General features: G+C 39.2%; 1 protein-coding gene across 2 annotated transcripts; it reads right to left on the reverse strand.

Moving 5' to 3' along the window:
- Positions 1–25,757: 25,757 nt before the first annotated feature.
- Positions 25,758–242,386, reverse strand: slit3 (slit homolog 3 (Drosophila)). 2 transcript variants are annotated; one of them, XM_048175935.1, is made up of 36 exons: positions 241,704–242,386; positions 231,770–231,841; positions 227,372–227,443; positions 224,169–224,240; positions 130,753–130,824; positions 114,965–115,036; positions 105,782–105,853; positions 102,852–103,015; positions 100,979–101,123; positions 98,655–98,726; positions 94,002–94,073; positions 92,827–92,898; positions 87,916–88,059; positions 87,429–87,592; positions 83,149–83,299; positions 79,540–79,614; positions 78,891–79,034; positions 74,768–74,911; positions 69,419–69,582; positions 66,468–66,603; positions 62,988–63,056; positions 62,142–62,213; positions 61,908–61,979; positions 59,865–59,936; positions 58,329–58,492; positions 57,099–57,223; positions 54,177–54,274; positions 51,644–51,783; positions 49,227–49,320; positions 48,895–49,032; positions 46,749–46,992; positions 44,599–44,729; positions 31,268–31,422; positions 29,242–29,503; positions 28,958–29,163; positions 25,758–27,192 (listed from the first exon to the last, which is right to left on the reverse strand). In XM_048175935.1, the coding sequence occupies exons 1-36, from the start codon at positions 241,871–241,873 to the stop codon at positions 26,951–26,953; spliced, it is 4,533 nt and encodes a 1,510-aa protein (XP_048031892.1). In that variant the 5' UTR covers positions 241,874–242,386; the 3' UTR covers positions 25,758–26,950. The 2 variants fall into 2 exon arrangements, with proteins under 2 accessions (XP_048031892.1, XP_048031891.1); XM_048175934.1 differs by having other exon boundaries at positions 29,242–29,530.
- Positions 242,387–262,967: the final 20,581 nt, after the last annotated feature.

Here is a 262,967-nt window from a genome sequence, read left to right on the forward strand (position 1 = left end):
GTGAATATTCATAGCGAATTCTTGAGTCTAAACAGTATTTAGTGTATTTACAGTATTTCAGAAAATCTGTCTTGGCGAGTATTTCACGTAAACATTATCTTTTATGTCTTAAGTGACCGTTTAGTTAACTGTTGGGGAAAAACATCTGATGTGTAACATTATATTAGATCCGTGTGGTACAGTAGATCTTAATATATAGGCTGTCTGTTTCATTAATCAAACAATTATGGAAATCATGGAAAAAAAGTTGAATTTGAAAATTTGCTCATTTTGACAGCACGGGTCACATATGCTTCCTCTTGCACTGATTGGTTAGATTATCTGAACGTGCTCCTCTCGAACTTTGTTAATAAAACATCACATTGTGACATACATCCGAGCGTAACGGTTTATCAAAAAAGAAAAAAATGTGGGGTGGAGACTTGGTTCAATGCACTGGTTGTTGATTGGATGTTACGATGTGGGCGTGGCACTCTAAAGTGGAGGCAGGTGAATGTACTCTTCGGTTTACATGACTAAGGCTCTGTTTACATCTGCTGTTAAGATGAGTTTGGGTCGATTTTATCACAAGTGGACAACGTTAAATACAGGTGTAAACACTCATGTGGGCAAATGTGTTCGAACAGCCACAAAAGATCGCCTACTGGGAAGCGCTCTGGGATTTAAACTTTGTCGACCCAAGTTTGGTTTGAAGATGAAAAATGTACCAATCACAATGTTCTCTCACCATTTCTGATTTCTAACACACACTCACAGCGTTTGGCTGGTCTTGTGGCTTTCAGAGCAGAAACGAAAGCTGATGCTCTCTGTGTTTTTCCGTTGTCTCCAGTCGCATTCATATATGAATTGCTTGAGCTTATTAGATTGAAAGTCCTGCATACGTCCCCTGTTGTTGTCACCAAAAGATCCAGTTATGACATATGCTCACAATATAATATCTCTAACATGCATTTACAAAACAAATCAGGTGCGTTTCCATTTCATGCCGACTTAAATGAGAAACGCACATGTTCTGGAGGACCTGTTATTCTTCATCAGAGCTCTGGTGCACATCAAACTTAATGCATTCCTTTCTCACTTGAAAACATGCGGTGCCTGTTTCAACGATGTAAAACAGTGGCACTGAACCACACCGTAATTAAAAGGTAAGTCTGAATGTTGCAAGACATTCAATATGAACAGACGCAGTCCAAGACAAACATGTCAGCCATTAAGAGTTATCATGTCTTATTTTAAATGGAATATGCAGTATCAAAGACCACCCAGAAGCTACATTTCTTTTAAATGTCTTCGTCCCGTCTCGTCTCTTCACGGCTCGTACACGACTGTCACTGCAGATTCACCCGTGACTATGATACATATCCGGTTCTCCCCGAGGCTGTTGTGGAGAAATGCTTCGGTGCTGTATGCTAATGAAATTAGCAGTAGTCTGACTCTGTATTTTCAGTGCTTTACCAACAAATGTCTGGCAGGTTTGCTGGACATGGATTATACAAAAATAAAATGATTTGTAGTGGTTAAAAAAAAGAGAGAGAAAACGTGTAGGGCCTTAAAGCTCTGGTGGAATGTAGGGCAAATGAGGAGCTGCAGGAGGAGATCAGAGAGTTATGCAATCTGACTCTGTGATAATAAAAGCGTGGAAAAGATCCAAACCAGCTGTTATATTCTCCCAAAGAGATCATCAACTGCTGTGTCCTCGAGCACAGCGCTACAAACATAACTGACAGCTTCACGATGTTAAAAATGACTTGAGGATCTGAACCAGAATCAGTTTCTTAAATTAGTACTTGAGTAAGGTCACATTTCACTTTCAATATACAATAAAAATACAACATATACCATATGGAGCAGAGGAATGCTTTTTAAACAGTAGGCCTACTAAAGTTCACATATACGATGGGCACATGTTGGATGATTCAACTTTTTAGTCTAATTCATTTAATTTCATTCTTGTAAAGAAATTCATATGCTGACCATATATATTAGGTTGTTTTAAGCCCCAATGTTTGCCCAACCTGCTGGGTAGTTTTATTTAACTCAACTATTGTTTAAAAATGACTGTATTGCTTGCTTAAAATGAACCCAAAATAGGTTAGAAATTAACATTTTTTAATATGTTTAATAAATTAACATTTATTAATGTTTAATGAATAATAAACAATAAACATGTATTTAAATTGCTTATTAATAAATGTTCACCTTTTGATGATTATTGTTGTTTCTAGTAATTATGTGTCTGATTTTTAATTTCCAACCTATTTTGGGTTCATTTTAAGCCAGACATATAGTCGTTTTTAAACAATAGTTGGTTTAAATACGTTGGCACGTTTGTCAAACATTTAACCCAACCGCTGGGTTAAAACAACCCAGTCGCTGAGTTTGTCCATTTTCAACCCAACTTGGGTTGTTTTTAACCCAGCATTTTTAGTGTGTATGCATACATTTATAAAATATATAAAAAGTAGCCTATATAAATTTGTATTTATTTATTTTTAGAAAACGACCTTTGGTTTCTCTAGATAAGACTCTTATTCCTCGTCTGGGATCATGTAGAGCTCTTTGAAGCTGCACTGAAACTGACATTTGGACCTTCAACCCGTTGAACCCCAGTGAAGTCCACTATATGGAGAAAAATCCTCCGTTTTCATCAATTCTTTTCAACTGAAGAAAGAAAGACATAAACTTAATTCTGAAGTGAACTAATCCTTTAATAATCGATATTGGTTCAATATTTTTCAAGTTCAACCCAGCCCTATAGTATAAAATAAGTGTAGTGCTGCAGGACTGAAGCATGTCTCTCTCTTTCTTAAGGATGAGACAACTCCTCAAAGCCTAGAGCAAAGGACATGGAAAACTCATTAATACATTTACACCCTGATAAATGCCCCCTAAATAAATGCCATCTGCCAGGAGAGAAAGAGGTCAGGGTGAAGAACAGAGGGAGAGGGAAAAAGATTGTGAGTTTTGACAGAGTAAACAAGGATGATTCTGATGGAAATCCTTGCGGATATGACAATAAGACAGCATGTGCAAGACAGATGGCATCTATCACAGACACTCTGGACCACGGGAACTGTGTTCTGGTTTAAAATAAAATAAAAAAAAAGTGAGAACTCAATGTATACATCAAAACTATCAAACAGAGGCAAGGAGCTGTGCAGCCCCCTCCTCGATAACGCTGCTGCAGACTCTGCCTTCCTCCTTCCCAGCAGCATTCCTGCCTCCGCCACGGCAAACGTCCTAACAACCAGCCCGCTCCTGCTGTGTCCGTACAACCAATGGAAGTTCTTTAACATTAATTTGCTCTCATTTGGAGTCTCGCTTGGCTAATTATCCCATAGTATGGAGTTTATTAGGTGCTTTGTGTTTGCCTGATAAATGCACTGGAGTGGGTTTCAGTGGCAGGGCCAGATGGCTATGCCTGGAAGGCAATGAGTGTTCACGGTCCCCTTCCAAATCCAGCTATGGCACAAAGATACGCTTGCAAACGCACATGTTCCTTTCAACACCTGTTGTGAAAGCAGGACTCATTTTCTCTCGTCTATCAATGTGAGGATTTTAATGAATGCTTGGAATGCTACTAAAGATTTATTTGCATATGAAAGTGTGAGAGCATCAATATTGAGCAAGTCTGGAAACGTTTCATACCAAAACCTGGTTGATCAACGGCATTCCAAACAAAAAGTGGATCGGTGGTCTTTTTCTCTTTTACTCATCTATGTTCAAAATATAAATTTATTTTATAAATAATACAAAAGTATATTTATATTCCTTAAAATAATACATAGAAATATACTACTGTGAAATTTTTAATTAAAATATTGTAACTTTTGGGATTTGGGGTTTGCTGGGTTAATGCTGTGTTAAAAACAACCCAAGTTGGGTTCTTTTAACCCAGTGGTTGGGTTAAATGTTTGCCCGATGTGCTGGGCAGTTTTATTTAACCCAACTATTGTTTAAAAATGTCTATATGGCTGGATTAAAATGAACCAAAATAGGTTGGAAATTAAAAATCAGACACATAATTACTAGAGGCAACAATAATAATCAAAAGATGAACATTAATAAACAATTTAATAAATTATTATTGTTTAATTATTATTCATTAAACATTATTAATAAATGTTAATTTATTAAACATATTAATAAATATTAATTAAAACAACCCAATTCAGTGGGTTAAAACAGCCCAATTTGCTGGGTTAAAACAACAAAATTGCTGGGTTAAAACAACCCAATCACTGGGTTAAAACAAGCCAATCGCTGGGTTAAAACAAGCCAATTTGCTGGGTTAAAACAGCCCAATTCACTGGGTTAAAACAGCCCATTTGCTGGGTAAAAACAACCCAATCGCTGGGTTAAAACAGACAATTTGCTGGGTAAAAACAACCCAATCTCTGGGTTAAAACAGCCAATTTGCTGGGTAAAAACAACCCAATCGCTGGGTTAAAACAGACAATTCGCTGGGTTAAAACAACCCAATCGCTGGGTTAAAACAGACAATTCGCTGGGTTAAAACAACCCATTCACTGGGTTAAAACAAGCCAATTCGCGGGGTTAAAACAAGCCAATCGCTGGGTTAAAACAAGCCAATTCACTGGGTTAAAACAAGCCAATTCGCTGGGTTAAAATAAGTCAATTCGCTGGGTTAAAACAACCCAATCGCTGGGTTAAAACAGACAATTCGCTGGGTTAAAACAACCCAATCGCTGGGTTAAAACAAGCCAATTCGCTGGGTTAAAATAAGTCAATTCGCTGGGTTAAGACAAGTCAATTCGCTGGGTTAAAACAAGTCAATTCGCTGGGATAAAAGAAGCCAATCGCTGGGTTAAAACAACCCAATCGCTGGGTTAAAACAGACAATTCGCTAGGTTAAAACAAGTCAATTCGCTGGGTTAAAACAAGTCAATTCGCTGGGATAAAAGAAGCCAATCGATGGGTTAAAACAACCCAATCGCTGGGTTAAAACAAGCCAATTCGCTGGGTTAAAACAAGCCAATTCACTGGGTTAAAATAAGTCAATTTGCTGGGTTAAAACAAGCCAATCGCTGGGTTAAAACAAGCCAATTCGCTGGGTTAAAACAACCCAATCGCTGGGTTAAAACAAGCCAATTCGCTGGGTTAAAACAACCCAATCGCTGGGTTAAAACAAGCCAATTCGCTGGGTTAAAACAACCCAATCGCTGGGTTAAAACAAGCCAATTCACTGGGTTAAAACAACCCAATCGCTGGGTTAAAATAAGCCAATTCGCTGGGTTAAAACAAGTCAATTTGCTGGGTTAAAACAGCCAATTTGCTAGGTTACAACAACCCAGTCGCTGGGTTAAAACAACCCAATCGCTGGGTTAAAACAACCAAATCGCTGGGTTAAAACAGACAATTCGCTGGGGTTAAAACAACCCAATTCGCTGGGTTAAAACAACCAAATCGCTGGGTTAAAACAGACAATTCGCTGGGTTAAAACAAGCCAATTCGCTGGGTTAAAACAAGTCAATTCGCTGGGTTAAAACAACCAAATAGCTTGGTTAAAACAGCCAATTCGCTGGGTTAAAACAAGCCAATTCGCTGGGTTAAAACAACCAAATTGCTGGGTTAAAACAGACAATTCGCTGGGTTAAAACAAGCCAATTCGCTGGGTTAAAACAAGTCAATTCGCTGGGTTAAAACAACCAAATAGCTTGGTTAAAACAGCCAATTCGCTGGGTTAAAACAAGTCAATTCGCTGGGTTAAAACAACCAAATAGCTTGGTTAAAACAGCCAATTCGCTGGGTTAAAACAGCCAATTCGCTGGGTTAAAACAACCAAATCGCTGGGTTAAAACAGCCAATTCGCTGGGTTAAAACAAGCCAATTCGCTGGGTTAAAATAAGTCAATTCGCTGGGTTAAAACAAGCCAAGTCGCTGGGTTAAAATAAGTCAATTTGCTGGGTTAAAACAACCCAATCGCTGGGTTAAAATAAGCCAATTCACTGGGTTAAAACAAGTCAATTCGCTGGATTAAAACAAGTCAATTCGCTGGGTTAAAACAACCCAATCGCTGGGTTAAAATAAACCAATTCACTGGGTTAAAACAAGTCAGTTCGCTGGATTAAAACAAGTCAATTCGCTGGGTTAAAACAGCCAATTTGCTGGGTTAAAACAACCCAATCGCTGAGTTAAAACAGCCAATTTGCTGGGTTAAAACAAGCTAATTCGCTGGGTTAAAACAAGCCAATTCGCTGGGTTAAAATAAGTCAATTTGCTGGGTTAAAACAACCCAATCGCTGGGTTAAAATAAGCCAATTCGCTGGGTTAAAACAAGTCAATTTGCTAGGTTAAAACAGCCAATTTGCTGGGTTAAAACAACCCAGTCGCTGGGTTAAAACAACCCAATCACTGGGTTAAAACAACCAAATCGCTGGGTTAAAACAGACAATTCGCTGGGTTAAAACAAGCCAATTTGCTGGGTTAAAACAACCCAGTCGCTGGGTTAAAACAACCCAATTCGCTGGGTTAAAACAACCAAATCGCTGGGTTAAAACAAGCCAATTTGCTGGGTTAAAACAAGTCAATTCGCTGGGTTAAAACAACCAAATAGCTTGGTTAAAACAGCCAATTCGCTGGGTTTGTCCATTTTCAACCCAACTTGGGTTGTTTTTAACCCACCATTTTTTAGAGTGTAGCTACAGACTAACGCTTTTTATAATATGAAATTGAGGGATAAATAAAGACATTAGGCCTACAAATATATTTTCATTTACAGGCCAAAAATGGTCCTAACAAAAAGCATTCAGTCATCACACATTTATATGTTACTTTATTCAGGTGTGACTTTTGTTCCTGAGCGCCAGTTTGGCGCCAGTTACAATGCATGCTTTTATAACTTACAATTAACATTTGTGGTTACTTAGTTGTTATCAGTTTTCAGCAAAATGTAGAATTAGACCTTTTTAGAACCTTAGAATTATAACTTTCTATAACGGAAGTGCACTGAAGGCGACTTGTTTATTGAAAATGTAAACAGATACAAAATACACAAAAGACTTGACAAAATAGTTCAGTTTAAACAAGCTTATTCACAAAGGGAGCACATGGCAAGATCAAATGAGGAGCAAGGGAGTCACATGATAACAGGAAGCACATGACGAACATAACAAACATAGCAATGAAACATAAAGTATTAACACCAAAATAAAACATAAACCAAAACACCAAAACAAGACATGACACTTACATAATTAAATTCCTTCAACCAACAATGACGCTCCCATTTTCAAGTTACTCCACCTACATTCCTACAAATATCAATCAAATTATTAAAGCCACACTGAACAGAGGTCGGAAACAACTTAAAGAGAAATTAAAGAATAGCTCACTCAAAAATGACAATTCTGTCATCATTTACTAACCATCATATTATGACAAAAAAAAAACAAAAAAAAAAACAAGCTGGGTATTCTGTATTTTTTATGTGGACATTCTGTAGACATGATCTTTACATTGTACAAGCTGTATATTTTATCCTCTAACCCTGAACCTACCCATCACAGAAAACATTCTGTACAAGGATTTCAGATATTGCCCCACAAAGATGGGGACATTTTTTGGTATACGGGAACCACGATTCTTCAGAATGCCTTTTTTTCCATAGAAGAAGGAAAGTCATGCATTCTGGAATGACAAGCGTGAGTAAATTATGACATAACTTTTGGGTGAACTATCCCTTTAAAAGACTTCTATAGGGCAGGGCAGACAATCTTCAAGCTTATATCACATACAGGTTACAAAAATCTGTTAGAAAGAATCTGGGTAGAATTTTCTTAAGCAATATTCTTGGAGAGCTGGTTATAAAGCAGGGATCCTGAGGGCAGAATGACAAGTCTGGTTTTGTCAGTTATAAATGCTTGTTCTCCTTAGAGGTTCACGGGTATTGTAAGGTTAATGTTCTTTCATTAAAAAACTTTTTCCATAACTGACATTTACAACTGTATTTTAGAAAGCATGCAACTGTCATATGAGATCTGACAGCGTAGTCCTCAGATTGATTTATCATACTGTGATTCACAGGCCCAGTGGCTCATGATCATCAAATGTAAATGCACACAAAACTACAAGCATCTGTACAAGCAACAGATTACCCTTCTGTTAGTCTATACTTCATATTACACACATTTTTCTTCTCTTTTGCACACTTGATAGGTGTTAAAACAGGTCTCCTCTCTCTGCCAAGTACCTGAGAGAAAAAAATGGAAGCAGGTCAACAAATCAAACCGAGCAGAGCCCTGCGGAGGTCACGTGATCCTGATAGACCAAATTGTGTTTCAGATGCTCAGACTGTCAGGTAATGCTTTGCATAGAAAAGTCAATCACTTAATGGCAGTCCTAAGATTTCTAATAAATCTATTAGATGTTAAATAATCTATTTGATAATAAATCATCATATTAGAATGATTCCTGAAGGATAATGTGACACTGAAGACTGGAGTAATTCAGCTTTGATCACAGGAATAAATTATATTTTAAAGTATATTAAAATAGAAAACCATAATTTTAAATTGTAATAATATTTCAAAAAAATGTTTCTGTATTTTTGACCAAATTAATGCAGGCTTGATGAGCAGAAGAGACTTCTGTCAAAAACATTAAAAATAGCAATCCAAATTTTTGACCGGTACTGTATATTTGAATATTAATGTATATAATTAAAATACACATATACATTAATATATATGACAGCATTGGTTAAAGTTATTCAATCAGTAATGTATTTTTAAAATTGATTAATAGCCCTAATTTGAATTGAAATCTCAAATAATATTGCTTAATTTAATTATTTTTTTGGTCACATAACATGCACAAATATATTGATGTGTCCTGAAGAAAAACGTCTGAACCAAAGTTTAGCTTCAAGTGAAAATCAAGGAATTGTGTGAGCAATTCTGCTTCTCTCTCCACTGAGAAAAATGTCTTTATTTCCCGACAATGAGCCGTGACAAGCTCTTTCCTCGCTCTTTGAGAGCAGCTGGATGGAAGGCAGGCGGCCAGCTGAAGGGATTAGATGATCAATCAGGAAGACGATGAGCGGTAACAGATCATCAGCAAAGGGGGTATGTACCTATAGGTCATGCACAAAGAGAGGGCACTGTGTCCTTGAGGAAGGGTCGAACCTGTTGCCCAACTCTCACACAGCATCAGATCTCCTCCTCATGCTGACAGCCAGCACCCCGTGGTTCAGGCGAGATGAAAATGTCAGTAAAAGGTCACAAAGGGTTGAATAACTCTCATTAGAGGAAATGAGACACCCTTTTTACCACACAAACATGTTTCAAAAAGACATTTTTAAGCAGAAAAACAGGTTCTTACACTTGTACAGTATGTCCAAGACTAAAGACCAAAACAAAATCCTTTAGGTGAGGCATTCAGAGCCAGTCATCGGTGGAAAAAACAAACGTGTGATGAATGAGAAGATACAGAGAAGAGGAAGATGAAGGGAGAGGTATGATGGGGAGGGACCCTGGGAGCAATATTAGAACTTCAATTATAGTTAAAAGTCATAAAATCATCTAGAATTGCCTGCTGACGCCCATGAGTGGTGAACTGTGGCGATATTGATAGGAATGAGTCAGATCTCCACTGTGCAGTTGCCATTAAGACAAACGTATATAATCAAGAACCTGAACTCCTGTAATTGCAGCTGGACGCTTTATGGCATGAGTCATGTGACATGACTTTAAGCACTCCGTGACTTTATAGGGGACCTCTTATGCCCCTTTTCCAACATGTTCTCCAAATAATATGCCCATATAGGTTGTTTGTCACTTCCCTGAAATACGACCCATAGAAGCGTTTACTAAAGTTGCGTCCCTATCGACAATAGGACACTTTCATTTTAAAGGTCCCGTTTTTCGTGGTTTTTTGAAGCTTTGATTGTGTTTATAGTGTGCAATATAACATGTGTTCATGTTTCGCGTGTAAAAAAACACAGTATTTTTCACATAATTTACTTATCTGTATACCGTTGTTTCCACTGTCATAAAAACGGGCTGATGACTTCCTTGTTCTATGAAGTCCCTCCTTCAGAAATACGTAACGAGTTCTGATTGTGCCAGCGGTTCCTGTGTTGTGATTCGACAGCAGCTTCTGCTCCATCTTTCAAGAATAATCTTTGTGCGAATCCGGCATTAAACTGATTGAGATTGAGGAAGCTGTCCTCAGCAAAATGTGCTGCACATAGTTATACATGTGGATTATAATTTTCGGGAACCGAGTTAAACATAAATTGTAACCATTGATCTCTAAGTACAGCGTCCCTGGAAAGGCCAAACAAAGGTGATTGGACTGTGGGATGAAAATAACAGCGTTTCGACGACATGGCGACAAACACACTCTACAAACGCAACTCTTGCTCTTCTCCGTGGGAGCGCAACAAGACCACGCCCCCTTTTTTTGTGTATTCCTGTGGGCAGAGGTTAGTCAAAAAACTGTTTTAGTGACGTCATTAAAGAAGGAAGTAGAGGGATGTAGTTCAAACTGGCCGTTCGATGTAGGCGACTTCTGTTAAATAAAATATATCGCTTGGCATTGAACTTTGAGCTTTAAAATTTTACAGATTTTATTTATACTCTAACAACAACATTACACACTAACTAAAGTTTGAAACATGGGATCACGAAGAACAGGACCTTTAATGCATTGTACCCTTTTATCTGCGTCATGTTTCGGGTTTTGTGTGGCTCAATTGGTAAAGCATTGCAATATACAACAATATGCAATCATGCAATCATGGGTTTGATCCCAGGGAACACATGTGCTCATAAAGAGTATATGCACTATAAATCACTAAGGGTAGGTTTAGGGTTGGGGTAGGTTTAGTTTAGTCATTAATAAAAAAAATGAGTTTTGGAAATAGGACAAATGGTGGGTAAGGGACCGTGTAAAAAGTCCACACATTGCATTTAAATGAACACGCATTTTGATTGGTAACGATGGTCATACGTCATTTCATGACGACAGACGTAACACGACACTTTCATTATTTTTACGCCAGCTAGAGAGTGCATGACTTTAAAATGTAAATATAGCTATATATTGCCTATAGGGTCCTATAGGGTCTTTTTTTGGAGGAGGACAGTCTCCCCTTTTCACAAGATGTAATAAGTCTCTGGTGTCCCCAGAATGTGTCTGTGAAGTTTCAGCTCAAAATATCCCACAGATCACCCCTATTTGGGTGTGAGCAAAAACACACTGTTTTTGTGATTGTCCCTTTAAATGCAAATGAGCTGCCACTTTCCAGAAGAGGGCGGAGCTTTAACAGCTCAACAACAACAAAGCTGGAGAATCTCACGCAGCCAAAATGAGGATTGTCAGTAACGGTGTTCAGCCTTACATTGTTCAAACCGGAGTCAACACTGATGGAGAGACTCAGGAAGAAGTCTGAATGCAATGATATGATGTCCTACCTGCCTATGAACATATCTCCACACACCCTGCTTTCACAGACATCACACTTCATCAGCGTGTTTCATGAGGCTATGCAGAGTTGTAGACAGACAGTCACTGAGCTCCACAAACAAACAGCAGCCGCATTTTACAGTTCCAAAACAACGGGCTTATGTTGCATTCACACCACGAGATGGAAACCCATGACGTTCTACCCAGAGCCGTTAACATCCTCAGACTCATATTTATGTGTTTCTATATCAACACTATCAACTCTGAAATTAATCTGCAGCAGTCAGGTGGCACAACTAGAGCTCTGTAAGTTATTTACGTTCATTATTATTGTAATGTTATGTGCTTTATGAGGTTAACGCCATCTCTGGAGATGCTTTGCAGACTCTGCTCTGTGTGGCTTTGGAGACGCTCTGAAAGGAGGGTGGGATCTCATGGTTTCAAAGCTAGTTTGCTATTGCCTACCTTTAACCAGTGCTGCCAATTTAGCGATTTTAACGACTTCCCTGCCCCTTTTGAGACTTTTTTCAAAAGCCTAGTGACAAATCTAGCAACTTCTTGGATAGACCTGATCTAGATTCCGTGACTCATCTACTGATCTACTTAAAGGTGCCATAGAATTAAAAATTGAATTTACCTTGGCATAGTTAAATAACAAGAGTTCAGTACATGGAAATGACATACAGTGAGTCTTAAACTCCATTGTTTCCTCCTTCTCATTTGTTTAAAAGACTTCCGTAGAACAGGCGAATCTCAACATAACACTGACTGTTACATAATGGGATCATTAATATATACGCCCCCAATATTTGCATATGCCAGCCCATGTTCAAGGCATTAGACAAGTGCAGGACGTCTGGATGTTCACAGCTGAATCCTCAGACTAGGTAAGCAAGCAAGGGCAATAGTTAAAAATGGCAGATGGAGCAATAATAACTGACATGATCCATGATAACATGATATTTTTAGTGATATTTGTAAATTGTCTTTCTAAATGTTTCGTTAGCATGTTGCTAATGTACTGTTAAATGTGGTTAAAGTTACCATCGTTTCTTACTGTATTCACGGAGACAAGAGCCATCGCTATTTTCATTTTTAAACACTTGCAGTCTGTATAATTCATAAACACAACTTCATTCTTTATAAATCTCTCCAACAGTGTGTAATGTTAGCTTTAGCCACGGAACACTATCAAACTCATTCAGTATCAAATGTAAACATCCAAATAAATACCATACTTTCTGCGATTAGACATGCTGCATGATGAACACTTTGTAAAGATCCATTTTGAGGGTTATATTAGCTGTGTGAACTTTGTTTATGCTGTTTAAGGCAAGTGCGAGTTCCGGGGGCGGGGAGCACGAGAATTTAAAGGGGCCACAGCCTGAGTCGGTGCATAGTTAATGATGCCCCAAAATAGGCAGTTAAAAAAATGAATAAAAAAAAAATCTATGGGGTATTTTGAGCTGAAACTTCACAGACACATTCAGGGGACACCTTAGACTTATATTACATCTTTTGAAAACACGTTCTACGGCACTTTTAATATAGATCAGTGGACTTGTCAGTATGGTGACATTTAGCGACCAGTTTTAGCTACTTTGAACTGAAAGCAATTGGCAACACTGCCTTTAACATAGTGTCTCTGTGGTGTTGAAAAATCATGCGTGTGGCTTATGAATATTCACAACGAAGCATGTGATTTCTGCACATCTTTCACTCACAACTAGACAGTTCATAGAGCTAGTGAATGACAAGAGAGTAATTTTTCAGTCAGCAAACAGCATTAGGACATCCTCAGCCTGTTGGGAATATATATGTGTTCACAGGGCAGGAACAGACAGGTGTTGTGGTGACGTATGAGCGCCTAATGTTGATAAATAGGTCTGCTTGGCATTGTATGAATGAGTTTCTATATTTGGACATTTATTTTAAAGCCTCATGCCTTGAAATATGTCTTTTGTGTTATAGATGACCATACAAACAAATATGTAGGTCAAGCTATAAATGAGTTTTTACAGCATAACATTATTTAAAGTCAGTGTGAACCTGAAGTTGCAACTGAATTTACTTTTCCTTATAACAGAGTTGAACTATTGAGCTTTACAAGACCAATAGAAATGCAAACACATAAGTAGCAATGAAAAAGTCGGCAAGAGAATGTTGTTTATGTTTACGTTCAATGTGACTAATTTCAATATCGTGATAATTACTAATATAATTAGTAGCTTAAGTCATTGGGAACACACATAGCAAACAATAAAACATTTCCTGAGAATGACGCATCAATCTGTGAATTGTCAAGCTCTTAGAACAAATTCATTCTGCAAATGTTTCTGGGGGAAAAAAAGCTAATTTTGTGACTGGTGTGCACAGAAGAAAGACTTTGCCCAGACCTGCTGGTGCTTTTCCCCCATAGTTCATTACAGGTTGTGAGAAGGACTGGCTGTTTGCAGTGCCATCAAAAGACCCCATAGACCACATGCTCAAATTGTCTATTATATCACTGTGGGATTTCCTCCTTTAACAAAGCATTCTCCCCATGACCTCTCAGTGCCTTTGAACACCAACTCAAGTGTTTCATCTCTGACAGGGAGCTGTGAATGAATGATGAATTGCTCTAGAACAAAGCGCCGTCGTCCAACACAATCAGACTGTTGAAAAGTACTCTCTGCCGACGTGTTTACTTTACAGTCAAGGACGTTGCCTCTTCCCAGACCCAAATCTGCAGATAAATGAAGCTTGCAGCGAGATGCCCAGGCGTTGTGTGCTGGACTGTGAGATTGACGGGCAGCGGGTGGGTGGGTGACTGAAGAGCAGAAACGGGCAGATGGTGGTCTGTTGGGACGTGATTAGGTGTCTTCACAGTAAACTGTCTGCAGGCAGGTGAGTTTAACCCCGCTGGGACTCTCAGTCTCACTTGGCTGTTTCAATTAGAAAAGTTTGAGGCCACTTTATGTCCATGTCCGACAGGGCAACTCAGTACAAAACACTTATAGCTGTTTACAGCAGGGTTCTTCAAGCTTTTTGAGGCCAAGAACCCCTTTGTGGACACAAAGAGCAGTTCAAATATTGAATATTTATGCCAAGTCTATAATAACAGGCATATAGTAGTGACATTACACACGCTTGCAGCTAAACAGCTTCATTATAATGGGAGTGATCTAGTTGTTATGCCATTCACTTGTTGTGCAGATTGGGTGTTAAAGGGTTAGTTCACCCAAAAATGAAAATTCTGACATTAATTACTCACCCTCATGTCATTCCAAACCCGACTATCTTCGGAACACAAATTTAAGTTTTTTTGAAGAATAAATCTGAAGAAATGTCTGTCCCTCCATAAACTGCTACACAACTAACACTTTGATGCTTCAAAAAGTTCTTAAGGAGATTGTAAAACTAATTGAGCATTTTAGTTGAAATTTTCTGAAGAGACTCGATCACTTTATATGATGAACAGATTGAATTTAGGCTTTAATTCACATATAAACATTCATCAACTCACACATCGGTTGTGGTAATCAGAATCTCACGCATGTTTGATTGGCATGCGCGAATCAATGAGGTTCATTCTCGTGTGTTACGCAGCACATTTGAACTTCAGCAAGAACCAATGACGTTCATACTCATGTTACGCAGCACGTTAGAGCTTCCTCAAGAACCAGTGAGGTTCATTCTTGTGTTACGCAGCACGTTTGAGCTTCCGCGAGAACCAATGAGGTTCATTCTCATGTTACGCAGCACGTTTGAGCTTCCTCAAGAACCAATGAGGTTCATTCTCGTGTTACGCAGCACGTTTGAGCTTCCTCAAGAACCAGTGAGGTTCATTCTGGTGTTACGCAGCACGTTTGAGCTTCCGCGAGAACCAATGAGGTTCATTCTCATGTTACGCAGCACGTTTGAGCTTCCTCAAGAACCAATGAGGTTCATTCTCGTGTTACGCAGCACGTTTGAGCTTCCTCAAGAACCAATGAGGTTCATTCTCGTGTTACGCAGCACGTTTGAGCTTCCTCAAGAACCAATGAGGTTCATTCTCGTGTTACGCAGCACGTTTGAGCTTCCTCAAGAACCAATGAGGTTCATTCTCGTGTTACGCAGCACGTTTGAGCTTCCTCAAGAACCAATGAGGTTCATTCTCGTGTTACGCAGCACGTTTGAGCTTCAGCAAGAACCAGTGAGGTTCATTCTCATGTTACGCAGCACATTTGAGCTTCTTCAAGAACCAGTGAGGTTCATTCTCGTGTCACGCAGCACGTTTGAGCTTCCGCAAGAACCAATGAGGTTCATTCTCGTGTCACGCAGCACATTTGAGCTTCAGCAAGAACCAATGAGGTTCATTCTCGTGTCACGCAGCACATTTGAGCTTCAGCAAGAACCAATGAGGTTCATTCTCGTGTCACGCAGCACGTTTGAGCTTCCGCAAGAACCAATGAGGTTCATTCTCGTGTTACGCAGCACGTTTGAGCTTCCTCAAGAACCAATGAGGTTCATTCTCGTGTTACGCAGCACGTTTGAGCTTCAGCAAGAACCAGTGAGGTTCATTCTCATGTTACGCAGCACATTTGAGCTTCCTCAAGAACCAGTGAGGTTCATTCTCATGTTACGCAGCACGTTTGAGCTTCCGCAAGAACCAATGAGGTTCATTCTCGTGTCACGCAGCACGTTTGAGCTTCAGCAAGAACCAATGAGGTTCATTCTCGTGTCACGCAGCACGTTTGAGCTTCCACAAGAACCAATGAGGTTCATTCTCGTGTCACGCAGCACGTTTGAGCTTCATCAAGAACCAATGAGGTTCATTCTCGTGTTACGCAGCACGTTTGAGCTTCCTCAAGAACCAGTGAGGTTCATTCTTGTGTTACACAGCAGGTTTGAGCTTCAACTAGAACCAGTGAGGTTCATTCTCGTGTTACGCAGCACGTTTGAGCTTCCTCAAGAACCAGTGAGGTTCATTCTCGTGTTACACAGCAGGTTTGAGCTTCAACTAGAACCAGTGAGGTTCATTCTCGTGTTACGCAGCACGTTTGAGCTTCCTCAAGAACCAGTGAGGTTCATTCTCGTGTTACACAGCAGGTTTGAGCTTCAACTAGAACCAGTGAGGTTCATTCTCGTGTTACGCAGCACGTTTGAGCTTCCTCAAGAACCAGTGAGGTTCATTCTCGTGTTACGCAGCAGGTTTGAGCTTCAACTAGAACCAGTGAGGTTCATTCTCGTGTTACACAGCAGGTTTGAGCTTCAACTAGAACCAGTGAGGTTCATTCTCGTGTTACGCAGCACGTTTGAGCTTCCTCAAGAACCAGTGAGGTTCATACTCGTGTTACGCAGCACGTTAGAGCTTCTGCAAGAACCAATGAGGTTCATTCTCGTGTTACGCAGCACGTTTGAGCTTCCTCAAGAACCAGTGAGGTTCATTCTTGTGTAACGCAGCACGTTTGAGTTTCCTCAAGAACCAATGAGGTTCATTCTCATGTAACGCAGCACGTTTGAGCTTCAACTAGAACCAGTGAGGTTCATTCTCGTGTTACGCAGCACATTTGAGCTTCCGCAAGAACCAATTAGGTTCATTCTCGTGTTACGCAGCACGTTTGAGCTTCAACTAGAACCAGTGAGGTTCATTCTCGTGTTACGCAGCACATTTGAGCTTCCGCAAGAACCAATGAGGTTCATTCTCGTGTTACGCAGCACGTTTGAGATTCAACTAGAACCAATGAGGTTCATTCTCGTGTTACGCAGCACGTTAGAGCTTCTGCAAGAACCAATGAGGTTCATTCTCGTGTTATGCAGCACATTTGAGCTTCTACAAGAACCAATAAGGTTCATTCTCGTGTTATGCAGCACGTTTGAGCTTCTGCAAGAACCAATAAGGTTCATTTTCGTGTTACGCAGCACGTTTGAGCTTCAACTAGAGCCAGTGAGGTTCATTTTCATGTTACGCAGCACATTTGAGCTTCCGCAAGAACCAATGAGGTTCATTCTCGTGTTACACAGCACGTTTGAGCTTCAGCTAGAGCCATTGAGGTTCATTTTCATGTTATGCAGCACGTTTGAGCTTCAACTAGAGCCAGTGAGGTTCATTTTCATGTTACGCAGCACATTTGAGCTTCCGCAAGAACCAATGAGGTTCATTCTTGTGTAACGCAGCACGTTTGAGCTTCCTCAAGAACCAATGACGTTCATACTCGTGTTACGCAGCACGTTAGAGCTTCTGCAAGAACCAATGAGGTTCATTCTCGTGTTACGCAGCACGTTTGAGCTTCAACTAGAACCAGTGAGGTTCATTCTCATGTTACGCAGCACATTTGAGCTTCCTCAAGAACCAATGAGGTTCATTCTCGTGTTACGTAGCACATTTGAGCTTCCGCAAGAACCAATGAGGTTCATTCTCGTGTAACGCAGCACATTTGAGCTTCCGCAAGAACCAATGAGGTTCATTCTCGTGTTACGTAGCACATTTGAGCTTCCGCAAGAACCAGTGAGGTTCATTCTTGTGTAACGCAGCACGTTTGAGCTTCTGCAAGAACCAATGAGGTTCGTTCTCGTGTTACGTAGCACATTTGAGCTTCCGCAAGAACCAGTGAGGTTCATTCTTGTGTAACGCAGCACGTTTGAGCTTCTGCAAGAACCAATGAGGTTCGTTCTCGTGTTACACAGCACGTTTGAGCTTCCGCAAGAACCAATGAGGTTCATTCTCGTGTTATGCAGCACATTTGAGCTTCATCAAGAACCAATGAGGTTCATTCTCGTGTTATGCAGCACATTTGAGCTTCATCAAGAACCAGTGAGGTTCATTCTCGTGTTACGCAGCACGTTTGAGCTTCTGCAAGAGTTTGTTCTTGCGCATCAAGCAAGATCTGCTCATCATATAAAGCAGTTGAGTCTCTTCAAAAAATTTGGACTAAATCTTTATGAACTTTTTGAAGCATGAAAGTGTCAGTTGCATAGCTGCCTATGGAGGGACAGAAAGCTCTCAGATTTCATCAAAAAGATCTTCATTTGTGTTCCGAAGATGAAAGAAAAAGTGTTACAGTTGTGGAACGACATGAGGGTGAGTAAATAATGACAAAATTTTCATTTTTGGGTGAACTAACCCTTTAAAGGCTAAACAGTTTAAAAATGATCCCAATTGCCTTGTTTTGCTCTGTGATAGCCAGGTAAACATGTAGACTGCATGTTTTAGTTGTTGATGGAAGACTGCTGAAAGATGGCAACTCAACCCATGTTATCTGGTTTTCCGTTCCATGCTGGAAGGATTTATTGGACTGGAAAGTGCACAGCTGTCAATGATCTGAGGGCAGAGCAGCAGTTAGTCTCGCACCCATGCCAAGACAGGCTGCCACCCCTCCACCGTCACACTCCTAGAAGCACTCAAATACCAAACGTCTCCGGTGTCCACCGAACAACCAGTCATTGACTAGTAAAGGAAAAATGAATCTGATCCAGGAGTTTTCTTTTCTGTTTATTTTTTATGCATTATCCAGTTTGGCATTTTTCACCATTCTCAAAACATTAATTTGATCTTGCTAATTTAATTTTCTAAAAGGACCCAGGAAAGTGTCCTTAGCAAAACAGACTTCATTTGTTCTAAGGCTTTGCGGCTTACTTTATAGTCTACTCATTAACCCCAGTAAATGAAGTGCCCTCAGTGGTGGTCGTAAATAAAACCACAAACATCCTGAAAACATGCAAGTCATGCTGTCAAAAGACCTTAAGGTGCAGACATTTTTTCCAAAACAAAATTCTTCTTAGAAACGGACATTAGCAAACACTAAATGTATTGTTCTATTGATTAAATTGAATTTGAATCCAAGATTCAACAACATGCTTTACCAAAAAAATAAATAGAAATAAAATAGAAACCAGGAGCTGCATTCACAAAACATCTCAAGGCTAAAAGTATCTTCTAACTTGCCGATTAGGAGAAACTTTTTAATCTGTAAAGATCATAACAATGTTCATTTATGTAATCCACTGAATGATGGGAATAAAGCATTGCAGTCAAGTTGAAAATAATGTCCTATTACCTGAGACAGTTGTTGGTCACTTGAATTCTGCAATCTCTTCTGCCCTATAAGTTGGGCAAGAAGTAACAGCTGTTCTTGCGTCCAGTTTGTTTTTCTTTTATGTTTGCACACCGTCTTACAATCGGCCATGTTTACTCTAGTTAATTGAAAGGCTGCTTATATGCAAATCAGCTAATTGTTTACGAGATGCAGACATGTAAGAGGCAGACAATTAGCTGAACATATACTTGTTTAATTAGTGACACTTAGCCTACATTTTAAAATCTTTATTTGAATATGGCAACATTTTTATTTTAAAATCTTTGTTTGAATATGGCAACATGATACCTTGTTCTACAATATCACTAACAGAGACCCATCCCTTTTCAGCCAATCACTGTGTGCATAGTTAATAAGCTTGTTGACATCATCCCATCCATAGCAACGAGGTCAACCAGGAGATATCTCCCCAGCAGCTTTGTGAATAGGTTTTAAAGGCACACTATGTAAATTTTCGCCACTAGAGGTTGCTTATTCAAAACAAAGGCGTAGCTTGATGACACCTGAGATTGAGCGCAGAATCATGGGAGGTGTTGTCTTCACGTCTGCAGCTGGTGGAAATACATTAGGATGGGACCCGGGCAGAAATCATATTCATGGATGAGATTATTAAAGTTACTGTAGTATGAAGCAGAGCAGGCGGGCAACTGGAGCAATTGCTAATGAGAGATGAGCACGACACACGAATCGAGAGCAGCGGGACTTTTATTATGTCACTGCCGCCGCTTCCACTTCTTCTGGTCAAGCGTATGTGGGGTAACGCAGCACTGTTTATCATATTAGATACATTTGTGTGTTAAAAGTTGTTATAATGCTATTCTGTGTTCACTCGGCGGCTGCTGTGAGACACTTGATGCACACTGCAGTGAGCTAGATCGATATTAGGCATGATAAAACATGGTACTCGCTGTAAATCAAGAAAACGAGATTTAAACAATAAGACTTACTGTGTTGAGCTATATAACATGATTCGTTTTCTGTCGATGAACGTATCCAAACAATTGTTCACCTGTCTAATAAAACACATAATATATTAAAGCGTCTTTTTGGTGTTTTTTCTACAAAATAAAACTGGAAATCGAGGGTAACATGGGTATGATGTCACTAATAGGTGACACACGGACATTAAAATTACTTATTTCTCTGGATTTAAACATTCTTGGAAACATTTGAAATAAAGTACACAAGTCAACAAAATATATAGTGGTTTTTGGATATTTCAATCCACAAATTTTAAGCGGAAACGCTTACCTAAGAAATGTTACTGCCATTTAGGAGAGATCTTAATGGTAACTGATAAGATATTATAAATATGATAAATATTTTGTGAGTACGTCCCCGGATTTAGACTTTTCTGAAGAAATAATGGAAAACTCGCCCATGGAAAACTCGGCTGGACAAGAATGATACATTTCCTGACCTTTCAAAATAAAGCAATAGGTACAAAAACGAATTGTGTCTCAAATATGTTTGTTTGACATATTGCACAACATTCTGGTGTGTGGCTGCCCTGCCAGTCGGGCACCATCTGTTTGCCATCTCAGCCTGATTATAACCAGCTGTGTGGTGGGAACTTTCTTTCACACAGAATCCTGCTCTCTGTCAATGCCATATTTCACTATCACATCTAATATTGTCAAGATATCTTCTCCTTATGAATCATTGCTGAATGTCACCTCAGAAAACTGATGGAGGTTTTATGGATATTTGAAATTTAACTCAACAATCCAACTTGTGAATGATGGAATATCAAAAATGAACTGGTAGTCCAATATGATTAACTGGTCATAGAGTTCAAAAGAAATATACTGATATCTGATTCATGAGTGAGTTGAATCTACTCAATGAATCGGTTCATCTGGTTCACTGGAAATACTAAATCATATGGAGCACTTTTTGGGGCTTTTTCATTCTTTTTTTAAGCTTAAAATCTCCATTCACCGTGATGACAGGATTGTCATTTTTGGCTGAACTACTCCTAGAAGTATTTCCATTCATTTCCTGCATCTGTGTTTGATCTCTGTGGCAATTTCCTCTCGTCTTCTTCCTCAGAAGCATTTTGCACATGATCACAATGTGTGGCTAATTCTGAGGAATTGCAAGTATTATAGTGCCTCAATAACTTGACATGCCCCGGCAGTTTTACCTCTCCATCTTCTCTGGCAGGAGGAAGAGCCACATGTTAGGGAACCAGGGTTAAGAGGCAAGCTACTGAACATAATGACTGAGCACTTGAAAGGATTTGAATGGCATGAAAGAGGCGCAGATCCGTCCTTTTGTAAACACAGATTCTCACGGGGACTAGACTTATGGAGAGATTAGCCCCTTCAATAAACAAGTGGATGTATCACGCTGCAAACCTGGTGCAGCTGGGTATTACTGCGCCATTGTTCCGGGTAATCTGGGATGCTTGCCATGTAATCTGAATGCTACTAAAATCTCTCTTTTCCCGTGGATTACTAAGAGAGATAATAGAGCTAGTAGGTCATCCTGACCTTCACATTAACTGCGAATCCTCTAGTACTGTCTTGCAGTTTTCACATTTTTCAGAAGTACATGAAATCAAATTTGGAGTTGATGGCTTTTATTAGCTCTGAGGTCATCGATATGCCTGTGCTGCAAAAGCTGACAAAAATTACATTAAGCAGATATACAAATTTAAAATCTTTCTCTACCAGTCCAAAAATATTGATCACAAAAATGTTTTCCAGATGTTAGTATCATAACTGGACTGTTTTGTTTCCTTGGTCTCTGTTCTCAGGATTTCACACAGTTTAAAGGGTTAGTTCACCCAAAAAATGAAAATTCTGTCATTAATTACTCACCCTTATGTCGTTCCAAACCCGTAAGACTTTTGTTGCTTCCTGTCCCTCCATAGACAGCTACACAACTGACATTTTGATGCTTCAAAAAAGTTCATAAAGAGATCTGTGACGAGCAGGGAGGGGCGAGAGCCGGGAGGGAACGGCGTGAAGCCGTTGGCGTGATTGCTAATGAGCGTCACCTGCACTTGGCACCGGTCTCGTATCTCTCACGGAGGAGCTCTGGAAGCCTAAAAGGAGGAGCGACAACAGTGAAGGACGAGAGAGGACCAGGCCTGGACTTTATGTTATGTGAAAGGTCACTACAGTCTTTAGGAGTATTTATGAAGAAATCTGCAGGTCACTCACATTGCATTAAGCTATATGTTTCATCAGGTCATGTCTCAAACTCATGACCTTGCCCTAGCTCAGGGGTAGGCAAGTTCGGTCCTAGAGAGCCGTTGTCCTGCTGAGTTTAGCTCCAACCCTGAAAAAAAAAACCTTCAGCTGCCTATAGCCTTAGTAATCCTGAAGAGCTTGATTAGCTTGTTCAGGTGTGTTTGATTAAGGTTGGAGCTAAACTCAGCAGGACAGCGGCTCTCTAGAACCGAACTTGCCTACCCCTGCCCTAGCTAGTCATACTTCACCTTTTGAGCTACAGGAACTCAACATCAAATTAAGTCTTGCATAATCATGCATCATCCTATAGGTCATTTTTAATAGTTGACTTTATTACATGTCACTTTAATGAGCCACAAATGACACCTTGAAAAGTAAATATGCCACATGACATCAATAACTACAATTATTGTAATGGTAGAAAAATGCCTTCTCATGTTCATTATGCACTACTCATTACATGTTTTCCTGAAACTACTGTTGTTCAGCCACTACTGAACAGCACATGACAGACACATTCCTAAATCATTCCAAACACAGATATTATAATATTAGTCTCTGGTGTCTCCAGAATGTGTCTGTGAAGTTTCAGCTTAAAATACCCCACAGATCATTTATTATAGCTTGTCAAATTTGCCCCTATTTGGGTGTGAGCAAAAACACGCCATTTTTGTGTGTGTCCCTTTAAACGCAAATGAGCTGCTGCTCCCGCCCCCTTTCCAGAAGAGGGCGGAGCTTTAACAGCTCAACAACAACAAAGCTGGAGAATCTCACGCAGCCAAAATGAGGATTGTTAGTAACGGTGTTCAGCCTTACATTGTCGACACTGATGGAGAGACTCAGGAAGAAGTTACAACTTTAAGAATGAAACTGGACGTTTCTGAATGGCTAGTGTATAAATTTATGTAGTTGCTGTGGAGTTGATTCAACTCATCCACTAGCATGTGCCGTCATGTTAATCTTTTGTGTTGAATTGACCCTCGTTTGTGAAGCAGTCCAGCATAAAATGACGGCATGACAACAACACTCTACTACAACAACTCTTCCTCTTCTCTAAAGCAGCCCAACATGGCCTCACCCCATTTGTTGTGTGTTCTGGGGGGTGGGGTTTATGTAAATTTTAGGGTTAGTGATGTCACTAACCTGGGAAGAAGCTCGTTGTAGTCCCTACCAGCCGTTTGTTGTAGTCCTTAAACAGAGAATTCTTTAAAAGAAAATATCTCTCTTTGCATTGAACTTTGTACGTCGTAACCTTGCAGATGATCAAACAGCAACATTACACAATAACTAAAGTTAAAAATGTGAAATCATAATCAACCACTCCTTTAATGAATGAATCATGTTTTTCAACAAATCGGTTGAATGAGTGATTCACATAAGACTGAACAAAGACAATAACTTACTGAGTGCACCCTTAAGGAAAAAAAGGATCCAGTAATTCAAAGACTACAGGTCACACAGGTTTACTTGTCTACACACTGCAGGAAAAAACATATCAAAGTTCAAGTAAAAATATCAGAGTTCACTGACTAATTGGAAATAAAACAGCCTTACGGAACATTCTGCCTATTGTAGGTCAAGAACACGGCTGTAATCAGTCTTCCTTTGAGTCCAGATTAGTGAAGGCCAAATCCTCCAAACTGCAATCAAAATGATCAACTGTATTCAGCCACTAACCGCCTCAATGCCTGAGAGACATTCAGACTCGCTGTAAATTGGTGTATACCTCCATCTAGTGGACAAAACTCCTAAATACACCTTCTGTTCCTGTGTGCCCTATGGTCTAAAACAGTAGTGTCAAGCTCAGAGTTCTCCTGATCAAAAATGCTATACGTTAGAATTCTTAATGGAAATTGAAATATGCAAAACTTATTAGAATTACCTAGATACATATAGGCCTAATGGGAAACATGGACAGGCATGGACTCCATTAGACCCCTGAAGGTGTGCTGTGGTGTCTGGTACCAAGATGTTAGCAGCAGATCCTTTAAGTCCTAAAGTTGAGAGGTGGAGCCTCCATAGATCGGACTTGTTTGTTCAGCACATCCCACAGATGCTCGATTGGCTTGAGATCTGGGAATTTGGAGGCCAAGTCAACACCTCAAACTCGTTGTTGTGCTCCTCAAACCATTCCTGAACCATTTGTGCTTTGTGTCAGGAGCATTATCCTGCTGAAAGAGCCACAGCCACCAGGGAATACCATTTCCATGATGCTTAGGTAGGTGGTACGTGTCAAAGTAACATCCACATGGATGGCAGGACCCAAGGTTTCCCAGCAGAACATTGCCCAAAGCATCACACTGCCTCCGCCGGCTTGCCTTCTTCCCATAGTGCATCCTGGTGTCATGTGTTCCCCAGGTAAGAGACGCACACATACCCGGCCATCCACGTGATGTAAAAGAAAACATGATTCATCAGACCAGGCCACCTTCTTCCATTGCTCCGTGGTCCAATTCTGATGCTCACGTGTCCACTGTTGGTGCTTTCGGCGGTGGACAGGTGTCAGCATGGGCACCCTGACTGGTCAGCAGCTATGCAGCTCCATACGTGTGTATTCTGACACCTTTCTATCAGAACCAGCATTAACATCTTGAGCAATTTGAGCTACAGCAGCTCGTCTGTTGGATCGGACCACACGGGCCAGCCTTCGCTGAGTCTTGGCCACCCATGACCCTGTCGCCGGTTCACCACTGTTCCTTCCTTGGAGCACTTTTGATAGATACTGACCACTGCAGACCGGGAACACCCCACAAGAGCTGCAGTTTTGGAGATGCTCTGACCCAGTCATCTAGCCATTACAATTTAGCCCTCGTCAAACTCACTCAAATCCTTACGCTTGCCCGTTTTTCCTGCTTCTAACACATCAACTTTGAGGACAAAATGTTCACTTGCTGCCTAATATATCCACCCACTAACAGGTGCCGTGATGAAGAGATAATCAGTGTTATTCACTTCACCTGTCAGTGCTCATAATGTTATGCCTGATTGGTCATGTTTATGAGGAAAACAACATTGCCTTATCTAATAATCTTAAAAAAAAAAAAAAAAAGAATCACAAAAAGTCCAACCCTGTATTTCATTACAAGTTTAATTCAACATTCATTTGTAAGTTAATCATCACTCTCTAATTCATATTTAACAAAACATTATTAGAAAATGCACCGTATAAACACCAGTCTTCAGATTAGTGGTGCTAACATGACACTTCTTGCACATCGTTCACTGGAGATTCCTAAATCTGCTTGTACCTTTATTCAACAGTATGTGACGAACGGGGCCGAATATTCATTAACACTGCTTAGCTTTTCCTTTGGAAAATCTATAGACCTCGCTCTCTCTGAGTAAGAAATCTGAAAAAATTAAACAAACAAACAAAAACGGTACACATGAAACAATACAGTAGTAATGGGTGTAATATATTTGCATTTAATATTTTAGTAAAGGACGGTTATGACGGAATACTACGTCAGTATGAAGTGCTCTGCACCAGAGATGCGGTCACCTGTATCACCTGTCGATGCATGTGGAGTTCAACTGTACAAGTAAAGAGCAGGTACTATCATAGTTACTACAATAGCTTTACTGCCTGACCGCAGCGTGTCACGAGTTCACATTTAACTTTTCCATGCAGTCATGCAAACAATTCACTCCGATGAGTTGCAGCTTGTAAACCAGAGCCACGGCGATGAGCTTTCCTCGTCTCTCTCTGATGGACCAAAGCAAAAAACAAAACAAAAAAACACCCAAAGTTCAAAATATCAGCCATTCCCACTGGAAGCTCTGTCCTTGAAATCTGCAGGTGAGTTCTCTGAGGTCCGTTAGGAAGCAGTTGCTTTGTTGCCACCAGAGCACAGGAAGTTGGCTCACCACTTCCTGTGATAGAGAGTCTAGACAGTCCTCCCCTGATTGGCTACACAGGCTCGTGTCAGCCCTGTCGCCACCTGATCCTCTATCAAAATGTCTCTCCGCGCTCACACTTCACAACAGACATGCAATACACAGACCAAATTAATTCTTAAGGTTAGGTTGTACATTTATATAGATTTATACATATTTATATAATTCATATATTTTCAGGAATGTTAATCTGTGTTTTTCTTTGACGATACAAAATTACTTTTCATCTGACACATAAAAGCAACATCATAAAAACAGTCTCTTTCTTTTTTTAAAAAAAAACATCCCTTAATAAAAATAAGTTCTATTTGTGTTTTGTTTATTTTACAATATATTTTCTTTCCCGCTCCATCTTCTGCTCTATTATTACAATGGGCACTTTGTGCAGCCGCACTCCACGGTGGTCTCCATCTCCTCGGAAAAGGACGATCCGTCGGAGCATCTGAAGCTGACCTTCCGTCTCCGGCTCTTGGTGGGGGCGCAGCACAGGCCCGAGTGGCAGGCGTGAGGACACTCCACCCGCGGGATTTTACTGGTGGAGGTGCAGTTTTTATGACCCATGTGACGCTTGAGCAGCTCGCGAACCATCTCTCCTTGGCACGTCAGCTCTGTGTGGAGGAGGGGACACAGGACGGGCCATCAGATAGAGCGTTTATGTAATATATTAATAAACATAAGGACTCTCAGGTCACATATTGACTTGTTGCTTCACTCTTCTGGATTCGGTACTGCATGGTAATGAAACAGCATTTGCAATGCATTTAAATGCATATTTTTGAGAGGCTGGGGTCTCTTCTGCTTACCAAGGCTGCATTTACTTAATCTCGAATACTGTAAAAACAGTAATATTGTGAAATATTATTACAATTTCAAATAACTGTTTTCTATTTGAATACATTTTGAACTGTAATGTATTCCTGTGATCAAATCTGAATTTTCAGCATCATTACTCCAGTCTTCAGTGTCACATGATCCTTCAGAAATCATTCTAATATGATGATTTGCTGCTCAAGAAACATTTCTGATTATTATCAATGTTGAAAACTGTTGTGCTTCTTAATGTTGATACATTTTTTTGTGGATACTTTGAATAGAAGGTTCAAAAGAACAGCATTTATTTAAATTATTGAAATATTTTGTAATAGTGTATGTCTTTATTGGCACTTTTGATGCACTTAATGCATTCATAATGCATTTTTAAATCATACTGACTCCAAACTTTTGAACAGTAGTGTATATGCAGTATTTATTAACTTATTTTTGGAATAAATGTAAATGTTTTAGAGTAAACGTATCTTATGGAGATCTTATGGAAAAAATGAAAGGCCACTGAGAAAAATTGGTGGTTATTGATGTTGCGCTCTGTTGAAATGAGATATTATTAAATGTGATGTTATTGTATTATTCTTCACCACCCATTAAAGTGTGGATGAAAACAGTCATCTGAAAAGCAGAGTACATTATTAAATTCATTAGATTATGAGAACAGCAACAGTAATAAAGAATTTCAATGTGGATCGTCATCTTATTAAGCAACATTTGGTAAATGGATCTACAGACCTAAGGAATATAACAAAAGAAAAGACAGATCACAGTGTAAACACAACCGTGTTGGAAGATTATGAAAAATTTTTCTCGTAGAATAACTTGCACTGATGAATTGTGCACAGTAGGACCAGAAACCTTTATTAAGAAAATAAAAAGGGTTTTTTTTTTTTTTTTTGCTTTAAAAATGCATCTGAAATAATAAACTAAGAGCTGGTGCTTCCAATACTAATTTTCCACAGAATAGATACACGATCCCAGCTGCTCTTTCACTCTCTCTCATCTCTCCTCACTCATTTCATTTGCTCCAGGTGAATATTATTGGTGAATTTTGGCATGGGATTGCACAAAGTTTTACTCATTCCCGCAGATTTTGAGCTCACACCAAAGTGTGCACATAAACCGCCTCTCAGTACTAAGCTGTTTATTGCGCTTAAACAGTCAAATACACACAACATAATGTCAAAATGCCGGTCTTGGCGAGTATTCACGTAAACACAGTCAGTTATGTTTTAAGTGAATGTAAAAAGTTAAGAAAGAAAGCGCATGTGTAACAGTATAATGGATCCGTGCATCAGGTCTTAAAGTGACAGCAGCCTAATAAACCTGCTGCCAAATTATCAGATAATATTAAGAATATCTATATGGCAGTTTTACCCATGGTATCGGTCAAAATTGTGGCCAGTGAAAATGCTGAAGTGCTAGTAACTTTGGAAAACCACTAGCCACAGAGGCTGATGAGCAGAAAAGCCCAAATAAAAACATCTATTTAAAGTGTTTAAATTCTGATCAAGAATAATGCATATGTTTGGCAGAGCTGTGTCTCACCTGTTTCACAGGTCGGCCCGCTGTACCCAGGCTGGCAGTGGCAAACCGGCTCTCCGCTCTCCGTCGCTCTGCACTCTCCGTGCACACAGTGCTGCCCCCTGCATGCGGCGGACTCGTCCCGCCTGTCACAGTACTGGCCAGAGTATCCATCTGCACATGAGCAGCTGTACGAGGAGCCTGCAGGCACACACACACCATGCACACACCTGCACAGGAAGAGAGAAGGTATTACTGCCTGATACAAGCACAACCATGAGTGTTTGTGTACATGCGTGTTTGTGTACCTGCTGCTCTGACAGGGGCTCTGGGAGGTCATCTGTTCACACAGCGGGCCGCTGTGGCCGGTGGGACACTCGCAGGTCACGCCTGCCTCTCCTCTCTGTCTGCAGGCCCCCTGAGCGCAAACGCCGCAGGAGTGACAGCCCGGCAAGACGCCCTTCAGCCCTGCCAGTCCACCGCCGAGGTCTTGGAGTTCCCCGTTGAGCCGTACGTCATGAATACAGCCGTTAAAGGACTGGAATGGACGGTCTGGACCCGGTCGCAGGCCTACCGTGTCAATCAGAGAGGGAACACCTAAAATATGAACAACAGGCAAATATTATGATAATAACACACATTTGAGAGGGACTGCAAATCAGTGTCGGGTCCAAGACTTAAAGGTGCCGTAGAACGTGTTTTCAAAAGATGTAATATAAGTCTAAGGTGTCCACTGAATTTTAACTGCCTATTTTGAGGCATCATTAAATATGCACCAATTCAGGCTGCGGCCCCTTTAAATTCTCGTGCTCCCCGCCCCCGAGCTCTCGACTATAATACAGTGCATTTACAAAGTTCACACAGCTAATATAACCCTCAAATGGATCTTTACAAAATGTTCGTCATGCATACTGCATGCATGCATCGGATCATGCAAGTATAGTGTTTATTTGGATGTTTACATTTGATTCTGAATGAGTTTGATAGTGCTCCGTGGCTAAAGCTAACATTACACACTGTTGGAGAGATTTATAAAGAATGAAGTTGTGTTTATGAATTATACAGACTGCAAGTCTTTAAAAATGAAAATAACGACGGCTCGTCTCCGTGAATACAGTAAGAAACGATGGTAACTTTAACCACATTTAACAGTACATTAGCAACATGCTAACAAAACATTTAGAAAGACAATTTACAAATATCACTAAAAATATCATGTTATCATGGATCATGTCAGTTATTATCGCTCCATCTGCCATTTTTCGCTATTGTTCTTGCTTGCTTACCTAGTCTGATGATTCAGCTGTGCACAGATCCAGACGTTAATACTGGCTGCCCTTGTCTAATGCCTTGAACATGGGCTGGCATATGCAAATATTGGGGGCGTACATATTAATGTTCCCGACTGTTACGTAACAGTCGGTGTTATGTTGAGATTCGCCTGTTCTTCTGAGGTCTTTTAAACAAATCAAATTTACATAAGAAGGAGGAAACAATGGAGTTTGAGACTCACTGTATGTCATTTCCATGTACTGAACTCTTGTTATTCAACTATGCCAAGGTAAATTCAATTTTCCATTCTATGGCACCTTTAAGCAAATTTTTGTTAGAAGACCCCTGCCAATGCATTCATAAAAACCCCAAAATGACCCCTAACCCCTTAATCTGTTCTCTCAGAGCAGTTTTACTGTCAACAAACAATTACAATTACAATCAATATGACAAATACAATAGAAAAAAGATGCAAATGAAAAACAATTTAGCCTACTAATAATAATAGCCTACTGTGCAGAAATGTAATAAAGTAATCAAATGTAAAAAATAAAACTCGATAGTCTTCATAATATGAATTAAATACATATTAGTTATTCATTAAAGAGCAGTGAACGATTCTCTTGTTTTCTTTTTTTGTTTGATTAAATTACAGACAGCAGGTTTATTAGGCTGCTGTCACTTTAAGGCCAAATGCACAGATCTAATATACTAACATTCGATTACTTTCCCAACTGTTTATGTACACTTAAGACATAACTAACTGCGTTTAAGTGAAAACTCGCCAAGACAGGCATTTTGACATATTTATGTGTGTATTTGTCTGTTTAAGCACACACCCAAAGCAGATGTGTGTCCAGCAGGAGACTGTATATTATGATTTCGTTGTAAGCCAAAATCAAAACTGAAACTATCACATCCCTAGTCATTAAATCATCTTTGAGAGCAAGGGGTCCCTTGATGGTTCGGGGGCCCAACGCAACTTGCATACTTTGTGTAAAGGGAGGAACGGCTCTGCCCCAAATGCTTTTTGATGAACACTGAGGTGTCTTTGACTCTTACCGCCTATATAGAGATGTGTGTTGTGGTCCACAGCAGGAGGGCGGGGCAGTTTGCCCAGGCTTTTTGGTGCCCCTTTATCCACCACCAAACTCAGGGTCTGATTCTGGATCAGCACCTCCACCATGTGGAAAAGACCATCATTCACGGACTCCACACTGTGAGAAAGCAGAAGACAGACAATATATATATATACATATATAATTATATTAATACATTTATAATTAAATATATTAAAATATGTTTATCTGAACTGACCTCAAATTACTACAGTCCCTCAGTTGTAGCATTTCTACCATGACTGCTTATTTTGCTACTAATGCGATTTCATTTTTTGTTTTGTTTTTCAATCCAAGAAGGCAGTGAAGTGTAAACTTAAATATTAAATATGATACATGTGTGAAGAAAAATAAACATGTTTTTGAAAGAAGCTCACCAAGACTGGAGTTATTTGATTATAAATACAGTAAAAGCAGTAATATGTTAAATGTTATTACAATTTAAAACATCCTTTTTCTATTTTGATATATTTTAAAATTGCAAATCTGAATTTTCAGCAGCCTTTACTCTAGCATCACATGATCCTTTAAGAAACATTTCTTCTTATCATCACAGTTGAAAACGCTTGTTGTGCTTAATATGTTTGTGGAAATCCATCATACATTACAGTGCATACATGCATCCTTGCTGAATAAAACTATTAATTTCCCTGAACCCCTAAACCTTTTAATGGTAGTAGTAAAAAAAAAAAAAAAAATCACCTGTGAGCAAAATATTCGTATTTTTTGCATCATTTCCCATCAAGCTTATGTTTTGTCAAATTTTGCAAAAATAGCACTTAAATGTGTGTATTTAGGATACACAAATTGCTAGCTATTAAATTAGCCTTAACAGCAGTTTAAACTGTCCGTATCATGTCACCACTGGGGTAAATTAACTTTTTAAAGTATCGTTTTAAGCTCAAATGAAAAGCCTGAATATGCAATACAGAATATCTCCCCACTGTCTGAAAATGCTATGGTTTCCACATTACACTCCGTCAGGTGTATTTCCAGTGAATTTGGCGCTGACATGGGGAGAGCTTATGTTGTGGGAAAAGGAGAGCTTGTGTTGGCCATGAGTTCACTCTTTCTTTGAGTTAGCACGCTCAAATCACATCCTGCTGAGTTTGGCACTGTGACTGCGTGAACTCCAGAGAGTGATTCTGTTTCACACGGTCATTTTTAAACCATTGAAGAGTGCCGTTTGTTCCCCGGTTCCATGAAACCTCCGTGAAACATCTCATAGACCATGACAGCGTGCTCTGACCAGCACAGCTGGATGATTTTTTGCCTGTTTCTTCCGCTGCAGTGACTGTAGCGCACTGTTTGGCCCAGATTCTGCTGACTTCTAGGATTGTGTTTTGTTTAAAGGTGAGATTTAAGGTTATGAACTTATCACTGTCCTTTAAACTAACTCCAGATCATGAGAACACAGTCTGCTCAGGCTGTAGAAACCCTGGTTCTGTATTGTAGTAGTTATTGCTGGATGGAGCACAAGCAGTTACAGACAGCTAGAGACAGTGGTTTGGCAAAGAAGCCCAGAGACCAACAGAGAGAGGAGAAGGGGGTAAAAGCAATGATATTGTGGTGAGTACAGTATATCTTAATCTCCCCCTGAGCCTAAAACAAGGTTTTCCTCTTTCTCTGTCTTTGGGGGAAAAATAAATGAATGATAAATAAATATTTATACACAAATAAATGCATCTATTTGTATTTAATTCTATACGTACTACACAGTAAAACACCTAAAACAACAAAGCATTGCCAGCAAATACATTAAGCAAACAAAGGCTAGCATTAAAATGAACAAATTTTTGCTTTGTGGGCAGGCAGCTAGTATTTGCACTGGCTTGCAATGTAATTTTCCTTTGCTGAAATGCTGAGGCCATAGGTACGGATAGAGATCAGTGTCCCCAGATATAGCAGGATACAGTTCACGGAGGTCTTGGCTGAACAAAGACCCAACACAGACGCACGTGTGGTTTGCATTACAGGCCCATAATTCAATTCCTGTTTCAAAACAGGCTTTTGCAACAAACACTACTGTCTGCCGACGGAGACCCCCCCAAACATCTCAAGCCCGTCCATTTGATACATCAGTACCACCAAAGATGAACGACTTTATTATAATACAAGGACATTTTCATCCACTGTCTCTGGTTTTGACAGCCGTCTTTCATTAAGTCGGTCTGAGGGCCTGCATGCTGGCTGGGAAGGAAATCGGAAGAGTATTTTGTGGAAAAGCTGGTGAATGTAAGGGAACAAAGAGGATGGTTCTATTATGAGAATGAAAACAGACTCAATCAGAACATAAATCTCACTAACAGAGACAGAAGCCTTCATCTGGACCTGATAGAATGTATGTAGTGAAGATCTAGCACCACTAGGGGGCACTAGAGATCAACTCCTCAAGATGTAGCGAAGCGCTTGCAACTATTGGCCTTTTGTTCATATTCTGACAGACAGAAAATATCCTGAGGCCATAATATTTTTAGAATGGGGGGTTGAGAAGGTGGAGTGTCTTTGATGTGCGGCTAGCCTGCATATTAGCTTCAAGCAGCCCATTATGGAACTCAATAAAAACAAACAGAAACCTGTGGAAGATTTCAGCAACCTCATGTCACCCCTCTCTCACACGAGGGGAAGTCAATTTCCTGTCAGCTGAAAATAAAACACTATTTTTTCTTGAGCAAAACCGCATTATAAATGACACATACACATAGTTAGGAACTATTTCCGACTCCTTCATCTTGGAGAGTTATCTAGATCAGCAAACCTGTAGAGACATATTTACATTTTCCAGATTCAATTACACGGCACTATCATTTGCTTACACTAGCTAAGAGTAACAGACTGCAGATGTAAAAGTCAATTGCGCCTTTTTGGACCGTGAATTGCTAAACAAGGTTATGTAGCGTTTAAGGTATCATGCGGTGTAACCGATTACAGATTGACTGAAGTAATCCACTAACATCCAAACATTTGTAAGTATGAAAGCAAGAAATGATGTACCTCGAATGCAACGCAAGTCTTAGCCAAATGCGTAAACGTAAACGATGTATGCTATTGCTATAGATAACATGCAGGGAAGTATAAGAAGGCTAACTTTCCCTAACTTTCCCTACTATATAGTATGCAAAAAACAGTACGGCAACAGAGTAGTATTTGAAAAAACAGTAGGCGAAAAGTCCTACTACTTTCGGCGAGATTCTAAAGTACACATTCGATGGACACTTTATTATCCCGTAAGGCCTCGGGAGAGGATTTATGAATAGAGGTGAAGCGACGCAACTGATGCTGGTAGGTCACATGATAATGACAACATGGCGGATGTAGTACGTTCGGATTACATTCATACTACACACATATAGAACATACTTTTTTAACAGTCGCAAAGTAAGTTCAAATTCAAATGTAGTACCAGTACTCAGTAGTCTTTTAACTAGTTGCTTATTAGCATGCATATTAACCCTTAAATGCATACCTCGGGTCTTTAGTGACCAGGGACGTCATTCACTACCCTCCTCCTCGTTCATTTTTTAAAGTTAGACATCAACCTTCATGGTATTCTTCAATCAATTCATTATAAAGAATATAACAAGAAAAAAATCATAAAATTATAAAAGAATGCCTATTTTTGTATTCATTTTTTTGTAAAAATTGTATAGGGTCGCTAACGACCCGAGGTGTGTATGAGTGTACGTATATTTTTTCTGCACAACAATAATTGAATCTTAGATGACGGAATAAGTGCAATTCACCTTTATTCCACAAGGTGGCAATGTCTGATACACAATGCTGAAGTGACGACTCATTCAGACAGAAAACGAAATTATAAGAAAAACATGAAATGGCTCAGCGATTTACTGCAGAGCAAGTACTAAACGCAATCAAATATGACTAACTGTTACTGGATGGATCTGGTGAAGCTGTTAGCGATCGAAATATTGATTTTGAAGATGCTGAAAATTATATAATTTTGAGAATACGTTTGAGATCGCGAATGGGCTCATATTCGTGACCTCAAACATAAAACTAGCCCATTATTTGCTGAATTTACTGGGAAATGAGCTCTGACGAGGAAAAGTGATGATGGCATAAAACATCTGCTCAAACTGAGCCCTTTCAAGCTCCAAAAGGTAACAAAATACGATTTATTTTATTCTTCTGTAATTGCTACTCTAATATCAGAGGAGTTTTCTTCAGGTAGAGATTCTTCTGTGTTACATATAGATCCGGGTCGATAAAGACCCGAATATGTAAGAATGATTGGCGAAACAGTCATGCATTTAAGGGTTAATAGAATATTGCCTATTTATTAGTAGTTATTAAGCACATATTAATGCCTTATTCTGCATTCTTAATCCTACCCAAATACCTAAACTTAACAACTACCTTACTAACTATTAATAAGCAGTAAATTAGGAGTTCATTGAGGGAAAAGAGGTAGTTAATAGTTTATATGTGTTCCCTATACTAAAGTGTTACCCATTGTATTAGCGTTGTATTACTGTTCAACTCCACAACCATTTGGAAACATCTTACATCAGTCCAGTCTCAGGCTGAATTACCACTACTTTCCCTCCATTTAGACATTCTGCTCACACAGGAACTTAGTGCTAATCTCGGGTGAAACGAAAACAGGCCTTAAAAACATACGCTGATCCTTCCCCATTCATCCTAGCACTGTTCAGCGTTAAACTCAGTTGACATGCCAAACATTAGCTGCTTTTGGAGAGCTGCGGTTAGGCGTGGTGCAGGATGGCGAGCTCACGCTGAGAAGCTGGGGGCAGGGAACACTGCAATTCTAACGCTCTCATTCAATTTCCTGCAATGTTTCCACAAACCGCTGTTTCTGCTGAGGAATTGCCCACGCCACTGCTTAAACTAATACTCAGATTAGCGTGACATTTAGTAAAGGGCAGCGCATTAACACGCTGCATGGACCTAAGCATTCATCTCATGGTAATGAGGCATTACTGCTAGTTAAGAGCCTCCTTCGCTCTCCTCCCCAGTGCATATATCAGTCTCTCCATCCATCCCTCCCCTCACCCACACCTTCCGTCAAGGCAGGATCACATTGCAGAGATAAGTGTCCTTCACTCTTCATTGGCTCTCAGTCACTCTCTCTGGGGTCTGATCTGTCTTCTTTCCCACCACCCAGAACCTCCCTTTCGCTCTCACCTTTTCCATTTTCTTCTTCGTAGTTCCTTGTTTTTCCTGTCAGGGATCTCTTCTCTTGCTGAAGTTCAGCAGGGGCAAGGTGTAAGAAGAGCTGAGTGGGACCTGTAGATGGTGTGGGAATCTTGCAAGTTTTCCCCTCTGATCTTTGCCCCACAGAGTCTTTATGACCCAGTTCCACATTTGAAGTCAAGCACCCGCAGAGAGCCACTGAACCAGACTAGGCTCAGGAATGCTCCAACCACAGCCTCAAAACTGCAGCTTCCATGGTGGGAAAACCAAAGCAAGGGAGCTGCCCAAACGCTGCACCCACGTCCAAGCATTGTGGCGTAGGACGGGATACAAATTGAGCAGCTGCGCTCTTCAGGGGCTCTGTTAGCTCTGGTTCCACACTGTTAGCACTAACTATGACCTCAGCATGTTTGCCAGACCGGGGTGTGCCGTGCAGTGCCATGGCCAAATCAGCTAATTTAAGATATAATTTCTCTCCTTGCACTTCCTCTTCTCACATGTGGACCTCGATCTTTACCCCAAGACAATGGGGTACGGACATGCCAAAGCCACACATCATAATGTCACTTGGGGAAAAACAAGATAATTAAAGAGTGAGCATGGATCTATGATTAACTGAGGGTGTCAGGATACATCTTGGATTTAGTAAGGTCTACAAAAAGCCTGGCGTCAAAATTTACTTCACCCAAAAATGTAAATTCTGTCATTAATTACTCACCCTCATGTTGTTCCAAACTCATAAGACTTTCATTCATCTTCGGAACACAAATGAAGATATTTTAGATGAAATCTGTGAGCTTTCTGTCGCTCTATTGACTGCTACGTAACTACCACTTTCAAGGTCCAGGAAGGTGGTAAAGACATTGTTAAAGTAATCCATGTGCAACCTGGTGTCATGACGAAAACGTACCCGTGGGCATGTTGTTTTCATGAGTCGCGAAATACGTACCAGTGCTGCAGTTTCGCTGCGAAATGTCCACTGAGCGGCGCTAAAAGCGTGTTCCTTTTTTTTTTTTTTTTTTTTTGCCGGAGCAGATAATAGGGTGAATGCGGTACGTTTTAATGGCGTTGCTTTTTAGACGAATCGCCGCGGTTCTCGTTTTGACATTTGCGCTCCGTTTCATTTTAAAATAACGTCCCACCGACGCTACTCCTAAACCTACCCGTTGGCGTTAACAAAAGCAAACGTGATGTAAGAAGCGTCCGTGATCGTGTACCGTTTTTCAGCTCGTTTAGATCTCTTTTTTTTTTTTGCCCCAGTCAGTTGCCTTTCACAGGATTCGTAGCCAGGCAGGGAATCAACTCCACATCGTAAGTCCAACTCCGTATCGGCTGAGCTACCGAGCAAGCTTGGTTACGGCCAAAAAAAAAGAAGCACGTAGAGCCGGAAAGTCCAAAGTACGTTAGTTTACAAATCAGAAATTTACAAATTTGAAGTCGTGACATGATATTGCGCGAGGAGACATCAAAACGAGTCTTTACGAATCCATAATCCGACCCCGGCCATCATCGAAACCGTGTGTGAAAGCAAGCCAAAGTGCTCGTTGACGTTTTACCGGCCTCTACCGTTCATTTCTGTCGGAAACTGCAGCCAGACGTACGCGCCAGTACGTAATTTTGTGTCTTGCGAAAACGTGCCCATGGGTACGTCTCTCCCATGAGAGAGATTGTTTTGGATTTACAGCAGCGCTAAGAGCAAAAATATTATTATCGAGCTAAAGTTGGTTTTTGATTGAATCACTTCCCTTGTAAAAATTGTTAATTATTACTATAGGGGCCGCTTAAATGACACCTTTCCTACTGAAAACCGAATACCTTTAATGCATTCTTGCCATCCATTTATGCGTTTAGTCTATAGGTTTGCATGTTTGAGTGTGTATGTGCGCAGAAGCTTGGTCTTTTTTTTAAAAAAAGTGTGCCAAATTACTTGTCTGGTCCACATAATACAGAAAAATTAGTTGTGTCTGCGGATCTAACCAGATTTCATTAAAAAGATCTTCATTTGTGTTCTGAAGATGAACGAAAGTTTTACAGATGTGAAACGACATGAGGGTGAGTAAATAATGACAGAATTTTCATTTTTGGGTGAACTAACCCTTTAATTCAGTCAGATCTCTGCATACTAATTTAACTGTTCAAGTGCACAATAGAGACCTAGTCTAGCTGTTAGGACATGTGCTATGACACATTAAGCCAGGGATGACCAGTCCTGCTCCTGGACAGCCAGTATCCTGCTGAATTTAGCTCCAATCCCAATCAAATACACCTCAACCTGCTAATCAAGGACTTCAATCATACTAGAAAATTCAAGGCAGGTGTATTGGGGCAACTTGGAGATAAAGTTGATGAAGTTGTTGGCCCTCAAGGAGCAAGACCCTGTTGAAAAATGTTTGTTGTTTTGAAGCATGTAATCTTGGTTTGAGCTGGTCAAGTGCTGGTCCTAAACAACTAACTCCAGCTCAGGACCAGCTTAAACCAGTTCATGACCAGCAAAGGACCAGCATAAACCAGCTCAAACAAGCTTCCATTCTTAAAAACATATGCTGTTTTTTTTGCAGAGTTAACCAACCTGCCTTAAAGGGCATCTAACAACTTAAAATCTGGATTGTGGCAATGGCAAGGCTTTAAAAAAGCCAAGTTGTTGGAGTCATAATTTAGTGGTTAGCACTAATGCTCCTGACATTTTGAGCTATGATGTAGGTTGAGTCTGTTCCTCCTCTGTTTATTTTTCTCTAAATAAAATGTCAAAACAAACAAACAATGTGCAAGTGCTCTAAAAACATGGAGTTGATTCTGGTGTTTCTAGTTTTAATTGTATGCATCCTCAGTCTGCAAAGACAAGGAATCTGGCTGAAATGTTATTTTCCATGCTGAGACTCCCTCATGCAGCGATCGATTCAGCCCTTGCTGCAGACAGAAGGGAAGAGTGGCCAGGATCCAGGCGCTGGATCAATACAAAGTCATCAAGCAGGTCGGCAGGGCCTGAGCACCCAGCTCACCGCTGTTCACGTATACTGTCTGCTAAAACAGCTGCCGGTCACAAATGTTCACTTCTGCAGACGTAGATGAAAAAGATGCCGGAGACACTGATTTATCCCACATACCTATTCTTAACAGACAAAGACAAGGGCTGCGTTTACACTTGGCATTAACATGCGACCTGTATCTGGATGTTGTCCACATACGCATTGAAATGACAAGTGTAAACGCGTTTGTGATTGGAATGTTATCCGATCAGCGTGTCCTGGTTCTGAGGTAGTCAAGGACGCATTGTGGATCTCAGTGTAATGTAAACGCGATCCAGCCATCATATCTACATTCAGAGGGCGACGTCATTTAAATCCCCGCCCAGTCTCTCCGTGTTGCTGTCAGAAAATAATGGACAGATGCGATTTTGACAAGAAATTAAAGTCACAATAAACGTCTGTCTTTAAAACAGTTTATTTAGACTTGCATGATACCTTGGTGTCATTTTTCATTTTAATTGTGCAACAATATCTAAACGAGGCGATCGCATAGGCCTATGTTTTTATTGTTTCAGTTTATTTCCAATATTGCATGCTTAACTTAACTTGATGTGACTTGTTTAACATGATCAATTCAGTTATTTTTCAACTCTGGAAGTATTTTTTCTTTTAAAAAAAATTAATTTGATTAAAGACTGGAGATTGCATCGGAAAGTAAACTATAGTGAGTGAAAGCAATAGGACATTGTTTAAAGGTGCCCTAGAACTTTTTTTAAAAAGATGTAATATAAGTCTAAGGTGTCCCCTGAATGTGTCTGTGAAGTTTCAGCTCAAAATACCCCATTTTGTTTTTTAATTCATTTTTTTAACTGCCTATTTTGGGGCATCATTATAAATGAGCCGATTCAGGTCTACTGGCCCTTTAATTCTCCTGCTCCACGCCCATGGAGCTCGCGCTTGCCTTAAACAGTGCATAAACAAAGTTCACTCAGCTAATATAATCCTCAAATGGATCTTTACAAAGTGTTCATGCATGCGTCTGATTATGTGAGTATTGTATACTGTTATATTGTTTACATTTGATTCTGAATGAATTTGAGGCTGTGCTCTGTGGCTAACGGCTAATGCTACACTGTTGGAGAGATTTATAAAGAATGAAGTTGTGTTTATGCATTATACAGACTGCAAGTGTTTAAAAATGAAAATAATGACGGCTCTTGTCTCCGTGAATACAGTAAGAAACGATGGTAACTTTAACCACATTTAACAGTACATTAGCAACATGCTAACGAAACATTTAGAAAGACAATTTACAAATATCACTAAAAATATCATGATATCATTTTCGCTATTGTTCTTGCTCGCTAACCTAGTCTGTTGATTCACCTGTGATTCACCAGTTTGAGACTCACTGTATGTCATTTCCATGTACTGAACTCTTGTTATTTGACTATGCCAAGATAAATTCAATTTTTCATTCGAGGGCACCTTTAATTTATATCGTCTTTACTCTTATCTGGTGTTGTATAGCCTACCCTTGTTTAGTTCTGATTAATGTGATGTGCATTCTTTTATTTCTTTAATTCAAAGTGTTCGGATTTTGCCGTTACACACAAACAATACAAATGCTTGCCTGCTCCTTTCAATCATGAAATGCACTGAAATATATATATATATATTTTTTTTCACCGTACAAGATTAATGTTGGGAAACTTAAATTGGTAGATTAAGCTCTCTATTTGTGATCGATTGTACGTTTGTGGAATAAATCACAAAAATTCCATGCTGTTTGCACTGCATTGATAGAGGCTAAAGTGAAAGTTGTTTTACGCCATGAAGACATTTGAAGCGTCTGCCTTTCAAACGCGCCTGATTTAAATATTTTGCGGGAAACGGAAATCCGATCAGTTATCCAGATACAGAGGCCACTTAATGTGATCAAATATAAATGCACCGTGTCCTAATTGGCTAATGATCTGATCTCCTTGATCGGATCACGGTGATCGCATATTAATGCCAAGTGTAAACGCAGCCAGGGACACAGATTTGTATCTAGAAATGATTTGAAACTGTAGGCTGTCAATGTTTGTGTGTAGACTGGATTTAAAAGCTTGAATCTGGGCTCTTGAAACCCATTACAGAGCCTGTGCAAGCTTAATGACATCCGCAGTGACCCACTAGGCTGGAGTCAGGCACCATCTGCACCAGACTCAACAAGCCAGTTGTCTGCTGAAAGGGCATAAGGTGAGGGCTAAGAGCTCTGTGTTTATGGGGGCTCCAGTGAGCATAGAAATCATGGCGGCTGCAACACAGAAGCGTTCACATGGGAACCGGCCAGAGAAGCAAGCTCTCGCCTGAGGCGGATTCAAGCAGTCATGTAAACCTAGGGGTTCTATATGGTTTTATGATGTGCCATGAGCTTACAGGGATTAAACCTCCCTGAGAACAGGGAGCAAACGTTCCCACAAACAATTAAAAAAACTATTCTGAATGAGAGCAGGGTGCCTCCTTTGAAACTCAATCATTTTTATGGAAGATGAATGAGTGTGTATGTTTGATGTATGGAAAAAATTTAAAGTGGTACATGTCTGTTTAGATTATGGCGCAGCAAAAACGGTTTATTTATTGTGCAGAAGAGAAGTGTGATTGTGTCTGCTACAAAACCTAGTGAGCTACACAGGCAGCTGCCTTCTAAGGGAAAATCATAACTGAAATGGAACTGACACTGGAGATCTGCAACTGATCTGCCATAAGCATGTTACTAAGCTAACAATGCAATACTCTAATAAACGTGTAGACATAGTACACATTTTGGTTAAAACAGACCATTTAAAATTAAAATATTTTTATTCATACTTTTCAGTATTGAATTAAATTGAAGTCAATTTTCAACATTCTCCTCAACACATCCATCATTTTGGAGTTTGGCATAGTGCATTCTGGGATTGCCTTTTCTTCTAAGGGATACATATAATGCTGTTAATGCAATTTCGGTGTAAAGAAACAATGTGTACTGTTTCTTTGTTACCTCCACTGAGATATATTGTTTATTTGTCAACAAAAGTCAGTTGGATGACGCACAGTAAAACGTGAAAACTACAGATCGTACTATCTTGCAGTACCCTGAAAGGGACAACTTTGTACCTTATTTACCCTTAAATGTGCTTATTAGTACTACAAAGGACTACTATGAAACTTTTAAATGTAAATAAAAGTACAAAGTTGCCCATTTAAAGGTTTAGTTCACCCAAAAATGAAAATTATGTCATTAATGACTCATGTCGTTCCAAACCCGTAAGACCTCCGTTCATCTTCGGAACACAGTTTAAGATATTTTAGATTTAGTCCGAGAGCTTTCTGTCCCTCCATTGAAAATGTATGTACGGTATACTGTCCATGTCCAGAAAGGTAATAAAAACATCATCAAAGTAGTCCATGTGACATCAGTGGGTTAGTTAGAGTTTTTTTAAGCATCGAAAATACATTTTGGTCCAAAAATAACAAAAACTACAACTTTATTCAGCATTGTCTTCTCTTCCGGAATCCTTTCCATTGAATTGATTCCACTGAATCCTTTCATCTGTCAGCGTTGGTAATGCACTTTTACGTTGCTGTGGTTGTTTTTGGTGATTAGGACATCCGCGACATGCACACTTGCGCACCATTTTAAAAAATATAGCAATACCAAAATACAATCATGTAGAATAGCTTGAATACAGCGTGCGTCTCCCTCAGACTGTAAACGAAGCTCAGGCGCACCGGATAACACGTCAGCAGCGTCACTGCGGAGTCGTGAACCACACTCTGGAGCAGAAGGGGGTGGTAATGCACCAATAAGCTGGATGCCAACCGCCGTAAAACAGGAAAGAAGAAGAAGAAGAAGCGGAGTCGCGAACACGGACAACAGACCCGGAAGAGAATACAATGCTAAATAAAGTCGTAGTTTTTGTTGTTTTTGGACCAAAATGTATTTTCGATGCTTCAAAATGTCGCAGATGTCCTAATTGCCAAAAACAACCACGGCGACAGATGAAAGGATTCAATGGAATCAATTCAATGGAATCAATTCAATGGAAAGGATTCCGGAAGAGAAGACAATGCTGAATAAAGTCGTAGTTTTTGTTATCTTTGGACCAAAATGTATTTTCGATGCTTCAACAAACTCTAACTATAACTCTAACTCTAACTTTGATGATGTTTTTATTACCTTTCTGGACATGGACAGTATACCGTACATACATTTTCAATGGAGGGACAGAAAGCTCTATTTTAGACTAAATCTAAAATATCTTATACTGTGTTTCGAAGATGAACGGAGGTCTTACGGGATGGAATGACATGAGGGTGAGTCATTAATGACACAATTTTCATTTTTGGGTGAACTAACCCTTTAAGGCAAAGCTGTAATCTTGAACATTAAGGGGGACCAATTTTTTATAAAGCAGAACAAAGAAGGTCTAATTCTAGTTGGGAAATAGTCAATTTTGAACTATTTGCAAATAATATTTGCATTAAAATTTGCACACATACTTTTATTTGTATGCCTAATATGTTGAAAAACTCTCGTCACGTAATCACGTAAATGCATATTTTCAATTCAAAACAGCCAAATTTGAGAAAAAAGTCAAGTAGTTTGCATCACTGGATGTTACTGTCGGTCATTTAATATTTCTTTTGCAAAAAAGTTGTGTATTAAATGTTTCACTATTTAAATCTTACCTCACTTTCTTTCAATGTTAAACTGACATTTTGCACTGGAATTCACGCTCTGCTTCTGTAAACAGTAAACCCCGCCTACTTTGATTTGATTGGCCATCTCAATCATTTTGACATTGAGGAGCGCTGTTAGACCGCTGATGCAGACCAGACTAAAAATTTAACTTTTAAACCTTTTTGTCATCCTAACAACATACAGAATTTCAAATACTGGGGGGAGGTGACAATTTGTCCACTTCTAATTATTGGGGGGACTATATCTATGTATTGTCTATGGTGGTTTCGGCCCTGCTTTGAGGGTACTTCCCCTAAAAGTATTGTGCCCCTAAAGGTACAGTTATCGCTATACTTCCTAAGAGAGTGTAGGATGCCTTAAAATATTGCCTACAGAGTGTGTGTGTGTGTACCGTATCCTCACCTGTACACTGTGGTTGGGGGGTACTTGGCAACATCGTAGATCAAACGAATGTGTCCCTGGTACAGCTCTAGGGCGAGTGGGTCATGGTCCTCTTTATACAACAGAATGCCATTGTCCTTATCTGTGGCCACCTACAAAGACAGAGAGGCGGAAAATGGCAGAGACAGCAAAAGATCAGTGAAGGAGAATGGCAGGAAGACTTCTGAAGATTGAGGTGGAAGCGTAAAAGAAGGATGTACAAAACAATCAAGAGTGCGCGATAAGCACACTATTTCAACACAACATGCACACGGAGAGAGAAGCGCCGCAGGCCTGTGGCACTTAACTCCCTGTTTAGTCGAGGGCATCGAACGATACGCCTGCGAGCAAGCTGTGATGGAAAACAGCTCACGTTTATATATAAGCAGTAGGACGGGAGGACGAGAGGAAAGAAAATAGCAGTTGATGGCTTATGGAGTGTGGAAGCCTCTCTACACATCAGTTGAGATGGAGTGGACTGCTTACACTCAGAGCCTGGAGGCATATGAGCAGTTAATGTGTCCCTGTATTCGGTTTCTGTCAGTGGATATGTCACAGGAGGACCAAGTCATTAACGCTGTTTAGCACAGTTTTACTAAGAACACTGGAAATGAAAAAGCAACCTAATTTGATTGCTTTTTCTATATTTACTGCTCCCAAGTGCCCGGCCTCTGCGTGTTGCCTTTTAGGGCCTGTTCACACTCAGTCTGATGTGATGGAACCGAGGGAAAGTGTAACATATTCTGAATTAGTCCAAAGATGAAATAATGTCAGATTTGACTTAAAGGATTAGTTCACTTTCAAATAAAATTTCCCTGATAATTTACTCACCCCCATGTCATCCAAGATGTTCATGTCTTTCTTTCTTCAGTGGAAAAGAAATTAAGGTTTTTGATGAAAACATTCCAGGATTATTCTCCTTATAGTGGACTTCAATGGGCACCAAACAGTTGAAGGTCAAAATTACAGTTTCAGTGCAGCTTCAAAGAGCTTTAAACGATACCAGACGAGGAATAAGAGTCTTACCTAGCGAAATGATCAGTCATTTTCGAAAAAAATTTAAATGTATATGCTTTATTTAAATAAATGATCACCTTCCAAGTGGTTCTGCCAAAACCGCACTTTCGTATTCTTCAAAAAGCTTACGCTGTACTTCCTACGCCTTCCCTATTCTACTTACGGAACGAACGCAGCACCAGTTCCATTTTTTCCGTAAGTAGAATAGGTAGAATAAGTATAATTATTTTCGACTGAAGAAAGAAGGACATGGACATCTTGGATGACATGGGGGTGAGTAAATTATCAGGAAAATTTTATTTGAAAGTGAACTAATCCTTTAATGGAAAAGTCTAAAATATGTGCACAGTGCATCGCGGTTTGTTGCATATGGGGCTGCAGACCAGTCAGGGTGCCGATGCTGACCCCTGTCCAACAGTGCCAACAGTGGACACATGAACACCAGAACTGGACCATGGAGCAATGGAGCTAACTTCCCATAGTGCATCCTGGTGCCATGTGTTCCCCAGGTAAGCGATGCACAAATCAGACCAGGCCACCTTCTTCCATTGCTCTGTGGTCCAGTTCTGATGCTCACATGACTTGGTTTAGAAAGCAACACTGAGTACTATTACTTAACTCACAAAGGTTACTCGATATGCAAATGTGCTTAGAGATACTGAAACTGAGAAATGCTGACATCCACGAGGAGATAAACATCTACTGAGCTCTTTTTAATTTCTCCTACTTTAATTAACATTAGTGTGCCCTCCCGACAGTGAGAAGACAGGCTCATTTGTTGCAGATCTAGCGGTTATGCAGTGCCCCTGATTGCAACGGATAACAGCCCAGCTCAACCTCTATTACCATAATATATGTCCTCAGGAGAGGAATTATTCACGCAGGTGGACAAGAGGTGATATTCGCATAATGTCAGAAAAGCCAAAGATGGCTTAGACCATGCACTGCGGATAAAAAAAGAACTAGAATAGACGTCAGAGAGGCAGATCGCTTCTCAAAGATGCAGTTTGGGTGATATGCTGACTGACCTGAGGCTAGTGATATGTGAAGTATATATTACAGAAACTGATCTTGGACCTATTGTTAAGCATTACAGGAAGTGGTTACAGGTGTACCTGAAGGGATATGTGCATGGGTGGTCGGATCTTGGTGCCGGAGAGCTCTACGTAGGTGTCTTTGCCGAGGAAGTGCACCGTGACCATTTTATGGCACTTGATGCCGAAGAAGCCAGGTAGACAACGACACATGGGCTCTCCCTCCATGACCAAACACTGGGCTCCGTTTTGACAGTCAGATTGATCACATGGACTCGTCTTTTGGAGCAATACCATTGGTGGAGGATTCTCACAGAACAACCCGCTAAGGAAAGAGAGAGATAAATAAGGCATTTACACCAGTGTTGTGGTAACAAATTACAAGTAACGTGAGTTATGTAATCAGAATACTTTTTTCAAGTAACTTGTAAAGTAAAGCATTACTTTTAAATTGACAAGAATCTGAGTTACTTTTTCAAATAAGTAATGCAAGTTACTTTATTTTCCCATTTTTTGACCGACACCTCTCTAATTCAAACCGGCAATAATTAAATATGTTAAATAACACAAATATACTTTATGTATTTAATCTCACTTTATTAAACAATGTCTCAAACAATTCAACCATACTAATAGGCAAAAATGACTTTAGAGAAACATCACATTTGTGTTGCTTTTTTTCTGAACTAAAAGTGTTGAACTCCTATTCTTCTGCGATCCAGAATGGCAGCACGGCTGAAAGGTTTATTTGAGCTGCGCCCTCTACTGTACAGGTGTGAATTTGCATCTACTTCAGCCTAAGGCTTATTTATTTCACTTTTGGTGGTAAAGGGCATTTACATTTGCCAAAAACAGCCACAAATATATACTGTTTGTTATTAAAACCAAAGCAAGCAAGCTCAGTCCAGGTGAGAAAAAGTAACGCAAAAGTAACGCAATGCATGTTTTCTATAAAAAAGAAGTAACACAATTAGTTACTTTTTTTTTAGGGAGTAATGCAATATTGTAATGCTTTACCTAAAAGTAACTTTCCCCTAATCAAAAGTATGTAATAATTATTATTTGTCTTTTATGTCTTTTTAAGTCTTTTTTGCTCACCAAGGCTGCTCTTATTTGATCAAAATACAGTAAAAACAGTAATAATGTGAAATAACTCTATTTGAATATATTTAACAATGTAATTTCTTCCTGTGATCAAAGCTGAATTTTCAGCAGCCATTACTCCAGTCTTCAGTGACACATGATCCTTCAGAAATCATTACTGAATATTTTGAACAATTTTTAAAGCACTTTTAAGTGAACTTTCTTTCTTTCTTAAATCTAATTCACCCAAGAGAAGAAGATGGTGTTAGAATATTGATAGAGTGTCAGGATGGGTGGTAAGCCAGATTAATGCTGGGCTCAAGACACCATCAGGCCCTTAATTAGTATCTGTGGTGGAGTGAGGGATGCTGGGGAGAGAGCTATTGTTCTGCCACACACATGCTAGTCTTATAATTAGGCATATGGATATTCATCTTCCGTGCATCACAGATTTAATGATACACTATCATATAACAAATCACCAACAGAAGCTTGGTGTGTGTATGTTTGCACCATTTATCAAGACTTATAATGAACACAGGTGTGCAAGTTTCCTAGTGTTTGTGAATGTGTGTCTTTCCCCCGTGCAAGTACATGTTTTGTCAAGTCAAGTCAAGTCACGTTTATTTATATAGCGCTTTTTACAATGTAGATTGTGTCAAAGCAGCTTTACGTTGATAACCGGTACATAATTTTGGCTGCACAGCAGCTCTTAAAGAATAGTGACAATGCAGGCAGATCAAAGCACTGTTGAATATCAAATGTCAAGTCAAATATCAAGTGTCCCCAACTAAGCAAGCCAAAGGCGACAGCGGCAAGGAACCCAAACTCCAAGAGGTGACATCAGGTGGCAAACAAGTGGCAAATAGGTGTTAAAATGGAGAAAAAAAATCTTGGGAGAAACAGTGCTTTGTTACGACTCAGGTTGCTATCATAAGTCCGATAGGATCGCAACATTCAAAGTATTTTGTGAATGTATATGTATGCAATTTCTGACCTAGTTATACTTTTGTGGACAAAATTGCAACGAGGAAAAAAAAACAAGGCAGGGTCAGTATTTATCTATAATGTTTATATTTGAATTATATTAAAATATTTATAACACTTTACAATAAGGTTTTATTAGTTAACCTTTGTGTCTCACCTGAACCCCTCCCTGCACACACATGTGTATCCATTGATGGCGTCGACACACTCCGCCCCATGCTGGCATTTGTTCTCCAGACAGTCATTGTAATCCTGCTCACACTGTTGGCCAACATATCCTGGCAAACATTCACATCTGAAAAAGAAAACAATAGTTTAGATGCTAGAGATGACTAGAAAAAGAGGCAGCTCAGGCACTCGGCAGTGATAATAACACTTCTGGCTACAACTCGCTGACCATTACAGGCAGCACAGGCAGGTCATGTTGTCTTTCTTCTGAAGTTCTGACCTATATTCTGCTCCATTTCCCAGAGGAGCTCACCATCTCACCTGTAGCCCTTACTGAGGGGAACACACTTGGAGTCGTGTTGGCAGGGGTCAAAGCCAGGCAGACAGGGGTCAACCACCTCCTCACACAGATCACCTAAAAGACACACAAAGAAAAGGAACAAATCAGTCTAACATGCTGAAACACTCAGTTGTGTGGCTAAAGGAGCTCTTTGACTGAACATTCATGCGTGTCATGACCCTCCTCGAGGTGTTTTCGCCGCTCACACCATCTGCCAGCATTTAGACTGTGAGGCTTTTCTCCACCAGGCTCAACTGAAAACACATCTTTGTGTGATGGCAAAGTCTTTCTAGAGCACTCAGCTCAGCAGGGTCCAATCGAAGGCGCTAAATCACTGCCAACCAGAACCGTCAATACATTCCCTGTTCCCGTCCACCTGCTGTAGGACGTCCGGCTTTGCGACAGGCTGCACTAGGTCTGATCCAAACTCCACATCCATGCACTCATTCACCCAGATTCCTAGCATTTCCTGTCCAGGACACTTGCGTTGGTGTTGCTAGCTGTATGGCACAGAAGCCGCTCAGAAACAGATGTACCCTCTCTGTGCTCCGGCCCTCGAGACAGGGTTTAGGTGGTCTGCTGCCAGGCCAATTTCCTCTAGACCCTTTCTGCAGCGACTGTGTGTGTTCTTCGGGGAATCAGTGCAGTCGGTGTCTGCAGTTCACACACGACTGCCTATGTTTCCTGCATGCACCTCGCAGGCTGCAATCTGGCAAACAGCTCAGGCTGTAGGGTTTTAAATTAAATCTGAATGTTGGTGGTAAGACTAGTACTGACCGACATTAATACAGAACAATCTTCAGTAGAATTTACAACAGCTGGTAAAATACATACAGAGATGACAATGGAGAAGCAATGAATGTTTAAATGGGACATATCATGAAAATCGGACTTTTTACATGTTTAAGTGCTATGATTGAGTCTCCGGTGCATCTAGCAACCCAGAAAACATGAAAAAGGACAATCCAGTAACTGTGTTTTGGCAAGCCTTTCTCTGCAAGCATGTGAAAAAACAAGCCACTCAGATTTCACTCCCCTTGTGATGTAGGAAGGGGAGCTTATTATAATATTACCACCCCTTAATCTGCATGTTTCCACCCACGGTGTCTGCATTTTGTTTTCACAAGGGACAACGGTGTACCAGTTCTAAAGCCATGGCAAAAGTTCAAGCAAAGCATGCTAACTGTTCTGTCGTTGGCTGCACAGACGAGCACTGAACACTATTTAGAGTCTCATTAGCTTGGATAGACTGCAAGTTGACCCTGGCAAGTTCGATTGCTAAAAAAAGGAGAGTTTCTGTAAGAGCAATATTCTGGATAAAATATTAGACCATTCACAGCATTTGATAGCAATCATAAACATTAGCCTGGAAAACAGGTACGCTATGTATAGTGGGCGTCCATACGGGTTTTGCGCAAAAGATTAACATGACGGCACATGCTATTGGTTGAGTTGAATCAACTCCGCAGCAACTACATAAATTTATTCACTAACCATTCAGAAACGACTAACAGTTGTAACTTCTTCCTGAGTCTCTCCATCAGTGTCGACTCCGGTTTGAACAATGTAAGGCTGAACACCGTTACTCGATTTGTCTGCGTGAGATTCTTCAGCTTTGTTGTTGTTGAGCAACCGACGCATGAGCTGTTAAAGCTCCGCCCCCTTCTGGAAAGTTTTTGCTCACACCCAAATAGGGTCAAATTTGACAAGCTATAATAAATGATCTGATAAATGAGCTGAAACTTCACTGACACATTCTGGGGACACCAGAGACTTATGTGGAAAAGGGCATAAGAGGTCCCCTCTAAAACTCAGTTTAAGGCTGTGCCCTTTAAGCAGACCGCTGTGTGTGCCCTACAAGCTTATGGATGTGGCCAGGCTTGTACCGCAGCAAGTACACACACTCTCTTGTCTACACCAACTGTACCCGCTCCAAGGGAGGTGGCAAAGAGGAATGCCGTTTTAATGACAGGGCCCGTTAGGAGCAGTTGCACTTCCTATTTTGAGGAAGGAGAAGAGTGGAGGCCAGAAAAGAAGAGAGGACAAGAGCAGCGGTGGCACTGCTCAGCACTTGGCAGATCACAAGTGGAAATGAACAGACAGTTTTAACAACAGCTGAACTCTAAATCCGCTGAGTCAGGATGTCTGTCAAGAGCTGGTTTGTTTAGTAAAAATGCCCACTACCAACCTTAACATGTATATTATTTTGGTTTCCTAATGTTTTCTTAGCCACCTCAGTTGTGGCTGGAGGATATAAATGCAATTGGCAAAGCCCGGCCAGCGAAATGGCCTCATTGCGGTACGACTGAGACAGACAAAGAGGGAAATATGACTAAGAAAATTGTATCAAAGTGTCTGAATGTATTTATAGGCTGGTTCAATGAGGTTGAACTGGTACCTCTGTAGTTAGGGGGGCAGACACAGGTGTAGTTGTTGATGCCGTCCACACAGGTGGAGTTATTCTCACAGTCGTTGTCTTCACAGTCATCAGGATTCAGCTCACACTGCTGGCCCTCATACCCAGGTGGACACACACAGCTACAGGAATGGTAAGTCACAAGACAATGATCAATACTTCAAATGTTAGAACAAAAGGATACACATGGGTTTTAGTGATTTAGCTCTGTTGGGTGACACCCTGATACCGCCAGACTGATATTCATAACAGAGTCATTTGTTGCTATTCATGTCTCATTGTTTGGTCTCTAAAGCTGTATCTCGTTTCGAAGGCTGCGTCACACTTGTCGGCCGCATATGACATAAAGGATGTCTTATTTCAGAACAGTAATTCCTAGTGGAGTGTATATTGTTGTCATTTCTTAATGACTTTGGAATGTAGGGGTCAGTTTACTGAAATGAAGCAGCTTTAATGACGTATGCGGCTGACAAATGCGACCTCTGGAGGACGCAGCCTTCGAAATGAGACACAGCTTGAATGTCAACCCAACATCCTTCATTAGTGCATCGCTCACAGCCAACAAGAACACAGAGTTCTGCTTTTAACATGTACTCAACACATTACAGGGGTAGTTCGGCAAAAAATGATAACTCTGGCATTACTTATGTTGCAGAAAACGAAACATTTCTTTTGTACACTCTTTAAGTTGAGAATGCATCATAATTGATTTTTTGATTTTGGCTTCCAACGATTATGAAAACAAGGTAATCGGCTTAATGTGCCGCTGCCACAATCCGTCCAGCTTTTGTTCCTCTCTAAGCCAAACTTCACATCCAAATCAGCTGAATAAGTGAGTGTTGTAAAATGCAGTCTACTGTTGCTAAACTGCAGAATGTGCTTGATATTAAACAGTGTTATTAAAAGCGCATTAAGCCACAAAAGAGATACTGTTCCTTAGGCGGCGTTTTGTGTGCACGCTCCGAGGTTGATCCGAACTCGTATAAGCAAAGCATACTGGTTTCGGATTCGCGCATAACCGTCAAAATGCCGAAATTTTGCTTTGCAGAGTATCCTCGGAAACATAATCGGTTATGTCTTAAGTGAATGTAAACAGTTGAGAAAGAAACTGCATGTGTAACAGTATATTGGATCCGTGCAGCTCTTAAAGTGACAGCAGCCTAATAAATCTGCTGCAGTCATTGATGTTAATCAAACAACAAAAGACAAAGATAAAATCACTCGCTGCTCTTGAATGAATAAACTTTGTATTTTTAATAAGTATTTGTCTATATTATTCTATACAGCATTGTTATTTTACATTTGATTACTTTATTCAATTTCTATTGTCTATTAAAACCACTATAAGTACATCTTCATGAAAACCTAAAGCACTGTTTGTATTTTTGTTCTGTTTGTCTGTAATTCATTTTTTTGTTCTTATTGTATTGCTGACTGTTCTGAGGACCTTTTACTGACATTAGTTAACCTCGTACTAGTACTAGCATCAATAATCGTATTAAATAATCATGATTTCAATATTGACCAAAATAATCGTGATTATGATTTTTGCCATAAGCAGCCCTTAATATATTTTGGTAACTTTAGTTTAGGGTCCAGTTCTCACTATTAACTAGCTGCTTTTAGCATGCATAATACTAGGATATTGGCTGTTTATTAGTACTAAAAAAAGCACATATTAATGTCTTATTCTGCATGATCATATTCTACATCCCGTAATCCTACCCAATACCTAAACTTAACAACTACCTTACTAACTATTAATAAGCAGTAATTAGGGGTTTATTGAGGCAAAAGTCATAGGTAATAGTTAATAGTGAGAATTGGACCCTAATCTGAAGTGTGACCATATTTATTTTTCTCTGTTGTTTTGTCTTTCTGTGGCTATCCGTAAGTCTTGTAGGTCTGATCCATCAGTGGCTGAGGCTCAGTGTTTGATAAACCTCCATCTCCATGGTGACTTGCTGAGCTCTAGCAGTAAAACTTATCTCAGTGTTTAGCAGAACCCACACCCGTTTGTACCCTTCCACCCAGTCCCTGCCCTCTGGCTGCCAACTCTCAGGGGCTACGCCAGAAACTGATATATTCCACCCACAGACACATAAAAACACACAAACCTCTGGACTCATTTGCTGGATATTTTTTGTAAAGTCGTTGTGCAATTCTGTTTTCTGCTGGACGTGAAACGCCTGCCCAAATTGCCTAATATGACATTACCAAAGTTGCCGGGTGATTTATAGGACACAGAGGACATATCTTGTGCCATTACAACAATCTGCTTCTTTCAAATGTCCAGGGGTATTACAAGCATTGAATTTTTAATGCACAGATTTTGTCCAGATGTGCATTTTAACACAGGATTTCCAAATTAAACTATTTCATTTTTTAAATCTTATTTATAACCTTTTGACACTATTCATAGCAATAATGGAAACACTGTGCAGGCTACATTCTGGCCTATGTTATCAGTATAACTCAACATGTCAAAATATAATCTGTACAGGTCTGGATGTACCTGTACTGTCCGTCCAGTCCAGGTGTGAGGTGACACGTGCCTCCATTAACACACGGCAGGCTGATGCAGGCGTTAATGGGAATCTCACAGTTACGACCCTGAGGAAAGAAAAGGACAGTGAGCATGGATTAACCCTTGTGCAGCAATTAAAAAAAGTTACACATACATCCATAGTGGACAAAAATGTCTGTGTCAAGCTTGGGAGCACAGACTTAAGTTTGGTCTCATTTTAAAGAAGATCCTTGACAGATTATTGTTGAAGTAAAAAAAGTGAAACCAAAAAAGTTATAGAGGTTTAAGTTTATGAAAATGATCTATGAACATAATTTTATATCAAATATATATTTTATGAAACATGTTGAACTCTTAAACTGCTAGAAAATCAAAGTCATAAATCTAAACAAGCTGTGTTGCAAATTTGAGGTTGATATCTCAAAAAATGAGCTTTTAGTAAGATTTTGTTCGGGTGCAGTACCAAATTTTCCCCATTAGATGCCAGCAAAGCTCCACTGAAACACACAGTGATTGGATTTGTGATTTGCAGTAGAGATTTGCTTTATAGGCCAAAACATGAGAAAATGGCACCATCTGGTAAAAAATATTCAAAAATTTAATTTTGAAGCTTTGCCAACAGAATGAAAGCCTATTAACAAAGACCGCATCATTTTATAGTTAAATGTCCCTGGGATTAACAATTGTAGTTTTATTGGGGACATTTTTGTCCTTAAGGTCCTGAGTGTAACTATTTTGTGTACCGAGTGTAAAATAAATTTATTAGGAAATGGGGTAAAATAGTAAAATTCCAATAAAAATAAACACATATGCCAAAATTTATGTAGTTGGTACAGAAGATGATTAGGGCCAAGCAATAATAAAAAAATAAAACCATCTCGAGATTAAAGTTGTTAAATTTTGAGAAAAAAGTCGAAATAAAATGTTGAGATTAAACTCATTAAATTACGAGAAAAAACTCGTTAAATTTCGAGAAAAAACTCGTTAAATTTCGAGAAAAAAGTCGAGATAAAATGTTGAGAATAAACTCGTTAAATTACGAGAAAAAACTTGTTAAATTTCGAGAAAAAAGTCGAGATAAAATGTTGAGAATAAAGTCATTAAATTACGAGAAAAAAGTCGTTAAATTACGAGAACAAATTTGTTAAATTATGAGAAAAATATCATAAAATTTCGAGAAAAAGGTCGAGATAAAATGTTGAGAATAAACTCATTAAATTACGAGAAAAAAGTCATTAAATTACGAGAACAAATTCGTTAAATTATGAGAAAAATGTCGTTAAATTTCGAGAAAAAAGTCGAAATAAAATGTTGAGAATAAACTTGTTAAATTATGAGAAAAAACTCGTTAAATTTCGAGAAAAAAGTCGAAATAAAATGTTGAGAATAAACTTGTTAAATTATGAGAAATTATCGAAATTTAACAACTTTAATCTCGAGATGGTTTTATTTTTTTACTATTGCTTGGCCCTAATCCTCTTCCGTAAGTTGGCATTAACAAAGGCAACATGATAAAAGAAAAAGAAGACAAAAATCTCCATGAGGTCGCACACGAGTTAAGAAAGAAACATGTCTGACCCTTAGATGCTTTCAAAGGTGAAGAGGTGAAAGGAATAAAAGCCATTATCTACAATATAACATAATGAGTTCTGAGTAAAATGTCAACTTAAATGTTAACTGCAATTTACTGTTTAAACAGGGTTAAGGAGCAGACATTAAGGGCAGTGACTCGTATAGTTATTATTGTTGCTCATACTTATAATTAGGAATCTGTCTCTTCACCCTAAATAGTAAACTACCACCCAGAACACCCTAGCAACCACACAGCAAAATAATATAAACATTTAGAGCATATGAGCAACTAGGATTGTAGTTTTGAGCACCACTCACTATATATCCAGGCCCAGTCTCAGCTTTAGTTTAATATCATGGTATACTGAAGATGTATGTCGTGCCCTGATCCTTTTACACTGTGGGGCTGTAACTCCGTGACTAACATTCTCCGTTTCAATTTCAGACAAAGGCTTTTGCCACTGATATGCCTGTTTCCTCTGCTCTTCTCAAAGGGCCCATATGCCTCTGTTTTCTCTCTCTGTCTCTGTTTCTTCTCTTTCTTCCTCCTATGTTTGATTTAATTCAGTACTCTTGAACATTCTAATTAATCTTCACTTACTTCGAGGACAGACACACACCTGCAGCTGACCTTGAGAGCTGTGGTTTTAATTAAAAGACAGCCCATTGGTTCTGTCTTGTAGAGGGCGAAGGGTTAAGCTCTTATCTGTTCTTCAACAGAACAACACTGACAGGAATCCCATAACCAAACAAAAGGGTAATGATTTCACACTGCAGTCAGGACACACACACATTCTCAAAGCACTTTTTGTGTGAAACCGAGTGTGTTTGATGTCAGACTTTGGTTCATTTGGTTTTTTAAAGCTGTTTAAAGGTGGCTGTTTAAATCTGCTTGAAAAGGTGGTCTAAAATGTAAGTTCATGTGTACTACGGTACGTTTATCTGTTTTAACTCATGGAAGTGAACTGCTTGATGCCATAAAATTAGCATTTCTGTACGCTCCACTTATCATTTCTCATAGCTTCTTGTCTCGAAATAAATTGCTTTTGAAAAGCAGCCCACATTCTTTACATCTCTTGCAATGCATTTGCCAACTTCACCCCCAAGGTCACACGCTGCCTGCTGAGAACGAGTCTACACAAACACCGCCTCACAAACGCTGCCCGGGCACAATAGGAACTAATCAGGAAATTCAGATACAGTAAGTTGAGCTCGGGAAGATGGATGATGAGGCTCTCTTGCATGTAATGATGCACATAACTCAAAGGAATATTCTGTATATTCTGAACACGTGTGCAGGACGACAGGATGTATGTGGGCCATTGGCTGTTCGCTCACCTTGTAGCCAAAAGGGCAGGTGCAGTGGTAGGAGCCTGTGACATCACTCACACATGTGCCGTTGTTCTGACAGGGAGCCGCCAGACAGGGGGCGCACTTGGACATCAGATTCAAATCTGCTGGACCTGAAAGGCAACACAAATTATGAAGAGTAAATGTGTTTTTATGTGTTCTTCTTTTATCAAACAGATTGTATTTTTAAGTATATTTGATGTAATATTGGTTACAATTCTGTACGTTGTTTGTCATTAATAAAGCATTAAAAAACAAATAACTAAAAATAAACCCATATAAATAAAATTCCATTAAAAAAATAAAAGGGAATGGAGGTGACATGAAAAATAAGTCGACCCTTTACTTGTGAAACAATTTATCTGTGCATGTTATTTCTAGAAAAAAAAACATTTTATTAAAATGTAAAATCTACTCTGACTCAATTTTAGTTTTATTATTAGTATATTATAGTATTATATATTATTATAGTGTTTCAAATTAGCGTGTATATTTCTATTTCCATTTTTATTTTAATTTTAGTTAATAATTGTTGTAAATGCATGTTAATCATTTTGATGATGTGCTTTTGTCATTTTTAACATTAAATATTTCTATTTCTATTTATAAAACTTTTATTTTATAAACTTATTTTATTTTGTTAGTTGCCCAGGCAACATATCTAATTTTAATTTAAATTTTTAAAGTTTAAATTTTCCATCTAATATTTAGATTTTATTTCAGCTTTATTTCAATTAACAAATACTTTATTTAACAAATTTATAATAATTTTAGTTAATGATTAAAAAATGACTTTTCTTATTGGATAACATCACATCTTACTTTTTCTTACTTTTACTTTTCTTACAGTACGTTCTTCCACTTTTCATAATCCAATCAATTCTGATTGGATAACACTAAGTCCCACCTTTCCTCCTCAAATATCATTCTGAAATATGATTTATCGCATAGACATTGTCATTGCAAATGCCGCTTCGTGCTTCCGACTTTAAGAGGCTCGACGTTGTTACTCTCACACTTTCTTTTTGGAAACTTTGTACTCATAGAAACAATGGAGAAGGGACAGATTATTATTTAGGGAGAGAGAAAGAGAGAGGGGAACTAGATCAGGAAATGATGCAGACCAAATTCAAATCTGCATTTCCCATACAAGCACCATGTGTCTGGAGCAAATTAACCAGCATTAGAGAAGACAGACAAGACAGAAACAAGACTCACCTTTGCACTGGAAGCGATTGAGGGGCGTAGTAAGCAGCAGTCGGTCCGCCATGTCGGGTGGTCCAGTGCAGCGGGCGATGCCAGGCTCTTTAAACCCAGCCTTCACCCACTGAGACAACCAGCGCAGCTCGCAGTCACAGTATAGGGGGTTCGCACCTAGAGCCCTGCATGAGAGGAGACCAGTGTTTGAAAGGGTTAGCAGTACGATTCGTTCCAACCCTGCTCCTGGAAAGCTACCTTCCTGTAGACTTCAGTTCCATCCCTGCTCCAACCCTGAACACCTTGATTAGCTGCTTCAGGTGTGTTTGATTGAGGTTGGAGCTGAACTCTTCAGGATGGTAGCTCTCGTGGAGCAGAGTTGGACAGCATTTCCCAAAAGCATCGTAAGCCTAAGTAGATTGCAGAAGCATTGCCACCAATACGATCAACGTAGCTCATGATGCTTTTGAAAAATGCAGACCTGGTCTAGTGGAAATGCTTTTGTTTTTTCCTTATGAATAGTGGTGCGTTCAAGTCACTTTAATCAGGGAAAGATGGCGGTGTACCTTCTCTTAAAGGGATAGTTCACTCAAGAATGAAAATTCTGTCATCATTTACTCACCCTCAAGTTGTTCCAAACCTGTATAAACCCAAGCAGATCTCGCCCCCCCATTGACTAGCATCGATTTTTTTTTCCTATTATGGTAGTTAATGGGGGGCGAGATCTGTTTGGGTACAAACATTCATCCAAATTTCGTCTTTTGTGTAAATTTATGCAGGTTTGGAACAACTTGAGGGTTTTCATTTTTGGGTGAACTGTCCCTTTAACTACACAAAAATACAGCAAGGTTTTTAAACTCTACAGTACTTGAGAATATGAAGAATTAAGAAACCACATTATGTGTGTTTGGTTTTTTATGTTTTCAATTAATTTATGAAAATGTACCATCAACTAGAGATATGGTAGATGAGTAGAAGCATATATTTTCTCACTTGTCCCTAACTCAGAAATTCAGAAATAAAGTTTTTAATTCGTAACTTTGTGTCATTCATGTGCGTTCAACTCGTAAATACAATTTTTCCGACATGACTTGAATGCACCATACTACACTACAGTACATCACAAAGCCAACATCTTCATTTACTACAGACATCTCAATTGCACGTCCATCAATTCAACAGGGTCTTTATTCCTCAATGGTGATTTTTTTCCCCCCTGACAGTTCTTTTCAATGAGGAAACAAGGAGCTACAGTAGCTCTACTCCAAACCGGCAACAGGAACTACAGCCAGAGAGGAAAAAAACAACATGGCCATAAGCCTTCATAATAGATGCCTTTTAGCTGTAATAAAATTTACAAAGATTTCCTGTGGGGCTCGGTCTCCGAGCGCGGAGCACAAGGCTGCACTCTCTCTAGGTTGCACCCGGTAATGAGGTAAAACTTACATTGAGTCTAAAGACCTGAGTTGGTCTCTAAGGTTGAGACTGGGAGAACATCATTAATAGAGGCAGAGAATGTTCTCACACTGGCACACACACACACACACACACACTTACAGATGAGACAGAGATGTCAAGTGGCTGAAGGCTCCCTCCGGAATAGTTGAAAGGTCATTTCCGTGGAGGGTTCTGAAAGAGAAGAATGAAAAGAAAATGAAAAAAAGCATTGAGCTCTGGGAGTTGGTTTCATTGTTTTCCACACTATAAATGATGAAAGAAAGAAAGAGGGAGAGATAGAGAAAGAAAGGGCCAGTCATTCAAGGCATTTAGCGCAGATTATAGAAAATCTCTGCCGTTTTTGTGAGACACCAGTGGGAACGGCAGATTTGCATTGAGATTTCATTGTATGCTGTGTCAGTTCTGTTTAATAATTTCTCGCTCTGCCCACACATACACACTCAGACTGCAACCCGAGAGCATGATTGGACAGCTACGGACCCATGAGGCCACGTCAACGGTGGCCCTGGGGCATTCTGGGAAATTAAAAAGTGACAGTGATGACTGCCTGGCAGACTAAACATGAGGAGGCCGGAATAAGGTGGGCGTCCTTTGGCGCGTTTAACATTTCTGTGCACACGGGGTGTTGATAACCTGTCCTGCCCAGAGACACAAAATACACCACCCAGTTCAATGCTGAGAGACATCTGAGGTTGTTTCGTCAACTTTATTACTAATTGCAAAAGTGAATATACAAGTATCTCAGGAAAATTGTCATTTTCATATCAATTTTTAGACGTGCCGTGCCATCTCAAATCACCATTAAATCTGTGGTAATAATGATATTTTAAAAATATAAACTCAGATTTGTCCTACTAATTTTATATCTAACATTTTATGTTTCAAAAATACACATGCATAATATTTACCACTTTTTACATAAGACAAACTGGTCCCACTTTATATTAAGTGGCCTTAACTACTATGTACTTACATTTAAATTAATGATTTGATACAATGCAATTATTGTGTACATACATGTTTTTACATTGTACTTATATTTGAAAAAACCTGCATGTAATTGCATCTGTAATTAATTTCTGTAATTACGTTTATAATTACACTGTTGACCCATCCTTAACCCTTACCCCTACCCTTAAACCTACCCATACCACCAAAGCTTTCCCTAACCTTACCCGTACCCCACCTCAATAGCAGAAAAAGTGTTTTGCAATTCAATATGAACCCAATAAGTACATTGTACTTATTTTTTGATGTAAGTACATCGTAGTTAAGGCCACTTAATATAAAGTGGGACCAACAAACTTAATTACAGCTCTATAAAAATGTTTTGTTCACAAGTGATATTTACCTTGAATAAGGACAGGCATAATTTGAGGGACATACACTACTGTACCATTTATTAATTAATTGATTTTATTAGATTGATCATAAGTGACAGTAAGGATGTTGATAATTTTACAAAAGATATCTATTTCAAATAAATGTTGTAATTTTTAGCTTTCCATTCATCAACGAATGCTAAAAAGTGTCACGGTTTTCACAAATAAATAAATAATAATAATAATAATAATAATAATAATAATTCGCAAACTTTTCAAAGTTAGTGTTATTTTCACATAATAAATTTTGAAATTAATTATGTTTATTTTACTGTTTTTATACTTTTAAATTATAATAGCAATAATTCATATTTTATAATGGCATTTCATAGTTTAAGAGTGAAAGTTTGAGTCTGGGATAAGCGTAAAATAGCAAAAAATAAATTACGAAGGCATGGTTAAAAGTTTCCAAGACCATTTCAAAGTCATGTAACAAAAAAAAAAGAAAAAAAAAAAAAAAAGAGGAAGTTTAAATCAGTTAGTTTTGATAAAAAAAAAGTTAACCCATGGGACTTAAAAGTGCTCTTAAAATCTATTGCTTTGTTCCTTCAGAAGTTGCTGATGCTGTGAACGTGTTGTTCTTAAGCTGCTTTGTTCAGGCACTGTAATCTCCTGAAGTTAAGTTCATAAGGCAGGTTATTGGGATCTCAGAGAGGTGTTGTGGTGCATGGGGAGTTTATGCGTGTGTGTGTGAGAGAGATTGATGTGGCTGTGCAGCAGATCACTGGTTCACCAGGTAAAAAACAAAAGGGAGTCTTACAGCAGGCGGAGAGAACGCAAGCCATCAAATGCATGAACCGGGACACAGCGAATCTGATTATAGCTCAGGATACTGCAGAGAAAGAGAGAGAATATGAGTGAGATGACAAAACAGTCATTTAATGTCAACATCTGTCAACAAAAATTTTTTAGTCAGTATGTTCACATGACAGCACTGACAAATACATGTCGACATAGAAACTGTGTGTGATTGTTGGATTATGGTGTTACTAACAGGGTGGCGAGCTGCGTCATGTTGCTGAAGGTGAGAGGGGCAAGAAGACTAATGCTGTTATTACTGAGGTCTCTGCAGAGGAAACACACACAAACACACAGCAGATTCAATTACACACCCTCACAACAAAGTCTACAACATACCTTCACAATCCTGGCCAGTTTACTCTTAGAAAAGACATTTAATGTCAGATAGTTTTAAATAGAGGTGACAAAACAAATATATATATATATATATATATATATATATATATGTGTGTGTGTGTGTGTGTGGGATATTATATTATACTATGGGATGGCATATTGGTGACTATATTTTAGATAAAACTTGGCCAATGCTCATATATAGATTCTAAAATAATGCAATAAACATAAAATGTTACACAAAACATCCTAATGTACATTATTGACAACAAAAATGAGCAGAAACCTATTAATTTAAATAAAATATAATAATACTGGTATGTGATGTGTCAAGCAGAGATTTCTGAGAATGTTATTTATCCAAAGCGTGCTTTGGTGTTACAGTGTTATTTCACTGCATTTCACTGTAAACTATATGACTATTCATGGCATTCACTTGAAAAGCCATACATTGTTGGTAAGGTAACTTACAGTTAATCAATTAAGACTTTTTTACTGTAGCTTTTTTTTTTTACAGTGTAAGATTTGTACTGTATACTATACAGTGTATAGAGGTGCCTCGTATTTCCTAAAGACTTCAGGAATATAAATGGGAATGCTTAAAACACACATACAAATGAATACATTCAATGCACAGTAGGTCCCGTTGTATGAATGTATGTGCCAAATGAATACATTCAATAAAAAGAGGAGAAATACATACAGCAGAGTGAGTTGTTTCAGATTAGGAAGCTCTTTGGGCACGGACGTGAGGAGGTTTCCTTCCAAGTATCTGAAACGGTAAGAAAAATCCTGTTAACAGACAAGTTTACAATACTCAGACAAACTACAAAACAAAAACAGATTTCATTTTAAATTTCATTTCATGCTTATAAATCAATTTTAAATAAAAAAAATTAGACTTATTACCACAAAGTGGCTCTAAATGCAGAGAAATTACAGCGAGCCGCCTTGCTGTTCCTGTTCAGATCAGAGCTAAAGATCGCCGCTGAAGTGTAGCTGCTTGCATTGCTTATCTACAAAATTCATTCTTTCATCCTTATTTTGCCACTTTTTGATGTGCTAAAAGGTGTGAGAATGTCAGCAGACCAGACCACTGCGAAATGAGAGGACACAGATAGATGGGGTTTGATAGGGACTTCAGGGTCTGCTATCAAAGCGAGCTGATAATGGGGTCTGTCAGTGGACAAGAGTACCGTCTTCAAAACTACAACACAGGAGACGAGGTCAGTCCTTCTGGAGTCTTCCTGTACAATCCAAGAACAATTACTGTCCTTTTGCTGAAAAACCAACAGAAACAAGGCACGATTTTTCTGCTCACGACACTCGGTCTCTCTTTGTCACTTATTTGCTATATTGTGATGTCCCTTCTCCTCTTAGTCTCTTTCATCTTGTTCTGTTGCTTCCCTCTCTCCATCTATCGCTCTCACTCTCTGTTTTAGTGTGTCAGCAGTTCTGTGAAGGCACTGTACAGCAACTCACTGACCCTCATACAGTCTGAGCTGGATCACGGCCTGCACGTCACATGACATGGGCTTTTTTATTCTCTAAAAATGGGTATGTTCAGAAACTGTATTGCTCATGGCAGGCTGATTTACATGAAGACTCTTGAGTAATGGAGGTCAATACCTGCCACTGTCAAAGATGTCAATAAATCCAATGATAGCTTGAGGTTGTGTGATGCAGTGTATAAAACCATGAGATATTACCACTGTGTCCTTGACACACCTCTTACAAGACAGATTGCTGCTGTAATACATTCACAACATCATTCACTCACAACTTTAAAGTTAACTTGTTTGCTATCCTTTTGGATTCTGTAAAAGAAAGACACCCCAGTCTGCAGGAAATGCCAATCAACAGTAAGTTTGTATGCTTTTGTAGTTATACATACTCTCTCTCCTCTTGCCTACATTCATATTTTGAGTGTGATTCACTGGCCAAATAAAGAGAAAACATAAAAAATAAAGTTAAAGATAAATTTGACTGATAGTATTATTTATATATTTTTTCTAAGGGCCTGTTTACACGACACTGTTTTCAACTAAAAACTTAAAACTTTTTATGCATTTGGCCGTTTTAGGGGCCTGAAATCGGAAACTTTTGAAAACAGGTTTCAAAGTGCAAGTTTTTAAAAACAATATTATTTCTGTGCATCTTTGTATGTCTCTGTATTACATATTTTAACGATCTAAGCGCATGGCGCAGGTACACTTAGGGCGTGTCCGAATTTTTGCTAGTTTAATGATGGAAAAAATGGATGGCGCGCCAGGTGCATGCTCCAAAAAGTGTTGTCCCAAGTCTCTTAATGAGTAATGGGTGTGTTTTGGGAGTAACATGCAATAAACCAATCAGAGTCTCATCTCCCATTCCCTTTAAAATCAGGTGTGCTTGCACCATGGTGGATTCGCTATTTACATGGCGGAATATAGACACCCTCTACCTGATGAGTCAGTTTAAATACATGTGTGTATTGCCATGATTGGTCAAATAATTAGCCAATTTCATTCGTCATTAAGGCAAATAGGTAATTCTAATACATGCAATGACTATCACATTATGGTACTGTAGGCATTTTTATCTTTATGTACACATTAGTAATCTTTTACATTGTAATCCTTTTATTTGTAATATTTAGCATATTTGTGTGCTGCTGCACGTCCCTGTGTGTGTAACATAGGGCTGTACGATTTATCACCATTTTAGCGCACATGATTTGGCAAAGGCTGCAATTATTTTATGCGCAGCTTGTCAGAGCTGTACAGCTCTGTGATCAGTAGTAAATGCTTCTCCATCTGAAAGCCAGAGGGCGCTCTCCTGCAGAAACTGCAAATATGCCCTGCTGCCGAAGTAGAACACGCACCATTCCAGGAAATCACATACTATCGCTGTAACTGAATAAACAGAAGATTGAAACGCTTTGATTGATTAAACATGACTAATGAACACACGACTGCCTTATTCTGTGTAAGAAGCCACATCATCTGACAGAAGGATGCTCAACTGTTGTTATGAAGTGAGTTTGGAGTAAAAACATGTTATTAAATGTTGTCTTTTGTTGGACAAGATGATAATAAATGCTTCTCATGTTTGGAAAGATGTTTGACGCATGTTGCTCTTTCTAATGCACATTATAAGCAACTCAAACTCACAGTGCTTTCAGATGGATTAGCATTTGGAGCCATAGTTCATTGACAAGCCGCGCATAAAAAATAATCGCTGCTTTGCGATTTCATAATCGCACTAAGCCAAATCGTTTAAGCGCGATTTAATTTTTTTTTTTTTTAATCGTCCGATTAATCGTGCAGTCCTAGAGTAACAAGCATGTTGTGCACTTGCCTATAGGCGCATACACTAGCATGACTGGCATTGACTGTGGCAGATTTTTGTTGGTTAATGGTACAGTCGTTTTCAGTTGCCTCAAAATAGCAACACGCCAACAATGCACCTGAACACACCTCGTTTTCAGACCAGCATACCCATGGGTGAACAGATGGGCACGAGTGCATTTGCTATTTAAACAACGTGGCGTTGGAGGTGAAAATGATAACTGCATCAGGCTGAAACTAGCAAAAAACACTTGCGTCGCACCTGCCATCGCATTGCGCCGGGTGTATGATAGGGCCCTATAGGTGCATATTGTTTCTTTATAAAGTGACGTCGCCAACTACTGGCCTGGCAGCAGAATACGGTGTTTTTAATTGTTTTCGGGGATCCATGTGAACAGGGACCATTTTGACAACGCTGGCACCTGTATGTGTAAAAAACGCAAAGGAAAAACTTTTCTGTTTTTAGTACATTGTTAGTACATCAATTTCTATAGATATCACAATAATATAGTTATAATGAATTCTTTAGGCAATAATAATAGTGTTGTGAAAATCTGATATTGTAAAGCATTTGTTCTAGTCTTGTACAAACACATAGTATGTGAATCTTTTGTGAACTAAATCTGTCACTCCCATCAATCAATTTGTCCGACACTGGATCGAATCTCCATCTGGATTAATAATGCAATTAATTATTATTATTATTTTTTTATTTTTATTAACTAAACTGACCAAGTAGAAAAAGAAAACTGGATGTGACATTGCATGAACTTTGAGGAGACAAAATTCACCAGTCCAGTACGGTCCTAAAGTTAATAAGTCAAAAATAAAGGGAGTCAGAAGAAGAAACTCACAGTTCGGTTGTATCTTTAGGGATGCCCTTAGGCAGGGAACGCAGCCCTCGGTTACTACAGCGCACCACTGTGTCCGAGCATGTGCAGGAATCCGGACAGCGAGGGGCCGATGGCAGACAGATATTCTCTTCCGTACCTGAGAGAAAAAGACATGCATATTTTATGCTCCTTTACATCATGCAAGAGAAAAATGTAATATGTGTTGCTAACAGATCTAATATAGAAACTCATCAATTCTTTAAAAGGGAGAAATGGAGGACGGAAAAAAGGGGGAAAATGGATGAAAGAGCACAGGTGCTGTGTGCACCGAACTGCATTGCACCCTCTCTGAAAATAGCCCTTTCTTCAATGCGTTCTCCAAACATGGGGATCATTATTACAGCGCACGCTCACTCATAATAAGTGATACAGTGCACAGGAGTTTAAAATCAGCAGCTAAATATTGCTTTTGGCCTCGCTTGCTCCACATTTCCTGCAAGTAATACTTGTAGCCTCCTCCCGAGCTGCTTTCATCCAAGCTCTGTAAGATGCTATCTGTAAAATGCTGAATTACCCTGCAGATTAAAAAGAAACAGTGAATTAAGCCATTAATGGGAGGTAATGGAGACTGAGAAATGCTCCAAGAATAACTCACAGACCGAGTCTGGAAGGGGGAACGCTGGACCTGGATGTGCCTGCAAACGCAGAAGAGCCAAGGGGGCTTGTTTTACAATGACTGGACTACTTCAAACAACCAAAAATATCTTCCCGTAAATCAATTTAGCTTGACTTTGTTACTCTAACTCTAATTGCAGAGCACTGAAATAGCTAGATGTTGTGGTGGTGAGTTTTTTGGAGCTGAAGTGACGGCGCCCCACACAAGGAGGAAGAACGAACGGAATAACAACACATGAGCCCTGACAGACAGCCTCTTCTAACTAATGGACCTCGAGGAAGGGCGATTTCTCTCACTCTGAACCTCTTTATTTCAAAGTGCTTCGCCGTCTACAGCTGAGCAGGCTCTCTTAACACGATATTCCCTGAAGTCCTGGAGCAGCAAAAGAGCTGTTTCTACACTAGCTTTGACAGGGAGGCCTTCTGAAACACAGGATCCCGTCCAGACAGAAGCCAAACCGCAGTTTCTTTTTCTCCATTAAACTTTATGTCAGTCTCGAGAGGTTCTGTTTTCCCTTGTCTTTATGGACACAAGTTCTTCCCTATAAAAACCAGAGTGGGAGAAGATAATGTTTAGGCCTCCACGCTCAGCATTTAATTTGTCCTCGTGGTGCCCTCTCGGTGCGGCCTTGTGGGAAGTTGGCCGTGTGTGATTTACCCTGACGCTGGGAAGCAGGGAGACGGGGATGAAGGTGTGGGAAATCCGAGGAGATGGAGCGTAGAGCAAGCCTCGGTCTGGAATGGTGTCTGGAAGGAGCTGATTCAGTGGCCTGATCTAAGCAGTGTGATTTCATGGGAACTGGAGATGGATGTGGTGTGGATGGCACAGGCTACAGAGCAAATAGTAGCTGAGGTTTGCAAACCCTTATTCAATATCCTGACAACGTGCCTCTGGTTCATGATGAACAGCTTAAAAGGGTGTGTATAACCTCTAAACAGGGCAGTGTGGACACAGAGGAGTAGAAAAAGAGTATAAAAGAGATTCAACACTCTATAGATGGAGACATGGGAGCATAGATTGGTACATTTGCATTTTGCATAAGCCATGTTCAATGTAGTTGTGAAAAAAGTGATAAACCTCTTTCAGAGAGTAATTAACTTCGTATATACACTGTATATTGTATAGGACATTAACACCCGCCAAATACGAGTGGATTTCAGCAGTGGCGTGTAACGCAGTCACTCCTATAGCCACTTTGGCAGGTTGAATTTTATATATAATATATACATTTTTCAATTGTAGTTTTTTAAAAAGGCGTCTGAAATAATAAACGAAATGCAATGTAGTGTTGTCAAAAATAGCGATTTTTCAACCCATATCGATACTGAAATATCATAAAAGCACTTCCAATACTCATTTTCCACAGAATAGAGACACGATACCAGCTGCTCTTTATATCATTGGTGTTACAGGGCTTACATTTCAGCATGGAATTGCGCATAATTTTACTCATTCCCGCAGATTTTGTTCTCACACCCAAAGTGCGGCACATAAAGCCACCTCTCAGTACTAAACTGAGTTCTTTTTCACTGCTTATTGCACTTAAACAGTCATATACACACAAAATAATGTCAAAATGCCAGCATTGGTGAGTATTCATGTAAACACAGTCAGTTATGTTTTAAGTGAACATAAACAGTTGAGAAAGAAAACGCATGTGTAAAAGTATAATGGATCAGTGCACAAGGACTTAAAGTGACAGCAGCCTAATAAACCTGCTGCCAAATTATCAGATAATATGAAAAATATCTATATGTCAGTTTTCCCCATAGTATCAATGTCAAAACTGAGTGGCTAGTAACTTTGGAAAACCACTAGTCACAGAGTCTGGTTAATGCAAAAAAGTTAATGTCAAGCCGTGATTGTATAAATGGAGTTCATTACCCTATAACTTTGGGTTTTATTGTACATTAGTCTATATATTTATATCTAAATCTATATATGGATACAGATTAATCCCCAGTAAGATATATTTCTTAAGACAATTATATCATAAACATAATATAATATATTATACATCATTATATTATTATAATAAAAGTCAATACATTCAACTATTAATGATAATAAATCACTTGCAATTAACAGGTGTGCTCAAAGTTAATTTTGGACCCTGTTTACAGTGATCGCACCACAGTTAACGGAGTCAGGCTATTCATGTTGCTTTACTATGGTAAAATCACTGTAATGCACGACTTGTTGTGGTTTATTGCTTTAATGCACTCTTTCATGCATCCATCAACAGAACAAACAGCACATATCGTGCAAGAGGAAGTGTCCCAAAAGAGAGTTATACCGTCACAGGAGAAATCAGGCATGGCTACATCCTGTATAGGGATCTCCTTCAGGAAGGCAGGTTTCTGGCAGCGTGGGTTTCCACTAACCACCCTGGTCTTCTTAAGCCACAGTCCCAGCCAGGCTAAGTGACAGTCACACACGTAGGGATTAGACAGCAGGTTACTGTACACAAACAGAAAGAAAACACAATCCTCATTACTATATAATTACAATGGAAAGCAATCAGCAGGGTTAAATTACCACATAAACAACCAAACTTCAGCCCATTTAACACAGCAGGAGAACTGCATGGGTGAATTTGCATTTAAATAGCAATTCAATTCAATATTATGACTGTGATGCGACCTGCAATGCTGACAATGTTCGACAGCAACTTTTGCATTAGTTATTACATGTTATTACACTGCTATGAAACTGTTATAACGGCCACTAAAAAAACAAAGTGCTTTAAAAACAAAGATTAAGGCTTAGACACATTTTGGACCCATCAACCAATGGCTATTGGGATTAGAGGCTTCAGAATCAACTTATTGAGCCATTTTTCATCCATCCTCACTGAGTTCTGAAAATTCAGCTGGTGGCACACAGACCTAAATCATAAAATTGTAGCCTTGAGTTGAAAGCATCACCGGCAATGACTCTAGAGGGCCCACCAGGGAACCGGTTGACGGCCCATTCAGATGGCCGTCTAACTGATGCATTGCTGAAACACACGGGCAGGAGCAGCCGTGCTAGTACAGGCACAGAGGAACTCTTTAATACAGTAGGAAATAGAGTAGCTGAGAGTGTCTGTTACACTACAGCCTGCGGGATAAATTAATCGAGTGTGCTGACCTTCCGCTGCTTTGCCAATAGATGCTTTGCAGCTTAACACGACCCTATATCCCTCACCAGAAATGTGTTTGCCTTTAATTATTCCTACATTACTTTCTGTACATGAGGGTACACTATTAAAAATAAATGCAATTTTACAGGTAATGGTCTTTTTTCCCCGTTTTGTCATTATACAATAAAATACCTGTTGTTTTACAGATATTTTCTGTTATTTAAATTTAAAAGTCCACTATTAAATTTACATAGAATTGCTTATATTTTGGTATTACATCGAATTTCTGTGTAATTTTACATTAAATGTTGATTAATATTTTACAGATTTTTTTTTTTTAACTACAGTATAACTACAGAAATCTGCAGTCATTCAACATGTTTTCTTAGCATTTAAGATAATATGTGTTGATTAAAATGAGGTTTAATATAAACCTGTGTCCCTATATATATTATATATTATATATTATATATTAGTATTAACCTTGTGGAAAAGCTGCTTGTGATTCGTCATGTGACTTTCATATCACTGTTTGTTATTGGTGGTTGTCAGTGTATTACAAAGGTACAAAACAGATGTTAACACTTCATTAGGTTGGTAAATTAACATTATATGAATTACATTAATAAACCTGTTGCACCTGCTGCCAGAAAATTACCTTTTTTTACAGTGTAGGGCAAAGAAACACAAGACAGGTTGAGAGAGAGAACATTTGCTTTGGGAATGATATCACAAACTAGATATTAAAGACTACTTATCCTGCTAAATTTAATAAATGGGACATAGCTGACAAAACACATAGCTATTTTTACTGTGATAATCACAAATGTGAGCACACAAAAGTAACCTCTGTCCTGACTGCTCGCTTTAGCCCTGCAAACTCTCCTACCGGAAACACTCTCCCGCTCTGCTCTAATTTTGGCAGAGGTGGAGGGATGAATGATGGAGTGAGAGAGAAGAAGGAGGGAAGTGTGCCCAACATGCCTGCTGCACTACTGTGGGAAGAGAATAGCTGGGGAGGCCTTACTCTCTGTCTCTCTCTCTCTCTCTCTCTCTCTCTCTCTGTCTCTCTCTTTCTATAGATATTTTTAGCTGCCCTGTCCTGAAATGGACATGGCTGTGTCAGCCGCTGGGTAATTAGAGAGCTGGCAAAGCAAAGAGAGAATGAAAAATAAAGAATCTGAAAGAAAAAACAGCACGACCGACTAGCCTTATGGCATAAGAAGTGAGAAAGATTTGAATGTGTTGTGCAGGTTCCAGTAATAAAGGTTTCGGTAAAATTTTACTTAAAGCCTTTATAATGTATTATAAAGGTATTCATAATGTACTTTATAATATATGCATATATTTTCATACATAACTGTAACCAAAGTTAATTAAAGTAAAAGCATTATAATATTTACAGATTCCTTGTTACATCTGAAAATGGTTGTTTTTCATGTGTTTTAATGCATTATACTTTCTAAAGGTGTGTTCAATGACTACATAAGTATTATAACGTATTATAATTATTCATGAGACCATTATAAGGCATAATTCATTCATTAAAAATATTTATAATGCATTATACTGTATATAAAGGCTTTAAGTAAAGTGTTACCCAGGTTTTTTTAAGTCCACTTAGCTGAACTGACACAAATGAAGAATACACTGTGTGTGGAGGAAAACAAATCATGGATAGTGCATTTATTCATTATACACAATTATATTTAATTAAATAATTGGACATATTATAAAATAATATATATATAACAAAATAAAACACGTGAAAACAAGTGAAACAAAAAGCAAAACACAAAGCAGAGCAAAAAACAAAACAAAACAAAATAAGGGGGTAAAATAGTTGGAAATAAATATTATATAATTATAAAATAAGTAAATAAAACACAAAGCAAAACAAAAATCAAACAAAAAAAACAAACAAACAAACAAACAAAAACAAAAAACAAAAATAAAAGCAGAGAAAAAAACAAAACAATGTGATACAAAAAGCACACAAAGCAAAGCAAAAAACAAAACACAACACAACAAAACAAACAAAAAACAGTGTACAAAAATGATCGTGATTTTAACGGTAAAAGACTGTAAAAATGCTACGGTGTAAAACAGGTAATTGGTTTACAGAAAGTTTCCGTACTATATACGGTGAATAACTGTAATAGATTGAACTGTACATTTAATGTAATTTTACAGTAAAATACTGTTAAATTTACAGTTTTTGGAAGTTAAAAATAACAAGTCATTGTATAATTTACAGTGAAAAACTGTAAATTGACATTCCCACAATTCCCTGCGTGACACTTCACATTCGATGCATTTTCGTTGAAATATCTCTCTTTCTTCTTAGTTTTTTCTAATCAGTTATGTAAATTAGTGTTTTAAGTTACATCTAATTTTGTTTAATAAATGTTTATCGCATTTTTGAAAATGTCATGTGTGTTACCATGATGGTGTTTAGTGTTTGTGTGAATGACACTGTACTCCTTCTATATATTAGTATTAATCATCTCAGCTTGTGGAAAAGCTGCTTGTGATGAGCTTTGATTCATCATGTGACTCTCATCACCACTGTGTTTGGTGGTTGTCAGTGTATTACAAAGGTACAAAACAGATATTAGTACTTCAATAGGTTGATAAATCAACATTATATCAGTTAATAAAATACGTTTTTTACTGTAAATTTCTGGCAACCACAGCTAAATTCTTTTTTTTTTTTTACCATGAATTTAACTGATTTTTTTTTTTTTTTTTTTTTATGGTGTGTAAAATAAACAGTTATGAACTGTAATTATTATAGGGCTGTCAAACGATTAATCGTGATTAATTGCATACAAACTAAAAGTTTAAGTTTGCCTAATATATGTGGGTGTACTGTGTGTAATTATTATGTACATATAAATACAAACACATTCATGTATATATTTGAGAAATATTTACAAGTATATGTATTTATTTATTTATTATATATTTATATAATTTATATTATATATAAATACAAATATTTTGTACATAAATAACATATTTCATAATAACATAATATATACATTAACTTGTGTGTATTTATATATGCATATTAATTACACACAGTACTCACACATATATTATATTATTACAATATAAACCATTAAATTAAATGGTTTTGAACTGTAAAATAGACAGTAAACAAAGTGCAATCCTGTAAAAACCTAAAATGTTGCAACTGTATTTTTACTGTAAATTTCTGGTAAGCACAGCTGCCATTTTTTTACCGTAAATTTTACGAGGAATTTTTTTTTTTTTTTTACAGTGTAGCTGTGGTATAGTGGTAAGCTACAAAAAGCACTTGTAGGGTTTGAGAAGTTAAAGTTGTTTATGCCCTTGACAGAAAAGATGTACATTACTCTGATTGGATGACTTCATTGTGTAAATTCTTCCTGTTGTTTATGCATGCTAAACTTGATTAGATGTTCAGAAAGGAAGGAATGACACTCCATGCAAATCAGAACAGTCTGAGAGTCTCTGCTCACATATTTCAGTTAGTAGGCCGGGTTCACCCAATGAAAAAGAGAACCATGTGTATTGTAGCACGACGTAACGTGTGCCAGGAATACAGCCTGATATGATAATTCAAATGGTTACAGATGCTCGCTGTGTTGGCAGTCATCATTTCCATTTTTTTTTTCTTCAAAATTATGATTCCACCAGAAGTTATTTTGAATGCTTAACAGCATCTGTTTATCTACGAACATCTGTGAGATCTCTTTCAGTTTTCCGCGTTGATCTTTCTCTTTCTTGTCGTTCCCTCAGGGCTGTGACACACTAGAGTTCATTTTTTTGTTTATCAGTTCTTTGTTTACACCCCCCGCAAAAAGCTACGCAGATATTAATCTATATTAAAAATGTACCGCACATCATTTTCTCCAGCTGTTCCCAATTCTTCTGCAGCATACAATCAAAAGCAAAAACGACACGGCAGAAGAATTAATTCCTTACATTTGCCTTTGTAAGGACATCCTCATTGCACAAAATTTTAGTCCATTTTTAGACAGCAGAGCAATTTTCCTTTTTAGCCATTTTTGAATAATTCACCCTGCCCCGGGGGGCAAGCCAAAATGTTTTCATCTGAGGTTCAAGAACAACCGTTTTCAACCGAGACAAGAAAACATAACCTCATAATTTTGAAAAACATCTGCAAACAATAAGATTTTTTTGCCTGAACCACATCCTCATCCGCTTTGCATATGAAGATATAATAGGCACTTGATTGGTGGTGGTGCGTGACCCGATAGACTGTGTTTGACTTCCTGCGTCTTTGTGAATTTTTGAACGAACTCGTTCGTGGGTTTGGTACGAACACAGCAACTTCAATGAATAGTTTTATGAGGCAGTAGAGATAGTTTCGCTTTAAATTCCTAATTCTTAGGTATTATTATTTCAATTTTTTTAGCAGTTGATTATGAATGCATAACTGATAGCGTGAACTCATGACACAGACGGGAATGTGTGTGTGTGTGTGTGTGTGTGTGAGGGTGGAGGACTCACATGGTGGAGAGGGAATGCAGGGTGTTGAAAGCTCCAGGGGCGATAGTGGAGATCCGGTTATCATAGAGGGAAAGCAGGCGCACGGAGCTCAGGCCAGTGAAGGTGGCGTTATCCACACAGCTGATCTGATTACTCCTCAGCATCCTGATGGGAACACAGAGGCAGGTTGGATCACATTGACTCTGACAGACAGCAGCACACAGCTCACGGGGAGGGAGGACCATAGGGTTTATGAGACCCTATGGCTGCTGTAATGCATTAAGTCAGTGGTGGTTTTATGGTATAATTGCTCACATGTCAATTTGGGAACATTAAAGGTGCCATCGAATGGAAAATTGAATTTACCTTGGCATAGTTGAATAACAAGAGTTCAGTACATGGAAAAGACATACAGTGAGTCTCAAACTCCACTGTTTCCTTCTTCTTATGTAAATTTGATTTGTTTAAAAGACCTCTGAAGAACAGGAGAATCTCAACATAACACTGACTGTTACGTAACAGTCGGGATCATTAATATGTACGCCCCCAATATTTGCATATGCCAGCTCATGTTCAAGGCATTACACAAGGGCAGCCAGTATTAACGTCTGGATCTGTGCACAGCTGAATCATCAGACTAGGTAAGCAAGCAACAACAATAGTGAAAAATGTCAGATGGAGCAATAATAACTGACATGATCCATGATAACATGATATTTTTAGTGATATTTGTTTTGTTAGCATGTTGCTAATGTACTGTTAAATGTGGTTAAAGTTACCATCGTTTCTTACTGTATTCACGGAGACAAGAGCCGTCACTATTTTCATTTTTAAACACTTGCAGTCTGTATAATTCATAAACACAACTTCATTCTTTATAAATCTCTTCAATAGTGTGTAATGTTGAAGAGCATCATTGATGTCTATTCACAATGTTTTTGAAGCATTGATCATTGTAGCCAATCACAGACATATCTGATGAGTGAGTGAATACAATGGCCAATCAGAGATGTTTACGAATCCGCTCAACAGTGCACAAAGCATCACATTTTTAAAATTTCGACTAGGTACCAAAGTCGGTACTTTTGACAACTCTATTGTAAACATTTAAAAATGATGTATATATATATATATATTTTTATAAATAACGTTTTATTGGCTACATTATGATTATGATGACAATTATATATTGTCTATACTCTATATAGGCTACATTTTAAAAATCATTATATTTTTATTATATTATATTATATTATATTATATTATATTATATTATATTATATTATATTATATTATACTATATTACATTATATTATATTATGTTATGTTATATGATATTATATTATATGTAACACTTTACAATAAGGTTTCATTAGTTAACTACTTTAGTTACCAAATTAACCTTATTGTAAAGTGTTACCATATTATTATATTATATTATATTATATTATATTATATTATATTATATTATATTATATTATATTATATTATATTATATTATATTATATTAATTATATTTTATTATACTATATTATATTACATTATATTACGTTATATTATATTATGTTATATTATATTATATGATATTATATTATATTATATTATATTATATTATATTATATTATATTGCGTTATATTATATTATACTATATTACATTATATTACATTATGTTATGTTATATGATATTATATTATATGTAACACTTTACAATAAGGTTTCATTAGTTAACTACTTTAGTTACCAAATTAACCGTATTGTAATGTGTTACCATTATATTATATTATATTATATTATATTATATTATATTATATTATATTATATTATATTATATTATATTATATTATATTATATTATATGTAACACTTTACAATAAGGTTTCATTAGTTAACAACTTTAGTTACCAAATTAACCTTATTGTAATGTGTTACCATATTATTATATTATATTATATTATATTATATTATATTATATTATATTGCGTTATATTATATTATACTATATTACATTATATTATATTATGTTATGTTATATGATATTATATTATATGTAACACTTTAAAATAAGGTTTCATTAGTTAACTACTTTAGTTACCAAATTAACCGTATTGTAATGTGTTACCATTATATTATATTATATTATATTATATTATATTATATTATATTATACTATATTACATTATATTATATTATGTTATGTTATATGATATTATATTATATGTAACACTTTACAATAAGGTTTCATTAGTTAACTACTTTAGTTACCAAATTAACCGTATTGTAATGTGTTACCATTATATTATATTATATTATATTATATTATATTATATTATATTATATTATATTATATTATATTATATTATATATTATATTATATTATATTATATTATATTATATTTATGGACTACTCAAAAAAAAAAAAAAAAAAAATCATAATTCAGCTGGCCCTGGGTCTAATAATGCAAAAGCTGTAGATTTTAGTGCATGCTAATTATAATCAGCTTTAATGAAACAACATAAGTCCTGGTTGAGTCTAGTCTGAGATTGTAGTAAACAAGTCTGTGTGTGACGATGATCTCGGAGCGATCTCGGCCTGTGCCGTAACCATGTGCGTCTGCTCTCTGAGATTCTGTCTGTGCAGCAGACGCGGCCGCTGAGGCAGCTCACTGCTTGACAAGATAAGATGAGTTTGTGTGCGTGTGGATGGGGAGAGGCGAGGTGCCCAAAACAATCAGGGTCTCCTAAAGGCCTTCAGCAGCACAAACAGGCTAAATGCAAACCAGAGTCTGCCGTGATGAAAACCTGAAAGCAGCAAATTCGGCATTAAACTCTGACAAACAGGGATCTGAGACGAGCAAACTCAATTTGGACACATACTCCTGGGATTTGAAAGCCACTAAATCCAATATTGCAGGACCATGATTCCATTCATTTGCTCCTATGCACTCCTCTCTCTCCAATTAAGCTAATTAGAGCGGCAGCAGACCTTAGGAAGGCTTTTTCTAACCACCAGGCTTCAGAATATGCATTGTATTAGCATCTTTGTTCCCGGTAGCAGACCAGCATAGGGGACGTCTATGCCTGTTCATTTCTTAGAATAACTTCATGCGGTCAACATCTTGATTAAACTTGACGATCACAGTTTGGTTTTTGCTGAGAGTAGGCAATTTTTCTTGAAAATTTGTTTCTAAATAAGCCTATAAGTGCAATTCCTTAGAGCACATTTCCAATGCCGTAACTAGTGTTTGTGCATTTATATTCAGAGTTGAGTGAATATATGAATGTGAACATGGCTTGGAGACTTGTCTTCATTTTAATGAGCAGGATAACAGGAAAAGCAGGGTTGGTTTTTGAAAAATGAGCTTAAAGGGATAGTTCATCCAAAAATGAAGGTTTTGTCATCATTTACTCACCCTCATGTTGCTCCAAACTTTACTTCTATTGAACACAAAAAGAAAAGATTTTTTGAGGAAAACATTCCAGGATTTTTCTCCATATAGTGGACTTCACTGGGGTTCAACGGGTTGAAGGTCCAAATATCAGTTTCAGTGCAGCTTTACATGATCCCAGACGAGGAATAAGAGTCTTATCTAGAGAAACCAAAGGGCATTTTCTAGAAAAAATAAAAATTACATACACTTTTTAACCACAAAGGCTCATCTTGCACTTGCCACGCATTATGTAATCACGTTGGAAAGGTAGGCCACAGTGTTTACGAAGCGAACATGCAAAGACTAAGTCAAATGAGCTTTTGTGATTAAAAAGTATATAATTTTTATTTTTTCTAGAAAATGACTGATCGTTTCGCTTAAAAAGACCCTTATTTCTTGTCTGGGATTGTGTAGAGCTCTTTGAAGCTGCACTGAAACTGACATTTGGACCTTCAACCCGTTGAACCCCAGTGAAGTCCACCATATGGAGAAAAATCCTGGAATGTTTTCCTCAAAAAAAAAGACAAACATCTTGGATGACGTGGGGGTGAGTAAATTATCAGGAAATTTTAATTCTGAAGTGAACTAATCCTTCAAAATAAAGAAGAAAGAAACTCATACAGTTTTTGAACAACTTGAGGGTGAGTAAATGATTACAAAATTTTAATTTTTTGGGTGAACTATCCCTTTAAATGTGAACCGGTGGCGATACTCACAGTGTTTTGAGGCCGCTCAAACCCTTGAACATCCGTCCGCTCACTGTTTGGAGCTTGTTTCCAGTCAACAGGAGCTCCAAAACACCTCCGGCCCCATCAAATGCCCCCTCACGGATGTCCCGGAGTTTATTATTACTCAAGTTTCTGCAAACACAGAATTCAAGAAAGCATCAACTCCTCTGCGCTCTGACGCACATGCACTTTTAATGTGTCTCAAATGCACTATTTATTACTTTGACAAATGGCAGAAAGCACAGGTTGCAATGGTACAGTGGAAATTTCTTTGTTTCATCATATAAATAGGTTGTGGTTGTATCCTAAACACACGTTTATGATGATTCACAGCTTAATTTTAAACCATGCTACAGTAAAATGTAAGGTCGGTCTTTTAGATCTGCCCAATTTATAACTGTGCTAGATAGTAAGCAATTTCATGCATGATAAATCACCAGTCTTCTTCCTGAGCGAATACCGCTTTTTTTCAATTTTGGAGTGAGCTGCAAATATTGCCTGCCAGTAAATCACTGCATGCTTTTGCCCATTAGGTTGGAATATTCCAGAAGCTTTCTCTGCGTTCATACAAAGCTGAATTTCCCAAATACGGCAATGTCATTCAGCAGCCAAAAAGAAGAAATAAACCCGTTCGTACATCTTGCGCAGGTTTGGGAGCTTCTTGAAGGCTCCTGTAGCCTCTAGGATGGGGATTTCATTGTCGTTCAGCCGTCTGGAGTAGAAAGAGATCGGGAGACAGAGGTTAATAGTTCAAGAGTAAGTAGAGTCCTCACAAGGTATAATAATAGGATTAAGTCTCACAGCAAAAAGCACAAGTAAACCTCACTGGAGCATGTAGGAGTGAGATGGAGACAAAAGAGCTAAGGATGATGGAAAAAGATGATTATCATTCAGACCCTGTCTCTGTTTCAGTCTTCAAGTCTCTTATGTGGGAGACGCTGTATAATTAGGACTGTGATGTCATCGTAATGAAAAATCAGTATCGCTCTCTCTGGTGTGGATATGTTACTCTCATCCACATTCATCTGTCCCTCATCACCGGTGATCTCAATATGAAGGACGTACTCAGACACTTCTGCAAATAATAACCGTGGATGTGGAAGACGGGCTAATGGGCAGATGGCGTATTATGGAATGACATGATACCAGGGGTTTAAAATTTTTTTTTAAAAAAATAAATAAAATAAAATAAAATAAAATAATAAAAAAAAAAAAAATAAAAAAAAAATAAAAAAAAATAAATACATAAAAATAAAAAAATAAAAAAATAAATAAAATAAAATAAATAAATAAATAAATAAATAAAATAAATAAAATTAAAAAATAAATAAATAAATAAATAAATAAATCTGAAATATAAAATAATAAAATAAAATAATAAAAATAAAAATGTACCGAATTAACATTATTACTATTTCATTGTGCTTTAAACACTGATTGGAATTTATATGGAGATAAATTCTAGAGGTGTGGTCACATTTATCATTGTTCAGCTATTTTCCAAACGCTAATTCCAGTAATTTCAACAGGAATTTACAACAGGTGAGGCAGAAAATGCTTCATATATCACTGCACTATTGACAAATAGACAATGGACCTTTTTTGTCTGCAAAATTTCACCAACGTGACCGCACCTTAACAGGAAAACAAAAATCTATTGTAAATAATTTCAGATTTTTTTTTTTTACAGTTTAATTGGACATTTATTCATGTAAATATCAAAAAGTTTGTACTATATATTTTCTCTATAACTGCAGTTCACTGAAGATGTTAAACATCTGCCAAAATTGGTGCAAGTCATGTTGACAAGATCATATTTGTGAGTTGAACACACAAAGTTGTAATTACGTGTGGGAAACTCAAAATTTTCTATATACCCTGAATTCCCAAGTTGGGAACATGTCAGTGAGAAAACAGGCCAGATGCAATCATAGACTGTAAAAAAAGATGGACAGCATGTCTGTGGTTCCTTCCAATTTAGAAAAATGAAGCCAAAATATCCCAGAAATGTTCATTGCCGATTACTTAATTCGGAGCCTGAGTCTGTGCAGTAGTGATCCTGAGGTGGAGTTAAAGCTGCAGTCCGTAACTTTTTTTGGTTAAAAATGATCCAAAATAAATTTTTGAGCAAGTACATAACCAACCAGTGTTCAAAACTATCTCATTATCTTGATTCACAACGGTAAGCTTGTAATAATGTTTTATAATAAGAGCGACATGGTGGATTTCTGTGGGAAGTTTTAGCATGCAGCAGTTCGTCTGCGCGTCATTACGTCACGTCCGTAAACAGAAAGGAAGGAGTCCAGACTAATCGGTTTTATCACGTGAGGATGCTGCGGGGTAGCAGATCATTTATAGCCTTTTCTCACAGCAGCTGAAATAATTAAACTCATCATTTTGATCCAGAAAGATTCAAATGACAATCATCAGTGACAACTGGAGATTCACTCGTAGTCAAAAAGCAAAAGACTTCGGACTGTGGAGTGGCTACAGAAATTGAAATCTACAGGTAACGCTAATATTCACATAGTCATAGTAATGCTGATGTTGTTAACATTGACGATTTGAGAACAAAGTATAACAGTAATAATAATTTGCATGGTTTGGCATGATCCGAGCTAAGCGATCGTTAGATTCAATCATCATTGGCAGCGCAATTTATTGTAAGCATAATGCTTTTTTCCTCAGTTGGTCAGAACAAAAGTGGCAGACATGTTACTTGTTCAGATGATATTTTCCAGTGAAAATTCTTATATTGGTCATACTTTCAATCTGTGATTCTGAAGTACAGTATCCACACCGGTGCGGTGACTGACAGCAAGCATTAGATTCATCCGTGCTGACGAGCTGTGCCGATGCACAACGCACGTACAGATAACTGTTCCGCATATGACTGCAATTGCAGGTTTCAAACAAGAGATGGTGACAAAGAGGAAAAATCGCGGACTGCAGCTTTAAGGTCACACTCATCCTGCAGATCCAATCACAAACACAGCTGTCAATCATGACATTACACCCAGCTTTTATAACATCAAATCACTAACTAAAACCAAACTTACGTCTGCGTGATGAAAACTTCCTAAAACGACAGAAACCATGTTTGGGAAAAAATTATTTGAAGTGTAATTGGTTTTGTTTGGTTCGCGTCACATTCAATTACATGGAGAGGGCGGGGTTTATGACCAACATTACAGCCAACCACCAGGGGGCGATCGAAATGCGTGGGCTTCACTTTTCAGGATGTGTGTGTGACACACTTGGATGCAATGAATGTAGAATCTGTATATTATTTTTTTTTTAAATTAATGATTTTTTCTTTTCATTTACAGTAAAATTAAGTTGCATGTATAAAATACCATAGTATTGTACAATATATATCAATATAATATACAGCACTTTCATAAATTAAAAAAAACAAAACAACAGGCATTCTTTATTCATTAAATTGTAAATATGAATTTTATGTAGGAAATCATGCTCTGACAAATGCAATTTGGATGCAACTGACATAATTATGACTTCCCAGCTTATAAATACTACCTTCCCAAGAGGACATGAGTATAAGCAGGAAATGATAAAGAGTAGACAGCAGTATATACTGCACTGCTAACTGCATGACTCCCATTCCAAACACAGACAGGTGCAAAGAAGGTCTAGACAAGGTTGAGAGAGACTTTCCAAACATTAGTAAGAGTAGAGTCTAGTAAATGCACCATGGCTGTCTTTTTGTTTCCCCCAGGGCTGGTTTCCCTAGTGGAGCCTGCCATGGGAAAGCACATCAGACATAAAGTGCTGGTTCCTGGTTGCAAGCATTCCCGCAAGAGCTCTATAAATAAGCAGCTGTGCTAGCGGGTGCAAGCTGTAGTCACTGAGCCGCAGAAAGACCGAGAGAGAGAGACAGAGAGAGTGTGACAGATGACTCGAGTTGATGGGACTGCAGAGGGAAAACCCTGATGTGTCCTCTACACATGAACACAAGGGCAAACGCATTGTCACCCCGTCTAGCTCTGCCCAGGGAAAACGCAGCTGAGTGGTTAATGGCCTGGGAGAGGCCTCGGACATTCATTCACCACAACTCAGCCGGGCACAAGACCCCGTAATCAGAGGACAAGAGAGAGGGATGAGGCCTCTGGGACAGAGCGACACCGAAAGAATTAGTGAGGTGAGATTGTGAATGCTGAATGCTCTGGAGAGTGATTGATGGGGTCGCTGGGTGTGTTTGTAAGCTGAAATGCGTGTCTCTTACAGGTCAGTGGTGTGCTCAGGCAGGTGAGGGGGTATCTTGGTGAGTTTGAGGTTCGAGCAGTCCACCACCGTTCCTTCACACCGACAGCGCTCGGGACAAACCAGGTCCTGGAAACACTCTCCGCTGAGACGACTGCGGTAGTCCTCCGCACCTAACAAACACACAAGACACAAACGGAGAAAGACGGACATTCAAACAGCTTATTCAACTCGTCATGAACACGGTTAAATCTCAGTCACATGTCCAGATCACCTAAGAAAAAAAAAAAAAAAAAAAATATATATATATATATATATATATCTATATATATATATATATATAAATAAAAATAATTTTGCACAAAAATTATTTTCATGACATTTTAGCACCCCCCACATTCACATATTGTAATGTAAAATAAATGAATATATATATATATATATATATATATGTGTGTGTGTGTGTGTGTGTGTATGCATAAAAATAAAAATAATTTTGCACCAAAATTATTTTCATGACATTTTAGCACCCCCCACATTCACATATTGTAATGTAAAATAAATAAATAAATAAATAAATAAATAAATAAATGGTACAATATATATACATAATGATTTTTTGTTGTACTGACTTTATACTTACATTTTAAATAAGTGATTTTTATAGTAATATAATAAAAAATAACTGTGTAATAGCTGATATTTCAAACAGGAATTAAGATAATAATGTATGTGAAATTGGGACAATTGTCTTAATAATGACTGAAATTTTTTGCACAAACTTAAATTTGTATATATAATGCAGCTATTTATATAAAAAAGAAAAAATATCTTAGCAAAATGTCTGAAATCTATTACAGTAATAAGAATTTGGGAGAAATGTGCTTAATTGTATTAATAATGGCTTTGTAATCTTTATAAAAAATATGACCAAATATATGAGCACAATTTTACATAATTGTACATAATACCGTAGCATGCAAATATTTTTTACAAAAATACTTTAATATTGTTTAAATTTCAAATAATGGGACTTACCAAAAAAAAAAAAAAAAATTCCAATAAAATACATGAAATGTATTACAGTAATGAGAAATTGGAGGAAATTAGCTTAATTGTCTTAATAATGATCTTTATAAAAAACATTATTGAATTATCTTTATAAAAACATGCATAACATATGAGCACATTTTTTGCATATTTGTCTATATAAAATATGCCAATGTGTACATATCATGCAGATATTTATATATAAAAAAGAGCTGTAAATATATTATGAAATAATGGACCTTGACCTGAATAATGAACTGGACATGAGATTCACTCACATAATAAATATTTGGATTTCACATCTTTGTTCTTTGCACCTACAAACACGCCCACAAACAGGCAAAGGCACGTCTGTATTTCTTTAAAGATATCGGCGTCATCGAGCGAGAGGTCAGGTATTGGAGGTCTGGCGCTAAGAAGTGTTTTGACAGGAAAACACACGAGGTTCTGGCCGCCCGCGATAAGTCTGCTTCCCATCAGCCATCACTCGCCTGCCACCGTTTATCTTATTCCCACCATCTCTGTTCGGCTGCCCTGATGCTTCTAGCCAAAGCCCAATGTCTACAAGAGCGAACTTAAAAACGCCCTTTGAAATGCAGACGGAGAACGTAGCTAGAGCTCTTCACAAGCCATCCGTTGTTCCCGGGTTAAAGAACGCCACCTTCACTCCTCATGGTGGCAAAGAGAGGTGCCACCGCACATATCCCAGAATGCCATGCTGTGTGCGAGTGTGTCCAGCGGTCCCTGGTGCTTGACGGAACCATGTGAGGCTTGTGTAGGCGGCGGCACATGGTTAGATCAAGCACAAGAGACAGCTGCACCAGAGGCCAGAGTGGAGGAGCGGAGCGGGACGGAGAGGCGGGGAGGAGGAGGAGGAGGAGGGAGCAGCCAGGACACAGCAGCCAGGAAGCCGCCCAGAACTCTGGGCCACCATGCACACGGGCGGACGGGCCGGCCCCTTTCCCTCGTCCCAGCACGGTCACTGGGACATTAGCCCACTGGGAATACAAGGCCCGAAAAGACAGACAGAGAGACAGACAGACAGACAGACAGACAGACAGGGACTAGAAAGACACACACATAAAGACATCACACAGGAGAAAGGAGTGGAGCAAAGCCCTCTGCCAACACACAGACACACACATAAAACACAGATTTTCATGTGCAAACACTTGTAACGTCTGTGGAAACACACACTAGGGGACTGCTGTTGCACTTGTTATTGTGCTGCTGATGTACTGACAGAACTTTAATGAGAAAAACCTGTGGCTTAATATCAAAGCAAACAACGGCTGCACTTCTCCCACCAAATTATTTCCCTCAGGGGCCCCTGCTTTTGGCTGCGTGTGGGGGCCAGTTCCGACTCGTAAAGCATCTTCTAACAAGGCATCTTCATTCTGCTTCAGAACAGCCAGCATTGTCCTATTAGCACTCTGAAACCTGGCAGTGTGTGAGAAGAACTGCTCCAGGCCAGAGTATGCCACACACACACACACACACACACACACACACACACACACACACACACACGTTGTTCAATGTGAGGAGTCTCAGTGTGAAGTATGTGAGCAGAAATTGGTGGGCCAGAACTCCAAGCCATCAACAAGTCACTGCATCGGCACAGCCTAGTGGACTCGCTGCGGGTGAGACGGGTGGGCGGCAGTGGCTGAATTCTGTGTCATTCACTTAATCGACTGTCTTATAATGTGAGTCAAGGTATCTTGGATGAAAAACAACCATAATTTAGTGGGCCATTTTGCACCCTCTCACTAAACTTAAGCTTTTTTGATTAATGTAACACTGAAAGACTTTTACATGGTTACAAAACAAAGAAAAATCCATTTCTTTTGAACTTTCTGTTCATCAAATAAACCTGTAAGAATGTTTCCTCAAAAAACATTAAGCTGCACAACCGTTTCCAACATTGGCAATAATAAGAAATGTTTCTTGAGCAGCAAATTAGCATATTAGAATAATTTCTGAAGGATCATGTGACACTGAAGACTGGAGTAATGATGATGAAAATTAAGCTTTACGATCACAGGAATTAAATACATTTTAAAATATAACAAAATAGATATATATTTTAAATTGTAATAACAGTTCACGGTATTACTGTTTATACTGTATAAATGCAAAAAAATTGTGTCTCTCTCTTTAAATCAAATATAATTTAAATTTTCTTATGGATAAAAAAAAAATCTATATCAGGTAATACTGTAAACTATATACAGGGAGTACTCGCACATTACTATAATATTAAAGGTTACAATTAACAACAGAGCCCAAACTATCCAATTCATTTTTAAATATAATAATCAACACTCAAAAATGCACATAAGTAAGGTTTTGCATTAACTTCTAAATCCAATTATAAAATTATTTTTCAACTCCAATTCATTTTTGAAATATAATCATTTACACAGCTACTGTCATAACGTTATTTAACAATATATTAAATAATTAAGACATTACCGACAGGTAAATATAATGAATATATAAGCTAATATAGTGCATATATTTAGTGAAATGCTTCATTTCTCTAGTGAACTAACATGCTGTGGACACTAAATGACTTGCCTGAGGTAAATGTAATGCTACGTGAGATATTATTCTCTCTTTTATTGATGTCTTTCGGCGGTTGAAACACTGGTTGCACAATTATAAAATTATTTTTCAACTCATATTAATTTTTGAAATATAATCATTTACACAGTTACTGTCATATAATGTTATTTAAACATATATTAAATAATTAAGACATTACTGACAGGTAAAGTAAATATAATGAATATATAAGCTAATATAGTGCATATATTTAGTGAAATGCTTCATTTCTCTAGTGAACTAACATGCTGTGGACACTAAATGACTTGCCTGAGGTAAATGCAATGCTACGTGAGATATTATTCTCTTTTATTGATGTCTTTCGGTGGTTGCACATAAACATATCTATGCATAGATCATCTGTTCTTCTTCTTCTGCATTTGATCCTGTTGTGGTGGTTAGTAGACAGCGTTGCATTACCGCACATGCCCCCTTCTGGATTGGAGTGTGCATCGCCTGTGACTGACTGTATTCGTCCTCTGACTGTATGCACCAAACCGTGATGATTTGAGACAAATACATGTACCGCTACACCCCTACTACTTACAGATCTGTAGTATATTGTTCTATTTAGCTCAAAATACCAAGAAAAATGACCTGTTTTACATAAAAAGTAATCTTTGAACAGTGTGTGTGTAACTCTACCTGTGCAGCGGAACTTCTTGCCCTTGACCTGGCTGATGCGTTTGTTGGCGAGGCGGCGCGGGTGGCTGCATCGAGCTCCGCTGGTCTCGATTGGATTGTCAAACAGGTAGTCGGCCAGCCACTTCAGATGGCAGTCACACATGAAGGGATTCTGAGCGAGGTGTCTGTGGAGGGCGAACATAACAATAACTCAAAACGCTTAATTAGAGTCAAGGGAGGCTGTGCAATCAAACAGTAATATCCTGCGATAACAATACGATTGCTATGCATTCATAAACATGAACTGCTATTTTCGGTGTAAGGTTTTCATTTGTTTAGTTCACATTTATCTTGCTGCTGTTAATGGTGTTGTTGTTTTGCCGTCTACTTGGAGCTAATTAATTGCAGGGTGAATGCAGTCCCGCTCAACAGTTGCTTAGAGACTGGAGTCTCCTGGACTGAGTGTGGGTGTGAAGGATGGAGAGTTTGTGTGTGTGTGTTAACTCACAGTGTTTTGATGGCACGCAGAGGGGTGAACAGGCCTTTGCTGATGGTCTGAAGCTTGTTGTCGTAGAGAGACAGCAGGTTGAGGTTCTGCAGGTCTTTGAAAGTGTTCACCCGAAGACAGTTGATCTTGTTGGCGTTCAGGAGTCTGGACAAGTAAACAGAAGTTTCATTAAAATGACAAGCTTTTCCCATCTGTATAAACTCTGATTAAGCAAATGGAAAAAAAAAACTAAACATTTTATTAAGCTTTATGTTTAAATTTACAGTCTTAACAGACACTTTCTACAGTACAATGCACATATTGTTTAAGTGACATAAAACCCTCACACATATTGTGAAATTAATACTGACACTGTTAAAATTGTGAATTCATAAAATACAAAAATAAAGTATACATATAAATTTAATTAAATAAATTCAATTAAAAATGAACGAACTGACCAAAAAAGCTTAACATCCCCCTGTGTTGAAAATCAAGTTTTTAATGTTGTTTATATGTCTATCTGGTGTTTTTAACTATGTGCCAATTCGTAAGTCAACACCATTACTGAGTATTTTGTCTTTAAAACTGCAGTGATCTAAAGACAGTCGCTGGTGTTTCTGATGTCACAAACTATCTTGTAACCAATCACGTCAACGTGTCGGCGGGCTTTAGCATATCATTAACTGACTGCGCAAGGGAGTCGCAAAAGAAGGCTATCCCGGTATATTTTTCTGTTGATATAAAATCGTGTAGATGGGTGTATGATGTATATTACGATGTTATGATGAAATATATGCATTTCTCCACTGACGTTCTGTGTTGTTCAAAGCATTTCTGAGGATACTGATTGTTAGAAGGAAGCTGTCTGACTCGTGAATGTGAACATGTTTGTGTGACATTATCAACACATTGTAAGCTGTTTGATAATAATTAATTACCGTTATGTGTCCAACGTTGTAAAAAGCGATACCATTGTGCAGTGTTTACCTCAGTATTTTGACCGAGTGGATCTCTGATCTCTTGTGTGAGTGAGTGGAGGCGGGGCTAATTATCATATTCATAGAGCCATGTATATTAAATGAGGTAAGGGTGTAGAGTTACATTCAAGCTATTTTAAGGCATTAAGAATTTTTTTCACAGGAAAAAACATTTAAATATGTAATTTTGATAACCAAAGATGAGTTTTAAGGGATAAAATTATTTACTATAGGGGGGGAAAAGAACAAAAAAAGCTAAACTAAAAAAAGCAAGGGAATAAAGCAAAGCAAAAGAAAACAAGAAACAAAATGCAAAACAATGAAAGCAAAACAAAAGAACAAAAAGGGTAAACAAAAGAAAAGTAAAGCAAAATAAAATTAAAGGAAACATAATGCAAAACAAACAAAGCAATGAAAGCAAAACAAAAGAACAAAAGGCTAAACAAAAGAAAAGCAAAGCAAAATAAAATTAAAGGAAACATAATGCAAAACAAAACAAAAGCAAAAAAGCAAAGCAAATGAAAACAAAACAAGAAACAAAAAGCAAAACAAAAAAGCAAAGCATAAGCAAAACAAAGCAAAGAAAAGCAAAACAAAAATCTAAATACCTAAGTTGCTGTAAATTTGCCATTGTGTTCTTGATGACTGATGATTATTTATTGCATATTACAAAAGGCTGTGATGTAAAGTGTCGATGGACTCGGCTGAGCATGCATGGCTGTTACACTGGCCTCAGTCACCATATAAACCCTCTTTCAGTGCAGTCCCCGAGTCCAAGTGCATGTTTCCAACAGGTATTTCACGAAAGACTTAAGAGACAATAAAGACTTTTTATTTTCACTTTGCCTGACTGAGCGGAAAGTGTTGCTCTCTCTGCATGGTTTTGCTTCAGAGCCTCTAGCAGAGAGCATGATGGTTACAGTAAATTCAGTAATCTGCCCTGCATCACTCGAGCAGTGTGTAGATTTCACTGTGCCGCAACAGGAATAACAATCACGGTGCGGGATCCATAAAGTGCTCAAAGCTGCGTGACTCGATGTAAGTATCAGAAACACGTTCAAATCTATAGTTGTAATTTACTTGGTTCACAGATCGCAAATTTGGACAAAACCGCAGTGAACGTGTTGTCAATGAATTGCTGGAGTTGCACCCATCACTCCTGTCATGTCACGCGCTCCTCGCCGACTTCCAGCCGTCTTCGCGTCTTTCCTGTTCAGGCCGCCTGACGATTGACTAACGCAGTCATGTGCTTAATTACTGAAAGCCATTGTAATGAGGTTTTGTCTTGGAGCAAACGCATGCATCGTTAGTCAACTCACAGGGTGAACTAATTAGGTTTGAGTATCTCAAAAACGAAAGAAAATAAAAAAGCTTGAATAAAACCATATACAACAGAAAAAGGCACAGGAACACCAAAATAGCGAAATAGCTGGAATGCCCTGAGGTGTTCCTTTGAAAGGGTCTTATTAAGAAAATCCATTAAGGATGAAGAACTCTAATTGCTGAAAACACAGATAATTTGTGTCATTATGGTAGTTCACAGTGAAAACATGGGTCGGGCCGCTCCAGTAAATCTATGGCGTTTCAGAAGCATAATAACAGGTGATGTGAGCTTATTTTTGTGCCTGCGGCAGCAGTGTGTACATTAAGAAAAGCAGAAGCCATCAGAATTTTCCCCAAATCATTAGAATAAGCTGAAACAGGCCCATTAGAGCCAACAGATTCACCTCAATTTGGACCATTAAATGCGGGAATTATGTCTGAGCAATGTTTCAATGTCTACACAAATATAAGTAGGTGTGAGGGACATGTTTAGCAATCAAGTCCAATTTACATACTAATGATGTCGAGAGTGTTCCCCCATGAGGAAGTGAGAATTAAACTTGATGCTCCTTTCAGCCAAAACAGTACATGCTCTCCTCTCTTCTTTTACTGCTTTACGTTCTTTTATGAGGAAATGGAGGGAAATGTTCGGTCTCCTAGAAACCAATGAGTCCAAATGCTTCACTAAACGTATATTGATCACACTTTAGATTAGGTTCCAATTCTCACTATTAACTAACTATTAACAACGAATTTTGCCTCAATAAACTCCCAATTACTGCTTATTAATAGTTAGTACGGTAGTTGTTAAGTTTAGGTATTGGGTAGATTAAGGGATGTAGAATATGATCATGCAGAATAAGGCATTAATATGTGCTTTATTAGTACTAATAAACAGCCAATATCCTAGTAATATGCATGATAATAAGCTACTAGTTTATAGTGAGAATTGGACCATAAACTAAAGTGTTACCAAAATATTTAATATTCTGTATTACTTCTATGTCACTAACGTTCTCAAATCATGAAAAAAATACCTAATTGTTATGGTGGTAAAACTGTATATGATAAAAAATATTAAATGTATTTTAAAAAAATGCTAACCAAGTCTGCATTTACTGCAAAAAACAGTAATATTGTGAAATATTATTATAAACTGTTTTCTATTTGAATATATTTTAAAATGTAATTTATTCCTGTGATCAAAGCTGAATTTTCAGCATCATTACTGCAGTCTTCAGTGTCACATGATCCTTCAGAAATCATTCTAATATGATGATTTGACACTCAAGAATCATTTCTGATTATTATCAACATTGAAAACAGTTTATTTCTGGATTCTTTGATGAATTTTTGATGCAAGTCCTTAAAGGATTAGTTCACTTCAGAATTAAAATTTCCTTATAATTTACTCACCCCCATGTCATCCAAGATGTTCATGTCTTTCTTTCTTCAGTCGAAAAGAAATTAAGGTTTTTGAGGAAAACATTCCAGGATTTTTCTCCATATAGTGGACTTCACTGGGGTTCAACGGGTTGAAGGTCCAAATGTCAGTTTCAGTGCAGCTTCAAAGAGCTCTACATGATCCCAGACGAGGCATAAGAGTCTTATCTAGAGAAACAATCGACCATTTTCTAAAAGAAAAAAAAAATAATAATGCTCATCTTGCACTAGCGATGCGCCATGCATTACGTAATCATGTTAGAAAGGTCACGCGTAACGTATGCGAAAGTACCGTGGTAGGGAAAAACAACTCCATCTCATTTTCTCCTCCAACTTCAAAATCATCCGACATCATTGTTTTCCCTTTTTTTTGTAAAGGACGTTTGACTTAGTCTTTAAACGTTTGCTTTGTAAACACTTGCTCGGTACTTCCGCCTACGTCGCGCGTGACCTTTCCAACATGATTGCGTAATGCGTGGCGCACCACAGAGCAGTGCAAGACAAGCATTTGTGGTTAAAAAGTGTTTAATTTTTTATTTTATTTTTTGAAAATGACTGATGGTTTCTCTAGATAAGACTCTTATTCCTCGTCTGGGATCATGTAGAGCTCTTTGAAGCTGCACTGAAACTGACATTTGGACCTTCAACCCGTTGAACCCCAGTGAAGTCCACTATATGGAGAAAAATCCTGGAATGTTTTCCTCAAAAACCTTAATTTCTTTTCAACTGAAGAAAGAAAGACATACAGCAAACATCTTGGATGACAAGGGGGTGAGTACATTTTCAGGAAATTTTAATTCAGAAGTGAACTAATCCTTTAAGAGCATTTATTGGAAATAGAAATCTTTTGTAACAATGTAAAAGATTTTACTTTCACTTTTGATGAATTTAATGCACCCTTCCTGTACATTAATTTCTCTACACTTGGCGAGTAAAGCTCATTTTGATTCTGATTCAGATTTTTTTATGGGGACTTTCCACAGACATAGTGATTTTTATTCAGTACAAACTGTATAGTCTATCCCCTAACCCTAAAACAAAAAACACATAAGGTCAAAAAAGACTGGTATTATTATCCTTGTAGAGACATTTTGTCCCCGTAACGCAAGGTTTACCAGGACCACACACACACAGGATATTATCTTCTTGACATTGAAGGTTATTGAGCCACAAATGCAGCACTCACAGCAGTTGGAGGGAGACCAGGCCATCAAACAGTCCCTTTGGGATCTCTGTGATTTTATTTCCATACAGGACCCTATAGACAAACACAGTTACAATGCAAACAGAGAACAATGAATCAACCCACAGTGTCTTGATATGTGTAACCCATGTGCAACTCATCAATCATGTATGTGTCTTTCATAGAGGGGCTTTCATGTTTTAAAAATTGAAAGAAAAAAAAAAAAAACACATCAAATGTGGTTCATAAAACTCAACCTCAAAGTCTTCAGATACAATATAGCTGTACGTGACAAACAGACTGAAATGTTATTGTCAGAAAATCAGTTTTACTGGCAATGTTCACCTTATAGTATATAACTTGTGAGTTTATCAGTCTAATTGAGAAACAAATCACTCAGATTGATTTTGTGAACCACTGAAAAAGAACAAATATATTTCATTATTAAATTATTTTAAAAAGCACATATTAATACTTCTCTTATCATCACGCCATGCATATGTCAACGTTTTCAGCCAATAATGAATCAAATTTCACAAAGCATGAATCATAAAGAACATTTATATGATAATTTATGGTGTTTCTGTGTCCTTTTGAAGTTTGTAATTATATTTTGTGTTTCACAGAACAAAGAATGAGTTGAGTTCATATAAGCTCTGAAGGACGTTCACTTTTGGCTGAACTATTTCTCTAATTTCCAAGCAAATGTGTGGTTGTGTGTTTATGACATCCTCTTCGCTTTATTCCTATTCCCTGAGAGACTGCAGCCCATCTTCCTCCCCTCAGCGTCTCTTTAATCACGCGGCATGTGTAAATGAGCTCTGTCTCGTGTACAGCTGTGTGGGCCGGACGCAGGGAAATAGATCTGACCAAATTAATATGCGCACGCTGAGTCTTCTGTCTCTTTCTGACTTGTTGAGGTGATTTAAATGAAAGTCCTCCCTTGTGTTCATGCTGCCGCAGATGTCAGTAAACACACACACACACAGTGAAAGACACACACGCAGGCAGACAGTGGGCTGTCTCGTCTCCGCTCTGTCAGCTGATTTATTCGACACCTGTCCTTTCACCTGACTGTCTACATTTACACACGCCTATTATCTATGTAAATGTATTGCTATGCAGCTCAGCTGTATGAATTTTAATATGTTGTGTCATTTCGTTTGAGAAACACTTACAGTGAAGTGAGCGAGCGCAGGCCACTAAACGCATCTTCTGCAATCTCGGATATCTGATTCTTGCTCAGGTCTCTGTAATAACATAAAACACACAAATAGAGATAATACAGTTGACTGTTAGAACAACAAAGGGATGGTTTGCACATTTGTCTGACAGGATGTCGATACTCTATAAATACCCAGCAAACTCGATACTGAGAACATTAGAAACTATCTGGTGGCCATCATTAGCATTTTAAAATTGAAAACCATTTACTTCTTCTCACATATAAAGCTATTACATGACTTGAAATACAGCAATTTAGCTGTGTGGACCAGTTACAATGACATGAGGGTGATTAACTAATGATTTGTCTTCTGTCATGTATACTAGATATCAGTGTTTCTCAATTTTGGGTTGTTGAGGTAGAAATTACAGTAACTCCACAATGATTCCGAGAGAAGTGGTTGTCAAAAACTGTACTCAAAATACTGAGCTCTTCATGTCAAGGGATGACTGCAAAAGCAGAGGTGAGAAGTTCTCATTAAATATCTGAATTTGTGTCTAAAATATAGATTTTCTTGAGCAGGACGACATCCCTCTGGAAACTGCTGTGCATGTTATGATCCCTTCTACTATTTTTTATAAGTGTCTGACAGGAGATCACTTGCAGCAAGTATAGAGTTCATTTATAGGGTGAAAAAGTATAAAAAGACAAAGTGTGTATATCTCTAGATCTGTCAAAAGAAGAAATGTTTAGCTGATTTTAAAGTGGTTTTTGGATGTACGCTATCATTCAAAAGTTTAGGGTCGGTAAGATTTTCTCAGAAGAAGAAGTCTCACCAAGGCTGCATTTATTTATTCATAAATACATTAAAGAAGAGTAATATTGTGAAATATGAATACCATTTAAAATAACCATTTTCTATTTGAATATAATTTAAAATGTAATTAAGAAATATTTCTGATTATTCTCAATGTTGAAAACAGCTGCTTAATATTTTTGTGGAAACGGTGATACATTAATTTACAGGATTATTTTGATGCATTTCAAAAGAATGTCATTTATTTGAAATAGAAATCTTTTGTAAGATTATAAATGTTTTACTGTCACTTTTGGTAAATTTAATACATCATTGCTGAAAAAAGTATTAATTTATTGTTAAAAATCTAGTGTAAATGGTACAATCATTTATGACAACTGTCGGAGTATTTGACATCTTAATGGATATGACAATGTTGCTATGTTAGGTCTTGGTGGAATAGATCTGCTACACTGCTGATTGCTGCTGTTGCTGCTGTTATTACTGCTGCTGTTATTACTACTGCTGTTACTGCTTTTATTACTGCTGCTGCTATTATTGCTGTTGCTGCTGCTGTTATTACTGCTGCTGTTATTACTGCTGTTGCTGCTGCTATTATTACTGCTGTTGTCGCTGTTATTACTGCTGCTGCTGTTATTGCTGCTATTGCTGCTATTATTACTACTGCTGTTGCTGCTGTTATTACTGCTGCTGCTGTTATTGCTGCTTCTGTTATTACTGCTGTTGTTGCTGTTATTACTGCTGCTGTTGTTATTGCTTTTATTACTGCTGCTGCTATTATTGCTGTTGCTATTATTACTGCTGTTGCTGCTTTTATTACTGCTGCTGCTTTCATTGCTGCAGCTGCTATTATTACTGCTGTTGTCGCTGTTATTAATGCTGCTGCTGCTGCTGTTATTACTACTGCTGCTTTTATTACTGCTGCTGCAGCTGCTGCTGTTATTACGGCTGCTGCTGCTATTATTACTGCTGTTGTCGCTGTTATTTCTGCTGCTGTTATTACTGCTGCTGCTATTATTGCTGTTGCTGCTGCTGCTGTTACTGCTGCTGATGCTGTTATTACTGCTGCTGCTGCTATTATTGCTGCTGCTGTTATTGCTGCTGCTGTTGCTGCTGTTATTACTGCTGCTGCTGCTATTATTGCTGCTGCTGTTGCTGCTGTTATTACTGCTGCTGCTGTTATTGCTGTTGCTGCTGCTGTTATTACTGCTTCTGCTGCTGCTATTATTGCTGCTGCTGTTACTGCTGCTGTTGTTGCTGCTGTTATTACTGCTGCTGCTGTTATTGCTGTTGCTGCTGCTGTTATTACTGCTGCTGCTGCTGCTATTATTGCTGCTGCTGTTACTGCTGCTGCTGTTGCTGCTGTTATTACTGCTGCTTATGCTGCTATTATTGCTGCTGCTGTTGCTGCTGTTATTACTGCTGCTGCTGTTTTTGCTGCTGTTGCTTTTATTACTGCTGCTGCTGTTATTGCTGCTATTGCTGCTGCTACAGAGCAAGTACAGGACTTGCTATTGCCAATTCATACATGACATGCTGCTATGAGCAAGTAAGACATGCTGCTGCTGTACAATAGCATACATGATTATGCTGCTGTTATTGCTGCTGCTGCTGTTGCTATTATTGCTGCTGCTGTTGCTGCTGTTATTGCTGTTGCTGCTGTTGCTTTTATTACTGCTGCTGCTGCTGTTATTACTGTTGCTGCTGTTATTACTGCTGCTGTTGCTATTATTGCTGCTGCTGTTGCTGCTGTTATTGCTGTTGCTTTTATTACTGCTGCAGCTGCTGCTGTTATTACGGCTGCTGTTGCTATTATTGCTGCTGCTGTTGCTGCTGTTATTGCTGCTGCTGCTGTTATTACTGCTGCTGTTGCTATTATTGCTGCTGCTGTTGCTGCTGTTATTGCTGTTGCTGCTGTTGCTTTTATTACTGCTGCTGCTGCTGTTATTACTGTTGCTGCTGTTATTACTGCTGCTGTTGCTATTATTGCTGCTGCTGTTGCTGCTGTTATTGCTGTTGCTTTTATTACTGCTGCAGCTGCTGCTGTTATTACGGCTGCTGTTGCTATTATTGCTGCTGCTGTTGCTGCTGTTATTGCTGCTGCTGCTGTTATTACTGCTGCTGTTGCTATTATTGCTGCTGCTGTTGCTGCTGTTATTGCTGTTGCTGCTGTTGCTTTTATTACTGCTGCTGCTGCTGTTATTACTGTTGCTGCTGTTATTACTGCTGCTGTTGCTATTATTGCTGCTGCTGTTGCTGCTGTTATTGCTGTTGCTTTTATTACTGCTGCAGCTGCTGCTGTTATTACGGCTGCTGTTGCTATTATTGCTGCTGTTGTCGCTGTTATTACTGCTGCTGCTGCTGTTATTACTGCTGCTGCTGCTGTTATTGCTGCTTCTGTTATTACTGCTGTTGTTGCTGTTATTACTGCTGCTGTTGTTATTGCTTTTATTACTGCTGCTGCTATTATTGCTGTTGCTGTTATTACTGCTGTTGCTGCTTTTATTACTGCTGCTCCTTTCATTGCTGCTGCTGCTATTATTACTGCTGTTGTCGCTGTTATTAATGCTGCTGCTGCTGCTGTTATTACTACTGCTGCTTTTATTACTGCTGCTGCTATTATTACTGCTGTTGTCGCTGTTATTTCTGCTGCTGTTATTACTGCTGCTGCTATTATTGCTGTTGCTGCTGCTGCTGTTACTGCTGCTGTTGCTGTTATTACTGCTGCTGCTGCTATTATTGCTGCTGCTGTTACTGCTGCTGCTGTTGCTGCTGTTATTACTGCTGCTGCTGCTATTATTGCTGCTGCTGTTGCTGCTGTTATTACTGCTGCTGCTGTTATTGCTGTTGCTGCTGCTGTTATTACTGCTGCTGCTGCTGCTATTATTGCTGCTGCTGTTACTGCTGCTGCTGTTGCTGCTGTTATTACTGCTGCTTATGCTGCTATTATTGCTGCTGCTGTTGCTGCTGTTATTACTGCTGCTGCTGTTTTTGCTGCTGTTGCTTTTATTACTGCTGCTGCTGTTATTGCTGCTATTGCTGCTGCTACAGAGCAAGTACAGGACTTGCTATTGCCAATTCATACATGACATGCTGCTATGAGCAAGTAAGACATGCTGCTGCTGTACAATAGCATACATGATTATGCTGCTGTTATTGCTGCTGCTGCTGTTATTACTGCTGCTGTTGCTATTATTGCTGCTGCTGTTGCTGCTGTTATTGCTGTTGCTGCTGTTGCTTTTATTACTGCTGCTGCTGCTGTTATTACTGTTGCTGCTGTTATTACTGCTGCTGTTGCTATTATTGCTGCTGCTGTTGCTGCTGTTATTTCTGTTGCTTTTATTACTGCTGCAGCTGCTGCTGTTATTACGGCTGCTGTTGCTATTATTGCTGCTGCTGTTGCTGCTGTTGCTTTTATTACTGCTGCTGCTGCTGTTATTACTGTTGCTGCTGTTATTGCTGCTATTGTCGCTGTTATTACTGCTGCTGCTGTACATGACTTGCTATTGCCAATTCATACATGACATGCTGCTGTGAGCAAGTAAGACATGCTGCTGTACAATAGCATACATGATTTACCCATAGCAGATCTATACAGGTGGAGCTGAGGAAGGAGAAGGGTTTCTGAAAGCATGCTGCACTGCTAAGGCAAATGCTAACCAAGTATTTGAAGGTTGAGCAGCAAGCTCATTGGCTACTGATACAGCAGGAACCAGTCAGCTGTGCCCTATAGAGAATGATGTGATTGCATGCAGGTTGAGTTAAAGACCTAAAGATCAGCCTGCGCCATCTAGAGTTTCATGACAGAACTTTGTATGTGTTTGTTTTGTTGTGTGAGAAAGATCTTACATTCTCTTTAGCTTCTTGTATGTGGAGAACGCTCCTGCTGGGATGCTCTTGATCATGTTCTGCTCCAGACGGCTACACAGGAACAGATGGATACGTTTTGTTATACAACACTGACTTTTCCATTACATTAGAAATTGTAAATAATACAATTACAAAACAAATATGGCACAGCACAGAAAAGACAACAATGTAATATTCCTGTAGGTGTTTCACAAATGTACATGTACATATTACATTTATTCCTCTCAACACAGATCTGTTGGTAATTCATTTCTCAGAGTCTGAAAGCATGTGTAGGTGTGTCCCACTTTTAAAAATTAAACATTCCAATTAAAATAAAAAAGCCTGATTTTAAGTTCAACAAATAACTTTAGTTCATGTAACCATCTTTATATTCATGCTATAAAAAAACATAACCAGATCTGAACAACATAATACATTTTTATTTAGAATAATTTCATTTATCTACTATTTATCATTTCTGCTTTTATTATTTAAAATCGCTCTAGAACCACAGAGCAAGAACCCGATTCAGTGAAAATTGTTTTTGATTTGTTGAACCTAAAGTGCCTTAAAGGACTCTTTCTTTGAAGAACCTTTCATTTTTGAGAGTCTTGCTGGTGCTTAATGCTCCTTCAGGAGGTCTACAGAGAAAGCTATCTAATGCTTTATGGCAGCCTGTACATTAAGTGTTCAATTTGTGTTTTGGCTCATTGGGATAAGAGTGCACTGAAAACAAGTCCCTGAGAAATAAGCGCAGCTCTACTGCATGCTCCAGGTTATACATCATTTCATTAGCCCAATTTGTTTTTGGCCATGGGCTCGTTTGGGCTAATGTGTCCTAGCCTGCATATCCATTTATTATGCAAAGGTCATACACTATTGACATAACAACAACGGCGAGGAACAGCACATATCAGGGCAATTACCTACCTGTCCTTTAGTGCAAACAAGGATCTCTGAATCAATATGGATACCAAATACCCTGACCAAGACAATATGGACATTGTCCAAAGCACGAGAACATTCAAACAGCCTGAGGTAAGACAGCCAAAGCACATTGAAAAACTTGTGTTTTCTTTGTAACAGTATGCATATGTGTGAGCAATCTGCTGCATCGCTATATGGTCATTAAACACAACATCCCAGCCTATTCGCACAATGGAAACGTCGGCCTTGCAAATTTCCCATGCACAACCAAAACGTCCTTGTTTTTTGGAGTATACCGCAAAACCTCTTTTAGATGTTCTCTTGTATTTGAAGGACAGTGAATACAGAAGTAGCTGGAACAACAACAAGGTCAGATGTTTTAAATGGCAGTGCTGTATGAATTACATTAATTTGATTGCTTTTTACTCAGAAAGCTAAGATTAATATGCTAACATTAACATTACACAAGCTAACATAGACAGCGCAATACTGCAAAGGTCATATAAAAAAATTAATAGGCAGAAAAATTGACAATAACATTAATCTAATAGCTGCTTTAAAAAAAAAAAAAGTAACCAAATCACATTAAAAGCCACAGTCATCAAAGACAACGAAGGCTTTAGAGAATATACCTCTAAATGAAGTTAAAATGAACATTCGGAAGAGCGTTTCCTTGCAAGACTGTGTAGAAATGTCCATATTTGGGGTACTAAAATAAGTATTCTTCTACAGTATTGGCAGCACCGAGAACCAACTCAATTCCAGGTCTTGATTAATACACACATCTTGGTGAGGTATAAATGTAAATGTAATGTGAAACAGTTTTATGCAGTTTAAATGCAACCTAATAGACTGTTCCAAGCTCTTTGTTCTTTATTTTATTTCTAACCATTTACTTGAATAGTAACTTGTAACAGCTAATAACGGGGTGCACTCATTAGCATACTGGCTTTTGCTGTTGTGAAATGTCATATCAACTACGAAAGTCTTGGTGTAAGAGTAATTATGAAGTATATACTTAGTATTTATATCACAGACAACTTTGGTTAAGCACCGCTTGAATCTGCTAATAAGACACTTGGCTTTCCTGGACATTAGATCAAACTCAGTATAACTTGCCTCATTTTGATCCTTAACTGGTTATCTACAGTACTTGCCTAAACCCAGCAGACAGACTGGTAGACCTCCAGTAGCACTGAGCAAGATCTATCTGCAACTGCAGCACAGCGTTAACGCACTCGCTAATGAGGCAGCTACACCGCACTGCTAATGGCCTTTGTTATATGACAAGAGGAAGAAGGCAGATCACTGCACAGACAATACCAGCGGTAAGTGCTTATCACCCTGGCAGATTTGACACAAATAGAGAAGGGAAAATAGAGTGGAATCCATACATTTCCACAATTCCTTCAGGCAGGTTGGCAGGAATCTCCGTCAGGCCTTTTCTACGGCAGTCTACGATGTTGTTGTTGCAGGTGCAGTCGGCAGGGCAGACGGACACCTGGGGAGCACATGACCTTGGCTCCGACTGAGTAGGACCTGGGGTGGAGAAAAAGATGGAAAAATAACATATCAGGAGGAAAATTGACTAAAGGCAACAAGGTTTAATGACACAAGAAAAGAAATGGAGATCACGGGGAACATTAACACCACTTTGAGTCAAATATGAATTGAAACACATGCTTTCTGATAGTAGTTATAACTGTCATGTAGCTTCCATTCAGGACTATGAAATTTAGCATTAGTTCAAATAACAGCATGAGTCGAGACGGGTGAAAATAGCTTTTAATACAGTACATAATCAGCAAGAACGGGCTCCCTGTTGTTTTATTGTCTTCCTTTGCAGCTTAATTAAGCAACGCTTTTCTTGCAGCGTGTTTTGTGTTTGTGTTGGAGTATATTCATCAGTTGATTAATCAGAGGGGGAGGAAAAGGGGGCTTAATTAACAAGAGCTGAACGTGAACTTTTTCACCAATGAAACCCAAAGGTCCATTAAGATACAGAATGTATTGAGTGGCTTTATAAAACAACACAATGAAAAGGCCCTCAGTGGTTACTTGCAATAAATAGACAATATTTGCACATTAATTATTATTAGATTTTTTTTTTTTTTTTTGTATAGAAAATGAACCCTATTTAAAGGGTTAGTTCACCCAAAAATGAAAATTATGTCATTTATTACTTACCCTCATGCCGTTCCACACCCGTAAGACCTTCGTTAATCTTCAGAACACAAATTAAGATATTTTTGCTGAAATCCGATGGCTCTGTGAGGCCTGCATAGGCAGCAATGACACTTCTTCTCTCAAGATCCATAAAGGTACTAAAAACATATTTAAATCAGTTCATGTGAGTACAGTGGTTCAATATTAATATTATAAAGCGACGAGAATATTTTTGGAGCGGCAAAAAAAACTAAATAACGACTTATTTAGTGATGGCCGATTTCAAAACACTGCTTCAGGAAGCTTCGGAGCACAGATGAATCAGTGTGTCGAATCTGCTGTTCGGAGCGCCAAAGTCACGTGATTTCAGCCGTTGGCGGTTTGACACGCGATCTGAATCATGATTCGACACACTGATTCATTTATGCTCCGATGCTTCATGAAGCAGTGTTTTGAAATCGGCCAGTGTTTTGAATTGGCGCTCCAAAAATATTCCCGTCGCTTTATAATACTAATATTGAACCACTGTACTCACATGAACTGATTTAAATATGTTTTTAGTACCTTTATGGATCTTGAGAGAGGAAGTGTCATTGCTCCCTATGGAGGCCTCATGGAGCCATCGGATTTCAACTAAAATATCTTAATTTGTGTTCCGAAGATGAACAAAGGTCTTACGGGTGTGGAACGGCATGAGGGTGAGTAATAAATGACATTATTTTCATTTTTGGGTGAACTAACCCTTTAAAGACCATTAAGATTTATTATTTATTTAGCTAAAATTATTCTCACAACACTTCTCCTATTACTGTCAGTACTATAATGTGAAAAAAAAAGTATGTCAGAGGAATATATGTCATGAAAGAATTTCCTGGACTGAATGCAAAAAATGCAAAAAACAAAACACAAAATTATGGTCCTTAATTTTCTTGCAAAATATGATAAATATAGTCTATAATATAAATATAATCATAAAATTTCTCTCTTTTTTTTTTTTTTTTAGTAGTTATAAGATTTACCCAGACAGATGTGGAAACTGACATTAGAGTTAGGAGTGAAAAGAAGGACATTGTGAAAGAGTAAGTAAATACCGTGCCATACCTGTGCACACAAATTCTCTCTTTTGAACATCAGGGACATTGAGACCTCTCATATGGGCGGGGGCCATGCACTGTGTGAAAGGGGCCAGCCCCCTTCTCTGCCGCAGCCAATCAGAGAGCCAGGACAGGTGGCAGTCGCAGTGCAGGTTGTTGGAGTGCAGGCGACTGGAGAGAGAGAGAGAGAATAATGAGGGACAGATAGTGAGACAGTATCGAATAAAGGTCAGAGGAGGTTTGTATGTTTAGCATGAATACTGGAGTGGATGATTCCTGAGAATTGTCAGGAAATAGCTCTTTGAAGACAACATCAGAAGAGAAATGTTTACCACACACTTCGTGTCATATTCCATCTGTGATATGGCATTTAAATGCAAAAGAGGAAGGAAATAGCTGCTGAGATCAAGTAAGTATTCATAGGGAGAATCTCTATAAAGTTTCAGTAATGCAGACTCGGAATAACACGTCAGAATTAAAGTGACAAGGGTATTTCTATTGTACAGATGATAGTACCATCTCCACCGAGACCACAGGAAACCACTCGCAAATCCCCAGAGCATGCACCCTCATTTCATCAAGGTCTTCGACAATATGGCACAATTCCCAATAACATCTTAATATAAATCTCTCAAGGGCCTTTACACAAAGGGGACGAGAGACACAGTTCAAAGAAAAAGTGGTGTCAGCAAATCAAAAGGCGCAGCTATATCGGTCACCACTGTCTGTAAATGAAATAACAAGCTGAATCCAGTTAGGGGGACAAAAACCTGCTCATTGACAATTTCAGCATGGGGGCGACGGTTTTAATAGAGCTTTTCCCATTACAAATCCAGTATCTGGCCCCCTGTCTTTGCGGATTAATTACAGATGAGTGGGATTACAGAGATGGATGACATGGGGAGAAGGAGCCTCGGCTGCCTCAGCTACGCATGGGATGAGCCGTGGACGGACACAATGGGGCAGCTCTACATGCACACACACCCTATCGACCGTGATACACGGAAAATGACTACTTGCCTAGCGGTGGGAGTGCTTTTCATTTGTCTGAGTTATTGAATGGCAAGCATCATGCGGTGATATCATTTGATCTAATTGAATGCACAAAGATAGTACGTCTGTAGAAGGGGATGCGAAGTGGAGGTGGTGGGGGAAAGGTGAGGTGAACTGGACTATTTCATCAGAAACCTGGAGCCAAACCACCATCCTACTAAACGGATTACCAGCATCTCTAAACATTTGATTTAATAAGTTGTTTTTACGAGCAACAAATTCAATACAGATATATCAGGGATATTAGAGACAGAAAATTCAATCCAAAGGAACTGGGTAGCAACCAAAGCCTCGCTGTGGATAATTCAATACTGCCCAGGGAGCAACGCGCCTGGCCATCCGAGCATCAGCAAATTCAATCCCGCATGAGGGGGCTGGCCTGTCTGATGGGCTGACTGATGGGAGGGAGGCCAGACTGCTCGGCTGTGGAGCTCGAGCTATGGATGACTCCAGGGAGAACGCTCGGCGGCCATGACGGAGGAAGGAGGAGATATAGATAGAAAAAGAAATGACTGATCGAAGGAGGAATCTCCGAAAATGTGCGCCAGGGTCACGATAACCCTAAAACCTTGTATTTCAGACAGAGATTCAAGCTCTCAAGAAATGAAACTAGTGCTTACTCTTGACATATTTCTTTATTTATCTCTCTACTAGACCCAAAGTTCAGAGAAGAATGACCACACTCGAATAACAACAAAAGCATCTCTGAGTCGCGTTAATATCGTAGGTCGGCCACAGCAGGAAATGATTCATGCGAGATTTGGGGACTGTGTAATTATTTATATCAATTGTGGTTTGGGTCTGACAGTGCAACACAGGCATCTGTGTATTATAGCCATCTCAAAATGTTCAACCAAGACAATGTCTGCTGCACAAACAGACCACCGCTCTGATAACTGGCACGGCGTCACCACAGAGCCTGGAGAGAGGCTCCAATCAAGCAGCAAATCCTCAAAAAAAGAGTTAAGATGTAGTATTAACGTCACTAAATGTAGACAGTATATAAATGTCTGATGGTGTAGCATTCGTAGTAATCAGGGCTCGACATTACATTTGTCAAATGCGGGTGGATTTCAGCATTGGCGTGTAACGCAGTCACTCCTACTGTATAGCCATATAGGCAGGTTGAATTTAATATATAATATATACATTTTTCAATTGTAGTCTTTTAAAAAGGCATCTGAAATAATAAACTAAGTTTAACATTGTTTTGTCATAAATATTGTTTTTTCGATACATATCTGAAACAGATGCTCATTTTCCGCAGAATAGATACATGATACCAGCTGCGCTTTCTCTCTCTCTCATCTCTCCAACAGCGAATCGACACACAAACCCGCCTCCCCTCACTCACTTGTTTCATTTGCTCTGGATGAATATTGTTGGTGTTACAGGGCTTGAATTTCACTGTGGGATTGTGCATAATTTTACTAATTCCCGCAGATTTTGTTCTCACACCCAAAATGCGCACATAAAGCCGCCTCTGAGTACTAAATTGAGTTCTTTTTCGCTACTTATTGCGCTTAAACAGTCAAATACACACAAAATAAAATGATCAAAATGCTGGTCTTGGTGAGTATTCACGTAAATATAGTCAGTTATGTTGTAAGTGAACGTAACCAGTTGAGAGAGAAAACGCAACAGGATATAATGGATCCGTGCATCAGGTCTTAAAGTGACAGCAGCCTAATATACCTGCTGCCAAATTATGAGATAATATTACAAATTCCCTATATGGCAGTTTTTGCCCATGGTATCAATGTCAAATGAAAATGCTGAGTAACTTTGGAAAACCACTAGCCACATAGGCTGGTGAGCAAAAAAGTTAATGTCAAGCCCTGGTAGTAATACCATGAAGTGGACAAGAAGCTTCTCAGTACTCACAGTGTCCGCAGCTTGGGCATGTGGTTGAAGCTTGACAGTGGGATGAGGGTGATGTTGTTGTTGTTGAGAGTGCTAGAAAGAAAAAAGAGAGAGAACAAATGTTAGAAAAAGCGAGTGACTCCAGATAACATTTGACAATAAAGACCAGGTCATGCGCCTTAGAGTAAAAAATAAAAAGAGAATTAGTTAGATACATTTTAAAATAAGAAAGTCACACTGTGAGTAGTGTGTGTTCACATGAGTGTGTAATGGGCTGCAAAAGCATGATATCATCGATGATGTGCACACTTGTAATTATGGACGGCAGACCTCTCTGTTTCCTGTCATACCAGCCACAGTTCTGATTAGCACTACTTAGCTGACCTAATCTTGTAATCAATCCATCCCACCCCATAACCCCCAAACCTATCACACACATGCAGAACACACAGCCTCCTGTACCTCCACCTCTTGGAAAATGGTCTGGAATTTCTCAATTTAGGATTTTAATGGTTCCTGCTTGGTGGGGAGAAACTGCAGAATCCCGCCGACTACGCCAACTCAGTTTACAGCTCGGGTTTGGGGTCTGAGTGTTCCTTCTAATGAAAGGTTTAATGACAGCCAGTTTTTGGAGTGAATTCTCTAAAGGCCCCCCTTGAGTTTACAGTGAATCCATGATTTACATTGTACATTTATGCATTTGGCAGACGCTTTTATCTAAAGTGACTTACATTGCATGCATTCAATTTATGCATTACCTGGAAATTGAACCCATGAACTATTTGCTAGCGCCATGCTCTACTGTTTGAGCTACTGGAAAACAAATACTCCCAATGATTTTGGCTTTGATCTCATTGCCTGTTAACTTATCAGACCAGCTCCTGGTCTTGCTTTTTATTCAAGGCCAGGTAGTTCATTCTAAACACTGTGGTGAACAAACAAGCTATTTACATTATTTACCATTTGAGAGATCAGACTTACAATTTCGACCAATGGAAATTTCCCAGCCCGTGTCCAATTTTTTGAAAGTGGGTACTATAAAACTGCACAAATAAGAGGAAAACTAATCCCTCTAAAATATAACATTCTTGTGGGACTTTAAATGATATCTGAATATTGATTTTGGCTCTGATCTGTGGTGGAACACTTTATTATGAGTGAGGGAAAGAAGAAAACTAACTAAATGGAATGGAAAATTATTGTTATTCTACACAGACACACAGAAAATTCCACACAAATTACACACAGGGTGAAGGAATCACCCTCGTGAGGAGTTGACCAAATCCGCACCAGAAAGCGATCCTCTTGTCAAGGCCACTGAGGTTTCATCGCTGTTCTCTGCTGCTCTATAGAGATGTAAATAGAAGAAGCTCTGGGCAAGCCTAAGGGAGGAACGCCCTGGTAAAAGCCTGTAATACCAAACCATCACCAAGGGAAAAAGCAATTTGCCCAGGAAGGACTCAGTCCTATCTGTAAAACCTTCACTCTCTTCTGGGAGCATCCTCCAAAGTTAGGTGATGTAAGTTAAGAAAAGAACAAAAAATGAAGACAAGACTGAGAACTGAAGGAGGACTATTAAAGAGGGAAGAGGATCCACAGAGAGCGCCGAACAGCTTGTGCTTGCTGTGGTAGTGCTCGCTGGCTCATTCATATTTCAGCCATCCGGTTTCCAGGATTAGAAGCCATGAGTAAAAATAATCTCATATAGATTTCATTCATGCAATCGTAATTTGAAAATGCTGGAGCAGGACTGGGCATCGTAGTCACGTTAAGTCGGCTTAAACCTGACATGTTCCATGCTCCAGAGCGATGACCTTCGGTGTCTCAGCGGTTAGACTGCACCTGTTAATATGGACACGACTGACTCGAGTTAAGCTTTACTACAAAAAACGATGAACACTAGACCAAGGGCCTTAAAGTAGAGCCCATTGTAGAAATAGAAGACTGTCAGTCTTCCCTTTATCCAGCCCTCTGCACTGCAGAGGGCCGCCCACTGCTGCAGCGTGGGATCTGAGCAAATAACAGCGCAGCATGAGCGACTCTTGCTAAAGCCACTTGTGATAATTGAAGATCACCTTGAGTCTTTAAAATTCCTTTGTCTTCATCGCCAGCAATATTAAGTCATTCCGCCTGTGTCGCCTTGTAGTTGACCATAAATCAAAAATGTGTTAAGCAAAATCAACGTGCTGCAGGGGGAAGTACCGCATCCACAGTGACTCCTGAGAAAGTGCATCCAAGCTGAAATTAAATGAAATCAATGCGGGATCTGACAAATACCAAACTCTACAGCTTGACTGTGAAACTTTATGATTTTATTTAAAGCTCTATTGATGCAGGCGTCAACAGAACCAGGAGGCTGTTAACTGCTCACAACGCTTAGTCTTCAGACCCTCTCAGAGGGGCACGTTTTCTTTTTGCTTCTCTTTTCTAAATCAAGAAAGCTTTCCCACAGTCGCAAAAAGCTTGACAGTGGGGTCTTAAGTGCTCTTAGGCTTTCTTCGGGCCGTCATTAGAGGGACTTGGAGAGGGTCTCTGGATACTTCACTCCCAAAAGACAGCAGCATTTTCAGAGCCAGGACATTTTGAAATAAGAAAATAAGAGAGAGGTTGTTTTGGTGGATGCAGGGAAATAACTGAAGTGCTCCCGGCATCTGACTTGGTGCCATTCACTTGCAAAACTGAGAAATCAGGGGTCAAAGATACGTTATTTGACATGACAGGTTTGAGGAAAGGCAATGCTCTTCCTGTGAGTGTGTACCTGTTAACTGATGCTTGTTCTAAATCACATTCTTGAGATAAATGGGACAAATTATGGTGTTTTGCTAAACTTTTTTTTATCTTTTCAATCCATATTTTCTTTCATGTGGCATGAAGTCGAGCGCATTTGAAGAGGGGCTACTGTTAGAAAGTGTATAGAGTTGGGAATACACAAGTTCTACATACGACTACCGTTCACTTACTCTCTTGGAAACTAGATGTGAGCCAACATGTCTGTGATGTTGTCATGGTTCCATGGGAAACTGCAGCACAATTGTGAGTTTGCAATGCAAGCGTCCATCCGAGCAACCGTTTACAGGGCATCCTTGCGTCAGGCCCTCAAGTCAAAACAAATGATTAAAGTGCCTCCAGATGGAGCGTAATTTCATTATGAGCGCTTAGGCTCCACTTGTTGCAGTGTGATGGAATTCATGTGCATACTGAAGGATGGAAATTTTCGCCATTGTTTAACTTAGCATTGTAAGTTCAGTTACAGCACAAAGCCGCAATCAGATGTTATTCCGCTAATTCAAATAAACTCAGTGAGGATAAACAGAGAAATAACATGATCTCGGCTCATAATCCCATCCATGTGGTTTATGTCCAAGTGTCTATGTATACATGAAACATAAAAAAGGCACTCCATCTCTCAATGGAGCAGAGGATGGGAGGAGAGGCAAAAAGAACAGGTACTACACCGAAAACAGACACGATTCCCCTGCCATTGATGAGGCCATTATAGCGCAAATGAGGACAGATTGAATCTAAGCTGTTCCGTCGGCCTCCCTCCTCGCTCTGGCCATCCAGGAGCGAATGATTAATTGTGCGCAAGGGTCCGACTGCTGAAACTCACGATTTCCAGCCCGCCCCCTCCTCATCTCCCCGAGCTTTGGCGTAGACCACACGAAGATAACGCAATGGGGCCATGTCTGGTGGCAAGGCAATTTCCTGTGCTTGAAAGTGCTGTTTGTGAGCTAATGACAGCTCTCTCCCCCTCCACTCCCCTAATCCATCCTCTCATTTAGCCATCAGCTTGCCCTTTCTCCCTCCGCCTGCCTGTTGTCTGTCACATAAAGACTCATCTATTGACTAAAGACAACCTTTCAATCAGGCCTTGCAGAAGTAAGACTGATTTGTCCAGAGGGAGGCGAACCCGTGTTAGAAATTAAAGATGCATGGAATATCTGATTCAAGGGAATCTGCTCTCCCAATTTCCCAAAGTGGGACCAACTGCACCAGCTAGAGGACATTTGTTAAATCTGAAAAGAGCTAATGTTTTTTACGGGAGCACAGGGGTTAGAAATGATTAGGATAAAGGGCGGCAAGGGCCGAAAAGAGCAAAGCTCAGTGATATCGTTGCCAAGAGGAACATTCAAAAGGTCTTGCTTTGAGAAAATGACATTATGAAGGTAGGAAACTGCCAAACCATAAGCCCTAACCATAAGAAAATTATATTTCTCAAACCTTCCATATGAAATACACGATTTTTCATTCGTAATATATTTAGGTTTCGATCAAACGCCCACTTGCCTCCCTCCAAAACAATCCTGGGACGTCAACGTAACCACAGAAATGCAATAGCCTCTCCAAATCAGCATATTTCCAAGTTCTTGATCCTGACGGAATGCCATTTTGTACCCAGGATTAATAATCCGCCTCTTCACACTCACTTACACAATCTGACAACACATTGCAAATACTCAGAAGGTTTACCCTGGTCGGTATTGCGTGGCATGCCATAGTACTACAAGCTAGTCTCTTTAAATAAAAATGTGAAACCCTCATTAAAACGGCACTCGTGATTAGGAACACATCTGTGGATTTAAAGGCGGAGGATGGCTTTGGCGAGGCCATAGTAAGGAGTGGTGAGCTGTGAAGTCGTCCCTTTGGGGCACGGTGCCCATGCTATCATGCTAAACTCACTTTAGTTCGACCAGCAAGGTCCATGCCAAGCTGTCGAGAAAAATGTGCCGTGCACACATTGACAAATGACAGCATTTGGCAGGAGGATAGGACAGTGGTAATGTGAAAATTTGGGCCTTCTTATCAATGCATAGGAAGGAAAGTCACCTTCAGGAGATGGCACGGAAATGTCTCGGCACTTTCCTGCTCATAAAAAAATGACACAGCGGGGCAAAAAATTTCACATGATTTGACATTTGATTCAGAGCCAGAATTTTCTGTACAAAAGTGGTTATAAAATATGCAGAGGCTCCAGCGCTTGTGAGAGTGCAGTATGTGTGTAGACAAAACTGAGTGGGGTATATGGGGAGATTCCAAAAACCTCTTTCTCACAATACTAAAAATTCCCTTCTCACATTTAAACCACATTTCACAAAATAGCCCTGAAGGATGATAATAAAATATTTGGAAAGATTCCACAAAAGAGCCAAGTGTTTAAAGGCATAAAAAAAAAAAAAAAAAAAAAAAAACATAAAGCGCATCCATATTGCTCTAAGCATAATTTGAAACAGATTACATGAGGCGTTCTCATCGTGTTCTTAACACAATAAGAACAGAACAAAATATGCTCAACGTAACACTGCTAGAAATTAATCAGCTTGAATACTTGACCAATTAAACAATCTTTGGGTTTTTTGGCTTATGCAGCATAACTGAATTTACATATTTTGAATTATACACTCTTAAAAATGCTGGGTTAAAAACAACCCAAGTTGGGTTGAAAATGGACAAACCCAGCGATTGGGTAGTTTTATTTAACTCAACTATTGTTTAAAAATGACTGTATTACTTGCTTAAAATTAACCCAAAATATGTTGGAAATTGACATTTATAAATAAGTCAAATGAATAATAATTAAACAATAAACATTTATTAAATTGCTTATTACCTTTTGATTATTATTGCTGCCTCCAGTAATCAGTGTGTCTGATTTTTAATTTTGGGTTCATTTTAAGCCAGCCATATAGTCATTTTTAAACAATAGTTGGGTTAAAAAAAACTACCCAATCGCAACTTAGGTTGTTTTTAACACAGCATTTTTTAGTCAAATTTTAGTTTTTGTTCTACTTAAGAAAGGTTTAAAGTTTATTTAACACTCAGATCATGCCTTCATTCATTATTTTTAAAAAGCGAATTTTCATTTCACCTGAATTACTTGGCTTATTAACTATTTTTGAACTCCCTTAACCAAAAAAAAAAAAATTCTGTATATTTGACCATGGTGTGCATGAAAATTGAGTTTGAGGCATATACCCATGAAAAATATTCAGTTATTCTTACGCCACATGAAATCTCATTTATATTATATTTAAAATTTGATTTGATTTGTCTGTGGAAATTAGAAATGTGAAACTACCAATGTTCTTAGTTATGCACCAACTACAATTTCATGAATCTAATAAAACTTAGATAAGATGGATAGTTTATAATGCACAATCCATCTAACCTACATATTTAAAGCGAGAATGTAAATATAAAATGGCTTGATTAGGTGTATATTCATAGTGATCAGAACAAAGAATGAGAGCAAGAGCAAGCGGTACCTAAGTATTAAATGGAAAATAATGCTTCTTAAAGGCAGGTCTAGGTGCTCTGCAGATGGAGAACACATCAATGTGCCGCCTACCGCACTTCCTTCAGCTCATTGGGATGCAAGTCACGTCCTATGTGAGAAAATGTCCGAGATAGCTTTGAAGTCATTAGTTCAGTCATTAGCGCAGTTATGTTAAATATAAATTACAATTCATCAGCAGAAAGGGCCGATCATTAATTCTGTGTAGTTTGGCAGGCGTTAAATCACTGGCAGTCATTTAGTTGTGGAGGAGGGTTAGCCACGAACTGCTCTGTCTAATCTCCACTCTGATCACCATCTCCAAACCCGATGGAAGTGTTTAAATAGCTCCCTGCTTTGCGATTTTTTTTTTTTAAGTCACTGTTTATAGTGATCACCAAAATTCTACAGTGATCACGCAACCCAACAGCGAATGACGGGACGCTCGAATCTCTCAATTATGTCGCAGTGCACCATCTATTTTAATAGGTCTTTAACGATCATTGAGATTAAAAGATTCAGTTGGCCTCTGGAGTTATGCTTAACACAACACACTCAAACAATGCATTTAATATGACCCTTAAATTACACCTTAAGTGTGCTCTGAATTGCAAAAACACACATTAACATCACATTTTTTAAATGTTTATCACTCGTTCTTTCATTTATATCTCCAGATGTCACTAATCTACATTAAAACACGCTTGCCCTGAATTCCCATAATCCAACAGTGTTTTGGAACATGTGACATCTACAACCCCTGGACATTTCTAAAAGCATAAATGAACACTTAAAGTCAAAATTTCGGTAATTACTCACCCTCATGTCGTTCCACGCCCGTAAGACCTTCGTTCATCTTCGGAACACAAATTGAGATATTTTGATGAAATCTGAGCGTTTTTTTTTTTTTATCTCCCATAGAAAGCAAAGAAATTACCTCATTCAAGGTCCAGAAAACTAGTAAGACATTGTTAAAACAGTCGACGTGACTGCAGAGGTTCAACCTTAATGTTATGAAGCGACGAGAATACTTTTTGTGCGCCAAAACAAAACAAAAATAATGACTTTGTTCAACAATTTCTTCTCTCCCCTGTCATTCTCCTACACCGTTTATGTTCAGCACTTCCAGTTTCTACGTCAAAAGGCCGACTCGTTATTGGCCGACGCTGTTCACATGAGCAGCACGACGCATGCGTGTGAGCCGGCCAATAATGAGTCGGCGTTCGGACGTAGAACCTGAACATAAACAGTGTAGGAGAATGAAATTGTAGAATAAAGTCATTATTTTTGTTTTGTTTTGGCGCACAAAATTTATTCTCAATCACTTCATAATATTAAGGTTGATCCATTGTAGTCATGTTGACTATTTTAACGATGTCTTGAATGACGGTAATTATTTTGCTTTCTATAGGGGATAAAAAAACCTCTTGGATTTCATCAAAAATATCTTAATTTGTGTTCTTACGGGTGTGGAACGACATGAGGGTGAGTAATTAATGACAGAAATTTCTTTTTTGGGTGAACTAACCCTTTAAAACTCCACCACAAGCCTATAAATAAACATCACAATAATCTCATTCATCATACTCTTTGGTGATACAAGACATGGCTCTCAATCAGCTGTGCTGCTATTCAGAAAGATCAGGCGTAAGACAAAGGTTAGTCTGGGTTGCAATATATCTCACGCTGGAAATCATTATCCTCACATTGAGACTCAAAGCATTATCACTTGCGGCTAAATCACCGCACAGCACAAGCCAACACTTAATTTTCCCATCAATTACCTAGAGGTGTCAAATTCTTACAAACTGGCCCTATAGCATACCCGTAATGGTCAGTTAGCAGAATGTTGAATCTGCTACTGGAGAACACGGATGTAAGGTTGAGCTTGATTACTGCGCATGGGGTTATTTAGCCATGATACAGTGTCATTTGCAGTCCTGTGTGTTGCAGCCTCTCCAGAGGGGTGGAGAGATGGCTCAATCAGCAGGAAAGTGATGTGTATTCATGTACCACTGCTCTCCTTGGCTTGCCGAGGTCCCAAAGGTCTTTGGCAGAATCTAGGGAGGTTCTGTATTATTAATGAAAATTGATTCCCGACTTACTCATACTTTCCTGCTCTCGGGCTCCTGTTTTATAAGGTCATTTTCTGCTCTGGTCATGAGGACACAGGACAAAAAAACGAAAGATCTTTTTCCTTCTTTGATTCTCCTTTCACCTTGCTAACACTGCCGGAAAAACCTGTCTAACAACGATGTAACCGCCATGTCCTCTGGAGCCAGGAATTAATGGAGGGGGTGGTTTGGCTCCGGGTCCCCAGTGAGCGGCGCTCATTTGGAGGATGAGGTTGGCACTTAGCGCCCTGCCAATTGGCTTGATGGAGATGCGCCGGTTAGACCCCCTCCCGCTTCCTGCCTCACATCCTCTCTGGGACGATCCGGGGGATACCCAAGGAATAAAAATAAACTCACTTAAACGCATCAAATGTGTGCTATCAAAGCATTTGCTATGAACTCTGACTAAACCTGCTCTTGTGAGTGATGAAGGTGAACGCAACAGAGATTTGAGCGTCAAAGTGAGTCTAACGCACGGTTTAGGAAAGTAGGAAACGCAATTCCACAGACGTTCTAGACCAAAAACACACGGCACGCCGGCGTTTTTTTTTAACGCGCACCCAGAAAAGTCAGAACACTTTTTCTGGCGGCAACGATGCAGCACAATGACAAACGAGCAACTTTAGCTGTCGCACGGGGCGATCGCATGCTAAACGCCACGGTGTCGGACCGGACCAGACTATGCGCCACAGGTCCACAACGCAACACAGTTTGTCCTTCAAGAACAATCAAGAAACACACAGACAGAGTTAGTGGAAAGGACAGCAGAGGTGAGGAGAGAAGAGAGAACCCCGCAGAGGAGGCGGGAGGGGGACTCACAGTATCTCCAAATCGCGCAGGGCTCGGAAGGCTCCATCTTCGATGCAGCTGATGTGGTTGCTGTCCAGTTGCCTGCAGATGAGAGACAGAAGTCAGCGGCAGGTCTGCAGACGAGCGGGTGGGGGCTGAGGGGAGGGAGGGAGGGAGGGAGGAGGAGGAGAGGTGGGGGCTGCGGGAGGGAGGTAGACACACACACACACACACACGGGCATCTCATATCTACTCTGCTCTCCTCACCGCAGTCGGGATAAAGGACCAGCTGGCTAAAAGTGGCCTGTCTGGCTATAACCTCCTCCTATCTCGTCCTCTCTCTCTCTCTCGCCACACTGCTGAGTGTGGGGGCAAAGAGAGGTAAGAGAGAGAAAGAGAATGAGAGGCTGGCTATAGTGCACAGCCCACCCCGTCTGTCAGTTCTCTGTAAATATTAATTGCATTTTCTCCCCCCAGCCCACTCGTCCGCCCCCCTCTTCTTCTTTTTTTAAAGTCAGAATGGGAGTAATTTCATTACATTAGAGCAGCCAATCCATTACAAGCTTTTACCGGCTCTGTCAAAGAAACAATTTCATTAAAGGAAGGGGTTCGTAAATCAGCTGGGGTCACGGAGCTGGACGGGCAGACGCGAGGGGCACTTCTTCCTATTCGCTTCTTTTTCCTTTTACTTTAATTTGCAGACTTTGCTATCCGCCCCTCCTTCTGCCTATTTACCCCTCCCTCTTTGCGTTCTTAAAAGAGATGGATCTGAAAGAGGCTTGAATAAAACACAAGGAATCTAAGCGCTTTTCTTAAATCGTTTGTTCAGCAAACGGGGCTGCTGTGACATCTGACCCGTGACAGACACTGTGACTTTGCGTCTTTAGAGATGGGTAATAAAGAAGAACGGAGCATCTCTGGTGTTTCTTTCATTCATCCCTCCTATTCTAAAAGACAGGCATCTGTCTCCATAATTGCTGATGGGACAGACTGTATGGCATCCAACCACTGCAGATGCATTACAATCACTGTGAAAACCTTTATATGCAAAAGTCAAATGTTTGTCTTTTACAATGTCTATTTTTCACCCGAATATATTACGACTTTAAAGAAACACTTCCTTTGAGAACAAAACTGTGAATGCGTTACATTTGTAGTGAAATCACTAGCCGTGTTTCCATTACAGATTTGCTCAAAACTTTTGCGATATTTTTTAAATATCGATTGCGAAATTACAGTGTTTTTATTAACCAATGTTATGCGACTAAAACGTCTTTTTAAAACGTCATTCCAAAGATCATGGTAATGGATGTTGGTAGGTTTACGTGTATCCCAGCCACTGCACTAGCCATTATTATTTTTAATCAAAGGAGACGTAGGCATGTTATCCAAGGAAAGCCCCTTTATGGCAAGGAAAGCCCCTTAAACTTGGGAGAGGCCATGGATGAGGTGTATTTGGGTGTTTCTCCCTCCTATCTGCTTTGAGGTTTTGATAAATTCAAATTGTGGCATTTCTTTGTTGTTTGGAACCCAGTAGTCCCGTAATACTTTTGTCTTTTATGAGTTTAATGAAGAACTTGTCTTCTGTCCAAACATACCGCACCCTCTTTAAAGAATGAGACAAGTTTTTGCAAAATTGATGCATTTCCAATGGGCGTATTTTCAATTTGCAATTTCAATTTCAGCCTCTGGTGGCTTACTGATTTAAAAAAAAAAAAAAAAAAAAAATGGCAGTAACAGCTTGAACAACAATTATATTATATACTATACATTTTATGTGTACACACATATATATGATATTATTTTTTTACAAAAACAAAAAACCTAAATTATGACACCTTGTAATGACAATCAGTTTGTAATGATGCTGAAACAAAACTTGCTTCATTTTGATATTGAAAATAACTAGTTCATTAAGAGAGTCAGGGGTTGATTTATTAACCACTCTGATCAATTCAATACAGTGAAGGATTTCTTAAACTGATTCAAACCACTTAACTCAACTTTTTGAGCAATTCATTAAAAGTATTGGCTCATCTGTTCAAGAATTAGGCTACACTAAAAAGAAGTGGCTCATAACAGTCATGTGTTCATAAATCAGGGTACACTGGTCTAATTATTTTTGTGTACAGCCCAGAGCTGTAACATGTCTTGAACATTGGTGGGACAAATAAATCATGAAGAAACAGAACAGTGAAGGAAATTCTAGGTCTAATTCTAGTAGAGAAATAATCATTTTTAACTATTCGCAAATAATATTTGCAAATTTATTAAAAATCACTATTTAAGTAAATTTCACTTGATTTTATAAAAGTGGCTGTTTAAAATAAACTTGCATAAGTGAGCAGAAAAATGTAGACATGTACCCTACTATTACCTGAGACTGATATTAAAATCGTCTTTGCAGGTTCTGTGATTTGACTCTATTATTTAATTTTTTTTTAATTTTATTTTTTTCATCTTTTATTGAAATTAATTGAAAGCATGCTTTTGGAGCATAAGACTGGTGCACAAATGATAGTTCAGGGAGGTCTAAAAACACATGAAGAGAAGTGTTAGGATTATACAACATCACCAATCACAGACATTCGCATTAGACTGGATTAGATTTCTCAGACCACTGTGGAGTTTGAGAAAATAACAGTATATAATTTGCTCTGGAATTTTTATGGAGGTTGTCTGAGAAAAACAGACATGGCAGATTAGAATGATATTCTGCACTCATTTGAAATTGACTTATGACTTTCTTATGACATGAAATTCATCTAAATTCATCAAAATCTTATGAATGTGGTTGTTGTGGTTTGTGATCAAATGGGCACCAGCTGCTGCAGTAAATGTGGTGTATTCAAATAACTTTGACATAGTCCTTTTATGTTTACCCCTTTTAAATGCTTCTTGCCCACTGTGAACAGTTGCCCCGAAGCCACCGGGTTGGCGGTGCAACCGGGCTTGGGCCCGCCATCGCTGCTTGCAGCTATATTTCTAGTTGAGAAATAATCATTTTTAACTATTCGCAAATAATATTTGCATTAATTGGCATTAAAATGTGCACACATGTAGCCTACTTTTATTGTATGCCTAATATGTCGAAAATGTAAAACGTATATGCATATTTTCAATTCAAAATGGTCATATTTGAGAAAAAAGTTGAGTAGTTTGCATTACTGGATGTTACTGTCGGTTGTTTAACATTTCTATAGCAAAACAGTTCACATGTATTAAATGTTTCACTATTTACATCTTACCTCACTCTCAACGTTAAACTGGCGCTTCAAGCTGAAATTCACACTCTGCTTCTGTAAACAGTAAACCCCGCCTACTTTGATTTGATTGGCCATCTCAATCATTTTGACATTGACGAGCGCTGTTAGACCGCTGAGGCAGACCAGACTGCCTCAGATGGGGGGAATGGATGACAACAGAGTTTGTCATTATTTCAAGCAGTCGTTTTTTGCATAAATCACATATTCTGATAAAAATAAATGCTTTAAAAGAAAGGCTTTTTAGCATTCATATTACAAGAAGTGCCTTGGACTATAATTTTTCTATACTCAGTGATTGAAACCTTCTGGATTTTCTACAATAGAATGATGAAAAGCACTCCAAAAACAAAAAGCTACTTCTTCACAGTTAATTATAATAATCAGAACATAGAAAATTCCACTGGCAATTAATACAGTGAACTAGTGATATTGTGAATACTTGGCACAGAACTCAAACATAGCTCATCCGATTTCAGAGCCACAACTGTCTGTATTATCTGAACATGTGGAATTGATCTCTAGAGGAAGTCATTGTTATCGTGTGCAAGAGACGTTCAACAATGATAATACTGAGTATAGTAAAGGGCGAATAGCTCTCTTGAATGTACATATTCGAGCGTATGTGTGAATATCTGCGTGTTTGGTGATTGTTTGGAGAGGTGGGACACGGTAGTGGTGGGTAATGAAAGTCCCAGTTTTAATTTCCCTGCTCTAATTACATTGGCCTTTAATCATCTCCGTCATGAGCCGTATTGGCACTTTAGAGCTCTCGTCCTGCCAGTGTCCCATCTGGAGTGAACGGGAGAAAGAAACAGATATGGGTCTTCCTTCCCTTGACTAGACTATTAATCTGTCAGAGTCGGTGACGCTAACCAGCAGCCGCATGACCGTATTTCATTCACGCTCGATAGCTAACACAGCAAATGACTCAGAACTGACCGTCAGTACAGCCAGGACGATGCTTGATCAGAGCTTCGAAATATGAATCTCATACTCAGTCTACAGTGGTAACAGATATACAGTACGTGACCTTTCATGGCCACCAAATCAAGTGTGGTTTGAAGATTTGTGTCTGCTGATGCCTTGCATCTTCTTGTCTCTACTGGTTTTGTTTCACTTGGTCTCATCTCATCTCATCTCATCTCATCTCATCTCATCTCATCTCATCTCATCTCATCTCATCTCATCTCATCCAGCCTTGTCTCTCTTCCTCACTTCTCTTCCAGTCCTGCCTCACCTTGTTGAATCTCTTTTGTCTCATGTCTTCTCTCATCTCACTTTGTATATTCACTTCTAATATCATCTCCATTTCTTCAGTGGATCTTATTTGTATGTCCTCATCTCTGCTCATCCTTTTATCATTTCATCTCATCACTTCTTGACTTATCTTACTTTCTCTCATCATATTTAACCTTGTCCTCCAGTCTAATGTTCTTCCTCTTTTCCATCACATCTCATCTAATTTAGTCTCTTTATTTCTCTTCTGTCTTCCCATCTCTTCCTGTTTTACTTCACCTTACCTCATTTCATCTTCTCTCTTCTTCTCAATTCATCTCACCTAATCTTTTTCTAATATTTTCATCAGAGTCTCATTTCGTCAGGTCTCATTTTGTGTCATTTCGTTAGGTCTCATTTTGTCTCATTTCATCAGGTCTCATTTTGTCTAATTTCATCTTGTCTCATTTCGTCAGGTCTCATTTTGTCTCATTTCGTCAGGTCTCATTTTGTCTCATTTCATCAAGTCTCATTTTGTCTCATTTCATCTTGTCTCATTTCATCAGGTCTCATTTTGTCTCATTTCATCTTGTCTCATTTCATCAGGTCTCATTTTGTCTCATTTCATCAAGTCTCATTTTGTCTCATTTCATCTTGTCTCATTTCGTCAGGTCTCATTTTGTCAGGTCTCACTTTGTCTCATTTCATCTTGTCTCATTTCATCAGGTCTCATTTTGTCTCATTTCGTCAGGTCTCATTTTGTATCACTTCATCTGGTCTCATATCATTTCATTTCATCAGGTCTCATTTTGTCTCATTTCATTTTGTTTTATTTCATCAGGTCTCAATTCACCTCATATTGTTTAATTTTGTATCGTCTTATTGTCTCATTTCGTCAGGTCTCATATTGTTTCATTTCATCTGGTCTCATTTTGTCTCTCATTCTCTCATTTCATCTGATCTCAATTTGTCTCATATTGTTTCATTTTGCATTGGCTCATTTCGGAAGGTCTCATATCGTTTCATTTAGTCTGGTCTCATTTTGTCTCTCATTCTCTCATTTCATCTGGTCTCCTTTTGTCTCATATTCTCTCATGTCATTTGGTCTCATGTTTTCTCAAATTGTCTAATTTCATCTGGTCTCATATTGATTCATTCCGTATTGTCTCATTTCATCTGGTCTCAATGTATAAATTTATCTGGTCTCATCTTCTCTAGTCTCTTGTCCTAGTCGAACAGAAGGGCATTTTCAGTGTGGAGGGGTGTCCTGAGAAAGTGATTCCCAGAGCTGGCAAACTTTTGATTGTCTATCCTGGGATCAGTGTCATTCACACCACATCATGCACCGATCGCCTGTATGCGTTTCAGCACCAGCAGTGCACATCAAAAGCCAAGATCTGCTGTCTGCAGAGTCCCGTCTGCTGGGCGCAGAAGCTTGTAAAGCAGGCAGCGACTGCACCTCGCCCTCTCGGCCATAATTCAAACCCACGCGCAGTCAAAGTGACATGCTGGGTACAAGAGCATGAAGTAGAAAGGCTTTTATTAGCACACAGATGAGAGCCTCCCACAAAGGGGTAAAAATCAGAGCGTCCACATATCTGATGCCGGCTTACCGTACAGGACTCTTTCAATTATATGTCAGCTTCAGGTAATGAAGTATTGTGTACCCTACATGTTCAGCCTCTCTCTGTGGTGAATAACAAATGTCAATGGAATGAATGTGTGTAAGCCATTTCCCATGAATCCACTGTTCATACAAGCACCTGTTCTAATGGGATCCATGCCCCGCTGACACAATCACGTCATGTTGATATAGAGTTCATCAGGCAAGTTTTCGCCAAAGGACTCGCAATGCATATGATGAGGGAATCTACGACATCACCCACACTTGACGCTTCTCGAGGTTAACATGACTGGTGCAGCATGTCTGGAGAACAGTATGAGGGCACGGCTAAAGCCATAAAGGCAGACGGAGATATTGTGTCTGGTTTAATAAGGTGCAACATAGACTCTCATTAGCTGGAGGAACCATCTTGACCATATTATCCAGATGGCCCCTCTATAAAAGGTGGAGGATGCTGGCTGAAGGCGGATGCTGACTCCAGCATGCTGTAGCCTGTAAAACTGTGTAGATGCGAGGACTATATAAGAGACAGAAATTCAACCTGCCCTCAAAGCATGCATAGCCATTTTCAAACAGAGGACGTTAAGGTAGAAAAGCATACGAGAAAATCAATTCATTCCTGGAACGCTGCCTGTCCATTTTTTTTCTCCTCCTTCCCGTTAAAAAACCGAGGGCTGGATGATTTCAGCAATTAAATCAAGAGTCACCTTGCCACGCGTTGCAGAGGCAGGTCGGTGGGAGAGAAACGCGCCGCTGACGTACAAATCCATCCTTCTCCCTCAATCCTTGTTAGCTCTTTTTTCCTCTAAAAAGCCCTACCTGAAGAAATGAGTGTTGCCTACCTGTACCTATCATTCATCCATCAGAGTGTGACGGTGCACATGACAGTGATGTGATGAGCACTCAAACACTGTCTAACATCATGGACATCACTGTAAGAACGTCAGGGGAAAACACGCTTCACAAAAATGCTGTATGTGTGTCAGGGAAGTGAAAGCTCAAGTGTGTACGCAGTGTTGGGGAATGCTGCATTACAAAATCGTCCGTGAAACAGAACTAATAACATTACATTGCTACTTTGTATGAAAAGTAATTTATTTTGTGCTTTTTTTTAATGCAACAAAAGTACGCAAAATGTATCATGCATCCAACTGCTACATTTTTTTATCATTAAAATTTTAAATGAATACACATATAATAATTATTTACATGTTATGGCTGATTACAATAAATGACAGATACTGAAGTCATAACAACATTATTATTTGTACAGTATATGTATTCAAGTTAAGATTTGCTAAAAATTAGATTTAACATTGCTATTATATTATTACTGTTACAAATTATTATTAAGATAAAATAGATAGAAAATAATAGAAAAAAAAAAAAATATATATATATATATATAATATTGGCCTCTAGAGTATCCATATTTGACAATAAAATTCAGTTACTGTGTCTTGGCGATTATACACTGTAAAAAATGCTGGGTTAAAAACAACCCAAGTTGGGTTGAAAATGGACAAAGCCAGCGGCTGGGATAAATGTTTGGTCAACCTGCTGGGTAGTTTTAACTCAACTATTGTTTAAAAATGACTGTATTACTTGCTTAAAATGAACCCAAAATATGTTAGAAATGAACATTTATTAATATGTTTAATGAATAAAAATGAAACAATAAACATTTATTAAATTGTTTATTAATAAATATTCTGCTTTTGATTATTATTGTTGCGTCTGATTTTTAATCCATTTTAATCCAGCCATATAGTCATTTTTAAACAATAGTTGGGTTAAATAAAACTGCCCAGCATGTTGGGCCAACATTTAACCCAACTGCTGGGTTCAAACAACCCAATCACTGTTCATTTTCAACCCAACTTGGGTTGTTTTTAACCCAGCATTTTTTAGAGTGTATTATTAGTATCTTGCATAATTCTGTAAGGCGTATGTAAACTTATGAGCAGAACCGTATATGCCAATGCTTTGCAGAGAGCCATTGATCTGTGTAGATGAGTGACGACACTCCTGCAGCCTGGGACTCATTTAACAGGGGTCAATGAGTTCAGAGTTAGTATTGACAATCAGTTAACTCAATCTGACCAGGACGGGTGGGAGTCAACATTCATGCACAAATGAGTGTCACTCAGAAATACAGTGATCCAAAAGACCACCCTGAATAAAAATTAAACACTGAAAATGATACTGATGAGGTGTGACACAGTGGTCGAATATATACTGTAGGTTTGTAATGTAAAGGAGAGTTCAATCCCTTGAGCTTTCACCTTTGCGTTGTTAAATCCCATTGTAAATGTTCTGTAAGTCTGTTAAATGACTACTCATTCACTTACTAGTGAACTATGGCTATACTGTATATACTTGTGTTTCTCAAACTCTCCCACCACTTTTTCCTTTCTTCTTCTTTCTCTTCAGCTGAAAAGCATGATTATGTCTTCAAACAAAAGCCAACTATATTTCCACACCTCTCAGAGATATATAGAATGATGTGACCCGTGTTTTTCAGCCCACGGTGGGAAAGACTTTATCTGAAAACGGTCTTTGTAACAAAGCCGGTATCAGATACTGCGACAAAACCTCCCAGAACTTCACTGAGCGCTCGAGCCTGGGAATGCAGACGAACACTACGGCCGCATACCATCTCTGACTACAAGCAAAGTGCCCCATTAATGACGACCTCAACTCTGCATCCCTCATTCATTACAGGGAATTATCGGAACGCTGCTCCTGGGACTGGCTTTGAAGTAAAGCTGCAGAAGGCAATGTTTATTGTTGTAGTCGCGTTAGAGACTACCAGCTCCCTGCGCTTCCTCTGTTCTTAAAGCTTGAAGCCAGGAAATTGGGTGATGTTTCAGAATTGTAGGGCCTTGATTGTGCTTTTTTTCACTTAAAAAAAAAATCATATTTATTCATTAAAATCAATATTATTAAAGGGAAAGTTCACTCAAAAATGAAAATTCTGTCATTAATTACTCAGCCTTGTGTCGTTCCAAACTTGTAACACTTTCGTTCATCTTCAGAACACAAATGAAGATCTTTCTGATGAAATCTGAGAGCTTTCTCTCCCTCCACAGACAGCTATGCAACTGACAATTTGACGCTTCAAAAAGTTCATAAAGTGATCGTAAAACTAATCCATATGAATTGAGCGGTTTAGTCCAAAATTTCTGAAGAGACACAATCACTTTATATGATTAATAAATAAACATGCATCATTTGAGCTTCTGCAAAAACCAAAGAGGTTCATTCTCGTGTTACGCAGCACGTTTGAGCTTCAGTGAGAACCAATGAGGTTCATTCTCATGTTACACAGCACGTTTGAGCTTCAGTGAGAACCAATGAGGTTCATTCTCGTGTTACGCAGCACGTTTGAGCTTCAGCAAGAACCAATGAGATTCATTCTCGTGTTACGCAGCACGTTTGAGCTTCAGCAAGAACCAATGAGGTTCATTCTCATGTTACGCAGCACGTTTGAGCTTCAGTGAGAACCAATGAGGTTCATTCTCGTGTTACGCAGCACGTTTGAGCTTCAGCAAGAACCAATGAGGTTCATTCTCGTGTTACGCAGCACGTTTGAGCTTCAGCAAGAACCAATGAGATTCTTTCTCGTGTTACGCAGCACGTTTGAGTTTCATCAAGAAACCAGTGAGGTTCATTCTCGTGTTACACAGCACGTTTGAGCTTCAGCAAGAATTAGTGAGGTTCATTCTCGTGTTACGCAGCACGTTTGAGCTTCATCAAGAAACCAGTGAGGTTCATTCTCGTGTTACACAGCACGTTTGAGCTTCAGCAAGAATCAGTGAGGTTCATTCTCGTGTTACGCAGCACGTTAATGATTCATCAAGAAACCAGTGAGGTTCATTCTCGTGTTACGCAGCACATTTGAGCTTCAGCAAGAACCAATGAAGTTCATTCTCGTGTTACGCAGCACGTTTGAGCTTCAGCAAGAACCAATGAGATTCTTTCTCGTGTTACGCAGCACGTTTGAGCTTCATCAAGAAACCAGTGAGGTTCATTCTCGTGTTACGCAGCATGTTTGAGCTTCAGCAAGAATCAGTGAGGTTCATTCTCGTGTTACGCAGCACGTTAATGATTCATCAAGAAACCAGTGAGGTTCATTCTCGTGTTACGCAGCACGTTTGAGCTTCAGCAAGAACCAGTGAGGTTCATTCTTATGTTACGCAGCACGTTTGAGCTTCATCAAGAAACCAGTGAGGTTCATTCTCGTGTTACACAGCACGTTTGAGCTTCAGCAAGAATCAGTGAGGTTCAATCTCGTGTTACGCAGCACGTTAATGATTCATCAAGAAACCAGTGAGGTTCATTCTCGTGTTACGCAGCACGTTTGAGCTTCAGCAAGAACCAGTGAGGTTCATTCTCGTGTTACGCAGCACGTTTGAGCTTCAGCAAGAACCAATGAGGTTCATTCTCGTGTTACGCAGCACGTTTGAGCTTCCCAAGAAACAATGAGGTTCATTCTCGTGTTACGCAGCACGTTTGAGCTTCAGCAAGAACCAATGAGGTTAATTCTCGTGTTACGCAGCACGTTTGAGCTTCCTCAAGAACCAATGAGGTTCATTCTAGTGTTACGCAGCACGTTTGAGCTTCAGCAAGAACCAGTGAGGTTCATTCTCGTGTTACGCAGCACGTTTGAGCTTCAGCAAGAACCAGTGAGGTTCATTCTTGTGTTACGCAGCACGTTTGAGCTTCAGCAAGAACCAATGAGGTTCATTCTCGTGTTACGCAACACGTTTGAGCTTCAGCACGAACCAATGAGGTTCATTCTCGTGTTACGCAGCACGTTTGAGCTTCCTCAAGAAAAAATGAGGTTCATTCTCGTGTTACACAGCACATTTGAGCTTCAGCAAGAACCAGTGAGGTTCATTCTCGTGTTACGCAGCGCGTTTGAGCTTCAGCAAGAACCAGTGAGGTTCATTCTCGTGTTACGCAGCACGTTTGAGCTTCAGCAAGAACCAATGAGGTTCATTCTCATGTTACGCAGCACGTTTGAGCTTCCCAAGAAACAATGAGGTTCATTCTCGTGTTACGCAGCACGTTTGAGCTTCAGCAAGAACCAATGAGGTTCATTCTCGTGTTACGCAGCACGTTTGAGCTTCCTCAAGAACCAATGAGGTTCATTCTAGTGTTACGCAGCACTTTTGAGCTTCAGCAAGAACCAGTGAGGTTCATTCTCGTGTTACGCAGCACGTTTGAGCTTCAGCAAGAACCAGTGAGGTTCATTCTTGTGTTACGCAGCACGTTTGAGCTTCAGCAAGAACCAATGAGGTTCATTCTCGTGTTACACAACACGTTTGAGCTTCAGCACGAACCAATGAGGTTCATTCTCGTGTTACGCAGCACGTTTGAGCTTCCTCAAGAACCAATGAGGTTCATTCTCGTGTTACGCAGCACGTTTGAGCTTCAGCAAGAACCAGTGAGGTTCATTCTTGTGTTACGCAGCACGTTTGAGCTTCAGCAAGAACCAATGAGGTTCATTCTCGTGTTACGCAACACGTTTGAGCTTCAGCACGAACCAATGAGGTTCATTCTCGTGTTACGCAGCACGTTTGAGCTTCCTCAAGAAAAAATGAGGTTCATTCTCGTGTTACACAGCACATTTGAGCTTCAGCAAGAACCAGTGAGGTTCATTCTCGTGTTACGCAGCGCGTTTGAGCTTCAGCAAGAACCAGTGAGGTTCATTCTCGTGTTACGCAGCACGTTTGAGCTTCAGCAAGAACCAATGAGGTTCATTCTCATGTTACGCAGCACGTTTGAGCTTCCCAAGAAACAATGAGGTTCATTCTCGTGTTACGCAGCACGTTTGAGCTTCAGCAAGAACCAATGAGGTTCATTCTCGTGTTACGCAGCACGTTTGAGCTTCCTCAAGAACCAATGAGGTTCATTCTAGTGTTACGCAGCACTTTTGAGCTTCAGCAAGAACCAGTGAGGTTCATTCTCGTGTTACGCAGCACGTTTGAGCTTCAGCAAGAACCAGTGAGGTTCATTCTTGTGTTACGCAGCACGTTTGAGCTTCAGCAAGAACCAATGAGGTTCATTCTCGTGTTACACAACACGTTTGAGTTTCAGCTCGAACCAATGAGGTTCATTCTCGTGTTACGCAGCACGTTTGAGCTTCCTCAAGAACCAATGAGGTTCATTCTCGTGTTACGCAGCACGTTTGAGCTTCCTCAAGAAACAATGAGGTTCATTCTCATGTTACACAGCACATTTGAGCTTCAGCAAGAACCAGTGAGGTTCATTCTCGTGTTACGCAGCGCGTTTGAGCTTCAGCAAGAACCAGTGAGGTTCATTCTCGTGTTACGCAGCACGTTTGAGCTTCAGTGAGAACCAATGAGGTTCATTCTCATGTTACGCAGCACGTTTGAGCTTCCGCAAGAACCAATGAGGTTCATTCTCGTGTTACGCAGCACGTTTGAGCTTCAGCAAGAACCAATGAAGTTCATTCTCGTGTTACACAGCACGTTTGAGTTTCCTCAAGAACCAATGAGGTTCATTCTCGTGTTACGCAGCACGTTTGAGCTTCACAAGAACCATTGAGGTTCATTCTCGTGTTACGCAGCACGTTTGAGCTTCAGTGAGAACCAATGAGGTTCATTCTCGTGTTACGCAGCACGTTTGAGCTTCCCAAGAAACAATGAGGTTCATTCTCGTGTTACGCAGCACGTTTGAGCTTCAGCAAGAACCAATGAGGTTCATTCTCGTGTTACGCAGCACGTTTGAGCTTCAGCAAGAACCAATGAGGTTCATTCTCGTGTTACGCAGCACGTTTGAGCTTCCTCAAGAAACAATGAGGTTCATTCTCGTGTTACGCAGCACGTTTGAGCTTCAGCAAGAACCAATGAGGTTCATTCTCGTGTTACGCAGCACGTTTGAGCTTCAGCAAGAACCAATGAGGTTCATTCTCGTGTTACGCAGCACGTTTGAGCTTCCTCAAGAACCAATGAAGTTCATTCTAGTGTTACGCAGCACTTTTGAGCTTCAGCAAGAACCAGTGAGGTTCATTCTCGTGTTACGCAGCACGTTTGAGCTTCAGCAAGAACCAGTGAGGTTCATTCTCGTGTTACGCAGCACGTTTGAGCTTCAGCAAGAACCAATGAGGTTCATTCTCATGTTACGCAACACGTTTGAGCTTCAGCACGAACCAATGAGGTTCATTCTCGTGTTACGCAGCACGTTTGAGCTTCCTCAAGAACCAATGAGGTTCATTCTCGTGTTACGCAGCACGTTTGAGCTTCCTCAAGAAACAATGAGGTTCATTCTCGTGTTACGCAGCACGTTTGAGCTTCCTCAAGAAACAATGAGGTTCATTCTCATGTTACACAGCACATTTGAGCTTCAGCAAGAACCAGTGAGGTTCATTCTCGTGTTACGCAGCGCGTTTGAGCTTCAGCAAGAACCAGTGAGGTTCATTCTCGTGTTACGCAGCACGTTTGAGCTTCAGTGAGAACCAATGAGGTTCATTCTCATGTTACGCAGCACGTTTGAGCTTCCGCAAGAACCAATGAGGTTCATTCTCGTGTTACGCAGCACGTTTGAGCTTCAGCAAGAACCAATGAAGTTCATTCTCGTGTTACACAGCACGTTTGAGTTTCCTCAAGAACCAATGAGGTTCATTCTCGTGTTACGCAGCACGTTTGAGCTTCACAAGAACCATTGAGGTTCATTCTCGTGTTACGCAGCACGTTTGAGCTTCAGTGAGAACCAATGAGGTTCATTCTCGTGTTACGCAGCACGTTTGAGCTTCCCAAGAAACAATGAGGTTCATTCTCGTGTTACGCAGCACGTTTGAGCTTCAGCAAGAACCAATGAGGTTCATTCTCGTGTTACGCAGCACGTTTGAGCTTCCTCAAGAACCAATGAGGTTCATTCTAGTGTTACGCAGCACTTTTGAGCTTCAGCAAGAACCAGTGAGGTTCATTCTCGTGTTACGCAGCACGTTTGAGCTTCAGCAAGAACCAATGAGGTTCATTCTTGTGTTACGCAGCACCTTTGAGCTTCAGCAAGAACCAATGAGGTTCATTCTCGTGTTACGCAACACGTTTGAGCTTCAGCACGAACCAATGAGGTTCATTCTCGTGTTACGCAGCACGTTTGAGCTTCCTCAAGAACCAATGAGGTTCATTCTTGTGTTACGCAGCACGTTGGAGCTTCCTCAAGAAACAATGAGGTTCATTCTCATGTTACACAGCACATTTGAGCTTCAGCAAGAACCAGTGAGGTTCATTCTCGTGTTACGCAGCGCGTTTGAGCTTCAGCAAGAACCAGTGAGGTTCATTCTCGTGTTACGCAGCACGTTTGAGCTTCAGTGAGAACCAATGAGGTTCATTCTCATGTTACGCAGCACGTTTGAGCTTCCGCAAGAACCAATGAGGTTCATTCTCGTGTTACGCAGCACGTTTGAGGTTCCGCAAGAACCAATGAGGTTCATTCTCGTGTTACGCAGCACGTTTGAGCTTCAGCAAGAACCAATGAAGTTCATTCTCGTGTTACACAGCACGTTTGAGTTTCCTCAAGAACCAATGAGGTTCATTCTCGTGTTACGCAGCACGTTTGAGCTTCACAAGAACCATTGAGGTTCATTCTCGTGTTACGCAGCACGTTTGAGCTTCAGCAAGAAGCAATGAGGTTCATTCTCATGTTACGCAGCACGTTTGACCTTCAGCAAGAACCAGTGAGGTTCATTCTCGTGTTACGCAGCACGTTTGAGCTTCCTCAAGAAGCAATGAGGTTCATTCTCATGTTACGCAGCACGTTTGACCTTCAGCAAGAACCAGTGAGGTTCATTCTCGTGTTACGCAGCACGTTTGAGCTTCCTCAAGAAGCAATGAGGTTCATTCTCGTGTTACGCAGCACGTTTGAGCTTCCTCAAGAACCAATGAGGTTCATTCTTGTGTTACGCAGCACGTTTGAGCTTCTACAAGAACCAATGACAGAATTTTCATTTTTGTGTGAACTATCCCTTCTACACTTAAAAAGTTATTTGCATCTATGGTTCAGTGAAAAAACTTTAACACCCATGGAAGCTCTCCATTGAACATTAGGTTCTTTATAGTGGAAAAAGGAACTTTTGGATTATTCTTTAGCTTATTACGTTCTGCACACTAAGAAAAAATGGTTCTTTTTAAAGACCACTTCACTAAAAGGTTCTTTGGGGAACCCAAAACGGCTCTTCTATGTCATCACTGTGAAAACCCTCTCTTGGAACCTTTACTTTTAAGGGTGTAGACCACAGTAGCGAGATCAGCTCCTGAAACTGTTACAGAGATTTATCAGAAGCCATTACTGTAATTGCAAATGGCTGTGGAACATTACTCACTGGCAATATCCTGAAGATATCCATCTTATTGAACCATACTGATTAATTGAATTTTCATCAGCGCTAAGCTTATTAACTGTTATGACAAATGATTCGAGGGGCGTACATGTAGGCCACCTTGCACATTGCTTTTGAACATTTTCTTCTTCCAGCGAGAGATTATTATCTTTCATTTCAGTTATCTGTCTTTGAAATAAAACGCAAGACTGTCTCGTTTGAGGTGGAGAGTATCACACCTTGGCTCGCTGCTTAAGGGGAAAGGAGAGTTTACCGAAGGCTTTTTTTGCCTTGTAAAATCCTGCAAACAAATGTCACGGCGGCGAATGGTTGCCAGGGGAGATGAGGGAGGAACACTTACAGGTTCTTGACGGTGGTGATCCCTCGGAAAGCCTTACGTGGAATAGCCTGAATCTGATTCTCGCTCAGGTCCCTGGAGAGAGAGAGATGAGAAAGAGAAAGACAGAGATATTAGGATTTGTTTGAAGCCACTTCACATTTCGGGCGAAAGCGTCTTGAGGAAGATGGACGGTTCCTTTGGAACGATACGCCGCAGCTTTGAAGTCTGAGGCCATATTGTTCTACTGCCCATAAATGTCACATCCTCCTCTATTCGTCTGGCCTTTTATCACACCGTCTCTCTCTATGTGTGTGTGTCTAATGAAAAACATTTCTAAAGCAGTACTTTGTAATGAAAGGCCTCATAGCGGTATGCCTTTACAATCTTGCTTCATTTCTGTAGAAAATGAAGCAATCATATGCACTTTGAGTAACCCGAGAAAGCAAATACACAAAAGTAGCTCTACACCAAAATTAATGCCTGGCATTTTTTTTTTAAGCTCGCTTATGAGCCAAATGATTTTTGACATGTCACAATGGTTGTGCTTAACTTTATTAAGCTTGTTTGTTTGTAGACTCACGCTGGCAAAACATAATTTGAAAACCAGAATGCAATTACTGGCCAAGAAGGAAACAAATGAGATATGGAATATCTGCTCGGCTAATCAAAGCGTCTGCTTTGGAGTCATGCCTGCTACACATAACACGAACAGACCACCACGTGGGTTAACCCACCTGACCTTGCTACAACCAATTTCACTGATAAACAATCAGGCGCGGATCCAAACACAGCGAGGAATTTTGCCAGAGCTTGTGCGTGGGACATAATGATGTATCAAGTACAGGACTGCCAGCAATTTCCTCTTAGGAGCATTAAAAACTGTAGTTATTGGGCTCCTTCAGCCCCCCCGCCAGAACTGGATACGTGTGTTTTTTTTTAGTTTTTTTTCCTCGAACCAATCAAGTTTTATTATGGCAAAAATCTTAATAACTATGTTATGCTTTGCAATAAGGGGCTATGGTATTTCATCTAACCGTTCTTGATGGTTTTTGACATGTTCCACAATCCTGCGTTTCTTTATTTCTTCACAGCACTCTTGGCTGGCTTGATGTGAACATCATGTTCCTTTGTGTATCCTTCATGTCGAACTACACAGAGCGTGCACAGAGGAGAACAAACATTTGCAGAGTAAAAACCCATAACATCCCATGTTCGTATGCCACAGAGTGGGAAAATAGGAGCGCTGTTTATACCATCATCACGCTGGGCATGAGCGAATCCCTGTCGCCTTTGATGGTCTAAATGCAAAACAGATAAAGTGCAGAGATGGTGAGGAGCACAGAGGAAACTTCTCTTTGGCTAGGCTTTTTAATTCTTCATGAATGGCGAAGCACCAACCTCGCACGTCCTCGGCGAGCCGAGAAGCGCAGCGTAGTACTTTACAGCACTTCCACTGCTAATAAATGTTTTATTGCTTTGTTTACTCAGTGGAACCTTTTTCATTATTTCTACAAAAAGGCAAATCGTCCCAGCCAAATAAAGGCACTTATGAAACACAATCAGTCTCAGCAGTGGTCTCGCTGAGGAGCGACAGAGTCCATGTCAGAAGAAAGAAAGAAAAAAAAAAAAAATCAGCCCCACAGGATTTGGGCTGAATTAGATGATTTCTAATGAAGAATTACGTGCAACTATAAAGAGATAATAGAAGTTTATGAGATATGAGAATTATACTGGCCGGGAAAATGTAGCAATGCACATATTTCATCTGCTTTGACACTATATTAATTACGCATGGATAATGAAACAATCTATGCGACTTCAGAATGAATACAAGCTCTCCAAAGAATATTTAAACCACAGGTTAATTTGTCAATTTAGATAATGCATTAGATCATTTCCCTAATTATTATTTTGTCTTGTTTTATACAAAATTGCATATAGTCCTTTTAATAAATAGACTTCTTATACAGTAAATGTTTTTAACCCCATTAGCAAACAGAATTAGAAATAGCATAACACTTATAAATACTGGTGATTTTTTCTTTTCTTTTAGGAAATAATAAATTGAGCTCACACTACTATCATTAGCGTCAAATTGGCCATCTTAACAGAAGCTTGAATTAATGCTTTAAGTTAAAGATACAGATTCAAACCAGACATGAACCAAACAGTGTTTGTTAAAGGGCAGAGATGCACTGGTCCCCCTCCTCTAGCAATCTGCTTGCAAATTTCATTAATTTCATTTGGCTTTGGCCCTGCTCTCTCCGACTGTCAGGATGCCTGCCATAAATCTCCCTTTGATTCCATTACAGCTCCCATGTCCAGACAACCTGGCAACGCCAAAACATATTACAGATAAACGCTCAGCAACACGCAAGGATATGAGAGCCGAGCTGCAAGGAGGATCTATCCTTACAAACACACACACAGAGACAAAGGTTAGACAGAATGAAACACTACCATACTACATGAAATGCCGCTGACACTCAGCACACATCTTGTTTCAGTCGGATGCACACAGGAATCAACTATAAATGGTTAAATATATGCAAGGAGGAGAAGACCAATAATAGTTCAATATACATTTTGAAAGATCAGTGTTCTGTCAATGTAAATCAATCGGAGATTTTCAAACTCTTTAACCATTTCAATGGTATACCTTAGGTTCAAATTAACCACAAAGAAAAGTTTGAAAGTTTGGGCTGAATTCTCCAACAAAGAACAAATCCTAAGCAGAGTCCATCCATCCATTTTCCAGAAAGCGTGTTTCATGTCCTAAGCAGAATGCTTGAGGAATATCAATATGCTGCCGCCTTACAAAACACAGTAAAACGCATTGAGAGCATGTCGTTCAATTCTCTTTCTTATCACGCTTTACGAACGTCACTCTTATCTCTTCACTGAAAAATGGAATGGTGCGCTTTTACAAGAAGGTTATTTGCTTCACTTTTGTTGTTTTCTCACTCTGTTTAAAGCACAAAGGAAAAGAGTGGTTGTGTAAGGAAGTCAAGGAAACATCACTGTACAGTGGGAACTCAAAAAACGCAGAATTGCAGAGAGAAGTAAGTCTCATTCAATAAATACACACACACACACACACACACACAAGTTTCTCAGGTGCATATATGCACAATATCCTTATTATCCTTCATCTTCACTGTAAAAAAAAAAAAAAAAAAAAAATGTTTAAACATCAGTTAAATATCTCGGTTTAACTTAACAAAGAAAGTAATCTGGTTGCCTTGAAATTTTGAGTTCATTGAAATTAAAAATTTGACTTGATACAATGAAGGCGATTGGTTTAAATCAACAGAAACTCAAATTATTATGTTATCTGAACCACATTAATTTATTAAGTTGATTTGACAAATGAAAAATAAATCAGGAAAATAACTTCTTACAGTATTGATAAATCTGTAACATTTTAAATGAAAGAGCATGTTTATGCAGTTAGTAATTAGTATAAAACATCTATAATTCAGATTTTTAATCCCCATATCCGCTTACATATATTTATATATAATCTATTTTTAATCTCTATAATAAAAATGTATAATTCAGATTTTGATCTCCATATCCATTTACATATATTATATATATCTTCCAAGGGGTTTTTTCCCTCCTAGGACTTTTTTCCCAGTGTTAGCACGCTGGGTTTTTCTCCTAGGGGGTTTTTTCCACCCCTGGGAGTCAGCCGACATTGGCTTAATGTAGCACCATCTTGTATATGTTACATATTACCACGCTTGTTTGTACAGCTTATTTTTAACCACTTCCCTTTTTTCTGTGCTTCTAATATGTAAAGCTGCTTTGAAACAATTACCAATTGTAAAAGCGTTATACAAATAAATTTGACTTGACTTGACTTGACTTGACTAAAACATGCACAGGCATCTCCATATAAGATCATGCTGCACAAGCATAAAAAATAAATATTTTATACAGGCCTAAATTTTTATGCAGAAACTATAAAATAAGATAAATATTAAATAATGGCTTACCTAATAATTAAATTAGTTTAAATTCAGTTTTATACTACAACTACTACTAATAATAACAACAACATTACTGTTTTGTTACTTTAATAGAAAACTGTAATAATATGAAATTTGAAATAACTATTTCTAGTTTAATTTATTTTTTAACATTTAATTCTGTGATGGGAAAGCTGTATTTACTCCAGTCTTTAATGTCACATGATCTGTCAGAAATCATTCTAATATACTGATTTGGTAGAAATATTTCCTATTATTATCACAGCTGAAAACATGACACATTTTTTCATTATTCTTTGATGAATAGAAAGTTGCTTGCTGAATAAAAGTTAATTTCCCTTAAAAAAAAAAAAAAAAAAAAATCTTAGACCCCAAATATTTTAACAGTAGTGTATATTAACATTGTCAGTACAAAAAATATATATATATATATATATATATATATATATATATATATATATATATATATATATATACATATATATATATATATATATATATATATATATATATATACAGAAACTAAAAATTATTCAGACACCAGATATAATTATTTGCTATATTTTTACTAGTGGGTGCAGGACACTATAGTTCATTTATGTAAGTGAGGATAGCAAAATAAAGTAAACTGTGAAATATTATACCCAAAATTTAAAGTACCATTAAAACTGATACAATTTTCAGACACTTTGACCTGACCATGTTTTGCTTAAATGTTTTTATTTAATTGCTAATGCGACCTTTTTAAACCACAGACTGAACAAAATTAAGCATTGCTTGGTAATTGGTTGACCTAAACTAGAGCGAAAAACTGTGATAATGTGTGAAAGTATCTGAATAAATTTTGGTATGACTGTATATGTAAGTGAAAACTTATCAATGAATCTTGATTTCTACATAAAAGCATTTGCACAAAGGTTTTATGGACAAATATCACTCGTCAGGACCGATTTTCCCTGAGGAGGTCAGGTAAATTTGTGTTTCACAGTACTTTGTGATGTTAATCTCTTGTAAAATCAAACATGGCTATGTTTTTTCCTCTCTGTATAAATTACAGAGCAAACTACTTACTATGTTTCGGCTAACTCAGCCCTTGGAGAAATCTAATCCTCGTCTGGATAGGACTGCTTGTTGATACAGAATATTACACAAGTCTAATTTCAATGGTTCTCATGATGCACGGATCCAGAGCACACAGGCTTTTCTTTCCTTCTTTCTTTCTTGTAAAGTCAAAACAGACATCTGTCTCCTTCCATCTAGCTTATCAAGCGCAAACCGCAGCCCAGCTGGGTGACTGGACCGTTGATACGTCTCCCACCATGCCCATGCCTCTCTCATTATCTATCAAGCGCTGTCTTACGTTCACTCTTGCTCTTGGCAGGGCTGTTATCTGCATGCCAAATTGAATCTAGAGTCCGAGATTCTCGCAGAGGCCCAGATTCCTGTCAGTGGGTTCCTACATGCTTCTGTTAAGTCCTGCCAGCAACGACAGATCGCCCCGAATGTTCTCATACGATCACACACATCTGAGCGAACACACCTGATCGCAAAGAGTAAGGTGAAAGGTTATTAAAACCCTCCGGCTGCTCTCGCCAGATATATTACATTACATTATTCATTTAGCACTCATAACCGGGGCCAACCGCGTCACTGTCATATTACATCTGACCCGACTGCTTCGGGGATGACCAGTTAAAAGTGCGTCTGCATGTGAGTGTGTGCGCTAGAGGTCACATCCAAATCGCTGTTAAGACTGTTCTGAAGTGAAACCAGCCCTACAAGAAAAGAAAGAGTATTACAACACTCCCTTGGCCTTAGGATTTGAAGTCTGGAGGCATATTTGTTTTTCATCTTGGTGTCAGGAGGAATCAGGCCGTAACTGTGACTCCCTGAACTGACAGGTTACGACAACGAGCTGGCCGGGTCGGATGCCGTTTGCACAGGTTATGAGATGCACATTTCTGATTTCTTTCATTAAAGACACAGCTAGAAATAAGGAGAAAGAAGACGACCCCCTCTGGCAATCCATAAGCATTTTGTTTTATGAAACCCGAGACGTCTTCAGTCCATATCTATTTGAGTGGCAGTTTCACATGACGAGCTGCATCTACTGTAAAGCGTGCATCGGCCAAGCCTTTTCCCACTGGAACGGCAATTCATGTAACACTTATTCGATAAAGATATATAGAAATGTGAATAATAAATAGTGACCCCGTTGCAGCCTCGTAATTCACTCTTTTACAGCTCCAGTTATGGCCGTGATGGGCGGCCCTCTCTCGCTGCTGGCTGGAGTCTCCACTTTGCTTTATGGCCACTTTTAAAAATGGAGGCAAATTAAAACACTATGGATTTCTGGCCCTGAAAGACTGTATAGTGTAATTGGCCTTAAGGATGACAGTAGTTCTTAATTACATTGAGTATAGGAGCTTTTTCATTGGACCCAGGCCGCTCGCTCTATCTCTCTCCTGTCTCGTTCTGAGTGAATCACCAGCCAGCAGATCTTCTTCTTCCCTTCAGTTATTAGAAGTTATTATTCCAGTCTCTCCACTGAAATCTTTCTCTTAAATGGAATAGAGCAGATGTAAATATTACGTTCTGGCAGGTGGCACAGAAGCAGCGACGAATCACACGCTGGCTGCGAATGTGAAAGTGCGCCGGATCGTTCAGTCACATTACTGATGTTTAGATGGAAGATTCACCTGCAGCGCTGCATATAGGATGATGAAGGCAAAGTTGTGAAGGTTAATACACGTCTGCCAGTTAAATCAATTAAAGCATTCCTGTCTGAAGTAGGCTTTTACTACCCTTCAATGATGTGACGGGTCTTTTTTTCACCAAAAGGCCTTAATTATAATAAAAAAACAAAGATATGGTATCCAAAGTATGTAAGGTAGTACAACTTGATCTCTTTTATTGAATCCAAAAGGTTTTACTTATATTTTGTTACATATAAAGGTATTTTAAAGATTTTGAAGTGTCATTCGGTTTAACCGTCCAAAAGCTGATACAGCCATTTCCTTTGTGATTAAAATGTAATAAATGTATATATTTTTTATTCTGGCATGATTTTATAACATCATATATCAACATAGTGCACAATGGTATTAAAATTATGTGTAGAAGTCGTTGCTTTGTTATGAGAAAGAATGTCTGGAAAAATTAATTTCATTGATGTCATTCGGAGTAACCGATATAAAGGGACTGTTCTGGATCAAGTCATGTGGTCAATATCATGTGACAGGATGTGACATCATTCAGACACCTGTAAAGGACCACATGATCATGAAGCAAAGTAACTAACTCTCTCTTAACTATTTGAAAAATTCATGTTTTCACTTGCTCATACGCATGTCCCGAAACATCAGGTCATTCGGTGCAACCGCTTATAAAACATAGAAAATGTTGTAATATTTAAAAAACTTGTACTAAATATAAAATGTTTGATTGTCCTTTTGCTAGCCAGATATCAGCCTGTTAGCATTGTTTGAAAAATCATCATTCATTATAACCAAAAGTGTCATTTGGTAAAAATTTTGGTTAAACCGAATGACTTTTTTGGTGACAAATTTTGTATATCTTATAAAAAAATGACAAAAGCAGTGATACTTGATTATAAAAACCACATAATCTCATTGTTAACACTTAATAAAACTTCAAAATTAATTATATCTCCATTATGTTTTTTTACACTTTTGAAACCTTTATTTGTCAATGACCCATTTATGAAATTAATTGACATGAAATATATAATAATATATATAATATCTTTTTTTGGGAGGAAAACATTAAATAAATTCTAAGTTAATGTATTGGACATCAATGGAAATCAAATTTTAAAAATTATGAAATGTAATTCTACAATATGATATCATAAATTACTAAGGTGATCCTTCAGCTTCACTTTAAAACCATTAAAATATTATTTATGTTGTTTTGAGATATAAATATGATAGTTAGGGTTAGGGTTTTTTCCTCAAATATGTGTATGGCACAAGGATTGAAATATGGACAAAAATACACTACAGTTCAAAAGTTTGGTGTCAGTAATTTTTTCTCACTCCATAATAACAGTAATATTGTGAAATATTACTTGTTTTTCCATTTTAATATATGTTAAACATTTATTAATTCCTGTGATGGCAAAATGTAATTTATTCCTTTGATTTAAAGCTGAATTTTCAGCATAATTACAGCAGTCTTCAGTGTCACATGAGAAATCATTCTAATATGCTGTTTTGCCATTATCAATGTTGGAAGCAGTTGTGGTGCTTAATATTTTTGTGGAAGCCATGATATGCTTTTTTTCTGGATTTTTTTCAGGAACAGTGTTTATTTGAAGCAGGGATCTTTATAAATGTCTTTATTGACCAATTGACTGCATCCTTGCTGAATAACATTGATACGTGTACAAAAAGAGAAAAAATGTCTGAAGGGGTTCTTAACTTTAACCTTATTTTTTCAGATGTTGCACCACTTATTTGCAATGTAATTGGCATAACACTCAATATACTGTACACAAGCGACACATGAAAATGTAAACATCAGATGTACTGTACAGTGCAATGTAGGCATTTCAGTGATTTTAATGGAATAGGATCATCAAAATATCACAAAAGTATTTTTTTTCATAAACGTTCAGCTGTATTGTTTTGTGCACCAACAGGATGGTGAAACGCATAGAAAACCCATTGCAGTCTTATTAAACTCTTTTGTGACAGCAGTAAGTTAGTGAACACCAGGATGTCGCTAAAGTCAGACTTGTTGGAAGGACATGTGTATGGAAATGAAATGAACGTAGAGCTCTTGTTCACTGATCAGTATCCGGCTGCGTCAGCTTTGTATTCCTCTCCAGTCGTTTAACTGCCCTTGCTTATGTCTTACATGTAGCCCAAAGACTCCTTGATTTAATTAACTCAGTGCTTTATGAATAAAAATATTTCACTATTGATCATCCCAAGAGCTGACGCAGGCTAAACCGGGACAGCGCTCGCTTCATTACGCTGTCCTTACTTGCTTTTTTTTTTCTTTCTGATGGCGAGGGAGGAGGTGAGGGTCGGAGTCACTATGGAGGGAGGTGAAGGCAGCTTCTAAATCAAAGAAAATGAGCTCAAACGCTCCCTTGGGTGTCTGCTAAAGCTTCTACATTCCTCCGCTGCCTCCAAGAAAGAGTCCGTGCATGGATATTATAAATAGAAAAGGTTCCCCCCCCTGCCTTAGTATCTATTATGTTTTGTCAATGCTTTAATTAAATTGGATCGCTTAATGTGATTTATCCTGATCCATACACTTTATGCCTCTAAAAGCCTTTTTGGCTCACGGCCCAAAAGACGTCAAACAGATTTAGATGAGTTAGTGAAGAAAAAGGAGGAGAGGCTGGGCGCGGGGGGTGATTTGTTATTGGTTAATTCACTTTTATTCTTCGTGTGCCATTTGGTTTAATTTTCTTTCTTCTGCGCCGTCTTGCCCTGCACCGAGTCTGAGACGCACAACAAGCTTTTAGGATCATTTATAGTCGCAATAAAACGTCAGTTATGAGAGATGAGGAGAATGCATGTCTGATTTCAAGATGGGACGGCTTTTGGACAGAGAACGACACCGCAACGTCCTTTTCCCAGTCCTCGCAAAAGGCTCGAGAGCAAAGCCGTCCAAAAAAAAGTGGAGATGTTGAAGAAAGGATGAGGCTGCTAATCAGACAATAGGATTTAAGAGCTTTTAAAGTGAGTGGGTCGGAGGGAACAGCTGAGTCGCGCTCCGTCCACGGTGAGGGGCCTCTCGGCACTCATAAATAAAACTAGGAGATTAGGAGATTGGCTGGGGGTGGGAGTGGTTCTGGGGAGTTCAGGCAGAAGTTTCCATCCATCTTGCAGCAGGTCACAGTTGCCACGGAGACCAAGAGCCATGCTGTCCAATTAACTCCAGAGCCAGTGGTGCAGGTGGCTTGGTGGTGTTGGTGGTAGCGGTGAGAGAGTGGCGTCGAGAGCGAGGCTTTGTGTGTTTGTGTCTACATGAAAACACACTCCACACAAAAGAAGCACCTTCAGTGACCAAATATAAGTCACTCTTGGGGTGAACGGATGAAAAGAGACAGTGTAATTACCAAACTGCAATACACCACTGACCACTGAGATGAAGAGACAGGTGTGTGTGTGTGAGTGAGTGTGAAACATTCTATAAAATTATGTTATATTATGTAATCCATAATCCAATCCATCCATTCCTCTATCTGTCTATCTATCACTCTCCATCTGTCTATGTACTGTATCTATGTATCCATTCATCCATCCATCCATCCATATGCCCTATAAATCCATCCATTCATATGCCCTTTCCATCCATCCATCCATCCATCCATCCATCCATCCATCCATCCATCCATCTACCTTCTATCCATCTACCTACCCATTCTTCCATCTACCCCATCCATCCATCCATCCATCCATTAATACACCCTAACAATCCATACATCCATACGCCCTATCAATCCATCCATCCATATGCCCAATCCATCCATCCATATGCCCTTTCCATCCATCCATCCATCCATCCATCCATACGCCCTATCAATCCATCCATCCATATGCCCAATCCATCCATCCATCCATCCATCCATTAATACACCCTAACAATCCATCCATCCATATGCCCAATCCATCCATCCATATGCCCTTTCCATCCATCCATCCATCCATCCATCCATCCATACGCCCTATCAATCCATCCATCCATATGCCCAATCCATCCATCCATTAATACACCCTAATAATCCATCCATCCATATGCCCTTTCCATTCATCCATCCATCCGCCCTAACAATCCATCCATCCATATGCCAAATCCATCCATCCATCCATATGCCCAATCCATCCATCCATCCATCCATCCATTAATACACCCTAACAATCCATCCATCCATATGCCCTTTCCATTCATCCATCCATCCATCCATCCATTAATACACCCTAACAATCCATCCATCCATATGCCCTTTCCATTCATCCATCCATCCATCCATCCATACGCCCTAACAATCCATCCATCCATATGCCCAATCCATCCATCCATATGCCCAATCCATCCATCCATCCATTAATATGCCCTAACAATCCATCCATCCATATGCCCTTTCCATCCATCCATCCATCCATCCATCCATCCATCCATCCATCCATCTGCCCTTTCCATCCATCCATCCATACGCCCTATCAATCAATCCATCCATATGCCCTTTCCATCCATCCATCCATCCATATGCCCTAACAATCCATCCATCCATATGCCCTTTCCATCCATCCATCCATCCATCCATCCATCCATCCATCCATCCATCCATCCATCCATCCATCCATCCATCCGCCCTGTCCATCCATCCATCCATCCATCCATCCATCCATCCATCCATCCATCCATCAATCTACCTTCTATCCATCTACCTACCCATTCTTCCATCCATCCCATCTATCCATTCATATGCCCCATCCATCCATCCATCCATCCATCCATCCATCCATCCATCGGGGGATAATGCTCAGAACAAGTGTAAATCAGGCAAGCCAGTATTCTTCAAAGACAAGAAGAACCACAGCACAGCAAACAAACAAAAATCCAAACTCTAATCCACAAGCACAAATCCTCTTTATGTCAACTCAAAACAACGGAATCAGATCAGATTTGTTTGTCAGGTTCTTAGAATGCATTAGATAGGAAGCTGCATAGAAAGCAGGGGTGGCTGCTTGCTTTTGGCCAGCTAATAACCCTAAGCTCTTTAAAATGAGAGTAATCCAGTTAGCGTGGGTGAATGGCTAATGTCCAGCTAATCGAATTACAGGCAAAACTGGTTTAGTCGGCCATATCTGGCAAACCTCAACCTGCCATCCTCTGTATTGTCCACAAAAACCGATGATGAATGCAAGACCTCGCTGCCGTTCAATTCCTACAGCTGATTGGTGGATCTGGGGCTCTTGATCATGAGGCGTGACCGTGCACCTGTGACATACCGAGGGCTGAGTCAATATATATAGAAGGATGACATTCAGCAGTATTCAATTACAGAAATGCACAGAATACGCATACGCCATAACACAACATCACAAATCATGTGCCCAGCCAATTGTAGCTGCAGGCTGGACTGAATGATTATGTGGTATAAATGGGGGCTGTTAAGTCTATTGGGCCCAGGAGGTTTTATACTAAATCTAATAATGGGAAACGTGGAAGTGAAAAAGGGTGGAATATTTTGAGAGGTTACGGGGGCAAGCAGGAGACCATGGGTGCCATGCAAAAACCTTCATGTTTTACAGAAATCTGGACACAGATCTGTGAAGGAAAAAAAAAGCGGAGCGCCATTGTCAAAATAGGTTTTCATGCTCTGTAATTACTCAACATATGAGTGTAAAAAGGTCAACATAGCATGCTAATTAACATGTAACCCAACCTGAGAAAAGTGTAATTGCGTCCATAGAGAGGAAGAGAGGTAGAGAGAACAACTTAGAGTTAGCACACGAGGCCGGGCCCCGCGGGGCCCCAATCAGCATGAGTTTCTTTTAACATGTTGTAAAATATTGTTCTGCTTTCCAACAATGGCCACCCAGCAGAGAAGGATAAACAAACGTTTCCATTTATGAATAATCACCAAAGTGGCTGAAAAAAGCCAGATCGTGACTTAAGTGCTTAGTTAACATGCTAAATACTAGAGAAGAAATTTATTTCCAGTTTTTTTTCTTCTTAAAGGTTTAATTTCACACATGGAGCATGTCAGAGTTACATTTGTCTTGATCTCCCAGTGTCTCCGAATGTATTTTCTTTTATTACTCTCCGGCTTATTTATGGTAACATGAGAATGTGTGTGTGAGAGAGAACAATAAAAGACAGAGAAAAGGGAGGAAGGCTTGTGAGACAGATAGAGAGAGAACAAAAGATGCAGATGCATCCCTGACCACAAGATGGAGCCCCCAGGCTTCTCTCCACCATTGAACCAACCAATCAATAAATTAATCTCTGGTGGAGGGATGTAGGAGGCCGTATAGGTCTGGTGCTCAGGAAGCCATCACCTTTATCCACAAACTTAGATGTGACCACATTAACACACTGAAGGTTCAGCCAGACAGTGGCAGTTGATATCAGCAGGCAGAGGCGTTGGGAATGTTTTCTTAACCACAGCAGCTAGGAAAAATCAGGATATGCAGCACTGGCTGCAGCAGACAGAAAAAAACGAAGGATGCATCAATTGAAATTCTGTTGAAAGTCAGTCATTATGTTCATGCTACAGTCAATAACCAATAAATAGACAAATTTTAATAGCATTTAAATAAATTAAAAAGAAAACACTAAAAGATTTTTGAGATTTTGATTGATTATATTAAACTGTGTTATAAATTATCAGTATTAAAGATTACATTTAAGTGAGCAGAAGAAGATGGCAAAGGTCATCAAAACGTATAAATAGGGGAAATGAGCATGAACTTGAATTAAATATCCAATATTGATCAATACTGATAAATAAAAGGAAATCAACTATACTGTTTGTCAATATATTGAGCATCCCTAGCAAATGCAAATGGAAATTTCCACATGGGAAATGACCACACTGACATGAAATCAACTGAAGAGATGGACAAGTATGCAGATGATGCAGTTTTATTCAGTATTTACATTTGTTACTCAACTGTCTGTGCTTCATTTGCCCTTGCAGTGGAGGTTGAGCATAAAGTGTTCCCAATCATTTTCTGACCAATTTGCCCATGAACAAAGATCCAACATTATCTGGCCACTAAAAACAAGAATCCAGCAGGAGTGAGCATATTGCTGCCCACCTACACAGCGATGCCCATGTGAGACGCCAAGGACCATTATAAGACACAGGCATTTCATAAAAGAGCCAACCCTCTCATTTGATTCACAGCAGGACAAATGTGCACTGGGGGAACGAGTGACAGAAATGGCTTTTGTCAATAGTGTTGCCATTACGGGGACAGCGAGCCACCTCAGTCGCCCGGCCGCTGTGTGTAAACTGCTTTCTGAGATTAGTGTCGAAACTCAGTTTATCCGACTTCCTAATCAAATCAGCCACACCGCCACATGCCGGCCAAACAGTCTTCCTGTAGCTGGCCGCTCTGTGACAACAAACATCTCACCTCCCTCATCCACATGCGGAACCCTTTGCTGCCCTTCACGAGGGCATTAAATCCAATTCACCCTTAGTCATGGAATTCTCTGGCTATTCACTCCCTGCCACTGTCTGTTTGAGCTTGAAATATGACTCTATGAGTTGTGCTTATGTACACTGCTAGACAAAAAAATCAATCAATCAATCAATCAATCAATCAATCTATCTATCTATCTATCTATCTATCTATCTATCTATCTATCTATCTATCTATCTATCTATCTATCTATCTATCTATCTATCTATCTATCTATCTATCTATCTATCTATCTATCTATCTATCTATCTATCATAAATTAGTAAGTTATGCAATAATTGGAATATTGAAATAATATGCATAATATGCATTAACTGCAACATGCAATAATTACAAGCAACTTAAACCAAAAAAAAAAAAAAAAAAAAAATCTCAGGTGTCCCCAGAATGTGTCTGTGAGTTTTCAGCTTAAAATACCCCATGGATTTTTTATTATACCAAACTGACTACTTTTGGGTGGAAATGTGCAGATTAAGGGGCGGTAATATTATAATAAGATCCCCTTCCTACGTCACAAGGTGAGTGAAATCTGAACGGCTCGTTTTCTCATGCTTGCAGAGAAAGGCTTAACAAAACAAAGTTACTAAGTTGTCCCTTTTCACATTTTCTGGGTTGGTAGATGCACCGGGGACCCGATTATAGCACTTAAACATGGAAAAAGTCAGATTTTCATGACATGTCCCCATTAAAGGGACAACTTTGTACCTCTAAAGGCTGCATATTAGTACCTAATATGTACTTAAACGCACATTTAGAGCTAGATAACGCACTAAGGTGTATTTTTGAGGGTACTGTGTCAGTGATAATTAAACTGCACTGCCCATATTCCCTGTACTCTAACTGCTATCCTGAAGAGTCTTGCCATTACTACCCCCTAATTTAGCTAAAACACCTTCTGCATAAACACAACATTTCCTGTGCCGCCATGCCAGCTTCCTCTTTTTATCGGCTGTTAGCTCTTGTCTTTCCAATCCTGGAGATACGCTATCATCCGTCGCTCATTGGTAATTGTTTGTTTTCTAAGCGTCACTCAAGGGCCAACGCTATCGCTTTTCAATGCTACACATTCCAACAATAACCAGTCGGATTTGGTTTCTGTGTCTCTGCGAGCCAAGAATGTGAAGTCTAAAGGATGGTTAGATCCTACCCATGAGCCTTCCAGCTGTTAAATGTATAAACCATAAGAAATTACACATGAAACCTTGGGCCCTTTAGCGTTGATCAAATATAGGGCTGTGCGATGATTATTTCCCTTGTGAATCTTGAGCTTCAGCCAGAGCCTCAGACATTGAGGCCCAGTTCCTCTCGTCCTCCTTCCATTACAGCTCTGATGAGCAAGAAATTGAGCTCTAATTATTCGGAGAAAAATAAATGGTCATTTAGAGTTGAAAAACAACTGATGAAAACTCTTTGTTTCGTGCTTTGGAAAGTGGAAATCGTTGGACTATAAACTAATCACGAAGTTAAGAATGCTTTGTTGTGCCTACTGGGAACACGTTGGCACAATGAGGTAATGTGCAGCCTTGCCACATATCGTGTGCCCTTCCATCCACGATGGCTGATTAATATGACATTTGACTGCGGCGGTTAATTTTTCCCCATTATCCGGTTTGATCAGTGTGTGTGGCTCCCCAGGGCCGTAAGTCAAGCCCCCCTGTGCTTCAGGCGGTGGAATGTTCCATAGATGGCGAATTTCACCTCTACAGGGGATGATCTCACTGATTATGACATCATGAAGGCAGGTTGATTTATTAAGGCCCGCTGATGAGGCCGTATTTAAATAAACATCAGCATCCTTTCCAGAGTTAAAGATATGGTTCCCCCGAGGGTCTACACATGGGCTGGCTGGGGGGGCTTAGGGTTAAGGAGGAAGTTGAGTCGATTCGTTCGAGCGTGAATGAGTCGATGACTTTAGCACTTTGCCCCCGTTCGAACTTACACGCCCCGTGACAATCTCGACCAGGTGCGAGTGGACGCGCGGGGAGACTCTCGAATCGCCTATGCAGATTACTGTAAGAACAACAGCCCGTGGTGGTGTTAAACCTCTGCTAAATAGCTTGTCTACCCTTGTTAACACCCAGGCCCGGGCTGAAATTGAGTTCAGCTGTGGCGTGGCATTACTGAGCATTTTATGTGCTGGATCATAAATCAGGGCCTCTCACACCGGCTGCAGCCCCTCAGGCCACATTTCCACCTTCCTCAGACCCCATTAGCTCCTACATATTCTGCTTTCCGGGGCAGGGGGACTGAGCAACGGGGACGGACCGTAGGAACGCTACAACAAGTGTCCCTAACGCCGCCGCATTCGCGAGAGCACTGCATTTTATAGCAGTTCCATTTTTCGGAAGGACATCTGGTCATGCTGTGGGTAGTTCTCGCTGATGGGGGCTGTTTTGACCGGTACGAGCGTGCGCTTTTATATAAGCTTTCTCACGGTGAGCGAATATGGGAATTAAGTTAATCGTAGCTTCAGGGCCAGACATTTACAGAGGTGGGTGCAAGGGCCAGAGATTACACCGCTCAGGGAATTGAGCTGTGAGCGCTGAGGGAATGGACTTGCTCACCTGCGATCGAGCTGCAGAAGGCCGCTATTGTATTTGAATAATGAACCTGAGGGGAATATGGTGTGTTTGTGAGTGTGTGTATGTGGATAAATAATGACGGGGTGGGAGGAGTGTTTGTGTGTGTGCATAATGAAAGGGCAGAGGGAATATGTGAGCATGTGTGTGTGCGCATTAGGGTAAATGGCATATGCTTGCGTTTTTATTCATGGAAACACAAGCATGAGATCAAAGAGCTGGTTTATTGAGAAGTGTTTGTGCAATGACTGTTATATTCAGAAGGGTGTTGTAGTGAATGAAAAGATGAAGACAAAAACTACACTTTAAAAAATGCTGGGTTGTTTCAACCCAATTTTGGGTCAAATATTGACTAACCCAACAATTTAAAGGTGCCCTCGAATGAAAAATTGAATTTATCTTGGCATAGTTAAATAACAAGAGTTCAGTACATGGAAATGACATACAGTGAGTCTCAAACTCCATTGTTTCCTCCTTCTTATATAAGTCTCATTTGTTTAAAAGACCTCCGAAGAACAGGCGAATCTCAACATAACACCGACTGTTACGTAACAGTCGGGATCATTAATATGTACGCCCCCAATATTTGCATATGCCAGCCCATGTTTCCAACATTATAAAAGGCATTAGACAAGGGCAGAACGTCTGGATGTGCACAACCAAATCATCAGACTAGGTAAGCAAGCAAGAACAATAGCGAAAAATGGCAGATGGAGCAATAATAACTGACATGATCCATGATAACATGATATTTTTAGTGATATTTGTAAATTGTCTTTATAAATGTTTCGTTAGCATGTTGCAAATGTACTGTTAAATGTGGTTAAAGTTACCATCGTTTATTACTGTATTCACGGAGACAAGAGAGCCGTCGCTATTTTCATTTTTAAACACTTGCAGTCTGTATAATGCATAAACACAACTTCATTCTTTATAAATCTCTTCAACAGTGTAGCATTAGCCGTTAGCCACGGATCACAGCCTCAAACTGATTCAGAATCAAATGTAAACATCCAAATAAATACAATACTCACATAATCCAACGCATGCATGCCACATGCATGACGAACATTTTGTAAAGATCCATTTTGAGGGTTATATTAGCTGTGTAAACTTTGTTAAGGCACTGTTTAAGGCAAGCACGAGCTCCGGGGGCGGAGAGCACGGGATTTAAAGGGGCCGCAGCATAAAATCGGCACGTTTATAATGATGCCCCAAAATAGGCAGTTAAAAAAATTAATAAAAAAAAATCGATGGGGTATTTTGAGCTGAAACTTCACAGACACATTCAGGGGACACCTTAGACTTATATTACATCTTTTAATAACATGATCTAGGGCACCTTTAACCCAATGGTTGGGTTTGTCCATATTTGACACAAATTTGGGTTGAAACAACCCAGCATTTGTTTTTAGAGTGTAGGAGAGAAAAATATTTTCAATAAAATAAACAAATAATATAATGAAGCTAAACCATATACTCTAAAAAATGCTGGGATAAAAACAACCCAAGTTGGGTTGAAAATGGACAAACCCAGCGATTGGGTTAAATGTTTGCCTAACATGCCGGACAGTTTTATTTAACCCAACTGTTGTTTAAAAATTAATGTATGTCTGGCTTAAAATGAATCCAAAATAGGTTGGAAATTAAAAATCAGACACATAATTACTAGAGGAAACAATAATAATCAAAAGGTGAACATTTATTAATAAGCAATTTAATAAATGTTTATTGTTTACTTATTTTTCATTAAACTTAGTAATAAATGTTCATTTATTAAACATAGTAATAATAATTTCCAACATATTTTGGGTTCATTTTAAGCAAGTAATACAATAATTTTTAAACAAATAGTTGAGTTAAATAAAACCATCCAGCAGGTTGGGCAAACATTTAACCCATTCGCTGGGTTAAAACAACCCAATTACTGGGTTTGTCCATTTTCAACCCAACTTGGGTTGTTTTTAACCCAGCATTTTTTTTTTAGAGTGGTTAAATTCTGAGCACTTTGGCCAGACCCCTCAAGCGTCATTTGGGTTATGCAGCAGATGGAAAAATTAGACTTGCTCTCAGCACTCTTGGTGGCTAAAGTCAAAAGTCAAGGTTATCCATGATCACGACACCAGCATCCACCCTCCTGCTGTTTTCATAGGTCAAAGCCTTGCTCTTCCAGCTGAAGACCTCCAGGGCCCCACCTGGCCATCCATGAACTTCCTTGCTTCACCAGACAAGTAACCCATGAGGTTAACAACGCTTCACTGACACAACTACTATAATCATTCCTTTCTGCATGTGGCTGAATTTAAATTTCCCAATTGTATGTGTCAAATGGCACACATGTTCTGACACAACGACATGCAAGTTTTTGATCGCATTCTCATCATCTCTTTCCATTGTTAATTTCTTGGCTTTTCTCTATTACTACAGTCAATGAGAATTATGAAAGAGCAAAAATAAATAAATAAAACAGTTTAGCTGAGGACATGAAAACGCAAATCTGATAACGAGACATTGACTTAGATATTTTCCACATTGCGTATGATCATAAGCCAGTTCCTGAGACTTTACAAGTTTTCTTTAGTGTACAAGTACAGAGATTTTAGTGGGTCTAGACGTTTCCCTGAATCTCCACTGAGGCAGTGGGGCAAACCTCCTCAGTACTGCCTCCAGGGTCTGCTGCCCTTTGCCAGATGGCTTTGCAGAGTTTTGCTAACAAAGTCATTAAAACGCCTCATTTAATTTAAGTTTCATCCAAGACAAATCTCCCAGCAGTCCAAACCTCGCACACATACAACTGCCCACACCCCCCCCATACAATCTGAGAGTACTAACCGTTGAAGAGAGGACCCTTGCAGATTCCTTGCAATCAGTATTGCTGTCTTGGTCCTTTTTTGGAAGCCAAACATGGATCTGTTTGCACTTAGAGAAATGACAGACGGGCAGAAACCAGAGTGTACCCATGTTTGATGACCAAAGTGAAAATAAAGGGGCTTTTTCCCTCTGTTCCCCCCCTTTCTGGTCCCTTAACCACATCCCTGAAAGCTCATGTCAAGGATTTCTCGTCGCTTGACCAATTCCCCCAACACCCCCAACTTAATAGCTACTGTACTCTTGCACAGTAAGAAAACAAGTCTTACATACGACGAAACATGAACTCTAATATGAACCAACCGTCCCATTCCTTGATCTGAATGACTGATGGAATGTAATTAAACCAATCCTCTGAAAGTTTGTCCAGTTCTTTAAATTGCAAGCTTTTGCAACCCTCAAAAACAACAATATATTCAAACGCTTTCATCAAGACCACCAACAAAACAATAAATTGTTAACTTTGGGCAAAGTTTTTAATCATATTGCCACATCAATGAAGTTAAAAGTTAAAAACAAGCGAATGCATAAAACCCCATTGTCTGGTTTGCACTTTCATAATTTTTGCGGGTTTTGTCTATGTAAAGTTATAGTATTTCATTAAAAATATGAAAGAAATATGTTTACTGTTATTTTTTAATATATAAGGTCAATTATTGGATTGCATTGCATTGCATTCTTTATGATTCTTATCCCTACCTAAAAAAAAAACCTGAAAAGGTCTGAAAACATCAGTGAATAAATAAATCATTTAAAAAGCCCAGCCGAGTATAAACACAAAACAGCAAGATATTGGCACGCTATCGCACCATTTCAAGAACAACAACCCTGGATGTGACACTCTCACAATCAGAAACACAATCAGGAAGTGTGCTTTAGTCAGGCAATAGCATTCTGGTTGGTCGTGTTTTTGTAGTGCTCTCACACCACAAAATTTGTTAAGAACACTTTCCAGCAAGTTAACTGTGGCAGATCTGAAACAGACACCGAAAACACTCAGATCCTCTTTTCGATTGTCTTCTAAAGGATCCCAGTGCTCCACCCAGAAAAAAAAGTCTGTTTTGAATTTCTGATACTCATGTGTTCCCGCCAATCAATTTAGGAAATGTGAAGCAGCTGATGCTTATAAATAAAAGAACAAAACTTGCAGTTTGATATAATTTTCATAGAGCGTCTCGTTTTCCTTTGAGTCTTTTTCGGTTCTCATTTATAATTCACGTGCATAAATACGTTTGTTTTTTTATGACCGCGCTAACCGTTAGATGGAGGCTCTGATTCACCAGCGATAATTGAACTGATGATATAAATAAACTCCAGATCTGCTCTCTGCCCTCCCGGTTGGTGCCTTATTGCTGCCGAGCCAACCTGCGCATGAGTGCATGTGGGATTTTGTTTGGCAGCCAATAATTACAATATCAGCTGCTTAACTCTGCGGTAATTGAGGTCGCCGGATCATTTAACTCCGCTCCCACTTGGCGGCAGGATTGGGCCGGAGGCGTAATTTTTCAAACACCTTTGAAATGATAATGAAACGTACAAGATGTATGGAGGGATTATGCACTGCGGTGGTTCATTGATGTGGTCAATGAGAGAGATCATTTTCTTGTTGCTGGAGACAAACAGTAATGCATAAGCCTGCCCAAACATCAATGCTAACCATTAGGACTTACAAGAATCATAATAGTCCAAAATGACTCTTGTTTTTCCTCAGAAGACTGGACATATTTATAGGAAATTATAGGTTAGCTTGCTAATAAATCTGTGATGTAAGCATAGGAAAAGACACATTCGCTTGTTTGAGCTAAAGCTGCATAGCTGGTATAATGAAGTCGAGCCATGTAAGTTGCGCTTTGCCGCCCCTAGGCCATGTGTTCCTCATCACCAATGGATAAAACTCTTATGGAAACAATAGGTGCTGTTTAAACAGCAATCGTTTGAGTTTCTAACCCTCGGTTTTGCTAGCTCTTTTATCCCGGGCTGATGTACAAGGGCATACAAGATAACAGAGGCCAGGGTAGCGCAAATAAAACTGCAGATCACTGCAAGATGTGGGAGGCTCCATGGGAGCGGTGAAATCTCAAATGTTTTTGACACCCTTAATCGGTTAAAGATAGCGCCGTAAGGGAATCGCACCCGTAATGGCCCCCCAAACCAGAGCTCTGCCTGATGCACTTAGCCTCCAACTTTATCACAATAGCACAGAATCCTTTAATCCCGCCGTGCTTCGCTAACTGGGGTCATAGATGCTTTAAGAGCATTATAATAGTTTCCTCCATCTTTCTTTCCAGTTGAGAGGTGTGCTGCCATGCTGAAGACCTGATCACAGTGCTCTTTATCATGCTGGATCTCCTCGAGGCGCCCATTATGCCAGCCCAACCCTCTTAGAACCTATAATACCACTACTTTGAAATGACCCTTCCAGCTCCCCCTCGTTCCTTTCCTCATCCTCATCACATGGTTGCGCTTTTCCAAGATATGGATTTTGGCCATCTGCTTAGTGTTAAGGAACTCCTTCCCTTATGCAAACCCAGCAGGGTGCACCTCTTCCGGCCTTCTGATGAGCTCCATATCCTAAAAATACCTATAAACCCTCAATTTATTTCCAATAATTTCTGAAGGCTATCTTGGATATCCGAGAGGATAAAATAGGGAATTCTTTTGTGCTCTGAGGATGAACAGAAATCTCAGACGTCCTCACAAGACTTAAGGATGTTTGACAAAACCAGAATGATAAATTCTCTTGATATGTCTGAACTGATGAGCTGCTGAACACTCGAAGCGTCTACGTGTCTATTCTTTTGACAAGTGTCATGTGAGTCCAGCATGATAAGCTTTCATCAGCTGCTCTAATAGTGGTATTGTGATTATTTAATTGGTTTTGCTTCAATGAGCACTGATATTCTATGTGAGTATATGCAAGTGTATGAGTGTGTGTGTCAGTGTTACAGTCGGGTAAAAGACTGAGATCACATTAACTTTTGAAATTCATGTGCATTTTTCATTTTTTTTCACTTAAACTGTTATAGCAGTAATATAATATGCAATTAACATTTTGAATTAAACTTAAAAATGTAAAAAAAAAAGCATTTTCAGAAGTGGACCCCACTGTACATGAGCGTGCAAAGGTCGGTTTGAATTAGCGGGGCTAACAGACTGAGAGTTGACTAAGAAACTCTTTCTGCACTATAAATAATATCCACCTTTAAATCACAATGTGATGAAACTGGATGAAGGAGACCTTCCCACAGCTCAGCCATCTGACAGACAGATGTACAAAACAGCCTCCACTATCACTGCTCATTTTACTAAGATCTGTGAAAACCATGATCCAGTTAGGTTCTCATCAGATTAAGAAAGTTATTTAAAAAATTGCACATTAGTTCAAAGTTTAGGTTGGACTGAAACCCAGGAACCAACATTTGGTTCAACAACAAAACACAACATACAAGAATGGCACCAAAATGTGAGTGCTAGTATAGAGCATACACTCAAAACAATGCTGGGTTAAAAACAACCCAAGTTGGGTTGAAAATGGACAAACCCAGCGAGTGTGTTGTTTTAACCCAGTGGTTGGGTTAAATGTTTGGCCAACATGCTGGGCAGTTTTATTTAACCCAACTATTGTTTAAAAATGACTATATGTCTGGATTAAAATGAACCCAAAATAGGTTGGAAATTAAAAACATAATTACTAGAGGAAACAATAATAACCAAAAGGTGAACATTTATTAATAATAATTATTTAATTATTATTCATTAAACTTATGAATAAATGTTCATTTATTAAACATATTAATAAATGTTAATTTCCAACATATTTTGGGTTCATTTTACAGTAATTTTTAAACAATAGCTGAGTTAAATAAAACTACCCAGCAGGTTGGGCAAACATTTAACCCAACAGCAGGGTTAAAACAACCCATTCACTGGGTTAAAACAACCCATTTGCTGGGTTTGTCAATTTTCAACCCAACTTGGGTTGTTTTTAACCCAGCATTTTATAGAGTGTAGGTTTAGGGGTTAGTATTTGCGAAGGCAATCAGCATTGTGAATGACACGACCAATCAAATCTTTAGAATCGTCTACGGTGCAGGGTTTATGTTTAATTGGTCTGTGAAAAAACAAATCACACCACATAGAGCATACTTACAAAAACCTACTGCGGTGGTGCCAGGGTATTAGTGGATGTGAATTGTAAATCTAGATCCATTCACAGAACTCAGTTCTGACTAAAAGGCGGGAGATGATGTGTAATGACTCCTAGCGGTGCCACAGAGACTGCAGATTTGGCCATACCAAAGGATTAACACTGCTAATTCCTTAAAAGAGTGAATCTCCTCCAAAGAACCGTCTGTCTTGGCTGGATTTGACTGGAGCCATCTCAGTCATTTCCATTCATGCAGCACCTCGGATGCCTCCACAGGATTGTTCTGGATCTGAATCAACTTAAAGGTTAGATTTATACAGGATATTTCAGAACATGATCAGCACACATACCGTATGTGTGTCTCCTGGAGGTCTGTTTGTGCTATGTATAACATGACATATAGCATGTGGTGGCATAAAGCAAAGCTTTCCTTCTGTGCTTAATGCGCAACAGTCCTGCAGACACTCTGCAGCATGAGGTTGAGGTTTATTAAACAACCTCCAGACCATTAAATCAACTCGAGTCGTTGTGATCCATGCAAACCAGTTGCCAAAACACAATGATGCATTTTCAAATGTTTAGAAGTCGTCAGTTCACTGGGCTAAAAATGAAAATCCAAAATATACAAACATTATTAGACGCCGCTCCCTAAATCACAGCTCCTTCCGTTAAGAAGCGACGTCCTGATATTTGACAGCTTGTTTAGATCGTTTATGATGGAAAGACCTCCTTCGGCCCTTGTGTTTCTCTATTGCCACAGACTGCACTAATAAGGCCATGTCTGAATATGGCTGAAGTGGACAATGTGCTGATTATAGCTGCCTTATGCTTACGGCCGTATCAATTATGAAAGTGTGCCTGTTTTTTTGTTGGGGACATTATATTCAAGGAGAAATGAAGCATGACAGGATGTGATTAAAATACCAGCATGCTAACAGGCTCGCTGTTGGCCTGTCCCTGGAAGGCAGTGCAGCTCTTTCACATTACTGTCCTCTCGCTCTCTCTCCTCTCCCTCCGAGCAGACATAATGAGAGTCTGTGCCAAGGAAACACTCTGCTCATTTTCAGAGGCTTTCCAGGCCATTGGAAAATTGAGCCATTCTGCCCTGTCTCATTAGGAGCGAGATTAGAGTCAGTGGGTCTCCAATGATTGGGATGATTTGTGCTCTAAGGTGCCTTCTGTTTGACACATTTGTATGTGTGTTTGTGTGTGCGTGCACGTTCTTAAGTATGCGTAGTACCTACCTAGCATTTTCTGGTGCAGCATGTGTGCAAAACTCATCAACGTACTACAGTTTCTACTGTTTATGCAGCAATTTCCCTACCGATAACGCCAAAGACACGCTTTTGTGCCCAAACTGATTTAACATCCTGCTTCCATGGCCGATTGTGAGGTCACCTCTGCCCTTGAGCTACACATTAGCCAAATTACAGACCCTGACAGTGGGCCGATTATTTTATGGCGCAGAACAAGCTAAGAAAAATACGGGTTGGCTGTGGGCGTGGGGGGTCAGCGGCCGCCTGTGGCGCAGCCATTATCCTGTTGTGCCGAGTCTCTCAACACCTCCCGGCCACAGATGAAACCTCAAGCTAACCACCGCCTCCATTGTCCAGTTCTCTCCACCCCATCAATCACACACCCCGTCAGTCTGTCCACACGCTTCTCCTAGAATAGACATCCACAGGTCGTTCCTTCTCCAGATGATGAGTAATCAGGCCTGGACACAGACCTGAGAGCTGGGGTGCCAACCAAAACATCATAAAAGGCTTTTACTGGAAATCGAAATAAATAAATCTGTGCCCTGTTAGTTGAAATTCCACCTCTCCAGCTGTGCCTGGGGGCCACAGAAGTCCAGTCGGTTCTGCATGGCTGCTGCGTGGCACGAGGCAACAGGTTTCCAGCGGTGGGTGGTTCAGTTTGGTGGCGTGTGCAGGTGCTGAGGGTTGTGTCCGTGTAGGGGTTTCCCATTACGGGAATGGGTAAAGGATTTATAGCGTCTTCTAAAAGCAGCATATGAGACTCTGCCCATGGCCAGTGTTTAAGGATTAGTTCACTTTCAAATGAAAATTACCCCATGATTTACTCGCCCTCAAGCCCTGAAGTTATATTAATAAATATCCTGACGCATCCAGGCTTTATAATGGCAGTGAATGGGACCAACGAGTATGAAGCTCAAGAAAGTGCTTCCATCCATCATAAACGTACACCACGCGGCTCCAGGGGGTTATTAAATGGCTTCTGAAGCAATGCGATGCATTTGTGTAAGAAAAATATTCATATTTAAGAAGTTATAAAGTACAATATCTAGCTTACACCAGACCGCCTTCCGTAGAAAGTGTAAAACTCTCGCAGTTCAAAACGCTTACGCTACGTCCTAGACCTTCTGTTTTCAACTTACGGTTGACGTAACATCAGTTACGCTTTTTTCGTAAGTTGAATACGGAAGGCGATCTGGTGGAAGCTAGATATTTTACTTTATAACTTGTTAAATATGGATATTTTTCTTGCACAAGTGCGTCGCTTCTCTTCAGAAGGCCTTTATTAACCAACCGGAGCCGTGTAGAGTACATTTATGATGGATGGATGTCGATGGAGACACTTTCTTCAGCTCACACTCATTGGTCCCGTTCACTGCCATTATAAAGCTTGGATGAGTCAGGATATTTATTAATATATCTCCCATTGTGTTCATCAGAAAGAAAAAAGTCATATACACATAGGATGGCTTGAGGGTGAGTAAATCTTGGGCTAATTTTCATTTTAAAGTGAACTAATCCTTTAATCTCAATAATATAAAGTGCTGACAAAAATGGTCATTTTCAGTATTTTGATTTTGACAATGATAACGAAGACAAAAAAGTACATCATGTCGTTAATTAAACTATTTTTATTCATAACATATTGTTAATGAAAATATAATAATAAAATACTATATACTGTACTAAATAAATATACTAACACTAACAAATATACTACAGATACTATATGCAATAACAATATTATTAAAAAAAAAAATCTCAAAAAGTCAATGTTGGGAGTTTTCCCATTACAGCTGTAAACAATATTACAACTTACATCTGCACAAAATGATGCAAATGCAATCGAGCTGTATCAATGTAAATACGCTTTTTCAGTGAAAACGTGTTAACACATTGTACTAATTTGTTCTGCCGTGGCCACGATTTAACTAAATTAAAATGAAGGAACAAATTAGTATAATGTGGTCATAATTTAACTATAACAAGGGAAATGTATTAGTAAGTCGTGGAAATGAATTCTTAATTTGTAGGCACGTTTAAATTAATAAGTGTATTATTTAAATTTGTAATTTAATTTGACACTTTCTTGTCAACAAAAATATGAATTTTAATAATTTAAAGGATGGTTTTATTCCAAAACTATGACTAAAACAAAAAGCTGTGTAAAGATTAACACTACCCACAGGTCACCGCAGAGCCTGCTGGCTCCATGTACCGGTGACCTCGGCCAGGTCAACCCTTTGGCACAGGACTGCTTGAATGCAAAAGCAGGTTTTTTTTGTGGCTCCTCCACCACTGGGCAGAGGAAAGCACCCCTGCTAGGAACCCCACACAAACAATTTAATGACCTCAGGCATGTGTGTGTGTAAAACAGAGACCTCAAGTGAACGTGTTAAACGGTACTCTCACTCTAGCAGTGGTCTGTGGCGACACTTCCACTTAACCTGTTCAGCAAAAGTCGGTCAGACCTCTGCAAAGTGCCTTTTAAGCCATTAGAGCCCTAAATTCCAAGGGCTTCCCCATGAGCACTAAGACCCGAAGCCCCAGTCAGAGTTTCTGCTCCTGTCATTTAGCCTTTCCCAGGGACCCTGCAGTCCCAGAGTAATGTGGAGAGCAATAAGCCAAAAGCTGCCAAGCCGTTTGATGGATGACACCGGTAAGAATAGCACAGCATTCCACGAGGCAACATCCCCAGTGGATATGACTTTGGTAAATGATGGCGATTGTACATAAAGGCCTGGTCATTAGTCTTTCTCTGGACACATTTAAGGGTTGAGGAAAGAGAAGTGGCAGAATGAGAGGGTGCAACCACAACATTTTCAAAATGCACGAAGGGTTGAGGCAAGGAAGTCGGTATTAAAGCTGGAGCAGCTCCAAATGATGCTATCGGTGCCTGGGACTGAAACAAAACACCTCACACAACAAAACCAGTGGCTGCATTTCGAATACAAAGGGACGCTTCAGCTTTCAGTTTCAGCCCCTGTTTCCCCCAGCAAACACCAGTCAAGGTGTTTACATTCCAGACAGCTGGAAGGTTGTTCTGTGGTTGCGTCTGGTGGAGATGGTGGCGCCCTGGTCTTCTGCCTATAGGCACGTAGTCTGGACCCTGTTGCGGTCCCAACTCTTATCCTAACAACTTCTATCTCTCTTAATGGACAGTAAAAGCTGGTTCAACTTAACAGGGGTGGAGGGTGGGGTTAGTGTAGCATGAAGCTATCTGTGATCCTGACCCGCAGGGACTGCAGGCATCCGGGAATCGATAGCTGGGGTTAGTGAGCCATGCGAGGGTGTGAAATCAGGGAGCGGGGGTAACCTCTGGCCCCTGACAACCGGAGAGCTGATCGAGACCTGTAGTTATGTGCTAACTCAGGCCTTGGGTCTAGACAAGAGGGCATCAACATAATTAAACTGGTTAACGGCACTCAAGCACATCCAATGATTTAAGTCTCTCAGGACATTGTCAGAAAGACAGAGCACTCGGTGTAATTCCTCAGATTCACAGAACAAAAGCTGCTTACAATGTGCAAAAAGCTTCCCTCGGGCAGTAAGACACCCACAAAGAAACACATGAGCGCTCTGAACCCATGGTTACGCATGGAGTCAGATCTGGTCCCACTTCTTCATAGCTCAGACCCTGCAGGTAAGGATACCATGGCACAGCTGTAATGAAATCCAGAGATCTTGATTAATCTGCAGCGAGAAATGAACTAGAATACTGTGTATCTAGAACAAAACTTTATTAAACACTTTCTCATATTCTTTGAATAAATGAACCTTAACAGACACACTGAGAGGGAAAGCAGTCAGTGCACTCATATAAAAATGAAAGGGAGAAATTGTAACACTTAATATGGAAGCTAAAGTGCCGACTTTCAGTTAAAAGCGTCAATCACATTTTTCACATGGTTCCACCTTTCCAGTTAGATTTATGCTACAGCTGTTCTTCGATTTTCATTCCTGATTTCAAATACGTTATCATAACCAACTCTTGACATTTTTTAGAGATTTTGACTACACACACTCTATTGCCTTAAAAGGGACCAGACTCAGCTACAGTCTAAATAGCAGACTTTGTCATTCCAAAAGGAGCCACGGTCTCCTTTATTTCCATAGGTGATATTTGTGTATAACACAGCTGCTCGGCGTAACACACATAAACACATCCTGTGATCATTTTCCTACGTTCCTGTTTGAAGTGTACAGGAAAGCTCCCAGCCACTGTGGTTAGGCTGACGCACAAGACAGTGGGTGTGAGAGACTCTGAACTCTGTTATCCTTCATCGACCTTTATATATATATACTGTATATTAGTGGTGTAACGGTACACAAACATTATGGTTCGGAACTTTGATATTGAAGTAATGGTTCGATACGGGTGCGGTATAGCAGGGGGAGAAAACTAAAGATAAAATTGCTTCTTTTTTCTTCTTTTTTATTAAACAATGGTATATTGAACAATTTGTGTCTCTCTCTTTAAATAAATTCAATTAAAATTTACATTTTCTTAAGGATAAATAAGGATATATATACAGGGAGCCCTTTCTTGCACATTACTGCAATATTAAAGGTTTAAATTCAGTTGCTATTTATTTTCAGATATAATAATCAACACACACACACACACACAAAGTAAATTGCACAAAAGGCAAGTTTTGCATTCATTTCTAAATCTAATTATAAAATGATTTTTTCTACTCCAATTCATTTTTCATGATCATTTACATAGTTACTGTCATAACTTGTTTTCATTACAAATTTATTAAAACATATATGGAATAATTTAGACATTACTAACAGGTAAAGTAAATATAATGAATATATAAGCTAATATAGTGGATATATTTAGTGAAAGGCTTCATTTCTCTAGCGAACTAACATGCTGTGGACACTAAATGACTTGCCTGAGGTAAATGTAATGCTACGTGAGATATTATTCTCAATCTATTTTATTGATGTCTGTCTGTGATTGAAACACTGGTTCAGAGAACATATCTATGCATAGATCGTCTGTTATTCTTCTTATGTGCTTTTTCCTGTTGTGGCGGTTAGCAAACAGTGTTGCATTACCGCACACGCCCCCTTCAGGATTGGATTGGAGTGTGGATCGCCTGTGACCGAGTGTATTCATTGTCTGACTGTATGCACCGAACCGTGACACACACACACACACACACACACACACACACACACACATATATATTATATATATATATATATATATATATATATATATTTGATCAATAGTACAAATTAAGTATTAATCTAAAGTCATACTCATAATCTAAATTAATTAAATATTATTTTAGATTATTAAATATTATTTAGTATTAAAGGGTTTAAACCTAAGAATAACTAGTAAATACAAGCCCACTCTTTCTTATTTACACACACAGGAGGAATGTATTTAAATGACCATGTAAAAAAGTCAGCAACAGAGCAGACTATGATAACATATGACTTAAATTACCCATTATACAGTGTCTGTCAGTAAAATTCAGTGTTCATGGGTATTACGCCTAATTTCTGCACATTACACACCAACACCTGAAATCCAGACATCTGCCAGCCGTATGTCCGATGCATCTACGTTTCTACATGACACTGTGTGTGATGGGATCAGTCTCGCTGTGAAAGCTAACACTGCTGATTGAGACTCAGAGCAGATGATAATACGAATGCTTGACAGGATGCCATAGTCTGAGCTCAGCGGGGCTCCCAAGGCCAGAAAAGGCTTAGACGCCTAAAATAGTGTTGCTCTTGTCAGACGTCATCCAAAGCTGTGTTCAGTTCAGGCTGGCTGAAAAGAGCTTTTTCAAACACTTCTGGCAACGCTGCATCTCAACTCACAGCATCTTTATTATGTGTGATTTTGAAAGCCTTCTGTGATGTGTTCTGTTGAACTCTGGGCCCATGAAAATGCCCACTTTATGACAAAGGATATTAAAAAGAGATTGTTTCTGGCTATTGTTCGCAACGAGAGATGAGATATTTTTTAATTAGCGATCGTTAATGGGGGTGGCACTGCCAGTACCTACTAGCCTGTTTACGCCTCAGATTAAAAATAAATAAATAAATAAATGAATAAGTATAAAGTTAATTGTGAGATGATGCTAAAAATAAGAAATAAATTCGTAATTCTGAGAAATAAAGTCATAATTAGCAAAATAAAGTCGCAATTGTGAGACATATTTACGAGACACAGAGATGTAATAAAGAAATAACATCAAATTGTCAGATATGAAGTCGCAATTACGAAACTAAACTAAACTAAAGGAAATGAAACAAAAGGAAAGGAAATTAAATTAAACAAAACTAAACGAAAGGAAACTAAACTAAATGAAAAGAAATTAAACGAAAGGAAATGAAAGGAAACAAAATGAAACAAAACGAAAGAAAACTAAAAGAAAAGAAAACCAAACAAAATGAAAGGAAATGAAACAAAACGAAAGGAAACCAAAGGAAAGGAAACAAAATGAAACGAAATGAAACGAAAGGAAAAGGAAACTAAACTAAACTACATGTAACCAAACGAAAGGAAACGAAACAAAACAAAACAAAAACTAAAATGTTTGGTCTGGCTTTGACCTGAGGCATCATAGTTTGGCTTTCTTGTCTTTCCAGAAACAGATAGTGTGCAATAGGAAACTAAAGGAAAAGAAAGGAAACTAAATGAAAGGAAATCAAACAAAATGAAACAAAAAGAAACAAAAGTAAACAAAAACACAATGAAAGGAAATGAAATGAAATGAAATGAAAGGAAACAAAACTAAACAAAAGGAAACAAAACAAAAAACAAAACATAAAATATTTGGTTTGGTTTTGACCTGAGGCATCACAGGTTGGCTTTTTTGTCTCTGCCAAAACTGATAGTGTGCAATAGAGACCTTAGAGCAGTTTATTTAGATTAATCACTTTTAAACATGGTAATTTGAGATGTCATGCATCTGCAGCAATGAAGAGTAGTGACTTTCACCTTATGAGACCAATTTGTGGAGTGGCTTTGCAAGGGCAAACAATATGTTGGCAATGGGGAACAAGAAAGTGGCCTGCCTTTGCCGGCAGATTTACTACTGCAGAGATGCTTTTATACTCTCACAAGGGAAAAGAAAAAGGACATACATACTGGATTAGGGGGAGGTTCTGCCCAGTTTAATATCAGCTCCACCATCTGTGACTGGACAATTTCATATTGATTCAATCAGCATGCCTTGCTTTAAACATTTAATATAAAAAAGGGATCCACGGTGTGCTTCTAAGGGCATGACGGAAAGCTGCAGTATCCCTGGCCCGCTAGTTCTGAGGATATGCTTTTCTCAGAGGTCCTTAGATAGGAATGATTGAAGCCTTATAACAAAAAGAGATGAAAAAATATCGTCGGGCTTGCAAAGGCATCTGCAACAAAATATGAAATTCATGAGAGACAGTTTTCAATGTCAAGCCGGACGTAATTTGCCATGCATTTTGAAGAAACATGGCTTAAAAAAGTAGACGGAGGTAGGGGTAAAGAAATGAAAAGACAGCTTGAGAGCCACAAATATGTTGCAAAGATGTATTCAACAATTACCAAACCAAATAAGCCTTTCTGAACATGCTTTGTGAGGCACGCTGGGTCTGTATAACATTAAACATGCAGCTTCAGCAGGCCTTTGGCTGTATTGCACAAGCACATTTGCTTAATTAACTGTTGTGGTATTAGTCTACAGCATTATTTTTCATCTTTGTTGCTGCTCTAGGGGTCCATATTACCCAGATTTAGGAGGCACGTTAATTTTTTTGGCTCCAGAAAAAAAAAAAAAAGTGAGCTTCAATGCAGTTATTTTAGTACTGTTTCTTGTCAACAGATCAGCAACAACTGCATGTGGCAAGACTCCCTGCCCTCCACATGATTAACTTAGAATTAGATATTGAGCAGACATTAAAGTTTCATGCAGCTCATGTGAAATGAGATCTGCTGACAATACAGTAAGAATATTCAGAAAAGCACATTCACTAAAGAACTAGCACAAGACATCTCGTCTCTAAATGCAGAAGTAATGCCCCATCCCGCTCTAGTTTATTTCCCAGATGTGCACCCTGTGCCCTGTGTGTGAGTGCCCTTGTGGCCTTGACATGCAGGATGAAAATGTTTGTCTGAAGCCACCTGGTTCTCATCAGTACTGGTGTCCCAGTGGAGCTTCTCATCCTGACCTATCCAACACCTTCCCGCAGGACCCCGTCCCACACGCAGAGATGCAGAAAGAGCAGTGTGAGGAAATGATGTCAACTGACATAAAGTGATGCACTTTGAATTACATGATAGCTACCTACGAATATCTGAACATGCACCATATCAAATGAAAGAATAGAGCCTCTGCTTAAGAAGAAAACACCTGAATGTGGGTGAAAGTTTCATTAAAAAAAAAAGCTAAATTCTGAACAAAAAGCTGAGAAAATCATGTTTTTGTCAAAGTTTATGTCCAGATTGGATATCAAAACATAGTTGGAGTAGATTAAGTCCATAAACACCCCCAAATCCTGAACAGTCGTGACCTTCCTGGGTCAACATTTCAACACTTCTATCACTTGTTTCTGCTTCTTCACCAGAGATTTTGTACTCTTTCAGAAGATGCGTAACAGCGCCCCCTATCATATAACAGTGCAGATGTGGATTGCCGGAAAATTCCGAAAATACTGGGAAAGTGTGTCATAAATGATGGAAAATTCCGTCCATGGCAGCGAGAGAATTTACATAATTTTTTGTCAAATTCAATCAAATTATTTCAAGAAGTATTCAAAAATCCAATTTATGCATGTAACAACTTGAGTGCATTCTAAAATGATCATGTTTTTAATTTCAGAATTAAATTTCTTTTTAAGGGGCATAAAGTAAAAATGTCAGGATGATACAACTGTTGATACCATAATGAAGAAAGATAATAAAAAATAAAATAAAAAAAAAGCTATTTAATTTTACTATAATATTTTGTAGTTTTACTACAGTAAAATTTTACACAATATGACATTTTAGGGTAATTAAATACAAACTTTACCTGAAAAATAGTGTCAGATTTTGTCTCTATCTTGGACACTTTTAATTGTCTTTGACCCTCATAATAACAAAAACAAATATTAAAATATATACTCAGTACATACTCAGGCTGTTTCAAATCACTCACTTCAGTACACTGAGAAGTTTTGTGGGAAAAAAGTTCAGCAAACGTCTTCCAGTTCCCAAACATTGTGTTCTTTTGTTTAGCCATTGTTTGTAAAAAATCCCTTTTAGCTCGACTAAGAGGCCGGGGGTCAAGTACAGCTTTCTGTTTGAAATAACATTTCATCAACAATTATCCTCACTAAGCTTTTCGCTGCCAAATTAGAACCAAAGATTACTGATTACAATAAGACTGAGGATTTGCAATTGTGCACGCTACGTGTACCCTGTGTAACGGGATGCTTTGGGATCTGCCAATTAGACACCAGGGGTAGGAATGAGTTCCTACTACTGCTCTTTATGAGAGGAAACAAGCCTAGCCTCACTAAATCAGCAATTTGCCAATCATCTCCATTTTTCAGCCCTCATTCACAGACTCTTCTCAACCCCTGGGCTACAAGACTCTCAAGTAATTCCACACTGATAAACTAACAAAATGTACTAATGTAACAATATAGCTCGGCCATTTTTCCAGATCACATTGCTCTGTAATATTTAGGGAAAAAACGCCATATGCTCTTGAGCTTTGCCAGAGACACACTCATTGAAGATTGTTAAACAAAAGACCAATCTGAGAGCAAGACGACTGGAAAAACTGAAAAACTATATGAGAATAGCAGTAGGCTATTTCAACTGCCTTGGCTTCTTCTGTTAATTAGAGAGACTGACGAGCTTCAAAAATGGTAAAGAAATGCAGATATCTTTCTGCTAATACACTTTGACGTTCCGAAGGATACGACCCCCTGGTGTCCGGACGGAATCATTGTAATTGGCGGGGCTCTTCGGAGGTTTAGCATAAGGACTTTAACTGGAGTTCTCTAAAGCTCTGAACCATGACCAGTGGTCTTTGCTAACAGGCTCTCTGAGGAACTACTACTGTTTTTTATTGTATGATCTTAATAAAATGGCTGAGACAAGTGAAGCATCAGCCTCCTTATGGGAAAGAAGCACCTGACAGTAATATTATTGAAAAACCTGTAGGATGATGGGAAAGCCATTCCCGATAGTAAAATATGTTTTATATCCATCTCATTTTTTCCCCCAAACATGGTAGCTTTGAACTGGACAGGGCGTAAGGTGAAATAAATCATAGCACTATGGCTCATCCTTTGTAATTTGGCACCACAGCATATTAAAAAGCATCCCACACCGAGCAAGCCCAGTAAGGCGGACTAGGCTTTATGTTCAACTCATCAAAATGTCCTGTGTGAGTTATAGTTCCCAAACACAAAGAAACGCAGCAAGTGTTTCTGCTTTTTCTCAGACTCTGACGAGAAGCCATGTTTCAGTCAAGTTTGTTTTCAATAACATCAACAACATGGCTGCCTTGTGGCACTGACAACACCTCCTCTGATGTGTCAGACTTGCTTTGCACTTGCCAGCACATCAAAAGCAATGGAACAGGATCACGCGTTAATAATTACATCTTTACACAGCCTTGAGTCCCTGCTCCCCTTTGGAAAACTGCTGATCGTCAATAGGCTGAGAATGTATATCTTCATATAATTGAAGCTCCTCACCATATGTTTGCTCTCCTTTCAAGAAAGGGACAGTCTTTGGTGTCAATTGGGGCCCGTGCAACATCTGTGAGCTATTATATCCGCCCAATCCAGCAGGCAGGTTAATTAAGATGCGACAGGTAATCAAGCTGCCGGAAGCCAATTAAAGTTGCCTGATCTGGGCCGTTGTCTATACTCACACTACTAGGCCTCCTTCTTTCAAAGAGATCAATTGTTTGCTCAAGGTCAGGTAATGAATGGCACCTCATGTGTGCACACCACTCGATTGGCTTCACACCAAGTGTAAATAGTGATATTATGGGATGGGATGTTGCAGGTGGGAAGCTGGAGGTTGGAAGATGGCAGAACGGTGGCGCGCACACATCTGCAAGTCTTCCCCTGCGGCCACTTGGCTCGCTAACAATCAAAATTCTGAAGAGAAATTCAATGGCATCTGCGCCTATGGTCCCGAAAGATTTGTGCTGACAGCACATTTGAATACGCATTGACCCAGAGACATGCAGGTGACTGAAATGGGTCCGATTAGCAGGCGAGGAGAGGGGTGCATGGGAGGTAACGTGGATGTCAAATGCAGGAATTCTCAATGCCATTCAAAATGCTGTTGGGAAAATATGAAACAAAGTTACAGGAGCAGCTATTTATTTGACCCCCAAAAATGTAATAATACTATTCTCCAGTGCAGCTATTTGGTGGCAGAACACTAACAGATCTGAAACCAAAAGGATCTATTTTGGAGACGGGAACAAAATAGCAAAATGCTTCGCCTGAACAACCATTATTTATTGTGAGGGGTGTGTGTACGTGTGATCCGTCATCCTATTTGCCCATTTTACACCAATATCAGTCTGAAGCCTGGGTAGACTTTATCAGGCTAAGATTAAACAGGAGAAACCGGATGTTAAACAGGTATACCCATGGACTGAACAAAGCAAAGTACATTTGAGAGATTGCTTTGACCAAACGGACTGGAAATTGTTTTTTAATGTATGTGACAATATTCATGACACTATCACGTTTTATTTCATTTTTTTGTGAGAGCAATTGTGCTCAAACCAAAACAGTATATACCCAAATAATAAGAAGTGGCTCACTAAAGATCTTAAAATATACCTATATCAAAGAAGACAGCTATTACGTTTATGTGCTATATTTTATATTATTATAATTATTAGTTTGCATTAATATATTTCACTTTAATATGTTAAAAAAATTTAAAAGGTGAGGTCAATAGCAAATTAATTTCTGCATATGATATTGAATATTGTGAAATATTACTGGTGTTGGTACCGACTATTCAAACTTTGGTATTGTGACAACACTAGTTCAAACACATGCAGTAACCACCAATCCACAGCTCTGATCATAATGACCAAACAAACAAACAAAAACACAAAAGGGAGGGCGATGGGGGGGATATGTTGGGCTGTTGGTCTTTAAGCACTTTGATCCAAAAGAATTGGATGAGGCTGGAGGGATCTGTGTAGTCTTTAGTGCACTGGATTACAAGGAGCTATCTGCAGGAGCCCTTGACATGATAGTGGGTGGCCAACAGAGCAACAGCCTGTGGTGTAGTATGTACCTTGGCACCCTGCCCTGCTCTCCACTAACGGCACAGAGGTCCTGGATTAGATTTACTCAAGTAATCTTTATAAATTTGACAGAAGTGAAGAGATTACGCCAGCCTCCCCCAACCCTCGTTTTTCAGAAAGGCTCAGACACCAAGTCTCAATCTCTTATCTCAGAGGACTACCTGGCGGAGGTCTGGCACCGTTCCTCAGCTCGTGGCAGTCACCCCAGGGGGCAGAAAACTGAGTAGCAAAACAAGCTGTCCAATCCAAACGAAGTGCTCTGTAAGCACCTGGGAGTATGGGAGCACGCTAGTCAAGGCTCATTAAAGGAATACATTAGTCCTTTCAGTACACAACATTGCAAGGCAAAGCGTGTCAGTCTGAAGGAGTGTGGTGATAAAAAAAAAATCTTTGATTGGTCTGATTTCAGTGTGAGAGAGTAACGGAAGTACAGTGTTTCTTAGCAAATTAGAGCCTGGAGAGGCAAGCAGACACGGAGGTCTAGCACATGAATCACATCAATTGACGACTTCTCCTTCCTGGATATTTTCCTATGCTACTACATTCAGTGGAACCTCCAATGCCATACTTTTTAATGCCGGAAGGATGTGATGAACTGGCAGGACTGTCTCTTTGGCATACAGCACTGTGAGCGGTCTGGCAATTAAGACTGCGCGCTGAGACCATAAACTAAATGAACAAGGCGGTTAAGTTCAGTAACCACACTGAGGATATTGTATTTACAAGCTTGCATAATGTTTGGTTGATATGGAGCAAGATGTACGCAACTGTGAACTAACCAATATGGTGACTACAACAATCTACAAAGAAAAGTGTGTGAAACATGATCATTTGAAATTTCCATTCCAAACAAGCCAAAGTGGCAAGACTTTAAGATACTATCATCAAAGAGCCACATTTTTGCACAATCTGATGCACATAGTACAGTATTAATGACCTGTAAATTATGCAAACATGGTAACAAACAAATGGAGAGCCTCATTAGCACAGCTAATTGTCCCAAATGGAAATTTCCATGCCTTCACTCCACAAGTCTTTGAGTAAGGAGTAGAAGTGGAGCGTCAGATTGAATTTTTTCATCACAAACATTCCTTTGATGCCGCAACTAGGGATTTATCTGAAAATGTACAATGGATTTAAAAGTTTTAGTTAAATCTGAGCAGTGAAGTGCAAATCAGCTTCAAGTTTTTCCTCACGCTGAACTGAACTCCTGTTGAGACTTTCACTGAACTCCCTTCAGGAGCGTGTGGCTGCTTTCCCTACCTTCCATGCTGTTTGAATTAGAGCTGACGTCAGCACTTCTCTGGGCTCTCCTCCTGCTCATTAGGCCAGTGCTAAAGGTAAATACATCCATTTATAAGAGGAAGGTGCCTTCAGTTCATCATCCAAAGTCTAAATACACCCTACGAGTATTCAGAGCCAACCCAAGTCTTGCCACCCAATCAAGCAAAACGTGTTCAGCAATTACTCAAACAAGCACAATAATATGTTGCCTCAATGATAATGGAGCACAAGCTCACAGAATCATTATTTTTTCATCCTGACATTATGTTTTTTTCATTTGTTTAGAGCTCTCTCTACAGGGTTCAGCACCTGCTTTGCGTTTGAGAACTGAAGATTGGGAATGTTCTACCACTGGGGAACTCATCAGAGGTAACAAATCGCTGATCTGCTGTATGACTGTCTTACAGACCAGAACGGGAGTTTTTCATAAAGCTGGAAGTGACAGAGGAAGAAATGGAAAAGCCCCTGTGACAGCTGCCGGAAACATTGCCAGTGGATGGAGACTGGTTTTGATGAGCGTCCCTCTGGGCTTCGAAACCACAGCTAGGAATTGGGCGAACAGGAAGTGACAGGCAAATTCAAGAGATCGACATGCGAATGACGTGATCCAGTGCTTTAAACCTCAGCGTTCACCTTCTTCCTTTGAGGGAATGTCAGGGCTGTATTTGAATGATGGGAGTGCACAATGTTTTGTTGACATATGCATGACATGAATATCACTGCTTGTTCCACAACCCGCAGAAACACTCACCTAAAATGAGCCACACAAAGGCTTCTGTAAACACAGCAGGATATGTGAAATTTCACCAGGACAGTAAATCAGTTCTGACAGAGTTTTGCACTGGCAATCTAGCGTTTCCGTCAAGAGGAAGCTGAAACTCAACGAGAGTTGAGGGGCTTGTAATAGCAGGGTTTGAATGAACAGTCCGTTATTAATTTAAAGCTGTTTACACAGATCCACTTGATGTTTGCACAAGCCCTATCTAGCAATTAATAAATCAGATTCAGGGCTTTCAGAAGGGAGGGGGTGGGCAGTAGAGAGGTTGGCAGGGAGTACAGTAGTTTGTTAGCTGATGAATAGTAATTAGCCCAAGCCTTTAAAGTCCACTGATAATTACCTCTTAGAAAAACTCCTAAACACCAGGCCTGTCAGTTACTACGTTTCAATGGCCTGTCTGCCTAAGCAGTCTATCGTTATCAAGGTTCTGTTTTGTAGTCTTGAAAAGGTCAACTAACCCAACCAGATACTACACTATGTGAACTTGTTGTACATTAAATAGTAGGTCGTTAAGGCCCTGATATACTTCAAGTAAAATCGAAGAACGAACTGTGATGCCATTTTGAACAAAATCAGGCTAAAACTTTGTTTTGGGAGTCCGAAACAGCTTGCCAAAGCAAACTTTCCGGAAAAGTTAATTCTGGCTGGTAAACACTTTCGAACTACTACTGATTCATGGCATTTACATAATAGGTAGGTGTGTGCTGTGGCTCCTCCTTCTTTCATGTGGAAAATATTTTACAGTTCATTTCTTCTGTTCAGTCCATCGAGGTCAGATGTCTGTGAGTAAAAACATGAATACACTGGAGAAGTTGTACTTCTGATTAAATAAGACACTGATGCTGTTTTTCATGTTTAATACTGTAAAGCTGCTTGCTTTTAAGCAATGTATTGTATAAATAAACATGATGTGACTGAATAGAGTGCCAAATTGCTATGATCAGATCCTTTTCTTTTGCTTTATTATAAATTACTTGCTGTTTTCTCAATTTTGCTGTGTGTTTAATTTATTATTGAGAGGAAAGTGCAGCAGATATTATATATTCATCTAAACGCCACTCTCAGCAGTATTACACTGTTCAAATACTTTTTACTCCAAAAACTTTACTCCTAAGTGAAGAACGAAAAAGAACTTCACCGTGAGTATATCAGGGCCTTTATGCTGATACACTCAGGCCCTTGTCATGTCTTTGGCTCCATTCAGTTTGTAAGACTGCTTTGATATAGATTATATGGTAAAGAGAGTGTGTATTGTGCAAACATAGGGGTCTCCAGCCCATAAATCACTTTAACAGGCTTCTATCATGTACTCAGAGCTCCAGTGTTAGGCTCTATGTTTTGTCAAGTTGCTCCCAGACACCTGCTCCTAATCACCATCAAAAGAATAACTTAGACGTGGTGACGTGTTAAAATTTTAGTAATACAGCACTTCCCCACACCGCAGAAATATTACTATGGTTGGGAAATAAGGTACGTGAGGGATGATGATGATGAATTTGTCACTTTACAGAGTGAAAGCAGAGAGCCGTTCTCACTGAAGGCCATTCGCAAACCTTCATTCTTTGATCCCTCTTATAGTGAGACGGACAGGCCAGTGAGGAAGCATTGTAGCAGACTGTGAACAAGAAGGCCAGTGGCGTGATTCAAATCGAAAAACAACCAGGGAAGCAATTGAGATTGGTGAATGGTGAGGTTTGCATCAAAACCATCAAAATAATTCCAAGAAGGGATAAATTAAGGCATGTGGAGGAATATGCAAATCTATAAACCCACCACTTAGTGCAGCGCTTTGAACTATTGCAACCCTAAACTGAATGAAATGCATTAAGAGTTCTTTCTCTCCTTCGGATATCTAGCGATACACTATTTCTAATCCCAACTGAACATGGTTGGACAGACCACCAAAGCAGGATTTACTTCTTTGTAGCACACTGAAAAACTTCATTAAAAAGTGAGAGGGCACTGCACAATAACAAACGCTCTGAAGGAAACAGATCAGGGTCTCCACCCTATCATATCAAAGTCTTTGTAGAGCTTTTCCACTGAGAGGTTCATAACGATCGGCGTCATTGTTTCTAAACTGCTCAATGTTTCCATAAGACCTCAATGTGTCCGAAATCTGTTATCTTTTTTAATTCCATGCGTCACATGCTATTGTTTAATCATGATTATGTTCAAGAGGCAAAACAGAGATTAAACGAAAGGGTGGTGGTCTTGGCGGGAGGGAAGGAGGGCTGGTGGAGGATTAGTTTGGGGGGTGTTTCAATGTGCTTCAACCTAGTCCACAGATGTTCTGTATTGTAAAAGAAATGAGAACCACCTGCTCAATCCAAATGCATGAATGCTTTGCTTTTCAATACCCCCTTGAAATATTTGGATAATTTCTTTTATGTCTGAAATAAAGCAGAGAGAAAACACATCACTTTCTGATGGTTCTTGAAGTACGTCTCTTTTAGTCAAGAAATGAATTGCTGATCAACCTGGTCTGCATTAGTTCCAGTCATTTTGAAACGATCCCAGTACATTATCCATGCCAGACTACCTCTGATGAGCATCACAGAATCAGAAAGGGAGTATCCGTGTAGGAAGCAGCAGTCAACATGTCCATGCAGTCCAACCCAACACCTACAAATCAATTCAGCATGAAGTTGGACTAATCAGGGATTGATTGTTTTTTAACCCTGTTGAAAAAACCAGCATATGCTGGTTAGGTATGTTTTGAAGCATGGCAGCTGGTTTATGCTGATCCTTAGCTTGTCATGAGCTGGTTTAAGCTGGTCAAGTACTGGTCCTAAGCTCAGGACCAGCTTATATGCCGCTCAGGACCAGCTTAAACCAGCTCATGACCAACTAACGACCAGCATAAACCAGCTCAAACCAGCCGCCATGCTTCAGCATATGCTGTTTTTTTTTTTTCAAGAGGAAAGTGCGACAAAGAACGACAGAATTCATTTGCCCTGTATCAAGGTACCCATAGGGAAGATTAAAGGGGAATGGATAGATGCAGGATGCTGCCCTCCATTAAAAATAGGACTGATAGGACCTGTCATACACATTTAGCTAGGGAACATCTGGACCCCAGCTGTCGAAGACCATTTATGGGTCCTACTGAGTGTGCCTACACCAAAGGACACCCCCTGAGGTAGAGAAAAAGAGATGGGCAAGGCTGCAGAGTCTGAGATTGGCCAGCTTGAGTTATCAGAAGTGACAGGGCCAGCAAACCTCCAAGCTCTCTCAATTAAGCATGAGGCGGGATCCAAGCTCTCAGTTTCTCTCTCTGGGCACCGGATCAAGGAGATAAGACTGTACAGTAGCCAGTGTAGTAGAGTATGGAAAAGAGACGGAGACAGAAGACTCAATTGAACAACAGACATTTACTATAACACTTAATTTAGAAGTCTCGAGTATAACTAATTGTATTTTGTCAAGTGAAGCGAACATTGACAGATATCCCCTGCCCTGTGAATTGGAATGCAGCATGTGAAAAGTCCCTCTTCCTGAATGTTAGGATGATAAATGATAAAGTTAGTGAAAAGCACTGTAACTGCTTTCTTAAAAACGTAGTACTAGAGGGTGAAAAGGAAATACAGAAAATTGTGAGGTAACAAAGCTGTGAACAGAGGCGTCAGTTTACCCCCTTCATCGCAGTCCCTTTAACGTGACCCTTGGGGCACCACATAGTTTGGGAACGTGTTGTTTTAGGCAGAGCTCCCAAACACATGTTACTCACTATATATGTGAGGTGCCTTCAAGTTTTCTATTAAGGGGTAACAAAGATCTTCTCATGCACTAAAGCTATCTGCACACATAATCTATAATCCATGGCCTTGTGTGAAACACAACAGTTAAGAGCTCTGGGTGAGGAAAGGACAACTGACCCATGGGGTCTGATTAATGTGCAAGTATAATGCTTAAGGGAGTGAAGATCCTGCAGGACAGATATTTCAACTGCAATTCATTTCAAATGCACATCTAGTAGAATTTCACAACCACCGAAGAAATAGTATGTATGGTTTCTTTCAACACGTCCTGTATAATGCAGCTGTTTCCAATAAAATCAACACCTAAGCATTTGGTTAAGCATTAGGTCCTTTCCTTTGGATTAACCTTCTCAGTAATGGGAGTCAGAAATTTCACTATATGAAAAAATTACATTTAAACAGAAAAATGAATGAGAGCAGCTAATCTGAGTCTTTATCGATAGTCGAGCTGCTTGGAAGAATAGCTCTTTTATGGCAATTCCAAAATCGTAAAATCAAAGTAATACTCATTCTTTTGATGTCCGCCACACAGATGCAGACAGTAAACACCACCATATGCGTCAACTGCAAATAGTGTCGTAAACATCACTCATATTTTTCATATTTTTGTGCCTTCTTTGATATGTCGTCAACCAGACTTGATGGCTACATTGAAGCAGGCGCTTATAAAAAGCAAATAAAATTCAAAGAGGCTGAAGCTCCCCGGCGTCCCACAGCTCCTACTGTTGTGTGAATAAGTGAGGATCCCGGACGAGCCCCTGCTTTTAACACAACACTTTCAGATCAAAGGCCACAGCAGAGCAGCTGTGAGTTTCCTTAACCCTGAGTGCTCAAGCCTGACACATCTACACTGACAAGTGGCTCGTCTATCCGATCTGGGAATGAGATGCCTCCTGGAAGAGCATCTAAAACCTTCACCCTTCAGGTCAAGGGTCGACAACACTTTGAAGCAATCGACGACAGTCTCCGTTTGCAGGAGTCTCGCTTTGGCATGTTCAATCAAGCCTGTCTGGATGGAATTAGGTGGCATGGGATTGCAGGAAACACGGTGGGGTTTGTGTCCGGATCGATTAAACGGGGGTCAGAGGAGGTGTTTGACAAGACAAAGTGGCTCAATCGGTACTCTACGATCTGACCAGCAAAACTACCTTCTTCATACAGGTGGGGAGCTACCTCTGGGTGGTCTTTTACTTCACCCAAATTCCATCGCTGTTGCCTCAGGTGGTATAGTGAGTTATTTTAGTAAGAAATGCCAGATATTAGCACCCAGCTCCCACTATTTTGTAAATTATTACCCCATAAAAGTAGGTACCCAGTGACAGCTGAAAGCGAACATTTGTTTTCGACTACGTTTTAGGAGCCATATGTTTCTCATTCGTTGATACACACTCAAGAGCATTTCAACATTAAAAAAAAAGTCCCAACACAAATATTTCATCATGAACCTGGCATGTTTTGCAACAGACCTGGAACAGTGACTAATGTCAGCATACCAGAGAAAACCTCACAAAACAAAGGAGTGAAAAAAATTGAAAGAAAGAAAAATGGAACCATCCGTTAAAAATTTTGAATTACATATTCATTTTACAATAAGTGGTCCCGCTAGGCTTACCGGAGGGCCATTCAGACCAGTGTCGTTTCTGGCAAAGCAGAGAATGGGGCTCTGTATCGCTCACGGAAATGGGCTGTCTCTGTCTTTACTCTCACACCTAACAAATCAACCGCTCTTGGAGGTTTCTCTTCTGACCGCTGTTCAGATGTGGCGTCGTGGGCAGGATTTAGGGAGGTCAGACACTCAGCCACAGCACGGTGTGAACAAGCGGCAGCTGCTGCAATGTGAGTGATGCTGGGAGCTTCTGGACAAGGTGTTTAGGACTCGACGTCGCCTACTCGCACACACAACGGCTCTGAATGAAACATTAAGCCACGTGCTGCCGTTCTCCTTCGCTGAAAGGGGATTTCAGGACTTTGAGTAAGGTGGACACTGTCTCCATTTGATACACAAATGAACTTCACAGACTGACATACAAATATGTTCAATCTGGTGTGTGGGAAAGACCCAACCGATTCCCCTTTAAGAAACAAGAAAAATAGCTGGCATGTTTACAGGAATGGAAATAAACACCACATAATTGAGCAACCATAGTTTATGTGTCAAAACAGGTCACAGATTTTTACAATATCATTTCCATGGTATGTGCAGCAGGGAGAAAGTGGAACAGGAATTTGGGTTGTTCTTGCTTCTTTCTTTCTGCTGAATGACCTCTACAAAGATCAATGTTTAAAGGGATAGTTCACCCAAAAAAAAAAAAATTATCCCATGATTTAATCACCTTCAATCCATCATAGGTGTATATGACTATCTTCTCTCAAACAAACACAATCTAAGTCATATTAAAAAAATATCCTGACTCTTCCAAGCTTTATAATGGGAGTGAATGGTGCTCATGATTTTGTCTTCCGCTGTAAGTCGGCTTGTGTACGGATGTTTGTCGCAAGCTGGTTATTATAGTTTATAAAGTTGTAAACATGAATATTTTTCATACAAAAACCCATCGCTTCGCTTCAGAAGGCCTTTATTAACCCACTATAGTCATATGGATTACTTTTAATGTGCTTTTTTGGACTTCAAAATCATGAGCGCCATTCATTACCATTATAAAGCTTTGTGTTCGATTGTGTTCGTCTGAAAGATTTGATTTGAGGCTTGAGGGTGAGTAAATCATGGGATAATTTTCAACATTTTTGGGTGAACTATCCCTTTAATTACAAATTTTAAAAAAATAAATAAATAAAAAAGCAGAGGAAAGAGATGTTGGCTTTTTTTTTTTCCTTGTACCAACACCTGGCAAATAAATTCGCTAGTTTCTTTTATTAAATTACTCTTGGGATTCGTCTCTGTCTCATTAAAGTCTGGCTGGGGTAAAAGCGGGTACTGATCTATTAAAAACCCACTCACCATGCAGAATAAAAGTGGCAAGTGGCACATCCAAGTAATTATCACAGCAATAATAATCTGCTCAATACTAGACACAGTGAAAGGAGATGAATCAATTTCCATGTCTTATCTTCTTATTAAGAGATAAAAGATGCAGGAAGCATTAGCCATGTAGAGGCTGGGCCGGAGTGATTAGGAGGGATTTAATGGAAGCCGGGAAGAGTAAGGGAACCACATACTTCCAAGAACAACTGATTAAGGTCATTAAAATTCTAATTAAGAGGAGGATGTAGCCACACAGGATGATTCCGGTTGATTCTCTTTAGACCGTGCTTTGATGGGTTCACCAAGCTGTGGTGTGTTGGGCGACACAGGGAAGACAACCCTAAAAAAAGCCCTTCCCATTCCCCTGCATCTGGAAACCTAATTATTTAAACCTAGCTGTCATTAAAAGCATGTTTTCTTGTCAGAAACTGGTGATCACCAAACCCCTGCGGTGCACGAACATATAGAGACAGACAGAACCTCTGCTACTGTAATCGAGTTGGCTGTAAGTTCGCTCAAACATCTAAGAGGTGGGCACCTGGAGAAGTAAGCAGCAGAAACAGAGGAGGTGGGTAGTAAATTGTTGTTCCAGAGGCAAAACGAGGGGACCGGATATAACCGAGGTCGCTGATGGGATGTGGCTGTTAACTGTCAGCCAGTCGGCAGCTGGTATGTGGTGGAATCCACAAACTATCTAAGCTGTATGTGTCACCACAATGTCAAACAATTTCAACACATCTCATAATCTGTCTGCCTGCACGAGTGTCAGAGGCAGACGACAGAGCGCGCTCAATTTATCAGCCCATAAAGCTGTAATGCTACAGCTACAACAACCATATAAGCAGTTCGCAACAGAGCTCCAGCAAGTACTTTTTTTAAATTGGATTTTCTGTCACACTGAACAAACTACAGCAGAAATATACCTCTTTCATTTATCTATAGAGGTCATTATACAAAATATTTCCAGGTATATAAAATATTTGATCAGAATAAACCATTCTAAAGAACTATATCAAGAACTGACCAACTATGTTTGTTCTCATGGGTGCAAATACCAGAGGGGGTCGCTAGTGACAGGTCGCCCGGTGACGCTCAGCTATGCCTGCGTTTGGGCTGAGAGGTCAAAGGTCACTCAGCTCACTCACAGGCGCTCGTCAGGCAGCCGTCAGTACTGCTTCAAAGCTCCTCCTGCCCTATTATCTCCCTGTGTCAGTCAAGTGTCAGTTTCAACAGTTCTCATTAAGCCAAGAAGCTGATTTACTCATGATATCACAACAGAGAAACCAATTAATCTCTGCTTATAGCCTGACCTCATGCTGGGCGCTCTAACACAGATACGAGCCTGCTGGAAAAACAAAAGGAAACTCCAAAATCAACGTCATATCATAGTGAACTCATTCAAGTGTTATAATTTATAGGGGTGGTTTCTTATGATTTCACTTTTTTAACTTTAGTTAGTGTGTAATGTTGCTGTTTGAGCATAAACAACAACTGCAAAGTTACGACGCTAAAAGTTCAATGCAAAGGAAGATATTTTCCTTTAAAAAATTCACTGTTTAAGGAGGACTACAACGAGCTTCTTCTCGGGTTAGTGACATCACTAACCCTAAAATTTACATAAACCCCGCCCCCGAGAACATGCAACAAATGGGGTGAGACCATGTTGGGCTGCTTTAGAGAAGAGGAAGAGTTGTTGTAGTAGAGTGTTGTTACCATGCCGTCATTTTACGCTGGACTGCTTCACAAACGAGGGTCAATTCAATGCTGGATTTGCACAAAAGATTAACATGACGGCACATGCTAGTGGATGAGTTGAATCAACTCCACAGCAACTACATAAATTTATCCACTAACCATTCAGGAACGTCCTAAAAGTTGTAACTTCTTCCTGAGTCTCTCCATCAGTGTCGACTCCGGTTTGAACAATGTAAGGCTGAACACCGTTACTGACAATCCTCATTTTGGCTGCGTGAGATTCTCCAGCTTTGTTGTTGTTGAGCAACCGAAGTGCGAGCTGTTAAAGCTCCGCCCTCTTTTGGAAAGCAAGCCGGGAGCAGCAGCTCATTTGCATTTAAAGGGACACACACACAAAAAACATTTAAATAAAAAAAATATGTTTTTATTTAAATCAGCATAATTAACAGCAATAAAACAAATATATATATATATATATAGTTGTGCTAAAAATTATTCATACCCTTAGTAAATATGAACAAAGAAGGCTGTGAAAATAAATCAGCATCATTAATCATTTTGATCTTTTATTTTAAAAATCTACAAAAATCCAACCTTTCATTGGAGAATAATAATTTTAAATGGGGGGAAAATCTCATTATGAAATAAATGTTTTTCTCTAATACACATTGCTCACAATTAATCAAACCCTTTTATTCAATACTTGTTGCAACCTCCTTTTCCCAAGATAACAGCTCTGAGTCTTCTTCTATAATGCCTGATGAGTTTGGAGAACACCTGACAAGAGATCAGAGACCATTCCTTCATACAGAATCTCTCCAGATGCTTCAGATTCCCAGCTCCATGTTGGTGCTTCTCTTCAGTTCACTCCACTCATTTTCTTTAGGGTTCAGGTCAGGGGACTGGGACGGCCTTGGCAGAAGCTTGGTTTTGTGTTCAGTGATGCATTTTTGTGTTGATTTTGAGGTTTGTTTTGGATCATTGCCAAAACGCTTTTTTGACCATGAAACATTTGAAAAGTAACTGACACTAATGGAACTTCAAACGGGATGGGTTCTATGGTCAGATGAAACAAAAAATTAGCTTTTTTAGCAACAAACACTTAAGATGGGTTTGGTGCACACAGGGGAAAAAAGTACCCCATGTGTACAATGAAATGTATCTTTAATGTTGTGAGCCTATTTTTCTGCCAGAGGTCCTGGACATCTTGATCAGATACATGAATAATGGATTCTTTCAAACACCAACAGATAAAAAATCAAAACCTGACTGTCCGTGTTAGAAGTCACGTAATGGGCTGTGCTTGGATCTTCCAATAGGACAATGATCCAAAACAAACATCAAAATCAACACAAAAATGGGTCACTGAACACAAAACCAAGCTTCTGCCAAGGCTGTCCCAGTCCCCTGACCTGAACCCTAAAGAAAATGAGTGGAGTGAACTGAAGAGAAGAAGCACCAACATGGAGCTGGGAATCTGAAGCATCTGGAGAGATTCTGCATGAAGGAATGGTCTCTGATCTCTTGTCAGGTGTTCTCCAAACTCATCAGGCATTATAGGTGAAGACTCAGAGCTGTTATCTTGGGAAAAGGAGGTTGCAACAAGTATTGAATAAAAGGGTTTGATTAATTGTGAGCAATGTGTATTAGAGAAAAACATTTCTCTCATAATGAGATTTTTCCCCCATTTAAAATTATTATTCTCCATGAAAGGTTGGATTTTTGTAGATTTTTAAAATAAAAGATCAAAATGATTAACGATGCAGATTTATTTTCACAGTCTTCTTTGGTCATATTTACTAAGGGTATGAATAATCTTTAGCACAACTGTATATATTATACAAAATACCAATTTGTATTATTATATTATAATATACAAATAATTTTTATGTTTAAATAGTAATAATAATAGATTTAAAATATATATTTTGTATTGGGGGTGGAGGGAGTGAAATGAGATTAATTATAAAAAAAATATCATAATGAATATCATTTGTAGAGACATAGGAATAACATTTCCCTTTTCTCTCTTTTAACTTTGACCTGGTCATGTTCTTGAAACTTTATATGGAATCTGTCCACTTACAGATTACATAATTCAACACAAAAAAACTCATATCTATTATAAATCTCACACATCCTTCAAATTGTTAAACATATAGGAACCTAAGCTTGTGCATTTCATTTATCTTTTGTTATTTGCCAATGGAGATATTCGATGTAATCTTTCCTGACCCTGAATCAAGGCCAACATATCCGGTCTGTCAGTGTAATCAGTGTGGAAAATAAGTTATCGGCTAGGTGTTGATACGAAAAGGATCTAGTGTACGCATGCTGACACCTAAACAAAGAACAATCCCAGCAATCCTTCACACTCATGCATTTGTGCACACAAAGCCTCTGTGGACTTCACAGCGAAACTACATTACACAAAACCATGCAGCATGAGCCCGGGAGACATAATTCTATCAAAAAGCTTTAATAATTGTTTAAAGACATGCATTGTCTGGAAAACACAGCCTGTTGTCAAACTACGCAACCTCTGACATTCTCTTTTGACTGAATCAGCTGTCTTTTACTGGTAATAAAGCATGCTGGATACGAGAAAAGTCTTCTCATCAGCCAAGTTTTACACTCAAGGGTTTTACAGCATCCCTTGGAGAATTGTAGATCTTATCTCTGAAGATACCAGTCGATTCTTACAGATCAGAGTAACATCTGCACTCTATTGGGAAGTTCAAAAGACTGACACTCATACATGCTTTATGTCCTTAATAAAGCCCAAAGATAATACAGCGAGCTAATGATTGACTGCTAACCCTGGTTAACAGCAGGAATCCAACATCTCCTAAAACCAAACCTCCAGAAGAACAACACATGGAAGTTCTGCACTATTTTTCTCATCGTATTGGCTCCCTTTAAAGGTTTTTCCGGGCAAATCAAACATTTCTCACATTTATTTATCACTTATTTATTCCAGATGGAGATATTATCACATCTCTCTGATTTAGAGCGCTGATGTAATTAAGTGATATATTTATACTGTGTCCCTCCAAGACTAAAGTGCCGTGGAAACGTGCCGAATCAGTGAAAAAGACAATCTGTTGAGACAGACAATGTGAATACACACTTGTGTTTGTGAAAGAGACCGTAAAAAACCCTGAAACTCAGTTTAGTGTCCTGAGATAGGGAAGCACATTTGGAATAGATATTTATGCCAGGGTTTTGATGTGACTCACACTGGCTCTCTCCAAATTTGGAGTAAATATGACCACTTGACCACAGCCCAGCATACTTCTGTGAGGGAGTTACATCTGTGCATCTAGTCTCAGCAGGAGTGTAGAAAAACCTTCCAGCACAGACACTTGACTGCTATCTCGCCACAGAGGAAAATAAATGCGAGACTAGCCAAGAAATTAATATAATAGTCAATTCTAGACAACGAGGGTGAATAACAACAAATGCTGTTGATATTCTGGCATTCACAGTGACACCTGAAATTTACCAAAAGTTAAAGGGACATTACAATAAAAATTCTGTCATTATTTACTCACTTATTCTAACTCCATATGCTGTTAAATTCAGTATAGAATCTGAACGTGATTACCAATGAGATTTCAGCAGAGGGGAACGATTATCACTAAAAAAAAGGCTTCATTTTGTTCTGTTCCTCACACAAACCTACTGCATGACTTTAGAAAACTTCAGAATTAAAGGGTTAGTTCACCCAAAAATGAAAATTATCCCATGATTTATAGGTGTATGTGACTTTCTTCTTTCAGATGAACACAATCAGAGTTATATTAAAAAATATTCTGGCTCTTCCAAGCTTTATAATGGTAGTGAATAGTAACCAAGAGTTTGAAGCCCATAAAAGTAATCCATACGACTTCAGGGGGTTAATAAAGGCCTTCCGAAGCGAAACGATGGGTTTTTGTAAGAAAAATGTCCATATTTATAACTTTGACTTTGATTATAATATTGACTATAATCCAGTGTTAATTTCGTTGACGAATAATTTGTCATAATTTTCGTCAACGACATTTTTTCACGGACAAAAACGAGACGATGACTAAATAAAAATGCGTTTTGAATGACTAAAACTAAGACTAAAATCTACTATAACGTTCGTTGTAAGAAAGCTACTGTATCTTCTGTCACAGGAAGGAAAGACTAAGAACATTATTGGACACATTATTCAATATATTTTACAAGCATAAGGGTTAGCCTATTATAGTTAACTAAAACCATAAAAAAAATCTTCATTACTATATATAAAAATGTAAAATTATTTTCTTTCATTTAGTTTCCAAGCTTTAGCTTAACCTCATGTATTAAACTAACAAAAACAAAAAAAACTAAAAAAACTATATTGACATTTTAAAGCAAAAACTAAAAAACATAAACACCAAAAATTACTAAAACTTTTAACTAAACTTGCTATGGCAAGTAACATACAGTTGGTTGTCTTAAGTGAACAGAAACAGTTTGGAGAATATCAGATGTATATCAGTGTATTGGATCTGTGTATTGTTAGAGAAATGTTTATGCATTACAATTCAACTAAATTAGAATTTAGTCGACTAAATCTACTGTTGATTTCGTCGACTAAAATCATTTGATATTTAGTCGACTAAAACTAGACTAAAACTAAAACAATTTCCGATGACTAAAATATGACTAAAACTAAATAGCATTTTAGTCAAAAGACTATGACTAAAACTAAATCAAAATTTGCTATCAAAATTAACACTGCTATAATCACTAGCTTCCAGTAACATCCGTCCGTTTGTTGACAAGAGAGTGGAGTTCCGGTGTAGGATGCAGGAGTAGCGAAAGCTTAGGTGATCTCGTGGTTCAAACAAATAGGGCTGGGCAACATTTCTCTTTAAAAATTCTCAATTTTAGACTTCTAATTCGTGACCGATGTTTTGTTTTGCTCTATCATTTGTGCTTCTGTCTTCGTCAATACATCATGCGTTGGGCCATAGTTCACTCTTTCGCCGGAATCGACTCGGAAGTAGTGAATTTAGTTTATGAAGTTATAAATATGGATATTTTACTTTTATGATGGGTGGATGCACATTTTTGGGCTTTAAAATATTGGTTACTATTCACTCCCATTATAAAACTTGGAAGAACCAGAATATTTTTTGTTTGACTGAATGAAGAAAGTCATATACACCTAGGATGGATTGAGGATGAGTAAGAATTTTCATTTTTGTGTGAACTATCCCTTTAAGAAACATCTGCATACAGCTCAAGTTAAATGACAAAATAGATAATTAAATATACAATATTTTTATAATATATTTTATAAAAGCACATTGGCTTTTTTAGGGAGAAATAAAAAATGACAATTTGTTTAAGGATATATGCTCCTTCGGCCTTGGCTGTATAAAAATTATTATTTTTATTATTATTAGACAGAAAATTGGACAAAAGCTCGGTAACCAAAAGGTTACAGGTTCAAACCATATCACAACCATGCCCTTGGGCATGGTCAAATCCCAGTGACACCAGCGTTAAGTATAAAAAAAAAAAAAAAAAAAATTATCCTTACGGGTACAAAATTCTACGACACTTTTATGGGTTTCAGTTGCATTCAATAAAATCTTAAGCACTGATCCGTTCAAGCCAGAGTCTCATGCTCGTCCTCCCACCCCTGAAGTAATGAAAAACTCTCGTGGCATTTTTGTTCCAATTCCTTCGACTGCCAGCGCTCTTTACTCAGGACCATTCACCGTAGCAACACCACACAGTGTTTGTTTTCTCACAGGAAAATAAACCATCGGCGAAAATATTTGTGTCTTTGCAGAGCCGCCCATCTCTGCAGTCAACAGGGGGCCTATCTCTCCACGATCCTATTTGTTTTTGCCCAAAGCTAATATTTAAATGAATTCCTCAGAGAAATAAGCAGGGATGTACATCATGCGGTTATATCTCTTACATACCACGCACAAATACATTATCATTGTAAATGTTTAGATTTCCACCAAAACAAGATGATCTGGCAATGCAATACTGCGGTTTCTTGTGACTGATCTGTCAGCCCTCCTCGCTGGAGGCAAAAACATTTTTTACACAGTCCAACTGTCAGTTTTACGATGCCACATCTGCTTTGAGAGACCGAGCGAGGTCTATTTATTATTTATGGTCGTCCTCAAGATCGTGAATGCGTTTCACAAATATGTGATGGTTTATTCATTAACTTAATGAATGTGTGGCTGTTTTCGTTCCTTTCAACTACATCACTGCTTTTTCCACAACAATGGGGAATTGAGGCAGAAAGGCTGTAAAGTGTGGCATAACCCACATTGCTCGCATTCCTTTGAGCTCTTTTGTTGTTCGAGGTGAGGTGTTTTGGTGTCACAGCAGGTAATCTAACTGCTCGGGGCTAATTCTAACAAGGCTTCCTTCAATACATCAGCACTTAAGTACGAGACAAAGAGATGTGGGACAGTGCCGGTTCAAGTGGAAGTCAAACTACTCAAAGTGAAACAGTCAAGCGCAAATATGCCACCGTTACAGACCTGCATTCTAAAAGCATTCGAATAATTTCTGTTCTGTTATTAGCGCATAGGTTTAAGCAAATCAGACGTGTAGAAGTGGGGATTTACAATCAGATGCCATCACACATGGACAAGCACAACCCTGGGCTGAAGACTTCTGACCTTTGAGGGAACTTTAAAAATGGCTGTGGAAGATTAGGTCACAGGCTAATCCAACGCCAGAGATATTGTGGCAGTTAATCTAATATGCCTCGAATGGTTTAGGAGAAGAGTGAATGTTCTTAAGGGAAAATGTTCTCTTTGGAAACATTGCAGCCTATAATTCACAAGAGGACACCTGGACAGACCAATACATAAATCAACTGGGTTCATGACCTACTGACCTTATTATCAGAGGCAGAGTCACAAAACATTCTTAAGAATAAAAATCTTCCTTGCCACTACTATCTTTTAATTTTGACTTCTTCAAAATGTTTTTTTTTTTTTGTAATATCCCATGATTTATATGTAATATCAGTCTCTGGTGTCTCCAGAATGTGTCTGTGAAGTTTTAGCTCAAAATACCCCACAGATCATTTATTATAGCTTGTTAAATTTGCACTTATTTGGGTGTGAGCAAAAAAACGCTGTTTTTGTGTGTGTCCCTTTAAATGCAAATGAGCTGCTGCTCCCGCCCCCTTTGCAGAAGAGGGCGGAACTTTAACAGCTCAACAACAACAAAGCTGGAGAATCTCACGCAGCCAAAATGAGGATTGTCAGTAACGGTGTTCAGCCTTACATTGTTCAAACCGGAGTCGACACTGATGGAGAGACTCAGGAAGAAGTTACAACTTTTAGACGTTTCTGAATTGTTGGTGGATAAACTTATGTAGTTGCTGTTGATGACTAGCATGTGCATCACGTTAATCATTTGTGCAAATCCAGCGTTGAATTGAATGATATCACATAAGCTGTTTTGTGGGTGAGTCATAAGTAACACCAACACATTTCTGTCAAACACAACTTCTGTTTGTGCTAGCATAAAGTAATAGAGTGTATGGAGGCTAAGGGAAACACACAGAAAGTGGATCTGCCTGAACAGAAATAACACATTGCATTACTTAAAAATACTTACATTTTCTTCATCTGCAGCTTTGCTTTGCTTGTGTGGATGCACCGTGGGTGGAAATGTGCATATTAAGGGGCGGTAATATTATAATTATAAGCGAAATCTGAGGGGCTTGTTTTTTCACACACTTGCAGAGAAAGGCTTGCCAAAACAAAATTACTGGGTTGTCCTTTTTCACGTTTTCTGGCTTGGTAGATGCACTGGGGACCTGATTTCCTATTTCCTACTCTGTGTCCAGTTACAAGTTAGCAAAATGGTTACCAGTAAATCAATTCTCCTGCTAAAGTTGATAACCTGACAGATCTCACACACATGCATTCAAAAATTACACACTTTCTACTGACAAAAAAGGATAGACTAATCATTAAGATGCAACAGTTCATAGAGAATTCAAAAATTATATAAGAATTATACTTGGCATTCTTATAGAACTCCTTTTAAATTTACCTTAAAAACTTTCCTTAATAGTTTCATTAGATGACTTTTGTGAAAGCAGCACCAGAAGCTTTGCTGAGAACTGAGGTTTCCACTCCACTTAGATATGATCATTTTCTCTTGCACAGTAACTTCCTTCCCTGGAAAAATAGCAAATCTATTTGGACAAACTCTATTTGGACTACTCATAGAGATGAGCAGATACACACTGAACGCTGAAAACCTACACCTGTTTCCACTTGATTTGTTTTGGAAACAGTTTGAAACGTATCTTCCAGCACGCAGGCCAATAATCTACAGTCAGTCAAGGTGAGTTGGGGGCTTCAGCGAGGTTCGGCATCACAGAAGAGCCCCTTTGTCCCCTCCCCATCTCAGGAATGCTGAGCTGATGGGAATCTCTCAGCGTGAGGCCACATTCCAGTCAACTCGTCCCCGGCACACCTGTAGGGCACCTGGGGTCAGCTGCCTTCACCATGCATCACTGGACACAGGAACTGGGATCCACACAAGCACTACCTCCAAATCCTCCAGCTCCACTGATCCCAGAGTCTATCAATCTCACAACAGCAGCGTGAAAGAATTTCAGACTGTGTTTGGAACTTCTTGGTGTCCGTATATACATCAATCAATAATAATATAATCCTAGATGATTCCTAGATATGCATTTCAAATTCAACTAGCATTGACTTTGTCATGTAGAATTGCTGAGAAGATCAATATCTAACTACAGTTTATTAAATCCTTTAGGGCTTTAAGCAGTCTTCATGGGCTGGGGTGCACCAGCAAGTTAACCTGTATCATTACTCATGACCTGGCTAATATTTTTCCATGACAGTGCATCTGCTCAATATGATCCAATGTGTGACAGGACAGAGAAACCACATTGTCAGGTTTTCTCATCACATCCTGGTCTTTAAGACATACTATACTCACCCTTTAAAACTTTAAACCAGGAGTCGGCAACCTTTTTGATATGAAGTGTCTGTTTTAATTTATTTTTGGAAATATCTGTGTCATACTATATTAAAATAAAATCTTTTTCCTAACAAAGTGCTGTTTTGACAGCAAAAAGCAGACTCAAATGCGTCACCACTGCAAAAATGCTGTGAGTGTGAGTGAGACTGTGCTTCCCAACTGAACCACTAAGTACAACCAACTGGATCCATCTGATCTATTGGGATTTTTACTTAATGGCTTAACATACAGAATATTCCACATACATTGTGTTGTTATCTGGAGCAAATGGGGTATATTTTCAGCAGTCATTCCTCCAGTTTTCAATGTCACACGATCCATTAGAAATCATTCTAATATGCTGATTTGATGCTTAAAGGTGCTCTATGTAAGTTTTTAACTGTACTAAAGCATAAAAATACCATAATATGTTTGCAGATATTTATTAAACATGCTGAGTTCACATATTCGTTTCTCTGAAAACCATTGCTACAGCCAGTTATCTTACTTTGAAATTTGCATTCCGTGTCAGAATTTCTGTTTTTGTTTCGTTCTGTGCAAGACCGCACCTTGCCAATTTACCCAATAGTATTTCGCTACCCCGGGTTGCCATTGGCGGAAAACACATGCAGCGAATTGCAGCAATGTGAACAAACTGGGTCAGAGATCGCAGATTCTACCCGACCTAAAAAGACTAAGCATCCATCTAAAAATCTCTATGAACATGATATCAACTCATCATCAACATCATCATAAATCAATTAATTATCTTACTGTGTGTAAGTCTCTTTGCCTTCCAATGTCAATTGAGCGTCGTGTCTAAGAAGGAGGGGGCGGGGCAAACAATATTTTGAATTTGGACTGCAGTACCCATTTCAACCACTAGCTGTCATTCTTACATAAAGCACCTTTAAGAAACAATCTTGTGAGCAGCACTCCGATATAGTGCAAAAAGCACTTTGGGCAACTCTAGTTCTGGAGAGTGATAATTTTGGACCCTGACTAAAGCATTTCTAAAATAAACAATTAAAACTGAAACTGCAATCACAATATTCCTTTCCCGATATTTTCACTTGTGCCGATGCCTACCCTTGTCTTAGGCTACCAACCTCTGCATTAAAAGGGATAGTTCACCCAAAAATGAAAATGATCCCATGATTTACTCACCCTCAAGCCATCCTAAGTGTATATGACTTTCTTCTTTCAGTCAAACACAATCGGAGTTGTATTAAAAAATATCCTGGCTCTTCCAAGCTTTATAATGGCAGCGAATGACGCTCATGATTTTGAAGCCCAAAAAGGTGCATCCATCTATCGTAAAAGTAATCCATACGGCTCCAGGGGTTAATAAAGACCTTCTGAAGCGAAGCAATGGGATTTTGTAAGAAAAATATCCATATTTAAAACTTTATAAACTATAATAACCAGCTTCCGACAAACATACATTCACAAGTTGACTTATGGAGGAAGCGTAACATTTGACGCAATGTAGGAGTAGGTGAGAGTAGACGCCTCTCACAGTTAAAAAAAAACTGGGCTGTGCAACAAACTCAAGCTCCTCTTCACTTATATCGAAATCCTCCGACATTTCTATTTACAAATTCTCGTTTTAGACTTCTAACTCGTGACCGGTGTTTTGCTTTGCTCTTTCCTCTTCCGCGTTCGTCAATTCGTCATGAAGTCGACTTGCGTACATATGTTTTACGGAAGCTGGTTAGTATAGTTTATAGTTGTAAATAAGGATTTTTGTCTTACAAAACCCATAACTTAGCTTCAGAAGGCCTTTATTAACCCCCTGGAGCTGTACGGATTACTTACTTATGATGGATGGATGTACTTTTTTGGGCTTCAATATCATGGGAGCGTCATTCACTGCCATTATAAAGCTTGGAAGAGCCAGGATATTTTTTAATATAACTCAGATTGTGTTTGTCTGAAAGAAGAAAGTCATATACACCTATGGCTTGCAGGTGAGTAAATCATGGGATAATTTTCATTTTTGGGTGAACTATCCCTTTAACAGCTAACAGCGATGATCCTCGAATGCTTCCTTAAAGACCTCCATGTGACGTGACAGCCTGAGTGAAAGTAAATGACTGCTGAAACATGAAGATGGCTGCCCTTATTTTCCTTCCCACATTAGGACGTACAAAAGTGAGGGTGTAGTGCACAGTAATGCACTACACACTGAAGAGATCATGTGTCAGATGAGCGCTTCGTGCCATCGTCTCTCACACAAGCCGCTCCGTTTTTGTGACCTGACCACACTAAGCAACATGTTTTTGTAGAAAGCAAAACCATACTAGCGCAGAACAACAGGCTCTTACTGCAAAGGCTTACGGCACAATGAACGCACCTGGACTGTCCCGCTCCAAAACAATCAGTATTTATGACAGCCACTGTTGAAACATGCCCACCCAAATGAGGCTTAACAGTTTGGTGGCCCAGCAAACAAGGGTGTGCTATCTCTCTGTCACTCTTTCCCGCCCCTGGAAAATCATTTGCTGGAGGAAGTTTGCTCACATATTGAAAACCGCCAGCCATTGAGAGCTCCATGCTTTCAGAGCAAACAGGAACAATGGACATTTTTGCAGGGGTTGACCAGCAAGGTGAACAAATCTCCTTCTTGTACACAGAAACAGCCTCCTTTCCTGCTCATTAGAGTTGGGAAAACTCAAACAGCCCTGCCAGGGCCTCTACAGCCCCAGAGCCCAAAAACAAACAAGCAGCGAGAAAAGAAAAAGAAAAAAGAAAAAAGCCACTCAGTCGTTTGACAAGCAGTTTGTTTTCCCTCTGTAGAGGAGGCAGAAGTCCCAATCAGCTCTTAGTGCGGACACAGCTGCAAAGATGTGCGAGCTCTGCCGTTGTGTGTGGATTTGTTCTCTAGCTGCGTATCTAGCGCCCTACTGGCATGGGAGGGGTTCAAACAAAAGGGTTTTAAGGGCAAAGTTAAATTGAACGCCTTTGTAAGGATCCAATAACTCTGCCTCGCAGCATGAAAGGTGGTGTTATTGGCTGCTCGCATGCTGATCTCTCAGGCTCTTTAGCATTGCATACGAACTGCAGGACCCAGGTAAAACCCGAACGGGTATTAACATTCCTGCCGTGGGTTTGGAAGTAAGAACCGCTGGTTTTATAACCCTCATCGCCTCCCAAAACAAAACAGTCTCACTTTCCGTTCTCTGGAGCGGAGAGGTTTTTGTTTTTTGTCTGATATTGAATGAGTGCATCTGTTAAACTCCCATGGCCTAAGACGTCGGATGGCCACTTTCTAATAGTTTTCGCTGATTGGGACCAGGTGGTGGTGATGCAGTCATACTGACCAATTTAAAACCCAGCTGGGTGAATCACAAGTAGACCTGTCCAAGTTACCATGGCAGCTCACGGCGCACACGTGACAGTCCGGTACGGCTTTGCCTCTTCCAAATGCACACATAAAAAGAGACAGAATTAGATTGCTGGTGCTTAAGTAAAATCAAGAGACCTCATTCTCCACACAAACACATTCTGACACACTACACTACTCAGTTAATGTGCATTAGCGATGATTTCAGAGTAATGCACTGTAATGTACTCATTTATACCAATTTCTGCCCTCACAAAGTGCCTTTATATGAACTCTCTGTGGTGATTTCTGGTAATCATTAATGTCTGGAAGGATTGATTTCGAGTTAAGGCCCACTCAGCAATCACTCTGTGACTATGTTTTTCCTCTTGTTTGGTTGTTGTCTGTTTTCTCAGAGATAGTATACCAAAGAGAAGATATGGCACCAAACCCTTCGCTAGTAGCTATCCTGTGACTTCAGTGACTTCAAAATCAGCAGATATACACTACTGTGCAAAAGTCTTAGGCACAGGGACGTGCACAGGAATTTTGAGGGGCAGTTGCTCTGACCTAAAAAAAGGGCACTCCCCTACCAACACATCTCAACTCACGGGCTATATGAAGGACTGAGAATAACCGTGGTATAAGCGGAATAATTGACTCCGCTTCGAGACCTGACCGAATCACCACCTCAGGTGTGCATTATTTTTTCTAATAATTCAACGGCCCGTCGTCAATTATTCCTTACTTGAATCACAGCTTAAATAGTGTTTTGACATCGACAACCCAAGTGCATTTTACCTCAAACTTGCGTCTAGTTAACTTAAAGTAACAACCGCTTCTCGGGTCGACATTAACACACTGACAAAATTATATTCAGAATTAAAAATATTTTTATACCACTTTTTAATGTGTGATTGTGTAAAGGTTTTCACGAGATACCAACGTTTCGCGAACTTGCTTCCAACACTCGTTCTCATGGAGGCGCGGTGTGCGCGCGAGTATGTGAGAGAGACTCCTGAGTGATAGAAATGCTTTGGCAATACTTTGTAACAATTGTCATGCCAATAAAGCACTTTGAATTGAATTGAATTGAATTGACTCCTGAGTGAGAGACGCAGGGAAATGAAATGCAGCTGCAACGTTTGCTCTATGAAAGACATTGACAAAGACGAAAACTAAGGACAGTTTTGGTTAGTTATCGTTTTTTTGTAATGCCTCGTTTTTATTTTTATTTCAGTTAACGACGAGGTTTTTTCCCACCTAGTTTTCGTTTTTTCGTTCGTTTTCGTTAACGATTATAACCTTACTCACCTTTCCGACAACGTTAAGTCGTCTTACCCGACAACCGCGACAATCTCCTTCTAGTGCCGCTCATGCAGGCTCAGCTAAGGTGCCGGTCGCGTGCAGCGCTGCAGCCAAGTAAACAGAGTTTGCCCTTCCCCTACTGACTTTCACTTTCGGACGGGTGCCCGAATATGGAAGTGAATGAGGCTTTGCGATTTTTTTTATTTTTTTTATCTAGGCCTACGTGAAATTCTGCATCCATTGTACGATTTTTTTTTTATTTTTTTTTTTCCACCTCGGAAGGGCAACGTGAGTCGAGAAGGGCATATGGGCAGTTGCCCGGGCAACCTGAGCAACCCCCCTGTGCACGTCCCTGCTTAGGCATGTCAGTATTTTCACCGCCCAAAAATGGTTTTAAGCCAGTTATTTATATATTTTGTTGTAGTGTATTAGTAGGAAATAACAGTTTCCAAACATTCATTTTGCCATTAATTATAATAATCCAGTGAGATTTCTGAATGCACAAGGAGTCTGACAACAGCTGGTGCTCCACATGGAGATCTGATCTCACCAGCATCAAATCCGTCTGTGATTACATGAAGAAACAGATGAAACTGAGACAAACCAAATCCAGAAGAACTGTTGCCGTGACTCCAAGATGCTTGAAGAAACCGACATGCAGTTCTGTGAAGTTTTAGGCACTTTAGGGATACTGTCAAAAATACTGTCATAAATAGATTTTATTTATCAAATAACTTCTATTGACCAAATCAAATCAATATTTGGTGTGACTACCCTTTGCATTTAAAACAGCTTTTGTCCAGGTACACTTTTCAGGTAGCTTTGCATGTCGGTTTCTTCAAGCGTCTTGGAGACACGGCAACAGTTCTTCTGGATTTAGTTTGTCTCAGTCTCATGTAATCACGGACAGATTCGATGATGGTGAGATCAGATCTCCATGTGGAGCACCAGATGCTGTCAGACTCCTTGTGCATTCAAAAATCTCACTGGATTATTACAATTAATGGCAAAATGAATGTTTGGAAATGTGAAATGATATTTCCTACTGACACACTACAGCAAAATATATAAATAACTGGCTTAAAACCCTTTTTTGGGGGTGAAAATAATGACGTGCCAAAGACTTTTGCACAGTACTGTACATTCAAAGATATACATAGATATATAAAAATAATATATACACGTGCACATATGCATGTACACATATATGAAGACATATATTCCCCATATATTCCATTCAGCAAGAATGCATTAAATTGATCAAAAGTAAATATAAAGACATTTATATTGTTACAAACGATTTATATTTTAAATAACTGCTGTTCTTTTGAACTTTCTATTCATCAAAGAATCCTGAAAAAAAGTATCATGAGTTCCTCAAAAAAATATGAATCAGCACAACTGTTTTCAAAATGGATAATAATAAGAAATGTTTCTTGAGCAGCAAATCAGCATATTAGAATGATTTCTGAAGGATCATGTGACACTGAAGACTGGAGTAAAGATGCTGAAAATTCAGCGTTGGAATCATAGGTATAAAAAGCATTTTAAAATATATTAAAAAATAGAAAATGGTTATTTTAAATTGTAATAATATCTCACAATATTACTGTGTGTACTGTATTTTTGATCAAATAAATACAGCCATGTAATATTGAGCCCAGTCTTACCAACTTTATTTTACAGTCCTGTTCTGCATGTACATACTATCCACTTAAATACTTAATTATTAGTAATTACAATAACTGGGTAATAACTAGGTACTAACCTACCTAAACCTAACTTTAACCCATGTAGTTACTCACTACTTTCTTAGGTAAGTACACTGCAACATACTGTATAATTGCACATACTGTAAAATAAAGTGCAATCATGCTATATTTGTATTAATATTGCAATAACCAATACAAACTTTGTTTATTTGACTTAATAAGCCATGTGTGTTCGTGAACTCTCATTGGGTCTGGTTGACGATGTGTCTCTGCCAGGGCTTGAGTTTGTGTTTAGATGCATATGGAGCTTGCAGGACTAAGTGAGCATTACGAGGCCAGCTGAGGAGTCCAGCGAGGGACCACAGGCTTGCGTGCTCTCTCCCAACCCTTCCATTTAGCCCTGCGCAGAGCTGTGATTACTGCAAGAGAGGGGGAGCAGAAATGAGCCAAGGAGGATGTGCTGGCAAACACAGACAGCTGTTTAAAGCCTGAGAGGAGAGCCCAGACTTCAGTGGGTTAACTAACGCTCTCTATGTGGGCCAGTGGAGCAGCCAGCACACGTACACACACACCGCTCGCATACATGTTCTCTGAGATTAAATGAATAACGGTTGTGTAGTTTATGCAATATAGTACCGAATCTACTCGGGTTCTTTCTATGAATCATGATTAAATCCATTTGCACAGTTTCATATGCAATTTAGGGTTCGAGTTCACACAAGCAGAGCCAAACAAGGACAGATGGCGGTGTCTTGGTGGTAAACACGCAGCGTTCTCGTCTGGAGCTTCCAGACAGGGGACTTTGTCTCTCTTCAAAGCCACAAGACTCCATATTTCAGCGGCTAGAGCTTGCTGGGCTGTCAGCCACCCTGAAGCCCACACGCTGATTGTGAAATGGGGAGGAGAGAGGCAGGCCTCCTACCAAGCCTTGTTTAGCGCCTCAGGTCTTTGTCCTCCTCTGGACCGCCGCCACCTCATGCCCTCAGAGGCCAAAAACAAAACAAGACCCTGTTCTTCAGGCTCAATAACAAAACAAGGACACAATCGACATGAGATTCGGCTTTTTCAAGACAAGGCTGGCACTTCTGGCGGACATTTGTGAAAACAACCTGTGGCACTTAAAGTGAGCAATGATGTCGTGTTTTTCAGCATTTGGAGACAACAAAAATAAAAAAAATTTTCAGCCCAGGCTCATTAGAAAAACGTACCTGGGAACATTTCTGCAAAATGAAAATGCATAGCGCCATGAAATGTCCACCGTTTTTTTCCGAAACAGATAAACGTGAATATGGTACGTTGGGTTTATACGAGTCATTTTTGCAAGCACCTTATTACGACGTATATTTATGTTTTAAAGTCATGTGCCCTCTAGCTGGCATAAAAATAACGACAGTGTCATGTTACTTCTGTCATCCTGACATCATGACATATAACCGTCATAACCAATCAAAATGCGCGTTCATTTAAATGCAATGTGTGGACTGTTTACACGGTCCATTTAGCAAAACTCATTGACGTTTATGCATTTGGCAGACCCATTGGAAAGTGATTTATAGTGCATATACCTTTCGTGTTCCTTGGGATCAAACACACGATGGCATGATCACATGATTGCGTGTCATTGTATAATGCAATGCTCTACCAATTGAGCTACACGAAACCCGAATTATGCCGCAAATAATAGGGTACAATGCATTAAAATGAATGGTGTTGACAGTTGTGCAACTTTAGTAAATGCTCCTATAAGTCGTATTTCAGGGAAGTGACAAACAAAAACGTCCGTATTGGTTGGAGGACATGCAGTTTTATACATATCACCGCAGTTCTGATTTGAAATGTCTGTAAGCTTAATGCTCCATTACGTTTTAAAATAACGTACCACCAACACTACACCTAAACCTACCTGATAGTGTTAACAAAAGCAAATGTGACATAAAAAACAATCGTATCATGAGCACAATCCTTCCGCATCCTAAGCACAATTCTGTACCAGCTGAGCTACCGAGCAAGCTTGTTACGTCAGAAAAGCGTAACATATGGAGCTAGTTAAGCGATGCAAAGTCCAAAATGTATTTGTTTACAAATCATGCACTTTGGTAAAAAGTGTTTTGAGATCATAACATAAAATTGTGCAAGGAGACGTGAAAACAAGTCTTTATTAATCTGACCTTGTTATCATAACTGTGTATGAAAACAATTAAAAGCACTTGCTGTTATACTGCCTCTAGTGTTCATTTCTGTTTGTGTTTAGATGCATATTGGTACGTATTTTGCATTTTGCAAAAATGTTCCCACAGGTGTGTTTTCCCATGAGATCAGGCTGTTTTTTTTGGCTTACAACATGTCCAAGGAGCATCAGATTAACCATTAGTTACACAATCGAATAGGTTAGATTTCATTTGATTGAATTTATATTCAAACAAAATCATGCGCTTGGCCCACAAGTTCTGATTAAATTAAAGATATATTTCTCTGTGATATGAATTGGCGAAAATGTCAAAGTGGTACCAGGCAAAAGAATTTCCAAGAACGATTAGTTCAAAAGAACTCAAATAGACTTCAATTGGAAACTGTAGCCCAAATCTAACAAAGCACATCCGTCTACACGACTCCTCTGGGATTGTGTTTGTGGTTTGAAAGGCGTAATTGGAGGACAATAATGTCACTTGTTAAAAGAGGTACAAAGCAAAGGAGAGGACCAGAGGAATGCCCTTCAACGGCAATAACTCAGGCTTAGAGCTGAGTAAATTGGTTACCAGAGGCTGGTGTAGGGTATGGTTCAGCTTTAAGCCACTGCCTCAGAGTGAGGGGAGTACGGCTCAAAGGTTAACTCTATTATTGCAGGTTTTTGAACTGGAAAAAAAGGGGAATTGGAGTTTTGATTGGAAACAAATGTCAGGAGAGATGGGCTTGGCGAGGAATTGGTTGAGTTCTCTTGCAAACAGAGACACTATCTAAAATAAATGAGAGTGTATCTTTGTTAGACACACCTCTGTGAGGTGTTTATTGGGAAATTAACTTATTAACCCAATAAGCACACAATATTGGCACTCATCTTCTACAAAGCAGTCGACGAAAAATAAAGTGGTTTCTTTCACAAACACCAACAGGTAGCCTCTTTTTCTACTTAACACTCACAGACAAATGTCTCCACAGGTCACCTCAGGCAGAGAGCTTGATGGGGCTCCTATTTTACTTCCTGTCAAATCCCCCACCACCCGTGCTTGACCTCTCTCCTAAAACAGCAGTCAAGCTTTTCCGCATGGCTGACCCGCAGGGCCCTCGCTCTCCTAAAAACTCCACCTCCTCGGACTGTTTCAGAAGCTCTTGTTGTTACTTTTGAGAAAAGGACGTCTGAAAGGTAAAGGAGACTCAGAGTTTGTCACCTGGATCTATATTTCCCGGCTTTCAACGCTGCCAGCTTGTCAGCCAGTTTGGTGGAACGGTCATGCTTCTAGTGAGAGAGGAAGAGATGTTTTGTCATCCCTGTGTTGAGTAATGCCAAGTTTACACTACAGGATTTTAAGCCCGATTTGCAAGTTAACTAGCTCGCCGACAGGTCAGGCTGTGATCGGGGGAAAATCAGCGGGTGATCGGCACTCGCCAATCTTTATGTGTGAACTACTCAATGACACCTCGCAGATGCCACACAAATATCTAGCATGCTAAATATGTTGGTGTCACGTGTCGCGACGCAACAGCCAATGAAATATACACTGATGTCTATGGAAGCAGCAATAACAATCCATTCAGATATAATTTGCCGATGTTTATTCATATCAGAAACACATTGTGTAAGTAACTATAAAGCTCACTCTATTCTTCTCCCAGTTCACCGGCCACATGTATTTCGGTAAAAATGGATGAATTTACATGCTGTAGCCTATAAATCCGACTGTCAGGACTCTCTGAACTAAAGCGCAAACAAAATCTCGCGTTATACACTGCCCTCCAAAAGTTTGGAAACGCCCTAGAAAAGTGGGGTTTTGGACAATATTGGCATGAATAATTAATTTGTGATAATTTTGCACTGATAAGGGACATCACAAACTACGAAAACATATTTTATTACATAAACAGTTTATACATAGAAAAATAAATTTTCGATTCATCAAAATATTCAGCATTAGCAGCTATCTGACCTAAACTGGGTTCTGATTGGTTCATTGTATTCTAAACTTAATTGGCAATCAATTGTTGAAGCTATTAAGGTGTGCTGACCCAAAAATCTTTTACAAACCTGGGCCAAGTTTAAACCAGTAACCAGGCATCACAGCTGGCAAAGGGGAGTGACTGACTTTGACATGTATATATTGCCATTATTATGTAATCAAAATGAAAATTATTATTGCTGGTCTTCAATGATAATGTGAAGTTACTTTAATGTATTTGCACCAAATAATGATAAGGATTTATGCTGATATCGTCCAAAACCACACTTTGCCAGGGGTGTTTCCAAACTTTTGGAGGGCAGTGTAGATTAAGATCAAGATCATGATGTAGGTTTATAAATGACAAAACACTCACTTGCAAATATATGAGAATCGGAATATCAGATAGTTGATGACATGGTGAGAAAAGCAATACATCTGTCATTACAGTGTGGCCGCAGTGTGTCATGTGACATGTCATCAAGGAAACAACAAAGGAAACGTTCTATGGTGGCCTTAACTCTGGGAGGTCAGCCAGAATATTTTAAACTTATGTGTGAAAGGGTTCATTTAATTTTAATTAAATTTAATTCAAAATTGAATGCAATTTCTTCCCAATGTCCATTTTCAAATAAAGTCGTTGGGTGACAGAGTTGTCATCAGCTCGTGTAGTGTGTAACCCCCTGTTGCGGATCATTTAGGTAGTGTCACGTAGTGTAAACACCACCACGACTTCAAGACTCCTCAGCAAGCAATCTGCCGACGTTTAAAGTCCTGTAGTGTAAACTTGGCATAACATATCAAGAGCAGGGCTCAGCATCTCTCCGTCGGAGACACCGCTTAATGCATTTAATGTTAAATCACTTATGTGTGTTCTTTGAGGCAGAAACCTGAGTGAATGACTCAAACTGTGCGTTCACATTTACCTTTCTTCTATGAATTTTCGTGGGCAAAATCCAGACATTTCAATAGGAATCCATGCGATTGGCAATCTCGCATGAGGGAAAAAGATTTCCCCACATCAGGGGGTCAAGTTGGTCATTTTCTTTTGGTCAAATTCACTATGTTGACCAAAAGAAACCTACTTGGTCTTGGTCTTGGTCTTGGTCTTTTATCGAATATTTCTTCATCTAAAGTACTAAAAGAATTGTTAATGGAATAATTAAGCAACAGAATCATTAAAAGGATTTTAAATTAAATTATTTACGATTTCCATGCCTTTAGCCATTAGAAACCTACGCAGCTCTAGTAGTGATCAAATCAGATTTTTGAGGTAAAAGCCACTAACAGTGTTGTGATCTCAGCTAATAGTTATTAACACATAACGCTTCAGAGCAACTAAAAGGTGAGAGTTAGCCTCATACTGCTGAAGTCTGGAGTGAGTTTCCTTCCTGACAGTCTCTTTGGAGTGTGTATTATTACTCACACATTTGTATGACATTAGGCACTGCTGGTCTACTGAGAATAAACTGCAGTACCTGCCAAACAGCACGAGGACGTTGACCTTTTTGGTAAAATTCTCACATTAGAGTGTCTCGGTGTAAAAAAAAAGTGTTCATGAATTGTGCATGGCGTGAAGAGGGAGCCGTCAGTGAGTTTCAAAACACATCAGGGTATTTTGCGTCTCTCATTAAATGAATAAATAATAAATAAACAAAATTAGCATTGCAGCAGCTGGTCCCGTACGCCGCTTAACGACTGTAGCAACTGTCACGACAACAAACTGTGATTTGGATAATTAGGTTTCCAGGATAATCCGCCTTTCTGATTATAGGATTTATTTATAACCAAATGCAATGGCTGCCTTTACAACCTCACACTGCTAGTGCAAAGTGAGACTCTTATGTAGTGTTTGTTCTTCAAACTTACACAGTATCAAGTCTGCATAAGATTGCATTGGATGAACAGGATTTACAGTATGATGAAAGCATAATATATAACCCTGACCTTTCTCTGAAGGGGTTTGTTTTGAGATAATCAGTGGACTGTACATTATCTTTCTTATTACACAGAAACAAACTAAAATGAACAAATAAATGGATGTGAAATATTGAACTGAGTTGATATTAATTATGCAAGAAGGAAAAAAAAAAAAAACTATATGGTCTTCTTGTTTTAGCTGGTCAGACTGGTTTTAACCCTATGGTGCTGTTGGGTTGTTTTTGCCAAAAAAAAAATGTTTTCTTTTTTTTTTTACTTCATTGGAATGGTACGCAACTTGGTAAAGGTTTTGGCACTTGTTGTGTAAATAAACACATGAAAAAAAGTCATGGATATGATTTGAAAAGGTTAAATGGTCCTGAAAAAAAATAGTCACACTTGTATTGTTCGAGGTCAAAAATAAGCACATTGGAGATGAATGGGAGACTAATTTCATCTATTGGAAACATTTGGTACTGCACATAAACAAATTCTTGCTGAAAGCTCATTATTTGAGATATCAACCTCAAATTTGGAACACAGCTTGTTTATATTTATAGCTTTGATTTTAGAGTAAAATGTGTTTTTGAAAATATATAATTCATATAAAAACTGAAAATGGCATTTTTGTTCATTTTTCATAACAATAAATGTAAATTTTTTTTCCTTTCACCAATAATCTGCCTAGTATCGACCTTAAAAAGAGACCAAACTTAACTTTAATTTTCAAGTCCATGCTCAAAAAGTGAATAAATGGATCATAACAACTGCATAAATATAATTTACTACCATAAAATCCACTAAAAATACAAAACATTAAATAAAAAACATTATTAAACTAAAATATACTACAATCATTTCAATGAAATAAAAAATGTGGTCATTTTTGACCAACACGCAAACAACACCAGGGGGTATTGGGCACTTTACAGCTGTTCAGGCTGGGATAACAGCTGGCAGCTTAAGCCCAATCTAGATTTGGAGACCATCTTAAACCAAGCTAAAACCAGCTGAGTCTGTTTTTGTAATAGACGTTGGAATGATAAGAGTGACATGTAACCAGCTTGTCTATGCACAGTAATGTTGGTTAATTATAGCTTAGCAGACATCATGAACACATATTTGATGGCAGAATGCTGTGATAGACTAATTAGAATCAAGTACTCAAGACTGGCATGTAACAGTCAAGCATAATCTCCTGTGATACAAGGCGTAACATATAAATATTAGACAAAATATCATCGTAAACCATTTTTTAGAGAGTGACAAAACAAGCAGATCTACTTTTTTCCCCAGTCTATTTGGAAGACAGGAATTGGATTACGGTTTAATGAATGTGTGTGCGCTGTTCCTCTGAGGATGGGAGGAAGTGTTGTCAGGGCTCCAGTTCCGTGACCTTGGGCCAGGAGCGAGTGTAACCAGGTGAGGGCCTGGCGGGGCCCAGCCAGGCGGCTCAGTTTTCACTCAGCAAATTTCATTAATACGGGCTCCCCAAAGAGCCTTTCATCTCCACAGTCAAAAGCTCTTCCGGACTAAGCGAGCTCATTTATTGAGAAGCAGGGCTGTGCTACTTAAAGATGGTGCTCGGTTATTACTGGAACCCAAGGCATTTTTTCGGGTGATTAATGTGTGTGTGTGTGTGTGTGACTGTGGGAGCAAGTGACTGCATCAGAGAGTATAATTCTCGGAAATAAGTACTTATAGCTGCAGTCAGTCTATGTAAGCTAATGTGCTCTGAAAGTGAGGAACTGTTCCTGCTCTGATGGGATTGTTTAAGTGCTATGATGTGCAATGTGTCTTGTGCGAGAGGACACTGCAGGTCAGGACACTCTCAAGGCTAATTGAAGGCAATGAGGCCTTGCTGCTTGAAACAAGGGTTGCCACTTTAAAAACAAACGGGGCTACGTTACAGAGCTAACCGTTTACATATAGAAAGCAGGCATGCCAATCAAACAGCCATACACCATGCTTTATCTCATTATCAGAAACCCTCTAGGGACAAATATGTAAAGTACTCCCTTCAAAGCTGTGAAAACATCCAACGTTACAATAACATGGCACAGACTCCTTGAACTTTCGCACCCTAAGTATTAAATCATTCAAACAAATGACAGAATAATACTTCAGGCTAAGATAAACAAATACTGGTTCTAAATGTCGAAACCACTCAAATATGAAAATTGCGTTACGTATCTTCATGTTATGACATACCAAAACTGTGAGACTTTCTTTATTTGTTTCTTTAATGGAAGAAGGACTTTTGAGGAATGTTCTGTACGTAAGAATAACATAAGAAGTGATTGAGGACTGAGGCTGTCTTTTCAATGAATCGGTTGTTGCTGTGCACAAAACTGGTCTGAATGTTTTGTTCATGAATCAGACTGACTTAAAGGGGTCATGAATTGAGAAATCAACTTTTCCTTGAGCTTTTGAAATATAAGAGGTCATCGTATTATAAGAATATCCTGTAAGTTTCAGAACTGAAAACTCCTTTTATTGACACCAGACCCAGCAGACGACTGATCCTGGAATGTGCCTAGATAGGCGAAACGCCGTCTCCGCAGAAGAAATCAACATCAACGTCTACTTCATCATTGCAGCATTAGCCCTGCCCACTGGAGAGAAGAGCGATACAGGACTAAAATAACATTACCTTTCAAAAGATCCTAAATGCTAGGAATACGGTTATTTATTTTCAACAATGTGAATGTCTCAGTTGTGCTTTATTTATTCGTATTCAGTACATTTCACTCTGGATTCTTTGGTAAATCAATCACATTTCAGCACAGGCTTTGCAAACACACTTTTACAATATGGACTCGACAGTAATGCAACAACATGTAAGTAACTGTTAATTCTAATGCCTGATCGGATATGAAATGATTCATGTACAGCCAGATGTTATTTGTCTATGTGTCAGTAAATCAAACCAGTGACTAAATGGTCACATTCATGTTGTTTCTCTTAGTAGGATGCAAATAATCTGCTATTTAAACGGTGATTAAATTATAGATAGAAAGCAATCAAAGAACGCTCCCTTTACCATCGCTGGACCTGTCAATCAAACAGCGAGAGTTTATCAGCGATAGTTTTTTTTTTTTTCAACTAATCTCTTAGTTTGAGTTGCAATGATGAGATCACTGCTTTCATGCGCTTAACAATATGTCTGTGATCGGCTTCAGTCTTCATCACTGCAATCTTTCATGCCACAATCTAAATATAATGCTGTAGATCTAAATGTAACGCAACACTTTTCACGATTAGTAAACCTTGAGAACTGTAATAGTAAGTTTTCGAGAGAGTAATACTTAGATACTTCATATATAATGATGTTAGCCAATCACAGCAGTGGGCGTTTACACTGAAGTCTCACAGCAGACACGCCCCTTCAAACAAAGCGTTCAAAGGTAGGAAAAATGCCTTTTATTTCTAATTAATGACAATTTTTGATGTAAAAAGCATACTAACATCATAAGTGCACCCCAGGAAACATTATAAAACAATAAAAAAATGAAGTTCATGAAACCTTTAATTCACTGACTCGATGATGCAGTACTAGCAGTGATCAGAAGGCTTCAGAAGATTTGGCAACACTGAAAGCTTCAGTCCCTCTTCATTGTAACAGAATGGAAAAGACTGAACAGTATTTTTCCAAATTTCTCTTTTTGCATTCCACAGAAAAATGAATGGAAGTTAGTTTGAAATGACATGAGGGTGAAAAAATTAACAGTTTTTTTGGGGGGGTGAACTAATCTAAAGCAGAGCTTGTTCCCAAATCATTTTATAAAAGTTCCCTTAAAGATGGGAATGCCACACATTGAATCTTCCTGGAGCCGCATGTCTTCCACAGCAAATCATCAAACATGTGAATCATCAAAAAAAAAAAAAAGGCGACAGTTTTGCCACCAGAGCCAATGTCAAGCCTTCAGCAGTGTTTCCTTAGCAACTGTCTTTGGGAATCCTGGAGCCAAAGGAGGTTCTTAAGGGATTGAGTTTGGTGTGATAGATTTACAGTGATGATAAAAAAAATCCTCTTGAGATTTATGAAACTGTTTTTGTTTTTGTTCTAGACAATGGTTTTGTCACAAAGCATGGGGGGTAATTACATGAGGGTTGTTAAAGAACATAATGTCTGTGCAAATTCAGGACGATTAACGCAATTAACTGAAAATAGACTAGTACCACTTGGAACCCTTGTAAGTTTGCAGTTTATTACATACAATCAATCACAGAAAAAAGATGAGCTGATTTTTTCCAGTAAGATCTGTTCCAAATCATGTGATTTAAAAAATATATACACTACTAATGGAGACTGTCTCTAAATGTCATTTAATAACCAATGACACTGACTGAGTAATGATTCTGCAGGAACCACACTAGTCTACCAAGACTGGGCTCCCCATTCCAGACCAGCCCACTGAATTAAAGCAGCTTTGGGGGGCTGTGTCAGGATTAAAGCCCTTGTTCCAGGAATCCTGGCGTTAATGAATGTCATAATTAGAATCAGAGAGCCTTTGCTCAGTGAAGTTCACAGTCCCAGGCATTACACCATGTAATTTGACTTGTTTATCCCAAAGACGCCTGGCAGCTGCCCATAGTGGCTTCCACTGCAGTGAGTCAACGGCGAGGGACGCCTCCTGCCTTCGCGACTATCGCTGCCATGACATCACAATGCCACATTTCTGTCTCCGTTATTCCTGCTATTCAGGAGGTGCTTGGCACAGGGAAGGAGACGGGATCTCTGAGTATGGCTTTGGCAGCCCTAAGCCAGACCTATCTGCACTCTTCCCACAGGAATCCAGCTAGAAAATAAGCGGGATTAAATAATCCAGGATTAGAAATGTACGTTTGATTTTCAAGGGAGAGAATGGAAGCCCCAAACCACAGGTCTGTCAACTGCTCCGTTGACACGTCGTAAAAAAACAGCGTCTGCCACTTCGCGCTGGCCTCAGTTTGGAAGCCATAACTCTCTCCCGTCATATTAAAAAGTGGGCCAGTCTGGAAGCGAATCAGACGCACGTGCATTAGCGGTCTCTCAGGCGCCTTGATTAGGCTTCGTTAAAAGAGCCTTATAGGTGAAACGCGGGCTCAATTAGCGTGTCGAGAATCTTGGGGGTTAATTGTCGGGGCCACAGGAAACGGCGAAGACTTTAGTGTTACTACGTGTGTTGAGATAAGCTCGAGGCCCGGCCCGGTCTCGAAGCACAAAACATCCACAAATGGCTCACGGCTTGTGCTAATCACCCGCAATTACAAAGCCTTACAGAAACAAACGCATGAAGCCTAATGAGACGTTGAGATTTGTTTCTGTACAGATAGAAGAGGTCAGCTGAACCACATGAAGAAAAACACTTTGCCGGTCAGGGTCAGTGGTGATTACTGAGCCTGCGGCCTAGACATGTACCCTCTCTAAGGACCATTAACGCCACATGGACTGTTCTCTCCTGGCTCCTTATATTTCTGAGAAGTCTTCACACACACACACATCCACCAACATGACAGTGCCCAGACACCTTTCATAAAACAGTATGACCATATGAGGGAGAGACTTCGCAGCACCTTGTGTGCAGTGGCTGTCAGGGCCACAAAAGGAACTTAATTAATCTCACATGCTTTTAAATGTGAAGACTTGATGCATCGCTTGGAAAAAATGGGAGAAATGCAAAATATGCTCTTTGAGGTCATCACGTACACACCAGATGACTGCAAAGCACTCAAGTCATGTCCACCCCTAGCCAACGCTCTTGGATAGAGGTGTCGAGAACTAACGGATATTAAGATTTCCTCCGTGTTTGTCTCACATTGTAAATATGTAGGTGGATCTGCCTAGTGACATACATGATGTTAAATCAAAGGACACTCTATCAGCAGAGCAGCCCCAACTAAAACTTCCCAATGCCTCCTCATCCAACAGCTAATCAACATAAGGACACACCTAATAAAAGCCTGACATATATGTACTCCTCAGGGTCGGGAGGGTCTTAAGAGGGAGATAAGATCAACGTGGCTGTAATCCGTGGCGTATACTACAATTTCTCTTCAATTGCAAGTTGTCACTCTTGTTTTTCTTGCCCCATTTCTCTCATGTGCCCTTGAGAAAATTCCTGACTATGATGAAAATGATCATAGAAAGGACTATTTCTTTATTAAAATCAAGATGAAATTATATCATGAAAAATGACTGCAATTGATATATACTACCATTGAAATTTTGAAATGTTCAATGTCGCACTACTTAAGGATACATTTTATTTCGATGGTCCACTACAACTATAAGTAACTACATGTCAACTAACTCTCATTAGAGTATTAGTAAACTGGGTAGCACTTTATTTTACAGTCCTGTTCCCCATTTGCATACTATGTACTTGCAATAACTAGGTACTAACCCTGAACCTACCCCTAAACCTAACCTTAACCCATGTAGTTACATTATATTACCCAGTACTCTATTAGGTAAGTACACTGCAAGTATACATACTATAGAACAAAGTGCAACCGTAAACTGTTAGAAGACTGTTAGATTAGGGTTAAGTTTAAGGGTTTGGGTTAGTAGACGCCGACATGTTTTTTGCAAAGTTACTTAATATAATGTCTGTTGAGGAGCATCAAAATAAAATGTTAGCAGATATTAAGCCGGAAGTTTATTAGTACTCTAATGAGAGTTAGTTTACATGTAGTTGCAGAGTTACTTGTAGTTAGTAGAAGAATGTCTAAAGTGGAACATCAAAATAAAGTGTTACCCTACTTAATATTTTTGTGGAAAACATGATATTTTTTTTTTTTCTTTTTTTTTTTTTCAGGATTCTTTGATGAATAGAAAGTTCAGAAGAACAGCATTTATATTTATATTTTGTAACTTTGATGCATCTGAATTTGATGCATCCTTGCTGAAAAACAATTAATTTCTTTAAAAACAAACAAATAAACAACAACACTTGATGACCCCAAAATTTGAAATGGTAGTGTATGTGAAAACAAATATTATAAGCAATATCCTGTTTTATTTTAGATTTTTAAAGAAGTTGCTGCTTAATTTCTTATTGCCTCAACATGTCAAGACTCTTAAGTGTAGTAAACAGAAAATAGAGAAAATGTATAATAAAAATGTTTAATGTATAAATTGAATACCTCTGTAAGCAATAACACTTTATTATCACCACATCATTGATATAATTAGTTCCATGCATTATCAAACATGGTGAGTAATAATTATTATTTAGAGCCTCTACTAAAATTATGAAAAGTTCGTCTTCTCAAGAGATTTTGGGCCAGATTTTCGTGACATATTTATCTAGACAAGCTCCAGACAAGCTCCGAAAATGTAAAACATTTGAAAATACATTTTGTTTTTACTTTTTACAATGATTTCAAACTTCCCTTTCCATGTTCCAATTGAAAATCAAAACTTAAAGTATTAGTTCACTTTGAAATGAAAATTACCCCAAGCTTTACTCACCCTCAAGCCATAGGTGTATATGACTTTCTTCTTTCTGACAAACATAATCGCAGAAATATTAATAAATATCCTGACGCATCCAAGCTTTATAATTGCAGAGACAGGGATCAATGAGTATGAGCTGAAGAAAGTGCATCCATCCACATCCATCCATCATAAACATACTCCACAAGGCTCCAGAGGGATTATAAAGGCCTTTTGAAGTGAAGTGATGTGTTTGTGTAAGAAAAATATCCATATTTACTTTCCTGTAGCTCAGTGGTTAGAGCATAGCACTAGCAATGCCAAAGGTCATGGGTTCGATCCCAAGGATTGCACATACTCAGATACAAATGTATAGTATAATGCAATGTAAGTCGCTTTGGATAAAAGCATCTGCCAAATGCATAAATGTAAATGTAAATATTTAACAAGTTATGAAGTAAAATATCTATCTTGCACATGAGCCGGCCTCCATATTCAATGTACGCAGAAAGTGTAAAACTCATCCAGTTCACAAAGCTTACACTACGTCCTACGCCTTCCCTATTCAACTTACGGAAAAAGTGTAACTGACGTGACACCAGTTTACACTTTCTTTGCAACTTCAATACGGAAGGCGATCTGGAGGAAGCTACATATTTTACTCCATTACTTAAATATGGATTTTTTTTTTTTTTTTACACAAAAGCATCGCTTCGCATCAGAAGGCCTTTATTAACCCCCCAGAGCCGTGTGGAGCACATATTTTCGAGCTATTTTTCTAACTAGACTCTGGTGCTGTCCCACTCTTTAAAAATGGACAGAGAGTCCAGTTGAGCTGCAGTGTAAAGTCACATGACGACTAAGCATCCAATAACCCGCAGTCCTCAGAAAACAAAGTGTAAAATCTGCGGCAGACAGCGCACAGCCAGATACTGTTCTGCGGTTTACAGCAGAACGAAAAAGACTTAAACTTTTATTTTCTTAGGTTTATAACATTGCAACACTGTCATCAAGACTCTGGGAATTGGGGATCTCAGTTTTCGCTTAGCATTACCCTTCTTTCTCCATGATTAATAGGTGCAAGTAAATATATTTTTTATGAAATTGAGAAAACAGATCGAGGCAAAGTAATGTGGTGGTTTGTGCCCAAGTCAAACAAGACACATGTTGTTCTGGAATCATCTCCCTTTGGTTACTCCAAAATCCCCTCGCCCCAGCACACCCTTTGGGTGCAAAAGAATCGCCTCAACCTCCTCTTTAACTTGTGCTTTTCCCATTCCCACTTTAGGATGAAGCCATTTTTATGCTCTTTGTAAATAAGGAATAAAGTTTATTGGACGTGGCGCTGGCGCTGATCGCATCGTGTCGTGTTTCGCATTCATCTCTCCCTCCAGCTTCTCGAGGAAACCACTGTCATCTTTTTTCAATGCTGTACGCTTACACAAATGTCTTTGTAAGAAACATAATTTTCCTTCTTTTTTTCTTTCAAGCGTCTGCAGTGGGAAAAGGCTACTTCATTGCAGCCTCTATTTATTTTCTTTCTTATTCAGGTTGTTTGTATATTGCACTAAGCCACTGTTGATAACGATTCCCAAGGCTAATAGGGACTCAAGCTTTTCCGGCTCTGTTATTTTCATCTTCGAAAGCTCAGTTAGCCATTTCTGCGACACATGGCATAATGATCTACTTGTGATTACAGACCCTCTCGGGGCACGTGGATGTCACTTCATAGTGCGTCTTGCATTGTTCGTGAGCCAAGTGTGGAGGAAGGAAGTGAATCACATACATCTCCCTCCAGAGTCCTGATCATAGGAATAAAAACTCTTGTTTTGTTTTTCTAGGCAACATCTGCAGTGTGTTGAAGGTCACTAGAGAAGGCTGGGTGGACAGCTCATTCTCCCACACGCCTTTGGTGTTACTTTACAGTATTTATTTGATTACAAATGAATAGTGTTATCCACCAAAGCATAGTTTTTTTTTTTTCTTTTGACAAAAGCGCCCTTTAAAGTATCCTTTTAATTTAATCAACATTTCATCGTGCCATTGTCATTAAATCAATTTTAGCCTGGCTAAAATGGCATCTAATTTTAGTTGACAAAAATAGCATTTTATTTGAAGAGAAATATTCAAGAATATTCAAGCATTTTACATATCCTATATATTACAAAGACACAAAAAATGGCTTCGTCGTAAAGGGCTAATGGGAAAAACATACAAACACAAGTTAAAACACAAGTGGTTCTGGGATAACCAGAGGGAAAATATTCCAGAACAACTTCTGTAACGGAAAGAGCGTATTCACAGCGTCACATTCTGATTAGAGCGTAACTTTGTTCAGATTCACTTGTGCATTCTGCATCATTTTGTGCAAATAAAGTTGTAATATTGCATTTATGTTGTTCATATATCTGTTTAATCTCATATTTGCATTTACAGTACGTCAGAAGATTATCACCATTACATGCAATTTTCATTTTGGGCAACACTTTATTTCGATGGTCTACTTTAGACAATCTACTATCTACAAGTAACTTTGCAACTTCATGTCAACTAGCAGCCATTAGAGAATTAGTAGACTATCTGCTTAATATCTGCTCATACTTTATTTTGATGCTCCCCAGCAGACATTCTACTGGCTATAAGTAACTTTGCAACTTCATGTCAACTTATTCTACTAATTCTAAAACCTAACCCTAAACTAACAGTCTACTAATAATCTAATGAGAGTTAGTTGATATGTAGTTGACAAGTTACTTAAACACTGTAAACCCGAATAAGTTGGCAAAACTAAAAAAAAAAATTGAGGCAGTCAGTTGCCTCAAAGTTTTTAAGTTAAGAAATTCAAAGTGGCAGATTTTTATTTTGTACTCAAATTTATACATTTAACTTACAATTTCCATGAAACCTCAATGTGAACATTTTTATTAGCGTAAATTTAGCTAGCTGTAACAAGCCAATTCAGAAAATGCTAACATGTTAATTTGTTAACATGTTAACAATAGCATGGTACATGCTGAATGAGTGCAGCAATACAAAGCATTTAACATATTCGCTCTCAAACCAAGCCGTATGCGCTACTTGTCACCATAATGGTAACTCCCCAAAAACCCACATTAACAGAAACTTTTCTAAATTAGCATAACAAGACATTAATCACTACTAAATCTCCCACTTAACACACTGTAAAACCAAATAAGTTCAGAATACTCAAAACATTTGAGGAAACTTATTACCTCAAAACAGTTAAGTAAACTAATTTTTTTAAAGTTGGTAGAACTTAAAATTTTTGTGACAAGTGGGGCGGGGCTGAGAGCCATGGAAGTGGATCAAGGCCAGTGTGGTGCACAGGTGTCTCTCACTAACAATCCTGTCACCAGCATGCCTTTCCCAACTCATAAAGTTAATTACATACAGTTAATTTACATAAACATCACATTCAGATCTTGGTTACATGTTACATAGCAAATAACACATGCTATTATAACTATCAGAGAGACATTATCAGAGAGTCATTGCATACTTGCATATATGTAATCAAACAACATATGTGGTCTCAAATGTTTTGCAGCTCATCCTCAACCTAACCACAGACTCTACTCTTCACCACAGTGGTAACCCTACAAAACTAACATAACAGAACCCCCCACATAACCCAACATTAAACATTAACTTATATCTCCATATGTTAATCTTGTGCAAAAACACACAAAATAACACTTAATTTCAACAGCTATTTATATGGTCTGACGCAAAGCATGCTGGGAATTAGAAATCTGCTGGAGCTCAACTCAATCATATTAAGTTCAGCTTACTACAATGAAATTTTGAGTTCATGCAACTTTTTTCTATTAAGTACTATAAACTTTCATTATTATTCGAGTGAAACAAACTCATTTAATTTAATTAATTTCACTGTTCGGTTTTACAGTGCATTCATCTGGCGCAAAAAAAAAAAACATTATATAACACTTAATTTTAGCATGCTGGAAAATAGAAATCAAAGCCCAGTTTCAGTTACACTTAAGTTCGTCTAAATTAAAGAAATAAGTTTATAAAACTCAAAACAATGAAACAGTTCAGTTTACTTAAAACATATCAGTTCTGTAAACTTGAAAGAAAGTGCTAAATAGTTCATTTGACTGAACTAATTTGTTTCATTTAAGTTTGTCTTACTCAAATTAATTATTTTGAGCGTTAGGCTTTTACAGTAGAATGTGGAACATCGAAATAAAATGTAACCTTATTTTGTCTTCATTCACACAAATTCATTTTAAAAAAAGTTACACGGACGAAAGATTTTCACAATTGTTGCATCACGTTCAGCTGATCGTGCGGATTCGTCACAATGACCAACACAAAGTGCTTTCTGTGTGAGCCGTGCTTCATACATTGCTACACTACAGTCGATAGACAATGGACCTTTTTTGGCCCATGAAATTTCACCAAAAAGTTTGCTAACATGACCGCACCTTAACACTTACTTAACATTTTACTTTTCCATCCTGCCAACTTTTCAGATCATCCCCCTGGTACAATACGCAGTCTAAGATCATAAATGGTGGCACAGCTGTATCCTGGAGTTCCCCTCTTCGCTTCTTTTTTAAATTGGACAAGTACCTGTCCAGCTATGAGTAAACATTACAACTCATCTCATACACACCCATTCAAAAGCGTCATCCAAACCTGTGCCAGAAACAACACAAAGCAAACCGCACATGCAAACACATACACACGGCAATCTAAGATGAACTCCTTCTGGGGCCCAGTTTATGTTGGCGTGCCGAGTAAAGCGGAGCCAACAGAGACAGAGCGGGGGGGAAAAAACAACATAATGTAACAATTTATCTGTGCATATTTCCCAGATTTTATGTCCAAACACTCTGTTGCAGAGTTCCCAAGTATGTTGTATCTATAGCAATGGGGCATGAATATTCAGCTAGCGGCCTGCCTAAGTGTGCGTTTTGGGTGCGTAATGTCCAACCACTCTGCGTTCGAGTTCAGCCAAGTAACTCCTCACAATGCGGTGGCCAGAATGACTAATGGAGGTTTGAATATCTGAACTCGCTTTGTGGAGTCGCACAGGAAGATAAAAGAGAAAAACAACAAGAAAGTTGAGGAGAAGCGTCTGTTTTCACTTAGGTCCCCCGCGCGCCACAAACCTTCCCATTGTTGCCTGAAGGAGGCTGGCTGCGAGCATGGCCTCGGATCATAAAAAAGAAGCTGTAATTAGCTAAGTGACAATTGAGTCTGTAATAAAAGAAGGGCAGCCTGGAAGTGAACCCGAACTGTTAGCTTTCTTTCACTCTCATAAACTGACCAGAGCGTTTTGTTTAGCGTGCCGTTCTCACTGTAAACCGGCCCCGGAGTGTGTGTGCGTGTGTCTGTGTGTGGGCAAGCCGTACATCCAGTTCCGGATGGCCGAGTCGGTGACTAACTCGCCCTGAATCGGCTGTTCTTCCAACTCTGTTTCTACTAGCACATCTGCCATGCTGACTGTGCCGTTTTGTGCCATCTCAGGCATGTCAAAAAAAGCTCTGACATTTGACCAGAGCGATTTCGTTGGGATTTCGAACATCTTGACATCCGCAAGACAAGTGCTTCTATGCGAGAGCCAAGCACAGAAGCTAGGCTTGACTTGCTGTTGATTCAGATGTTCTTGTAAACACAGCAGTGCGGCGCAAAAAAGTGCTGGCATGTCAGAATTCTTTCCTTGCCTTTTGTGAAGGGCAATAGCACTGCTGCCAGTGGGAGGAATCCAGTCAGGATGAGCTCTGCTGCATTAATGGGGCTTTGTTTGTTGTTTTACTCACCCTGGCTTTTCTGAGATGCACACTTCTGGACGAAAAACATTCCTTGGACTCATTTTGTGCTTTGTTCACACTTGCAAAAACAAACGGCATGGTTAATCCTTCCAGTAACATGGGTATCAAGATGGGTTCAACAGTTTAACAACCCTGAGGAAACTCTAAACCTAAATAAAACCATGACATCTAACGTACACATTTACTCTAATGGCTGTAAATGTGGCGAGGTGCACAATACGGGGCATGGCATTGGTTTAAAGGATCCGTTCGCTTCAGAATTAAAATTTCCTGATAATTTACTCACCCCCCCCCCCACCCCCCCAAAAAATACAGTAAAATCAGTAATATTGTGAAATATTATTACAATTTAAAATAACTGTTTTCTATTTGAAAATATTTGAAAATGTAATTTATTCTTGTGATGCAAAGCTCAATTTCCAGCATCATTACTCCAGTCTTCAGTGTCACATGATCCTTCAGAAATCATTCTAATATGATGATTTGCTGCTCAAGAAACATTTATTGTGTACAGATGTACAAAATATTTGTGAACAATATTTTTTTTCATAGAATAGAAAGTTCAAAAGAACAGCATTTATTTGAAATATAATCTTTTGTTACATTTTAAATGTCTTTACTGTCACTTTTGATCGATTTAATGCATCCTTGTTGAAAAAAAATATTAATTTCTTTAAATTCTTCTAAAAAAAATAAATAAATAAAAATTCTTACTGACCCCAGACTTTGGAACAGTAGTGTTAATAATGTTACAAAAGCTTTGTATTTCAGATAAATGCTGTTCTTTTGAACTTTCTATTCATCAAGGAATCCTGAAAAAAAGTACACAACTGTTTTTAAAATTGAAAATAATAATAAATGTTTCTTGAGCAGCAAATCATCATATTAAAATGATTTCTGAAGGATCATGTGACACTGAAGACTGGAGAAATGATGCTGAAAATTCAGCTTTTCCAACACAGAAATAAATTACATTTTATAATATATTCAAATAGAAATTTATTTTAAATTGTAATAATATTTCACAATATTACTGTTTTTACTGTATTTTTAATTAAATAAATGCAATCTTGGTGAGCAGACAAAACTTCTTTTAAAAATATTAAAAATCTTACCGATCCCAAACTTTTGAACGGTAGTGTATATTTTTTTATTATTATTATTATTATTATTTTTTATGACAATCGTTTATTCCTTATTCCTCATCTGGGATCGTGTAGAGCCTTTTGAAGCTGCACTGAAACTGACATTTGGACCTTCAACCCGTTGGTAGTCGTTGAAGTCCACTATTTATATACAGTATATATATATTATATATATATATATTTTAAATGGTAGTATATATACATTTCTTTATTAAGTTCTTTTTACACAATTTTATTTATTTTTTCTTTACAAAAAGAAAGTTTTCAACAAGCACAGTAAGTGTCAGGTCTATATGAATGGTTAATGGTACACACTCACACAAAAATCATGTAGCTCTAACCCTGGGCTCTTAATAAGTGGTGTAGCATTGGTGATCTTTACCAAACAGATTAAATCTACGCAGTCAAAGTGTGCTGGTTTGCGTCTGGGTGATGTTAATGGGACTATAGTGATGATAGAGCGGCAGCTCTTTAATTTTTCAGACTCAGGGAGAGGCTAGGTTCAAACTCAGGAAGGTTCATTTGGAGGCTGCGCTGCTAAAGAAGGAAACTCAGAGTTTGTGGTCACTGCAGTGCATTCGTTCATGCTCTTTCAAACATGTGCAAGCAGTTCTGCCCATTTAAATCCAATTACCATCTCAACCGGTCGTCATGGGAACCACCTGTGATAAACACCCCAGCACATAATGGCCCCAAACTATTTCCCAAATTACAGGCGCCCTCAATCAACACAACGAATTAGTTCTTTTCCCTTCTCTCTGCTTCTGTAGAGCAGGATACTCTATCTGAGCGCTCTTTCTCCTGAGATGCATCTTGGCTGAGTCCAGAATGCAGATCACTGTGAACACTTGAATGAAGGACCAATGCATACATTTTGCATGTTAGCAATTAAAGGTCTAGTGAACTAAAATGCATATCGAGTATTTGAACAGAATTTCGCCCATTGCCGTTTCCGTAAGAGCCGTCACAAAATATATCTCCACTTTGGCCTGCAGCTATTTTGTTTTATAAAGTCAACATGAAATTACATTAGCAACTCATTTTACTTTCATTATCTGGAATATTTTGGAATATAATGGATTGGAAATTCGCAGTTCAGCTCTACCAGAATGGAGTAAATGGTAGGTTAAAAAATAAGATGTCTTGGTGAAGTCAGATGAAAAGGAAAGTCCTTTCAGAGGTGGCGCAGGTTATGACACTTTGAATAAACATTGCAAAGATAAACAAATAAATAATGAAACATGCTTTAAAAGATCAGGAACATGTACTAAAAATTAATCGGTCTGTTTGACACACATGCGTTCATTGAAGTCTGTGAAGTTTAACAAGACGCTTGTTGTCAGAATATGCAAAATGAAAATACTTGCGGGACTTTCTAACATTTACAGATAAGGATATAACCATAAAATGTAAGTTATGCGGTGATGAAAACACATGTCAGAGGCACACGCATCTGTCAAAGCACGAGAAGGGAAGACACGGTAAACGCTTCTGCTTTAGTTTGAAGCACTTAAATATAAAGCATTCTCATGTTTCGGACAACTTGGATCATGTACATTTCCCAGAGCAGCTCGCTCTGTGTCTTCTGCTATTTTTCATATGCGTTTTGTCCATAGAAGTAGGTTATTCACTACACTATAAAAAAAACGCTGGGTTAGAAACAACCAAATTTGGGTTGAAAATGAACAAACCCAGCGACTGGGTTGTTTTAACCCACCTGTTGGGTTAAATGTTTGCCTAACTTGCTGGGCAGTTTATTTAACCCAACTATAGTTTAAAAATTACTGTACTTTTTGCTTAAAATGAACCCAAATTATGTTGGAAATTATCATTCATTAATATTTATTAATGAATAATAATTAAACAATAAACATTTATTAAATTGCTTATTAATAAATGTTCATCTTTTGATTATTATTGTTGCCTCTAGTAATTATGTGTCTAAATTTTTAATTTTCAACCTGTTTTGGGTTAATTTTAAGCCAGTCATATAGTAATTTTTAAACAATAGCTGGGTTAAATAAGACTGCCCAGCACGTTGGACAAACATTTAACCCAATCGCTGGGTTTGTCCATTTTCAACCCAACTTGGGTTGTTTTTAACCCAGCATTTTTTAGTGTACTATAAAGTGACATGACTGGCTGATGGTTTCCTGGGCACTGGGCTCTTTTATCGATTAGTTGTTGCAGCCCTACTAAAATCTAAATAGGTCAAAAAAAGTGATTTAATGTTGACTTCAATGTATCTCTGAGCATTTGAGATGTTACTGTGCATTTAAATCAATCGTCATTACAATTTCCCTGCAGATTTTCTCTATTTTATCAACATCATTATTCATAGAGTTATGAGGATTCAGCATCAGATAATCAATGAAACTGCAGTGAAGAGGCGAGGAAGTCAGAACAAAACCTACTCTAAAACAATCTCTGTGGAGTGCAGATTTATCTTATGCTCAATACTGAAAACATCTGGCAATACTGAAAAAAATCAGGCTTTTCTAAAACGATTTGAATCAATAGTTTACTCTACACTAGTCAGTGACCTATGACGGGTGTACGGAGGCGTGCGTGAGCGACACAGGGCTGCTCTACACCAATAGCACAATACGCTAGCAGAATCCCCACAGTCACAGCAGTGCAGCTTTAGGAACACTGGGTGGCTCTGTGGGCCCCACACCACGCAGGAGATTTACTCACACTACAGACCTGCCACATCTCCCCCATAAATACAGCAAACTGTGTTCCCACAGGCCACCATTTCTCTGAGTCAACCTGTCATCCAGACCACCAGATCTCAAGCGCCTGAACGAGGCACAAACAGTGTCCAGGGAGAGGATACGATTCCACAACATGCTATGAAAGTGGGGAACGTATAACGAGACTATAAGTCAACAGCCTTCGGTGAAAACGCAATGACTTTTTTACCTCTCGGATTCAGCAATCCGACCATAAATTTCTACGGTTTCACAACTGCAAACATACTGCCACTGGATTTTGCATGGTCTTCACAGATTGTACCTTTTATAAACCACAGAGGAAACTAAACAAACTTATTTCGCATAATCTCGTGCCAACAATGTGAAAAGGAGGCCTTAAGTGTATCTAAATTTACTAACTAACCATTCCCCCTATCGTGCATATTTTCCTTTATTTGGATGCTAAATTGCTTACACATGTAATGGGATATTTCGGTGCACACAACATACATATAAACCTCTTGTCCAATAAAATATACTGCCAGCAGATTTTGAGATTTTGCCTACAGCTGCAAACTACACATTGTGGTGTAGGAGAGAATCTGGCTGCTGACTGAACCTGAACATCTGCATTCAGAAGATATTCATGCTCACATCTTTCGATAGTTCAAAAAAAGTTTACTTACTGGTTGCAATTTATAGGCAGGTACGTATTTGATCCTGAAGTTGTGTGCTTTCATACTGTATTTGAACAGTTACATGTCAGCAACAGGGCACATTTCTGACCTACATTTAAATGCAAGCCATGTTCCTGATGAAAACAAACATCTTAAATCACACAAATATGGACAAACCCAGCCGTTGGGTTACATTTTTTAAGGAATGGTTGGGTTTGTAATTATTTGACCCAAATTTGGGTTGAAACAACCCAGCATTTTGTAGAGTGCAGCCTAAGCAGGTTTGCTGGTCTCCCAGCTAGGTCAGTCCAGTTTGATGGCTAGTTTTAGAGGGGATTTGGGAACTTTTCAGCTGGTCAGGCTGGGAGACCTGCTTAAACCAGCTAAGACCAGCAAATCAGCTTAGGTTAGTTTGTCTTTTTGTCAACTAACACACGTGACAAGTGCTGGCAAAATGAGTCGCAATTAGCTTTTTTTTTTGCAAAAATGAGTTACTGTTATTCTAAATATTCTAAATATCTAATATCTAAATATTCTTATTCATAAAAACTTAAAAATTATGTAGATTTGTTGGAATCTGACAAAAAATGACTGAGCTACTCCTGTTTGACGTCGATAGAGTCAATTTTGAGAAAAATCGAATTAAAGTTTTCTGAAGGTTCCAAAACAAAATCTTCTATCAACCAGACTTTAAAATCCCTGTTAATACCACCAAATTTGGCACAAACCATGTCAAAACCAAATATCTATAGGAAAAAAAAAAAATATATATATATATATATATATATATTCAACTTTTTCCATGATTCCACAATTGTTTGATTAACATTAATGAAACAGACAGCCTATATATATTAAGACCTACTGAATCACACGGATCTAATATAATGTTACACATCAGATGTTTTTCCACAACAGTTAACCAAATGTTCACTTAAGACATAACAGATAATGTTTACATGAAATACTCGCCAAGACAGATTTTTTGAAATACTGTAATTGTGTAATGTAGGATTGTGCGCTGTCTGAGGCGTCTTTGTGTGCACGCTTCAGATCTGTCAGTCAGCGCGAGTAAGATCGCTTTGTTTACATCAGCATGAGTTTGAAAATCACATTTCATTGGTTCAGATTCATGCCATCGAGAATTCACTATGAATATTCACAAAGTTGTAATGCTGCACTCTAAAATGATACCAAACTTGTGCTGAGAGGAAGCGCAAGTCGTCCAGAAGCGAGCAGAGAAAAACAGCATTTTTCATGGTCAAAGGAAAGGTACTCCTCTCAGAAAACATACAAACAAAGATACTTTTAGATGTTTAATTGCTATTTGGAGCATTGGGATCACTAGACGAGGGCTTAATGAACTCATTTTAGTGAAAACCTCAATTTCGACCAAAACTGACACTTTTCACTTGTTTTGCTTATAGCTCGAAATTAGCCTGTGCGCATTCTGACTCATTTTTCCAGCACAGGTCACATTATAGTGCATATATATATACACATATGTTTATGTATATATATATATATATATATATATATATATATATATATTCAAAGCAATTTAATGATCGTCTAACTGTTTATTTCACACTTTCAATACCTGGCATTCTCTCAGACTTTGCGGCAGTTTTACGAAACAAAGCTATGCAGCTTAATTCCTTCACCAAAACAGTGTAAACAGGTTTATTTATTCATTCCTCCTGTCAGCAGAAACAGAAAGTGCTGCGTGGGCAGTGACTCAGGCAGATGTCCGCTTTGGTTTTTGTCTGACCCACATGTACGTGGTTTCCCCGAGGCTGACAAGGTTAAGAAGCTACCGGCAAATGCCACTGCCTTCATCTAAGAACTGCACAGCAGGTCATTAACATTTCTCTGGTAGGAACTTAGTGGAGAATATTAGCTTCCTCGGACTGACCTGCCTTTGGGGGGGTTAGCGCACCCATATCCCACTACCAGGTCCAAACTGTGAATTTCAAAGTCCACCGGTGTACATCAATCAGCTCACGACCCTGGGAAACCAGCGTAATTCAAGAAAAAAAGTTAAGCTTTCTGTATATAGTTGGCTTTCTGTCAGGACTCCAAAGTCTTTGTAGCTTGTATTTATCTAAATATGTCTTTGGAGTAAATCACAAAGCTGTCTAGCTTTTTGAAACCGGCTGAGCACAGCCCTATTTTGGAAGACGCTTGGCTGGATTCAGAGAGGGTTCATTTCTCTGAAAACAATCAGTAGGCCACTTCTGAAAGCCCTGAGCCAGAGCTCTATGGTTTATGTGCTTGGGGCATGTTGAATTATTAGCCAGCTATTGTGGGTAGACAAAGCTTGCATCGCTTTACACAGCAATATAATGACACAGAGTTACAGTATTATCCCTTATTACTTGATAATCACCCTTTATCCAAATATTTTAAGGAAAAGTTCACCCAAAAATGAAAATTCTGTCATTATTTACACACCCTCATGTCAGTCCTGGCCAGTCATAATAATGAAAGAGAATGAGGGCTGGGACTGTCAAGCTCCAAAATGACAAAAAAAGCACAGTAAAAGTAGTTCATATGAATCATGCACTATATTTCCAGTCTTCTGATGACATTATGAAGAGGAATATACTGAAACTCCATCCTAGCTCTCTATTCATGAGCATTCATGAGAGAAATAGTGATTTAAGAACTTCTTTTTTTGATTCAAATCTTTTCAAAGAATCAGTCCCAGTTCCAACAACCAGTCAGTGAGTTTGAATCAGTCAGAATTGATTTAATTTCATTTAATTTCAAGTCTCAACAGTTAATAGCCCACTGGAAAGGAAGATTTTTAGTGAATAGTGAAAATATACTTCAATTTCAATTGGTTTGTAACACAAAGCTGACTTCGGCAGTGTTTTAATCTAGCACATAAGTCATATCAACTGCTTTTATGGTACTTTTATGCCATTTCGCTGACTTTTTATGATTTAAAAGCTTCAGTCTCATTCTTTATAAAGTGCAACCAGCGTGTTCTACTAAAATTCTCCTTTTGTGATGCACAAAAGAAAGAAAATCATAGAGGTTTAGAATGATGTTCCAAGAGTCAACCAATCACTTAACTGTGCCGTAAGATGTCATTACAAGACTTTAACAGCACTGTACACAGTAATTGTGTATGGAGAGCTCATTAAGGGAACCAATGAGCTAAATGGTTTCAGAGAGGTTGCAGACCTCTGGAGTCATGTTTGAGATTCAGTCTGGAGATGGTTTGTGTTTGCAAGGCTGAGAAGGCCAGAAAATTTGATGTGTGGGAGAGCGATTTGTTTCTGATAAATAAAAGAAAACAAACGCTCAAAAGGAACATAAACTTGTCAGGGAAAGGAGAAAAACAAAAGACGTACTTCATGACGCAAAAACTATGGAGGGTACAATCCTCAACTCTCCAAACTCAAACTCAATCAATCTACGCAGTTATGAAAGGCTATCGCCGCTGTTCCGTGGTCATTTCATGCTGGCTAACTGCTCGCCTCTGCCGGGATAATTGCACCCGGAAGATTAAAGAGGGAAAGTTTAAAATTGGCTGAGGGGAAGGGGACATAAGACAAGATGATGCATTCTGCTTTCCTATTCCTCTTAATGCACCAATCACATGCAACCTGAGCTTGGGGTAATGGCAGGGAGTGACTGGGTCTCATGGGTATCACTGACCGAAATATCCTACATTACCAGCGCAGAGGCCTGTCTCCGAACAGGAACTGAAGTTAATATAGGGGCCCATTTAGCTACACACTATTAATAAATAGGAGCAGGCATGTTCAGGACTGCCTTCTAATTCATCATTCGCTTTTCATTATTCGGTTTCAACGACTAGACAGACGGATCTAGCCTTCTAGGAACAGGGCAAGGGTGGGGGAACATCTAGAAACCTGACCAAACCCCTGGATAAAGACTGTATAAGTACGCTTGCATTGAGTATGAGGTGCATTTCTGAGCCCACACAGTGAAATCTGTAACTGTAACCGCAGTCTTTCCAGGCTGCAAAGAGTGCTGACCACAAATGGCCTCCGGCAGTCGTTAACGCACACGTCTCTGCAGGGCTTCTCCCCCACGACCCACAGACCTGTCTTTCTTGGTCTCCGTTGGCCAACGGCTACCATCCTCTCCCTTTCCTTCATTATTCATCCACAACGCCCTCTGCTCCCATTTCATTCCTCTCCGTCCTCAGTCTTACTCAGCGTTAAAGCGTGCTCCTTACCTTTCCCTGACCCCTGTCAGTGTTTCCAATCCTGCCGGCCACGGTCAATCCGCCTAACCCTTCCTGCGTGCGACACGGTCGGATTGCTTTCCCCAGCTGGCCGGGCTTGAGGTTTTTAATGGGAAGGTTACGGGTGAGGCCGTTCATATTGCACTAACGTCAACCAGCGTAACGAACCCTGACAAGGCAAGGTTACAAGTCCTGCCATAAACCTCTCCCGCCCTGGACAACCTTCATGAGGCGTACTCCAGTTTACATTTAGCAAATGTTAAAATGAGAGGGAACAAACATGCAGTAATTTGCTGTTGGAAAGGAAATCAATATGTCCTCAGTATCAAATTAATATTTGTAATATGTTAATGCAGTAATGAAAGTAAGGAGGTGGGTTTAACAGTAGGATAGTATTCAGGTAAGAAACACTACAGAAATTAAATAAAGATTAATGCTTACAATTAAAGTTTATTAGGCTGCTGTCACTTTAAGAGTTTATGCACAGATCCATACATACGGTTACTACTATTTACGTTCCCAAACTGACTGTGACATTTCGACATAATGCTGTGTATATTTGACCATTTAAAGGTGCAAAGTGTAAAATTTGTGATGATCTATTGACAGAAATGCAATATAATATACATAAACTATGTTTTCAGTTATGTTTTTATTACCTTAGAATGAGCCATTTCGATGTACATACACCACGGGTCCCCTTACATATTAAGTTGCCATTATGCGCTGGCATGTTTCTACAGTAGCCCTAAATGGACAAACTGCTCTACAGAGCTTGTTTAGTCACTATGTTGTTCTTCTAAATTGTTTGTGTTTTTAGAGGCAGCTTGAATCGCCACTACGTTGAATACGCACAAAGATGAAGAAGTAGTAGTAGTCGTCTGGTTTATTAGAAGCAGAGACCGTACTTTGTTAGAAGAAGAAACCTCATTTCTTTACTGGCTAACGTACTCTCTGCTGTCTCAGACGATGACATCTTTGTCTTGTATCGGCCAGGCGACCACCATAGCTTCTCTATTTTGCTTCAAAAGGGAGGGGTGAGCACTGTTGGTTGCAGTTCGCAACCTCACCGCTAATATTGACACACTGCACCTTTAAGCACAATACACCACAAAAAAAAAAAAAACCGACTCAATTTGGATTTACAAGCTGTTTGAGATGCGGCTTTATGTGTGCTCGGCACTTATATAGATCAGTGTTGCGCATGCTTTTGGTATGAGTGCGAAACCTGTGGGAATGAGTAAAATTATGCACAATTTAAGCACTATGCAACCAGAGTAAATGAGATAAGTGAGTGACAGGATGCGGGTATGTGCCAAACTGTACATTCGCCATCAGAGAATGCTGGTATCGGTGTATCGATACTACAGAAAAGGAGTATTGGAACCATTTAGGATATTTCTGTATCAATGCAGCATCCGGCGCATCCATGCATGAAACTACAGGAATTGGTTTGGAAATGAGACTGTCAAAAAGTCATGACTGCTGTGACCAAACATGTGTCATACAGTATATGAGCAATTGTAGTAGCTTGTGAATGATGAGCAAAGACACTCATGTGTAGTAATATTTTAAACTATTACATAAAAAAAGCTTCAAATGCCAGTATCAGGGCCAACCAGTCGCTGCCTCATGGAAACATTTTAAAAACACAAAGCTGCTTGCAGAACTTAATGGTGCTCTAGAGTGACTACCGTGTCACAATCGGCTTCAAATAAACACTTGTAAAGCTTAACCTTTGCTCTGGCACGGGCCTGACCTGAACACGCTAGTTTCATTGACGATTGTAAATTCATAGATGAAGCATTCTCCGACTGGTGAGCCAAAAAATGTCCCTGATTCAAAGCAGAGCAGGAAAATATTCAGAATAAGAATGTCGTTTATCCAAGAAAAATATTCCCTCCAGCACACCTTCTCCTCCCCATCAAGAGCACAGGGAGAGGTTGTGTCACATTAAGCATGGCTCAGACCCCCGGTCCATCTAAAAGAATCACATCTGGATGAGCTAAAGGAATAACACAGAATATCCCTGCACTGACAGCGTCCTTTAAACAGTGTTTGGGAAAGTCAAATATTTAAGCAAGATCCTTTCCAGTACAATGATCAAAATTCAAACAGTGGGAAGTTCGACCGCAAGCTTTTCCAGGCACGGATATCAAAGGAAAGCAATGACTTACAGGCGGCCCAACTTGGGTGTGGATTGGAACAGCAGCTCCGGCAGGACCTGCAGCCGGTTCCGGTTCAGGCGGCTGTGAGGAAGAGAGGACAGGGAAAGGGCAAGAGTTAGCGTGGTCAAAACTTCAGGAGGGAAGAAATGAAACGTAAGATGTTGTGAGAACGACCTTATGCGGAGCACAGATCAGTGGGTATGTGTTTGTGTAGTTAGACTATCCAAGGCAGAAAGAGAGAGTGAAAACCAGGGAAACAAAGACGGAAAGGTCGTTTGACTTGCACATCGATATGCGGGCAACTGAATAACTAGATGGATGAGACAACAAGGCAAACACAAACGACACACGGACAGACCAATCCATCTTTCTGATTAAAGAAACAAGTCGGGGCAGCATTGCTATCAGGATCGGCAGCATCACGACAGGCCAATAGCTACATCCTGAGGTCAGGAGTCACATCTGTGCAGGGGCTGATGGGAAATAAATGTACTTCCTCTGAAGATGGCCTAGGTTATCTCCAGTAGTGCTCTTTAAAGGCTATTATCACTCACATGAGCCTGGCCAGACGGACTGTGGGATTTGGTAGGATGACCCTTATCACGGGAGTATGGGTTTTGATGATAGGATGCAGGGTCATGGAGCAGACCAAAGGTATGTGGAGGAGGAACATTACTTTTTTGGAGGATCTACAACCTTTTTGGCTCCTTGCTGCAGCCTTCAAGTAAACTCTTCAAGTAGAAGAGTTGGCTTTCTTATAGTGAGACTTCAACTACAGACATGAGGCTAGACAAATTTACCATGACCATCATTTTGTCTGACTTGTATGGAATCTTGCAATCAGTGCTGGGTAGTAACTGATTACATGTAATCTAGATTAAGTTATCAGATTCCAAAAAATGAAGCACTTGTAATTATGTTTTAAAAGTAACCTAAAAGTAAATCAAAAAGAAGTCATATTATAGTACATAGTAGGGGTGTGACGAGACGGGTATCTCACAAGACGAGACAAGACTCGAGATTGAGTTCACGAGAACGAGACGAGACGAGATTTTTACGCACTATTTTTAAGAAATCCTCAATGGCGAAATACATGACTAGAAAAAATATTCTGCAGGTGTATTTGAAATGTTTTAACTAATCATCTTAGTAATGAATGTCATTTCAGTTCTACTTTCTGAGTATGAATATTCAAAGTGCAAATAAGACCAAATTTTTCTTTGATACAGAGCTGAGACATGGTAACAACTACACTGCCCAGCCTAAAATAACTTTCATATTGGAAGATATCTGCATGCATCAGGGAGCCGCTTTCAAAATGCGGGGTATTGAAATCGCGTTTAATGCAATGTTAATTGAACACGAGATCTCGTCACACCCCTAGTACATAGTAGAAGTAATCATCCAGCACTGCTTATAATTGTGCTAGACAAATCTGTGGGTTTATTTAGAATTTAAATATATATATATATATATATATATTTTGTCCGATACCGTTAACCAATAATTCTCCATATTTGAAAGCCGATAACCGATATATTGGCCGATAAATCAAAATCAAAATTTTTATATAATTTTTGAGAGCCTGATTACAAAAACAAAAGTCTCACCATTAAAATCCATGTCCCAAGCACACAATTATAATGTTCTCATTATAATATTATGTACCCTATATGACAGACTTGTGCTGTACATTGCACTGTATTTTCCTTTTTGAAGTGATTTCAATCATATTTCAAGCAATTCAAAATCATAATGACAAACAGTGTGCATCTGAAGTGTCTCGGCTGAAGGAAATTATCCATTATTTATAGGCTTTAATGTATCGGAGAAATTTTCTTATTGGGCCGATAATGATAACATTTAAAAAATGGCCGATACCAATATGGTGGCCGATATATCGGGCATTCCTAATTATATGAAGGGAGGATATCGGTTATTTATTAGTACTTATAAAGCACATATTAATGCCTTATTCTGCATGACCGTATTCTATATCCCATAATCCTACCCAATACCTAAACTTAACAACTACCTTACTAACAATTAATAAGTAGTAATTAGAAGTTTATTGAGGCAAAAGTCATAGTTAATGGTTATTTAATAGTGAGAAATGGACCCTAATCTGGACCTTAAGTGTGACTAAAAAAATCTTAATTATGTGAAAAAAAAATTTTTTTAAACCACATAAAAAACAAACATGAAATACAAATAGTACATTCATTTTCTTTGCCATGGATACTCTTAATTGTCATTATTGAATTTAGTTCAGATACTTTGATGTGTACCTCAAAACTTGACCCACCATGTTTTATAAACTAGGCCATCTATTTTTTAGCACCATGTAAAGTCACAACATGCAGCATGAAAAGCTTTCTGTTCTTTCTGTTTCTGTATCATTAATTCTAAAGCACTTGCTCTCATAGAGGGGTCAAGATATTTATATGTCTGCTGGGTTACAACAACAACAACAACAACAGAAAGTCACACTCGAGTGTCAGATGGAGGGAATGCATGTGGACACACTGGCTGTCTCGCGGCCGAGAGTGGGTCATTGAGTTAAATGCTGTGAAATTCCAAATCCGAGTGATACACTGAGGAATGTAGATCTTAAGACTCAGATAAACCAGACCCACAAACCCACCACAGAGACAGATTCTTCAGAGGTGGTAAACGGACTGACAATCTTCGGTTCTCTTCGTGATTGCTGCTGATTTTGATGTACGTTCATCGCTAACACGTGGCGGCAGCTGCCGACAGAACCGTGCAAACATTTATGAGGAATGAAACGCACTGAGACATTAACACATAAACAAACTCAAGGATGCTAGCACAGGCCAACCGCAGTCCAGACATTCTTTGACCTTGTCCAACTGCAGTAATAGCTAGAATGTTTGGTCTGACCCAATGGTCAATTTCACTGGGAAGTGTTAAGATTCTCACCAGAAAAGAGCAAATGGCTGCACTCCAGATGTCAGGGGGCAAACAAGCACGTAAACCCACTGGACTTAAAAAAGGAAAGTTATGGAGGTCACCTCAAAAATTCCCAAAGTTCCTTTCGCCTTTGTGAAGATGTTTCAGATTAAAGCCGACAAGGTCAATGTGTTGCTCATAAACAGCTACAAATTCTTGTCCAAAACTCACATGCAGAAACATGTGGAATATGTATCATGACAGCACACTTCAATCATTTCCTCTATTTTTATACTTACATTCTCTCAAGCTGTCTGAGTTCCTGAAACGCTCCTCTTTCGATCACACTTATTTGATTGTTCTCCAGATGTCTGTGGGGGGAAAAAAAGAACTTCATTATCCAATCAACTCCAGCGATTCAGCTTCATCTGACATTGATCAGCCTCTCCGAGTGATTGAAATGACAGTTGAAAGAGGACTAGAGGACCTCATGACTTCGCTTTGTCACAATAGTGACTGATAAGCAAACAGCCTTTTTCTCATGAAAACCAGAACAGATTTCTCTCTGATTTTATGAAGTGTGCGGTTGCCTCAGCAGACCCTCATTCGTGTCCAGCATGCCTGTGACGGCGTTCCGGAGGGTATTTTCAGAGCTCTCCTCTACTCTGAAGACTTTGTCATATTTCAGGGCCCTTAAAATTTTCCAGATGCTTTACAAAGACAGCACATCTCCATGGCTATTTCTTGTTTATATTCGAGTCTCTTTGAATTAGAGCAACGCGCAGACACACGCATACAACGCACACGGCTGCTAAATTATATTCGGCACCGGATAATACAAGCAATCCTCCAAAAAGAGAGACAATCAAGAAGCGAAAGACATCCTAAAGTGCCTCTAAAGTGGACTTCCGCTTTCTGGGGTTATAAATGATGTTTTTAAAGCAAATGTTTAGACACGCAGTTGTTTTTACAGCTATAATCCATGTTTTGTCATATCATTCTGTCAGGAAGAGATGAGACACTTGGCTACGCTTACGAATACGATCCAGCATGGTGAGGCCAAAACACAAGCGATCAGGAGGAGGCTGAATTGATTTCTTTGAAATAATGGCATTCTTTGCTGGTACCAAACATATCATATAGTCTGCATCTAACATAAATTTAAGTCTGAGTAACTATCTGGCTCATTCTTACAAATGGGGGATCAACCCCACCGTGGTTTATGTATTTGCATTAAACGTAATCCCTTTCGATCCTGAACAGATGGGTTTTGGTGTGTGCTGAAGAATAATAACAGATCTTTTTCTTCATTTTTCAGCATCTCTCCTTCTTTCTGTTCTTTGTCTTTCTCATCATTACTGAAATGTTTTGAAGTTTTGCATAGAAACACATGGGACGCAGGCAAACACCTATGCTTTCACAGGGCCTGACAAGAGAGGAGAAGACCTCTCAATTGAAAGGGTGAAGCAAGACACATGGTACTGCTGGAATAGTCTTTGTTATTCTTGCCTTAAGCGTTAACCAAGTGCTGGTTTATAGGCAGGACTCAGGTCAGTGCAGATGGCGCTTCCCTGAGGACTTTAGAATGGGAAAAATCTATGACCCAAGGTAAGGTCATTCTTTAATTTCAATACGAAATTATTGTTCAATTATTAAGAAAAAAAATAAGAATGTAATATTAATGTAAAATAATATAATATTTTTAAACAAAACTACTCAGTGCTTATGAATGTTGAAAAACATTTGTCCCCCAAATAAAGTCACATGGTGCAACCAACATGTATAAATAATTTATCCGTCCACATATTTTTTAAAAAATCGTAATCTTTAAATCAAAATAACTTCCCCTCCCTCTTGCAGTGACATCTCATCTGTTCTCTGATGACGCGTTTACTGGCGTGAGGGCAGGGCAGCCTGTCGCAGCAATAGCAAACCACAACAATCAAATCAATTCCCAATGAACAAAGTCAAGTCCCACCCTACATTTTTCTTGTTTGAGAAGCTGTTTATTACAAACACTACTTCTGAAACTCCTCTCGATCACCATCCTCACCTGAATATAAGTTTCTCCTGTTCTCAACTACATTTCCCATGACCCCGTGCCTGGACTGATTCCTGCACACTTGTTTTTCCCATTACTGTGATTATTTAAGCTCTAAGGCCCTGTTTACACCTGTATTTAACGTCGTCCACTTGTGATCCGATCGACTGTCACTTTAAGGCCAAATACACGGATCCAATACACTCATACACCTCCGGTAGTCTCCCAACTGTTTACATTCACTTAAGACATAACTGACTGTGTTTACATGAGTACTCGCCAAAACTGATATTTTGACATAATTTTGTGTGTATTTGTATGGAGCCCTGCACATGACATGCAAGAAAAAAATTTAATCATACGCACAATTTACTATTTCATTCCCTCAATTTGCTAAATCGCGTGCACGATTTATTATTTTGTTCCCTCGATTTGCTAAATCATGTGTGCAATTTACTATTTCTTTCCCTCGATTTGCTAAATCGTGTGCACGATTTACTATTTCGTTCCCTCTGTTTGCTAAAGCATGCTCACGATTTACTGTTTCGTTCCCTCATTTTGCTAAATCGCGAGCACAATTTACTAATTCGATCCCCGAATTTGCTAAATCGTGTGCACTATTTACTATTTCGTTCCCTCGTTTTGCTAAATTGCGTGCACAATTTACTATTTTGTTCCCTGGATTTGCTAAATCGTGCACACGATTTACTATTTCGTTCCCTGGATTTGCTAAATCATGTGCATTATTTACTATTTCGTTCCCTCATTTTGTTAAATCGCGTGCACAATTTACTATTTCGTTCCCTGGATTTGCTAAATCGTGCACACGATTTACTATTTCGTTCCCTGGATTTGCTAAATCATGTGCATTATTTACTATTTCGTTCCCTCTGTTTGCTAAAGCATGCGCACAATTTACTATTTCATTCCCTCGGCTTGCTAAAGAACGCGCACGATTTACTATTTCGTTCCCTTGATTTGCTAAGTTGTGCACTCTATTTACTATTTCGTTTCCTGGATTTGCTAAATCGTGCACACGATTTACTATTTCGTTCCCTGGATTTGCTAAATCGTGCACACGATTTACTATTTCGTTCCCCGGATTTGCTAAATCATGTGCATTATTTACTATTTTGTTCCCCCTGTTTGCTAAAGCATGTGCACAATTTACTATTTCATTCCCTCAGTTTGCTAAATCGTGTGCACTATTTACTATTTCGTTCCCTCATTTTGCTAAAACGTGTGCACAATTTACTATTTCGTTCCCTGGATTTGCTAAATTGTGTGCACTGTTTACTATTTCGTTCCCTCTGTTTGCTAAAGCATGCGCACAATTTAATATTTTGTTCCCGCGTTTTGCTAAATCGCGTGCACAATTTAATATTCTGTTCCTTGGATTTGCTAAATCGTGTGCATGATTTACTATTTTGTTCCCTCATTTTGCTAAATCTTGCGCATGATTTAGCCTACTATTTTTTTCCTGCATGTCACGTGCAGGGCTCCGTTTATTTGTCCATTCATGCGGCAGCTTTCTGTGTGCGCACCGGACTGAATTGAGCCCTCCTTCATGTCGTCATGCTTTTTCCACATTTATCCATATGTCTGCTCATCTCTTTCTCCCAGATGTTAACATTTTTTAATGTTTTATGAGACATGCAGAAAGCGTATGCCAACTTATGTCCCGCTGGGTAGATCAGCACGTTACAATTCATTCAAATGTGCGCATCTACCACGACTGGATCTCTTCCCAAATCGTCCCTCGCTAACATTTTCGTCTCGTTTTTATTTGTTGATGAAAATGTCAATAGATTATTTTCATCATAGTTTTTGTCATTCAAAATTGGTTTTTATTTAGTTAATGTCTCATTTTTGTCAGTGGAAAAAAGTCGAAAATTATTCATCAACAAAATGAACAGGATGAAGCTTGTGCATGGAGAGTGCATAGCTGAGATTGGAAGCTTGTCTTGCACTATCAGACAGAGCAAGTCTTCCAGAGAGATAAAGGGGTGCCAAGGCTGTTCACAGGTCCCAGGGAGAGGCTGCTTTTGGTGCATGCCATGACCGTTAATCACAAACCACCTTAAACTGCCTCCGTGCTGCCCGCCAGCCACTGCCTCTGCTTACGACTGCTCTCTTGGGCGTTTATTTTACTCCTCTTTTTTTCACTTGTTTATTTTTATATCCATTCCTCTCTTTTTACGGGCTCTCATTCAGGAAGAAAACAGCACGGAGAAATACATGATTACAGTCATTAAGCTGCAAGAACACTTTCTCTAGAGGAACCCAACTCGCTGGATCACGGCTGCCCTGCGCCTCTCCAAAGAGCCCTCCTCATTTTTTTATTTTAAAAGTTCACCTTTCTGGTATGGAACATATCGTTACATATTCTTCAAACTCAAGAACAAGTTCGAAGATTGACTGCATCCAAGGCAATGACTTCACGCGAGGTTCAGTCAAAGGGTCACGTTAAACGTGTCGGATTTACTCAGCTTAAATGTCAGTTTGTTTTATTATGACTTGTGCCGTAATCCTCCCGGCTTTCAGCCTCGAACCCTTTGATGGCTTTGACTGTAAAGACAACACGGAAGAGGAAGGGCACTTGGGAGTTAAAGGAAGGATTAACCATAAGAGCGAGAGATACAGAGTGACATCTTACAGCACGCGTAGGTTCTTGAGGCCAGTGAAGTCCACTTTGGTGATCCGGGTGATGTTATTCCTGTCCAGATCCCTGGAAAGAAAAGGGAGAGGGGATGGAGAAAGAAGTTAAAAGCTTTTCATTTCACTTATGCTTTCAAACATGATTTTTCAAGTCTTCGAGTCTGTAAACAGAGAATTTAAATGCAGAGGCTCCCTGGCAGTGCCTCGACGGCCCCGACTCGCACCAGATGCCCGCGGGGCATCGCTGTTCAAAGCTGGCGTCTGCCAGGGAGAATTACTGCCATGCTGCAGGTTACCGAGTCTGAGAGGCCGACTTCAGCTCTGCCACTCTCACATTCACTGCGCTGGAGGCGACTCGCTTTCAACATGCAGCTATTGAACTGCCTCGACTCTAAACGTTCACATACACACACGTCTCAGGGTCACGTCAGCGTACACCTGCCCTGTTTTGTCTATACAATGACTGTATACAATGCAATCTCCTTTTTCTTTTCCATACAAAAAAAAGGCTCATATTTTGTCCTGTATGTAAGCAAAGATGTGTGTAGAAGAAACTGCTTGAGAGAGACGGATTGCATGGAAACATTTTTGTTTGGAAAACGTCTCTTCTTGCAACTGAGTGAATTATATATATTACCAAACTAAGTATTTTTCCACTCTAAGCAATATCTTATCCTTTTCCCAGACTGTTATTTTATCAGTTGTTTTAAGCGTGTCTAAAACTGTATACATTCACTGAAATGAGTATACAGGCCTATGGATACGAACGTACTTCCTCTGTGGGCGCTGTTTACTGGAGCTCCGCCACACTGAAAAGATTAACGTTGAGAAATATACAGTGACATATAATGACACACGCATACACTTACACACTGACGTGGGGCCGTCTCAGTGTGTTTCTCATAATATACATAAACATTTATAAATCTGATTTAAAGCCATATTGGATTTCAAAAGATTTCCGCAGAACCACAAAACGCACATCAAGCAGACTAATATGAGCCATAAAGGGAAACATATTACAGGGGACAGGCCATTTACAGACCCCGGATTCCATAACATGATCCTCTTTTAGATGGCGGCAGCATTTTTGGGAATCAAATGTGTGTAGGAAAAAGCTGTCTAGGTAGGCAGCACACTCGGTTTAGAGACACAGCCCTCATCTGCTTTGAAATCCGAACGTGACATGATTTTTTCACACCCACTTTTCAGCATAAAGATAAAGAAATGTGAATTATCTAAATAATAATAAAAAATAAATAAATATATTCCTATATGGCCTAGAATTTTCTGAACAACTGCTAATTAAGCATGTTACGAGTTTGAGAGTTCCCAGCATGAATGCATTATGTAATTACTTAGTTATAAGATTATTGCTGTATTGTTTGCTGACTTTATGTATCCTGGCGTGTTTTGCTGTGTAGTAAAGAGCTCATTTCATTTAACAGGGTTGAAGTTTTTGAGGTAGATTAGTATGATTTTTTTCTTAAAGAAATTATTTATTCAGCAAGGACATTGAGCAAACATCACAGTAAATACATTTATATTGTTTCATATGTTTTTTTTTTTTTTTTCAAAAAAAGTGATGTTTTTTTTTTATTTTTTATACATCAAAGAATCCTGAAAAAACATATATCAGAGTTTCCACAAAAAAATTAAGCAGCAGAACTGTTTTCAACATTGAGAACAATAAGAAATGTTTCTTAAGCATCAAATCAGCATATTAGAATGATTTCTGAAGGATCATGTGACACTGAAAACTGGAGTAATGATGCTGAAAATTCGGCTTTGCATCAGAGGAATAAATTACATTTTACAATATATTCAACTGGAAAACTATTATTTTGAATTGTAATAATATTTCACAATTTTTACTGTATTTTTCATTAAATAAATGCAGCCTTGGTGAGCAGAAGAGACTTTCAAAAACATTTTAGAATCTTGCCGAATGATAGTGTATGTGATTTAAGTGTTGAGGTCTATTTGCATGTGAAGTTATTGTATAAAAAGACTTATTTGCAAATATTTAATGAGTTGCTCAATGCTCTAGTTAGTGCGGTTAACAGCCTTTATGAAGCTTGGACATTTTAGTTTCCATTCCTTTTAATTGAATAAAAATGATCTTTACATTATTCAAAGAGTTCAAAATCTTAATGCATCATGTTTCCTTGATTTTTTTAACTTCTCAATAATTCTACACACAACGTTATCACAAAATCCCACTCTCCCAGTCTCTCCACGTCACTCTCTTTCCGTTTTCACATGTCCTAATCTCTCGTCTGTAGTTTTCTCATCTCGTATCCTCTCACCTGCTTGCAATGTAATCCCTCTAATAACATTTCCTCCTCTCTCTATCCTTCTCTTCAATCCTCACCGTGTCAGTTTTTTTTACAGTATGTGTTAACAGCCTGGGGAACTAACTAAGTCCTACTTCCTCCAGAAACTCAATCAAACCTCCGGTCACACTGACAAGGTGGAGTTCACAGATATGCCAGCCCCCTACTGGCTTTTGTTTGTTTTAATTTGTTGAGGGGACAAGGTGCCCATTCAAACGGCAGGTGTTCTGCGCTAACAATGCGCCCCCTCGGGGTCCACCCCACCCACGTACGCCGTTAGACCACTCAACCCGTCTCGTCCGGGTCATAAGCCGGCAGACCACTCAGTGCTTTTCAGAACGACACCGGACAAAGAGAGGAATCTTTGCGATTTCGTCTGGAGGTTATTTTGACTGCGTCGTGCTGCAATTGCAACACGCCAGGAGACCAAGGTACACCAAGACCTCAAAGCCGTGAGAGAAAAATAGCATGAAAACAAAAGAGTTGTTTTTTTTTTTCTGTTCCCATACGATACCATGCCTCTCAATGCGTATCCTGTCGTAATCTTCTGCTATTTTCCTCAAAAGCTGATAGGTATGCTCCATTTCCTCTTGAAAGCTTCCCATCGCCGTTTGGAATCTTAAATGAGTTCTTCCTTTTGGACCTCTGGTTTGGACGCCTTAGATGGCTGTTTTTCATTTACTTGAATCCCACTTAACAATACTAACACATTAATATTCTCCTCATAAGATGCACAAGTTATTATCAGAACAGACAGACGATACAACAACGAGAACAAATTATGTTTCTCATGTCTATTGATTAATTACAACTAAACGCCTCTGAGATAAGCACAGATAAAGCATTACACTTGTCCCGTGCATTTGAATTAACAAGTTCGCCATCATAACTGTCAACGGAAGAACATTGTAATTTCTGCCACCTATTATCTCTTCATTAAATGACTGTATTAATTAACATTTCTCCTTCACTGAGGTAATTCACAAAGGCATCCATGTGCCACTGAAAATTATAAAGCAGATGCTAAAGGCTAGACACAGATAGGGATATTGTAATAACTTTCATGTAATTATTTAGTGCATTTCAAACGAATAGATGCCTCATTGCCTCCTCCTCACTCTCCCATAACAGAGCCCTTTCCTTTTCCCAGTTTCTCTGGAAGTTCTTCGGCGATACGCTTATTCGTTTGCACTTGTGCGAGATCAAATGGGTGGGGGGTTTATTACCGCTCTTTCATCTCCCATGAGCCATGCAGTCAGCAGCCATGTGGCTACCACACATCTCCACTGGACACATGCAGACCTATCCCAGAAATCCTGAGCTGTACCTCCTGAGATATTACTACCACCTCAAATGCTCTTAACAATTCCATATTCCTCGAAATCATCACAGGGTTCCATATACAACTTTTTTCTTTTTTTTTTTATTGGCAAACTGCATGTTAGTAACCAAAACCACAAAAATGGCATCTCTTATTCTTGATTGCCATGGCTAGTGATAATTGTTTATTGTCTTTAATAAATGGCATTTTTGATTTAAAAAAATAAAAAAATAATCTGGTTTAAAGGCCCACTGAAGTGTCTTGGAACACGCAACATTATTTAATGTGTTGATGTAATTTCCACTGAAACAAGACGACAGGGCGGGACTTATCGAACAGCTCCTCCCCCTTTTTTTTTAAATAGCCAATAGCATTTTGTTTATATCACAGCTCAGCCAGAGTCATTGAGCTCGTTAAAGCCACAGTTTCGTCCTCATCTCTTAAGTGTTTCTCCTTCTAATCTCCTCCATATCGCTTTAAAATTCTGTGCTATATATGTATATATTATATATATATATATATATATATATATATATATATATATATATATATATATATATATATATATATATATATATACACACACATTCACGTCTCACAAATATGATCCGCTCTGCGTTGAGGTGGTTCACATGACACTAAAGTGAACCCAGACTTCATTCGCCCCAATGGAAAGTATATTTACACTGTCTGAATCGTTCCCTATCCCCTATATAGTGCACTATGTGCCATTCACCATGTAGAAAATAGTAAATGTGTGAACAAGTGACCGATTTCCACCGTAGCTTCAGCATCTGTTTATAATGTAGGGGGCGGGATGCTTTAGATTCTAGAGAGCATTTGATTGGTCAGAAAATCTGAATCTGAGATGCTGAAGTGCAGAGTGATGTCATCAAAATCATTGATCCATATTGGCAGAAGTGAGACTTTTGAACGCTTATATCTTCTAAATGCAATTTTTGTCATAATTTTGGAGCACACTAGATTATAGATAGCAGTAAGCCTAATATATTCATACTAAAAGCTTTAACTGTTTGGACAAGTTGGATTTTAGGGTTGGACTGGCATTGCATTGGGATAATTTCAGTGAAAATGAAGCCATCAGTGCATCTTTCAATTCCTCTTCATTGTTTATGAGCAATGTTGGCAGTTTCCATCTCAGGGAGAGTTTCATTTAGTAAATATTTTCATTACGGCCATGTCTGGATGCATTCTCCACTGAAGGACTCGCTTCACACTAAGCAGAGCAGACAAAAATGAATTAATTTCATTTTTCTTTTTTGAGCGTTTACCCCCTGGATGGTTTATTTTCAAACAGACATAGTTAATAGCACAGACGACCTGGTGTTCTTGCACAGTATATGACTTCTTAAATTACTAGAGTAACGCTTGACTGAGAGGTGACAAGGGCAACTTCAACACTTCTGTGTGAAAGTCAATATGACAGCCAGGCTACAAAAGGCTCATCAATAACACAAGTCCCCCATCTTTCCAAAGACGCCATTACCAGGAAGAGCAGTCAAAAATGAGATTCCTGACGCATGTCCCCATATCAAACAAAACTCTCAGTGCCAGGCCACCATGGGTTTATTTATTTGGCTTTATTTGGCTCTATTTCCAGTAATTTTTTCTGCATGCATTTCTCCAAAGAAGGTTGATGTTTTTCTTGTATCATAACTGATGTTAAGCAGGGGATGATTCACTTTGAAGTCATTACTAGTTAGCTACACTACAAGCCACAAATGAAATATAGCAAACTACTCTGAATCTATTTAAGGAGACAATATCTTTTTGACACATAATCGATAATATATCTGGAAGCATTAAACAGCATTTAAACATAAGCTAAATACAACCAATTAAACTAGAATACATGAATGAACAGCAGCATTTAAAGGGGACCTATTATGCACCTTTTCACAAGATGTAATATAAGTCTCTGGTGTCTCCAGAATGTGTCTGTGAAGTTTCAGCTCAAAATCCCCCACAGATCATTTATTATAGCTTGTCAAATTTGCCCCTATTTGGGTATGAGCAAAAACACGCTGTTTTTGTGTGTGTCCCTTTAAATGCAAATGAGCTGCTGCTCCCGCCCCCTTTCCAGAAGAGGGCGGAGCTTTAACAGCTCAACAACAACAAAGCTGGAGAATCTCATGCAGACAAAATGAGGACAGTGTTCAGCCTTACATTGTTCAAACCGGAGTCGACACTGATGGAGAGACTCAGGAAGAAGTTACAACTTTTAGGACGTTTCTGAATGGTTAGTGGATAAATTTATGTAGTTGCTGTGGAGTTGATTCAACTCATCGACTTGCAGCTGCTCATCTGTGCAGCCAATGACAGAACAGTTAGCATGCTTTGCTCAAACTTTTGCCATGGCGTTAGAACTGGTACACCGTTTTTGCTTGCGAAAACAAAATGGCAGCACCATGGGTGGAAACGTGCAGATTAAGGGCTGGTAATATTATAATAAGATCCCCTTCCTATGTCACTACGGGAGTAAAATCTGAGCAGCTCGTTTTGTTCACATGCTTGCAGAGAAAGGCTTGCCAAAACACAGTTACTGGGTTGTCCTTTTCCATGTTTTCTGGGTTGGTTGATGCACCGGGGACCTGATTATAGCACTTAAACATGGAAAAAAAAAAAATCTGATTTTCATGATATGTCCCCTTTAATTAAATACTGCATGGAGCAAACTGGGGGACTCAAATAAATCACTGAATATTTTTTAAAACATTTACATGATCCATCTGAACAGAATGATTCACTAAAAGAATCAAGCATCCCAATAAATATAAGAAAGCAAACAGTTTAAAAGAGCACATTTGATTACTGCTTTTATTACTCATTTTGCATGGCTGAAAAACAGATGTACTGTAGCGTTTTGTCACACTACATCACTATTTGTCTGAGCTTGTTACTACAAAAGTTGTCGCACTTCTGAAAATTCAGTTAACGGCATAACTACTTTTACTCCCCGACACTTCATTAGAGTCCCATCCGCTTTCTTTCTGCGTACCAAAAGCCTAGTAAAATCCTGATCAAATCATTTAGAAATCCTGGTTTGATTCTTTTGTTTACCGGTTGCTAGCTGCAACCCAGTGTTTGCGTCCGTGATACTTACATCACAGTAACGAAATCATAAAACCACACACAGTTTTATTCATATTTGTTAGCTTAGGATAAACACTGTCACTTCTAGCTACACTAAGCTATAACTAACAAGATGTGCTGATGAGAATAACGAAGCCCTTGGTGTGTTGCTTTGGAGACAAAGCCCACAAAACAAGAGCCCTCGTAAACCTGAAATGGCCCGGAGGCGTGCACATTATCAAATCCAGCCTTCCATGACACAAGCTTGGAAGATTCACAGACTTCTGGGTAACTGACATTCGGAGTGACCTCTTCGAGACGTTTGTGACAAGAGGTCTGCTGGCTCTCCCAGACTCACAGACGCAGCTTTGATGCACTGCCTGAAATGAGGCACATTAAATATTTTCCGTACACGAAAACATGAAGGTTGGGTGGCGAATTGTTCCCCGAAGTCTTTGCCCACGATCCGTGCCAGCAGCTGTCTGGCAGGCTGCAGTGTGTGAACGAACGCTCGCTGAGCGAGAGACTTCACATATGCTCCTCATATGCCCACTGAGGTCAGCAGGGCACCGGAGACCACAAACCCACCTCCTGACTCGCTCCAACACCAACACAACAAACACACACACACTATCCCGCTGACTGACTCTCTGCCATAATAAAAAGCTGACATGCAGCATAAGCAAGTGCTGATAAGCGATCTAGGGCGGAGCTACCAGTTGGGAAAGCAGGAGTTGGCGGTTTCACACCGAAACTTCATTAAGACGGTGTGATGAGAGGAAGGGAACGCTGCCATTCTCTCTCCTGATCCAGCAGACCAAACACGCTACGGCAGCCACAAAGTGCCACATTGTTCCTGAAGTGTTAACTGCGAGAGGGCCTAAGCGCTGCGAAGACTCCGGCGGAGGGAATTTGCTATTAAACGCTACAAAGTGTGTGCGTAACTGCTGCAAATTAGAGCGTGAGAGATGAAAGAGCCAGAGCGTGAGTGAATGAAAGGGGATATTACAGTTGCGACAGGAGCTACTAATGAGCGCAAAATCATACGAGCTGTCAAAGAAAGAAAAGCCTTTCAAATAACTGCGCATTTATTAGAGGGAAATGTGCCTGAACTCTGGAATTGTGGGTAACTAGGCTTTGCTTAGGGCAGAGGTGCAGTCATTACAGTTAAATCAACACTCCAGGGTGCTCTGGGAAACCCAGTGGCGGAGACATGGAGACGTCCTGAAAACTGCTGTTACAGATATAGCTTGGTGCATGTTTTGGATGATTTGCCTGGTTTTCAATTAATACAATTATGCTATGAGAACATGCAAAGTCATTAAACAAATACGTTGCACACCACACCTGCTCTAGTTTCAACAAGACTCAACCTGACGTGGTATATTTTAAAAACAAATCCAATATTCTGCAGGTCATGACCCTTATTTATTTTCCTCTCCACATGAAAAATTCCACTGAAAAGCCCTTTTGAGGTTAAAGGTTGGAAGGTTCAACCAGACCTCTGGCCATTGAACAGACTGGATGCCTTTCCTATCAAATCCAGAAGAAAAGAAAAAAAAAGTTATATTATAACAGATGGTTCTGATATTTAAAGAACCGTCATGGCTTATCAGGACAGAAGTGCCGCAGGTGGAAACAGGGAAATTAAAGATATGTTCGCAGTCAAATTCAGCAGTGGTTAGAAGTAATCTAAACACATAAGAGAGTCGGTCTTCAGCTGCAGTGCGCCCCTCAACGGACTTGTGGTTCCCCAACTTCCCCAACTAATACAGCCAAGATACATACACACACTCACACCATATGGCCATTAATCATGTTAATGTTTGTGTAAACTCATTATACCGGATGAAAGAATCAGCTGCAATGCTGTTCAACATTCAGATGTGGACACGTATGAAGAGCAGTTAATATCTCAACGCTCATTTACAACAATCTGAATCTAATCAATGAAATGTGATTTTACTCGACTCCAACCACCAACACTGAACTCATGCATTTGACAATTTATAAGATGTATTGAATTACTGCAAAATTAAACAAAACAGTACTTAAAATTGATGTATATCCTCTACAGAAAAACATGACACCAAGATAAAATAAATATTTCTACAAATTTTGACCCCTGCTTTGGATCTATATTTGACTCTAAGAACTAAACCGACCTTCTGTAACTATTGAAATAACAGGATACCAACTGTCTGATCAACTGAGTAAAAAAGTATTTTGTTTTATCAACGTCACATTTCTTAATAAGAAAAATTAATTTTACAATCGTGCCCGTATTACATTTAATCCTATTAGTAACATCAAACCTCCAGTGTTAAATGAACACTGTTAGTGTTAAATTAACATTGCCGGCGGTGTTATATAGTCCAGTGTGGACTGACACTGGAAGTGTTAATTTAACACTGGATGTTTTGCTGTTACTTAAGAATCTGTGAGTCACTGACGTGTTTGAGTTGTCAAGTATAAATACAGTTCAGACTGTCTTGATTTCATGTGAACATTTTTTACATGGCTGGTGTAACAAGTCACATGACCAGAGCTTTTTGTCCATCTGAGAGATGATAAAGGGCCTATTATTTATTAATTATTTGATTGCATTTCAAAGTATAATTGCAAGTAAATTTAGCATTCTATTTTCTGCAGTTGCATTAAAAAAAATCCTTGCAACTGAGAAAAATTGTTGCAGAAACAATTTCACTCAGAAATTGCTAGTAAATTTCACAATTAATTACAAAACACAAATTTTGAAGTGAAAGACTGAAATAGTATTTTCTTGTGAAATGTATACTACAATAATCTTTGTTTTATTTACAACTTAATGTTTTTTGCAGTGCACTGGTTACAACTGTGATCAGGTGGGGAAAAAAATCTTGAAACATATTAGTAAAAGACATGCAGTTTGTTTCACTGGTTTCCAGGGGGTAAGAATAGGTATAATTATAGCTGCAAAACAACTTGCAATTATTATTTTTGCTTGCTAATTAATGTTTAATCATAGTACCATTCAATATGTGTAAAACTAACACGGTTACAAGTCAATAGCTATTAAAAAAAATGCATCTCCCGCTCACAGAACATGAAAGCGCGACGTTGTCACTTGTCTGTGAGGAGAGATACGCGCCGCTGTCATTATATTATCCGTGTTCAAATAACGCGATAATGTGCGTACTTACAGCCTCTCGGCGTTCCTCGGGATTCCCCTGGGCACCGTCCTGAAGCCTTGACCCTGACAATCCACATGAGAGCCCGAACAACTGCACTTATGCGGGCATCCATTCACAGCACAGCACAGCAGCCCGCACAGCACAGCCACTGTCCCCCAATACTTCACCCACCGCATCATATATCCTCTGAGGCTGAAGCAGCCTAATAACAATAGAAAAAAAAACGCAAAAAACAATGAAACTAATCAAATAAACTAATGCGTAGGCTATGTGAAAAAAAAAATGTATCCGCGTCTTGTCCAGAGCCAATTAAGTCCCGCGCGCAAAATAAAAAACTGCAAGGAGAACGAGGGAAAACTTAACGATTACCTACAATACCGTAAAATAGTTCCAACTTTAAAAACTTCTCGAAATACATCAGAAAAAGCGTTCCTCATTCAAACGCAAAGTTGCATCTGTCTCTCCACACCATTGAAACACACAGATGCGCATCAAAAGTTAGAAAAGCACATCGCTGACTAGAAAAAGCCCATAAAAAAGGTTGAAAAATCATTCAGAATGTCCAAAGTGATTCCTTCTCATTCTTCACCAATTCCGCTTTATTAGGTCCAGCATGCAAATCCTCATTGATAGTGATTGAGGAACTTCAGCGGAGCTCGTACCTATTTGATTTCCAGCCCCCAAACTCTGCGCTCCACACTCCTACTGGCTAATCTACGTGATGTCATTCAGGGATATTTGGGGTCTCGACTCGAGAAGTTGTTGGGACTGCTTCAAATAACACCAAATGCTCGTGGTGTTAGGGAAGAACACAAAGTTATGAATTAGTAACCGCAGCTGGCACTCTTTTCAGCTACACTTTGAAATGACAAAGCTAGAAATCTTCATAAAACAAGACATGGAAACAAGACTCATGCGATTTGATATTGCCTATATAAGGCTGTTCACCACCAGGGAAGGTTTAAGGTGAGTTACTGGACAGTGATTAGTGAAGTGATTATTAAATATAAACAAAATGATAATGAATTAATAAATCAATAAACAGCTGTTTTAAAATGAGAAAATTACTTATAATTGCACTGTATTCAACTATACCATGCATGCACTGATTCAGAGATTTAGATGTTACAGAAATATCCTCAACATGTTATCTATTTTTGTACAGATAATTCGAGTCCTGTCTCTTGAGATAGTTTTACATGACTTTTTTCCCTCATGATTTTTGGTGCCCATTTTGCAGTCCTAGTGCCCCCATCTGGTGAGAAACTTCATCTAACTAAATCTAAATTCATTCCTCACTATGAGAAGCCACTGGTTTTACCATATTGAGAAGTTTAATTTGGCTCAAATATGGTTTACACTGTCAGAAAAAAAAAGGTACGGCGTTGTCACTGGGGCTGGGGCTACAAAAGTGAAAAGGTACATCTTTGTACCTTACTTACCCCTAAATCAGTGGTCTCAAACTCAATTCCTGGACGGCCAGTTTTGCTCCAACCCTAACCAAACACACCTGATCCAGCTAATCAAGGTCTTCAGGATTATTAGAAACTTCCAAGCAGGTGTGAGTTGGAGATGGTTGGAGATAAACTGTGGACCTCCAGGAATTGAGTCTGAGACCACTGCCCTAAATGGTACATAATAGTACCTTAAAGGTGCATATTAGTACCTTTTCACTTTTGTACCTTAGGATACTGCCCCAGTGACAAGCACCATACCTTTTTTTCTGACAGTGTATCATGCAATCAACAAAAAAGAAAGAAAAAACTAATTAAGAACATTCCAGTAAAAGACATTAGTTTGACAGGGCAAGTTACTTTTAATAAAAGATAAAAGAGGAGTGCTAGACAGAAAGATTTCCCTCCAGTCAGTAAAAGACAACAGATGTCTAGATAGGTTAAAGCTTCCCTCAATAATTTAATCGTTTAAACGCTGTGCTTAAAGAGTACTTACCTGTTTAACATAAAGAATACTTGTTTAACACACGAATCAACTCCCATATGCCAGATTAGTTTACCTAAATTATTCCTCCTGAAAGCAAAGTGATGTGCATTAAGCATTTGCTGGAAGGCTGCAGGTACGTGTGTGAAGTTAAGCTGCAAAACATGTGCTTTACACTTCCTTTAATGCACACACATGGCCGTGAGTCCATAAATCTATGATTTGTGTCAATAAGGGTGATGTGCCAGATTTACAGACTGCTTTATTCTATTCGCTTGTTCACGTCAGGAGTGAGGAATGTCCAGAGAGCTTCCACCTGTGGAACACTGTGGAGAATGAGCGTGATGCTCTACATGTGTCTGAGCTGTCTATCAGCTCCTCTAGGGTCAGACCTTCAAGTAAAAAAACCCACACGGTGACCCCCAAAAAAAGCCGTGTTGCACACTTGAGCACGATCAGACTCTACGGCAGCAGAAGCCTTTCTGTCTTACGTGCTCAAATGTATGTCTTCATTAAGGAAGGGTATTATGTCATTTTCTTTTTAATTCTCTGCGGTTATGACGAGTGAGGAACTGGACTGCAAGCAGGATGCTTGTGCGCTTTGAGAGCTTGAGAAAAATAACAGCTGCCCTTAGGCTGAACATTTTCAGAAAAACATACAGCGTTTAAAAGCTGAGCACATGGCATTACAAATAAGACGAAGTGAATAAGAAAATAGATTGTGACTTATATTTTAATCATAGCTTGGCTGTGCTGAAATAAGTTAAAAGGTTAGTCATCAAATTGAATTGACCTGCGTTTTCATTGAACTACACATGGCAATGAAGAATGCTCTATAAATGTCAAAACAAAGGATCTTATTTGTAAAATGATACAAGTTTTGTGAGTTGAGGCCGGACAGTTGACATTAAACTGACCTTTGCAGTTTATGTATTGCACCCAATGGAAAGTGAGTGGCCAGATTATGGAAAATCTTGGCATGGATGGTGTAGAGACCAGCACTTCTGGCAGGGAAGAGAAAGGGCTAGCCAAAGACCTGTCTGAGGAAAAAAGCCATTAGCATACCATGAGACATGAGACTGCTTTTAAATGGAACACTTGAACATAAAAAGAAATCCAAACTTTTCAGCAATTACGTAAATCTCTCAGCCTATCCGTTTGCCTTGGGTGAGGGGAAAATCTCATATAGATCTTCTTTCACTTCATATATTCCCTTTCTTTGTCAGTTTGTATGCATTTTACATCATCATCCTGTTCTGTAGCTTTGTAACCGAGAAGAGCAGAGAAGGATTTCTCATCTTCCTGGGTGGAAATTTCCTTCCTTTAGCTCACAGAGAACTGAGAAGCAGTCAAACATTTAATTCCACAGCAAAATTTACTTTATGGCTCATAGATTTCCGCCTTTGTCCCATTTGTATCCCAGCCAACAACTGTTAACCCATATTACGGATCTTAATTCCTTTCACACAAGTGACTGGCAAACGGAACATGAATGGGAAGTTGCTTATTTCTCTCAGGCATCAGTTTGCATTGTTGTCTGGCACCTCTGTGAACTGCTGCTGGGTGATAATTGGAAAGACAGCCTCCCTCTGTAGAACCTGCTGTCTGAACAGTGGCCATTTCAACCAGAGGCCCAAGGTTCCTGTGCGCGAGTCTCCAGAGCCAACTCTGCGTGTGCCCATGAGGCAGCAAGACATCAGCTTCTGCCACATAGAACTGCTAATTACATGCACATTGTCCTAGCTTGTATGAACAGGGGCGGGCGGGCCGCGGGAGGCGGAGAGGGGAGAGTATCGGGAGGTGGAGAGTTGTGACAGAGGCCTGCCAGGAACAACAGCCTGGGGTCCCCCGGACACACACGCTGTCAGGAGCTGGGCCCCCATGAGTTTCAGACAGCCAGAAACGCTCGGCTCAAGTTGTGGACTAATCCACAGAACGGTAAAAGAGCTTTAGCGGTGTATACACACTTTTTGATTGTTGTCCTTCAGTTTTAGCAAACAAACACATGGGAAAAACTATGGCCAGATGTTGCCACAGTCCTTGTAGAATGATTTGTTTGTAATTCTAAAAGCTCACATTCCATGGGAACTGCTAAAGCCCTGCAGACATCATTGGTTATGCCAAACCTGAGGTGTTTTTTTAAACCGAGTTGATCTTTGACCTGGCTCTGATGTCAGAATTTGCAACATTTGATGTTGAGCCCTGGGACACAAGCATTCCTACAGAATTTCTCACTCGCTCCTTTTCAATTACTCACGGCTGGCAGGCAAAACAATGTTTAAAAGTACAGTATGTGTGCCCTACGTCATGGACCAGGAACAATGGGAATGAAAGTGAATGGAGAAACTCCAACAACAGCAACAACATCCAAGCTTTTTATTTCAAGGGGTAGGAAGTGCACAATTGGATTGGCTCAGTTCTGAAATCAGAAAGGTTTTATAATGTGGAAGTGGTTAATACGCTTGATCTTTTTCACAGAATGGGATGAGGACTGGATGGGTGGGAGGTGGGATCTATCTGGTGCCCTTCCGCTCCTCGTGCCTCTATCAGGATTAGCCTATAAACAGTTCCATATGTGAGGCTAACCCTGACGCTACAATGTAAGACTTTTTCCATCAGTATGACTGGAAGATTGATGGTCCAATTTACTAGGGAGTTATCATGGACCAGAATACTCAAAAAAGCTAAGAGGAGCGGCCAGCTGTTGGCTCTTCTGCCTCGATTTTTCCTTCGGCCGGAATTTCATCTGCATACAGGGAGATGGAGAAGTAATGTTCATGTGGTCAGATGCAAGTCTCTCAGTGCAGTTGATAAACTTTACACTCCTCCTGTGACTGTTCCCAGAGACTCACTCAGGGGCTAGACCAATATCCATCCAGGGGAATAAGGTTTTTTGTAATTGGATGATTATAGGGTACTTGCGTAGAGGTCTTAGCAAGAGTCTAATGTTCTCACTCAACTCAGTGTCCTTTAATCTAATCAAACAAGAAACCAAAAACAACACCCATCAAAAACAAAAATCAAATTTTCACCTTGACATCTCCAACAGTGACCTCATAGACAGTCTCAGACATACTGCAAAGCCATCACTCAATATTAAGATTCGCCCCGGCCAAACGGTCCTGCCCGGACTGCATTTGTGGTTCAGTAATAATCTGTAATTAACACCAACCTTTGAGATCAGCGTCCTGATTGAGTCCAGCATATGCCGGCCACATGCACTGACCTCCACCTCCTCCAGCCTGCTACTCAAGAGCTGTTTACATAGTGACGTCCTACCAGCATTCATCAGACTCTCTGTAGGGAGGCTTTAGGAAATTTTGGACTGAACTTGTACTTTTTAGCTAGGAGCGACCGTTAGTGATTGGCCATTGGAGAGCTATTTGTAGACATCACAGCCAGGACTGTAGACACTGCAGCCTTCGTCTTTATGTGACTGCGGTTGACAGAGCTGACCTTCTGCTGGCCAGCATCCATCTCTCACAGCACTGTGATTGCCTGACGGTCTGTTTTTTATTCTCTCTTGAAATTCTGTCTGACCAGAAATTGTTATTAATTATCAAATCTTTGCTAAGACTATCACTTTCCTGCTTGGCTGGCCACATGGTTTTCCCCCACTGGCTTTTTTTGTTTTGTTTTTCAGGGAACAGAAATGATGCCAAATGCAACACAAAGGGGTTTTGAGGGTTTTAAGCATTTAAATCAAAGAAACAAAGTTTTGGGGGGGAGCAGGACAGGGGTGTGTAGGAAAAGCCATTGAAAAAAAAGCAAGATTTGAAATCCCAAGCAAGGCATTTTAATTAACCCGACTTGAAAAAGTGATTTTTGTTTCGTGAGAGAATGGTAACAGGACTGAGGGCTAAGGGGTCTCTGTTGGTAGCAGCGAGAGGTTGGTTAAGAAAGCCTCACAGTTCAGAGAGGGTGAAGTCACACAAAGACTCAACAAGGCTGAACAATGACCTCCTTTTCTCACTCAGACTTTTGTCAACATGAGAAAATTAGAAATGCCGCGCATTATTAAGAGAACCCTGGAAGGAAGAGGTCGAATGCCAACCACTTTTTCATTGACAGGAGAGTTTAGCAGCTGTGTTGCTGTTTACTTTGAATGGGCTGGAAATGCCTTGAGTGGACTGGGCCCAAAGAAAACAATGTTCGGCGCTGAACTGGCAGTGGGAACTCAAACCCTCAGCAAGCAAGCGGGCTGCAGTCTGACATGGGCACCGAGGCTCTGGCTATATCAGCCTGATATTATGTTTACAGCGGCTCCACTGCACAAAGGAAGAGAAAAGAGATGAGAGAAAAGGGCTGAGCTGAGCAAACGCAACACTGTGTGGTGACTAAAATGACTAGGGATGGACTCCAGTCCATAAACCGCAATTGTGCGCCATTGAAGCAAGAGTCTTGAGGCTGATTGAACCAGATCAGTTGGCCTACTTCACGACACTGTGTGGGGATAACAGTGCTTTTGCAACTTTCTTTGGAAACTTCGACGGTGATTACCACCAAATGCAGCGCTTTAACAATGGCACTAGTGTTGCGAGGCATATGTGGAAACAGGAATTTGACAGGATTCCATAGGATGTTAAATGTGCCAATTCGCTGTTGGTGCTTTAAGTGTGGCTTATAAAAGGAGCCCCATTGGTCTGAATGGGCTATATGCTTTTGATTATTGTTGGTGTGATCTACAGGACTGATTTCATTAATTTATGCCACCTGCCTAAATATGTGCAGTAAGCTGTGTGCTGCTACTGCTTTGGTCCAATGCAATGGTTTTGCCTTTCTCTCTTACTCTCGAGTGAGGGCTCGTGTGGATTCAGGATGTGGTGGTGAGGTGAAGGAAGTGATTATCAACGGCAGCCTCAGCTTGTCAGGATGTGTTATAGCTGGATTTAAACTATATCACCACTTTGTATCATCACTTTGAGAGGGGACGCCCTCCCCGCCTTGCCATGCCCGGCCTAGGCTTTGACTAATCCGAAGAGACTATAAATAACCACTCGTAACTGACGGGATGATTCATAATAAAAATAAATAATCTTAAAATTCTTGGACTGGTTCTGTTTAACTTGGATTGGCAAGTGATAATAGGAACAGGATCAGATTTGAAGGGCCAGAATTTAAACATGACAACCATGGACTGCATGTCTTATCATCTGTCTATCTAGATCTCTGCCACATCTATTTAGCATAAAGGGACGGCAGTGAACGATAGGGGAAAAGGAGAAATGGGATCAGGAAATGTTGCAGGCCAGATCTGAACATGCACCACCTGTGTAAGCACTACACTTCAATGTGTTGGAGCATGGGCACTAACTTCCAACTCCTAGCTGTCTTTGATCCCTTTTTCAAAGTAGAGAGGGAAATAGTCACAGTAAAAACGGAGGCCTTACAAACACATTTCCACATGTCACTTTGTCCAAGTTGAAAGAGGGGCCAGCACAAAATTGTTCTTTCCTTGTCTGAACTGCCAGTTCCACTCAGGTTCTCTGAAGACTGATGGGAGAACCACAGAGGGATATGAAGCTTTCAGAGACCCTTGTGTAAAGCCCACCTGTCATTTACTAGGCCCTGAAATAACAGTGTCCTACCTTTTCAGCAGAGTGGCTCTAAAATCTATGCTATACCCAAAAGCATTGCTTTAAGTGATGAATGTGACTGGATTTTGGATGTTCACTGGGTGCAAAGAGAGGAAAAAGTATTAGTCTAGTTTATGGCCATGTACAAAAAAAAAAAAAAAAATTCTCAGAACTTATGTAAAAGCTCCAACAAAAAAAATGAGTGAAATCTATGACAGGCCGAGGTGATGTGCTTCATAGTTCCAGTCAAAGTGTTGATGAGTGCAGCGTATCAAGTCCATGGTCATTTAATACTAAAGAGTCACAGCTGCATATTGACCTCAAATGCAGGATGGAAAAGGATTCCAGGAGTTGCTGTTGCAAGGCTCTACATTACCAAGCACTCTGCTCTAAACCTCCTACAGTGGTGGTCAGAATTATTGGCACCCTTGGTAAATATGATCAAAAATGACTGTAAGAATAAATCTGAATTGTTTATCCTTTCGATCTTTAATTCATAAAATTAGCAAAAATATAACATTTCATTGAAGGAAAAGAATTGAAAGTGGGGGGAAAATCAGATTATGAAATAAATGTTTTTCTCCAAAACACTTTGGACACAATTATTGGCACCCCTAGAATATTTTATGAGTAAAATATCTCTGAAGTATATTCCCATTCATATTTACATTTTTTTAGCACACCAGGGTGATCATGCACATGAAATTGTCCAGCCGAGACTTCCTGTTCCGCGGGAGTATAAACATGAGGAAACACAAAGGCCAAATTCCCTTAATCATTCATCACAATGAGTAAAACCAAACAATATAGTTCTGATGTGCAGCAAAAGATTGTTGAGCTTCACAAAATAGAAAGTGGCTGTAAAAAAAATAGCTAAAGCATTGAAAATCCCCATTTCCACTATCAGGGCAATAATTGAGAAGTTCCAATTAACTAAAGATGTTACAAATCTGACGAGTGTCTAAATCATAGTAATGCATGGTGAGGAGGAAAGTTTGAGTGGCCAAAGACTCTCCAAGGATCACAGTTGGAGAATTGCAGAGATTAGTTGAGTCTTGAGTCTCAGAAAGCCTAAAAAAAAAATTATCAAACAGCACCTACATCCCCACAAGTTGTTCGGGAGGGTTTCAAGAAAAATCCTCCAGCATATTCAGTTTTCAGTCAAGACTGGAACTTCAAACGGGACCAGCTTCTATGGTCAGATGAAACTAAAAAAAGAGCTTTTTGGCAGCAAACCCACCAGATGGGTTTGGTGCACACATGGATAAAAAGTACCCTATGCCCACGGTTAAATATACTGCTGGATCTTTAATGTTGTGGGCCTATTTTTCTGCTGGAGGTCCTGGACATCTTGTTCAGATACATGGCATCATGGATTCTATCAAATACCAACAGATAAAAATTCAAAACCTGACCGCTTCTGCTAGAAATCCAACAATGGGCCATGGTTGGATCTTCCATTAGGACAATGATCCAAAACAAACATCAAAACCAGCACAAAAATGTTTCACTGAGCCCAAAATGAAGCTTCTGCCACGGCCATCCCAGTCCCCCAACCTGAACCCTAAAGAAAATGAGTGGAGTGAACTGAAGAGAAGAAGCACTAACATGGAGCTGGGAATCTGAAGGATCTGGAGAGATTCTGCATGAAGGAATGGTCTCTGATCTCTTGTCAGGTGTTCTCCAAACTCATCAGGCATTATAGAAGAAGAGTGAGAGCTGTTTTCTTGGCAAAAGGAGGTTGCAAAAATTATTGAATAAAAGGGTGCCAATAATTGTGGCCAACGTGTTTTGTAGATAAACATTGATTTCATAATGTGACTTTCCCCCCACTTTCAATTCTTTTTCTTCAATGAAAGGTTAGACTTTTGCTAATTTTATGAATTAAAGATCAAAAGGATAAACAATGCAGATTTATTTTTACAGTCATCTTTGATCATATTTACCAAGGGTGCCAATTATTCTGACCACAACTGTATGTTAGCCTGTGTATTGGGTCAGTGATGGAGTGTAGGACTACAGCTATAACACACATATTAAAGAGTGAAACTAGCCCACCTACTCTTAATTGCTGACAAACCACAGCAATTAGACAACCACACTTATCAGGGAGGCCACAGAAACACAAGCCACAATGGTGGCACCACAAATAGGTCTGGTGACAAGATTTAGTTAGCAACGGTGATGAATGACAGCTCGGCTCCTTGTCTAGGACAAGCTAGGCTGTGGGTAAACAGTAAACAGTGGGTAAACAGTGGTCAAAAATCAAGCATATTTTGTGATTTGAATGCCGGTGACCCCAACAGGCTTCTTAAAAAGCTTAATAAGCAAACTTGGTGAACTACTGTACCCAACTGTGCTGGCACTCCAATGTGACCAGCACAAAGCCAGCATTAAAATCTTAAATTAGCATGGAAATTCATGATCTAAGCTTGTCTATTTTTACCAGGTAAAGCCAAGACACTGCCATTAGAATTCAATGACGCAATGTCTTATATCAAGTTAAAAGATATCAGATGTCTAGTGGTCGATTTTCTAGCAATATAATCAAGAGACACAGCTGTTCAATTCATCTATCAGCACAATACAAACATATAAAAGCTGTTTTTATGTCCTCATTCTCCTAACTGCCTTTCTTTGCATGGCTACAAGATATTTTATCACCCTCCACCATCCTCTGCTCCACCTATTGTCTGACAACTCTTGGCCTCTAATTTTGTTCCCTGTGGTTAACTTGCACTCACAGGGATTGCAGTCTGGACATCTGTTCAATTTATCTTCTATGTTATTACTGCACCTTTTTTAACACATTAATTATATTATTTATAATGTTGCAAGTTTCTTAAAGTAAAATGGACCTATTATGTTACCCATAGAGATTTGCACTCTGAGGATGGCTGCATGATTGGCAGGAAGTTTGCTTAAAAGACTATATCATTAACGCTACCATAATTCATCCTATTTATTTAAAGAAAGTGGTCCGACTGAATTAATGTAACAGCCTTCAGTATCATGTACAGTCAAACTTAAAACACCTCAGGGAACCATCCTACGTATTTAAGTGGAATTTACCCTTTGTAATCCACTGAATAATAACCAAAATTCATAAATCAAATGTGTAACTAAACGTACGCTGTAAGAATATCCTGTTAAATTTACGGTAAAAAAAAGATTGCCAAATTGGTGCCTGTATATTTTACAACAGTGGGTGTCAATGGTCAACGTTTTGCATGGTCATTATTAAGCCACGGCCCAAATTTTGTTCTCAAAATGGCTGACAAACACAAGTACCACCCTGTTTACTTAACACAAAACACCCTAATTACTAATAACAAAAATGAATATAAAATTATGTATATTAAATACAGGCTAATCATATGTGGCGAGCCATGCATTGACTTCTAGAAATTACCTTTTACTGTTTTTCATGGTGTTTTTAGTTGCTAAAAAAAAACAAATTTGACAGTATTTTACAGTAAAATTATGTATAATGACAATATATGCTAAGGTAACTTACCGTTAACCAATAAACAGGTTTTTACAGTGTCATTTTTACAGTTGCTGTAAAAATTACAAACATATATATTTATAATTTATTTTACAGTGTAGAGAGCTACAATACATTATATGACTCTTTAACTGCTCAGGAGCTCTTGGCCATCACAGCTCAATCTTCTATTACATACCGGATCCCCCACATGATGACATCAGTGATTTAATGTTGCAGCCTGGTCAAGGTTACAGTCATGTTAATTGCACTTGGCCCAACCACTGTGAGTGTGGTCTGTAAATGGGATACTGCCCATAAAATCATAAAATAGAGTCAGAGGCAATGACTGTTTCTGGGGTCCACCATCACTCCAAATCCTGTAAATGATAAATCAGTGACCAATCCAGAGACAGCTGCACAGCAAGACAGCGTACTTACTGTACAAAGTCTGAATACATATTCTGAAAATGTCTTGCTACAGAATGCCATGATGATCTCTCAATGATCTTCAAATGATTGAGGCTAATTGTGAACCAGCTATTTAGTTTCTCAACTATGCAAGTCAACACTCCTTTGTTTATGCGAAAGTTTAGTAGATGTAGTTTTGTGAGGTGCTGTAAACAGAAAAGATGTGGAAAGGTGTCAGATGGCCAGAGTTTGATTGGATACACGTGGCATTATATGACTTTGGCAAGACTTTGGAAACATTAATAAAGAAAAAAAGTTCAATTATTGCATTGCTCCATATAAAATGAACTAAATATTTTACATTCAGACTTTTATTAAAAAATGTAAATTCATTAAATTACTTAAATGAATTTGAAAAAAAAAAAAAAAAATAGTTATAGGGGGGGAAAAAAACGATAATGGAAAGTTTACAACTCACAGTTACTAATGATGATTATTTGCGAAGCAACCTCTGCTTGTAAAGTTTGCCCGAACACAGGACGTGCACTAAAACTTTCTCTTTCATTTTCACACATACTCATTCTTTCCCCCTAGAATAAAATAAAAAAATGGAAGTCCATAAGTAAATCCCTATTTCCCATCAGCTTAGGTACGTATTGACATTTTGAATTGAGGTTATGAATGTCTGTGACTTTTATCCTATTGAATACATGTGCTATTATTATAATGTTATTATAATAAATATCCTAAAACCCCCACATTATTTAGGGTCCACCTCATAATACCTGTCTGAAGAAAAGAAAACGCTGGGATTAAGAGGCCAAGTTCCTTTTGATTAGTGTGGCAGATCTAAAGGCAGGAGCAGAGACTTGGCAAGAGTGAATGGATAGAGGTCAGTGGCTAATAGCAAACACTCCCCACTGGGGCTGAGCAGGGGGCCAACGAGAGGGGCTCAGTGGGTGTCTGAACTAGGCTTTCTGCAAGGTCTCTGCCAGACCTCCACTGAGCCAATGAGTCTTCCCGGTCTTCCTGCTTTCACTGTGCATCTCACAAGCTTCTTGATCACTGCTGAGCTCATTCAAAGCTCCTGCTTCTCTGTATTTCCTCTCCTTTATCTCAATCTACAGTTCTTACTAAAGACTTCCCCGGCCAGCAAGCTCAGGTGATTTTCATTATGTGGCTTTGAAGTGGGAGTGGCACGGAAGAGTAGATGGTGGGTCGATGATAAGCCTCCATTCTTCTGCCATGGACCTATTCCCAATGATCCCCATTACTGGTGTGGCCCAGAGTGGGGAGTGGGGCAGGGGGTGGGGGTACAAGCCCATGCTGATGGATAGAAAGTCTACACAGTATGAAAATGCATCTGTCGACCAATGACAAATTGGTACCTTATCAATTATGAATAAAGCAGCAGGTATGGTGGCCATGTGGAAGATCTCAAAAAAAGGTTGAGTGAGTTCGGGACTGATGCTCTAGGAAGCCAACATTCCTGCTCAAGATTATAGGGCAACATGGGTCTGGAAAGGCCATTCACATAGATGGTTCCTTGATCAGTAATTTAGTCATAAGGTACGGTCTCATTTAAGATCGTTAACAGGAACTTTAACTATAAAGATAACGATAAAGAGACAGTTCTAAATATCGTTCTAAATATAGAAGAATAGCACTGTCCACACCACAGCTATAACGATAACAATATGGAGAAATTATATCGTTGGGATCACTTTCAAAATGATTTTTTTCCAGCTGTTGAACAATAAAACACTGACAGCCAATCAGAATCCATTCTAATTTAAGGGCTTACGCATTTAAAACGGCAGATGGAGAAGTTAATCGGCGAGGTCCAGAAAAAGCCACCACTGTTTGACAAGTCAAACCCCCTTTTCAAGGATACTTTAAAGAAAATGGATATATGGAAAACAATCGGTCATACCCTTGGAATAAATTATGAGAAGTATTAATGATGAGATCATTATGCCAGGCTAGCAAACAGACAGTGTAACATAAAATTACCTCAGGTAAGTTATCCAGCACTAGTTTCGACAACATTGTCTTGCTTCCTTTGAAGTTGCAGTGAAAAAGACTAGACATAGTTTTTTGTCACGGATGGCACAGAGACAAGAAGATAAGATCCAAATGCAGCTTTAATGGGGTAATCCAAAGTCGTAATCCAGACAGGCAAGGGTCAAACTCCAAAGAACAGTCCATACAAAAACAAAGAAAACAGAAACAAAAGCCAGTGACCATAAACAAAACCTCAATAACAAAAGCAGAAACAAACAGGGTATAAATAGACAGACACTAATGATAAAACACAAAACAGCTGAGTGCAATGATGGGATAATGAGTCCAGGAAGTGAGTTATGGGAATTGAAGTCCAAGTGAGGTGAGACAATAGTCCATGTTGGAGTGCCCTCTAGTGGCTAAACAGGGCACTCCAACTGGTGATCATGACAGTTTTTATTCCACTATATTGACTTCGTCAGGTAAATTCATTGTTAGATTACGCTAGCTAGCTCAAAACAGCATGCTGAGGACATCTGCTGGTTAAAGCCATCTAAATGCAACAAGAACAGCAAAACCATGTTGTATACACTTTGAAACCGCAGCATGTGGGCTTAGAATAAACAGATCGTTATTGTTTGTTGGTGTGGATGCAAATATAGTTATCGTTATAGCTATCTTTGTTCTTGGTGTGAGCGGGCATTTAGGCAGTTGTAGCATAATGGTTAGCGAGTCAGACTGGTAACTCGAAGGTTGCGGGTTCGATTCTCAATACCCGCAGGAAATCCAAGGAAATCCAATCCCCTTGTGCAAGGCACCTAACCCCCAATAGCTCCCTGTGTGCCACAGCAATATGGCTGCCCACTGCTCTAGGTGTGTGTTTACTACTCACTACTCTTAATGTGTGTGCACTAACTTGGATGGGTTAAATGCAGAGGACAAATTCTGAGTATGGGTTACCACACTTAGCCTTCGCATGTCACTTATTTACATCTGGGGTTTGGAAACAGCACATGGTCGATCTAGGGAGCAGGGACAAAGGCACAAAAAAACATAGTCAGTGAAGCTGAAATGGTCCCAGTCGAGGGTATTACAGGCATTTAGCGCTGCCAGGGAAAGTATTTGTTTGAAGCCTCTACGTTTTGGTTTGCTGCTCTTTATATCCGGCACGATTTATCGTTGTTTTGATTGCCCTTTCTGTTATCGGACCGGCAGTGTTTTCACTGGCCGTGAGGAATGTGAGCAGGAATGTGTTGATGTTACTGTAAAGCCCAACACGCATCTCCTACTCAGCACCTCCATCTCAGACCGATAACAGCCTCTATCAGATTGGAAAGAATGTAACTGGCACAACCCGCCAGATGTCTTGCTGTAGCCCACGAGACTTAGGGGGGCCCTAATACACATGCTCAAACATTGGACACAAACCCTTTGAGTGATACAGAAACTCAAGTAAATCAAACGGGCATCAAATGGGTGCCAAATTCAAGGCTGTAGGGAATGATGAGAAATTCATGTGGACTCTAATGCACCATGTCAAGTAAGCTTTAAAACACTTAACTGACTGGACTGATATTGAACACGTGATGTTGGCTGGGATTGAGTGCGGTGCACCTGCAATAGCCTCGGCCCCAACAGCGCTGTATTTATGAAAGCGAAGGTTATCTATAAAGAGTTGCTGGATCACTATCATGCTTTGGTTCAGGCTTTTAACTCCCTCGCATATCCACACATGCATACAGGTTCCTTGTTGATGAAGCACAAAATACAAGTTGAACAGGTGAACTCATCTCCGCAGTCCACAAGACCTCATCTCTGCAGTCCTACATCTGAGAGCATATCGTCTTATTTCGAATGCATCCAGACTCAAGAAGAGAAATGACATTCCAATTCCTCTGCAGCTTATTTGTCATGCTGCCACCTCTGCCTGCTGGCATCATAAATCAAGGCCTGCCATTGGGTGATCTCCATTCTGGTCCCTTTAATCTTCAGCGCCTTTTATCAAATGAAACCGTCCCTTTCCGTGACAGTGAAGAGTCCCGGCACTGGGCTACTGCGTCTCACCACCTGCTTCAAGTTACAGCAGACGTCTGGCCACTGAGAGAACTTCTAACTCGCCGACTGGGGAAACCAAGGCTAGTTTCGGGTGTCTCAGCTCCAGGTGTGATGTTCTTTTATTGGGGCCTCCTCCTTTCTTCTCTCTCAAATGTTCTCTTCTTCCTTCTCTCTAAAGATGTGGTGCCTCAGGAGTGGTGTTTGTCTTGAGGTCACAGTACAAGCTGTTGTCTCCAAATGAGGCCGTAAAACACATGATGTAAAACATTCATCCTGCGTATCGCTCTGTCTCTACTCCTGCCAAGGCTGGGTGAGCTGTACCATAAAACATCAATGCTGTTGTCTGACTCATAGCCGCATAAGGCCATGGAGGAAGCACACACACACACACACGTGATCACAGCCATATGTGTCTGTGTGTTACCGAAAACACATCCGACAATTATACACACGCCATCTTAAAAGGTTGATAAATGATGCTGCATTTGAAGAACAGGAAACTTTGACCAAGTTTATAAGATTGCACTAAAGTTACATTAAGCAGGGAACTGTTAGTGTAAAATTATATGTTCAAATGTACAGTTAGCAGAATTTGTGTGACATGGAGAGAGAAAATACATTTATCTTGATTTTACAAAGTCAAAGTAGTCATTTTGAATATAAATCTATGTAATTATCCAGTCGCTCGGGTAGAATGTAAACTAAATTGCCGGTTGTAATACAATGCTTGACTTGAGCTGATAGCTGGGGAGGCTAAGAAGCAAGTTTTTCTGTGGTGGCTCTTAATACTAGTTTTGTACTTAATTTTAAGATTTTAATTAGCATGCTTTGCACAGCAATTTCAGGCCAGTTTATCGAATCATAATCCGAGTGGTATGTAACACATGGGATGTTAAAAACCCATTTATACCTTCATAATGTTTCAGTTTTCATGACCTGTCATAGATTTCCTTTCCCAGGATAATAATAATAATAAGGAAATGGAACAAGCTTGTAAAAAAGATATGTGGTGGGATAACCAGGATCAGTCCCGTGATTAATCCTGCTTTGACTAACTCCGCCGGGAATTCCATCAAAAGGCCAGCGATTGTTTAATTGCCATCCCTGTTTTTCCCAATGCTTTACCTCCCTCCTTTCTGCCAGTGAGGGGGTCCTGCTGGAATCTGGCAGCCCCCACACACAGACCTAGAATTGCTTTCAGATGTGAATATCAGGTTTGAGAGAGGGGGATGCCAGTGTATCTAGCGTGGTTTAGGTCCGGGCGAGTGCTCTTCGGAGCGCCTGGGTTCAAGAGCCATGCCAAGGGCTAGAGAATGTGAACGTATTGGTCCTGGGGAGAAGACCTTTGCATGCATCCCCATGTCCCACTGCTCCTTCAGTCTGATCAAAGGGGCAATGAGAACTGCAGATAAGACGTACGGATTTGGTTTCAGCTTTTCTTCAAACGGCGGGCTTTATCACGAGTCCCAAAGCCATCAGACTAAACCCCTCGCAGTGCTTCACCTCATTCATCTGGTCTGCGTTACAGATAAAGTAAATTTTAGGGCCATTCTACCCATTTTATTACTGATGGATCCACTGGGGGTGGGGAGCAGGATAACATCTTTTGCTGATATTTGTAAACAGTCTTTCAGTGGCAATGCAACTGATGTGGGAGTCTGAAACCCACTGACATCAAACTACAGAAAACTGAAAGAATATCTCATCATTCCCACACCCCACCCCCCACACAGAGATATCCATCTTGCTCTACCCTTTTCCAGATATCAAAGTGAGAAAAACTACATAGCGGATGAAAGGCTGCTACCATGTTGCCATAGATTGGGTGTTAGTGCAAAACTTATCCAAAGATTGACAACAGAGAAATATAGTCAACAGCTGGTGCGGTGGTGGAGGTTAATCTGACTAATCCTTTTTTCCCCCCTTTTTCATTTTGATAAACATTACTACACTCATGATTGGGTAACATTACAAAGTGGCTAATAAAAAAAGATAATATAAGAGATAAATATCAAACAACTAAGAGGCCAAACATCTGTGACTAAAACTATGTTAGATTGCTTCACAGAGCACCACTTGTGAAGGACAACTGCAGAAAGTCAATGTAAGATCTGGAAAGTAAAGGAGTATTAACAGCATGTTAGCTGAAACAGCTATGGTGGCGTATGGTATGATTCTTGTTATCCAAAACTGGGGTGTCAGATAATAATCAGCAACACACCTGCTGAGCTTTCCCAAAAGCCCCTCTGCATGGGGCCAGCATTAAATCCATCTAATAGTCAGTTTTCAAGTGAGACTGGAAGCAATTTCAGCTTCTGATAAATCGAAGAATTCCTACTGGATGCATTTTTTAACGATTATTTAACAAGCATACATTAGGTAACAGGCTTTTAATCTGCTGGGCTCTTTGAAGAAACTGTTTACAATTAAAAAGAGCTCAGAATAGAAGCTTCGGGTACAGGTTTATTTGTTTACTGTTGTTTAACAGGAATTCAAGCAGTCGATATTCTCTCCTCTAGCTGTTTGCACTCACAACAGCCCAAAAATGATTCCTTTACACATTTTACTGCCAAATAGTGTTACAGGCAAACAGTTTGCCAAAACACATTTGGCAGTGCAAAACACACACTCTAAGATGACAATAAATTTTTTTTTAAGACGCTCCTGAGGACCATTTTAGACTTCCCTTCCTCTAGCATCCACAAGTGCCAGCTCTTTGGGTCCAAAGGGCAATAACAAACCCCACAAAAAGGCTTTTTGGCTTCGGATTCAGACTGGTTTGAGTTAGGAAGTAGCAGCGGCGTGAAAAACAAATGCATGCTGCTTCCTCATGCAATTAAACAGGCGTGGATGCCACAATGCTTATGGCCTGAAGGAAACAGCACAGAGCAACAGTTCTCTTCTCCAGTGACTTTCTGCTAATTTTGATATTAAACAAATGCACCAACTTATGAGTTCCTTGCAGTGAGCAAAGAGCTGCATGCTTTAAGCCAAATTTCTATATTTTTATATTTGCTGTAATTATTTAGATTTGTCATTAGGTTTACAAATTACAAAAGTTCTTAAAACTGAACTGTTTTTTATTTTTCCTTTGTACATTTTGCTTTTTTAACAAAAAGCAATCCTTGTGGCAAGCTGGAAATTATACACATATCATGTATTTACATATGCATAAACAATTTAGTTGGAAAGTGATGACATGCAAAGCATAACATTGCTGACTGGTCTGTAGTTTAACATTTCTATGAATGCTTCCAAAATTAACACAAGATATCCTCATCCAAGTTAACCAGGTAGATAATGTTACCATGGAAACAAATCACCAGAATTGGCAATAAAAATCATATAATACATCACAGAAAACCAAACACTTAAGTTTGCAAGTTATAAAAAAAATGGATATACAAGATGACTGAATGCAAAATATTCAGTGGAAAGGCAGCACTGGCCCAGAAGGGCAAGTGACAGTTCTGTTAAAGGATTCGTTCACTTCAGGATGAAAATTTCCTGATAATTTACTCATCCCCATGTCATCCAAGATGTTTATGTCTTTCTTTCTTCAGTCGAAAAGAAATTAAGGTTTTTGAGGAAAACATTCCAGGATTTCAATGGCTGCCAAGGGGTTGAAACTGCAGTTTCAGTCCAGCTTCACAATCCCAGATGAGGAAGGGTCTTAGAGAAACAATCAGTCATTTTCTAAAAAAATACAAATGATATACTTTTTACTACAAATGCTCATCCTGCGCTCTGCAATGCGCCACACATTACGTAATCATGTTGGAAAGGTCACATGTGATCAAGTCTCTTCAGAAAATTTGGACTAAACCGCTCAATTCATATGGATTAGTTTTACAATCTTTTTTTTTTTTTTTTTTTAAGCGTCAAAGTGTCAGTTGTGTGGACTGTCAATAGAGGGACAGAAATCTCTCACATTACATATTTAAAAGATCTTCATTTGTAATTCAAAGATGAACAAAAGTCTTACAGGTTTGACATGAGGGTGAGTAACTGATGATCTTTTTTTTTTTTTTTTTTTTCATTTCTGGGTAAACTAACTCTTTATGAATGTCTTTCTGTGTGCTCACCATTAAAATACTCGAGTTGAACCAATAACCGTGAGTAAGAAAGGTAAGTTACTAAAAAAAAAAAAAAAAAAAAAAAGTGTAATCTTACAATAAAATGCAAATGCCATTGGATCACAATGCCATATTATTTGTTGCCTTTTTTTTTTTTTTTTTTTTTTTTTTTGCCTGATCTTGAATCAGAGTTTTTCAAACAGTGGAAGAGACAATAAGACAAGACCACAGACAACATCTCTGTTCATGGTATAAACACTTAATTATATATTTTGAAAAATCGCCCTGGTCGCACTGATTCAATATTTATTCTGACTTCGACTTTCGTGTGAATGATCAAGCTCTATATGTAGCTATATTGGGTAACAACATGCTTTCTCCGTGTCCAGATTTGACTGTAGCCTAATAAAAATGCAAAAACTGGCACTCAAATTAACTAGCTATTAAAAAAAAAAAAAAAGTTGCTGCTCAAAGTTGACAAAAAGATTAATAATGTCTAAATGTATATCCAAGTTAAAAACCTAATACAAGTAATTATATCTGAAAAACAATTTTCCATGTTTAGCCTATATATTTTTATATTTGATTACACCAGATCTCACTATCAGAAATCATTAAAACTTGTTTATAAGTGATACAACATGGAGTCATGCGGATGTGTTTGTATTGTGTGTGTGTGCATAGTCATGGGGCGGTAAAAAGTTAATAAAAGTGAAATTAAAAAAAGTTATGAAGTTTATGAAAATGTATGCAGTTAATGTACAAAATCTACATTTTTATATTTTATATATAATATATGCAAACATAAATCTGAACAAGTATCTGTTCAAAAATTGAGATTGATATCTCAAAAAATTAGTTTTCGAAAACTAACCAAGGTTTCTACCGATCTTTCATGTTTTTATAATGTGCATCGCTATTTCAAAATAAAGGTCTGAACTCGTCTTATGACTCTGATGTATACTCTTATCAAAAATTACTTTTGCTCTGTTGCTCTGTCATTTCCATCAAAAATCACCAAATATGAAAACTATAGTCTGAAGTGACAGATAATTCCAGAAACGCAACAAAACGAATATATTCTTGTTAATTCATGTTTTAAATGTATTTCACATAAAATAATTATCACTTCATATTATTATTAATTATTATTTTATTATTATAAAGTGTTATTTTATTATTATTATTATTAAAAATGAATGATATTTAAGTAAGACGTCACTGAGAGTAGTGTTTGGTTTGGCATTTCCTCTTAGGATTGGTTGAAAGGTTTGAGAATTATCCCATTCCGTTACAGACTGAGACAGCTGTCGTCTCTTTAAAATAACAGGCCAGATAACATAACTGAGTGATGGATCACATGGCAAAAACATAACTGACTGTGGAGGGAAGAAATACAGGTCAGCAGTGCAAATGGAAAGAAGGGACCTATTTCTCTCTATTCAGCCAGTAGTACAGTATGATCCTGCATGTCATTTCAACTACTGTACACCTTCATTTAAGCAGTGGTTTATGTGAGCGTACACTGATCACTATATATACGTTATAATATATAACACACAGCACTCCCGCATGGCTAGTTTTCTTTCAACGTGGTGTGGAAACCTTTAGCAATAAATGATCAATGGAGACATGCTGACCTGGTCAACAGATATCAGACATTTTATTAGGCAGAGAGAAAGTGAATCTCACTCCAGCACCTCCTAAAGCAACATCTGGACCTTGT

This window comes from Megalobrama amblycephala, linkage group LG23 (assembly GCF_018812025.1).
Source record: "Megalobrama amblycephala isolate DHTTF-2021 linkage group LG23, ASM1881202v1, whole genome shotgun sequence".
NCBI classification, from domain to species: domain Eukaryota; kingdom Metazoa; phylum Chordata; class Actinopteri; order Cypriniformes; family Xenocyprididae; genus Megalobrama; species Megalobrama amblycephala.

Excerpts from the sequence above, each read along its gene's own strand:
- slit3 (XM_048175934.1), bottom strand. The coding sequence starts at position 241,873 with ATGATGCGGTGGGTGAAGTATTGGGGGACAGTGGCTGTGCTGTGCGGG. Across the intron at positions 227,444-231,769 it reads CTCAAGAACCTACGCGTGCT|ACATCTGGAGAACAATCAAA; the intron begins GTAAGATGTCAC and ends TTCCCCCCACAG. Across the intron at positions 79,615-83,148 it reads CCTGAGCACACCACTGACCT|ACGGCTGAACGACAATGAAA; the intron begins GTAAGAGACACG and ends TTTCTACTCCAG.